The sequence below is a fragment of the Morchella sextelata genome (assembly GCF_020137385.1).
Source record: "Morchella sextelata strain SCLS chromosome Unknown scls_15, whole genome shotgun sequence".
NCBI lineage: Eukaryota > Fungi > Ascomycota > Pezizomycetes > Pezizales > Morchellaceae > Morchella > Morchella sextelata.
The window spans coordinates 1028574-1255609 of record NW_025408630.1 but is presented as its reverse complement, the minus strand read 5'-3'; the positions used below and the strand labels follow the sequence as shown (position 1 = coordinate 1255609).

At 48.4% G+C, this 227036-nt stretch overlaps 52 protein-coding genes across 52 annotated transcripts; 29 read left to right on the top strand and 23 right to left on the bottom strand.

Moving 5' to 3' along the window:
* Positions 1–3429: 3429 nt before the first annotated feature.
* On the bottom strand, positions 3430–4615 carry H6S33_003621 (uncharacterized protein; the record flags this gene model as incomplete). The annotated part of the gene is made up of 3 exons (XM_044834982.1): positions 3430–3947; positions 4010–4085; positions 4196–4615. 3 exons carry the CDS (start codon positions 4613–4615, stop codon positions 3430–3432), a joined length of 1014 nt encoding a protein of 337 aa, XP_044691982.1.
* Positions 4616–5050: 435 nt separating this feature from the next.
* H6S33_003620 (uncharacterized protein) lies at positions 5051–5594 on the bottom strand (the record flags this gene model as incomplete). The annotated part of the gene is made up of 5 exons (XM_044834981.1): positions 5051–5125; positions 5186–5213; positions 5346–5369; positions 5433–5511; positions 5582–5594. The coding sequence occupies 5 exons, from the start codon at positions 5592–5594 to the stop codon at positions 5051–5053; spliced, it is 219 nt and encodes a 72-aa protein (XP_044691981.1).
* A 1461-nt stretch (positions 5595–7055) lies between these two features.
* On the bottom strand, positions 7056–8529 carry H6S33_003619 (uncharacterized protein; the record flags this gene model as incomplete). The annotated part of the gene is made up of 8 exons (XM_044834980.1): positions 7056–7175; positions 7265–7296; positions 7408–7458; positions 7532–7586; positions 7654–7913; positions 7962–8219; positions 8296–8458; positions 8515–8529. The coding sequence occupies 8 exons, from the start codon at positions 8527–8529 to the stop codon at positions 7056–7058; spliced, it is 954 nt and encodes a 317-aa protein (XP_044691980.1).
* Positions 8530–13343: 4814 nt separating this feature from the next.
* Positions 13344–15179, top strand: H6S33_003618 (uncharacterized protein; the record flags this gene model as incomplete). The annotated part of the gene is made up of 4 exons (XM_044834979.1): positions 13344–13497; positions 13547–14242; positions 14327–14704; positions 14758–15179. The coding sequence occupies 4 exons, from the start codon at positions 13344–13346 to the stop codon at positions 15177–15179; spliced, it is 1650 nt and encodes a 549-aa protein (XP_044691979.1).
* A 1936-nt stretch (positions 15180–17115) lies between these two features.
* On the top strand, positions 17116–17751 carry H6S33_003617 (uncharacterized protein; the record flags this gene model as incomplete). The annotated part of the gene is made up of 3 exons (XM_044834978.1): positions 17116–17244; positions 17299–17600; positions 17652–17751. 3 exons carry the CDS (start codon positions 17116–17118, stop codon positions 17749–17751), a joined length of 531 nt encoding a protein of 176 aa, XP_044691978.1.
* A 1107-nt stretch (positions 17752–18858) lies between these two features.
* Positions 18859–19759, bottom strand: H6S33_003616 (uncharacterized protein; the record flags this gene model as incomplete). Its single annotated transcript, XM_044834977.1, has 2 exons — positions 18859–19231; positions 19290–19759. The coding sequence occupies 2 exons, from the start codon at positions 19757–19759 to the stop codon at positions 18859–18861; spliced, it is 843 nt and encodes a 280-aa protein (XP_044691977.1).
* Positions 19760–22708: 2949 nt separating this feature from the next.
* On the top strand, positions 22709–24905 carry H6S33_003615 (uncharacterized protein; the record flags this gene model as incomplete). The annotated part of the gene is made up of 6 exons (XM_044834976.1): positions 22709–23186; positions 23281–23395; positions 23448–23796; positions 23885–24131; positions 24200–24718; positions 24772–24905. 6 exons carry the CDS (start codon positions 22709–22711, stop codon positions 24903–24905), a joined length of 1842 nt encoding a protein of 613 aa, XP_044691976.1.
* Positions 24906–30350: 5445 nt separating this feature from the next.
* On the top strand, positions 30351–32331 carry H6S33_003614 (uncharacterized protein; the record flags this gene model as incomplete). The annotated part of the gene is made up of 6 exons (XM_044834975.1): positions 30351–30422; positions 30508–30645; positions 30721–31040; positions 31111–31141; positions 31209–31817; positions 31885–32331. 6 exons carry the CDS (start codon positions 30351–30353, stop codon positions 32329–32331), a joined length of 1617 nt encoding a protein of 538 aa, XP_044691975.1.
* A 947-nt stretch (positions 32332–33278) lies between these two features.
* Positions 33279–34162, bottom strand: H6S33_003613 (uncharacterized protein; the record flags this gene model as incomplete). The annotated part of the gene is made up of 2 exons (XM_044834974.1): positions 33279–33968; positions 34046–34162. 2 exons carry the CDS (start codon positions 34160–34162, stop codon positions 33279–33281), a joined length of 807 nt encoding a protein of 268 aa, XP_044691974.1.
* An 820-nt stretch (positions 34163–34982) lies between these two features.
* Positions 34983–36254, top strand: H6S33_003612 (uncharacterized protein; the record flags this gene model as incomplete). Its single annotated transcript, XM_044834972.1, has 3 exons — positions 34983–35085; positions 35151–35929; positions 35994–36254. 3 exons carry the CDS (start codon positions 34983–34985, stop codon positions 36252–36254), a joined length of 1143 nt encoding a protein of 380 aa, XP_044691973.1.
* A 1008-nt stretch (positions 36255–37262) lies between these two features.
* Positions 37263–37722, bottom strand: H6S33_003611 (uncharacterized protein; the record flags this gene model as incomplete). The annotated part of the gene is made up of 4 exons (XM_044834971.1): positions 37263–37271; positions 37313–37506; positions 37557–37616; positions 37692–37722. The coding sequence occupies 4 exons, from the start codon at positions 37720–37722 to the stop codon at positions 37263–37265; spliced, it is 294 nt and encodes a 97-aa protein (XP_044691972.1).
* An 850-nt stretch (positions 37723–38572) lies between these two features.
* On the top strand, positions 38573–40245 carry H6S33_003610 (uncharacterized protein; the record flags this gene model as incomplete). The annotated part of the gene is made up of 9 exons (XM_044834970.1): positions 38573–38753; positions 38809–38834; positions 38898–39112; positions 39179–39188; positions 39300–39419; positions 39475–39838; positions 39919–40042; positions 40108–40142; positions 40220–40245. 9 exons carry the CDS (start codon positions 38573–38575, stop codon positions 40243–40245), a joined length of 1101 nt encoding a protein of 366 aa, XP_044691971.1.
* Positions 40246–41695: 1450 nt separating this feature from the next.
* On the top strand, positions 41696–42175 carry H6S33_003609 (uncharacterized protein; the record flags this gene model as incomplete). The annotated part of the gene is made up of 1 exon (XM_044834969.1): positions 41696–42175. One exon carries the CDS (start codon positions 41696–41698, stop codon positions 42173–42175), a length of 480 nt encoding a protein of 159 aa, XP_044691970.1.
* A 2012-nt stretch (positions 42176–44187) lies between these two features.
* Positions 44188–46368, top strand: H6S33_003608 (uncharacterized protein; the record flags this gene model as incomplete). Its single annotated transcript, XM_044834968.1, has 4 exons — positions 44188–44374; positions 44452–44564; positions 44667–44771; positions 44830–46368. The coding sequence occupies 4 exons, from the start codon at positions 44188–44190 to the stop codon at positions 46366–46368; spliced, it is 1944 nt and encodes a 647-aa protein (XP_044691969.1).
* A 1309-nt stretch (positions 46369–47677) lies between these two features.
* On the bottom strand, positions 47678–49530 carry H6S33_003607 (uncharacterized protein; the record flags this gene model as incomplete). Its single annotated transcript, XM_044834967.1, has 6 exons — positions 47678–47874; positions 47943–48126; positions 48187–48305; positions 48374–48568; positions 48631–48965; positions 49250–49530. 6 exons carry the CDS (start codon positions 49528–49530, stop codon positions 47678–47680), a joined length of 1311 nt encoding a protein of 436 aa, XP_044691968.1.
* A 2590-nt stretch (positions 49531–52120) lies between these two features.
* Positions 52121–52767, top strand: H6S33_003606 (uncharacterized protein; the record flags this gene model as incomplete). Its single annotated transcript, XM_044834966.1, has 3 exons — positions 52121–52297; positions 52358–52491; positions 52551–52767. 3 exons carry the CDS (start codon positions 52121–52123, stop codon positions 52765–52767), a joined length of 528 nt encoding a protein of 175 aa, XP_044691967.1.
* A 1448-nt stretch (positions 52768–54215) lies between these two features.
* H6S33_003605 (uncharacterized protein) lies at positions 54216–54694 on the top strand (the record flags this gene model as incomplete). Its single annotated transcript, XM_044834965.1, has 3 exons — positions 54216–54335; positions 54416–54510; positions 54568–54694. The coding sequence occupies 3 exons, from the start codon at positions 54216–54218 to the stop codon at positions 54692–54694; spliced, it is 342 nt and encodes a 113-aa protein (XP_044691966.1).
* A 1705-nt stretch (positions 54695–56399) lies between these two features.
* Positions 56400–57122, top strand: H6S33_003604 (uncharacterized protein; the record flags this gene model as incomplete). The annotated part of the gene is made up of 3 exons (XM_044834964.1): positions 56400–56573; positions 56642–56748; positions 56807–57122. 3 exons carry the CDS (start codon positions 56400–56402, stop codon positions 57120–57122), a joined length of 597 nt encoding a protein of 198 aa, XP_044691965.1.
* A 1285-nt stretch (positions 57123–58407) lies between these two features.
* H6S33_003603 (uncharacterized protein) lies at positions 58408–61603 on the top strand (the record flags this gene model as incomplete). The annotated part of the gene is made up of 3 exons (XM_044834963.1): positions 58408–58656; positions 58754–61339; positions 61430–61603. The coding sequence occupies 3 exons, from the start codon at positions 58408–58410 to the stop codon at positions 61601–61603; spliced, it is 3009 nt and encodes a 1002-aa protein (XP_044691964.1).
* Positions 61604–62406: 803 nt separating this feature from the next.
* H6S33_003602 (uncharacterized protein) lies at positions 62407–63590 on the bottom strand (the record flags this gene model as incomplete). The annotated part of the gene is made up of 5 exons (XM_044834961.1): positions 62407–62652; positions 62721–63110; positions 63161–63280; positions 63359–63432; positions 63494–63590. The coding sequence occupies 5 exons, from the start codon at positions 63588–63590 to the stop codon at positions 62407–62409; spliced, it is 927 nt and encodes a 308-aa protein (XP_044691963.1).
* A 971-nt stretch (positions 63591–64561) lies between these two features.
* On the top strand, positions 64562–65385 carry H6S33_003601 (uncharacterized protein; the record flags this gene model as incomplete). The annotated part of the gene is made up of 3 exons (XM_044834960.1): positions 64562–64595; positions 64657–64907; positions 64993–65385. 3 exons carry the CDS (start codon positions 64562–64564, stop codon positions 65383–65385), a joined length of 678 nt encoding a protein of 225 aa, XP_044691962.1.
* A 3039-nt stretch (positions 65386–68424) lies between these two features.
* On the top strand, positions 68425–68834 carry H6S33_003600 (uncharacterized protein; the record flags this gene model as incomplete). The annotated part of the gene is made up of 3 exons (XM_044834959.1): positions 68425–68523; positions 68578–68684; positions 68756–68834. 3 exons carry the CDS (start codon positions 68425–68427, stop codon positions 68832–68834), a joined length of 285 nt encoding a protein of 94 aa, XP_044691961.1.
* Positions 68835–71018: 2184 nt separating this feature from the next.
* Positions 71019–74166, bottom strand: H6S33_003599 (uncharacterized protein; the record flags this gene model as incomplete). The annotated part of the gene is made up of 4 exons (XM_044834958.1): positions 71019–72542; positions 72636–73439; positions 73512–73740; positions 74129–74166. The coding sequence occupies 4 exons, from the start codon at positions 74164–74166 to the stop codon at positions 71019–71021; spliced, it is 2595 nt and encodes an 864-aa protein (XP_044691960.1).
* Positions 74167–74723: 557 nt separating this feature from the next.
* On the top strand, positions 74724–75404 carry H6S33_003598 (uncharacterized protein; the record flags this gene model as incomplete). The annotated part of the gene is made up of 6 exons (XM_044834957.1): positions 74724–74766; positions 74841–74863; positions 74932–74965; positions 75072–75133; positions 75197–75266; positions 75340–75404. 6 exons carry the CDS (start codon positions 74724–74726, stop codon positions 75402–75404), a joined length of 297 nt encoding a protein of 98 aa, XP_044691959.1.
* A 915-nt stretch (positions 75405–76319) lies between these two features.
* On the top strand, positions 76320–80156 carry H6S33_003597 (DNA-directed RNA polymerase II subunit RPB2; the record flags this gene model as incomplete). Its single annotated transcript, XM_044834956.1, has 3 exons — positions 76320–76371; positions 76449–79917; positions 79991–80156. The coding sequence occupies 3 exons, from the start codon at positions 76320–76322 to the stop codon at positions 80154–80156; spliced, it is 3687 nt and encodes a 1228-aa protein (XP_044691958.1).
* Positions 80157–82990: 2834 nt separating this feature from the next.
* Positions 82991–84307, top strand: H6S33_003596 (uncharacterized protein; the record flags this gene model as incomplete). The annotated part of the gene is made up of 1 exon (XM_044834955.1): positions 82991–84307. One exon carries the CDS (start codon positions 82991–82993, stop codon positions 84305–84307), a length of 1317 nt encoding a protein of 438 aa, XP_044691957.1.
* A 1013-nt stretch (positions 84308–85320) lies between these two features.
* On the bottom strand, positions 85321–86476 carry H6S33_003595 (uncharacterized protein; the record flags this gene model as incomplete). The annotated part of the gene is made up of 2 exons (XM_044834954.1): positions 85321–86012; positions 86083–86476. 2 exons carry the CDS (start codon positions 86474–86476, stop codon positions 85321–85323), a joined length of 1086 nt encoding a protein of 361 aa, XP_044691956.1.
* A 2968-nt stretch (positions 86477–89444) lies between these two features.
* On the top strand, positions 89445–90606 carry H6S33_003594 (uncharacterized protein; the record flags this gene model as incomplete). Its single annotated transcript, XM_044834953.1, has 2 exons — positions 89445–89844; positions 89930–90606. 2 exons carry the CDS (start codon positions 89445–89447, stop codon positions 90604–90606), a joined length of 1077 nt encoding a protein of 358 aa, XP_044691955.1.
* A 2551-nt stretch (positions 90607–93157) lies between these two features.
* On the top strand, positions 93158–95002 carry H6S33_003593 (uncharacterized protein; the record flags this gene model as incomplete). Its single annotated transcript, XM_044834952.1, has 1 exon — positions 93158–95002. The coding sequence occupies one exon, from the start codon at positions 93158–93160 to the stop codon at positions 95000–95002; it is 1845 nt and encodes a 614-aa protein (XP_044691954.1).
* Positions 95003–99876: 4874 nt separating this feature from the next.
* On the bottom strand, positions 99877–101452 carry H6S33_003592 (uncharacterized protein; the record flags this gene model as incomplete). The annotated part of the gene is made up of 9 exons (XM_044834950.1): positions 99877–99963; positions 100166–100192; positions 100279–100408; positions 100468–100508; positions 100561–100578; positions 101079–101170; positions 101241–101269; positions 101324–101343; positions 101438–101452. The coding sequence occupies 9 exons, from the start codon at positions 101450–101452 to the stop codon at positions 99877–99879; spliced, it is 459 nt and encodes a 152-aa protein (XP_044691953.1).
* A 1885-nt stretch (positions 101453–103337) lies between these two features.
* H6S33_003591 (uncharacterized protein) lies at positions 103338–105550 on the bottom strand (the record flags this gene model as incomplete). The annotated part of the gene is made up of 10 exons (XM_044834949.1): positions 103338–103385; positions 103474–103788; positions 103849–104179; positions 104255–104336; positions 104403–104592; positions 104646–104788; positions 104876–104974; positions 105044–105282; positions 105364–105458; positions 105527–105550. The coding sequence occupies 10 exons, from the start codon at positions 105548–105550 to the stop codon at positions 103338–103340; spliced, it is 1566 nt and encodes a 521-aa protein (XP_044691952.1).
* Positions 105551–106437: 887 nt separating this feature from the next.
* H6S33_003590 (uncharacterized protein) lies at positions 106438–108077 on the bottom strand (the record flags this gene model as incomplete). The annotated part of the gene is made up of 3 exons (XM_044834948.1): positions 106438–106519; positions 106585–107442; positions 107503–108077. 3 exons carry the CDS (start codon positions 108075–108077, stop codon positions 106438–106440), a joined length of 1515 nt encoding a protein of 504 aa, XP_044691951.1.
* A 1375-nt stretch (positions 108078–109452) lies between these two features.
* Positions 109453–115423, top strand: H6S33_003589 (uncharacterized protein; the record flags this gene model as incomplete). Its single annotated transcript, XM_044834947.1, has 23 exons — positions 109453–109624; positions 110238–110255; positions 110309–110317; positions 110401–110428; positions 110490–110580; positions 110646–110729; positions 110797–111249; positions 111316–111720; positions 111790–111957; positions 112008–112426; positions 112476–112565; positions 112615–112742; positions 112795–112915; positions 112965–113094; positions 113157–113360; positions 113411–114310; positions 114364–114486; positions 114537–114589; positions 114646–114802; positions 114861–114983; positions 115058–115174; positions 115233–115339; positions 115399–115423. 23 exons carry the CDS (start codon positions 109453–109455, stop codon positions 115421–115423), a joined length of 4125 nt encoding a protein of 1374 aa, XP_044691950.1.
* Positions 115424–115793: 370 nt separating this feature from the next.
* Positions 115794–116938, bottom strand: H6S33_003588 (uncharacterized protein; the record flags this gene model as incomplete). Its single annotated transcript, XM_044834946.1, has 5 exons — positions 115794–115974; positions 116073–116263; positions 116354–116462; positions 116530–116866; positions 116932–116938. The coding sequence occupies 5 exons, from the start codon at positions 116936–116938 to the stop codon at positions 115794–115796; spliced, it is 825 nt and encodes a 274-aa protein (XP_044691949.1).
* Positions 116939–118021: 1083 nt separating this feature from the next.
* H6S33_003587 (uncharacterized protein) lies at positions 118022–119601 on the top strand (the record flags this gene model as incomplete). The annotated part of the gene is made up of 7 exons (XM_044834945.1): positions 118022–118043; positions 118104–118211; positions 118276–118486; positions 118560–118674; positions 118732–119068; positions 119146–119516; positions 119587–119601. 7 exons carry the CDS (start codon positions 118022–118024, stop codon positions 119599–119601), a joined length of 1179 nt encoding a protein of 392 aa, XP_044691948.1.
* A 1660-nt stretch (positions 119602–121261) lies between these two features.
* Positions 121262–123695, top strand: H6S33_003586 (uncharacterized protein; the record flags this gene model as incomplete). The annotated part of the gene is made up of 3 exons (XM_044834944.1): positions 121262–121444; positions 121631–121854; positions 121955–123695. 3 exons carry the CDS (start codon positions 121262–121264, stop codon positions 123693–123695), a joined length of 2148 nt encoding a protein of 715 aa, XP_044691947.1.
* An 8082-nt stretch (positions 123696–131777) lies between these two features.
* On the top strand, positions 131778–133004 carry H6S33_003585 (uncharacterized protein; the record flags this gene model as incomplete). The annotated part of the gene is made up of 1 exon (XM_044834943.1): positions 131778–133004. The coding sequence occupies one exon, from the start codon at positions 131778–131780 to the stop codon at positions 133002–133004; it is 1227 nt and encodes a 408-aa protein (XP_044691946.1).
* A 74-nt stretch (positions 133005–133078) lies between these two features.
* Positions 133079–136561, top strand: H6S33_003584 (uncharacterized protein; the record flags this gene model as incomplete). The annotated part of the gene is made up of 1 exon (XM_044834942.1): positions 133079–136561. The coding sequence occupies one exon, from the start codon at positions 133079–133081 to the stop codon at positions 136559–136561; it is 3483 nt and encodes a 1160-aa protein (XP_044691945.1).
* A 4109-nt stretch (positions 136562–140670) lies between these two features.
* On the top strand, positions 140671–142932 carry H6S33_003583 (uncharacterized protein; the record flags this gene model as incomplete). Its single annotated transcript, XM_044834941.1, has 1 exon — positions 140671–142932. The coding sequence occupies one exon, from the start codon at positions 140671–140673 to the stop codon at positions 142930–142932; it is 2262 nt and encodes a 753-aa protein (XP_044691944.1).
* A 443-nt stretch (positions 142933–143375) lies between these two features.
* On the bottom strand, positions 143376–143828 carry H6S33_003582 (uncharacterized protein; the record flags this gene model as incomplete). Its single annotated transcript, XM_044834939.1, has 1 exon — positions 143376–143828. One exon carries the CDS (start codon positions 143826–143828, stop codon positions 143376–143378), a length of 453 nt encoding a protein of 150 aa, XP_044691943.1.
* A 770-nt stretch (positions 143829–144598) lies between these two features.
* H6S33_003581 (uncharacterized protein) lies at positions 144599–145417 on the bottom strand (the record flags this gene model as incomplete). The annotated part of the gene is made up of 1 exon (XM_044834938.1): positions 144599–145417. The coding sequence occupies one exon, from the start codon at positions 145415–145417 to the stop codon at positions 144599–144601; it is 819 nt and encodes a 272-aa protein (XP_044691942.1).
* Positions 145418–146402: 985 nt separating this feature from the next.
* H6S33_003580 (uncharacterized protein) lies at positions 146403–149984 on the bottom strand (the record flags this gene model as incomplete). The annotated part of the gene is made up of 1 exon (XM_044834937.1): positions 146403–149984. The coding sequence occupies one exon, from the start codon at positions 149982–149984 to the stop codon at positions 146403–146405; it is 3582 nt and encodes a 1193-aa protein (XP_044691941.1).
* A 13566-nt stretch (positions 149985–163550) lies between these two features.
* Positions 163551–167805, top strand: H6S33_003579 (uncharacterized protein; the record flags this gene model as incomplete). Its single annotated transcript, XM_044834936.1, has 3 exons — positions 163551–163751; positions 163832–164213; positions 164255–167805. 3 exons carry the CDS (start codon positions 163551–163553, stop codon positions 167803–167805), a joined length of 4134 nt encoding a protein of 1377 aa, XP_044691940.1.
* A 306-nt stretch (positions 167806–168111) lies between these two features.
* On the bottom strand, positions 168112–170103 carry H6S33_003578 (uncharacterized protein; the record flags this gene model as incomplete). The annotated part of the gene is made up of 2 exons (XM_044834935.1): positions 168112–168301; positions 169025–170103. The coding sequence occupies 2 exons, from the start codon at positions 170101–170103 to the stop codon at positions 168112–168114; spliced, it is 1269 nt and encodes a 422-aa protein (XP_044691939.1).
* A 1182-nt stretch (positions 170104–171285) lies between these two features.
* H6S33_003577 (uncharacterized protein) lies at positions 171286–174843 on the bottom strand (the record flags this gene model as incomplete). The annotated part of the gene is made up of 1 exon (XM_044834934.1): positions 171286–174843. One exon carries the CDS (start codon positions 174841–174843, stop codon positions 171286–171288), a length of 3558 nt encoding a protein of 1185 aa, XP_044691938.1.
* Positions 174844–174920: 77 nt separating this feature from the next.
* Positions 174921–176966, bottom strand: H6S33_003576 (uncharacterized protein; the record flags this gene model as incomplete). Its single annotated transcript, XM_044834933.1, has 1 exon — positions 174921–176966. One exon carries the CDS (start codon positions 176964–176966, stop codon positions 174921–174923), a length of 2046 nt encoding a protein of 681 aa, XP_044691937.1.
* Positions 176967–178154: 1188 nt separating this feature from the next.
* On the bottom strand, positions 178155–181386 carry H6S33_003575 (uncharacterized protein; the record flags this gene model as incomplete). The annotated part of the gene is made up of 1 exon (XM_044834932.1): positions 178155–181386. A coding segment is annotated over one exon (3232 nt), but the record flags the coding sequence as incomplete, so codon positions are not given.
* A 75-nt stretch (positions 181387–181461) lies between these two features.
* On the bottom strand, positions 181462–181666 carry H6S33_003574 (uncharacterized protein; the record flags this gene model as incomplete). The annotated part of the gene is made up of 1 exon (XM_044834931.1): positions 181462–181666. A coding segment is annotated over one exon (205 nt), but the record flags the coding sequence as incomplete, so codon positions are not given.
* Positions 181667–191006: 9340 nt separating this feature from the next.
* On the bottom strand, positions 191007–192184 carry H6S33_003573 (uncharacterized protein; the record flags this gene model as incomplete). Its single annotated transcript, XM_044834930.1, has 3 exons — positions 191007–191445; positions 191503–191978; positions 192033–192184. Coding segments are annotated over 3 exons (1067 nt in total), but the record flags the coding sequence as incomplete, so codon positions are not given.
* A 3335-nt stretch (positions 192185–195519) lies between these two features.
* H6S33_003572 (uncharacterized protein) lies at positions 195520–195909 on the top strand (the record flags this gene model as incomplete). The annotated part of the gene is made up of 1 exon (XM_044834928.1): positions 195520–195909. The coding sequence occupies one exon, from the start codon at positions 195520–195522 to the stop codon at positions 195907–195909; it is 390 nt and encodes a 129-aa protein (XP_044691933.1).
* Positions 195910–196903: 994 nt separating this feature from the next.
* H6S33_003571 (uncharacterized protein) lies at positions 196904–198955 on the top strand (the record flags this gene model as incomplete). The annotated part of the gene is made up of 1 exon (XM_044834927.1): positions 196904–198955. The coding sequence occupies one exon, from the start codon at positions 196904–196906 to the stop codon at positions 198953–198955; it is 2052 nt and encodes a 683-aa protein (XP_044691932.1).
* Positions 198956–199032: 77 nt separating this feature from the next.
* Positions 199033–201840, top strand: H6S33_003570 (uncharacterized protein; the record flags this gene model as incomplete). The annotated part of the gene is made up of 1 exon (XM_044834926.1): positions 199033–201840. The coding sequence occupies one exon, from the start codon at positions 199033–199035 to the stop codon at positions 201838–201840; it is 2808 nt and encodes a 935-aa protein (XP_044691931.1).
* Positions 201841–227036: the final 25196 nt, after the last annotated feature.

Genomic DNA, 227036 nt, shown 5'->3' with positions numbered 1-227036 from the left:
ATTGGCAAAGTGATACATGCACCAATCCTAACTCGCTGGGGGGCGAGGGTCTCCAGGTAAAAAAAAAAAGTGGGTGCTACCGCCACGTGCTTAGCTGGAATTCCGGTTAGATTTCGTCGCTATCTAAGTTTGGCATTAATCAGGGCGGCATACGCGTGGGGATATCCTCGATCTTAGTGGCGGGTTATTGATAAAGCTTGAAATAAAGCGAGCGAGTTCTTCACAGATATAAGATCTGAAGATGGAGACCCCTTCCGTCCTCTTATCATCTTGTTATCATGATTCACGATGTGCAGTTTCTTAGTGGAGGAAACCACGAATGGTGCGCATATTTTCGTCAGATTCCAGGGAAACGGGTTTGAAAAGCAAAACTTGACAACCGAACATCTCATGGTTTGACTGGTTCATCAGTATCAGTACATGTATAAAACCTGATCTCGGAAGCGCTTATGCTTAAATATGTAATGTAGCCTCATTCTTAGAGTACCCACTAGATGCAAAGAGATTTGCTTTCTAGATTCTGCTTAGGGTTGCCCCGAAATCACTTAACTTTCGGTTTGCTACATGTAAATTTAATATACATCAAGCAAAGCCCAGCTTTTTCAACTGAGTGCCGTCTGGGGATCAGTCCCGTATGGGATTTTACGCAGATCTTTCCTGTAAGGACTGTTCTCAAGGCACATGCGCTGACACAATTGTGGAACGCTATCCAATCTTAAATGAATGGCCTTAATAATACTATGTTATATAAAATTTGATAGGCCCTACCGGCCTTATTCGAAATTCCGACGGAGCATACTTCATTGCCGGACGAGAAGAAGACCACGACAATCAGAAGGATGTGTTGATGCCCTCCACTTTATATACTTGTTCCATATATCTGGCGAAGACCGGCCACCACCGAAAGAGCCCGATTGCTAGAGTAAGTACGTACTAGGGGCCATGTAAGGAAATTGCAACCACCTTTGTTGCCAGCTTCATTTTTTGCTGGAGTTGCGATCAGCGTGGCTTGAGACTGAAGTTTCATCTGCAGGCGGCTCTATAGATCTATCCAGCTGTACGTAACTATTCGGGGCTGTTTACTCTAATTGAAGGTCAGAACCCTCAATCCAGGTTTGCCGCAAACTCGGCCTGTCGGAGTGATGAGATTCATATTAGGGAAAGAAAATTCTTCTCGAATTCTGACGTCCGCAATGTGACATAGAGACAACCATTATCAACTGCGCATATTCGAATATTATAATAACTCGTTATCTTGGCCCATTTATCCAGTATCCCTACAATAAACATGATCCTCAAAATTATTATGCGTTCAAAAGTACACTTTATTGCGGGGGTCATTGTAGTGACGATAAGCGCGAATTGTTTTTCGTTCAGTGGCAATTGACTGCACAGCTGTGTCTTACCGGCCGGCGCATCATACAATTGCACTCGCGCATATACTCCACATGTACTTGCTTGTCTACGGTTGGTTGTTGCCTGTGAACTCATATTATCCAATGCCGTCACGTCATCGGCAAGGAAGCAACACAATCCTGTTCACGGCCGAGAGGTCTGCTAAAAAGCCAATTGCAATAGCCCCGTTTCGACAGCTCCATACAAATCAACGTTGCCGATAGATCTGTCCGGAAGCCGACTTATGATGAGTATATATATATTGACAACTCAGTATCGACATACATAGTCATGATTTCATGAATCATGATATGGGAATTCGGCGGATACATAATATAACATCCCGCAGAAACCCGCGCACGCCAACTCCGATCTCAAGAGGTTGAACCATCTTTGATGAAGCCCTGAAATTATCTGGTAAGGCTTGCTGGTAATTGTGACCTGGTCCACAGTACGAAGGTGTTATCCTAGTCAAGGATTGATCCATCCGCTGCCCATCGGTGCTGGTGGACGGAGACGCATAGCAATCTCAAATTCAGTCATTTTCTTACCATACGTTTTGTCAGCCTTTTTCGCAGCAAGACCTGTGGAGCCTGAGTTCCCCCGAATAGATGTCGTCGCAAGCAAACGAAGGAGGTTTCTGTTGTGGGGATGGTTATATTAGTAAGCCCAGATTCAAGTCATCTCATATACGCGTACGTTAGTAGATTTTCAGAGCGCTTTCTGTGACGGCTAAAGTTTCCTCTTATAATGTTCTTCTATTGCATGCGCCCCATGGTATATATACACATGGGCCTATATATCGTTTAAATTTTGATTTTGGGTGGCGCGAGGAACGCCTCGCCCCGGCCATGGCCAGCAGGATCGATATCACGCACCTTGATGTCATAAGATATCACTCGTCAGGTACGCACATAGGGTATTATATTAATTCGTAACCCGGCCTTCGGTACCTGTTCATGTTGAACGTCCAATTAAGATCATATCCAAATTTTGGATCGAAACGCTACCGTTTCTAGCTTAGTTTTATGAACATATACAAATACATGTATCTTCGGGGTTCTGTTCATCAACCCATGATCCACCTTTGGAGTCGATCCCACTTCACGCTTAAGATAGTCTCGCCGATACCTTGCATGTTCGTTCATGGTGGTTAGCGTTCGAAAACGTCCACAGGTACGTACTCCAACCTTGGTGTACCTCGACACAAAATTTAGTTTCTACCATCTCGGCGGGAAAATGTTTACATGAGACACTCAAGTACAGGTTTAACTCTCCTACAACAAGTACTAGGGAATTCCCCAGGGCTCGCGCCACTAGCGCTAAAACGGAAATATCCGTCTTAAGTCAAAGTGAGTGATACCCCATGACTCAATATTATTCAAACACGTTTCTTTTCCCAACACCATCTCGTATGTGATCCAAACGGGTACGACCCGTCTCTACTGATCGAGCCTCATACTAAAATTCATTGATAGATAAAAGGTCTCACCGAGGGACGCCTGCAGGTGAGCTGTCGTATTTTATTTATTTCACATTGTGATATTTGGCGTGGTGGTGGTGGATGTCAATGATTTAAGACGGGCCGCTGACATGTGAGACGCTAGCGTGATCGTCAGGGGCCGCCCGGGGCACTGTTTCATACGGCTAAGCTGGCGATTAATACCAGATCAACAACTGGTTAGTTTATTGATTTATTTATGTATACCAGATTGTGCTCTAGAACAAACTGAGCCTAGAACACAGAAGATACACCATATCCAATTGAAAGGATGGATACAGGTATTGTAGTTCGTTGATCAAGAGTTAGTAAAATTATACTTACATCAGTACCACATCATATGACAACTCTTAAGGATAGAAGTTGATCATTGACAAAAGAAAACAGACCCGGGCCAGGCCAGGCCAGGCTGAGAAGCCATTAAAAACATTTACCCAAACGAAAAATTCAACTAAATAAGCCTCCCCAAAAAAAATACGAACCCCCAATTGCAAAAATACAAACCCGCAAAACTTTTGATATAAATACTGCGCCTACAAGATCCCTACTACCACCACAACAGCCGCTACTACACCTAGTAATGTTGTCATCTGAATCCCTCCTACTCTTACCGCCGCATCTTCTACAGGTGCATCCAAACTCATCACAGAATCCACGCTACTGTTACCCGCTTGATCCGTCACATAGCACACTGTGCCCCGCTGCTCGTTGCCGCCTGCGAACTCACAGGCCCGATTAAAGGCTTCGTCGTTGCCGGCCGCCGAGTCAGTGGTATTATAATACATGATAATATATTCCACATCCATGTATACATCATTTGAGGATGGGGGGCCGGACCAACTGCCATTGTTGGCCCAGACGTTGAGTATTAATTTTCCTTCGTGAGTGGGGACGTTCTTTGTGATATTGAGTACGTTTACGTTGTTGACGTAAAAAGCGGAGAGGCCCTCAGACCAGTCGAAGCGGTGTTCGTGGAACTCATTCCATGGGCGGGTGAGTTGGTGTGTGAAGGCAGCGCCTGGAACTAATGTGTCGGTTGCGACTTCATATGCTGCAACGAGAGTCAGTATGAATTACTATCCAGGTCAAAGGCCAAAGGTGGAGAGCACATACCTGGGTGATTTGTGTAGTGAATTGCGCGGTCTCCGTCTTTAGTAAGAACTTCAATATCGGTTTCGTTCTCATCATCCTGCGTAACATATCATGTTAATAAATCTATAATTCTGTCAAGATAGTAGTACAATAGCTCACATAATATAGAAAGAACCCTGCCACCGATCCCCCAGTCGCTCCTTTTACCTGCACAACCCTATACCTCGCCCTGAAACTTCCATGAAAAAAGTCTTGGTTTATACTTTGCATCTCCGCAACCTGCACCGGCCCAGTGTCATTGGCCTCATATCCTTTCTGCAGCAAATGTAGCAAGCCGTCCTTGACCCATACAGAGCTCATGGCATTCTGGCGGCCCAGTATACCGGTCTTATTATCGGCTGGGAACTTGTATTCTTGGATTTCCCAGTCGGGGAGGGAGCGGGTGAGATTAGTTTCGGTAGTAGTGTCGGGGAGGGCAGTGAAGTTGTTGGTGAATGTGTGGGTAAAGTACTGGTTAGTTGTCGTGAGGACGTAACCGCATTCGCAAACCGCGGCGGTGAAGGGGATGATGGTTAGGGTGCTTAATATTATCCAGAGGAATTGAGCGGACGGAAACTGGGGATTCATTGTAGCCGTAGGTGGAGCGAACTGATTGGATCAAGGTAGAAAAAGTTGAGTTGGAGAAGTCTAGCTAGGAAGGCAATTAGGATAAGTAGATAGGTAAAAATAAAAATAAATGAAAAATTATATTGATATGAAAAACACCGACAAAACAATGAAATGCTGTGCTATACGAAAGAATTAAATACCAAAGTGAAGGGGAGGCGGTGGGACCATATGTATGTATAAATAGTTAAACGCTACCCTTCACATTGTCTTTCGAAGTTTGTATACCGTCCAATAGTATTGGGAAGCTAGACAACAGAGTAACCCGTGTTACAGACTTGCATCGTTATCCTGGGCCCTGGAAGTATTCCCCGCCGAATAAGCTGGGCGGTAGAGTAGTAATCCAGGAGAGGTATCCCAGCTTGGAAGACTGTTCTAGAGGTATCCTGCTCTCCTCTATGTACCAGGTACGGGCATGCATGCAGCACGAATAGACGCTACAGGCGCCACAACTCTTCTCCATGGAAATACCTACCAAATACCGCAGAATCTCAGGAATAACGAATCGGACTGGGCTGGAATACCACTTACCCATTGGTCAAGATGACCAAAAGTTACGCTTTGGGTCTGTGGGATTGAGGCTCAACAAGCATTTGACCAATCCGAAGGCCAATATTCCAGTCCAGTTCGATTCGTTATTCCTGAGATTTTGCGGTACCACAGGTGATAGGTATGTCGGTATGTATAGTACATACTAGGCTCGTCCCCAACCCGTCTACTTCCAACTGGTGAGCAGCTTGCTGCTAAGTAGGGGATGGGTACGAGACTAAGTACATACATACCCACCGTCATCCCATAAACAACAAGAGAACATGGTGCTATCATCCAGTCGGAGCCCAGGACTGCATGTAGCTCTTCTGTGTTGCTTCCGTGTCAGCACCTGCCGGCAAACACAGCCCCGAGGAGAGAGATCGTAGCTCAGGGTACCTGGTTGCAGCATCAATCCCGTGCTACACCCTGACAACCGATCGGATTCCCAGGGGCACCAACGCCAAGTAGGGCAGTGGAAGCGACAAGCAATGGACAACAACACGAGGCCGCAGTGCCGCAAATCCCGGGGGAGGGGGGAGACAGACAGGAGGGAAGAGGAGGGGAATTAGCTCTTAACATTCCTTAGAATGGGATGTGAGACGTGATGATCATGGTTGTACATAGAGTACAGAAGAAGAAGAGTTCGAGAGTGGTGGTATTATTCTAGTGACGGTTCTGCAGTCTGACTTATGAGTTGATGACGTTTGATAGAAACATCGGTAATCCCCTTCAGGGAAAATTAGATCGAGTGGGTGTGCAATAAGGTGTCTTCTAGACACATCATTCAATCTATGTATGTACGTTCCACAATACACATACCTTTCTTAAAATGGCTGGTACAAGGTGAACCAAATTGACTCGGTTCTTATCATGTATGTGTAGGATGCCAATTTACATACTCTACGGGCCAATTGGAATGTAAAAAAGACAGGCCTAGGGTTTCAAGGCTCTTAACCTCGTGCTCTAGAGTCTACCCTCGGATCGATGTTCGTTTAACTCTAATCTTCGCTATTGACCCCCAAGGGGGTTAGATATGCTTGTCAAGGGCGCGGGAGGATCTCCATGGCGTCATGGCTTTTCAGCCGCAATAATCACTGGGAGGTTCCTGGCTCGTGCCCTACAAATACCATGGAGCCACTACTCTACTACATGTAGTATGAAAACTCTAGCTCTACGCCCATGCATCATCCATGTAGAACAATATACACGAAACCTCAGTAACGTCCATTTTACGATGTTTACTCTGCATATAAACATTCGGCACTTATGTCTACTACACGTACTTACAACATATATTTTGTCTAAACCCTAGGACGGTTAGACTCCTGGAGTACTACTAGGCTTCGATCGAGATTGTAGGTACTTGGCAATACTGATTTCGAATTCTGCCACAGCAGAAAAAAAGATCTAAAAAAAAAAAAAAAAAAAAGTGAGAGGGAGAGAGGCAGCTTGGGGCCTTTTCTCTGTACTTTTAACGGTCTATATTTTCCTCGACGATCACTTTTTTTTTGGCAGAAAGGGTCTACTGAATCCGTTATATTTTATTCTATACAAACATGTACTACAGTTGCAACTCGATATGCCGGATTGCCAAGATTCTAAGGATTTCGTACGGGATAGCAAAAAATCCGGGATAGCAAATTGATTTTGCAGTAGGAAAAATCATATTCTCAGAGGATCTCGTACGGGACAGCAAGGGATCCGGTGTATTGAGTTCCGGCATATCGAGTTGCGACTGTAGTACTGCGCATGCGCATGCAACAGGGTGGATGGCTTTCATATGCTCCTCGAATCAGCGAAGCGAATACGCGAAGGGCACGGGGAATCTCAATTCGTATACTAAGGCCGAGGAACATTTGGAGCTGAGATCTCACACCGTATCAATTCTGACCGGCGAATCACTACCAGAACCGTCTGCCTGGGCCGATTGCTTCTTTTTTGCGATCCTAAAATCTGTCCGGAAGTTGAGCTTCCCGCTGGTATAGTAGGCCTGTGTGCGGTTGATCGTGTTAGCTCATAGGTAGCTACATTAGGTATGTATTTAACTGGAGGAGAGAGGGGGAGAGAAGGTGCACAGACAGTTGGGAAGGCTGTCACAAAACTCAGCAGGCCTAATGAGTGATATCAGATCAACGTTAGTAATTGTGCACTAGTAAATACATGTACTCTAAGTAGAGTATGTACATGTAGTCCAACTATCATGTAGGGATCAATCATCACACCTAGCGACCAAGTCATAGTACCCCATCCAGCCGCGTCTTTTACAAATCCGGCTGTTACACACGGGTGATCAGCAAATCGTTACTATTAAATACGTGTGTTACCAGTAACATGGCATGGACTTACCCCACAGTGGGCCAACCAAAGTTCCAGCGCTCCAGGCCACGTTATACAAGCCATACTATTGAACTTAGTATCAACCCCAATATCGCAATATCATCAACATTACAAAGAATTAAGTGACTTACACCTTGCGCATAGGCCCCGTTACTTCCAAATCTGCCTGGTTTCTTTTCCTCCAGCCCCTGAAGGATGAATGTAATCTCAGCCATCACTGGTGGAGTTATCATTATGAAGGATGCACCCAGTAGGGCTAGAAGAGCACACATCAATACGATACTACCCGTTGAATCATCGGTCGGTAGTCTCAGCAAGACGAAGAAGGGACAACAGAGAACGAAACCCATGGTTACGATCCATCGATGGCCGTACTTATCACACACCCATCCTACAGCTCATTAGTGATGTTTGAGAATAGAGGAGGCCCTTTACGTACCAACCAATGGCGCAAATAAAGCAGGGACTACGATAGCAAGGAATATCAATCCGGCGCCAACCGAGCCGAAATGGAAGTTCTCATGTGTATAGAGCGGTAAAGAGGCTTCGAGAGAGGTCAAAAGAGTTGCTTCAGCCATGCCTGCCCACAGGGCAGCAAGAAGGCGGGGATAACGGAGGAGCGTTATGACAGCGGGTAGTTTTGAAGATTTCTTATTCGTTGTTGTGAAACCTGCTATTCTGGTGTCCTTATGGTTGGCTGTTGTGTTGTTGTTGAGTATCAATGATTGTTTTGACAGCTACTACATTTTGGTTGAGCTAACAGGTAAACTCACGAATATCGGGCTTTGCCTCTTTCTCTTCCTTATCAGTGCTGACCGCGTTAGGAGACTGCGAGACCTCAGCTTGCTCATTTACGCCGAGTGGTACAGTTTCTTCATAAAGCATTGCTACTTTTTTCTCAATGAGGACGAGGCGCCAGAGAATGTCGACACCGATCTAAGAACAATCGTTAGAGCCAATAGTAATCTTTTAGCCACACGGGTCGGAATTACAAGTACGAATGCCATTGCGAAAACTGAATTGTGATCGAATGTTAGCATGTTTCTTATTAGTAATTTCAAAGGGGTGGTATACCAGCATAATATCCACCTCTATAAAAGAAATTACCATATACATATCAGCATTCATCCATTCAATTCACCCCATGAATAACTTACCGATCATACACTACACCGCCTAATAATGGCGCCAAGAAAGTCGCAGCACTCAACGCAACGCTTACAATTCCCATACTTCTTGCGATCTCGTCCTTCCCAACTGTATCTACCAGCAAAGCCAACCCAACCACCCACACAACTGCCGCAGAAATCCCCTGGAACAATCGACCGAGAATAAATAGGACAATACTTTTACCAATACATAGCATTATAGTCGAAGCGGCAAGAGCTGCCAAACCACAAAGGAGAGGTCCACGCCGTGTTGTTGTGCGGTCGGCCAAATAACCACAGATGGCTTGAGGTAAATGATAGTAAGAATTGGACAGTTTTGGGGAGTTTAGTTAAATTACTTACGAGAAGCGACAAGAAGACCCCCGCCATAGACGGCCAAGAGAACCGAAACCCATGTTTGCACGTCTGGATGCAAATATTAGCGAACATTATTAGGCATTGCTATATAACGCTTGATATACTGTACCATCAGGATGAATATTTGCCCGCGATTCAAGAGCAAAAGGAAATACAGGGACAACCTAATGACGTTACGGAGCGCAATTAGTTTTCGACTTGGACATTGTGCGAGCCTCATTATGGTCGAGGTAATGTTACCAATCCGTAAAGGAAAATATCCTATAAGAGTATTTACATATTAACAGTTGCTCAATGGCCGAAATTAAAGTGATCAAAGGCAAAAAAGAAAGGAAAAACGAACAGTGAAAATCGCCATAGCAACTGCACATATAATAAAAGTCTTGCTGCTTCTGAACTTCAGAAGTATAGGCGGTCGCAGCTTCACAGCTTCATTCCCTTGCTGCTGCTTCTTCTGCCAGAAACGTAGCGGTTGCATCTCAAGCTGTCTAAACATCAACTCCCGAGTTTGTCTCTCTGTGTGTGTGGTGTATGCACGCAGCTTGCCGACCGGAGTCTCACGGGAGTCCTTGACGGTCCCGGTATCGTGTTCTTACACTTTCCAAGATTGCTGCTCGAAGGATGAACGACGGTTGGGGACTGCTGGTGGAGTGAGAACTGGTGATCGTGGAACTTTGGTGAAAACCGGAGTACCCAATTCAAATGGATCCGGGGCTGGTGTTCTAGCTAGCACTAGAATACAACCCAAGCTTTAGAGGCAACAAAACTCTTTTTTAAAGGAGCTCTATCTAGCGCCGCGCCGAGAAATTGACTACAACGCCACCGGGCCCCGTTTCTCCCGAATTCAGAATTACATTACTGCCTCCTGCTTACCAACGATTTTCGATTCTCTGTTCAATGCTGGTGCGGGGGTGCGGGGGTGCATATATCTCAGCATTGGTTACATCCTTGTCCGGTAGCCCCGTCTCCAGAAACCGAGAACAGACAAATTATCAAAGTTTTGCAGGATCGGAAGGTGGAGGCGTTTATTCCAAACGTCACAAGGATCCAAAAGAAGTTCTCGAATCATTGCCTGCATTAAGTTTAAGAGGATGTATGCACGAGTATCTACCCGCATACATGGGCGTTTTGGGACCAATTTCCATCTCGTATCGATGTTCTGCGCTGCATGATCGAGTTTAACGCCATGCATCATTTACAATATGAGAGAAAACATCGTATATTCTCGGCTATAGCGCGTCCCAGAATATTTGAATCTGGCGTTTGTCTATCCGAATTCCGTACCAATCACGCCAGTTTGTCTATCCGAATTCCGTACCAATCATGCCAGTGTATCTATCAGGAATCGTGGAATCTTCATCATTGATTTAAGGGCGCCTATTAATTGCAATTGCATGTCTATAGAATTATTAGGCCTCAAAATCATTTATCTATACGCACCACTAGGGTTATAGACATCAGTTAGAGACACATAATATCGGACATATCTATGACATATGATTTAAGCTCTGGACCAGATACTTTATATTCGTGAGTCATGTTTCAGATCTCCATCAGGCCCAACGCACTTCTTTCCCCCCATTAGACAGCGCAACTGGTCTTTCAAATTAATCTGTGACTCTTTGCGATTCTGCAAGAATCAGTATGTAGCTCTCAAGGCGTGCGGGTGTACCCGAAACAACATCAACCGAGCGTGCGGCACCTGGTGATGAACGCACATGGCACTCTTGCTGTATATCGGTTTGGCGGCCTTGTGAATCTAGAGCAGATTTACCTACTTCTAAATATCAGATATCAGATCGCACTTTTCTTTTCTTTCCCCCGGTAACATCTCCGCTCGGGAGAGCAACCGGTGGCCGTAAAAAATCGAGTCAGCCGTAGCTGAACGCGTACATATGTATATAGCCGTTACCTGGAAGAGGTTACTGTAGGCTTAACTATTTCCTGGGGTCCAGACGGGTTGCTGGGTTTAGTCGGTATCCGACCGAGTGAGATCTAGAGGAAATGATCTAACTATAATATAAAACCAAGGAAGGTATAAGTTAGTGGGGTCGCAATCTTCGTGAAGTAATGTTCTTTTACTCTCAGAACCTTGAACGCTACACTGTGCTCGTGGGTGTTCAAATAAATATAAAGGTGCCAGTGGGAGACGACATTTCGTAGGAATATGACTTGTGACTTGGTTACTTGCAGTAAGACACTCGAGGATCATAATCTAGATCCTACCTACCTTGTATCTACTGGAGATGAGGCTACTTTATTTGTTATTAGGTGCTGCATCTGTCTGCCTGCAGTCCGACAGGTGAAACCAGGGTGTAAGTATTTGCCATGGCCATGAATTGTCCGCCCGGTTCTATATGGATCTTTGCATAGAGGCCAAATTGCTGCCGTTGGTTCACCAACAACTCGCACAACTGCTTGACCGTTCCACATCTCCCTAACGTCCCTTCTAGAGTACTACATCGCCGCTAAAGAAGCCCGAGATACTCAAGATTATAACCTTCCAGCTTGTTAGCCGGTATGAATGAAACCGAGATTTGTCACCTAATTGCACTTTGTACAGTCTTTGCATGAGCAAGCAGGTCACGTTATTTTATCAGCTACTGCGCATGCCCTGGGTTTAAAAGTGTTTGTGGATGTCACAAAGACCAGCAGCAGCGCTAGGATAATGAGTTCATCTTTATCGATAGCATTGTCTAGACACCAGAGATCGTGTTAAATCCAAAGCGCGGACGTTTAGAAGATGTACAGTACCGTACACGTACCCGGCCGGTCAACTTAATTCGCGATATCGGTGCCTAGGGTGTGTACGTAGGCACATAGGCTAATGGTTCAAATTATAGTCAGCGGTTCAAGGTTTTTATACGTACATGTATATATGGCGTATCTAGCGGTTCAGCACTGAGTCGCATGTGATATAGTGTTTGCTGACCATGGGAGGTGTTGAGGTTTTAGATTTAGAAACCTTACGCAGGGTAAGAAAAGAATACGTGTATATACTACACAATTAGAAACACGTGACCTTTAACTTAAATTATTTAGTCTCTTAAAACATTATATTAAAGGACGATGATCGGTGCTTATTGTTGGTAATGTATTCAGGCCCGGGGCAAAGCTTAAGATAATCTGGGAAATTTGTAACTTCGATTTTAATTATACATTTACATTGCATGCCTGTACTAGATATAGTACTAAAAAGGGTGATTTAATATATATAATAGGAAGTACTGTAGCAATATACAGAACTGTATAAACCCTCCGCCAAATCGGAATCTTAGCCATTATAATGTATATACCGTAGCAATACCACAGCAATATATAGTATACCCCAGTCTTGCGGCATTCTGCCAGATAAGATATTGAACCCACCCGCTTTTTAGTACTGTACGCATCATGTGTACACTTCTTCAGTCGTATATTTCTCTATCCAAGAATGGTTTGTGACAGTCACAGAAAGAAAAAGTAAACCATGAAAGCTGGAAAACGGCGTTAATCACAGAATATCACTCGGTAAATATGAGAATTGAGTTGTGCGCATTTAGTGAAAAGTTTCCTTATGGTAAGATTCTACTTTCTTCAAGCCCTTTGGGTTCATAGATACATACATGTACGTTCTTTAGCACGAACAAAATTGAATACAGTTGGGGCATGCGCAACTAGATTTCAGTGCGGGTATTTCGCTCGGTAATAATCCTTGTCTACACTAGCAGCGGGAGTACCCCACAAAGAGCCGCACTAAAATCGGCTTTGAATCGGAAGCTTGCCGATTGGTTACCTCTGTACGAGCCTACTCTTTGTCACACGTCATAGCAAAGACCAACTAACTCAGGTAGAGTATTAGGTGCTACCTACAGCTATGTACTGCTTATTAGCAAGGAATTATGAATTACGAAAGCTTAGAAAAGGTTAAGTAGAATGGGTAGTATTAGTTTAGACACCGAGTAGTGTACGTTATTTGACTTCGTGCAAGTAAGAAACCCTCTATCATTGGGACCGGCCCAAGACCTGACTGTAGACCACCTATCACCCTAAACAATACCAACATTTAGTGACGTCATGGACTCGCTCTTCCATCATGCCATCTTTACCCCACTCGAAAGAATCAAGTAAGTATATAATCCCTCATTCCTTTGTTCAAGAAACAGCCAATTTTCATGACTCCTCTTCTCCGCATGCAAATTACACGCCAGCTCTTGAACAGCACACGTAACATTCCTCACTTCCCAATCTTCGGACGTCGCCTCGCTATTGCTGCTTCACCCATTTCTGTAAAAGGCCCAATTTTAACAAGAACAATGGCTACAGTCCAGGAATATCGCCTTAAAGTTGATAACGAGGAACTCAAGAACGGCCAAAAGAAAGAGGCAGAGGTTGAGGGGATCGAAGGAGCCAAGGTTGTGCTTCTTAAGGTCAATAACCAGCTACGAGCTCTGGGCCCCAAGTGTACCCGTAGGTTCACCACCTCCGTATCCTCACTTACAAGACTAACCGAGTTTAGATTATGGCGCTCCATTAATCAAAGGCGTTATAGCCGGCGATGGCCGTATAACCTGTCCCTGGCATGGTGCCTGCTTCAATACGTCTACAGGCGATATCGAAAATGCTCCAGCTCTCGACCACCTTGCCTCATTCCCTGTTTCTGTCAAGAACGGCTCAGTATATATCACCGGTACTGAAGCCCTCATAAAGGCTGGTCGTCGTAAGCCAGATATCGCCTGTAAACCAGTGACTACTGCTGGCTCCGAAAGTGTCTTGATAGTTGGTGGCGGATCTGGCGCGATCGGGGCGATTGAAAGTCTTCGTGAAAAGGGCTTTAAGGGCCGCATTACTGTTCTTTCGAAAGAGGCTTATTTACCAATCGATAGGACGAAACTTAGCAAGGCATTGATTTCAGATGCAAAGAAGGTTGAATGGAGAGATCAGGCCCACTTTAGTGAGGCTGGAGTCGACTTTCACCTTGGTGTTGAAGTAGCCAGCGTGGACTTTAAGGCACATAAACTTCACACGAAAGATGGTGGAGAGTGGAGCTATGGTAAAGTTCTGTTTGCGACTGGAGGAACACCAAAGAACTTGCCTATGGATGGCTTCAAAGAATTGGGTAACATATTTTCCTTGCGAGGATTGAGTGATGTAGAAGCTATCAATAAAGCTGTTGGCGAGAACAAAGGGCGGAAAGTTGTTGTTGTGGGAACAGGTTTTATTGGCAAGTAACCCCATTTTTGGACCTGGGGGAGCGAGAGTTCAAACTAGGTCTCAACAAGTATTAATAATTTCATAGGGATGGAAGTATCCAAGTGTCTCGTAGGAAAAGGTCACGACCTGACTGTCATAGGCATGGAGGAATACCCATTAGAACGTGTAATGGGCGCGCAGCTTGGAAAAATTTTCCAGCGTCAACTCGAAGAAGCAGGTGTCAAATTCAAGATGTCTGCCAGTGTCGAGTCCGCAGTTCCCTCATCATCAGACTCTAGTAAAGTGGGGTATATTGCCCTCAAGGGCGGCGAGAAGATTGAAGCCGATCTTGTCATTTTGGGGATTGGTGTTGCGCCGGCAACCGAGTATCTAAAGAACAGTGGCGTGAAGCTTGAGGAGGATGGAAGTGTCCTCGTCGATGAGTATTTCAAGATTAAGGGTGTTGAGGATGCCTACGCTGTTGGTAGGCAAGCAATCGTCCCAGAGTGAATAAACAATGCTAATATAGCCATGAAGGCGATATTGCAACTTATCCTTACCATGGCCCCGGATCCGACTCCTCTACAACTGTCCGCGTAGAACACTGGAATGTCGCGCAAAACGCCGGACGCCAAGCTGCACTTCACATTGCTACATCTGAGAAGCCGGTTCACTTCATACCCGTTTTCTGGTCTGCACTCGGTGCACAGCTCCGCTATTGTGGCGCCACACCGAACGGATTTGACGACGTAGTTGTGAAGGGAAATCAGGATAAATATTCCTTTGCTGCATACTACACGCTTGGAGAAGCCGTTGTTGCGGTGGCGACAATGCAGATGGATCCAGTTGCTATGCAGTGCGCGGAGCTGATGAGAAGGGGGATGATGCCGGGGAAAAAGGATATTATTGGTGGTGCGGATGTGTTACAGGTGGAAGTCCCGTCCGAGGTTACAATTTAAGCGAGTGATAGCCTATGACAGAAAATCAAAATGTTACTTAACTCCATATTTAGCTTACCCAACGGGTCTCCCCCGTCAAGTAGGCTTTTTCATGTCGAAATTTGACCTATGTCTAATCTATCACATTTATGTTTTGTCGGAACTTCAGCAGACGGTACATACGTCTTTATTCCTTGAATACGACGTTTCTCGAGCATACTCCCTTGTATAGCTTTAAACACACGGCCTCAGAATTTAACGCAATCAGTTTATGCTGGCCTACTTTGACGAAGTGGTAGGTATAGATGGTATAAGCTTTAACTGAAACTCCAAGCGAATACTCCACAGAGTTTGGAAACGGATCGGGGAATGTGTATAGCTAAAGGGACGAGAATGAATCAATTCGCCAGCCAAGCTCTTCAATTATATCGGTAATGTGTACCTCGCCAGCCAAGTATTTGTATTAGCGATGTGTAGTTAGTACCAAACAAAGTTTGTCTAACACATCTCTATTATAATGTCTATCCATTATCCATGCCTCAGGGAAAGTTGTCGGGGAAGTTGTAGTTAGGGAAACACGATGTATTTCGCTAAGCGTTGAGCAAAGGCTTCATGAATGAATGAAGCAATCAACCACGAGCAAAGGGTATTGATTTTGGGCTTCGGAGACTGGGAGTTATGCTTGGTGCTATAGTTCGTGGCTGGGATTGAGCCGATTTCCCAAATGTTGCGAGGTGCTTATGGTGGAAGTTTCCTGTACCCCTTATGCTACATAAGAATCATGCGGGAATACAAGGTCCGTCTATTGTATAGTAGTCAATTAATATGCAAACAATTCTCGTACAATGAATTCGAGTTAGATCGATTTTGCCTTCACAATATTCCTGTACCTACAAACAACAAACAACTATCGAGTGATATCGCGTGATTTAACCTTTGTGTCGGGAACTTTTGAACACCGTCAAGAACAGATTCAGTGGCTCTCCTGAGAATAAGATTCCGTAAAAGTCTGTACATAATACACTGCTTTATAACGGTCCGCTATGGATATACAGCTATATGGAGGTAATGTAGCTTATGCTGGCCAGTTTGAGGTTGCCACTCCCCGAAAATATCCGTGGTTTTAAGCTTATACGTGTCTGCATATATGCTCTGAAATTGGGCGGCTTGTAAACGTTGTTGATGGTGTAGGAGTACTTGTAACTGTCTCTCAGATTGGTTATTAATACATGTACTCGACCTAGAGCCCAGATTTCCGAGCTCAATTACCAGGTGGGTAAATATGTAACTTAAGATAGAATCAGTGCTCTTTGGGGTTGTTGATCACCGTATATATTAGCTCTTTGCTCACTCCAATCATTCCTTTCTTTAATTAACAAAACCTCTCGTCCTACGAACTATGTTGAAAAGTGGCTAGTCCTTTTCTATAGTGTTTCAGATAAGTCACAGGCTAGTTTACGAATAGTTTTGGATATCGACAGCAGGCGCAATCCCGGCCGGGCCTGTGTACTATTCAATGGATCGATCTTTTTAGCGATGTGGTAGTTATTAACGTTGTGACTGTTTGAACACAAATAGCGAGGTTACTCAAGGTGAATACAAACACACTCTAGATTTTATATCATGTCACGTACTTTGATACATTGATACTTTGTTGAAATAATCAATCAATCAATCAATCAATCAATCTCATCGTGATATCGTGTCATGCACAATCACTCGACAGCAGAGGTAACGCTAAGCCACAAGGGTTGTTGGCGCTAGTCGGTTACATGTGTGTGTTGGTTGGCAGGGCAACCACCACGTCTAACTGTTTATCATTTTTAGCAAAGCCGTTCTCTCGCTCTCAACCTCCTCCACAGCCGCTTTCCTCTGCTCTTTCACCATTCCCGCTCATTTCTAACCCACTTCAAGAAAACCCACAAATCCTTCGAAAACAAATACCAAAACTGTCACTATGGATAACGACGCCGAAAACAGCTCTTCAGCCCCCACTGCCCCCAATGCCAAAAGCGCCGGTCCGTCTGGTATCAACGCTGGGCAATCAGTGTCTAAGCGTCTTCAGCAGGAACTAATGCAGCTGATGGTAACTCCCTTCCCCGCCTATTTTTGGGAATTACAATCTCTAACGCAGTAGCAGACGAACTCCACTCCTGGAATCTCTGCGTTCCCACAAAATGGCAATCTTCTATCGTGGACTGGAACCATCCATGGTCCAGCAGAGACACCTTACGATGGGCTCACCTTCAAGCTCTCTCTAGAGTTCCCGTCAAACTACCCCATGTCTCCTCCAACGGTGTTGTTCACTACGCCCATGTTCCATCCTAATGTTGACATGGCGGGGAGGATCTGTTTGGATATCTTGAAAGACAAATGGAGCGCAGTTTACAATGTACAGTCGATTTTGCTGTCACTGCAATCTTTACTTGGAGAACCGAACAAGTAAATACCTTCACTGAGCCACTCAGGAAAATAGTAACTAACAATAAGTAGCAAATCGCCCCTCAACGGACAGGCTGCGGAACTTTGGGATAAGGATCCCAAAGAATACAAACGTCTCCTCATGCTCCGCCACCAGGAAGCCGAAGACTAGATCTTCCCTTTTAGTTAGTTGGAATATGGCCGCGGCAATTGCGTTCAGTTTTTAGGCTTGTTTTTTTCTGTTCTCGTAGGTCATTGTTGGGTCTAATGGGCTGGCTAGCTCGTTGTTTAGAGTTGCAGGGATTCAAGACTCAGCGGATACCCAGATTTTCTGAATGGTGATAGCGTGGAGTTGGGAACTGGAATCATTGGAGTAATGGAGTAGTCATGAAACACGTGTAGGGGACGAATTAATGAATTACTTGGTTTTTATAGGTTACTTGAGTCTGGGTGTGTCATGTGATATCTCTTCGTTGAGAACTGCTTTATCGATATGGCAACACTAGCAGAATTTACTATCCACCAGAAATGAACACAGCCTGCCCCATATGCGTAAAATGCCAACAAATACCATGCGTTTCATGTAGTCATGCCCCGCGAGCATATCACCACATGTGAGTTTCCTTCCAGAACCCCCCTCCCCCCCAAGACACCGGAAACCGAGAAATATATGTATCCCCTCTCTCAGATTAACCAATAGTATCCCACCAAGTACCAAACCTGATAACAATTATGAAAGCAAAGAACTTGAAAAATAAGGTACCGAGAAATACCGTATGGTTACGTACAGCCCCGCCCACACCAAACCGGACCCCCGTCCTAATTGATAGTCCTTCCAGTGACTAACACCTAAGAAAATGGGAAAAATGAGGGAAAAAAAAATCTAACCAAAGCCCCGCCCCCAAAACAGAACCAAAAAAAATAAGAATCCAAATAGAAAGTCCACAGCTTTTTGGTAAAAGGAAATAATGACAAAAGAAAAATATGCCTAAAGGGCAGTGATCAGAAGTAAGGAAATTTGTACAGTGACCAATCTATACAGAAGAGGAATAAGTATTAGTACTCAAAGGCAACAAGATGCTGCTTGCCGGAAGAGATAGGAAAGAGACACGTCGAACTCAGTTCAAGAAATAATCGGAGCGACAAGCGAATGAAGTTTGATTATCGGCTATTATTGATGATGATCCTGATTGGAGACGCTTGTACGGTTCTGGACACTGTAATATTAGTAACAAAGTAACTAGAAACGAAACGCAAGTTACTAACTTTTTTTTTGTTATTATACCGCGAGCCTCTCGGATACATATGGCTGCTCAAAATGATTGGGAGGGTCTATGTTCATCATATCGGGATGAATTCTGATCTCTGGGGTCTCAGAAGTAACCGACGGTGCTGCTGAGGCGACCTCAGGTGTAGTTCCAGGAGGAGGTGTTGGAGGGGCCGACGAATCAACCAAGGGGGCACCCCAAGTAGGGACAGACCACTGGACACCTGTAAAGGATTTCAAACGAAAAGTAGACTTCTCCCAACGTTTACATGGCCTTCCTGTACGGTCTAAAGCGCGGAGACCTGCATTGATGGCACCTTGATTTGCTTTGGGCCCAAGTTTACCGTGGTTCGAGTGATGAGTCGCTGGGGAAGCGTTGGGATCACTGTATAATATGAGTATATGGTTTTATGCGAAAACGGACCGAAAAAATATAAACTTACAGTTTAGTCCTCTTTCTTCCTGGCTTACTTGGCTGGGCACCTGGTTGCCTTCCACGTTTTGAGCCCGGTTTTGGGCCAGGGGTGCCCTTAGGCCTGTCCAAAGAAGGAGGTACTGGTGTCGCGTTCAAGTCTGAATTCATGGGCGACATAGCATCTACCTGCTGCGGTGGAGATACTGGAGCAGTCCCCGGGGTCAAATCTTGCGGAGATTTCGTAAGTGCATTCGCCGTATGTGGAAAGTTTTTGAGATGGTCAGAGCCAAGCCGAAGTTTGATAATCAGCGACTGAGGAACCTTTGGCTTTGGTTTTGGTCCCGGCTTCTTGCGTTGTTTTGCTGGAGGAGGTGGAGGCGGCGGTGGAGGGGGAGGAGGAGGAGCGACCCCAGACGAAGAAGTTGATGCTGATTCCCCAGGCGAGGGAGGAAGCGAGGGCAGAGACGAACTTATCGAAGAATCCGAAGAGCCAGCCATTATACCAGAAACAAAATCTGTACGGTAATTAAATGTGGCGACGTTTTTGAGGGGGAAAGAGTAGCAAAGATAGGCCACTCGATTCTTGATAGATTTTGTCGCACAAGGGCGATTTCGTTTTTCACTGGGGGTGGAGTGGAGCCGAGAATCAAGAATGACAGCTAGCGAGCAGGTGATGTGCGGTTGCTGTTGTAATAGTGATGATTGTGAGGCGAGAAGCGGTCACGGTGAAGCAAAAGGCGATTATTGCGAAAGTGTTGCGAAGTTGATGGTGATGATGGTGATGGATGGTGGGAGGAAGGAGAGGAGAAGGGGAAATCAGGAGGCAAGCGGGAGAGGGAATGCATTTTATTATTGTGCTTGTTACTTTTAGTGGTGGTGGTAGCCGTGAGCACTGGAACTCTCTAGGGGTAAGGCCGAAGTCGGTTGGGGTTGGGTTTGGTGTGTGCGGCGGATGCCAGTGGGATGGCTGGGTGTGGAAGTGTGTGAAGCTTTGCGTTGCTCCCGTTGTTGCTGAGTCTCGGCCAAGAAGACCCGACACGACCTTCAAGATTGCCAGGAATCCACTCTGGATCGCTAAATAAATGGGTCGATGGGGGTAATAGCTTTCTAAATGAGGTCTTAGGCACAATTTTGTGTCGGGAAATACGGGTGAATTGGCGATAATTTGACAATACGCATTCTATCACCACCGGAGTCTTGACTTGGGGTTCCTGTGTTTATTTTCTGGGTACAGGGCCCTGGGTAGTCCTACTATATCCATAGCTATAGTAGATTTCATACTGCCTGGTGCTCTATGCAAATCTCTCAAGGAAAGGGGAAAGGCGATAACGTCCATCAGTCACGGATCTATATATGCAAATGTTTAAATGGTAAAACCCACTTATAACCTCTCTTGTAGGATGGGGTACATGTGCATAAGTATATGTACTTTATCACCACTAGCAACAATAGTAATGATAGTAGTAATTCTCGAGTAGTGATAGTATTAGTACACTTAATAGGATGTATACGTACGTAACTACATGTACACTTATGGTAGTTTATGTACGTACATGTATGTAGCCATTATTTAGCAGTAGCAAGACATTTAGCAGCGGTCGTAGTAGGAATTTGAATCGAGCAGTAGCAGTAAGTACATACGTATTGTAGAGTAGAAGATGTAGATTAAAAGTCAAACATCGTGATCTTCTTTCTCTCCAATAAACTCTATATCTGGCTTTCTCTATTCATCGAACCTTCTTTTTGTTCCTGGACCTTGCGTCGTTCGTTGCCCTCCACAATCGTATTCCTTCTCCTCCCTCAGACATGCGTCTTTGTCCATCTGTCCTGGAAAAATCCTGGCACAGCCGACTCAGGCAAGTGTGCAACAAATTGCCTTTTATTATCCACGTCTTGGGTACGGCTACACACTCGCTCCACAATTCCAGCTTCGTGTATGTTCTTTTTATCCTGGCCCCTCCGAAGGCTACACTCCATCCCACTGTTACTACTCTCACGGCTGTTTCATTAGCTCCTGTAGAGCGATTTTCATTTGAGATGCATGCACGAATCTGTCCGTCATTTTTTTTTCAATTGGGATCCATGAATTTGATATTTTTTTTTATTGCTTCCATCCTAGTAACAAGAAGCGGACAGGTAGGCACGCAGGCATCAAGAGAAGTCGACATCCGCACCGGGGTTGGAGGGAAATCCCGGAATCATAAGGTAGATTGGTAGTAGGTGCACGTAGTTATTAAATGTAGAGTAACGACAGCAGAGCACAATACAACCCAACAGGTACCTGGATAGGGCGAGGGGGAAAAAGTTCTCTCTGGCCAACTGGCGCACGAGACTCGAGCAGAGGGCAGAGCAGATCTTAAGAATGAGCATAGGGCGACATCATGTGGTACAAAGCCGCCATATAGGGATTAGCTTATGGAGTATTGGAAGCGCCATTCATTGTCAGCGACATGCCAAGTTGCACTGTCAATGAATAAGCTTGCTCGCATTGTATGTAGATGAGAGCCACAGGTGGAAGCGTCTCAGAAGTACTACAGCAGGCGCCACGCAGTTCCCCAGCCCCATCATCCCATCACCACTTAAGACAAGGTCGCTTGAACATTTCCCCTCACGCCAGTTCTGGGTACATGTTACAAGGGTTGTGTTGAGTTACGTGCTTGCATTTGCTTTGAGCACTTGATCGCTTGCTCTCGGCCTTACGTTGCATACATACATTCATCGTAACTCTACACGACATCATTCTGCGCCTGCTGAGCAGAAGCTGCGAGAGATAGGCCAAGAAGAGAGTTTGAGCAAGAGAAAGTGAGAGTAACGACTGGAGAGAACGAGAAAAAGAAAAAGGGAACTTCTCAAGATCCACGGAGAAGAAAAATACGGGGAACTCCTAGACAGATTGTCAGGCAGGTGGGCAACAGAGAGCCTCAAGATAGTTACAGCTCTTCCTTTGCCTTTACCTATCACTTCACTAACGTACCCACTCAACTCGCTCGCTCCTGCTCTGATCTTTACCTCTACTCGTCTTGCTGTCCTTAGCTTGGGTTCATCCTACTCCCACGATATACAGTATCCTACTGTGACTCTTTCGTGGCCATCTTACCCTCCCATCCTTTACCTGTTGCCTCCTCGCTCTATTCTCGTTCCCCGCCATCTACTCATTGTACCCTCTTTCGTTTCCCCTCTCGCTCACTGTGCAAGAAAGGAAATAGTGAAAAGTGCCAGCCGGCATCAAAATTGGATTACCTGTTTGAGCGAGCCAACCCACACGTCTCAAACTGTCTACCCGCTCCGTTTCGCGTAACCAGTCGTTATTGAAACTCGATCAAATTCGATTCCCTCCCCCCAAACAGTGGCACCCTACGAGTTAGCAATTCTTCTTCCGACCTGGGTTTTTAGAACCAGTCCATGACAAACTCGATCCCAGCAGCCTCCAGTCAGGCTGCTACCACGATGTCTGGTTCGTCATCTATCAGAAGGCCTGTTGTGGCACCTAGCGGTTCCTACGCCTCGGTCGTTGCTGGTCAAGCTCAACCTCGCCTCTATTCCGACGGGATCACTCACAACGGGACCGGGGTACATCCTCGGTATCTATCAAATCTTAACTTTACAGGCTCGAACGGTTACACTTCAGGCCCGCAGCAACACAGTATTCGACAGCCTATTACGGTTCCTAGCTATCTTGCGGAGTCAAGTTACGCTGAACGACTAGCATCCTCAACTGCCGTGTTTAATCCGATTCCTACGCCACCTCCATCTTTGACCATATCCGGAAAGCTACCACAAACACATCGGGGGCTAGCATACGATATCATTGAGAACGTCCCTGGAGACGAGGAGGCCCTGACAACATTACCGACTCGCTGGAATGAGAGCGACAAGTGCCCTGGGATAGATTTGTTGAATGATGGGTTGGAGGTGAAGTTTGTTGGTTCGTCCGCCGCTAGGAAATGATATTATTGAATAAATGTAGCTCCGGAAGGAAGTGAATACTAACGCCTTTTCTTCTTTGCTTCTGCTATCAGGTCCACAAAAAGTGAGTGACAACGATGCAGCTGCTGTCCGGGCAGATCAGTTTATGCCGCCTCAATGTGGTATATTCTATTATGAGATCACGGTTGTCTCTAAAGGGAAGGAAGGGTGAGCTATTCTCGAATCATTGGTATGCTCCGGAGACTGAGTTGTTGGACAGATTGATCGGTGTTGGGTTCTGCACTAAAAAGGTTCCTCTTAATCGATTACCGGGCTGGGAACCGGAGTCATGGGGGTACCATGGCGACGACGGGAACTCATTCTGTTGTCAAGGAACTGGAAAGCAGTATGGTCCTCAATTCTCAACAAATGACGTTATTGGGTGTGGCGTGAACTTTCGGACCGGAACTGCGTTCTTCACTAAGAACGGCCTTTTCCTAAAAACTGCTTTCCGGGACATCAAGAGCACAAAACTATATCCGGCCGTAGGAATGAAACGACCCGGGGAGCACATTAGAGTCAACTTTGGGCAGGAGAGGTTCGTTTTTGATATTGATGGTTATATGAACGTAGGGCTCCAAGGCCATATCTTGATTATTTTCATACTAGGAGGTTCGATATTTTATCGATCGAATACTAACGTTTATAAACAACTAGGAAGAGAAAGCCATGGTATATAACGAGATTAACAGCTACCCAACGGTTGGACTTTGCCCAGTAATGGATGAAGCGGCATTAATTCAAGCTCTGGTAGCGCAATATCTAGCACATGACGGATATGTCGACACCGCTAGAGCATTCTCAGCTGATGTTCAGAACGAAGCACGAGCACTTGTGAGTGGGCGGGAAGAAAACACGAAAACTTTGGAGCTGAAAGAAGATGGAGATGCGATCAACCGCCAAAGTACGTCCATGAAAATTGAATCAGTATTATCCACATCAGTTGCATTAACCAATCACGTGACTATATAGGGATTCGCAGCGCGATCCTTGATGGTGATGTGGATCATGCGCTCAAATTCACCAAACAATATTACCCAAGCGTCTTCAAAAACAACGAACAAATCTACTTCCGACTACGCTGCCGAAAATTGGTGGAGATGATCAGACAGTTTGCAGAAACTGTACATGAACCCCCAATGCGCAATGGACACGACGAAACGATGGTTGATGTTTTTGCGCAGGACATGGAGATCGATGATTCGGCAAATTCCGCGGCGGAATGGGAGAAAATGGATGTTGAGGACGAGTATGGGAGTGTAGGGCCTGGTACAGGTGGACAAGTGAAAAGTGCTCTCGACGCCGCAGTTGAGTATGGTCGACAATTGAGACTTGATTTCCAGACGGATACCAGACCAGAAATCAGAAAGGCGTTGGAGGAAGCATTCAGCCTATTGGCGTATACAGATCCAAAGAACTCTGTCCTTGCGCATTTGTTGGACGAAAAGGGCCGTATATCGGTTGCGGAGGAACTCAATTCAGCTATTCTAGGTGTGTAAATATTTCTACTACTTAAACAGAGACACGACGCTAATTGTTTCTAGTCTCACTCGGTAAATCTCCAGCAGCCGCATTGGAAAGACTTGTTCAACAATCTACAGTCTTGATCAATGAAATTAGTGAGGATGGGGGTCCTGGGGCGTTTGTTAATCTTAGTAACGATTACCTGAAAGGTTAAGAGTTCTGGGGACTTATTACTCTTAGTCCATACTTCAGGAATCGTGGGGGTGTACGGCATTTTTTGTTTTCTTGGCACATGGGTTTTTCGTTATTACAACATCCTCCTTTCCTCCTTCCTCAATTCTTTGTATCTGATCAACGTTTCCGTTTTCTCTGTTTTGTTGTATTATGGCAAGGTTGCTTTCCTCAACATATTTACCTCAATCACATTGTTCAGGTATCTACAGCGAAAGAAAAATTATAGCTGTTAAAGAGTTTCTCTCTTCAATTTCCTTTCGGTCCCTACTCGTCCCATTTTTTTTTTTCGGGCCCTAGTTGAAACTAGGATTAGGTAGTCAGAATTGCTTTGTGGAATTTTTTTTATTGACGGTAAAGTACTGGGGGTTCGGGTTAGGCGATGACGATGAAAGAACCGAATTCCGATGTGAGATGTGTATTGTGACGAGTAATTATGTGGGAATGTGTTTTTTTCTTTTTTTTTCTTTCACTTGTCTTTTCTTTTTTTCTTTCCCCCTTTTTTGTTTTATCTCCTTGCACTACTTCTTCGTCTGTGCCTGTGGTAAAGTTGGGTACGTACGTGGAAAATGTAAATAATCTATGTAGTCCTGATTTTTTTTTTCCAATCCTTCGTTTTTTCGCTTTGATTATTTAGTCCGCCCGCCCGCCCGGACCATGATGTGGCTTTGTCAACTAGCTGCCTACACGGCAACGTGCGTGGCTGTCAACCCCGCAGTCTCGTCCGAGCTTTTCGCAAGATGAAACATGTACGTGGCTAACCTAATTGAGTAGTTGTGCCCAGCCGAGTGATAGCTGTGATGCGGTGGATGTGGTCCTCGCTGGAGAGTCCCGAATGCGTGTATGATATAGTGATGGTTGGTCGGATTGCGATGGCCGGGAGGGGACGGTCGGGATAGGTATTGCGTCGGCTAGTTCTTAGCTAGCTGCGGCGTTGGGTCGGTATTATGGGATCTGGTGGGTTCTGGTGGTGCTCTCTATGAGGTATATATGTTGGGAGACATCAATACCGTGGCCTTAGAGGACATAGTTAACGGGGGGCTGGGGGGGTTAGCTGTAGGTAGCGCCGTAAGACAGCTCGCTACACGATTACTAGATGTAGCTTGCCCTGGTTTATTGTACAGTACCGGAAAGGGGTAGAAATTCACTACCGCATTCTAGTCAATACGCTAGTGATGCTGTAAGAATATGGTATTGATATGGTATCGATATGGTATTTTACTTACGATCCTGGTTTAACCAGTATTCTTGACTCAATACCGCAGCCCCACGGTAGCAATTTTATACTACTACTACTACTACTACTACTACTACTACTACTACTACTACTACTACTACTACTACTTTTTGAGGCTGTTGCAACTTCCAACCCCCCTTACCAGCCAGCCAGCGGGCCAACTACCATATCTGGCGCCGATCACGGAATATCACTCGGCGATATACCTACAACGGCAGCGTCCTCTGTACTGAGAGGTTGGGCGCTAGAGGAGGGTGTCGGTAGATTGGAGGCCAAACGCCTGCGAAGAGCCTAAAAAAGAGACATCGATCCCTCTTAAGCCCTCGGCGTCGCCCAGAGTCTAAGAGGGAATCCAGGAAAAGAAGGGACCAAAAAAAAGCCTCTCTTGGATCTTGGGCGTTTTGCCCAAGATCCAAGAGAGGCGGGAAAAGAGAAGACAAAGAAAACCCCTCCAAAATCTCTCTTGGGTCCTCGGCATCGCCCAGAGTCCAGGAGAGAATCCGGTGGAAAAAAAGAGCCAAAAAAAAGCCTCTCTTGGATCTTGGGCATTCGGCCCAAGATCCAAGAGAGGCAGATATATAAAAAAGAAAAGAAAAAAAAAACTCCCCGTACCCGCAGCGCAGCACAGCGGGACAGAACGAACAAAAAAAAAAAAAGGGTCCCCCTCAGGCACAAAGCCCAAGAGAGACCCACAGAAACAAACCGTCCCCGCTCCCCTCCGAAATCCCTATCGGACCCTCGGCATCGCCCAGGGTCAAAGAGGGGGTGGAGGGGGGCGGGGACGGCCAAAAAATGGCCAAAATAAAAAGGGTCTCCCTTGGGCCTTACGCCCAAGGGAGACCCGCAGAAAAAATTGAAAAGAAAGGGTCTCCCGCGGGTGTTACACCCGGGGAGACCCACAGAGAAAAAAAACCCCTCCCGCGGAGGGAGGGGAACCGGGGGGAGGGCGGACAGCGAGGGGGGGCGGACAGCGAGGGGGGGGCGGAGACCGGGGCAGGGACAGGGGAGGGGAGGGCGGCCGGCAGAAGTTTGGGGGGGGGGGCACAGGACCCGGGCCCGGACGGCCGGCAGAGGGGGGCAGCCAGGGAGGGCGGAGGGCCACGGGGACCGGCGGGAGGAACCATCTAAACACCCCTCCTTCACCTTTCCAGTGAAGGAGGGGCCACAAAGATCCGGCCCCGACACGGCCCAACCCAACCCCAACCCGAGGCAGACCTGCCCCCGCCCCCGAAAAGTATCCACAAGTCCCCCCTGGACCCAGAGGTCCAGGAGGGGACAAGAATTTCTTGCAAGCCCCTCCCGGACCAAAAGGTCCAAGAGGGGCACAACGTTCCCCCACTCCCAGGCTCTGGCCTCCTAGTGGAGGGGCGGGGAGTGGTGTGTTGCATGATGGAGAGAGAGAAAGGAAGGGAAGAAGAGCAGTGGAGGGGTGGCTTTTATAGAGTGGTGAGATGGTGCCAAGGAGGAGTGCTAAGGAGAGTTTTGGCTGACGGGTGAGGGATGCCAAAGTTGGCGTTTGGGGTTTGATCGATAGGGATCTTTGTGGGAGAAGGGAGAGTGGGTCATGGGGTGTCACTCGGTGCCAATACGTGTTGGATATGGGGTTGGTCTGCGGGAAAAGGTCGGGGAGTGAGACGTGTAGGTTTACGTAAATGTAGCATTGATATATTTGGTTCTTCTTTACCTACGCGAATGTCGGGTTTTTTTATTTTTATTTTTCCTTTTGACAGGAAGCTGATGGCTGGTTCTGTCCTAGCGTCTCTTGTTCAATTGCCAGTGTCTCCATACACGGTGATTGATGGATTATCTTCGGAGCGCCTATAACCACATGTACATTATGAGATCTCACAGACTCTGTGCTACGCTGCTTACTTGTGGCTAGGCTGGCGGGCGTGTAAAGAAGATCGAGGTAAGATGTTCTTTTTGAAAATTCCCAGCTACATACTACATGTAGTACTGAGGGCTATGTGTAAGGTGGTCTTAGTAACTATGTCCACAGTCTAGCCTAACTAGATGTGTCATCGTTATATGTATAAGTAGATCGGCTTTCATCCTCCTTCGTCATAGAACCATCCATCCAATTACCTATTGGGTCTTCCTTCCTACACCGCGACTACTCACTTCTTTGTGGAGCGGTAAAATGGTTTTTGAAGGCTGTGGAAAATGGCGTGAGGTATTTGGGGATATATTGGGGCTATCGGCTTCTACGAGACTTGGTAAGATAACTCTATATATGTCATCATTGGCCTATATATCTGCTGGGGTTGGTTTGGGGGGGGGGGGGGGGGGCAAGGTGGGGAGAGAAACTGTGCGTCTTGTCTGCCAGCTTCGAATGCCCTTTCAAGAAATCTCGGTGCGGGTAAGTAAGCTCGAGCGGCTAGAAGCCACATATGCTAAACTTCCCTCTTGTCATCACATCAATTACGGAGGCGTACAACGTCGTTCTCTTACCATTTTACTACAAGGCTTATATGCAAAGCTTGGTCATAGACCCCTAACACTATTAATTTAGATAGTAATTATTACTCGGAAGCTCACGGCCGCCAACGTGATCCGTGATTAGTTCTCATATATCCCAATTGCAAGGGATGCGCCACGTTGAGGGAACTCATAGAGGAGCATCGATCCGGAACCACCGTCCCAAACACGCGACCATGGCGAATAAAAAGCCGCCCACTGTCACCAAGAGTGAGAGCATATCCGACAAACCAAACATCAGCCTCTATGGATCCAACCTCAGAATGTGATCTGCGATCATTTCCCGCGCCTTGTTTCTCTCACACACCTAAAACACAAACCCTAACCCTGGCCTTCGGCTATCCCGGACGAACTACAAAATAAGCGACCGCGCGGGAAGAGGGGGGTGATGGTGATTATATATCACTGCGGCGGAGAGGGGGGGACGCGAGTCCTTTCAGCTGGTGATGGGTACGGGGGGTGAGGCTTAGATGCGAAGAAGCTTATTTTGGTTTCGGGATTCGGAGGCCGGAGAGGGATGGGCGTGAGTGGGTGGGCATTGCTACCCAACAGCAACAACAACGGCCGGGAAATTGGATACCGAGAGTGAGGGTGTGTATTTGGGGAATGTGGGATTAGCGGTGGGAAGCTTGGCCTGGACTGCACTGGACGGCTTTGTTCTGAGCCGCAGACGTGGAGGAGTTGGGCGGGATGAGCCTCGTTACCTATGCGTACAGGTAAGCATTTTCGCAGTGCGGTAGTCTGTAGCTGTGTTTCTGCGTACAATCCTCACCCTCCTCCCTCTCGCCTTACATAGAACAAGCTTCCCCCTCCCCTGCTGCAGTGGCAGTTTAGAGTTCTGACAGGCACCGGCGAATTCTCCTGCTCTTTCGCTTGGTGATACCCCTGTTGTCTAAATCTATATATAGCGAGGCCTTCTCCATCCATCATCTGGCCGGATGATGGATGAACATCGTGGCTTGACAGCTAGATGCTTTACACAATTGGGTACAGGAGGAGGAGCTTACGTATCCTCTCCTCTCCTCCAATGTCACATTCATCTGTGCAGCTCTCCACAAGCCCTTTTCCACCGGTTGTTTGTGCATGTTGTGCATCGCGCGGAGACTTGGACGGATCACGTAGAATCACTCGCTTACCCCCGATTGGTCGGAGAGTGTGCCAAGACTGTCTGTGCCGATTGGGGAGATAGCTGGCGGGGCTGTGCTGGTGGGGGGGATATTAGCCAGGACCTGGTCGGAGCACTCGGGCGTATCATGGTTTCTGCTGCTCTGTTGTAAATAGAAATTCGAAATGTGAGCTTCTTTAATATGAGAGATGCTTGGGAAAGGTCGGTAGTGTTCTACCTTAGACTGTGGGTGCAATATGTAGAATCCTAGCTAGCGATGTTGCATCATCCGTTTTTGTGTGTTTCGATGGTGTCACCGCCGCGCCCCACCATCAGAAGACCGCCGCGCCAAAGGTTGCTTGCTTTGCTTGCCCCAAGGCTGAAACTACGAATTGGCTCTGTCCTCTCTGCAACATACAAGAGGAGAGGGGGGTACTGCAACACTGCACTGGGAATCAAAGGAAAGAACAGAAAACCGTCCAAGCAGGCCAGACAATAGAAATAAACTCTATTTCACACCCCACCAAAACAGTCACACACTGTCGATAAGCTCTGGGCTGGAATTGGACCACTAGCTGCCACAACCCACCTCACCTCACGAACCAGCCATGTCGTCGGTCAGGATCGAGCTCGATAACCGTGGGAGCACGTTTACGTGCTTGGACTATGTCACTGGGAGGGTATGTACCTCTGTTTTCCCTCTGTTTCTTTGGCTTTCTGGGGTAGCTGCGAGCTGGGGCTGATTTGGTTGGTTGGCTGGGCTAGGTCATCATGAACATAAATACCGAAGAAACAATCTCCTCCATTACCGTTAAGATGGAGGGCATCTCCCGCACCCGCCTCATCCCGCCCAGAAACGAAGACGGCCGTGACTCGAAGCGCGCTGAAATAGAGATCCACCGAGTATGTCCCCCCTCCCCTCCCTCCTCTCCACACTCCACTTCAAGCAGCTACTGATGGAATGGTGAAATGGTATAGCTCCTGTACCTGGTGGAGACCGTCTTCCCCTCCGCAGAGATCCGCGAAAATACGTCGGCCTCGCACACGGGATACACCCTCAAGGCCGGTCAGTACGAGTACCCGTTCCGCATCCGCATCCCCATCAACTCGAACTGCACGGAGGTCCAGGCTACCGGCGCGGGGAGTGGACTCCTGCAGAAGATTAGCTTTGAGAAGGGGAATATCGACTTTGCGAAGAAGCCCACCAGGCATGTGATGGGGACGCTGCCGCCGAGCTTGTCGGGTATACCAGGCGATTTGGCGTGGATTAGGTATTTTTTGAAGGTCACGGTTAATAGGTGAGAGATTCTCTGCATAAGATGGTTTTTTGGGGGGGGGAGGAGTGTGAGGGCTGATTGGTGGATGTAGGCCGCAGTTTTATAGGATGAATATGCGTGCGGTATGCGTTTCTCCCGGTGCTTGTTCTTGGAGGTGGTATGCATGGAAATACTGACTGCCACCCACAGCACGACCCATTCGTCTTCCTCCCCCTCGAGCCCCCGCGCGCCCTCCCCTCCACAAAAGAAACCTACGCCAAGCGCCAACACCAAATGATCTACACCCCCTCGCTCACCACCCCCTCCCCATCGAAGAAGCGAGGCGGCCTCCTCGCCGCCTTCCGCCCCACAGTCACCGCCCCCACATCCCCGCTCGACCCCCACGAAACCCACCACGTCCACTTCTCGATCGAAGTGCGCCTCCCCGCGCCGCCCATCCTGGTCCCCAACACCCCGCTCCCGCTACGCATCATACTCACGAAGCTGCAGCCGTACCGCCAGCCGGTGTTTATCAGGAGCCTGCAGATTGTGCTCCATGCGTATACGGAGATCACGGCGCATGAGCTGCGCAGGACGGATCATGGCGTCATTCCGGTGCTGAGTCTGGGAGATCTGAGGACCCCGCTGGGAGCGGAGTATAGTCCGGTGAATGTGGAGCTCGAGGCTGACCCGCATCTGTGGATGGGTGCGAGCCTGCCGGATACGGTGCCGCCGGCGTTCAGGACGTGTAATATATGGAGGACGTATCAGCTCGAGGTAGTCATGGGGCTGTCGCATGGCTTTCTGGGGCCGATTGAGGTAACTACCACACCCGTCAGGAGAGAAGGGAAGGGAAAGGAAAGCTAATGTTATGGTGCGGCGACAGATGATACCGCTTACGATGCCGATAGAAGTCTACTCCGGCATCGCCCCGCCGCAGAAGCTCCTCGACTCAACCAGACCGCCGTTTATGCCCCCGCCCCGCAAAGCGCTGACAGGCAAGTCCGCAACGTCGCTCACCGTCCCCACGACAGGCACGTATCCCGTCAGCCACTCGGAGAAGAACACGCCCATGTCCTCGCCGGTGGTGCCGGACTTTCCGAAGCGGCCGCACTCGTTCTCGGGGGAGGGGCCGATGGCGCCGCCGGCGCAGCTGCCGGTGTCGCGGCCGCGTAGCAGTGCGGGTGGGGAGGGTGCAGGAGGGGCGGACGACCCGCCGCCGCCGACGTATGAGGATGCGTTGGCGGAGGATATTGGGCCCGTGGATGGGCCGAGGAGGAGGTATGAGCAGCAGGGTGAGTATTATGGTGCGTTGCCGGATGATGTTAGGTAGTGGCTTTTTTGGGGGGCCGGGGGGGGGGGGGGGGCGGGGGGGGGAGCTGGCCTCACTCGTGCTGCTGCTGGTGGTAGTTGGGCAGCGGGGGAGCGGGGGGGCTTTGGGGGTTTTAGTTTTCTCTTTTAGTTTTTCTTTTGTTGGTAATTTTATTTTTTAAAACCTCTATTTCTTTTTATTTTCTGTTTACTATCTTTCTTTCTTTTCTCTTCTCTTTCAACTGTTTCTATTGTGGTATTTATTGTCCGACTGTCCTGTCTATGTCTAATTAGAACCCCCGACCCCCAGCGTATACGGGGCGGGGGGAAGCGGTGATAATGGTTGTATTATTGCTCAAAAACAATCTCTCCAAGTATCTACATGTATCTCTCGGTGTGTAGGGGGTCAATGTGGCAAGGTCAATGATATAAACTACACCATTTACCCCAACCTTGCCTGCATGTAGCTGGTGTCGGATGTGCGGTCAATGATAACCACCGCAACATTTTTGTGTCACAGGGTAACTGAATGGGGAGTTGTGGGGGTGTGGTGGGGTGCGGTGTGAATGATACTAAAACCCCACCACCCTCCCCTCGCCCCTTAGCTATAGGGGTGAGGAGGCAAATAGGGATCACTAAGTTGTTAGATTGAGATCCATCCACCACTAGCAGGACGTGGGTAATGATTATCTTTAGCTAGTCCACAGCTCGGACTTGGTTTATGTATTACGAGTATGTATTTATTTTACTTTTGTAATCTAGTTATGCCCGCCTAGCTAGTGGTTTGTGCGCCCACTGTAAGCTGGCGGTACGTTTTTTTGCCAACAAATGAAAATATAAAAAAAAGGAAAGACTATAGTATAAACCCCCACCCACCCAACCGCCCAACCCACATAAAAAAAAAAACAATCCCATCCCAAACACCCCATCTCAAACACCCCCTCCCCCCCAAAAAACTCCCCCCGCACACTACCACCACCGCAACTTCGGCGCCACCAACAACACCAGCAACACCACAAACATCAACGCCGCAATAACAATCGGGTAGAGGATCCCCCACAGCCAGCCGACATTCTCGTCCCGCCGCAGCGCGCCCATGCGGCGCCCCGTGCGCTCGATGCCGAGCAGGTTCTTGTCCAGCCCCTCGGCCGCCAGGTCCAGCAGGCCCTTCTCCTTCTGCAGCGCCTGCCCGAAGCGGATGCTGTTGGCCTTGAGCTGCTGCGCGAGCGTCAGCATGTCGGTTGTCAGCGCCTCCTGCTCCGCGCGGTGTGCGTCGAGCGCCTTCTCGGGGTCGGCTGGCTCTTCGTCCTTTTCGCCGAGTAGGGCCGCGCGCTGCTCTTTTTGGCTGGGGAAGCGGTTGCGCAGCCCTTCCTTTTCGGTTGCGGGGGGGATGATGTCGGGGGACTGCTCGGAGTAGGCTGGCGGCTCGTCTTTAGCGTCGGCGGCGTCCGCGTCGGAGGAGGAGGAGGAGGAGGAGGAGGAGGAGGAGGAGGGGGGGGTGTCGTCGTGCACGAGGAGCTGCACCGTCTCGTTGAGGCGGCGGATGAGCGCTTTTTGCTCGCCGAGCTTGGAGAGGAGGGTTTGGCGCTGGGCGTGGTTGCGGATTGTGGGGGCGGACTTTTCGAGGGCGAGGAGGAGCTGGCGGGCGTACTCGAGGTTCTAGTTGAGGGGGGTGTTAGTGGGGTGTGGAGGAGGAGGGGGGGAAGAGGAGGGGGGGAAGGGGAGGGGGGGGGTACAGAGGCTATCTTTGTGCGCTCGAGGGTGGTGGGGGGGGTGGTGCTTGTGGTGAGGAGCTTGGAGTCGAGGCGGGTGAGCAGGCGGGAGAGGTTTGTGGCGGTGATGTGGGTGTCCATGGTGGAGCTAGCTGTTGGGTTAATCTGTGGGGTTTCTGTATTATTGTCTGGAGGTGGAGAGATAGCTCGAGGAGAGTCTAGTTGTGGTTGTGGTTGTGGTGTATGTATGTATGTAGATATGTGCCGTGTGGATGTAGAGTTCGGGCAGAGAAGAGATGGGCGGCGTGGTTGTTGCACGCGTCGGTCCATGGCGATTACTTGGCTGTGCTGTGCTACGTTGGCCTTGTGGCAGGGCGGAGAGCGACGAGCGACGAGCGACAAGCAGACAGACAGCAGCAGACAGCAGGCAGCAGACAGCAGGCAGCAGACAGGGTCACTGCAGCAGGGCAATTGGGCTTGTGTGTAACGTAGCTTAACTGGGCAGACAGCCAGGAACGGAACACTCAGGGCAGCAGCCAGGCACAGGCAGCAGCCAGGGACACACTCTGCTCTCCACACAGTAGGCACAGGCACACAGCCAGGGACACACTCCGCTCTCCACACAGCAGGCATGTCTGTGTCTGTGTCTCATGGCGACAAAGAAGACACTTCCTCGCATTCCCCGCAACAACAACAACAACAACAACAACAACCACCCTTCGTAGCTCACTCACGACAGACATCCTCAACTGCAGATCTAAACACACACACAGAGACACACACACAGAGACACACACAGAGACACACACAGAGAGACACACACAGCGATACACACCCACAGAGAAACAGACACCATCTTTCTCTTACACACCACGGCGGAGACAGACACACGAGACAGACACTCGCTCACAGCTACACACACCACAGCCACACAGCCAAAAAGCCTAGAGATCCAAACACCATGGCCCACAGAGGCACCGAAGCCCCCATGGACTTCCAATACGACCACCCCCGTGTCCCCGCCGACCCCAACTCACCCTTCACACGCTTCACAGCACTCAAACGTACTCCCCCCCCCCCCCAATCCAATCCACCCAATCCCACCAACTAACCAATTGGCCCCCCTCAGGCACGCACTCCGACCTCCGCTCGCCCACCCCCAACCCGCCCGCCCTCGCGCCCCCCAACTCCGAGCGCTTCCTCTTCCCCAAGTCGTCCTACCCCACCACGCCCCCGCCGCCACCCCCGCAGTTCCGCAAGGTCTCCACCACAACCCCGCGCAGCTCCGCCCTCGACATGTCCGACTTCACCGACCCGGACCTCTTCACCCCCGCCACCACGCCCAAGCTCACCTTCCGCGGCGGCGGCCACCACGACCCTCCGCGCGGCCGCTACCACGACGGCGCAATCACAAAGCTGAAGCGCCGCACGCGCTCCACCTCCACCAAGCACACGCCGCGCCTCCCCCTCCTCGACCTCGACTGGGACTCCGACGACACCACCACCGCCGCCGCCCCGCGCCGCCCCGCCACCGCCCGCTGGGCCGACAACCACCGCGACGTCCCCCTCATCATCTCGCAGTACGTGCAGCTCTTCTTCAACACCTCCCTCGTGCTGCTCTTCCTCTACGCGCTGCTCAGCGCCTACATCACCGTGCGCCGCGACGTCGCCGAGAAGCTCTCGCAGCACAGCGCCGACCTGGTCGCCGCCGCAAACACGTGCGCGCACCAGTTCCTCGTCAACCGCTGCGCGCCCGGCATCCGCGTGCCGGCCCTGCAGAGGGCGTGCGCCGACTGGGAGCGCTGCATGAACCGCGACCACACGCAGGTCGGCAAGGCGAAGCTGAGCGCGCAGACGTTTGCGGAGATTGTGGAGAGCTTGGTGGAGCCGGTGAGTTATCGCACCATGGTATGTTTCTCCTTCTTGTTGGTGTGGCGGTGGTGAGGGGTGAGGTGGGCTAATGGGAAAGTAGGCTTTCGCGGTGGTCGTGGGCTGCTGTGCGCTCTTTGTGCCGAATTTTGCGCTGGGGTTGTATAGAGCGCGGGCGGTGGGGCATCCGGCGCCGGTGTTGGCGGCGGCGGCGCCGCCGATTGCGGAGCGGTTGGAGTATAGGGTGGATAGGGTGGAGACGACGCCGGAGAGGAGGTGGGGGGGGATGGAGACGCCCGGGAGGAGGGGGGAGACGCCGGGGAGGAGGGGGGAGACGCCGTGGAGGAGGAGGATGTTGGTGTGATGGGCTGGGCGAAGGGGGGAAGGGATGATGATACTAATGTCGTGTTGACTTTTCTGTATTGCGGTGTTGGTAATGGTGGGGGTGGGGGGGTGTGGGTGCGGGTGCGGGTTGGATGGGGAGTTTGGTGTTTTTCGCTTTTTCTTCCTTTTTTTTTTCCCTGGCTTTCTGGCTTTCTTTCTCGGGCTGGGTGGTTGGATGGTACATAGCGTGGCCTAATATCGTGTATATGAATCTCCGCGTGCACACATGTACAGTGCGCGGACGATTGCTGTATTCTATATGTAGTTCTAGTTCTGGTTGTGGTTCGAACAGTAGTTGGTTGTATCGTTTGTTGCTACTCTATCATTACGCCAATATTCAAATCGGGAATTGGGAATTGGGCACTCAAATGCTAGCTAGTATTGATTAATAATAATAATAACAATAACAATCCCCCCATACTCGCTGAGCAGTGTTTATTGATTTATTGATTACTTGGTCACCCGATTCACGCATCCGACGCAGCAGCAGCCACTAGCTAGTACTCCACTCCGGTAGGTACAACACGCCGAGTGATGGCTGGTGACTGGACATCCTGCAGCTAGCTTCTGCCAGAAAACGATTCTACAACAGGAACACTCCCTAGGCTCAGATCAAACCAGGAACACACCGCAAAGATTCGTTCTTATTAAGGTATCGTTTTTTTTTGTTGTCTATTGTCCTAAAAGAAAAAAAAAAAAAAAAGGAAGAATATGTACTAGTCAAGTCTACTTGTAATTGGTAGTACGACCGGCCCCCCCAAAAACGCCAATGTTCCACCCCACAATAACCGCATGCAGCGAAGAAGTAACCACGAAGAGGAGATCTAGATGGCCACACCACACATCGCGAAGCAACATTTCCTCCCCGCGCGCGCCTCTTCCCCCGTAAATCCCCCAGAAGCTCCGCCGTTTTCCGGGGGGGGGGGGGGGGGGGGGGCTAGCTAGCCAAACAGCATCTCGTAGATGATTAATAGCGTGTTGATCCCAATCAACGGTACTGTCCCCACCCATCTCCATTAGCCCTCCTATCCCACACACCCAAACTTTCCCTCTCGCCCCAACGAACTCGGACAGCAGGGGCGCAAACTTACTCCGCATCAGCGTCCGCGTGGAGCTGATCAGGTTGATGAGCTTGAACTTGATGCTCTGGCTGTCCTGCGGCATCTGCATGCCGAAGCTGTGCGGGTCCGGCGACGCTGGGTTCGCGTAGGCGGAGGAGCCGGCCCATCCAACTGTTCCAATTAGCTCCTAGCTCGCTGGGGAGGAAGGGGGGTGATGTTACTTCGGGCGAGGAAACGGTCTTCGGATAGGATGGCGATGGCGTTGACTAGTAGGATTGAGACTGTGGCGGTGGTGGTTAGCTTTCGGTGGAGGGAAGGGGTGGTGGGGGAGGTGGAGGGGATAGAGGGGGGCGTACATTTGATGAGGGGCATTAGTCCGAAGAACATGTTTGCGGTGGGGGGAGGTTGTTCGCGTGGTGGTTGTGGTGCTTGGGGGTTGTGGGCGTGGAGGTGGAGGTTTGGTGGGTGGGAATTGAATGCGAGCTGGGTGAGGATACGTGATGGGTGTTTGAGGCAAGCTGGCGTTGGAGGCTTTGGCTTTGGCTTGGCTTGGCGGGATTGGCGGTGAGGTAGGGTAACTGCTGGGTTCTAACGTCAACTGACTGGGGGAGCTCGAGCCTCGAGGATTGGAGTACAGGATGGAAATGGCTTTGGGGGGGGTGGATTTGTTTTTTTATTTTGTGTTGTGGGGAATATTTAGGACGGGGGTTGTTGGTAATAATAATTTTTGCGGTTAAGAAAATGTATATGAAAATACCCATTGGGATTTGGATAAACTAATTTTCCTCGCGTGAAGGGTATTAATACTCAAGCTGCTTTTAATCATTGATATGAGGTCTCTTTATTGTTAATCTTTTATACTGAAAAATTAAATGATTTTTACCGTAAATACCAGCAATACCAGAACCTTTTTTTTCCTCCAAACATGCCGCCTAATTAAAGGCATATATCAAAACTCCTTTCTGACCAAGTCAATCAATTGAGTGTCTAGGGGCTCATGCTAGTTGTTGCGGTCTTATTCTTGCCATCTTGAGCTTGTTCCATGGATCCAGCTGGCGGCGAGGCTCGGCCTCCGGCTCCTCCTTAAAGCTTCCACCCAAGCTCTATTCCCAAACCCTAACCCACTCCACATCCTAGCTACACTATGACGTAGTAGCGCATATCAATCCAGGCACGGCTCTTGGAAATCCTCCCTGTGATTGAGCAATTGCAACCAAACCCCATAAACAAACGGAAAATGAAAATGAAAACAACAATACTCCGTCTACGCCTGCGCCCAGCTGGCCCGAATCTCTACCGCCTCAGAAACCACAGCACAGCCCCAACACACCCCGAAAAAAAGCTCACCGAAGACCCCCGGTTAAAGGAGCTTGGGCGAACATTATCAGACGAGTTTTCGACCATCAGGGAGAATTACAGTAGGTTTCTAGCTTAGATTAAGCTTTTAAGGGTAGAGCTGATATGGGAGCTTAGGGAAACCGAAGAATCCGATTGTGCTTGTATGTCACATGCAAATAAACCCAGCGCTGATATACTGACACTGGCCGGCAATGCTCGATTAGTGCCATGGACTACTGGGCTTCAAAGAGCTCCGTCTTGCGGGGCAGATGCTGCCTGGTATTGCGTATTGGCGCGGCATCACGGAGGTGCTTACGGCGAACGGGGTCGAGGTTATCACGACCACTGTGCCGGCGTCGGGGTCCATAGAGGTGAGGGCGAAGGCGTTGGCTGCGGAGATTGAGCAGGAGCTGAAGGGGAGGAGCGTTAATCTAATTGGGTAATTTCTACGCCTCGTGCGCTGGAGATTGGGCGTTGTGGGTTTATGTAGCTGACGGATTTGTAGACATAGTATGGTATGAGCCCGGGTCTCTTCGTGGTTTTTACTTTCCTTTTTTTTGGCTGAGAATCGGGTGTCCTGCGTGCTTTAGGGGTACTAGTTATATCTTCCTTTTTTTTTGCTGCAGCTTCTTCTGGACTTTCAGCGGCGATGGTGGGTCGGTGCCACATATGCTAACGCACTTCCTCCCCACAGAGGCATTGACGCCCGCTACATGATCAGCGAGCTCAAACCCACAAACTTCAAAGCACGCCTCCCCTTCTCCCCTCCTCCCCCTTTCCACCTCTACTAACCCACCGCAGGTCCTCTCCCTCACCACCGTCGCTACGCCGCACCGCGGCTCCTCGTTCGCCGACTACATGCTCGACCTCATCGGGAGTACCTCCCCCGCCCCTGCCCCTGCCCCCGCTCTCTCTCAACTACACCGCACTAACCCACCACCAGAAGAGCGCCTCCCAAGCGTGTACGCTGCCGTCGAGTCCCTCGGCCTGGAAACAGGCGCATTCGCACAGCTCACGACGCACTACATGGAGAAGTTTAACAAGCTGATACTCGACGATCCTAACGTAAGGTACTTCTCGTACGGGGCGATGGCGAAGCCGGGGATCATGTCGGTGTTTCGGCAGAGCCATCGCATTATCGAGGAGAAGGAGGGCCCGAATGACGGTATGTGGATTGGGGGTTGGGGGGTGGGGGGGTGGGGGGGTTAGTGTAGTGGGGTGCTGATTGTGGTGTTAATTGTGTAGGGCTGGTGTCGGTGAAGTCGGCGCAGTGGGGCACGTATAAGGGTACGCTGGTAGGGCCGACACATCTGGGGATTATTAATTGGACGAATAGATTTTGGTGGATGGTGACGGGGAATAAGGCGACGTGAGTTGTCCGGTTCTGTTTGGTGGCCGGGGGAGGGAGGTGCTGACGAAGGGGGTGGTGGGCAGGTTTAATGCGATTGCGTTTTATTGCGATATCGCTGGTGAGGATCCAAGAAGTGCTCCTAGCGTTGTGTTGTGCGATGGGCTATTGGTTACTGACTGGCTGGTGCGGGCACAGATATGTTAGCTGAAGAGGGCTTGTAAGAATACATGTGCCACCAGGTGTGGTGGTGGAGTAGAGAAGTATATATCCAGTGTTTTTCCATTGCTTGTTTATAAATAGTTTTTTTTTATCATGTAGAGCAAAGATTTAATTTTTCACATACTGGAGGATTAGCGGTTTGAATATAGATGTGCTGAACGTGCGAGTGATCATCCATGATTCATTTTTACATACCCTCTCACCACTATACCCCTCCCCCGTTTTTAAACCCCGTAGTATCAAAATCAATACGTAGTATCAAAATCAATACCTACACAGTACTACATATAGCTACATATGTAGCCACAATTGCACCCATTCCGAGAACCCAATGGAAGACCGGCGAGCAAGCGCCCAACATATAGAGCCTAAAGTCACTCACTCTACGTCCTGGCACTAAGAAGACAAGGGCCAACTGTATCCTTCCCAGTCCCGAGGGAATCGGCAACTCTAATCACGGGGACTACAATGCCCACTGCTCATGTGTACATGGGACGAGTGATTACTGGTGATTGGTCCCATTCTCTCAGAGTTATTCTTGGATCCAAAGAGGGAGAAGGAAACAACTACGCAAACAACAGCGGCCTGGACTTTAGAGGGGGAAATGAGCCGGAGTGCGACGCCGTCAACGGGGTGTAATTCTACAATGGCTAGCTAGTAGATCTATATATCTCTACATACAAAGGCTCTATGGTGGCTTGTTGGCCCTAGAGGGCCCTCGAGCTAGGCCCAACTGTCTTTCTCACGGCGTGTCCCCATGGGCGACCCCTTGCCTCAGCCCTAATTGATCAGTATATATATGTAGTTCTTTAGCCCACGGAAGCCAAAAACTAAAAGGATTCCACGGTTTCACACAGACTCTGCAAGCCCAAATCTGTTCGTTGTGACCTCGGACGAAAGCTCCAAATCAAAATGAAGCGGCCCAGGAGACCCAAGGACCTCCTGGCAGAAGCTCGTATGCAGGAGCTGAGGAGCCCACAAGTTCCAAACCCCTCAGGAGCCAAAAGCCCACAGAAGCCAAAGGCCAGATAAGACTATGGCTCAAAAGCCCACGTGTGCCCACAGTTTCAACAGATGCCTCTATCGGCCATTGGCCTCTTCATCGATACATAGGACGAAAGCCCACAGCCACCCAGCACCCACAAATCCACCCCATAGATTCCAGTACCCACAAGCCCACGAAAATCTTATGAGACTTTTCATTTTGGTCTGGGACCTTGGTGGCCTCGGACCAAGGTCCCAGACCAAAATGAAAAGCACAAATGCCCCGCATATCCCCAGATGCCCACAGTTGCTCACAGAAGCTATGCTCTTCATCGTGGCCTCGGACAAAAGTCCCAGACCAAAATGAAGAGCCCGAAAGCCCAATTGCCCACAGTGCCCACAAGACTCCCTTCTTCTCGGTCTCGGACAAAAGTCCCCGACCGAAAAGAAGAGCGGAAAAACTCCTAAATGCCCACAGCGCCCCCCAAATGCCTCCGCGAGTCTCTTCGTCGTGACATGGGACGAAATCTCAGGCAAGACGAAGAGCTCGAAAGCCCCCGGTGCCCCCAGATGCCCACACGAGTCTCTTCATCGGAACATGGGGAAAACCCAAGCCAAGAGCTCGAAGGCCCCCCGGATACCTGCAGTGCCCCCAGATACCCAAAAGAGTCTCTTCGTCGTGACCTCAGGCAAAAGCCCAAGACCACAACAACGAAGAGCTCGAAAGCCCTCAGCTGCCCAAAATACCCCAGATACCCACAATTCCCCCAGTGCCCACAAGCCCACAAAGATCTTCTCATTCTCTTCATGATGGCCTCGGACCCAAAGGTCCCAAACCAAAACGAAGAGAAATCAAAAATTAAACGGCCCAGAAAGTCCGAAGACTTTCTGACAGAAGCTCGCCCCCGCGATGTGCAATGGGGGGTTTGCGTTCTGGATCTCTGGTAACCTTGAGCACCAGAGATCGTCGCTAGGTAAGTATGAAGAAAGAAGCAGAGGTGTGGAGGACGGCGGCCTTTTAAACATTGGTGTGCCAAGAGTGGGTTGGTGATTCGGCCGATGAGAGTGCTTAGGGCTGGAGGGTTGGAGCGGTGAAATGTACATGTAGTTGTCCTTGGCTTGTACCGCTGGCGAAAAGGTTAGGGTTGGAAACGGACGTGTAGGTGCGTGTGCGAGCGTGCATGACCACGTTATGTACTTCCTTGCGGCATGGTTATCTGGTATTTTGATAAGATGTAGAATACCGGATTACATTATATCAATCGAGTCAAGCCCCCTCTCCAGTGGGATGGGCTTAAAACAGTAAACTTGGCCTCTACAACCGTGTGAGAGTAGCAGGAGACGGTCTGGGTTCGAATCCCAGGTCGGGCGGAGAAGTACACACCGCCATCGTGCACCAATTCGCTCGAGTTTTTGCTGCCGGATTAGGTTTTGGTTTTATTTTCTCCTGGGTGCAGAGAAACCCATGTCTGCTATCGAAGTTGCTAAACGTATGCCTCGTACATAATAGTACGTGATATGGGCCTGGTCTCTTCTTGTTTCGTCCCGTGGCTTTAGGTATTATGAAGTCCCAGGATTTCGCCAAGGTATTGACAAAGTCCCGAGGTCCCGGGACTTGAAGAATACATGTAATTACATGTATATTGATAGCAAATATCCTCTAGGACCACTAGTGACTCGCTTCCCACACTTCTCTTGATATATATTAGGTATGCTAGACCCGCTCCTAGTATATATTGAGAAATTAAAGTGCTGATTATTTCTTTAACAGATCGATGTATTTACATAGAAGATAGAAGTCCCTTACCCTCATACCACCCCCGGCAACCCTTTTCGAATGTTACCAAAGGTCCCGGGATTATCTCGAGATTTTTAACAATTCGTCTCGTGACATCTCGTCCTGTGGAATCTGGGTCTCGTCAGGTCCCGGGATTTAGTCCTCACGGGACTTCCGGGACGTTGTGAGCCAGGTTAGCGGAATAGGCGTCAAAATACGGTGCAAGGGCTATGTGGTTAGACTCGGTTAAGCATGTGTTCGTTTCAAGAACCTATAACTTAATCCTATAATCATCACTCATCACGCTTACCTTCCTGCATCCGGACATTCAGCGCAATAGACCCTCCAGACCTCAGATAGCGAGACCTCGATCGCCCACAGCCTGAAAAACGTCTCGTTTCGTGTCCATCATTAGGCGTGAGTGTGTGCCCCTAAGCCATGGCCAGGAACCTTCGCCGGGTTGGTTGGACTTGGTCGCTACATAGCTGTGTTGTCATTCCGAGCCTTGCCGTTGAATAACGACCCCCAAGGCGCGGACCAAGACCAAGATGAAATGGGAACTGAAGTTTTGTTTGAGCTTTTTAACGTGGAAAAAGTCGGATCAGAAAGTGGACCAAGACGAGCTGAGCTTTCTGTTTCTGTCGTGGTTTAACGAATACTTCTGCGGCGAAAGTTCAGATATTCGGTTCATAACATTCCTATTGTGGATATTCCCACTCTCGAGGAAGAAATCACACACTCACACACACACACGCCCAGCGGTTCAACCTACCGAGTGCTTTTCCATGACGCCGCCCCGCCAAGAACAGCGTCAGGAAAAACAATAATCCGGCCCCAACCCTCACCTCCATGCAACTGCAACATACCCCAGAACTAGAAAGAAACCCCGGAAACCCGCCCCAAGAAATCCACAATCCCTGGTTCAAACCAAACCAACTTTCCCTGGTGATGGTGATATTTCGATTCAGCCCTACCCTACCACGCAGATAACACCCCCTCAGGTAAAGAGACTCGCGTGAGCTTTGTCTGGACTGAACAACGAACGAACGACGACGACTAGCGCAGCGCACCTTCAACAGAAGGAAAAGCACGACACGGAGCTTCAATTTGATCACTGGGCGCCTAGCTAGATCTATACTCTACAAAGCGCGTGCAGGCGACTTGCGTTGCTCCGATAACACCAATGGCCCGCTACGAGGACAGGGATAGAGACGGTGGAGCTTACGGTGGAGGTGGAGGTGGAGGAGGCGGCGGAGGAGGAGGAGGGGGGGGTCATGACCGTTACGACAAAGGCCCCCCTGGCGGTCCCGGCGGCGGCGCTGGCGGTGATAGAGACGGTCCCTACAATCGGGGAAGACCGCTGCATAGACGTGTGTACCCCACCCGCCTGCTCGTCGCGCAGAGTGGACAGAGGGGACAGAGGGGAGGCTAATTAACGTGTAAACAGGACCGGTCACGGACTACGGGACGTCGGTGGCAAAGTGGATGTCAAAGCGCCGCATGAACTGGAGAGGCCAGACGCGTGACTATCTGCGGCCCGCGCCGGGCTTCGTGATTGATGTGAGTGTTATTTATCATCGCACTCGCAGTCATATGGCAAAGAAAACATAGAAGAGAATTACATCTTGCTAATGGACTGCGCGATTCGATATATATCTATAGCTATTACCACCTGCCGCGTACGCTGACAATCCAGCAACCTCGCTGCCGACAAAACACATACACGCATCGCTGAACAAAATCAAGCACCCCATCAACGTGGTCAAAGTAGGAACACCTCACAGACAGATCTCGCCGTAATTGTCACTAATGGAGTAAACAATAGTGGACGCCCGAAGGCCGCCGACTCCTCACTGGGTCTTCCAGCGGTGAGTTCACCCTCTGGAACGGAATGGGCTTCAATTTCGAGACCATCATGCAGGCCCACGACTGCGCTATCCGTGTCTGCCAGTACTCGCACTCTGGCGACTGGCTCCTCTCTGGGGATCAGGACGGTATCGTCAAATACTGGCAGCCCAACTTCAACAACGTCAAGATCCTACAGGCCCACGGAGAGCCCATCCGTGATCTCAGTTTCTCCCCCACCGATGCAAAGTTCGTCACCGCATCCGACGACAGCACCCTCAAGATCTGGAACTTCAACGAAGGTGTTGAGGAGCGCACCCTCACCGGCCACGGCTGGGACGTCAAGAGCGTAGACTGGCACCCTACAAAGGGCCTTATCGTCTCCGGTTCCAAAGATCACTTAGTGAAACTCTGGGACCCCCGCACCGCGCGCTGCCTAACGACGCTCCACGGCCACAAAAACACAATCTCCAAATCTCTCTTCCAGCCACGCGGCGAGCTCCTCGCCACCTGCGCGCGCGACCAGACCTGCCGCATCTTCGATCTCCGCGCCATGAAAGACTTCTGTGTGCTGCGCGGGCACGAAAAAGACATCTCGACCCTTGCTTGGCACCCCATCCACCCCGGCCTGATCTCCACGGGCGGCAGCGACGGCGCCATCAACCACTACCTCCTTGACGAAGCGCCCACCGACATCTCCTCCACCATCATCCAGCCCGCCGCCTCAATCCCGTACGCGCACGAGTACGCAATCTGGAGCATGGAGTACCACCCGCTCGGCCACATCCTCTGCAGCGGCTCTAACGACCGCATCACCCGCTTCTGGACCCGCCCCCGACCTGGCGAAATCGACGGCTTCAAGGACCGCCACCACATTGGCGACGAAGCGGCCGCAGCGATGGGAACCTACGACCGCAACCGCCGCCGCCACAGACAGGAGGAAGAGGAGGAAGAGCAGGACGAGGCAGACGCTCTCGTCGACCAGAAGATGCCGCTGCCTGGACAGGCTCCGAATATCCCGGGGTTCCCGCCAATGCCAATGTCGATGCCGGGAGGCCTACCCGGGCTAGGAGACCTCACGACCCTGGCGGGATTCTTTGGCATGCCCCCGCCGCCGCCGCCGCCGAATGCGCAGGGGGTTGCGCCGCCGATTCCGATGCCACCAATGGGGACGTTGCCACCAGGACTAATCCCACCGCCACCGCCGAACTTTGGATTACCGGTGTTGGGGGGCGCGCCAATGCCGGGAATCCCAGGGTTGGGAGGGGACGGTGTGCCGAGGCCACCACCGCCGCCAATGGACCCGAGGATGATAGCGGGGATGATGGCGAACGCGGGAATGGGCATGAATATGAATATGGGAATGGGCATGGAGCATATGGAGGATAACAGTAACAGCGGCGGTGGTGGCGGAGGCGTAAGTGGTGGCGGCGGTGGGAGGGTTAGAGCGCCGCTGCCCAGCCAGAAGGATAGCATGAGGGAGGCCCAGGGAGGGTATAATCGGGGCGGGAGAAGGTAGCCAAAAATGTATTTGTATATTTGTTCTATAGGTGTTTTTCATTTTCATGATATGTGCTTACCGGTAAGTTGCTGTTGTGCGCGTGTGTGTGTTCTTTCTTTTGCTCTTTTTCTTCTTGTTTTGTCCGCTTATGATGCTGAATGTTTGTGCTTGTTGTTGCCCTGTTTTGAGTTGTGATATGGCGTGTGGGTGGTGGCTGTCTGGTGGATCGTGGGGGTGGGAGAGATAAATGGATAAAATTGATACCCCATGGCCATGATTTCGTCGCGTCAAGTGTAATTGGTCTCCATATATTACGGCGTATGTAGATCCACTCTGCCCTCCTCATTTAGTATACAGGCAGGCAATAATGAAAAGAATAAACACTCACAGAGCCATGTGCTGTACCGGGAGATTTAATGTGATAGCCGCTCGAGGAGGCCATCTAAAGTCGAATCCCCTACGTTAATGACATGGTAAAGAGAGTGATACTTCATGATTCTAGATATAACATTTGTCGTATACTTGCCTAGCACCACACCCAGACCTCGACTTGAGTTCTTGATCTTCGAGCCAGCGGGAGACTATTTTTTTGTTCTCCTTTGTGTATGGGCCGATTATGACTTCTATATTTCGAGAATAGGGCCGGGCGTAGCATTACCATTGTTGGATACGTGTCGTTCAGGGCAGCAAGGGGACGGTGTCGAATAGTGAAGGGCCCGCTGTGAAGAGAAATGGTGTCCTATCCGGGCTCCTATAAGATAGCTTGTGTTGGCTTTAGACATCGAGCTTTAAGACTCATCCTACTTTCAAAATGAATTAACAACATTATCCTACTTTCAACAGCGCAGAGTGAGTGATATTTCATGAGCCTAGAATATGTCATTGGCCTAGTGGGATGGTATGTCTATGCACGCGAGGATGTGCTAACTCTTAGAGGCGGAAGAGGCGAGGTGCTCCGTGGTGGTGTCGTTGGGGTCCGGCCTTTTTTGTATGGGGATTAAAAGTAAGGTTTTGCTATCATTTATTCCACCCCATCAATGAATTTACTGTGGCCTATTGACTCCCACAAAAAAGGGCCAGCATCAACAGTTTAAGGGATATATTACATCTGCATTCCCATAGTGAGGTTCGACTGCGCAAAGACTCGACACGACTTGGCACCGCGGCTGGAGGAGCTGTACTGCCGTCCGATAGACGACGTTGGCCACAGTATACCTACTTCCCTTCAATATTGCTGTAGATGCTGATGGCACTGCTTAATTCTACAGAGATATCATGTATCAAATTAACTAAACATACTACTAATACGTCTAATATATCGTATCATCTATTCCCACGGGACTTGCACCCACGGATCCCTCAGCATTTCCCCCGCAGTCTTTCTATCCCTCGGCCTATATTTCAGCATCTTCAGCAGGAAAGACTCAAAAGTTTGTACCTCCTCGTCCGTCATATCTGGCCGATACTCCTTGATCTTCCCTGCCAAACTCCGGGGCATGATGACGCGTGATGTCGCCATTTTTCCTGAGAGAGTTTCGATTAGCAGGCTACTGGATTAGAGCCAACGACGACCACAAGGAGGATGAACGTACCATCAGGGCCCAGGTAATCGAGCCGGTTTCTCCCCTCCCTCACGAGATCTTCAGGCAAGGGCCCGAAGAGAGCAATCATCTGTGCTATATGGTGCTCCTTTGCGTCTGGGGTGTCCAGCTGCTGCTCATTTACGTTCAATGCTACACCGCCAAAGAGTATATCTCCTGTCACCAGTTCATAGAACTATGTTTAGCGGTTAATTAATGCATAGGCCTCACTTTTCATCGACGAGGAGAGCCATACAATACATGCGGCATTCCATAAATCCACACTTGGGCCCCAATCGGCACCCAAGATGACTTCTGGCGCTCGGAGTGCTGCAGGTTGTATCCATTCTACGAGGTGCTTATCCACCCAGCAGGCTTATAAGAGAAAGGTCAGCTCACAAGCTTGGTATAAATGTAAAGTTTAGCTAGGGGGCTTCACTGACAGACGATGAAACCTGTGAGTTTGAACCGGAATTGGTTGGGATACTCTGGGAGCTCCGTGGGGATGTACTCTGACCTGACCAGATGACTGTCTCTGGACTGAACTTGAATGCCGCGGGCTTGTGTGGCTAACAAGTAATCCCGGATGACTTTCTCTGTATCATTGATATCCATAAGGATGTTGCGAGGCTTCAGGTCTACCGCCAGTAACTAGTTAGACCAGCTAGCAGACACAAAGGGGGGCGCAATGCAGACATACTGGTATGAATAACCCCACACCTTGTGTGCAAATAATCCAGCGCTTGCAACAATTGCCTTGCCAGCTCCTGCACAGCTCCCACTGGCAACTGGTAGTCTTCCAGCTTATTCGAGAGAACAAGAGCATCATGTCCCATTGGCTCAAAGGCCATGCATACATGATTTCCGTTTGGCCCACGATGCTCAAAGTTATCCAGCATGTGCAGGATGCGGCTATGACCGGGATGGCTCGGGTCCGCAGTCTTGATATGTTTGAGGATGGAGAGCTCGAGCACCTCTGGCTTGCCGCTGTAGCAAGAATCCTCGATGATCTTTAGGGCGACATGACGATCGGTGCTGGAAGATCTTTGTTAGCTACGAGGTTATTTATTATTGCTATACAGCATTTCCTGCACCAGGAAGCTATCGCTACTCCCTCCCCCCCCTCCCCCTTCCCCTCCCCTGTGGCACATCATTGAGCTAAACAAGGGTGGTTTGGCTTTACAGGGACACCTTGCGTTGCAACTTGCTTGATACAGGAAAATACCAGCACAATTATCATTTCAAGTCACGCCCCCACTCCACTCACTCGCTCTCTCACTCGCCCACTCACTCATTACATGTAGCTGTAAAGTACGCACCTCAAATCCTTCGCAAGCCACACCGTATAATACACGTCCCACCCCAACTTCCTCACCACCAGATACCGGTCGCCAATTTTATCGCCGAGCCGCGTCGGGTGGAACCCGCCCCGCCGATACATGCTCACCGGCTCCTCGTCCCATTTACTTTTAATTTTCGGGAACGGCAGCTGCTGCACCGACTTCACCTGCGTGGCCAGCCGCGACGGCGTGGTGGTGAAGCTGCGGCGGCCGCGGGATAGGTTGCGGAGGCCTGTGAGGCGGCAATGGGGCAGAGCCATTTATTTTTGCTTGGCCCAGCTGAGCGTTTTGGAAGGCGTACTTTTGCTGGCTGCTGGATGGCTTTTTTTTATTTGATTACTGCTGAGTAGAGCGCTGGTTTAGTTGGTTGGGTCGACGTTGGGGGGAGGGATAGCAGAACCCTAACCCTCTTGTGCCACGTTGTTGACGTGGGGTAAAGGTTTGCTTGTAGATGATTGGATGGTTGGATTAACTGCGTGGGGTGTTGAGGTGGTTGTTATTGGAGAAGTGGATAGAGGTTTGGTTAGCCAGTTGGGTTTTTATTGTTGAGATGCACTGCTTGTTCACGGAATATCATTCGTATGTAGCTAATTAGTTATTCTGTGAGTTGGTTCAGGGAGTTCATCACGTGTGGATAAATGAGCTTTCGACTTCATTATAAGGAAGTGGTATAGAATAGAAATACATGTGTACATACGCAAAACTTACTCTTCTGTTGTTTTCTGGTTTATATATAAAGAAAGAACATAAAGTACTATTCATCGGGTTATATGAGGCTCGCCCACCCTAGAAATTAGAGTACTCGCATCCTTGAATCCAAGCCCAGAGTCTTCGAGGACCAGGCGGTGTTATGAGTAGTGTGCACGCTGAGTATGTCACTTGCTATTGTATTGAACGGCCAGAAATTGATACTTGCGGTGCTGGCACCAAGATGTGCTGGAATCCTTAACCCTGTGAATGACAATGTCAATGTCAGCCTCTCTTGTAGAGAGTCAATAATGGTGTTGGTAATTTTAGCTAGAAATTATTGTTTAAAGATACAACTCGGATCGCGGAGCTACGTACTTAGTAGCGACTGACCAACTACTCCAGGCCCATGTACATATAGCTTTCTAAGTATTAATCTATGGATTATCTTTCCAATTTTCGCATTCGTCTAAACACAGATCGAACTACAAAAACATGCCGCAACTTCGAAAGACACAATGAACAGAACAGGTAGTGCATGATAAGATTGGATGAGATGGAGTTAATCTCTTTAACATATTGATCTCCAATGCGTGTGTCTTCTCCGGAATCCACCTCTTAACCTTAATTAAGCTTTGCTCCGTACCTGCATGGATGGATGGGTGGGTGGATCAGATACGCGCCGTGTGCGCTACCTCTCAGACATAAGTTATACTCCCACTGTGGCGTGATGCCAAGAGATTACGAGTGAAGCGCGTGACGAGCTGACAAGCACAACCTCTCACTCGGATCCGACCAACACCAGTCACGGTGGATTATTTCATCCATGTTGAGATCCTCGTGGTATGAGTATTTATTAGGGCTTCGGCTCTCTGGGCCTGTTCGGCTTTGAGTCAGTTCAGGACCGGGGTTGACGAGGTCAGTCAATATCACGCACCCGGCCGTCTGCACCGGTGCCAGAGGTGCAATGTATGGTAACGTAAGTGTTGAGATATTTTCTGTTCTGACAGCTCCCTCGTGTCAACTGTTTCGTCGACATCGTCATCTGCATTATGTTCCTACCGGATAATTCCCGAAACCCGATCATGGTAATATGTTTTTTATTTAATTGATTCATCTCAAGCCGGAAGTTAAGATATGGCGAATTCTGCTCTCTTGGCTATGGAATGAGAGCTCACGCTCCACCATTCTTTGCTGATGTGCATACATACATAAAAGCTGCATTCCAGTGTCTAAGTCGGCGATTAAGTACGCAATAATTACTTGCCTGTGCAGGGTACAAGCCTCCTACGTAGACGCTTTCATGAATCATGAATCATGATGATTGTTTTTTTCGGTTCATATCGAAAATGAGTGATCGCACGGGTCGGAGATGAATATTATTTTGTTGTTGTTATTATGGCTTATGCACGTATCAATCAACCGCAAGGCATGTGTCGTGTTTTCCGATCCCTGTGTAACTCCAGCCCAGAATGCCACGCGGAATTCAGCTGGATTCAAGCTCACGCTGGCAGCATGGCTCCGGCTCCGGCGTACTAAGTCGAATACTGTCACATCTCCTATCCAGTAGAATGCCGTCCCCTGAGTCGCCCCAGCGCGGATGCTCCAATAGGGCGCTAATCGTGGTTAGTGCAGATCCGAGAATCCCAGCCACCCCCAGCTCCAATCCCGATGTCTCGGTTGTTGCCGCTAGGCCTTTTGTACCCCTGACGATCCGGATGTAGGACAGCAACCTTATATGATTCAGGAAAGCCAAATCCAACAGTTAGGGTCCTCCGGCCGAACAGAGCATCGTTCCGTAGGCGTCATGGTCGCGGAGCTTCAAAAAAGCCCCGATTCTGTTTTGGTAAATGTTTGCCCGGCGCTTTTCGGCCAAGTCGGTTCTCGACTATCGATCTAGAGTAGTTATGCAGGTTGGAATTAGAGACAGAGTTCGAATCATGGAGATATTAAGGGAATAGAGAGATAGAGTATCTAGTTAGGGATTGCAACAAATCTTGGAGATTCTCACGGCTCTGCCTTGAGATTCGATCCATAAATACTGCCTCTATACCCCTCGATTTTGACTCTCATCCTCATCATCATCTTCACGAATATCAATCAAGAAGCCTCATACTCAACTCAACAACTACCACTTCTTCAATCCCCCAAACAATATTCAAGATGCAGATCTCCGCTCTCCTCCTCACTATCGCCGCGGCCGCTGTCGCCAACGCCCAGACCAACTCTGACGGGACCTTCTCCGACACAAATGCCTTTGGAGGCCCTGTCACCACCGACCTGACCAAGTGCGGTGAGATCCTACCTACCACCAACTATGTCGCTCCCGAAGTTTTCTCTGTAAGTTTCCTCCTTTAGTGAAGAGAAGAACAACAATAAAAGATCTAATTGTCCCAATAGGCCGAGACCTGTCTTCAGAAGTTTGACTGCTATGATGTGAACTACGGATACAAGTCAGTGAGAGATGGTCACTCGAACTACAGAGATATTCCTGCCCCTGTTTCTCAGGCTGTCTCTGATTGCGACCACTGCCTGTAAGTGCCCTTCTACCACTACCTCATCTTCCCTCGTGGCATTACTAACAACGTCACAGTGCCAAAGCTTGGCATGGCTGCCCGAACACTCAGGGTTTCCCGGTTGAAGGAATGAACACCGCAGATAGGGAGTGTGTCGAGAAGAGCTACAAGGAGTGCAAGCCATCAGACCCTCTCACTGATGAGGCGTTCAAGTGGGAGCCAGTTATTGCCCCCATCGAAGATGAGGCGGGCCACAGGACCGGTATGTCGGTCGAGGAGGGAAGCACTGCTTAAATGAGATATATGATATATATGGCGGAGCGGTTTAATGTTTAATATATTATTATGTGTAGCTTTATAAAGCAGACATTTTAACATCCATGAGAATTTCCGAGTGATTGCAAGTGATTTGAATGTTGATGGCCATCTTCCACATGCGGTAATACCAGTGTTGCACAGCTTACTACACAATGTCATGGTAGCGGCTACCCCTTGCATAATTATATAATGTGTCAATACTTCAGAGTACCTATGGCGCGAGAAGGCATAGGGGGTAGGTGTGTCAACTTCAGAGGAACCTTTTTTGTATGGGAATTAGAGAAAATTCCACCGTTAGGCTAGGCGCTAGTACCATTATGTGAGTAGATCTCCCAACTTCTATAGATTGATTGGCTGCAAACGCCGAAGTTTACACACCTACCCACCATAGCTTCTCGAGCCATATGTACCAAAATTTTCAGTGGGGGCCAAAAGCCACACCAGATTTGGGCGTGACAAGATAATGGATAAGAGAAAGTCTGTTCCCACTACATGTAGCCAGGGTAGCCCACTTGACCTCAACGCGAAGGATACAGACAACCGGTGGGTTGGCTCTTGGAGCCACTTGAGCAGGTGAATACATTCACTCGTTATTTTCTGACGCCTTTGACGAGTATTTCGAGATGAACCTCATCACGCAGGGGGAAGCTGAGGTGCATGTTGTGCAGCAGTGGAACAGGGAGTGGATCCGCGATTCACGCGCTCCGAGGGAATTAAATTCCTATTATCAACAGTCTTTATTATCCCATATCAAAATATATGTGTGTAGCCACTTAGTAGCAGAACAGGTATGCCGTCGTTGGTGGATGGTAGTTTGTGGAGGTCGGGTTTATTGGAAGAGATGAAATGTCAAGTGGTTTAAGGTCTGTTCTATCTATGCATGCACCGTTCCGTCGGCAAGACACTTAAGCATTGCGCCTGGGTACAGCTCAAAGTGCTGAGTGATTCTTCATGATCTGGTTCTCACCCCATGTAGGCGACAACCGCGCATAAAGCACCCAATAGACACCTCCCCGTACGTTCAGCAAGGGCAAGATGTAGGTGTGTAAACCAATCAATCTATAGAAATTGGGAGATCTACTCCCATAGTGGTACTAGCGCCTAGCCTAATGGTGGGATTTTCTCTAATTCCCACACAAAAAAGGTTCCTCTGAAGTTGACACACCCACCCCCTATGCCTTCTCGAAACCACAGTCTGGTATGTAGAATGCACAAGTCACGAGCCTCCCCTACTTTCTAAGGTCTTCTTTTTCCCCACATGGCCCCCTATCGAGGTTATCGTGCATCTTATCGATTCGCACTGAAAATTACTTAAATGAACACCCAGTGCCGATACGTACGTGTGCGAGCGTTGCGCTACCAAGCTTTTTTCTTCCCTCGCGCTCCACAAACATAACGACTAGACTTCCTCTAAAAGAACGAAAATGCAGATCACATATTCTGTTGTCGCTTTTGTTATGGCTATTGCTTGTACCAACGCTGCTCTCGTCGCAAATGCTAACGCGGTACCGGTCACCACGTTTGCTGGGCCCCTGACCCTTGATGTAACTACCCTTTCCCCTAGTGGTACTTACATCTCTGGGCATGAAGACGCAGCGCTAATTGGTGCGTTGGGAACAAACAGTTTGATACCTGCATCACTTTGGAGCAGAGATTAACGGACATTGCACGGGCAAGCTGGGCGGAAGGAGAGTTGTTGGCGAAATGCCAAAGTTGCTTGTAAGTCTTGGTCTTTTTTCTTCCTTACCACTGATGTTGGGACTGACTTGAATGTAGCAACCAGGGCTTTATGGAGTACTGTGATAAACCCGAGAACACGGCTGGGAGGCATGGGAGAATTACGAATATACCAGAGAGCTCGAAGGAGTGCTACCGAAAGATGTTTGCTGGGTGTGAAGCGTGACGCCAGCCCTGGGGACATCATGAGACTAAATATTTTTGTAATAATAATAATAATAATTTTGGGTCTAACAGAATACTATGGGATTCATCCGAAGAGATTCATAGTGCGACTGTTAATTGTCTGACTACTACCATTTGGAGAACCATCTGTTTAATTTGCTGTGAATCAGATATTAAGTTTAGGGAGATAATTTTCGAACGAGAACACTGTCCAGGGGTAACGTACTCACGATAACTTCAGCCTCCTATCCTCACTTATTCTTCGATCGCGCGACTTTAGAATTGCTTTTTAGAATTCTACCATGGTTTATCGCGCTCTCTATCGCTATATATCAATCACCGGGCCGTGGCAGTTCTGATATATTGACTCGCTCAGAGTTGGTATACTCTTACTGTAGTTGATTCCACGGATTCAGGCTCGAGTTGTACGGACTGCATAGAATCTCACTCGATATTCAGTGTTACAGTCCCTGGTTGTGCCCTACAACGGTTCCAACCGTACAGGGCCATAAACAGCACAGGGCATGATGGATCCTACCGCGATTCGAATTGCTAATTACCAGTTTGTGAAATAATTGCTCAATATTGCAGCGATACGAGGATGACGTTTGTGTATTTATCGCTAATTGTCAAAACAGAGTTTCGTACAACTTTCATCCGGAATATTCCATTCAACTCACCGCTACAGAGCCTGCTGTAACCAACCTTCGTACCTACTGTAGAGTCCCTTGATTTCGAAGGACTAGTGTTAGAATCTGTTAGAATCTTAGTCACCCTCCTTGTTCTGGTGAGTGAACGAAAGAAAAGCAACAAAGCTTCTCTCTTGCACATGCCGTTTCTATCGATAGTCGACTCGCATCAAAAGAAAACCTGGGGTGAAAAGCGAAGGGATAAGCAACATCTAGAACAAAACAAGTTCTTTTGGCACGGGTCGGAGATGAGAGGTTAGACCATCAACGCTAGCGCTTTGTGTGTGATGTAGATCCGCAAGGCACTAGCCGATCTGGGACATCCCGGCTATGCGTGTCTGAGCTTGTCAACGACACCACAGAACATTTGGTGGAGCTTGCCAAACGTGGTGTTCCTGACGATCGCGGGGCAAGACATTCACTCGTTACTCTAACCTCCCCCCTTATGATAAACGCCCCCTATTGCTAAAGGATGGCGACGGCGAGAGGCCTTCCGCTAAAAAAAAAAGGTACGGGCCAAGCCTGAGGAGAGAAAGAAAATAGAGTTGTTGCGGGTCCACCCGGTGCTCGATTCGAAAAGAGCTTCGGCAAGCTAGAGCTCAGATCATACTGGGATCAAGCTTCATAAGACGAGTTGCATTTGGGGATAGCTAGGGTTACTCGGGTCCGGAACAGGAAATATTCTACACCACGGGGCGTAGCAAATGTTTGTGGTGATGTAGCAGTCGGCAATGACCGCCGGGACGGGTTATGATTCAGGCGTTGATTTCCGAACCGGGAATTGCTTTAGGGAATCTCGTACAAACGGAGGTCTTTCCTTGAGAAGATTGTAAATGGGCGAGATCGACTTCATAGGGGGCAAGATTGTGAGAAGAATCGAGTGGATAAATACCACCAGTGTCGCCCACAACTGACAATTCTCATCTTCATCAACTTCCTTCAGTCTCAAGAAGCAAAGTACCAGATCAATTACCCTCTTTTTTAAACAGTTCCTTTCAAACAACACACTCCTTCAAAATGCAGTTCAAGAACATCATTCTTTCCGCCGCCCTCTTGGCTATGGTCAGCGCTGCTCCTATCGGGGACGTTCCTTCTACTGAGGCTGTTCATAACGATGCCACTGGTACTGCCGCTGAACATGCTGCCGCTCAACCTGTTACTACCAAGGACTTCGCTGCTCCCGAGTTTAACGTGAGTATATTTATAATATCCGTTCAATGAAAAATCAAACAGAAGGTTAAATAACAATCATTTTCCAGTACAAAAACTGTGCCGACATCCACAAGCAAGTCGAGGAGGGATCTTTCGCCACGCCTGATCCTACCAACCAGCATGAGGCTTTCATCAATAAATGCAACAGCTGCTTGTACGTTATCTCCACTTGCAATAGTTTCAATAGTTACTTATTACTAACATCTGTTTAGAGAATCCTTTGGTAAGAATTCCGCCTGGTACAGCGTGCCAGAGAGTAGTCCGGAGTTCCAGGATTTGGAGAATGAGTTCGCGATGTGCAAAGCAGAAGGCGGTCTCGATGCCAGAGATACCGTCAGCGGTGTCCCCACGACTGTCGAGGCCCCCAAGGCCGAGGTCCCCAAGGCCGAAGCCCCTAAGGCCGACCCCAAGGTCGAAGTCCCCAAGGGAGTCAATGCCAACGATGTTGCCGGTACCGCCGAGACCCCATCCGTCAGTACTATCAAGAACCCTGCTACAGTTCCCGAGATCAAGAATCCTTCAGCTTAAATAGATGTGTGATGTGGTGGTGGATGGTGGATGGTGGTCGTGGTGGTGGATTAGTTTAATATTTTAATACCTAATAAACTTTTGTATGAAAGGATAGCTAGCTGCATCGCGACTTGATTGTGACTTGATAAATGTGTGTGATGTTTTGATGATCGTGATTGTAGTACACCCTGTAGAGCGAAAGCTTTTGGCTAGTGCTGTATCGTGTCGAGACTTGTCTCCAGCTAGGGTTTTGAGGTTTAATTAACTATGCTTGATATATAAAGTTGATTTAGCCTGCGCTTGCCCCGCTATGGAAGATCAGCCTTTTTGTTATTGAAATATTAAACTGAACTTGACGCCTTGATCATGATAACATACAACGTTCAGAGTATGGGGGTTGAACGGCTATAGCGAGTATACAGGTAGCGGAGCCACATATTGCGTGTATGATCGTACACGGGTCTGTCACCAAAGGCTCATGGCTGGGGTTACCTAGGATAGATTTCGAAGGTGTTTCGCTCCCCGCGGGGGGGTGCGTGGGAGATATCGACGTCGACATAGCTGGCAGGAGTACTAGCTGCCCTCGAGTTGGGCCTAAACCACATGTATGGATCCGTGTATGGTTGCTAAGAGGATATGATCAGTGCGCGGCTCTAGTGAGCGCTTAGAGTCGGTGGGAAGGATTGGCTCTCGGGGTTTTGATATTGCCATCCGTAGGCATATCATTCTCATAGTCGAGCTTCTCTAGGTGGAGGTTTACCAGGAAGGCTCTAGACTGGTGGGAACAAGGAAGCGCACACAGGGAACTATACCGAGTGATATTCTGTGATTATTATATTGAGGGAACATCCACGAGCGGTCCGAGGGGTTTTGTTCCTTCCAAACTAGTAGCTTTAGCTACTGTAGCTGTTAGGACATTGCGGTATACATCGCTTGGTTCTAGCACGTACTACATAGAGTACATGTAGTTTTTCTGTCCCCACCCAACAGGAGGTTCTCACGTCTGCAGTCTGTTTCAGATCCTCCAACCATTCTTTATGGCCCTCCACACCACCAACTCCCATTTATTTCATAGCTTACTAGAATACCTAATCAAATTCCACCATCTCAACCCACATTCGCATTCCAATCTCTCTTGGGACATTCACATTCCATCACTCGCGGTGCTTACTAACCCACCAAACCCGCTGCCACAGCAACGCGCACCCGTTGTACAACCCCTGTATTTGTTTTGCACCTCTCACGACTTCCAACACCATCGCGCTCACAATAGGCCTCCCACGAGAGTTACTCACCGCACGCAATGGATCCCCGCGATCTCAAACAGGCCGCAAAACTCATCAATAACCAGCTAGCGTCACGTGGGCTTCTTCGAGGCGGAAAATCAATCCCATTCCACAAGCCGTCCGAGGATGACACCACTCCCGCAAAGATCATCAACATCATCCATGAGCTCATTGCTCGGCGAGATGTGGAGGAGGAGGAGCGGGAGTCGTTGGCGATGACACTGAGGTCGCTAAGAGCTCAGGAGACGAAGCAGGCAGAAGTTATTGTACGGTTAACCCTTTTTTTCTCATCTGTTTTTCTACCTTCTTTTTTTTTTCTCGGGTAAAGCGTGGCTGGAGCTAACGGGTGGATAAAATTTACAGGAATCTCTGAAGGCAAAAAATGCAGACCTAGCACGGCGAAACGGACTACTCGAGTCAGCATCCCGTTCGTTCGACCATACGCTCAGAACATCGGAGGCTGCGCAACGGACACTCCGCGATGAGGCAACCCGAATAAAGACAGTCCTAGGGCAGGTGCGTACGCAATGCGCAAACGACATCCGAAAACGTGATGTCCAGATCACGAAGCTGAAGGAACGACTCACGGACACTCGGCCACGGGGACAACGCGCCCAACTTGCCAGCTGCACAATTATCAATCCTGCCAACCTCGATGCCTCTTCCCGGGCGGAAGAGGAGACGTCCAATATTGCACAGGAGACGGCGGACTTCCTTACTAACCTGAGTCAGAATTTGGCGGACGAAAACGATAATCTTATTGCCCTCGTCCGAACTACCCTCTCTACGCTCAAAGCGATCCAGGGCCTACCAGATGATGATCATTTTGCTCAAGAGGAGGACCAGGATGAGGAGCGGCCGGTGGTGGCCCTGCCGGCTGACTTTGACAAGTTCACGACAGAGTTGGACCAGGTTCTGTTTAGCCTTAAGGAGATGCTCAATCAGCCCAACTACGTTCCACTCGAGGACCTGGCCGAGAAGGAAGCCGAGATTACGAGATTGGTAGCCAAGAACGAGATGCTTGAAACAGAGTGGAAGAAAGCTATCGCTTTAGTCGATGAGTGGAATAGGACACTGAGCCGCGGCTTCACCCAAGGAGTTGGCGGGGAGCAACGAGAGAAGGCGCTGGTACAGTCAGAGGACATATTAAAGAATAGCCCAAAGAAGGTTGGCAGCCCAAGGAGATCGGTCATGGAAGTCTTCAAGGAAAGAGGCATGGACGAAGAAGAGTATGAAGAAGAGGAAGAGATGAACGAGGGAATGAGGGCTGTACTGTCAATGGTACAGGAGGAAGATGAAGAAGACGAGGAGGAGGAGCAACAGATGGAACCAGTGGCCGAGGAAGTGGAGGAAGAGGTGCAGGCTGAAGAGGAAGAAGCAGAAGTGGAGGCTGAAAAGGAAATGGACGAGGAAGTGGACGAAGAAGCGGAGCATGAACCAGAGCCCGCAGTTGAGGAAATAGAGCAAGAGGCGCATGAGGGGCATGAGGGGCATGAGGGGCGTGAGGGGCATGAGGGGCGTGAGGGGCATGAGGGGCATGAGGGGCATGAGGGGCATGAGGAACAAGAGGAACTAGAGGTCGAACAAACAGAAGACCAGGAAGAAACGGGGATCTATCAGCAAACCTCACAAATTGAGGAGTTCATCGACGAGGAGGCCACACAAGAGGTGGTCGTAGTCCAATCCCCCATCAAGTCTTCAAAGAACCGGTCTAAACGTAGATCAAGATCCACGCCTACGCCTACGCTCACGCCCGAACCCCAGCCTACCTCAGCCAGCAAGCGTAAGTCCTCGAATGCAAAGGACATCCCCTTCCGTCAGCTCTTTGAAGACAGAGAAATTGCCACAAAGTCCCCCTCAATGGTTCCCAAGCCTACAACTAGGAGGAGAGGGTCTACTCTTACAGCCCTTGACGAGCCTGAGGAAATCGCCGAGGTACCAGCCAAGAAGGGACGAAGAAAGTCACGAAAGGAGGAAGCCACTCTCCCTGAAGAGGAGGTTCCTCCTCTTCCTGCTGTGTCTAAGTCGACAGCCAAATCCAAGACACCAGCATTGTCTAAGGCACCGGTATTATCCAAGACGCCGGTACTGTCCAAAACACCGGTACTGTCCAAAACACCGGTACTGTCCAAGACCCCAGCAGTGTCCAAGACGCCGTCCAGGAAGAGTCCACGAAAAAAGGCTACACGAGTCACTCCCGAGTTAGATGCCAGTGCCCGCCAACTTGTGCAGGAGGAATTGCAGGCTACCCCCGCTCGCGTCCTCGAAATTAAAAAGAACACCACCAATAGAAGGACCAGGAGCACGAGTCTAGCTGCAGAGGCAGAGAAAGCGCAGACCGATGCCGAGGACTCAACCAGCGGCCAGGATGCCCCCAAAAGTAGAAGCAGAAGGCAGACTAGGAGAACCGTTGCGGAAGAAGTCACGATGGTAGGAGAGACAACAGAGATATCAGCCCTTGAGTCAATCATGGTTGAAGACTCGGCTCCAAAATTGAAGCTGCGACCAAGAGCTTCGAGGAACAGAAAGGAGCCCGAGCCCGAGCCCGAAGTCGAAGATCTGGATATACTGTTGAGCAAAGCCATCCGCGACGAATCAGAAGCGCCCGAACCCGCGCCCGAGCCCGTACCAAAGCGGAGCGTCCGAGGAAGAAAGAAGGCTACTGAAGCTGATACAACGGTCGAAGCCACTATGCTCGAAGACACCTTCGAAGAAGCCTCCAAGAAGTCTGATCTCCGGCGCCGCTCCTCACGGCATAAAAAACCTGCCGAAACTGAGAACATGCTCGCTGAGCTCAGCGCTCCCGAACCCGTCCACTACCAAGAGATCCCCAACGCAGTGCAAGTTGTTGCCATGCGTGACGGTTCAGCAGAGGAGGGAGCGGAGGAGGAGAAGGAAGGAGCAGGAGGGGCGAAGCTGAGCCGGGCGAGAAGAAAGTCGCTGCGGAATGTGAGTTCTTTGATTTCCTTCTTCTCCTCCCTTGATGGGAAGAGGTAAACGTAGACTACTAATGTGTGCGTGTGTATTTTTGTTATATAGCGTGATAAATATCCCCGTGATGGTCAAGGAAATGTAGCCGAGCCGGTGCCTGTACCGGTGGAGGCCTCGCCGAGCGTGCCAAAGAGGAAGAGAAAGAGTACTGCGGACCGCGAAGGGCAGCAGGGACTGAGGACAAGCCCGAGAAAGAGGGTGGCAAGGAGTGTGGATGTATAAGTCTTACATTTTCTATCTTTTTCCCTTCTTTTCAATTGTTTCATCATGTCTTCTTCTTTCTTTTTTTGTACGAGATGCCCTTTTTTATTTGGGACGGATGCTACCTTTTTTTATCTCTCATTTCCGGTTCGTGATTTTTTCTTTTTCTTTTTTTCCTTGTGGGTCCTGATCAAGTTTGTTTCTTCACATATATCTTTATTTTGGAGTAAGCATATGGTTAATGGCGTTTTTTTGAAAGGGATTGATTGCGTGGTGGGAGGGGGAACTTGTACAAATTTTGGGGGCAATCCAGCATTTTGAGGTTGTGTCGTTATTTGATATTATTGTTTTGTATATTACGAGGATCTAATATCATTGGCAACTTCGAATCTCATGATGCGGTATGTTGGTACGAGTGGTGATGTGGGCGAGGTGGGGAAAGCATCCCTCTGTCCGCCTGAAAAAGAAGCCAGACTGGAAGGCTGGGGGGGCTTGCATACGTGTACCGTCCCAGAGAGCAAGTTGTTCACTGACTGTAACTACATATAATTGATTGATTGATAATTCATTAATTGACTGTAACTACATGTACATATAAGAGAGACCTTCTCCTACTCTTGCTTTGCAATTGCTTCAATCCATCAGTTCGTATACACGATAGATTCTGTTCTTCTGTTCCCTTCTACTCCAAGACCATTCCCGATAAAACCAAATCTTTAGTCGATATCACAGTTACTATCAACTAGCTTTATTTTATGGATAGGATATAGCAATAAATAACATCGAGTGACACCCTATGTAGGTACTAGCTCAACAACCAAACCTCAAAGCTTCGCCCTCAACTTCACACTATCTCTCTTATCCCCTTCATCGTCTTGCTCCTTTACTGTCAGATCTGGAAACTCCGCCGGCATGATCCTCCTCGGCGTGCTCCCTGGCACCAGCGCATATCCCGAGAAGTCAGTCACGCCCTTGTGACGCCTCAGAAAGTCTTCATCCGTGTCTAATAGCCCGTTGACTACCTTCGTCGGCGCCTCCAGCATTGCCAGCATCGCATCCGAGAATATCGTCTCCAGCACACACATCAAATTAGCACCCTTCACCCCCTCTCCCATGAAGCAGAAAAGAAACAACATACCGGGCTCCTCAAGTCCCGTAACTCAACCCCCTCAGTCGCCCCACTCCTGATCGCAGCCGCTGGCCAAATACTCGTGATGGCCATCTCGGTCCTCCCCTGCGCCTCCCACTCCATCGCCAGCCCCTTCGTCAGCACGCTCATGCCCACTTTTCCGATCGCGTACGCCGTCTTCCCGCGGAAGAAGCGAGAATATATCGGCGGGGATACGACAATAACGCGTGCGCGCCATCCTTGCGACTCGAATACGGGCAGGAGCGTTTGTATGAGCTTGTAGAGGCCCTCGGGGTTGATGCGTTGCAGCAGCTGGAACCGCTTCAAGGGCGTGGTAGAGATGGGGCCCCACCAGATGGCGCCGGAATTATAAATTACGGTGTCGATGCGGCCGAGCTTCTAGTGTGTGTTAATGTGGGTTGAACGGTAGATGCAGGAGAGGTAGGCACAGAGAGTGTTGTGGAGACGAGCGCCTCGATGCTCTCGATATGCTGCACGTCCACAGGGATAGCGAGAGCCTTCCCGCCATGGAGCTCTGTGATCTCGCGCGCGACCGTCGTGATCGTGGACTAATATATCCCTCGGGCCTATTAGCTACGGACTGACTACGAATTGAAGATGAAGAGTAGATTGGCGGAGTCACGCACATCTCTCGAGTTCGGGTCCGGCGGGAATGGCTTTGTCCCATCATCATCAGACGTACTCTTGGCCGATACAACAACTTTTATTATCACGAGTGTCAATGATCAGGACACCTCATTTGCGAGCAGGGTAGTGCACACCCGTGTAGCCAGCTTTGCTGAGGTCAATTGCGACCTGGCGACCGATGCCGCGGGAGGCGCCGATGACAAGGGCGACTTTGGGGGTTGGTTGGGCCATGATGGTAATTTAACAAGCTCTGGGGCAATTGAGCTTGAGGTCGAGGTTGATGTGGATAGGAATGATTCTTTGGCCGAGATATTATGTAGCTGGAGTGTGAGGTTACACAGATCTACGGGGCCTCGGTTCGGCTCTGGATCAGTAATAGCACATGAGCTAAGGCTTGTGAGATATTGATTGGGACCGAGTGATAGTCTGTGGTGAGGGACCGCCGCATTGGGGCCTTAACCATACCCCATAAGATTGGTATTCGGACGGTATTGAGTTCTTGGGCGGATAAAGAATACTGCCATGGCGTCGTGAGGTACTGCTACTACAAACTACTAGCTACTAATTATTCATTACTATCTACTATTTCTACTTGCTACTATTTGTTAGTGGCTACTGTTTGTTACTACTAAGCTACTATTTATTACTCACGACCATTTATTACTAACTAGCTATAGAAATATCAATGTATCTTCTTCCTACTCTCACCAATTCAATATCGTGGTGAAACGTCGCCCTTATTTATAACTATGGAACAATAAGAACCGCTTCCTAAAGCATTATGATATCTCCCTGTGGATATATGTTAGTCTTCAGCTTTGGAATTTCTGGGGGGTTGGTAAGAGCGCAATAATATTCTGGTCATGCTGTTACAGTGGAGTTCTGAAGACTCCTGCCGGAGATACGGTGCAGAGCAGAAGATTCCCAGAGCTCTCTCTCGGCTCCAGGTGTTCGTTCCAATACTATTTACAATAGTAATCACGGGCTCAGTGGTGGTACTCTACTCATGTGCTGCAGATCTGCAGGGTCCACTTAAGCCTCGGCTGCACCTCAGCTTTACTAATCCCGGCCAGACTAACCGAGCTCTAAGTTCCAAAGCTCACGAAGCAACAATTAGCTATGTACATGTCCTTCTAGGTATTCCCATATAACCTCTTAACCACAACCTCAGGTCCTCAATTCATTACACCATCTGCACAACTATGTCGCCAAAGATCACCTGCTACTTGGACTGCGGTACCCCCCCCTCCCCTCACCTACATACCTACCTACCTCACCTACTAACGCTTCTTCCCAGTATCTCCATACTCCTACTTCGCCTTTACCCACCTCCTCAAGCACCAGGCCACTCTCACCGCGCACAACATCGAACTAGACTTCATTCCCATCTTCCTCGGCGGCATCAACGCCGGCAGCGGGAACCAGCCGCCATGGATGGTCCCCGCCAAAGCCGCCTACTCCAACGTCGATCTCCAGCATGCAAAGCGCTACTTCGGCCTCCCAAACCTCATCAAGCGCCCCAGCGTCTTCCCCACTAATACCCTCCGCGTACCCCCCCCCCCCCCCCCTCTTTTATTTTTTTCCCCTCCAACCTCTCACCTTGAACCCTAAGCTAACCTAGCCCCCACAACAGCCCCAGCGCGGCCTCGTCTACATCAAAGCGCACCACCCTACCGTCTACCACGAAGCCTTCCGCCTCGCCTGGGTAGCACTCTGGGAAAACGACACCGACATCTCCCAGCCCACGCTACTCTCCACTGTCTGGGCGCCGCTATTCCCCGCCGCGGGCGAGCTGGAAAAGGTGCTGCAGGCGGCGGAGGATCCCAGGTGGAAGAAGGGACTGCAGGATAATACAAAGGAGGCGCTAGAGTGCGGGGCGTTTGGCGCGCCGTGGTTTGTGGTGACGAATTCGAAGGGGGAGAGGAGTGTGTTTTTTGGTAGCGATAGGTTCCATTATATGTTTGCGTTTCTGGGACTGCCGGAGGGGGAGAGTGTGGGGGTGGTAGGAGAGAAGGCGAAGTTATAGTAGATTAGTGGTTGGGTACATGTAGAATATGGGTATTTGTAGGCTTTCCGTGATGTTTGTAGAGAGGCATATGAATACACTGGATGTTTCGGCCCCCAAAGGTAGTTACTGCCTACAAGTATTGTAGCTGGCTTGTGGCTTATGCTTTAACCCCCACTCCAAAGCAGTGGGCATTATCAGCTTGATTGATATCACCATCATATCTGCACTGATCCTGTGAAATACGGCACTTGAATCGTTGAACCCCCCTCCCCCATTGCTGTTCCCAAACTATATACACCCAATACCAATACCCTAATCTCCAAATCTATATTCACCAGTACAGAAAACCAATCGATCAAATCACCGGCAAAGGTCTTATATACCACAAGATCCAAAGAGTTCGGGCCGTCAAGCATATACCTCAGCATTGTTCACACCGCCCACACCTACCAGCAGAAGGAGGAGTAGAATGAATTAACCCAATGCGTCACAAATCCTATTTGCGGAAGGAGGCGAACAGGATTAAGTCGGACGTGATATAATATAGCTTTTTGAGCCTTAGAGAAAAAGAAGATAGAGACTATGGTAGGTAAGGGTTAACCAAGTGTCTGTTACAAAAAAGTGAATCCATTATCACCGAAGTACAGCACCCCCCATTGAAGGCCTTCCACAATTATTGAATACCCATAATCCAAAGTATATATAAACTCGCGGCCGCGAGGTAGGTGGGCACCCCCAGTACCTACACCTACCTACGTACCGAGTTTCGAAATTAATGAATTAAACAAAAAAAAAAAAAGAAATACCGAGTTTCGAAATTTTCTTTACATACAGTTCACGATTCCCGGTTTCAAAGTTTACACTGTATTTATAAGCTTACACTGTACATGTATTTATAAGCTAACACTGTATTTATAAGCTTACATCGTATTTACAAGTTTACAAGTTTATGACTCCTGGCCATTCCCCAAGAGTCAAGTGTGCCAGCCCTTATACCGGTGGGTATACTCTAATTCTAATCCAAAGGTTCTGTTTAGATTCGCTTCAAACCATGAATCATGATCTAGCCCGTATTCGCTGGTGGATGGATGACCTTGAGGGTCGGTCCTAAACGTGGCCTAGCTGGGGGTGTAATTCTGGTAGATGGGAGATATATGCAAAACAATTAACATGTAGCCGGGAGATGCAGCCGGATGGGGCATGCACATAAAATAAATTTTCACTCGAGAGAGAGAGAGATGATGAGTGATCAATTCACTATCCCCCAAAGTCCAAGGTGGGAAACGAATCTACCACCTTATGGGAGGTTGTTTTACTTAATTACTTGAATAATAGGCTAGTGTTCATTACACTAAGGCATGGTGATAGGTTTCGGTTCGTTTTTCACTTGAGCCAGCCGATGTAGGGTTAGGTGTATACACTACATGCAGTCCTAAAGTACTCGGGACAGGCAAAAGGTATATAATTACAACTTGTCTGACCTTATTTTTATCTCGAAAAATGCATTTTCAAAAACACTGTATTATGTAATCGATTATATAATCGCTTATATAATCCGATTATATAATTTGCAGGGATGTTGTGCACAAAGTAGCAAAAGCTGGCGTATATACGCCAGAGTACCTACATACCTATTGTTACGGTTGCTGTAAAATTTATCGGTAAAGAAGGTTACCACAAAAGTGGGCGGTCGCACCCTTTAATATATACTACCCCCTTACGCCCATCCACCCCTAACCCTCCAGAATATTCTACTACCTACCTTCGGTTGCCACCTGCGCCCAGATACCTAGTTTTAGTAGAAATTAACGCGACCATTGACGACTAGAAACCTGCATATACTGCCCGCTGCTATTCGCCTACCCCGAATACTCGGGTCCGTGGTTTAAGAGCTAGATCAACCCACAAACCAATGGGTTAGGGTTCCAGCACGCCCACAGCCTATCACGTGAAACCACAAGCCCGCCCAACGACTACTTCACAAGCGATCACTCACCGCCCGTGCCAAGAGCCCATGACCAACCCTCTCGAGCCTTACTCTGATGACCTCGATTCCAGGCAGGCAGGAATGACGTACCCTTACCCTAGCTTGCTACGCTACTTACCCTTACCCTTCCTTACCCGGGTCGGTCGGCGGCCAGCTGGCATGTCAGCATTCCTCTGGGTGTAACTAGAGCAAGCAACTACAGGGATCGGATCTGGATATAGGCAGCCCTAACTAAAAGCACACGGCGACGTTCCAATTGGAAGAATAGAAACGTGGAATAGAGTGGAGCTGGAAGTTGTAAATATATATCTGAGTGGGATCGGTTGTGCGGTGCTGGGTTATTGGGTGGTGCACATGATGATAAGGTAAGATCTTGTTTTGGGCAGCTTTTCAGCCTTGGGTTTGGATATCATGCAAGCTGGATGATCGACATGGTAGTGTATCCTCGTCTTTGGGAAATAGGGTCGACTTTTTTTTACTCGATTCTACTATTTAGTGAATAGCCCAGGCCTAGCTAGGCTGGGTAGAGTAGATCTCGCTCTCCTGCGCTGCACGCAAATATATATTAGTCACTAGCTTGGGTACATGTAGCTATCTCGCTCTATTTATACCGCACGTAAGGCCAAAACAGGTGCTCGTACTCGCTTCCCCCCCGCAAATATCCCTGTGCCTACTTACCTACCTCAGCCCAGAAAAGAATGCATACAAAACTCATAGCCAATGATTGCTCTACCAATTTTTTTCGACTCACTTGAGCGAAAACAATATTTGCCAAAAGCCCGCGATAGCCCCATTCCGATACGGGGCTGAAGGGTTTAGGCGTACGCGCTATACGTGGTCCTGCATACCGACCGCGCGACATTCAAGACATCGCACAATCGGGCAATATGTATGTAGATACTGTGGTGTTGATATCGATATCTCCTATTAGTCTCCTAGCTAAGAGCTCGAGCACACATATATATATATGCTGCCTGTTTGTCACTCTGTCTATCAATTTGTCTGCTAAGCTGTCAGTTTGTGAATAAAAACCACCCCACAACCACACCCCCCCAAAACACTCATCAAAAATGCAGCTCACGACCATACTCCTCCTCTCTCTCGCCGCGCTCATCAATGCTGCTCCAGCACCAGTACCAGCACCGGCCGATAGTGCACAGGCCTTGAGCGTATGCCTTCCTCTTCTGTCCCTGGGGTGAAGCACTCGCTGATATAATTGATAGTATACGAGCTGTTTGACCGTGTCCTACGACACGCCGCAGGGGATCGCGTTCTACAGGATTGACAGCAACGACTCGACAAAGTTTGCGGCGAACTGCAAGAAGTGCATGTATGTTTATTCTTCTCTCTCTTTCCCCTTTCTTCTAGTTGGATATATGCTGATGGGTTTTATGCACGCAGTGGTACGACGACGGGATGTGGGACCACTGATACAGCCTGCAAAGATAGCAAGTTTAATGAGTGTGCAAAGACCTTGTAGAGATAGGAGGCATACGGTTGGGGGCGTTGATATTTGGAGGGAAGGAGAAGGAGGACTATTCTTACGTACACACGCATGGAGCGGACCATCTAGACCGTATTTTTTTGTGTTGTCTTTTGTTTTTAGGATAATTGTAATTGTGAAAGAACGTTAATGGAAGTGCACTTGTCGCGGTATGTAAATCTGGTTTGTTTTGGGGCCGAGATCATAGTGAAGAAGTGGATGCAGGTCGAGTTTCGGGTAAGATTAAGTGCACATTTCTGTGCACACTGAACAAGACGACATTTGGTTATCGAATTAACTGGCTACTTTAATATTCTTCTCAGAATCCTACATCGGATCCTTCAAGAGGAGCAAGCTAGGGCGTACTTTGTGACGATCGCGAGACGGATACTTTACTAACGATGAGCTGGACGGCATCTGGTTGTTGGAAAAATGGATGGAGTTGACTGCTCTTAATCGAAGTTTTCTCTAAGGATACATGTAGCCACCTGGAAAAGTTATTTTTGCCACAGAGGAGGCACTTCGAGATGGATCCAGCTTGCTGGCTCTTCCCTTCGTCGGCTAGTACTTGGTTTGTTTATCTGACCACCTATTGCTAGTCCATTATTCCACCACCACTCCCTGTGAGCTATCCCGGTAGGATTGTTAGAGAATTCTCATGAGACATTGGCTAGAACAAATTACAGAGCAAAGCCAACATAGAGACACTTTCAAAGCACGAGCTCAATCACCGCCACAGCACTGGGCAGGAAGCCCTCTCGTCACAATAACTAAAACCTCTCCTGTGTAATCTGGTGGGGAGGTTTGTGTACATAGGCCTCATGGACCTGTATCTAGATGGGAAAAAGTCATTCGTCCTTCCTGTCCTTCTGGTCCGGATCCTGCTGGATCACAATACTCATAACTCTACTTAGGCTAGTATCTAAACCTTACGTATACATTTCTGGTATTCGATCTCATGGTATATAGCCAGGCGATAAAGAGTCTTTCCCCACGTAAGCTCCTGTACAGACTCAAGTGGAACCGTGAGGGCTTGGGCGCATGCAACGGCTTCCCTCTGGCTTCCTAATGGTGATGATCGTGGCAGGACGTGTGTACCTATCATCGAATGGTGAGTTCGATCCATCTACGAGGAATCACAGCTCTAGGCATTAGATTTTTCAGTGGGTTCTTTCCCAAACCCAATCGTTTTGGGAGTCACAGCAGAGTTCTGGGCACGATAATCGCAAATCGCAAAACGGGGGGTACGAGGTCAGGTCTTTAGGTGCTTGCATGTCTACGTGACAAATCGACCTCTCTAAAGACGAAAGGGCATTACAGTCGACCCACATAAGCTTGAAAGTTAAAGTTTTGATACGGGCTTGGTACTAAGGTTTGGTAAATTACACCCATATCCCCACCTAACCCTGACCGGTCCTCCCTCCCTCCGCACGCAACATAAAAGAAAAAATGAAAAGGATATAAATCCACGTTCAAAGGATTCATACAAAAAATGAACAAAAAAACTCTCTATGTATCATGGATCATTCACTATAGAGGTCTTCCTACAGATTGAATATACCGGCGGCACATATTCCAGATTCACAAAATATCACTCGCTCCCTCTCTCTGCCAAGATTTACGTGCTATCACCACCAACACTCATTATGTTCCTGTGCTTTAGTAGAAATGTTTGGATGTACAAATCTCTAACCCATCTATAGTTACCCTTCGTTGTTGTGATTGATCGTGGACACAGGTGGGCTTCATCATGAGCTCTCACTCGACCTTGGAGACTGCTGGACTGATATATAGATGTTCTCCATAACAGGATAAAGCCCTGATCGGCTCTTGTACGGCTTTAATGGGTGAATATGATTGACCTTGCGAGAGTGCTTGCTATATCGTTAGTTATTCCAACAACAGGGGCGCTTTGTATTGGCATAGGACTTGGGTGGGTATTCTGTACCTTTGCTCATAAAAGGAGCACATCTCATCTTAAGATTCCAAAGAATGTGTATATATTAGCATGAAATATGGTCCGAAGCCTCTCTTTTCTGTGATATCTAAGTTATTCTACAACTGGGCTCAAAGCCCAAAACAAGCCAAGAAGCGCGGGAAAAATCATTACTATTATGAACCCCCTATCCCATAAAACTTTTGCTATATACAAGATAAACACAAACCAAACCCTCAAACGCACTACATCTCCTCCTCCACGCCCCCATCCCCAGCAATCTCCACCTTCCTCTTCCTATCCGCCCTCAACTTATGCAGCGCCACCGCGCCCGTCTGCCTCGCCACCTTCTCCCCCATCCTCTCAATCTCCTCCTCCGCATCCGCCGCCTCCTGCGCCGCATACTCCAGCACCAGCCTCCTGCCCAACAAATGCGTATCCTTCAGCGCCTCCATCGCGCCCTCCGCCTCCCGACTCGTCACAAACTCCGCAAACGCAAAACCCCTCGTCGCGCCACCAAACTTCTTTGGCACGCGCACGGTGCGTAGCGTCCCGTAGTGGCCAAATAGCGCGCGGATGTCCTTCTTGCTGGCCTCGAAGGGCAGGTTCTTGATGATGATCTTTGTGCGCTTGCTGGCGTCCTTCTTTGCCGTGTCGGCCTTCTTGCGCTCGGCGGCGGCGTCGAGGCCCTTGTGCGAGGCTTTGATGAGCAGCTTGTGGCCCTCGAGGACGAAGCCGTCCATTGCGGAGAGGGCGGCCTCGGCCGCGGCTTTGGTGCGGAACTCGACGAAGCCGAAGCCCATTGAGAGAACCTGGCCGGGCTTCTTGGGGTCCGTCTTGGTCTTGACGCGCGCGGACATGAAGCCGTCGATGGGGCGGAACGTGTCTGCGAGGAGGGCGCTAGTTGTTGAGAAGTTGAGGTTGCGGACGAAGAGGGTTGAGGTGTCGGCGGATGCGTCTTCGGTGCTGAGGAGGTCGCCGGCGGATAGTTTTGCGTCCTTGGCGGCGGAGGAGATTGCGGCTGCGGCGGCGAGCTGCGTGGCGTTGGGGTTGGATTGCGTGGGGTCGAAAGAGGCGGTGAAGAGGCCGCGGGGAGCCTTCTCGAGGAAGAGGACGCTGTCTTTGAAGCGGCGGTAGGCGAGGCCTGCGAATGCGACGCGGGCGGCGGGGGCGGCAAGGAATTCTGCGATTGCGATGGTGCCGGAGGGGGGCATGAGGACGCGGCCGAGCTGGCCGAACTCGGAGAGCATTTTGCGGAGCTCGTCGATCTTGGTGCCGTAGGGGAAGTTCTTGATGAGGATGACTTTGTCATCGCGGTCCTTCTTGTTGAATGTGTTGAGGTCGATGCCCTGAGCGCGGAAGTAGGCCTTGGTCTCCTGGATGACGTGGGTTTCGGCGTGGGCCTGGCGCACGGCGGCGTCGGAGGAGGTGGGGTCGAGGAGCTCGGCTTTGGGCACGCCGAGGCGGTCGGCGACGGAGGACATGACGGCGTCGGCGCTCATGTACATGCTGTTCCAGTTGAACTGAGATGTTGCGGCACCGGCTTTCTTCTTAAGCTCGCGTTGCTTTTTGAGAGGGAGCTTGGAGAGGGCGTATTCGTCGAGGCGGTTCTCACGCTTCGGGGCTGAGGGGAGGATGTGTAGGAGGCGGCCTTGGAAGATCTTGCGGTCAAGGTGCTTGAAGGCTTCGACGGCGTCGATAGGATTTGTGTATTGGACGTAGGCAAAGCCTTTGGAGGCGTTGGTTTTGTTATCAATTGGGAGATGCACCTGATGGTTGTTAGCTGCTGGGAAAAATGATTTGGCGATCATTGGTCGTAGATCAATCATTGACCGCAACCGCCCCAAAAGTGGAAATCTTACCTCTTCCAAATCGCCGTGCTCTTTGAAATGTTCCCGAAGATCATCTTCGGTAACCGAATATGATAAATTCCGTAGGAATAGTCGCCCGCTCTTGGATATCGTCTCAAAGGCGGCTTCTTCCTCGGTTGTGCCTTTCTCCTCTTCCTCTGATTCTTCGGCTTTAGCGGGTTCAGTCATTTCCTCGTCAATGCCTTTCCATTCCTCGGATTCGCTCTGTGCGGCCGGAGCTCTTAGTGGGGGCGCCTGGGTAGTTGTAGTATCGTTTAGCGACACTCTCGCGATCTCCGCATCCACATCGTCCGTCAGATCCAACAATCGGCTCGTCTTGGACCTCAACCAGTCCGCATCCGACACTGGTGCTGCCGGTTCCGCCTCTACCGCCTCAGTCTCCTTCGTTTCCCCAGCACCACCCATCTCCACATCCTCCTGCGGCCTGCTCTCCGGCGCCTTTTCCTTCGGCTCCTTCTTCTCCTTCTTCTTGACCGGAATACTCTCATATTCATCGTCGCTCTCTCCCGCCTCTACCACCGCAACAGTATCCATTGCCGGCGCCGCCGCGCCCTGTCCAAATGTCGTCAGATCCTCATTCGCCCACGTCTTGGACTTGGATGCTGGCGCCATTGCCTCCAAGAACTCCTTCAGCTTTGGGTCCTCCGGCGCCGGCGCCGTCTCTTCGCCTCTCTTCCGCTTTGCGCCGTCCGTCTTAGCAGCGGCGGCGGCCTCCTGTGCTTCATGTTTACGCTTGTACGCTGTAGACCCGGGGGTATGCTTACTCCACGCTCTCGGGAGCTCTGCGTCTGCGACCTATTATTGTTGCACAATTAGTGTTAGTGGGGGAAGGAAGGTGGGTGGGAGAGGGAGGTGGAGGTGGCGTACAGGGCGCGCGAGCTCAACCCAGATGCGAGACATGCGGATAAAGGTCTTGTTAAAGTATTTTACGGCGCGCTCGGCCTCGGCGTTCGTCTTGTAGCCCACATACCCAATGCGGCGGGACGGGATCAGCTTGGTGTCTGTTATTGCGTCGGGCGACTGCGCGGAGAAGTGGGCGCGGAAGTCGGACTCGGTGAAGGTGGGGGGGAGGCCGCGGACAAAGATACGTGTTGACCTGTTGTTGTGTGTGTGTGAGTTGCTTGCTGCTGCCGCAGAACGGGTGGGAGAGGGAGGGATCGTGGGGAAGGAAGCTTACATTTCCGGGCAGATTTGGGGGGGGGGGGGGGGGAGGGAGAGAGGGTGGTGGTGGTTTTGAAGAGGGTCAATTGGGAATGGGTCTGTCTGTCTGTCTGTGATGTGCTGAGATTTGGGGCCTTTAATGGTGGTTTGGATGAAATTTTTGTGGTGGTGGTTTAGTTTGGAACCTGGGCTGGCTGGCTGGCTGGTCGATCAATGAATGAACGCAGTGGTTGGTGGTTGGATGCGAATACTTTTTTTTTGTGGTTTTCCTCAAGCATGGATTTTTTTTTTAGAGTGAGGCTGCATGATAAGCACCGGGTTACGTAATTCCCCATGGCCAATCCCTCGTCTGCGCATGCATGGCCTGTTAACAAAGGAACTTGCGAGAATCTCAGGGGGAGCGAGTGAGCGGGCAGACCAGAGAGCAGAGAGGGCGAGAGAGAGAGGTGATATGGCGAATTCAACACCGAGAGCAGAGTAAATAATATAATCCCCATCAGTAGAGCAGAGGGCCTGGATTAATTGGCCCCGAAGAAAAGAAAGAACGGAACAGTGATGTGCTGCATATAACATGGTGCTACTAGGGGGGGAGAGGGCTGCGTGGGTGTCGGGGCCTCTCTCTGGCTTTAATCTCAACAACTACTACCTAGATTGCAGAGGCCTCTTCGATCGCTTCCCTTCCTCTCCCTCTTCTACTCTTCTCCCCCTACTGCTACTAGCACTTACCGCTGTTACTGCTAAGGAAACAAAGGCCCCCTTCTTCATCTCTCCACATCCCTCCCCACCCCCCACACATTATCCTCTCTTTGTTATCATCACTCGTCTCTCTCGTTTAACTGCTACCACTACGACTACCACCCAGTCCTCTCTATATCCTCACAACCAACCTATCAATCACTCGTCCATAACCCACCAGCAATGTCGACTCTAGCCTCAAGCAACGAGCCCGCAGCTCAGAAGAGTAAGATCCTCCCCCCCCCCCCCCCCCCCCCAAAACTCACTTTGGCTACACGGTTTAAACTGACTGTCCAACAGCACAAGTCAAGAGCGTAGATATGGTACGAGAAAGCAACGGACGCTCCAAGGTGACACTGGCACAGCTCTAACATTGTAGACGGACATGTAGACGGAAGAGATGGAGGCCGAAGCTCTCTCAATTGGTATTACTATCTCCTCCCTCACGCCCCCGTCACCTCCCCCCCCCCCCCCCCGGGGGGCCTCCCCACTACTATTGCCTCCAGCTGCTAATATAACACCGTACTATAGCCAAGGCAGCCGTCCTCACAAACAACGTCGAGAAGGACATTGCCCAGTACATCAAGAAGGAGGTTAGTTACCCCCCTAGCCACCTCCCCTCTCACTGTAGACAGGAGCTTACAAACTACACGCAGTTTGACCAAAAGCACGGCAACACATGGCACTGCATTGTCGGCAGGAATTTTGGAAGCTTTGTCACCCACGGTATATATCCCCCTCCCTCAATTCGAGAATTCGAGAGTGTATGGGTGGCTGCTAATGGATTGGATACGTAAAGAGACTAAGCACTTTATATACTTCTATGTCGGCAACCTCGCTGTCCTCCTCTTTAAGACCGCATAATTCACCTAGCTCCCGCAGGAACATTTTTTTTTATAGGTTGAGATGAAACGGGGAAGGTAGCAAGAGCAAGACGAAGAAAGAAAAGAAAACCTGGCTTTTTTTCTTCCATATGTGTTTTTTTATTTGTTATGTGAGTTGAGTTGAGTAAGCATGATGAGGCCATATAGTATTAGTTTTTCCTCCAATCTCTACTTCTGCTTGGGAGTTGTTGTCGGTGGCGATTTGCGTGGGAATCGAACAACATGTAAGCTGCTGGGTTTTGTGGTGTAATTCATAGCAATGATTCTTTTTTTTTATATTGTCTGGGGAGTTTGAATAGGTTACCTAGAGTATCTATCGCGAAAAATATCATATCTTCAACTCTATTGTGATCTTTTTCACGCGCGACGCCCCATCCCGCAATTGGGCCTGTAGCAGAACCTCCCATCTAGAAGCAATCCATCATGCCCCTTCTCGCTCCATCCACGCGTTTCCCACACTGGCGGCCAGAGATCAGCAGTTGCCATCGCGTCGTTCCGTCCGCCGGCTGCTGCTGACAAAAGCAACCCCGTCTTGGCACGGATGGTTGGCTTGGCCAAGCCTCAAGACAAAGCGTAGCCGCAACCCCCAGAAGGGAAAGGAAAGCTCTATCTGGCTCTCTTCTCTCACTTCCACACACTCCCCTCCCCCATCAGAGACAGCCCGAGGATACAGCCCCACGTATCCCCAAAGCCTGCTCTGCTCTTTTCTAGCTTGCTTTTCTTGCTCTTCCTGTTCCGCCGTGCCTCCCCCTCCTACACGCCTTTGTAGCAGAATACCTGCTACCTTCAATTCTATACTAGACACGCGAGATTCGCCCCTCAATCCACGGAACGAACTCACGAAACTCACCACCGGACCCTCTCCTCTCCCCCGTAGAGTAGCGGCCTCACCATCATGGCTGACGCGGATTACAATGACGACATTGCTGCGGAAGACTGCTGGCAAGGTACACACTCTCTCCATCTCCCCCCCTCCCCCTCCCTCTTCCCCACTGCAGCCATGAAATTGACCCTCCCGCCGTAGTCATCTCCGCCTTCTTCGACCAGAAGGGGCTCGTCTCGCAGCAGCTCGACTCGTTCGATGAGTTCGTCGGCACCACCATGGTCGAGATGATCGAAGAGGACAGCGTTCTGACGCTCGACCAAAACACGCCCCAGAGCGACGACGGCATCGTGCTCCGCCGCTACGAGATCAATTTCGGGCCGTGCTTCCTGTCGCGGCCGACCATGACCGAAGGTGATGGCAGCACGCAGCCCATGCTGCCGCAGGAGGCGCGGCTGCGCAATCTGACGTACAGCGCGCCCATGTACTGCGAGCTGAAGAAGAAGGTTATGGTGGCGCGGGAGGTGGAGGTCGGGAGCGATGAGGAGGACGAGGAGGAGGGCGGCACGGCGGTGAAGGAGCGGGTCAGATATGAGTGGGAGGTTGAGGATGAGGATATGGAGGCGACAAAGGTTTTTATTGGAAAGATGCCGGTAATGCTGAAGAGTCATTACTGCATCTTGAAGGACTTTGCAGAGGAGGATCTGTATTCGCTGAACGAGTGCCCCTACGACCAGGGTGGATACTTCGTTATTAACGGATCCGAAAAGGTGTTGATTGCGCAGGAGCGGTCAGCGGCGAATATCGTCCAGGTTTTCAAGAAGGCGCTGCCATCACCAACGCCGTATGTGGCCGAGATTAGGTCCGCGGTGGAGAAGGGTTCCCGGTTGATCTCCAGTATGCAGATCAAGCTTTACTCAAAGGGAGAAGCCCGAGGTGGTTATAATGCGACCATTAAGAGTACACTCCCGTACATCAAGAGTGACATCCCCATTGTCATTGTGTTCAGAGCCCTCGGGGTTGTGTCCGACGAGGATATCCTCAACCACGTCTGCTACGACAGAAATGACACGCAGATGCTCGAGATGATGAAGCCATGTATCGAAGAGGCTTTCGTCATCCAGGACCGAGAGGTCGCGCTTGACTTTATCGGAAAGCGTGGTAGCTCCCAGGGTATTAACAAGGAGAAGCGTATCCGTTACGCTAGAGATATTATGCAGAAGGAGCTTCTCCCGCATATCTCACAGAGCGAGGGGAGTGAGACAAGGAAGGCGTTCTTCTTGGGATACATGGTGCACAGGATGTTGCAATGTGCCTTGGAGCGAAGAGAGGTCGACGACAGAGATCACTTTGGGAAGAAGAGACTCGATCTTGCGGGACCGCTACTTGCTGGTCTGTTCAGGACCCTGTGGAAGAAGCTTACGAAGGATGTCTACAAGTACTTGGAGAAGTGTGTCGAGACAGGCAAGGACTTCAATCTCACGCTAGCAGTCAAGAGCAACACAATCACCAACGGACTCAAATACTCGCTCGCCACCGGTAACTGGGGTGAGCAAAAGAAGGCCGCCAGCTCAAAGGCCGGTGTGTCGCAGGTGCTTAACAGATATACTTTTGCGTCCACACTGTCCCATTTGCGACGAACCAACACGCCTATCGGACGTGACGGTAAGATCGCAAAGCCCCGCCAGCTCCACAACACCCATTGGGGACTTGTGTGCCCTGCCGAAACGCCCGAGGGTCAGGCATGTGGTCTCGTCAAGAACTTGTCACTTATGTCATATATCACTATCGGAACACCCGGATACCCGCTCGTGGACTTTTTGTCATCGAACGATATGGAATTGCTTGAGGAGTATGAGCCACAGAGATCACCGAATGCGACAAAGGTGTTCGTCAATGGTGTCTGGGTCGGAACGCACCGTGACCCGCTTATGTTGCACAAGGTTGTCCAGGACGTCAGAAGGCAGGGTGTTGTTAATCATGAAGTCTCCATTATCAGGGATATTCGTGATAGAGAGTTCAAGATCTTTACGGATGCGGGACGTGTGTGTAGGCCGTTGTTCGTCATTGATAATGACCCGCGAAGTGAGAGAAGAGGACAGCTGGTACTCCAGAAGGAGCATATCGAGAAGTTGGAAGACGATCATGCGCTGCCCATGGAGGACCGATTCGGATGGGAGGGTCTGCTGTTTGGTGGTACCGTCGAGTACCTGGATGCTGAGGAAGAAGAGACAGTCATGATTGTCATGACTCCCGAGGATCTAGACATGAGTAGGCAGATGCAGCTAGGTTATGAGGAGCCTAAGGACGAGTTCAGCGCAAAGCGTGTCAAGGCGCCGATCAACCCCCACACAGCGCACACATGGACACATTGTGAGATTCATCCCAGTATGATCTTGGGCATCTGCGCCAGTATCATTCCCTTCCCCGATCACAACCAGTCTCCACGTAACACATATCAGTCTGCTATGGGTAAGCAAGCTATGGGTGTGTTCCTTACCAATTTTGCAGAGCGTATGGATACCATGGCGAACATTCTGTACTACCCGCAGAAGCCGCTTGCTACTACACGTTCTATGGAGTACCTGAAGTTCCGAGAGCTGCCGGCTGGGCAGAACGCCATTGTCGCTATCTTGTGTTACTCTGGGTACAACCAGGAAGATTCCGTCATTATGAACCAGTCGTCGATTGACCGTGGGCTCTTCCGTTCGTTGTTCTACCGTTCGTACATGGACCAGGAGAAGCGTATTGGTATGCAGGTTGTGGAAGAGTTCGAGAAGCCGACCCGTGCCAACACATTGAAGCTTAAGCACGGAACATATGATAAGCTTGACGAGGACGGTCTTGTGGCTCCGGGAGTACGTGTATCCGGAGAGGACATCATCATTGGAAAGACGGCACCTATTGCGCCAGACGTCGACGAGATGGGTCAGCGACAAAAGTTCCACACAAAGCGTGACGTCTCCACGCCCCTCCGTAGTACCGAAAACGGTATCGTTGACCAGGTCATGCTTACCACCAACGCCGAGGGTCTCAAGTTCGTCAAGGTCCGTATGCGAACTACCAAGATCCCTCAGATTGGAGACAAATTCGCCTCTCGTCACGGGCAGAAGGGTACCGTCGGTATCACCTACAGACAGGAGGACATGCCGTTCACCTGCGAGGGTATCGTGCCGGATCTTATCATCAATCCCCACGCCATTCCGTCCCGTATGACAATTGCCCATTTGATCGAGTGCCAGCTGTCGAAGGTCTCTTCCCTTCGTGGTTTTGAGGGCGACGCTACACCGTTCACCGACGTCACTGTCGAGTCCGTGTCCACACTTCTGCGCCAGAACGGCTACCAGAGCCGTGGTTTCGAGGTCATGTACAACGGCTACACAGGCCGAAAGTTGGTGTGCCAGGTGTTCTTGGGACCGACCTACTACCAGCGGTTGAGACACATGGTCGACGACAAGATCCACGCCAGAGCCAGAGGACCTGTGCAGATCCTGACGAGGCAGCCCGTGGAGGGTAGGGCCAGAGACGGTGGTCTGCGTTTCGGAGAGATGGAGAGAGATTGTATGATTGCGCATGGTGCGAGTGCGTTTTTGAAAGAGAGGTTGTTCGAGGTTAGCGATGCGTTTAGGGTCCATATCTGTGATCTGTGTGGATTGATGACGCCGATTGCGTAAGTTTTCTCTCTTTCCTCTCTTTTTACTTTTGCGATAGGGCGGTGTACTAATGAGACTATATATATATAGAAACCTCAAAAAGAACCTCTTCGAATGCAGACCCTGCAAGAACAAGACAAAAATTTCCCAAATCCACCTCCCCTATGCCGCCAAGCTTCTCTTCCAGGAACTGGCAAGTATGAACATTGCCGCAAGAATGTTCAGTCAGAGAAGTGGAGTCAGTGTGAGAAATTAAATCAAAAACTGGGGTTATTGGGGGCGGGGGCATGGAGGCACATGTCGTTAGTTAGGTTAGAGTAATTTGCTTTTGATTTTGCTTGTATTGGGGGGATACTTATACTACGTACCTTTTTTTCTTTTTTTTCGGATCTTTTTTTTCAAACTTTTTTTTCAAAACTCTTTTTACGTTTTATGTTTACGCTTACGTTTACTGTGAACTTGGGCTGGAGAAATTCGAGTTCGAGTTCGAGTTCGACTTGTTTTGATGGCCGCTGTTGCAGGTGGAGGTGGCTAAATGAGCTATATGTTATGTAGTTATGTGGTTGCTGATTGGTTGCTTTTTGCGCTACATATATGGAGTGCGGCATGGCGGGTGAGCGAGACTTGGTGGGAGGATGTGGTGGTGGGAGGAAGCGGAGGGGAGGAAAGGGAAGCAGACAGGATGTGATGATGAATAAAAAATGAACCATGTGCGGTTTGTCCGAAACAATGAATTAGAGCGGGTTTGTGTTGCTTAGATGGATTAATACATGACAAGTTACTGCCTCGAAGCCACTCCACTTCTCCCTCAACCGCCCACCCCTTCCCCTCTCGGTGTTCCCACCTAGCAAGGTTCTGGCACAAATACATGTCCCACGAGACGAACTCTGGGAAACAGATATGAACCTGTGCTGGTTCTGCTTTTAAGGTGTTTACTTAGGGAGATAACGGTGCACTAGGGCGGGGATCAAGGGTGCACGTCTCGCCGCATGGCCGCATCCCCGCTAGCCACTCTTGTCTTCTTCCTACCGTTGGGAGGGACTTAAGGTAGAGGATTTAATCTATATAGGGCTTATATCACGGCCACTGATGCTCAAGTGGGGCGTTTATCTTCCTTCAGTGCAATGCACGGTGGCCAGTTGGGTGTTATAGATTAGTGGGATGGGCATGAAAGCGTGGGGGATGTGCCGGCACCTATACCCGGTCGTAGTAAGTACTGTAGACTTTTGCCCACGTGGGGTATACATGGAATACATGGAGTGCCGGTGAGGTGCGGTGGTTGAATCTTTGGTCGTTCGTAGCCACAATAATAAAGTTTACGGAAGGGTTAGGGGTTCTGCTTCATCTTGGCACTCTGCTAAGCTCAATGATCACTTCCAGCGCAGTATCCACCATGGGCGAGTGGTCTAGTGGTTAGACTGCTCGTCGGGCTAGACACCGAGTGTTTACCTAGGATACAAGGTCCTAGGTTCAAACCAGGGGTGGGGGTAGTAACGGACAACAAGACGTCGTTGCAGTACCTTTTGTCGAATCTTTTGAAAGTTTTTTTAATTAGGAGGCTATCTTGATTTTTGATTTCTCTAGAGGAGGAAAGTGGGACTGGGAATCGACCCTTATTACGGCTTTGCCCGATGTCTTTGTGCTCTCGGCGTGAAGTCGAGTAGACAGCGAATAGTGTCATTTTGCATCAACGAAATTTTGTAGCGCATAACCACTAAGTCAGAAAAGTCTGTGCACATATGATTCCGCATCAACTACGACGGTACGGTGGGGTGACAGGAGATGAGGTGGAGTTCAGGTAAAACCAAGGCACCGTTCTTAGAGTCTCCCTAGCTAAGGAGAGGCCTTACCAGACTATGTACTGATTAATGAAAGATCGAGACGAGACCAACACTAACCAAAATAAATCACGGAGTGTGGTGCACCTATAAGCCCTGTCTGCCAATAGGCAGACTCGCTTGAGCGGGCGCACCCGAACGCCTGTGGCTAAGGCCGACTCGTTGATGTATGCACAAAGACGGGGTGACCAGGTGAACAAAGAAGCCGAAGGTGCATGCAGTATGTCATTGTTTCTACACCGCTTTTCACCCCGTCCAATTCTAGGGAGCATCAAAGAAATCCGTAAGACTGTGATTGTATAGCATGACTCACCACATATCACTCGCGTCACCACGTCTCACTCGTGGTGTTTTGTCCCCTCAATTCCCACTTAGAGGCGCAAAATGTATGGACGAGAGTTGTCAATTCAATTCCATATTAGAGCAATAAGGTCATAGTGTAATACTACTGGGGATCTCTGCTGTTTATTGCCTTTTGACGGGGGCGTGGTTGCGCGAGGGTGAAGCGTGTAAACTGACTACAGCCCCTTCGGCGCTTCCTAGAATTCGCCCGCGATTCAGCAAGTCGGCTCTTAGATCTCACCTGCTTTTTGAATCTCACCTTGCTTCTTACCATCTCTTCCTCGTCCCTCCTCTCATCCCCATCCCTCCTCCCCATCTCCCCATCTTCCTCTTCACTTTGTGCTTTGTAAACAACACATCAACAGACACTGTGAACCATCTTCCTTCTACATCAGTGATAGAGAAGCACGTACCCGAGGTGCTCAGAAATAAGAAACGACACACTTTAGCTTTCTCTCGTTATTTTTGGTGGATTTTTTTGTTTTTTGATTCTCCAGATATCGGCTGTCAAGTGAGTAGAAGAAATATCCCCTGAATCTTTGCCCTCAATCAACGGAGAGTAGTCTTTTGGAAGAAACATTTCCTTGAAACAAACGGGAAAGAATCTTGTTGTTTATCGCTTTCATTTCCCACATCTCCTGTTGTTTGCTCATCCATCCGGGTTGTTTTCAGATCAGTTCTCAAGTGAGTATTAGTGATATCCTCATCCATCTTCAATCACTAAGTGTAGCCTTCAACAGAAAGAAAGAAAGAGATTCAAACCGAATACCACCTCTGTGATCATTGGCCCTGCGTCTCTCCTCTAGCCCTATCTCCACATATCTGTTTCCTTCCTCAGAGTAAGTGGATATACCCATAAAATCCCACTTGCATCTAGCTAATCTTATAGAAATTCACATCCCATCATAAAATGGATACAATCGTTGAAAACTTTATGCCCTCCATAAACCCCAGCCTCAAACAAAGGATCGCCTTCGCTGAGGATCCCATAGAGCTCAAAGACCAAGGCTTCAAAGGTTATCTAAAGCTCGGCAGACCACCGCTCTTCTTCACTGCCAAGTTCATTCTATTTCCATTCTTTAGAACCACAGTGGTTATGTATTCCGTTAAGGATCTTATTTACAAGAATCTCAATGGCGTGGAGCTCTGCCACCGGAGATACTGGTGGCGCACCGGTGGAGAGAATGCGCATCTTGTCCAGGATAGCGGTTACTCAGCGAACATCGATTTGAGTTTCAGGCTCCCTTTCCATCTCCCTTCCCCTGGTATGGTCTTGCATCTGGATGATGCGGTGTTGTTCGATCCCAATGCGTCCAGCCCAGACCATAGGTTTCGTGTTCCGGTCATCCTCCTGGGAAGAGATTTCTTCCTCAAGTTTCCGCACGTAGTGGCCAACTTTCAAGTCAAACATGAGGCTAGAGACGAACCCCGATCGATTTGGAGCGATAATATACTCACAAAATTTTATGAGCTCTCTCCCAACGGTGACAAGCATGTCATGGCTCACTTGGAACTATGCAATGGCCCGCCATACATGGACTCGGCTGCCCTCGGCGTGGGAATTTATTTCGAGCCTCATTCGGCATATAACACTTTTGCCGCGGTGGACAAGTACGGTCCCGACGGGAGGCCATGGGATCCCCAATTCATGATAATGCGTGCTTGGCTCATCGGAGTGACTATGATTATCAATGCTGTCGAAAACTACTGCAGTATTCGAAAAACTCCCAAATTGGTGATCATCAACAACCGATACGGAGACCTCCTTTCGAGGCTTAGGCCCGATGCCATGCCAAACTCTGGCTTGAAAGGTCTTGGTTTAGAGAAGATATTGGAACACGTCAATGACGAAGGGATGTTCGGTGTTACTTTCAAAACCACCACCACTCCAGCTGTGCAATGGGTTGGCGGACCCACTGAAGCTGTGAAAGCTTTAGCGATGGCTGGCGCAAAGATGGTGATGGTGACACATAGAACCAACTTGAACTTGTTGCCGAGTTTTAATAGATACGACCTAGCTGAAACGTTTAGTGATATGATGAAAGTCGGTCCGGATGGAAGAAGGATTTGGTGGGATCAGACTGACCACATCTATGTTGGCGTTGATGGAGTTTTCCGTTGTTCTAAGAGCGATGCACAGCGGGAAACTAAGAGAGCCGATGATATTGGCAATTTCGAAGAGGATGCGCAGGAAACCCTATTGAATTTTGTGGAGCTGGCGTTGTGAGCAGTGGGAATCTTCAAATTAAACGGCCACCAAGCATATATTTAGTGTCGTTTCCTATGTTTACCTGTTCCCCTCGCCCCGAAAGCTCTAGCCTGTCTTTCAGTCATAAACTTTATATTTATACGTATACACTGTTATCAATTGATTGTGTTTTTTTTAGTTAGCCTTTACATAAGAATTAATTCTTTGAGTAAACTTTAAATTTTTACTCGACGTCATCCCCGAATCCTGAGATTTAGGTAGGCATAAATCAATCCTACATCTCCATGAAAGAAAAGCGCTTTATGATTTTGTTCCTAAATATATGATATGAATCTTGAACAAAAAACGTGTTCTTGGTAAAACTGCATGGAGTAAAGATAGAATATAGTATGGAGATTTGTGAGGTTTCTTGGCAACTAACTACACAAGGATCAGAACGGCGAACCCAAGCCTCACCAGGTCCAACGCAGCTTTTAAATCCCGGTTGATGCCCGATCGCGAAAACAGGGATTGGAAGAATATTCTAGAACTGTCACAAAAATAAGGTCAGGGATCTTAGATCACCGCCGATTTGTTTCGATTACACTTTACAATTCGAATATCGACCGAGGGATATGCCATGAACTATCCTTTTCTGGTTTAGGTCGTTGAAGGAAGAGCCTGAGCTCGAGAACCTGACGAGTTTAGGCAGTTTGTCCCCATGGGGTTTCAAATTGAGCTCCTCAGAGATTCTTTGAGATATGGGGTGATTTGGAACTGAGGCTGTAGAATAGAAAGGTGTCAAGACCTGATCGTGCCACAGCATACTTGTATCCATATATCTAAACTCAGAACTACATGTATACGGCCACCAAGTTTCCGGCTCAATCCCTATCAAACTGTCTTGAGGCCCGGGTCTTCGTCTTGATGATGTTCTCACTATATATTTATACCTCAAAGTTCAGAGCAGTTAACTTCCAATATATTCAATGCGTCCGTTCCTAATCTAATAAATAATACACATAATCAATATCCTTCATCAAAACAACACCCTAATTCGCATGCTTCTCATTGACCAAAACAATTCTGTACCTGGGCTCTCCCCTGCGGAAAGCCGCCAATGCTTCATTAACCTTCGACATGGGCCACTCGTTGATCCATCCCTTGATACCTTTATCAGCCGCCAGCTGCAGCATCTCCTTGATCTCGGCGGGAGAACCGATTAAAGATCCACCCATCTTAACACCCTTCATGATCATCGAGAACATGCTGAATCCGGGAACCTTGTCCTCGGGGGCGCCGACTTGAATGTAAGTACCGTGGGGCTTCAGAAGGGTCAGGTAGTCGCTGATAGGCATGTTAGGTGCATAGATGGTGCTGACGATGAGGTCAATAGAGTTGGCGTTCTTCTGGGCCCATTCGGGGTCCTCAGCGGTGGCAATAGTTGAAGTGGCACCAAGCTTTTTGGCGTCGTCGGATTTGTTGGAATATCTCGAGATGGCGACTATTTTGTCGGCGCCGAGAGCCTTGGCCCAGAGAAGACCGTAGTGTCCAAGACCACCGATACCAATGATACCAACAGTCTTGCCGGGACCGGCACCGTTACGCTTCAGAGGGCTGTACATAGTGACACCAGCGCAGAGCATGGGCGCAGCGATCTCACTGGAGATAGCATCGGGGATCTTGAAGACGAAGTGCTCATGAACACGGGCGTAGTCTCCGTATCCACCCATGGATTTTGATCCTGAAAAGCAATTGTATCAGTACACTTTTATGTCAAACTTGAAAGATCCAATTGGAAATATGCAACTTACCATCAGGGTAAAAACTTCCGTAAGTACTAACGTTTTTGTCACAGTATTGTTCATTTTTGTTGGGGCATTGTGAGCAGTCGGGCTTCATGCATGAACATGACTGGGCACCAACACCAACTCTGTCACCGACCTTGATCTCCTTGACGTCCTTTCCTACTCGGACAGCGTGACCGACGATTTCGTGGCCGACACAGATGGGGTATGGGGCAGCTCCCCAACCGCTGGTCAGGGTGTGTACATCGGATCCGCAAACACCACAGTGAGTGATTTTGATATCGATATCAGAGTCTCCGAAGGGCTTGGGGGTGAATTCCTGCTCTACGAGGGTTCCCTTCTCGACACAGTCTTTGTCGAGGCCGACCCAACCTTTGAACTTGTAGTCTTGAGCTGACATTGTTGTTTGATAAATCGATTAACGAGGAGGTATAGGGTATAAAAAGTAGGTTTTTGTTGGATTGCGGTGTTGAGTCGAATGTTGATATGAAAATGCTTCTGGAAAAAAACGAATGACGAGAGATATTCGCAGGTATTTGAACCCTTCAAACCCCAGGCACAGTCTTAACTCCCTCCGCTTTCTCCGTAATCGCCGGACGGCATCCCTTCCAGTTTTTCTTTTTTTTCTTGGGCTTTACTTGCATGACGTTGAGAAGGATCCCAGGAGGGTCAATCACCAGAGACGTCAAAAAATCTAGCACGGAATCGGCAAAGGTTCTAGAATCAACGAAGGCGAAAAATAGATTACATGGGGTAAATACTACAATCCGCATGCATCATGGAGATCGAGTAACGGTTCTAACGGAACTATCCGAAATAAATCTACATACTGTTGGTGGAGATGCCCCTGCGTGATTGTGGTGGAGCTATGACGGCACATCTTCGGTATCAATGGGTGATCGGTCAATGGCAGCAGGCCGAGTGGTGGATGGCTTTCTGTGTGAGACATGCACTTCAACACCATGAAAGATTAGCGAAGGGGTGCTTGGTCCTCCTTGTATGGATCAAGCGGAAAGAAGCATAGAGTGCATTTTCTTTACTACATAGTACCATCTACAATTGTTACCTGCCAAAATGCCCTGGACGAATAATTATTCGTTTTTATCAACAGGCCATGATCCCACGCGGAATTAAGTCCCGAGTGCATAGTATCAATCCGGGCCATTTTATATGGATGGTGCCGTGTCCCGCGAAGTAGACCGAGGCTTGAGCGATAAAAAATGATTAGAGCTCCAACATTGCGATACTCCTACAGGCCTGGCCCATGATGGTTATCCCCCAACCTCACATCCTCCACTGAAATGTTTACGAGCTGCCTGGTGAAAAAAATTACAGATACTTCGCCGTTGCAGCTGCATCTGCTCAATACATGAAGTTTTGGGGGGGGCGCTTGGACGATTAACAATCAGATCAGGTAAGAAGAAACACTTGGACTTTTGAAAACCCGAATGGAAATAATGGAAATAATGGAAATAACGGGCATTACTAATTTGATCTTACTGTGCTGTACGAACCCGAATCTGTCAAGTTCGAACCCTAACCTGGTGTAACGACAACCGGAAAAAAGTCCTGAATGATCAACCAGTTAACCCTCACATCGGTTATTTAACATCTCACTTTCCACGTGATTCTTCTTGGCACCCGACGACGTCAACATCCCGCAAAACCTTTATCGCAACTCTCGACAAACAAGCCTCCCCACTATCAAACGTCCCTCGAAACAACACACCCTTCGAAACAAAACAAGAAAAAAATCCGATTACCATGGCCCCAAAGTCCCGCCTCGCCGGCGTTCCCGCCAAATCTGCTTCCCCTAGCTTCGTCCCGTGGCTCTACAGCGAGCTCAGGGCACCAGAGAATGCAAGCGTCGTGAGGAGTGTCGCTGTCTTTGCGGTATGAATCTCACCATAATCATCTCTCTTCTACTCGACGGGGGGTGGGAAGTTGCTGGTTCTAATGGGATACTTTATATATATACAGGCAGCCGTAGCGGTCTTTGCGAGCTCATACGCCGAGTACTTGCTTCCTCCGTAAGTCCTACCTTGCATATCTGCCCTCGCGACCAACAATTCTCCTCCTTCATCCCGTCCCGCTTCTCCTTCTGCTCGCTTCTCCCGGTCAATCGGGTTCCCGACTAACACGCCAAACCACAGTGTCTAAGCAGTGACCACACTGCACCAACCAATACGATACCTTGACGAACCAGCAGCTGTATATGTACGTATTTATTTTTATTCCCTATATTCATATCTGTATACTTTTTTCCCTTTTTTTTTTCTCCGCCCACCCGACGCCCAATTCTTCTTTTGGGCGTTTCCGGCCCTGCATTGCATTGCATTTGAAACGTGGTTTGAGAGGGCTGCGCTGAGATGGGACGATGAGATGAAACTTAGACTTTCCTAATGTTTCACGTAGCCGTAGCAGTAGATCGGTGGGCAAAATCAGGCATGGACGGGGAAAATACTCAAAGAAGAGATGGGGGCACAGACATGCATGGCGCCATGGGATCAAGAAGGAAAGAGAGGGGAAGAGAAGAAGATGAGGGGGGCCAATTGTATATAAACACAAAGAAGCCGCTTTCTCGACTCGCTTTCTCCGCCAACTCACTTCTCTACCTCCCTTTTCCCACCCCTCCCCAGCTAGCTGTGAATACCTCCCTAACGTCCAAATTTGTCGTGCGGCTGTTGTACAATGCTGTGTGCTGGCCGCACGTCAACAGGGTTCCGTGATGAGAAGGGATGGCCCTGGCATCTCAAGCTGGTTGATTTGTTGGCTTGTCCGCTCCCTCACTGACAGCTCCTCTTTGTTTCAGGACTGACTCGCGGGCGTCCATCGAGACGCAAAACAACCCTTCACCCTTTTCTTGGGTGCTTGGGGTGCCTACTACCCGTGGGGCAGTCTACACGTGGGGACACCCACCTCCACTTATTCACTAGCCCGCAAACCCTTGGTGGTGCCGTTAAGCTAAGATAACTAGATGGAAGAGACCCAAGCTAGAATAATCTCGACGTTGATGCTGGGATCTTGAAAAAAAAAAAAAAAAATAAACTTGACATCAATGATCGATCAGCCGATAGATAAAGCTTAACCACCCACATTATTACTGCCCATGGATCCAATTGAATTCCAAGCTTTCTTCCGCTCAGTCCTGGGCCCGTCGTCTCCCCATTCTATTCTATTCAGCTTTGTCGTATACTGCTGCGACCTTAATAGTGACCCTCGATATCAGCTCATATTTACTATCTATAGCTTATAGCTGGCCACCCCCACGATACCTCCATATCTACCCACCTTCCATCCCACGCTTTTAGAAAAGCCCTATATATTGCACCCCCCAATCCGGCCCACCGTGCCCCCAGCGCCCCAGCATGTCCATGCTGCTCCCCTCCACCTCCTCCCCCGCCACCGCCCCGCGCTCCGCCCGCTCCCGCCACATCACCACACTCCTCTCCTCGCTCTTCACCCTCACGGCCATCGTCTTCTTGCTACTAGTCCTTCTCGGGAGCACCCGCGCGAACCGCGTGCTGGGCGATATCTACTTCCTGCGTATCGACGTCTCGCACATCGTCCCGCGCTCGTATCCCAAGGCCACGCTAGTGAATAGTATAGCGCAGACGCTGGGCCTCCGTGACTTTTATCAAGTCGGCCTGTGGAACTACTGTGAGGGCTATGTGGACAAAGGCGTTACGTACTGCGCGCCGCCGCGGACGCTGTATTCGTTTGATCCTGTCAAAATACTGGTGAGCCAGCTGCTGGCGGGGGCGGAGAGTATGCCTCTCTCTCTCTTCTATTCCAATATATATTGTGTTGTGTTGTGACGTAGTTAGCAGGCTAACAAGAGTCCCAATGATAGTTGCGGTCCCCCCCAGCATCGAGAGCGCACTAACCATGGCCCGCGACGTCAGCCACTGGATGTTCGGCTGCTTCTTCGTCGGGATCGCCTTCTCCACCGTCTCCTTCGCCGCCGGCTGGCTCAACTACAAATCGTACCGCATTCTCCCACTACTAATGGCGTTGATTGCAGGGACCGCGGCGCTGTTCACGACGATTGCGGCGGTCATCGCGACGGCGCTGTTTTGTGTGTTTCGGCGCGTGTTTGAGGAGCGGCCGGACCTGAACATCAGGGGCGGCCTGGGCGTCAAGATGTTTGTCTTTGTGTGGATGGCGGTGGGCGCGTCGGCGGTGGCGTTTGTGGTTAGCTGTTGGGTGTGCTGTGCGCACCGCGGCTGGGGGAAGCGTGGTAGCGGTGCGTCGGCGAAGAGGGGGAGCTACCATAAACCCATTGATAGCGGTGAGAGTAGGGGGAGTGATGAAACGGCGGTTCCGGGGGACGAGGATGTTGAGAGAGGGGGAAGCTCCGGCGCCGATACGGCGATTAGTAGCGAGGCGGTAGTGGGGGAGAAGCCGCCGTTGGAGCAGGCGGGGACGGATGATGAGGAGAGTGAGAAGTTCCTGGAGCAGCCTCGGCCCGCGGGAGGAAGGTTTGCGGAGAGATTCTCGGTACAGGCGCCCTATGTGCATGCGCAGTAAAGACTTATACGTCAGTTGTGTTTTCTTTTGTGTAGACTTTTCCTTTGTTTGGTGGACGATTGTGAATATTTTATTGTTTAGTCTTTATATGTACATGTAGTTTTAGAGATGATGTACGATGATGAGGATGAGGATGATTATGGTATAGATGAGTGATGACTTTATTTTAACAATGTTGGTGTCTTTCCCTCCTGGTGAGCCCGATGAATCCATGGTGCCTTCTTGACGCTCGCTGTGTCCCAAACTTCCATAGGTAATTTAAGTATCAAGTCGTAACTCCAAGTTAAGCCCCCTTCAGTTGAAAGTAATACATGTATATATACATGTACGCAGTAGGTGCTCCAGCCAGGTGACCTCCTTCACAGTCTATCACTCGGCACCCTTCTCGTGATTGACGCACTGAAGGGCCCCACAGCGGAATGCGTGCCTTACTAGTTCAAAATTTTCAACCAAGTGAGATGGTTTTCCAGATATTATACGCCGAAAGTGGGGCGAGACCGCGCAATAGGTTAGTTAAGAGACAAGAGAGTCCAGCCAGCTACATATCCCCGGATCGGACATGACAAAGTGTCAGCATAGCATTACGCGCTCGGACAGATCGTATGTTTGGGTCCTATATCGTTCGGGAGGCCGGATGACCGCCGGGGGTGCCGCCGGTTCAGGTTTGAACCCAGGACCTTGTATCCTAGGTAAACACTCGGTGTCTAGCCCGACGAGCAGTCTAACCACTAGACCACTCGCCCATGATGGATGCTGCGCTGGAAGTGATAATTGAGCTTGGCGGCGTGCCAAGATGAAGCAGAACCCCTAACCCTTCGATGTTAACGGCCAGCCATCTCAACTTTGTCATCTTGCATCACGTGTTATTGTAGAGCACGTCTGCCGAAAACTGTGTCATTTTAGACCTTTTCCATATATAGAATCTGCCGTGTTTCTACGAAGAGGAAACAATGCCCAGATCTCCACTAACGTTTTTGACCGAATACCGTGTCAGACCTAGAATCGTGTCGTATGGCAACAGCACCAAAATCTTGACTTAAATTTTGGATGCGAAAAGGCTCGACAATAAATACGACCAAATTTGTATGGTAATGACCTGATTCCCAGTCTGACGCGGTACCAGGTCAAAAACGTTATGCTTCACTTCACCCCAACCCACCCCCAAGGAAAGAAACAGAAAAGGCACCACTACAAAACATCCTCCCAAACGCCCACAAGAGAAGCTTGTCTTCGACGGCCAGGTATGTCACGAAAAATGACACGCCTCAACCTTGAAGACAAGCTCCCTCGTCGGCCATGGGTACTTGAGTCCATGTATGTTTTAACCTCCCGTTGTTGTCTCGAGGAAGGGGTGTGGGGATGAAGGAGCGTGGAGGAGAACAAGTTGTGGGAGTACTTGGTACCAAGGAACGGATTGCTTATCTACCTTCTTCGTAGCCCTAAGGGCCCGTTTGGAGGGAGTGTGGTTTAGAAACTACATGTACGTTAAGCGGAAGTCTTGTTAGCACATTGCTAACTGAGAAATATTGAAATAGAGTTTTGGTCTGCCAAACACGAACTTAGTTAGGTGGTCTTGTTACAGGTTCTGGTGGTGATGTGCGTTGCAACGAGAAAAATACATGGTATATCGATATTTCCCTAACAAAGTGGCTTGCCAACTAGGTTGACTTTTGAGACAATAGGGCCCTGGGGAAAGTGTACTGCATAACGGCATTTGGGAGAGGCTCAGAGGACATAAACAGGCACACTAGCCATGGGAATAAAACAACGAGTCGAGAAAATGGGCCCCAATCAAAAGTCTATGACGCTAAAGAAACCATTTAGGAAACCGCCTGAATGCCAAGCTAGTATACAGAGCGAGTGACTTTATATGATTGACACCCGAATGGCCTTTCTCCCATATCTAGATGCGATCACGTTACACACCCAGAGGGTTTATAAGCCGCCATTCGAGAAGAGGTGATGATTTTCTCTATTCCGTCTTCCTATAAACATTCACCGGACGCCTTCGCAGCCCGCGCGCAGGAGCGACATGTGCGAGTGATACATGGTGACTCTTCCATCACCCTCGCATCTCCTCCAAATTTTTACGAGCCCGGAGCTCGGCGCTCAGACCAGTTCAGCTGATCAGGCCGTCTCTAGCCTAAATCTAAGTGAGCTTTAAATTTACTATAGACCACTCACTACAATAGAGCTCGGGAGTCAGATAGTAGGTCCAGCCCGAGCTCTATATGGCAGACCTGGCTTCAATAGAATCACATCTCATACCCTCAATAGAATTGTCACTGAAGCCGATTTTTACCTTTTTATACCTGCTAGCTTGGCTAGCCAACGAATCCTCTTACATCTTAGCATCTTTTGATTCGCCCAGAGCAAGTTGAGATCGGCTTATGCGACTTTAACTTGACTTGACTTGAATCTTCAACTCCCATCTGTCTGTTTTTCTCTCTACTCCTATGGTAAACTAGCAGCAACCCTTCCTATCTCTCTAAAGCACCACGAAACAGTCGTAACCCTAACCCGCCAAGCTCAACTACGTATCCCACGTGACATGTTGCCTCAGCAACCCAACCGCAACACAGAAATCCGCGACACCAAAACCCGCGAAGCAACCCCCACGGCACCGTGGACAAAGAAGACACCGGGCCCGCCATACCAATATCTCGCTTCATCTCCAGAAGCCCACCTCTCACCAGCGACGACCACAATGTCTCCCGCCGATACTCGGGCCGCCCAGCTCCAGCGCGAAGGCCAAGTAGCCTACCGCAACAAAGACTACGCCAAGGCCATCGAGCTCTTTTCGCAAGCTCTCGAAATCCCCAGAACCACCACCGCTATGCAGCTCCGCATCCTTGACAATCGCGCTGCAGCAAAGGAAAAAGTCGGCACTGAGGCATCGCTCAAAGGTGCTCTCGTAGATGCCCGGCAGATGATAAAGCTGCAGAAGACATACGTCAATGGCTACCTCCGCACAGGCAAGATCCTCCAGCTCCAGGGCTGCCATCAAAACGCATTGAATCTCTATAAGTACGGGTTGGGGAAGCTAGAGCCCTCTGATGAGAACGGGAAGGAGCTGTTGGAGAAGATGTATGAGAAGGTTCATGCCCGGGTTGAACCGCCAAAGGCAAAGATGGTGGATATGATGACCGTGCTGCCGGTGGAGCTGCTGGACATGATCATCCAATATATCCCATTCCCGAGCTTGATCCTTGCTCAGGGCGTGTCGAAATCGTGGCGCAACTTTCTTATCAACTCCTCAAAGACTTATGTTGAGCTCGATTTCTCCTCTGCAAAGAAGCCACTTAGCAGGTCTACGGTTATGCTTGCTGCCAAGCGGACGCAGAACAACGTCAGGAAAGCCGTGTTCAATCGGCTGGAATTCCGAGGCGTCCAGCCGTTGATACACCTTGCGACTCTAAACCCAGGCTTGACAGAACTCCAGCTCCTGGGATACGAGCAGCCTCTCCCCGTCGTGGACATCGTGAAGCACACCGAGAACCTAAGAAGGCTGATTATAAAAAGCTCTGTGCGCACGCAGGTCATATCGCAAATCCTGGCCCAATGCCGCAGTCTTGAATGCTTTGAATGCTTCGACGTCGACCACATGGGCTTCCGTGGCTGGACCTTTGAAAACAAGAGCAACCTCAAAAGATTGTATCTCAGAATCGTCAAAGAGGAATACCAACCCTCCGACCAGATGCTGCCAGCCCTAGTGGCGCATCTCCCGGAGCTTCGTGAACTGGAAGTTTCAGAGTACGGCCCTCGTCAAACCGACCAGCTCGACTTGACGGCTGCGCCTCACCTCACCGTCCTAAGGCTGCGCAAGGTCGCAATCACAGTTCTCCCCCTCCTCCCCCGTACAATCAAGCATCTTACCCTGGCAAGGCTTCCGAACTTGAATATCGTTCCCGATGATATTCTTAAGTCCCCCCTTCCTGCGCTGCAGGAACTAGACTTATCCTACAACCCGAATATCAGAAAGAACACCTTACTCCTTCTCCTCGACTCCGTGTCGCCGCGTAAGCTAGTTTTGGACATGTGTCCACGCCTCGACTTTGGGACAGTTGATTGGCTGCTTCCATGCGGCAACAAATTGGAGGAATTGTCGGTGGTGGGGAACTCAACGTTTGGTGATAGCGTTAGCAAGGAAATGGCGGGATTCAAGATGCTGAAGAGGTTGGATGTAGGTAATACTAAGATTACAGGCATTGGGTTGTTGAACCTTATCAGGATGTCGCAGAAGGAGGGTGGTGGTGGGGGACTGCAGTATGTCGGGTGTGATATGTGTGAAGGAGTAGGGCATGATGCAGTCGATGTGGCTAGAAAGATTGGGGTCACTGTCTCCCATAGGATGTTGACTGAATATGGTGGGAAAAAAGTTCGGTATTCTGAATAGAGCAGTTAGCTAGGAAATTAGGTCACTGGACTTAGAGTATTGATTTCACCAGTGGTCTAAGGATTCGAATGGTAAATCATTGATCTTAGTCTACTCCTTTGGTGGAAATTGAAGCGCCCCAGATCGTGTATAAATTTGCCAAGAACCTCCGGATCGATAAAAAGACACGTCCAAAGGCCACCGAGGCTCCTAAAATCTGTCTACCCAGATAAAGAGCTTTTTAAAACTCCCTTTATTAAAAGTATATCTTTGTAGGAATATCCAAATTGTCAACGTGCAGTGCGCTGCGATTTTTCTCATCTTACATGACGAGTGATCACCTGTGAACATTTACCAATAGTAGACCAATGTATGCAAAACCACTTAAACCCTCAAGATCCCCCCATATTATATTAGCAGTAGGTCAACCACAGCGCGCTACCTAGGCATCACTTCACGTATCTACAGTGATGTCTATTGGCTCTCTAGGTCCCGATTCTCCGACCACATTTCCTCCAGTCCGAAAATTAATCCTTGGTAAGCTTATAATTATAAAGAACCGAGTGAATTTAGGGCAAGTTGATCTCTCCGTTTTTGTCAGCCCTTGGAGCTCGGCAGAGCATCATGATAACTATGCCTAGAAGGGTTCAAGCCTTGATATCTTTGTTTTTAGTGGGAAAGTCGGAAATCGGAGTGAAAAGCACAGTGCATTCTTTTCTTCGTTCGTGAAGGGCGTAGCACACGCATTTGCTAATAATGAACAAAGCGCACATACATATACTTCCTTTTACGGTCCTCTAGATAGCACGAGTTACAATTCAAGCCTCCGGCAAGCAGGTACAAAGCTCCGTTCCTATAGGATAATACAGGTAAAGGAGGGAAGCGCACCAAAAGCCCAAAGGGGTGATATTAGTACTGATTGTACCCAGTTTGGCATGCGTGGGGGCGCTGCTGCGTGATTGCTTCTGTAGCGAGTGATATTTCATGATCTGTTTCAATAGACGGCGTGTCAAACTTTCAAGATCTTCGTGTAGGGTCAATAGCCTGCATGAGCGGATTATTATCCATAGAAGGAAGACAATATAGAAGTTCCCGATTCCGGGGTCGTGGTGTGGTCCGTCGAGAGTAGCTGGGAATATGCTACGCCGTTGGCGAAACTTTCCTCTTCGTGGAGAGAGCAACTCGCTCGATTGTCGAGCTCGAAAGTGTACGGAATAGAGCGAACTCTACTTGGAGAGGTGGGACTATTTGAGGCGGGGCACCACCGGCGAAGTTGCCATGTATCTTCTTACAACAGGCTACATGTACTCTACTCGATCCTTCTGCCCCGCTCCAGACCGTAAACCAATTTCGAAAACACATACATGGCGGCGGACAACGCCTAAGTCAAACAAAGAAACCACTACTCTATTTTGATGGAGCTGCGTTGTTCACAGCCAGGAGATAGCCAAAGTTACCATGCAGTCGATTCTTCTATTAAGAAAAATAAGCCTCGACAGCCGATGTCGTCTTTCAGATGCGATGGCTACTGACTATAATGTGTTTCCTCGCCTGTCTGGGTCCACTATTGTGAGAAGAGCTAGAGGGCTCTGAAGGAGTAAATCTCAATAACCCAAGGACCTTCATTATTTCAGGATAACGAGGGGGCAATATTATCTTCTAATAAGCACTTTCTGAGCCGGCGACAGCAGATAGTATATTATTGATATCAAGTTCTCCGGCACTAATCGGATTCTATTCTTCATCCCCGCCCCTCCCAAAGTTATGGTAGAATTGCATAGATGAGATAGCTCCTAGGGATACCGGCGGCGCTCCGAGTTTTCCTAGAGGCACAAACAAACTTCTATCCATCTTCCCCGGAGCAGCTCTCGCATGGCAATTTACTTTTAATCCCGTAGGGCTGAACGGCATACCGCGCGTCCGGTTACCCTACTAATAATATGACAAAGAATATACGATAGCAATGACTTGCAGGAGCAGCGCAACGTCATATACATATGCATGGCGACATGAAAAAAAAGCAATTTTGGAGACTAGTCTGACAATTCCGACTTCCTCATATTAGAGTCTTTTAGCTGCAATAGTTGGACAGAAAGTCGAGCACTTCGACAAAAGTCCTGCACATCTTGTTGGTTGAACGACTGCAAGTCTCTTCCGAAAACAGCTAGACTTTCTGTCCAACCTGCTCGACTTTCTGTTCAACTCGCGCAGCTAAAAGACTCTATTCAACTCTTCGTATAATATTTTACACTACTCGCCGGGGAAGATACAGGTGTTGTAGACATGAAACAATTAACCACAGGCTCTCGACTTTGGCAATACGTCAGGCATGGAACCACAATGCATTAACGAGAATAAAGCAATTATCACGGCCAGAAGAATTCTACCCACTTACTAGATTCGGTCACAGCTTCCGACCGCCCCGAGGAATGGTTTCCGCAAAAAACAAAAGAAAGAATGAGGGAAAAAACGCTGTCCGCCTATTCTCATAGAGTCGGCACTTATTTTCTGCCCCATGGTGACCGCATGACCGTTCTCTCCCTTACTTTTTTTTTCCCCACCAGCATCACATTTTTTTGTATGCCTATAAAACATGCATATCAATCATTACCACACGCAGCTCAGGTCATTCGTGACCTGGGCGCTACCGGGAGGCTTGACCGTAAATTAAAGTATCATACGCGCTGCTTTCTACACAGGCTTTTTCAATTTCAATTTGCTACATAACCTCAAAGAGTACCGGTCGGTACTCCTATCCAGCACAGGCAATTGCAACACAAAAATGTATGTAGGGTGGATGTATGTATGTATGTACCTTGCTGGCGGAAGTTTGAAATCCAACTAGAGATGATTATGATGCGTAATATACCCCAATATGACCCAGGTGTATATATCATATGGAAAGGAAGAAAAAAAAAAAAAAAAAAAGTATATGTATGTAGATATGTACTACTCTAGCTAAGCTAGTGATTCATCAGCATCAATCATCTTTGCGCTGAACGGACTGACAGACTGGCAGACTGGCAGACAGGCAGACAACATGACGCGAGCATAGCAACATTTCTTCTTGTGAGGTGGTAACCACCGCTGCATATGGAGTGCAAGCGACGTCTGAATCCAGCTCAGTCAGCCAAGCAAGGCCGCAGCTACTACTCCACAACTATATTCCCACTCTTACTCTTACTCGTACTCTACAACAGCTACTCTACAGTAACCTCAATGGTGGGTAAAAGTAAAAGTATAAAACACCTATTTTTGCTTAGCTGTTACACTAGCACCGGTTCATTGATATTATAGAGCGATAATACCACATTGAGCCTAGCCCGCGACTGGTCGGCAGAATATTAAGCCCTCTCCCTTGGTCCTCGCCAGGTAGAGCCTAGAGCAGAGAAGGGAACCGGCTACAAGCTAGGGGGTGCTGGTGCTGTTACGGTAACGGCGCCCGGCGCGGTTGTGTTTTGCTCACGGTAAGGTTGAAAGCCGCTGACTTTTTCTTTCTAGTGTTGTGGGAAGTGCCGCATGGTGGTCTGAGCGTCTGTGGTTGTTTGCGCGACACCTAACCCTCCACTTTCTCATCCGGTTGGGCTTCCGGGAGTGTCTGAGGTGACTGAAGTCTGACTTACGGCTGAAACACTTCCGGATGTATGGTACATTCAAACAGCCTCGGCGCGGGCGGAAGAAGAGGAAAATGAGGCTGGAGGTGGGTAGAGAGAGGCCTGGGTAGGGGGAGGGAAGAGCGCCAGCTCACTTCTCGGTCGGAGGACCGAAAGGAAGGAAAAAACAGACAAACCACCTAACCTTCCTTGTCGGCTGTTTCGTCTGTTTCGTTTGTTTCGTCCATCCTTCCTCCCCCGTTCGCCCAATGAAAATTTCCACACTGCCCCAAGAAAGAAGGGGGGGGGGGAATGGGTGGAAAATATGTTCGAGTGATACCTGGTGAATATCAGGTGTCGAATCACATGTCCGTCATGTCATGACGACTGGACTTTTTTTGTTGACTTGTACGGCAATCATTACCCTCTTACTTCATGTTACATTGTTTTTCATGCCGGTGAGCCTGAGTTAAAAGGTTTTATTCCGGATAAAATGAGGATTTTTACATTTTATTCTTGAATTCACCCGCGCATAATAGGAGCGTTTGTTAGTCATCAACGAACCCTACCGTCAGGGTTTGGTTTCAACCGTCATTACAACAACGACGACGTCAACAGGATGAAACATTTTTTTTCAGTTCGCAAAAAGCGGGAATGAGGGATGAATCAGGCTTTTATAGTTTGGTTTGAAATGTTTGCCTATTCTCCCCACTATAGCTTGTAAGAAGCATCAAGAAGGGGGGAATCATTCATGCACAGAAGGATATATACCGGTAACTAAAGGGATTATCTACACCCCTGGTATGTCATGGTGCTGATGCTCATCTTTGTTTAATTAAAATTGATAGACCTTCCTTCTATAGATCCTCCAATCCTTCACAGAAAAATCCCCAAGGATGTACTTTACATGAGCCAGTATAACTTTCTGAAAACCCCCAGAAGGGTTCAGACAGGAAGGCTGAAGCCCTGCTTCCTGGGGCATTATAAAAGCCCGGAGAGTTCTCCCGCCTCACGACTCCCGGTACCCGTCCGTCCGTATGTTCGTCGTGTCCAGCCTGTCTGTCTGATGTGTTCCTAGATAGTATACCTAGATAATCTTTTCCTATGTGCAGTGGCCAATCTGTCTATGTACCGGCCTTTCCAAGGCGTGTCCATGCCAATACGGGCCTTTCCCACACGTACGTACATAAAGTACTCGAAAGGTTTGAGGCGACCATCCGCGGAAAGGCCTCTCTCTCCATATGGATGCATAAACTCCGTCTCGTTCTGCGGGGCAGAGGAGGCTGGAGCATATCCTATGTCCTATCCCCGCCGTATGTGACGATCGTTCCCTCTACGTAACAGCAACAAATCTTTTTCGTTCGCCCGAGCTGCAGAGATAATGGCCAACTGCCAACACGTTCGTTTAGATAGGGTTCCTACCGTTTTGATCACCCCCAGATGTTTCAAACACAGCCCACTGCAGCAAAAAGTTTTTCTAAACCCTGCAGGAATTTTAAAAACAATCTGGGGCAAATAAATCAAAGCTGCGGGGGAGGAGGATTTTTTTTTTTGAGAGAGAGAGCTTCGAATAGGTGCGTGGAGTACCTACATAGCCCCAACAAATTGGTTCTCGGTTCTGAAATCGAATAAAAATAAAAAACTTATCAAGGGTGTGTTGAGTTATCCTGGGTTGGCTGATGGGTGGTGGTTGGGTTCCCATACCACAGGAACATTTCCCATATCCTCCATCAGATCAGATTCGATTTCACCAATCCCGACAAAACACAAAAACGATTGTCTCGGGGATCCGAGGTTTCGTTTCGCTCCGTCTGTCTGAGCTCGGCAATCTACTCTATGCATGACAAGCACACGGGCAATGTGTGTCAAGCAAGATTAGATAGGCCTACCTACAGTATGTAGATGTTCACCGGCGCGCAAGTTGACAAATGTACCTACAATGTGCCTCAGAGTCCGGATTGAAACGTCAAAAAGTGGGGAAGCTACCCATCCGTCGCCCGCCGCCTATTCATTCCCTACCGTTTACCTCCAATACAGTCCAAAAGGTCAATATGTCCTTTGGTACATTTAGATAGGCAACATATGGACCCGGGAAAATACCTTACCCGCCCACCTCCGGCTGTCTCCCTTGCAATTAATTGGCCATCTTTGAATACCACCCTACTAAAAAGCCAATCTGGCCGTTGCACGTCTGCATCTTTTGAAACGGGCAGCTACACACGTCATGGTAAATAACTCGGGGGCGGGTGGGTAGGAAGTGGGTAGGTAGGTAGAGTATAGAGCAATGTTGTAGCCCGGTAATTCATCCGAATCCCTAGAGATAGGTGAGTAGGGAAGGGAGAGTGCCCCGCTAGAGAGCACTTACGGACCATGCCTAGCCATATTATATCACATATACCTACCTAGATCTACAAACTCTCCGGGATCGATTTGTTTTCTAGACCGATTACCGGCATACAGTACCTACATGTACATACATACATAGCTCAGCGTACATAGCATACCATAGGGCAAATCGTGGTTGGATGCGGATGTGGATATGTGGATAGATATGTGGATGTGAATGGTGCTATTTTGTGCTGTGCTGTTGCTATCGCTGTAGGTACCTGAGATTAGGCGGGGATGCGGGATCTGGAACAGTGGGATGAAGCTGTAGGTAGACTGACAGTACATTATGTAAGGGAAACCACTTAGTCTAATCTGTCAGGCACGGCACTCCGCAAAAATGTTGGATAATAATCTCGCTCACCTGGTGACGGTGGATCTTGTCTGACGGCGGTGCACGATGTTTGTAGTAATTTAGCCTTGGCGCCTCTGAACTCTACTCAAATTCCTAACTGCCATCAGATAGGGTCGCCTTTACCCCGTGAGCGAGCATATTATTATTTGTTGTTGGCGTGTTGGGTTCCTGGAAGAAGGAAGGGGAAGAAGGGATGCACATCAGGACACATGGACATCACGGGCATGCACAACCCTTCGAGAATGGCCATGCTTGCTGGCCATGGATCATGGCCCCGCACATTCATAATAATCTACTGAAAAAAGAACATTTGACTATTCCCAAAAAATTCTTCTACTGCGAATAACTGGGTTTAGATAACAAGCACAACAGCTACCCCAAAGTTACTGGCTAGCCGTCGGGCTGCGTTTCATGGAGAGACATTAACTCCTCATTGTAAAAGCAGCGCATGCCAAGAGATATCCGACCGTAAAGGATGTACAGCCGCATTCGAAAAGTACTGGCACCCTACTATCTTGAGTCGTTCATGAATTGTAGCCCACCAACAACCATGGCACTCGCGTATACTCAACTTATTGACAGGTATGACCGCAATAGAGACATTGCAGCTCTCTCTGATAACGGTCTCGAATATTAGAATTGCAAAGGTAGAAAGGACTGCCTCGTGAGTTTAGGCCGGAGGTGCCAAAACTTTTCGAATGCGGCTGTACATACGGTAGGTACCTACATGTACCTACATGTACCTCCTACTGTACTAGTATCTTCCTGACGTTTTTGAACTGGGCCATTATTGCATACACCCAAAATCATGAGCTTGGCGTATTTTTGTATGGCATGCAATATCAGTCGCGTCCACAAACGTCAGGAAAATACGAGTACTCTAGTATGTACCTCCTACGGGAAGGGAGGCGCCTTCCATCCACCCTCCCATTTCAGTTGATATCATAGCACTTCCATAGAGTGCCTATCAATGCATTCTACCCTATGTACAAGTACCTACTCTACATGTTATGTAGGTCTTCAGGGCTGAGGCGGGTGGATCCGAGCACTTGAAAAAAGGCACCATCATCGGTCATCTCTCATGTCCGATATGGGAATTCATCTAGAACTATTAGAACGATTTAGAAACGAACCTGAAAGACGTCACCCATCAGTTCCCCACTCCCCTGCTCTGAGATTCTGCTTCACATTTTGAAACATTGCGTTACTAGGTAGCTGTACTGCCAGTCCATTTCCCAAGGCTTCTATTCTTTTATGGGTGGTAACTGCGCGGGGTATTACATGTATCTAGCATGGGTACCCCCGGTCTGGTTCGAGCCGGGTACATACAACAGCAAAACACACTTTCTCAAATTTCACACAACCTTGTCGACTGTAGTGGTATTTTCCGCCCCCACCTAACGTGCTGTATACCAAGCCTTTTGATGCCAACTGGACCAATGACTTCAGGCGGGGATTCCCTATCTCTCCTAGAGTGTCTTCACTTACCGGTGTGTACCCCTCTGGACATCGGATGGACAAGTGACGCTAGCAAGGAAACTAATCTGTTAAGCTATTCTCATGTTCTGGCGGTTTTGGTGATGGGAAATCTCTTGATATCAGATAGGAGAGCACACGAGTACTGGGTTCCATTTTCGATACTTTGATGAGAGATGAGGGGGTAGCAAAAAGGGATAAATAAAATCTGATATCATCTTTTCGCTCCGACAAAATTGCCGATGACTGAGATCACACGCAAAACGGTAGATGCGGTACCCTACTCTAGAAGCATCATCATCATCATCAGGCAGCGCGGCGGAAAAATAAAAGGGCAAGAGTAGAGTAATGGCAACATGACCCCTGTTACGTTATGCAGAGCAAACGAACGGAAAAACCGAATTGAAGAGGAAAGGAGGGGAATCTTTGTTTCATGCGAGCCCTCGTCATTCGAAAAGAAAATAACTGTTCAAGGTAAACCGGATAACCCACGTGCACATCTCAAATATAACACTTGCGCCATTGGATTTTTCTGTCGCCATGTTCATTAATTACGCCCTGTAAAAACAGCTTCTTTCGACAACACAGCCACTTTCTAAATTCATCAGTAAGTGAAGCTAAGCTAATAAAGGCGAGAAAAAAGTAAGAACCGAAGCGACTGATTACTATAGGTAATTACGTACCTTAAAGAACCTTCTCCACTCCAACGGATCCCCAGTACTCTTCGAGAAACTGACTTGTAGGACCTTTGGTGCGATTCTTTCTACTAGGATCTCGCCTCTCAATGAACATTTTCTACTATCAAATGTCTTTATAGATATCCAGGTTTCCGTGTTCCCATCTGAAAGGTCGCTTTTTTTGAAGGGAGGAACTGCAACTCCCAAGCGGTGTAACGCGCTCCCTAGAATAGGTAGTATTTGGCGGAATGAAAAAGAAGAGTAAAATCTGGTCATTCGTTGAGAAGGGCATATGTCCTCAAATCTTTGGGCATTTTGGGTCTTTGGCGAACATATTAGTAACGAAAAAATAACAGTGTGGGTACTACAGGGGCTGCCTACCAAAGATAACGGTAGCTGAGGTTGAGGTGCAAATTGGCTCATTGCTGGATCCTCAGCAAGACTTGTCAAGAAATCATAAGAGTCGAAATTCTCTCTCGTGTGGAGTGGCTGGGACGCGGATTGCCATGGACGATCCCACTCGAATTGGGCATCATTGTTGGACGTCTCTGGCTGCGTAGAAGACAACCTACTGGGAATATTACTGGCCGCAAAGGCTTCCGGTGTTATAGTCGTGTCGGCATCAAAATCTACATGAAGTCCTTCAATAAGTTGTGTCGCCAAATTAACCCCATCATGACACAGCCCGTCTGCAGTGAGGTGAGGATTCGGCCTTTGTGGAATCCTTTATTAACCTAGAACCAAAGGAAGGGAATGCGAATACCGGGATGGATAATTAAACACCTACCTCGTGAACCATGGATGCCGTCTAATCTCTTCGAACGTGAAACGATTTACGGGGTCAATTCTCATCATACCTCTCAACAAAGCTGAGATCTTGTTAGTGTATTTGATCTATGGCACGAGGCAGAAAGTGATTTTCTAAAGAAACAAACATAAAACGTCTGCAGGAAGACTAGGCCATGGTTCGTAAGTTGGGCGCCCATTTGATCGCCTAAATTCTTCGAACTCCCAGGCCATCCTTGTAGGTTCATCCCATGGAGTGTTTCCCGCCAGTAGTACAAATAGAACTACAGCACAAGACCATATATCGACTTGATCGGCGCGGTACTGTCCGTTCAATACCTATGAAATATTAACGAGGGTAAATAGGCATAGTCGGAGATTTTTGAATGGACCTCTGGTGCTACATATGGAGGGGACCCGCAAACAGTAGAGTTGAGCTTATATTTCCCTTGGTAGCCGAAGAGTGTAGCCAGCCCGAAGTCCGCAATTTTGAGATTACCATGGCTATCCAGAAGGATGTTTTCCGGCTTGATGTCTGAAGTTCACCCCCAAAAATTGTTTATAAGTGTCAATGTAAGCTAATAAAAGCGTCCCCGGAGTTGGACTTCCAGATCCCATGTACCTCTGTGTGCTACACCTTGTCCATGTATGTAAGACACCCCCGCAACAAGCTGGGTGAAGTAAAAATGGCCGATATCCTCAGAAACTCCGACATCCGGTTCTTAGAAGCATTAAACCCATTAGGAAAATTCTAAGATGACAATTTTAAAACACAAAGTTGAATGCTTACCAATCTTGTCAAAAAGGTCACCACCTGAGGCGAACTCCATTCCTATCCAGGTCCATACGTCGTCCTCCCCAAAATCATAAAATTGGATTAAATTTGGATGATCCCCACAATGTTTATGCAGCATAACCTCGGTGTTTATCTGCCGAAGTGAGATTCTACCCCTCTCGATGGCAAATCTTTTATGGATGAACTTGACAGCAAAAACCTCCCCCGTTGATGGGACTCTGCCTTTTTTGACACTAGCAAACGCCAAACAGCGAAGTTAGCTATATTGAACTTTAAATATTACTTGGGAGCTAAGAGTGATGGAGGATCCTCACGAAGCATAGGCGCCGCGCCCAATGGTCTTGGAAATTATCTCGAAGGGGAGATCTCGAGGAAGAGGGTCGAGCTGTGATTGAGCTGTACTTGTGGACTGAGAAAAGCAGAGAATAATTAGTGAGGCTTTTAAAAAACAATTGACACAATTTAAGATTATTTTACCATGGTATTAAATGGAATAACCATAAGATAAGGTTAATGAGCGTGTTGAGATAAACCGAACGCACTGAAGTTTGAAGTGCACCAGGAAGTCGCGTTATTTGAGCCATTACTGTTTAAGTTCCTTAGCGACCGTGGAAATGACTCGCTATTTCTAAAGTAGTTAGTAGAGGATGAGGCTCAACAGGGATTATTACGTCACAGAAGGTAAAGGTGTGCTTCCTACAGGCCTTCTTTTTAGATATATAGTGACCAGCCTGTCTGCTCTTTTTGAAGTGGTTGCTCCAGTACATAAGTACATACTGTACTAGTAAATACAAATACAAATCACGCCGAAAAGTCAAGTCGTGCAATTGGTAGCAAATGTTGGGTGCAAGCGAGCCATGTGAAGAAAACAGGGGTCCAGTAGGGATGGAAAAACGTGGAACGTAACCGAGAAAAAAAATTACCAGTTACGGGTCATGTTTGTGCAAGATTTTTTTTTCAACTCACAAAACGGGCAAATCCCAAGAAGTGTTGCAAATATCAAAGAGAGGGAAAAGGAGACGAAGCGCACCAGACCTCCATCCCCGCGTCAATGCAAAACTTTCCCAGTGTACAATACATGACATGATACTGCTGAAAAGATAAAAGAGAAACGGAGAAAAAAACTAAGACTGCTAAGACAACCAAACCAAAATTCTTTTAGAAACCGATATGCAAGAATGTGCAAGGAACTTAAAAGCAGAACCCAGGCATATATAAATCAAAAAACAAACAAATTGCGCCGGATTTTATCTCAATCATGCTTAACCACCTATAACTCCAGAAGTTGTCCCATGAAACAATGCCAATCGCCTGGTCTTCAGGCATAAAACCAAGTTCGCAAGACCCCCAACAAAGCAAAAAAGATTTACTATTGCTGCACCGCACACCTAACCTGGCAAAGACCCACCGTTGGAGCCAGCTTGTGGTATCGAAACGACACTTGAGCTTTGATTTCGTTTCTTCTCTTTCCTAAAAACACGAGTCAGTTTCTTACTAAGGAATATACTGGGTCACATGTTATGAGTAAGACGTACTTTGCCCATCTCAGCCCACAAGCATTGCATAGAGTTTTTGGTCCTTTAGGACCTTTTCTCCACTCTGGACTGTCTAAAGTTCCACAGTCCGTGCAAACATATTCGTCCGCGATTTTCTGCTTCTTCTTCTTCTCTGAGGTGTGACGGCTTTCTTTGTCGATCGGTATTGGAACTCCAGCGTCTCCACGAATTAATGCCGGAGATGTATCACCCGTACTGATGCCCTTAGACCGTTCTCCTTCCCGGTATCGCAACCCAGTCAACATCTCGATACTGTCCATATGATTGACCCCTCCTGCCCCAAACCGGGCCATTTTATCCCTTATACTATCAGCTTTTGCAAGATTTGACTGCTCCATGCGATCCAAATTTTGTCGGGTCAAAGCTGCGGATGTTTGTTGCTGTGTAGGTTTTGCAGGTGGAGGCATGGCGTCGGATCCATTGGGTGTTTGCGCTGTAGTCATTGGCGTATCGTTTCCTGTCATGCTACTCCCAGCAGTGCCACTATCTGTTCGTGTCCCATTCGGATATTGCTGTCTCTGTCGCTGTTGTTGCTGATGTTCCTCATATTCTTCCTTCCTCAGTTCCTCAATCCTTTTCATCAGACGCTCGTTCTCGATTTTATGTTCCAGGAAAGAATCTAGAAGGGCGGCGTTACGCGTGGGATATGGTCTTGACATCATGAAGAATCCCTTGCAAACTGATTGTATGGCCGAAGGGCCAAATTGGGGGGCCTCGCCAATATGAGGATGGCCATTGGTCTCAAAAATTGCATAAGTCATATCGGTTTTTTGAAATCGGTAGAATAATCGTAAAGCTTGTCCAGTAGCTATCGATTCATTAAACTCGCGCACAAATCTTTGTACCGTGTGTTAGTGACCCTTTGTCCAAAAGATTTTTGTAAAATGACAAACATACAGTCCCGAATCATCCGGGTGGATAAATTCAGTGATAAATTTTCCCATTAACTCCTCAGGATCAAATCCCGTCAAAGATTTCGCAGAAGGCGATGCGTAAACAATTTTTCCGGTTGGTGAAAGGATATGCAAGAAATCCTGTAGCTCTTCCAAGATGCGCTGTGACCAATTCCTCCGCTTCGTGAACTCTGTTAAGGTACTTCCACCTCCAAGATTCCCATACTCATTCATCATGGAAGTTGGCGGGGCGGAAGAAGTCATTGGGCTAAATTGGTCGCCACCGCATAGCTGAGGGTCAAGTGGCATACCGTCGTCCGTCGACATATTCATGGACATCATCATTGCTGGATCTAACATCGAGCTAACGTGGTTGTGATCCCCTAGCAAGGTTCCAGCAGCCATGGCTTGTTGGGCCGCAGCGAGGGACGAGATCTGCATGTTTTGGAGTTGACCATTGACACCATTTACGAGAGGAATGCTTCCCCCATTGAATAGGTGAGAGTTTCTGGAGCCAACCATCCCACCCGGCATATAGCTATGGGTAGGGGAGGACGATGAGGCGTGATTCATCATCATGGGGAATAGTGTTGGGTGTGTGTTGTGGGGGGGGGGGGGGGGGGTTGAGGAGGTTGTCAGAGTAGAGTACGAGAAGAGCAACCAGCCACGGAGGCGTGAGAAAGGTTGTATAGGGAGTGAAGGCGTATGCAAGAAGAGCTGGTAGAGGAAGAGGAAGAGTAGTATGAGGGGGGGGGGGAAGACTAAAGTTAAGAAGGGGCCCACGATGTCTACTAATAAGCTCTAGACAGAACTAGGTGGGACGGGACGGGGAGCACGAGGAGGGGTATGATGACGACAAGGAGCAGACAGAAGAAGAAGACAACCACGGGTAGGGTGAGAAAGAGACGGACGAGCCGGAGGACAATGTCGACGACGACGACAACAACGACGGCGAAGACAAGGAGGGGATAGACAGGCCAACGCGGGGCAGCAGTATGGGACGAAGGAGGATCGTATCTACATGTAGTTTACATGTACTCCTTATTTGACCTACATGTATGTGGGTCGGTGTTCTACAGAGTGGAGGGGGTGGTAGTGGTGTTGGGGGAGGCAGAGAGATGGGTCAGTCGATAAGTCGCTGCCGGGATATTAGGACGTTGGCTAGCCTGAGAGTGGCCGCTGCAGAAGGAAGAGTGAGAGGACATGGGAGAAGGGTAGAAATCAATCAATCAACCAGCACACTCGTTAATGCGAAGCGTGTGCGTGAATGCGTGATTCTGAGTAAAGTTAATGATAGGGTGAGTTGCTAAGGTGCCTGAGTGGGCAAGACTGGGGCTGGACGAGTTAAATGTCGTGTCGCCGCTCTTTTCCTCCTGGAGTCTGGTTAACTCTTTACTCCCTTGTGAATCTTTTCTCCTCGGTTTTTCATGTCACTTTTTTTTTTTTTTTTTTGGCTTGTCCAGTAATCTTCCGTTATTTCTTTTGTGTTTTGCCGCTCCCCTTCTCATTCACACTAAGTATCTACATACGTACATGTAGAGTACCTACGCACCCCAAGGCCTTTTTTACATTTAGCTAGCACTAATAAGGGATGTATGTGAGTTCGTTAGCAAAGTCAGGTCTTCCCTATGGCTGGCGATAAACATGCTACAAGTAATTCCGCTCCATGTATTCCAGCCGGTGACGGCGAAGCGGGGAGCCGGTCTTTACAGGTGTAAAATATGTACATGAATGGAAATTAATAGAAGTCTGGTTCGTTGCAAAATCTGGTAGCGAGGCAATCGGGTTGTGCTTCTGTTGCTAATGCCGCTGCATATCATGAGTTTGCGTGTTGTATGAAACAATGTACATGCCTCACAATGGAGGGTGTGCAGACTCTCATGGAAGGAAAGTTGTGGTTCAAAAGCAGTTAGCTGCCGTTGCAATCGAGTTACCCAGCAGATCTCTTGTAGAGATGCTGTCCCCAGTCAATTTTGTTTTGGCCCAAGGATACATCATCATCATCATCATCGTCCTGGCCCAAAAAATCCGTCCTGCGCCAGAAACAATGAATTTTAGCAAGAGGGGTAGGGGAGGGGGAGCGGGGAATTTCAAAAGGAAAAGAGAGGGTGAGAGCGAGCCAGCTGGTAAGGGTCCGAAAATGACGTGAATAGTAAGATGTCAGATTTTAAAGAAATTCTGGAATTAATCACATCTGTATCCACAACTCTCATCAGTCAATTGCACGGGGAAAAAATACCTGGGCCCGTGGATTTGCCCATGAGATCATCTTCTGGCCGCCCTGGCCTGAGAAATGTGCTTTTTACCACAAACCGTGGCACTACATAATATTAGATAGCGTTACTAAAGCGGCAGTATCAATTATCACAGTCGGTACATGTACATGTAGGTACATGACCTACAAGCATAAAACATACATGGAACGATTTACAGTGTACATTAGCAATATGTAACAAAGTCAAAGTACATTGCATGTAATCAGTGTCTGTTCTATGGCGAACTATCCAGATAAGAAACAGGCACTATAGATTTCTTTAGTGAGTGTCGCGTCGTCATCCTGACCTGCCAAGGCGGTCGACGTCAAATTGCTTTCGAACGCGTTTCCCAGCTCGTCGCGTAATTGCGAGCACCACTCATCCAGCCCCTCGGAACCAAACGATCTAGGAACATCAAAACCCCCTCCTTGTCAATACATACTCTCAGAAGACGCGACTATACTTCATATTACCGGTTGTTGAGATCGTTATCAGGAAAAATGTATGGCCTTGCGCTTGTTCGGTTTTTCTCTGCTCGCTAACATTCATCTACAGGTGTAAGTCGTATTTTGCTCATGTAGTCCATCACAGCTGAAGCACCAAATAAGAGATCTAAACTGATTTTATTTCCTTCGATCCTTTCTCAGCATGGATTGATAAACTGGCAATCTTAGGGTAAGTAAGCAATCCTTCAGCTCTTTTGAGTGGATTGAGCTTATAAGAACTGCACTACTAGTGTTCGTTCTTTCGACAACACCCGTAGTGAGACCATACAATTCACCGCACCACTGACACTAATCGTTGGATACAATGGCTCTGGGAAAACTGTACGTAGAAAAGACAAAAATAAAAGAAAAAATGTTATTTTACACCCGCTGATGCCCTTATCCAGACAATTATCGAGTGTCTCAAGTATGCCACTACTGGTATTTTGCCTCCCAATCATAAGCAAGGTGCTTTTATCCATGATCCAAAGGTTATACACCCTGTCACGATTCCCTTTCCTCAGTCATTGTGCTGATGCATACATTCCTTCAAAAAAGATGTGCGGAGAGAAGGAGGTCCTTGCTCAAGTAAAGCTTTCATTCAATTCTACTAAGGATATCAAGATGGTATGCACCCGTTCGCTGCAGCTCAGCGTAAAAGTAAACACCCGAGTGCAAAAGACTCTAGAAGGCCAGCTACTGGTCAATAGTAACGGCGAACGCTCAACAATCAGTTCGAAGTGTACAGAACTGGACACTCTCATGCCACAGTACCTAGGTGTGTCAAAAGCCGTGCTTGAATATGTAATATTCTGCCATCAAGACGAAAGTCTTTGGCCCATGAGTGAGCCTGCCGTGTTGAAGAAACGATTCGACGAGATATTTGAGGCACTGAAGTACACCAAAGCTATCGATAATATCAAGGTTTTAAGGAAGAAACAGAATGAAGAACTTGGGAAGCTGAAGATTCTCCTTGAACAGTACCGTGTGGATAAAGACCGCGGTGAGAAGGTAGAATGCATTTTATCTTGGAATTGTCCGAAAACAACTAGTCTAATTAGACTAATATCTGTTTAGGCCAAACGTCGCTCTGATGAACTTCACGAGGAGATTGAAAGGATGAGAGCAGAGGTTATTCAACTAACCCGGATGATGTCTGAAAATTCCCGGCAACAACAAGAACTGTTTAGCAAGGCGTCAGGATTTGAAGAAATAATAGCCACCCTTCAGGCCAAGAGACAAGAAGCCCGAACGATGGAATCTTCTCTTATAGAGCGTTCAGACCATCTTACTCATCTAGAAGAGTCGGATGAAGATCTTCAGAGAATGCAGCAAGAATATGGCGCAAGAATGAAAACGTATCAAGATCATATAACAACTAAAGAAGCGGCCCACCTTGAGGCAAGCAGAGAGCTGGAAAGAGCGAGAGATCGCCTCTCAATAAAACTCAAAGAGGAAGGCAGGATCCAGGCAGAACACGCGGTATGAATGGCTGAAACGAACCGAGTGATTATTTGGTTGCTCTAAAGTTCGAATTACTAAGAATAGCAGGCATTCGAAAACCAACTACAAGAGCGCGAGGCTCTGATTAGGGAGATCAGCCGTCGACATGGAATTAAGGGGTTTGAAAATGAGCTGGATGACTCTCAAATTCAAACATTCATGACCAAGGTCTCGAGATTGTCACGTGATCAGAGCCTGTATCTTGAGCGTATTAAGGTATGACTGGGTCTTTCACACTGCGCTGTACTGGCTGCTGACCTTCGTAGCGTGAGAATGGAGAAGAGCTTAGGTCAGCCCAAGAAGTACTAAATCAGATAGCTAGCAAGCGAGCTTCACTTCAGCAAAAGAAAGAATATGCCAGGGCCGAAATTAAAGCTTTAGATAAAAAAGCGACTTCTCTTCAGCGTGATCTTGAAACCATAGGGGTGAGTGAAGGTCACGAGTCCATTCTCAAGTCTAAACTCGACGACAAGGAGCAACGACTGGCCAAGGCAAAGGAGGATTACGAAATAGCGCTGTACGAGGATCACACTGAAAAAGCGAATGCAAAACTGAAAAGCGTGGAAGAGAAGTTAGATAGCGTGACAGGAGAACTTGCAAAGGTGACTCGGCAGGCGGACGAGAGAGCAAGGTTGGGTTTTGTAAAGAAAGAACTAGAGACCAGAAGGAAGGCTCTGGATTCCTTGTAAGTTTTCGTGTTCGGCTCTATTTCAGCGTTATATTAATTGATGCAGGACTGTTGCGAACAAAGTCAAAATAAACAAATTCCTTTCTTCAGGCTGGTCTGTAGATTCAATTGAGCGAGAATTGCAAACAGTGCTCAGGTGAGTGTTGGGCCAATATCCAAGATTCTTAGGTACTAATATTATGTAGAGATCGAGAGGAAGAAATTGCAGAAGCTCGACGACAGCGAGACAGCATTAATCAAGAATTGTCTCAGGTCCAAACAAAAATTACCTTAGTTCGGGATTCCCTCAAGAAGAAGAATAAGGAAGCAAAAGGTTAGTGTATCCTTCTGGATAATTACAGGGTAGATTTTAATCCATCACACAGATTGTGAGATGACGGTGCTCGCATCATGGACTCCGGGCTCAGAGGATGACGGTATTAAGGATATCAGTGGATACCCAAAAGCGGCTACTGCAATTGAGGAAGACCTACAGACGCTTAGAGGGTGAGTTGAAATCCCTAGTAGGGCCTTCGTATGGCTAAATGTATCACAGTGACTTAAAATATCTTGAATACATTCAAGATTATTTTAACAAAGCACTCAAAACACTCCAGGACTACAATGCTTGTATCATGTGCAAAAGAGGATTTCATCAGAATGAAATTAAAGAGTTCGATGAGATGGTAACCATACTGAAGCCCCCGTACATATATAATACTTACTGCTACCCTGGTACTTGATTTAGGTCAAGAAAAAACTCGGAAGTTACTCTCGGGAAACGACAGAAGAAAACATCAAGGACGCAGAGGATGACCTCCGACTCATTAGAGAGGCCGCCCCGAGTTATGATTCTTACATTCGTTTAACTAAGACAGAGATTCCAAACCTTACTGAGGATCTAAGGAAAAATAACATCCTCAAAGATCAATTTATCGATGACTACAATAAAGTAAGAATTCGTGTAAACTTGGAGGTTAATCTTAGCTTACACCATTTCAGCACGAAAAGATCCTGAATGATTGCATATCGAGCAAGTCAGAAGTCGAATCCTTGAAAGCGCCCATCTCAGAGATTGTGAAATACATGAAGGAGATAGTCGACTACGAAAAGCAGGTCGAGGATGTCTCTAGCCAGTTAAAGGATATGGGTGGTGCTCGTACCGTCGAAGAAATGCAAGATCAGATGCAACAGTTGAATGAGGAAGCAAAGACTCTTAAACGCCTAATTATTTCTATAGCGTCTGAGAAAGAACAATCTCGTCAGACCATCAGTCTTCTTGACAACCAGGCCAAGGAACATCGCATGAAGCTCAACGAGCTGAACTTTAAACTTCAACAATCAAGAGACCTGGTGGGTAGGATTGACGAATGTCGAGATAATAATCGCAAACAAAACACGGTAATTGATGAGACAGATGCGGAACTTAAGAAGCTCGCCCCAGAGTTGGCCAGAGCTGATGCGCATGTTAATAACATCTCTCGCGATGGCGCAGAAAAGGAAAATCAGCAGCAACGGGACGCCTCAAAGCTTGCCGAGAGCGATATGCAATTGAAGAGAGCAGAACAAGGGATTCAAAACTACCTCAGGCGCGGTGGACCGGATCAGTTGAATAGGTGTCGCTCACAAGTCCAAACATTAGAAGAAGACGTCAAAAAATGCGAGGAAAAAGTAACAAGCATTAGCAGGGAGGTACACAACCTAGAACAGGAATCGAAAAATGCACTTGCAACTGAACAAAGTATTCAAGAAAACTTGAGGTTCCGTGCAAATAAAAGACAGCTGGAAATGTTGACGGAGGAAATCCATGAACTTGAGAGTCGAAATGCCGAGGCGGAAAGGGATAGGTTTCGTGCAGATTTAGCGGTGTTATCAAATTCACACACTGCATTAGCTATGGAGGTATATGATAAAGTCTCATAGTGAGTGTTGATAAATTGCTGATGATATTTTAGAAATCGACTAAGGCTGGAGAAATGAGATCTAAGGATGCACAGTTAGAACAACTGATCCAGGATTATGCTACAGATTACGCAGATGCGAAAGGAAAATATAAGGAAACGTTGGCAAAAGTTCAGGTAAAAAGATCATTTGGCATTAATGAAGCCGTCATTGATTTTTTGGATAGACTACTACAGGCGCTAGCAACGATTTATCGAAATACTGCGCTGCACTTGATAAGTGAGCTCGTAAATTCACACAAACATAGACAGTTCTCCAACTAATGTAGATTCTAGAGCTATCATGAAATATCACAGTTTGAAAATGGAGGAAATAAATCGTATAATTGAAGAGCTCTGGAAATCCACGTACCGGGGTACCGATGTGGACACCATCCTCATTCGATCTGATGACACCGAAGGCACCAAAGGCAACAGATCTTATAATTATAGAGTATCCTACCCCCTACCACCGTACCGCATCTCATAGCTGTTTTATTAATTTTAATTAGGTATGTATGGTCAAACAAGATGCAGAAATGGACATGCGAGGTCGTTGCAGTGCTGGGCAGAGAGTATTAGCAAGTATCATCATTCGGCTTGCGCTAGCTGAATGCTTTGGTATCAATTGTGGGGTATGCCTCACCCCTTTTCTCTCTTCTTTCAATGCGAAATTTGGTTGTACAGGTACTAAATCATCATTTTTCAGCTGATCGCACTCGACGAGCCTACAACAAATCTCGATGGCGATAACATCAGGTCTCTTGCTAGAAGTCTTCATGAAATTATCAAGACCCGCCAGGCACAATCTAATTTCCAATTGATTGTAAGACCTACATATATCCTCTTTGTCACAGACTGAAGGAGTTTTAACAAAGCCATAGGTTATTACTCACGATGAGGATTTCTTGAAGGAGATGCAATGCCAAGATTATTGTGATCATTACTACCGTATTTCCAGGGATGAAAGGCAGAAGTCGATCATAGAAAGGTGGGACCTTAGATGCAGTAATGATTCCTCTGAGATACCAAGACTAATAATTGGATTAGACAATCAATCGCTGAAGTCATATAAAAGTGGGTACCTAAAGTGTGTTCAATGAGTATATCCTCTGGATATACGGTTTCAACCCAATCCATTCCGGTATGTCGGCTCTAGAAAAGAATCGTCAGACACGTTCTTGGATGGCATAATTCTTTTTTCTTTGTCACAATAACTATATAGCATGTATTCCAAATGTAGAACTATCTCTAGGACTAGTTCCACAGTAACTAAATCAACCCCTTGGGTGATGGCCCCATCTTTTAGTGAATTAGTGGACCAGGCTAAAGTCTGTTACGGCGTGCTTTAAATTACATCAACCACTAAATAGTCACTAGTCCCACCGACCTATGGTGTTTAAAAGTACTTGAGATGAGATGAGACCGTCCAAACGAGGATAAAATCAATCCTCGTTATCACTGTCACCCTGAAAAGGCAAATACCGGAAGTCCACAAAGCTCATTACTTTATTCATGGTAATCATGAATTGCAAGCTTAGAATTCCTCGGCTGTCTCCACGGATACTGACTTTGGTAGCAATTGCCATAGCGCGGGCGGCGTGTTTTATCAGATGAAATTTGTAACTACTCAGTTTTTTCCCAAATTAATTAGATACTGAGGCCTTGGTAAATCCGAAATAAATCCTTCCTCGCCTAGCAAGGAAAAAGGGGAGAACAAATACATATTCTGAACTGGCGTAGGAACCTGGAATGTTTCCAAGAGACTTCGTTCATTAGAAAACTCTACACTAGTGCTTCCCATAGGGCCTGTTGAGCTCAGACTGAAGAACGGGTGACAAGGGCTTGCAGATATGATTAGGCGATCTGGGGAGGACCCATCCAACTCTTGGATTGCATCGTAGAGCCAGTCAGCCTAAGCAATTGTTTAGTAGACCGAAGAGACCAAACAAAAGGACAAGTTGTGTGTAGCCAGTAAGCTTTCTCGGGATTCTGAAATCCATACCTTCATGATAATCTTTTTAGTGAGAGGCTGATCCAGTAAAAACTCTTCCACGTCATCTGGCTCATACGTTGTGAGAGTGCAGGAGGTGGAAAGGTTATCTTCCTCCAAACTATTGTGGCATATAGCAGTCAGCTGCAAAATACGTTGGTTGGCATTCAAACCAAGTCAAGACTTACATAACTTGTAAAGGATAACCTTCGCCCTGATATATCATTGTACACTTTCCAGATTTCCTTTCCTGTTCGGTTCCCAGGGCGGCGGGCCTGGTTGCCATCGTACTAGAGAGTGCTGGCTGATTCCACCGTTCCCTAGTTGCAGTTTCCGCACCGAAGATTTGTAGACATTCTAGCAGTGCAGATAATGAAATCCCAAATGAGACACCTTTTTCAGAGTCTCCATCATCATCCGCTGGATAATCATTTCCCAAACCTTCCGGATTTGGTAATAGCCTGTCGTTCGAGAGACCGTTGAAAACATACTGCGTGAAAAGCTTTTTGTCCACAAAAACGTTACCTGCGAAATAGAACTATCAATTTATGGAAGTCTATGATATTGTCGGAAAGAGATATTTTGAATACCTTGCATGACGCGTGAATCCTCAACCATAAAAGTCAATCCATCACTATTAATCTGAACCTGTACTTTCGAAAGAAACCCAATACACCTAAGGAGGGAAAGTATCTGGCGAATAGATATAGTTTCAGCAATAAATGTTGGTGGGCAGTTCATGACGAGAGTCAATGTTGGTTTGTGATACTTGGATGATGAGGAGGAGGAAGAGAGGATTGTGGTTGGTTCACGGTATGATGTTTCGCATAATTAGGAGTACAAATAGTTCGAGCCCAAGCCCGATGTGTCAAGCCATGCATTCCTTTTTGACACATTTGATATGATTTTATATTTTGTATTTATCACCCCATTTCCCCCTTCTTGCTGTGCTGTGACAGAAGCTTAAACGTAAACTCCTACTGCACATATAAGAAACACCGATCCAAACCTGCCCATTCGACCGCTGATAAGTATAGAGACTCAAATTGCCAGAAAAACGATGAAGAGCATACCCAAGTGATAGAGAAGCCAAAAGCGCCAATAAAGGAGCAGTAGTTATCGACTTATCTGAGTACAATAGAGGACACGTTAGTTAAATATTGCGAGACAACAGACGTCGTCATAGTTCAAGAATAAGAGTGGCGTACTAATAGAAAAGAGTCCAGTGAGGGAAAACCCTAAGTAGAAAATGTCAGTGACGTTTGTTAAGCTATGTGAGGAATATGCTGCCATAAGGTATAACGAACCTGCTAAAACCAGTAACAAGGCAACCGACAACTGGCTGTCCTTTGACACCAGTGGTTGGAAAGGCGTCAATGAGTCCCACTGAAAGTCCATTTTTTTTCTTGAAAATTGTAAAAGTTGAATGAGTTTGTTGATGAGATCCAGAGCTTGCTGGACCTGGATGGAGAGTTGAAGACAGCTTTGGGTTCCATGTGTTACCTAGATTGTGGTACATCTGAGCACGTTCAAAAAAGCTTGCCCTTCCCATCTTACATCGCGTGCATACATTCAACCACTCCACGCTATACTGTCCTTATAAAGAGGGGCGCCTGGTACGTTATAGCACCCTTTTCTAGTTCAGTTCACAGCTGGCTAACTTGACGAAACCATAATAAGATGCCGAACGTAAAACACGAAGGTATGCCCTTGCTAGAGAGCTCCATTTCGCTCACAGCTTTGGAATTGACCACCCCATCAGGTATGAAGCGCAAATCTGAAGATCAAAACACGCAGCCTTCTCCAAAGAGGATAAAATCGTCGGAATCTCCAGAGGATCAAAAGAAGACCAAGGCCTTTTTTAGAGAATGTAGGTTCTTGATGTCAGGAAGATCCCCAATCATTCACGAGGGGCTGACGACATCGCATTCTAGCAAACGCCGTTCTCGAAGAATTTCATGGTGATATCGAGTTTCGCGTGGTCAATAATGATAATTCCAGGGAAAGCACAATTATCTTGACCGGCCTCAAGAACATCTTCCAAAAACAGTTGCCGAAAATGCCTAGGGATTACATTGCGCGGCTGGTCTACGACCGGACTCATCTATCCATGGCCATCGTCAAAAGGCCTTTGGAGGTAGTGGGGTATGTGTGTAGAGACACACTATATCTATATTATACAAACCAAGGATCTTTCGTACTAATACTCGGGTAATAGAGGCATCACATATCGGCCTTTCAAGGGCAGACAATTCGCAGAAATTGTGTTTTGTGCCATTTCGTCGGATCAACAAGTCAGGGGCTATGGCGCCCATCTCATGTCTCATTTAAAGGTGATTTTTAGTTTCGAGCTCCGAGTAGTGTTAGCCATTGCCCTAATGACACCCTAGGACTATGTTAAAGCTACTTCAGACGTGATGCATTTCCTTACCTACGCCGACAATTATGCCATTGGATACTTTAAAAAGCAAGGTTTTACAAAAGAAATTACACTTGACAAACAAAAGTGGATGGGATACATCAAAGATTATGAAGGCGGCACAATCATGCAGTGTTCTATGATACCGAGAATCCGATATTTGGAGGCATCGAGGATGTTAGCAAAACAAAAGGAAGCTGTTCATGCCAAAACTAGAGCTATCTCAAAGTCTCACATCGTCCATGTACCGCCAAAGGCATTCAAAAATGGCCCATGTAAAATCGACCCAACCTCGATTCCTGCAATTAGTGAGTCAAATCCAACATTAGCTGCTGCGAGTGCATTGGAGCGTTCTTCTTCAGCTTTGGCTAATGGAACTTAATAGAAGAGGCGGGGTGGTCACCTGAAATGGATGAACTGGCTAGACAACCAAAGCATGGCCCGCACTATGCCCAACTCCTCCATCTACTTAACGAGATGCAGAACCATCAGTCGGCTTGGCCCTTCCAGAAACCGGTCAGTCAGGATGAGGTACCCGATTATTACAACGTAATTACAGAGCCAATGGATCTAGAAACGATGGAAAAGCGACTCGAAGAAGACGCATACTCTTCCCCCGAAGAATTTATACGAGATGCGAAATTAATTTACAACAATTGCAGACGATACAATAACGAAAGCACATCATACTGGAAGAACGCAAACAAACTGGAAAAGTTTATGAACCAAAAGCTGAAGGAAATACCGGAGTGGTCGGTAAGTGTTCTCATGTTTTTGAGTTAGGTAGCTATATGATTGATGTGGAGCCGAGCTAATTGTTTTAAAGCACCTTGTTGAATGAGAAACATGAGATGTGCCTATAAATAGAGTTCGGCCTCATCTTTCCCTCCAAAATTAGTGCTTTATATTATATATCTCTTCTTCTGTTCCCGTTTTCATAACCGATTGGACTTGGGGCAGGGAGTGGTAAGCTTTGCAAACTTTAACTGGGCGGCCGGCGCCAAATCAAGTGAAGTTAGCCGCAAAGGGGCAACGAACATGAATTATATACCCGGTTCGCTATGAACTTGATGATGTCCTGTATCAGGCTTAGAATTCCGCAGATAAGCACATGTACTGAATACTGGGCTTTGGTGATGGGTACGGTTTTGTAACGGGTAGTCTTTATACACATATGTATTTAATGTTAGAATTTGATTTCCAACAGAGCCATGGTGCCGGTCGGGCTAAACCTACCCTGGCGGCCAATAGCTTAGACGGAAAAACGATTTGTTCGTAGTTTCAGGCACTAATAAATCGCTTTTTCGGAGAATTATGTGCGGAAACTACATGTGGGTTTTGTATGTGGTTTTAATAGTGGCCAATAGGTCTGGAACACCTACCTATATGTATCTACACTTTCAAAAGGAAGTCGGGCCTCTAGATTGACTGTTTTAGAATTTCGACTTTCTTATTTTTGAGTGTTGAGATACATTTGGCGCTTAATTAAACAAATGACAATTTCGAGTATTGGGCTCAAACTAGTAATCCGAATACCTAGAGTGCTTGCGGTGGGAATAAGTTTCCGCGCGAAAATGCGGTTGCAACACAAAAGTGGTGGCGGAGGCTTATTCTCGCAGCAAGCATGTATGTAAATGTGGATTATTTAATTTACAATTCAAAACGGATAGATGTACTTATGTATTTGATGATCATGATAAAAGCAACTCTAGAGCTTTATTTTAGCGGGCTCATCGGGTCTTAGGCGGTACATATGTAGAAGCCCACAGCTTTCTTGATTACATGTAGTTACATGTAGTGCTTGGTTGCACTGGCTTTGCCACTACACGCTTCTGCTCCACTACATGTATACAGGCTATGTAGAGTAACAGCAGCTGTCTCTCCGTCTCTCCGTAGACTCCTCCCCGTTCATCTCTACTAGTTCCCCGCCATTTCCTTCGTTTACACACTCACTCACCCGTTGTCTCTATCTCGCTCATCACCACCAAACCTCCAATTCTATCTAGAGTCTTCCTCCTCTATACCCCCGCTTATTTTACTCCCTGGTAGCCGCTACCAATAGCCCCGGCCACTCCCATCGCTCCCTGCAAGTGAACGAACCTTGCAGCCCACGTTCTATCCATCACCTGTCACCACTGCTATACTGCTGTTGCTTCTCCTCCCACATTTCCTTCTAACGTTCTTTCCCCTTATATCTCTCACTTCTTTGACTATTGTCGCCTATTAAGACTCACTCCTACTCCCAGACTATCACTGCTCTACCCTCTCTCTGGCCCGACAGATTTCGCTCACATCGCCAATAATCTCCTGTGATTTAAAGCAACACCCTACCTAATACCTCTGACCAACGGGTCGCTCATAATCGTTAGAAGGCGGGTTCTTGTGGAGGAAAACAGGACCTATCCTCTCATCATTTGCTCATCACTATTTTCAGCGCTTATTTTCCGCGGAGCTCACGAGTTACAGCCGCTACACCTACTAGCACTGCTCTACTAGCCAAGATGCCTGGCGTCACAATTCCGGACGGTGGTGTTATTCTGGGCACGGCGCCCACCACTGTTGGGCAAAAGAATTTAAACATTCACAGCCAACAGGCCATGCGGGTTACCTTCGCGGATAATAGCATCTTGGAGGACGTGCTCAAGCATGGAGCCGACCTGAAGATATCCTTCGGGAAGTCTATGGTACGGAATCTCCACCGCTGGGCCTCATGTTTAGTCTTACTGCTTGCTGTTTTATGTGTTGCACCTGAACATTCGGGCATGTGAGGGTTAGAGATAATGTGGCCTGAAAAAGTAATAAGGTTTTGTGATGGTTCAGTTTGGCTAACAGTTTTGCTGTGTGTTTCACTTCGTTCTCCTTGTTACTAGAGATTTGTCTATGGAAGTCAGACCATGGAGATAGTCTCCATAGTAGAACCTAACCGCCATGAGCTATACCGAGCATCGATCAACTCTCCAGAGGAACTAGCTTTCGCGGCAACGTTCACGCACCAACTGGAAGCTCGAGAACTTGAAGATGAAGTCAAGGATGAAAGCCTGTTGGCTCTGCAAGAGTCATATCGCCGAATTAACCAGGAGAAAGAGGCCTCTACGTAAGTTTTCTTTACTTATATCTAAGCAGGTGGATTCCGTGGATTGAAACTCAATTTGAGGTCAATTGTATGTTTATTTTCGCTCACAGTGTCTCCGAAGAACCGCCGTTGTGGATAGCACGTTCTCGGCGAAGGGAGGAAAGCTTGCAGCTTACCCAAAGAAGACGACTCAAGTTAGCCGGGCCAAACCCCAACACTCACTGGCTAATACGCCTTTGTCAAGAGGTGCACGATCCCCCGAAAATTCCGCCCATATCAATGCGAAACTTGAGGCACTCCGTATTCCATTAATCCACCTTTTGGCAATGGGCCCGGATTCTGAACAAAATTTGGCGTCTAAAACAAGAGTTTCGAATGAAATCTGTGTTCGAATTCTGCAGAAGGTTGGGAACAGGGTGGGGAAGCAGTGGCAATTAGTTGACGATATCTACAAAGACCTTGACTTATGGGACTTCCCATATCCTTCCTCTGGCGATCGCGATCAAGCAATCGCAAACTGTAGAGAGGCTTTCAATAGGTTAAGGTTATCAAGGGAAGCAACCGAATGGCAAATGATTCTGGCCCCAGAGGATAGAGGGAAGGTTGACCCAAATCCACCACCACCACAACCCGTTAAACTGCCCTCGAAGTCGGTTGCGGCTACACCAAGCATCACAGTTACAACTGAGAGCCCAGAATCTAAATCATCTAGTCAAACATCTAGCAAGAAAGCTAGTGGTGAATCAATGGCTCGAACAGCCTCCTCAACCAAAGCAGGGAAACCGGCGCCGAAGGATGCCATATCGCGAATTATAGGGAAGAAAGGCAAAAAGCCTGCAGCAGTAAAAGCTACCCCAAAGCCAAAGGGACCCATTGGCAGACCTCCAAAATCGGCTACCACCAAAACAAATAAAGCGAATATGGCAAAAGAAGCCGTTGTAAAGCCTAAAGTAAAATCAGCTGAGAGAGTTGAGGACTCAGATGAGGATATCGAAATGGAAGATGCTAAACAGTCTCCTCTCAAAGCAACGGAAAAAAAGGCAGCCTCTCCTCCTCCTCTACGACAGCCATCGACAGCAGCTGCTGCAAGGCCTCCATCGGTCGCAGGTTCTGGCACCTCCGATCACGACGTTGAAAATTCACGATTCAAGCCCAAAAAGGCAGCTACACAAAACATCAAGTCGCCTATAAAAAAACAGCGCCGCGATATACCCAGTTCTAATGGTTCTTCCTCTACAACGGCCAAAAGGAAGAACGCAAGTGTTAAAGCTAGCTCAAATGTTTCTAAAACTCCCATGTCGCGGGATTACGTTCCGAGGCGTAGTTCCAGTAATTCGCCGCCAAAGCCATCTCCCTTGGGGTCCTCCCCGCCGATAAATGCGTCAGATATTGATATTACATCGGTAGCATCATCTCCTTTTCTCGCCTCGATTGCGGGGACATCTACACCAGGTCGATCTCCTCTAGAACCAGTAACGATACCATCGAGGTCGAATAAGAGTAAATTTCTGCCTATATCGTCGCCATCTTTGAAGAGGAAAGCCCCTGCTCTGGCCGAGCGCGATGATCGTGGTCCCCCTTCCCGGGCCGGTTCTAGCAAACCGCCGACGTCATCTACTGTTGCTGAAATTTCGACTTATTCTAGCAAGAAGCGACGGAACACAAGCTCCCCCGATGAGTATACCCTCAAGATGGCACAAAGGTTTAAGGAGGATCATGCTCGCTACGAGCGTCTTTACAATGAGGTCTCACTGATAACAGACTCCATAAAAAGGAAGGAGAAACTGGACATAGTACTGAGCATGCATCGGGAACTAGCTACTCTTAAGGCTCAAATAACTGCATCGACATCAGTGCATTGATGATTAATGGTTTATTTTATTTTCCTTCTATTTTCTTTCTGTTATAATTTAAAACGGGTTCGGGTTTGGGTCAATCTATTTTTTTAGCTTTGCATTTTATTTTTCTCCCTATTTCCTTTTTGGGTGCGGGAACATCTTATGTTTAACATGGATTAATGCAACGTGCAAACGTCTTGATCAGCAGCATCCTAAGCTTTAGAAATGTGTCTCCTAATACTTTGTAAGGGACCAAAGACGCAATGATTCTATGGTAGATTAGCCATTTTCATCCCCATGGTGGGCTATCCAGATCTCGATGGTTTTTTTTTATTTTCATATGATTGGGAATTCCTTTTTCCCTTATTGCTGTACAAAATATTTTTTGATACGGGGTTTCTCATAGTTTCCAGCACTGACTTCAGTGCTTTGTATAGACAATTCCTGTGTGTTAGGATTTTCATTGATGTATAATCATCGTTCCTTTAGAAGTCTGTAAAAACTATCAGTATGAATTGTGTTTGGGCACAAACAGGGATTTATTGTACTGGTTCAACCCATGTCCAAAGAATTGGGATTCCCAGAGACTGTAGAAAGTATCAAGCTGGGATCATCACTCATGTAACAAGTCACAACACTCTATCGCTTCACGCTCAATAGAGCCTGTCGGTGTACGCCCGGCAAAGCGAAACGCATGCAGCCAAGCATCCGTCTACCTTCAGCAATAGCTTCATGTCGTTCGAGTCGATGTTTGACTGCATTCGAATAATGGTTGGGGTGAACTGAAAGACTTTAATATAGAATAAGAGCAGCGAGTTAATAGGGCTGACTAAAATAGAAAAGCATAATTTAATATCACAATATCATAATCTATCACTCGACTTAATATTAACAATCCATTTATGTACGGTAGTGTGAGTACAAAAGCATCCCGCATTAAATTTAAGTATTATTCATCAGTAGAGGATCATGAGCCCAATGGGACTAAGGTGGTACTTGCCGAATTTCTTTTGTGTCCAGCAAATCTATTCTTCTTGATATGGAGGAGTCACCCCACCAAATTGCTATGCAATTCATGAAGCTTATTCTACGTCAATATAATACCAAAAAACATTGAATCTGACCTCCCGATGCTTTCCTCACCGCCTGCCAGCACCAGTGGGGAACACTACCCGGACGTCCGAGACGAATACAGTAAATATCAGCAACCCATACATGTCTTCAGGAGATCTCGGAGGCTTAGGAAACACCCAACAAACTTTAATTCTCTGAAGATGGCTGACATTTTCGGAGGGCTCCCAAGCGTTTGCTAATGCTCAGGAAGCTCTCACGACCCTTTCGCATGCCCGGTCGGCACTCTTTGGAGTCTCCACCTATCATATCCGGTTACACTCTTGACATCCAGCAACTCCACTACGATGGCCTCACGAACTTTTCAAAGGCCCCGGGTGTAACGGGGGTCCTTTCTAAGAGAAATAGAATCGGATAGAATAGAGACGGCTGTGCAAGATAGACAATCAGGTTGCAGATTATTCAAAGATACTATCACTAGAACTCAATAATCTTTAAGGGCTCTGCTACCGATAAGAACTTGGTTTTCTTTCTGATGAAGACTGGAGAGAATAGGACTGAAGGGCGAGAATGAACCTGAGTACTTATACTCCGAAGGTCTCTATTCTCTGCTCCTAACTCCTTACTAAGTTCTGGTGGGCCTCCCCTCAGTACCGGAAACAATACCACCGCTACCCCGCTTTTCTCTAAGCGTCAGCAGGTGTTTCCGATACCCAAGGCAACCACCCTTAGTCAAAGCCTTTGTAACACCTGCAGCCTTGGTTGCCACACAACCGAGGACCTGCATGAATGAGCTGCTGCTCAGGTGTAAGCTTAATCATTGCTGTAGAGCTTTCGCTTATTGTAGACTTCCCTAGCATAGTCCCTGCCTCTTCGGCGGACATACAATGCTCAGAGGATACAGAGGATCACCGGTCAATCAGAGCTTCACTCTGGCCGGTCTTCTAGTCACTGGCGAGGCGTAGACTCGTCAGTCATTGCTCCCATGAATAGATCCCCTTCCTAGCGCCCGGAATGTAGTTACTCTAACAGCCGGTAGCTAACCACACTGCCGGTACTTGCATATCATTGTGCGACTGGCTTCTAACAATAACTCTCAGCATGTAACCGGGCCCTGTGTGTACTCATACACCAGACAGTTGAAATGGCTCCGTTACAGTAAAGTTGGAATGGGAATAGGAGGTATTGTGCAGTGGGATTAGGATTTGTAATTGGGATTTCTGTTATGTTCTTTTTGTTTCTATTACGCGAAGATATTAGTCATTATCGGACTATGGTTGGATATATAAGGAGGCGTTGTCTTGCGTCTTTACCTGTTTTCTTTCTTTCCTTCTTTCTTTACGCAACCTCTGCATTCTACTTGCTCGCTAAGGCTCGCAAAGAACTCCCTGATAACAAACCTCGCTTCAAAAACTTCTTATTTTATTCCTCTCGGTTTACCCTGGTATACCATACCAGGTTGAGCCACTTCGCCCCCGATCGTACGGTCGCGTTTTGTTGTTCCAAGCGAAAGAAACACCAAGAAAACTGGCTTCTAGCGAAGAATTCTCCAGCCTTGACCTCCCAAAGGGAAGGAAAAGAAACCTTTCCGAAACATCACTCAACGCCGCCAGAAGAACTGGACATTCAATTATGTCGCAACAAGCTTCGCTCCAGTCCTTTTTCACCCAATCTTCCCAGCAAGGGACAGCCCCTCCGCAGAACAGGAATACTCCGGCTCCCGATCCAACCCCGTCCGGAGCTCAGGAACAAGAATTCTCCTCGACCTTTGCATCACAATCCGACTACAACGACCCATACCAACCGAGAATTGACTACCTCTACCCAAGCATCGTTCCCCAGGACACTCACACCCAGACGGACCTGAACTACATTACCTGGGCCATTAGACATGCCACAAGCCGAATCTGCCCACCCACCGACAGGATGGAAATCCTCGAAGAGCAAACGACCATACTCCGGAGAACAGTGGATACACTGAAATATCAGATCGAGGCGCAGACAAACATGATCACCAATATGCATTCGGCGATCCACGCGCTCCTCAACAAACAACCACAACCGCAACAACCGCAGCAACTGCAACAACAGCAACAACAGCAACAACAGCGAAAACCACAGCAACCGCAAGGACAGAGAATGCCCCCTCCAGCGGTCCCACAAACAGCTCCCCAAGCAGCGCCACAGGCAGCTCCTCAGGCCCCCCCACCCGCACCCCCCCAACAAGCCCCATCTCGTGGATGGAAGGCAGGTACCTGGGCCGCCGTGGCCTCGGCACCCGGTCCTGCCCAAGGTAACTTCCAGGTCATCGAGAGGAAAAAGAAGTCCGCAAAGCCAAAAGCGGATCCCCTCTTCAAACCAGAATACACCAAGATCAACAGGGAGATCATCGTGGAAACTACTGCCCCATCCGACGTTAACCCCTCCGAGATCAGAACCCTCGTCAATGCAAGAATCCAAGACGAGTCCTGCCATTTCATTTCGGCAAGAAGAACACCCAAAGACAACTTCATCCTGGAAACAAAATTCGTTACCCCTGCAACAAAGGCAATGGAATATGCCAAAGAAATTGAGGAGGCCCTCCTCACCCTACAGGTACCGGTCGCTGTCATCCGCGCAAACTCCAAATGGTCAAAGTTTCTCCTCCATGGAATCCCCACAACGGTCGGGGAGGGCATTGAGGCGGGACAACTAGTAGCATCAGAAATCAGAAGCAACTATGGAGAGAACTTCCAACTTGCCCAGGTTCCCCGCTGGATATCCAGGGCAGAAACTCGAATGGAGAAAACCCACTCATCAATGGTCATCGCGCTCCCAGGACAAATCACAATGGAAACACTAGGAGTTAAATTCCTATCTCTCTTCAACCGAAGCTGCCATATCGAGGCCTTCCTCCCAATCTTCCCGGATACCCAGTGTGCGAAGTGCCTCGAATACGGCCACCGCCAGGAGAAATGTAAGAACAATGGAAAATGCGGCCACTGCGCTGGAGATCACCTCACCAGTTTCCACCCATGCAATCAATGCCAGGGAGGATATAGATGCACCCACACCCCAATCAGATGTCTGAACTGTAAAGGAATCCATAAGGCCTCCGACCCAGCATGCCCTGAAAGAGTTAAACGCCGATTCCTTAACAAAGGAAAGGAAAACGCCCCACCCGCCCAAGACCCACCTGCCGCACCCGCCCAGGAGCCAATCTCAATAATCCAAGTACCAGCCACCGCCCCGGTCGGAGCCACACCCGTTCCCGAAGACGACCAACCCATGACGAATAATGCCTAGGCTGCGAACAACCGCGCTCGCACACCAACTTAATTGTGCACGGAGCGAACTAATCACCAAGGCGGCGGTGGAAGAAGCAGAAACAGACTCGAGCATTTATTTCCTACTATTACAAGAACCATGGACCTCAACAGAAGGATATCCACCAGAATCAAATCTCTTTTACCTTTTTACAGCCAGTAATACCAATACGAAATGCGCAACATACGTCCGCAAACATGCCAACCTTAAACCAAAACACCACTATACACATGATAACTTCATAGTATCGATTACGGTAGAAATCCAGACCAAGAAAACCCAAATCCTAAACATATACTCCCCAGGCCGAAGTGGCCCCTTCGCTCAAATAGCAAGTACAATCCAAACCCTTGATAACTGTCTAGTAATGGGAGACTTCAACTGCCACCATCAAATGTGGTACGGAGTAAATTCACATGAATACAGAAACAACATTCGAGCAGACCGCGTCAACGGCGCACGGTTAAAACGATGGATAACCCGACAGAAACTGACCCTCCTGAACGAACCAGGCGTCTTTACGCACTTCCCCAGAGACAGAGGGAAAAGGCCTACAACCATCGACCTCGCATTTGTAAAAGGCCCAACACTTGACCACAACCTACGATGGAGCACTGAACCCTACGGAGCGGGCTCAGACCACGGAAGAACCTCCGTCCACTTACACCTGGAAAAACCACCTTTTGTACCAAGACGAATGTGGCGACAAACAGACTGGAAACTATTGGAAAACCATATGTCAAACATCTCCATCCCTGCAGAGGCATGGGAAACCAAGGAACATACGGAACAAACTGTCGATTTCTTCCTAGAACTGGTCAGGTCAACAGTCAGCATAGTAACACCACTCTCGAAGGAGGGGATAAGAGCCAACTCCTGGTGGTCAGATGAGATGAAACAAATGAAGGCAAGGGTAAATACAGCAGAAAGAAAGGCGAGGAATACAGGGAAACCCAATCACGTGGAGGAACACCGGAAGGCTTGCAGAGAATGGACAGTCATGATCCGGAAAGCGAAAGCGGACCAGAGGGAAAAGACGATGAACGAGGCGAAAGGTAGTGAAGTCTGGAGAATCCTAACCGCGGGAAGGAGACGAGACACAATCATACCAACCATACAAGGTGAAGAAACGTTCGCGGGGAAGTGTCAAGCTCTAAGAGCCCAACTTTTCCCCTCGAAACGGACGTCCCCCGACCATCCCCCCTTGAACATTAGACCCCCCTCTTTTGACCTTAGCAACACCTTCGACATAGTCACCCCCGAAGAACTTAACAAAGCAATCGACTCCTGTCCAGCGCATTCGGCGACCGGCCCGGATGGCATCCCCTATACCTTTATTAAAGCAATAGTCAAAGCAAACACAACTCTAATCCAAGACATGTTCTCCGCTATGCTCCGGCACGGCGTACACCCAGCGGAATGGAAAGTAGCTAAGTGTATCCCGATCCCGAAACCCGGTAAAGCAAATTATTATGAAGCAAAAGCCTACCGGCCCATATCCCTTCTACAATGCTTTAGCAAAATCCTGGAGAAGATAGTGGCCCAAAGACTCTGCACCGCTGGAGAAATCCTAGGCACACTCTCAGCAAACCAATTCGGAGGAAGACCAACCATCTCGGCAATCGACGCCCTCCTGAGAACCTTGACACCAATACAACAAAACCTACTACTGAAAAACAGCACCGGAATCGCCCGGCGAGATAGACCAGCGATCCTAACCAATGACATCCAAGGAGCATTCAATTGTGTCGACCACCTACTCCTCGCAGAAATCATGCATCAACAAAAATTCCCCACCTACCTGACAGAATGGTGCAAGGAATTTAATACCGGCAGAAAACTACAATTCCAATTCAACCATGAACTAGAGGAACCACAGCCCTATGATTCCGGAGTCCCGCAAGGTAGCCCCATGTCTCCGGTACTATTCATGATCTATGCTGGAGTAATTCTGGACCCAACTAGCGGCCCAAAGGAGATGGACACAACTTACATTGATGACGATGCGCTGGTGCAAATATCCAAAACACCAGGCTTCACAATCAAGAGAATGGAGGAACGTATGAGAGAAAGACTAATTAAAGCTGAGCCACTCCAAATTAAATACGACCCGGATAAATCCGATCTGATCTTCTTCCGGCCCACTACATCATCCACACAACAACCACGACTCCCAGTCAAGGTTAATAACATCAATATATATCCCAAGGAAAGGCTGAAATACGTAGGAGTCTGGATAGATCCGACCCTCTCCTTCCGGCCCCATATCGAAGCAGCAATCGCAAAAGGCCTAAAAGCCCTCCACCAAATCCGAAACACCGCCCGTCTGCCAGGGATAACAGTCAAGACAGTTCATCACCTAATAACACAAGGCTTCCTTCCAAGCCTACTCTATGGATCTGAGGCTTGGTGGACTGGTGCGGACCACATCATTAGATCGCTCGAACCACTATACAACGAAGCTGCCCGGATCATCACGGGCCTACCTCGATGGACCAAGAGAGCTAAACTCCTCCGAGAAGCAGGACTACCCCCCCTAGAACACCTCCTAACGTATCGCTCAAGAAAGTACGGAACCAGAATACTCTGCACCGAGGCAACCCACCCTAACAACGAATCCCTAATCGAGCTCCTCCCATACAGAGAAGCAAACATCAAAGGGACAGGTCTACACCGAATCGCTTCCCTCCTACTCCCATATCAAACCCCCGGAAATGCGAGAGACAAGTGGAATCAAAACAAACTACTACGCGACCACCTGTTGGAAGAATGGAATACACAACCAATACCGGACTACCATCACCGGGGGGAGTTCCGCCCCCCTTCCAAGATTGCGAAACTCACCCTAACGGAGGCGAAAAAAGTTTTTCGAATCCGGTGCCAAACTACCCGAATCGATAAACACGCGGTATATACAGACCCCGAACCATGCCAGTGTGGTATGGAAAACTCAGCGAAACACACACTTATGGAATGCCCAGCGTGGGCTCGAATTCGCGCCCCTTTGATAGAAAAGATCCCCGGAGCGATGACCTGGGAGAACTGGATGTTTACAAACTTGAAAACGGACCTTATCTTACAATTTGCAAAAAATTCTCAACTCTCGGAGTGGTACGAGTCGGCGGAAGCGGAGGTGGACCTAGAAGAGGGGATGGAAGGAAATGATTAGGGACGGGATTAGGAAGGGTGGTTTCCTTTTACCTTTTTAAACTTTGGTTTTAATTTGTTTTGATGGATCCAGCGCCCGAGTTCGCTGAGATATGTTATTTCTCCTTGTCGATAGGTTGTTTCTGGTTGAGTGTCGTTCTGGAATTTCCTTACCTTTGCTTGTGTTCGATCGTGTTCGCTTTTTGTTCTTGTTTGTTTGTTTGCGTTTGTTGCGTTTGTTGTTTCCTTTTCCTTTTGTTGTTCGGTTTGTGTTTTAGGCGGTTGGGTCGGCGTGCGATAAGTCTTGTACTTCAAAGCAATATAAGTTTCTTCTTCTTCTTCTTCTGTATTTATTCCACGAATACTATTCTTTGTTCGCACTACGTCACAGGGCTCCAACCGGTTTATCATACCAGGTAGAGCCACCCCATAGTCCATAGTCAAAGTATACCTTTACGTTCACGTCCACGTCTACGTCACTACCGAGGTTGTATTCCTTGGCACTACAGTCTATCGCCTATCGTCCCCGTGATACGTAGGTTGCGTCCTCTATCGCCAACCAATACAACACCATAGTTTACAATGTCGGAACATGCACCTATTGATTATCAACAACTCAGCGATAGTCTCCAAGCCCTTTTTCAAGCGCATCCACGAGTCGATGATACTGTTGGAACCGAAGCCTATGCGCTTCTCCAACAGTGCCAACATGGTCTTGCTCAATATGCAACGGATTTACAGGAGGTAGAAGCGGAGGCCGAGAGGGCGAGGAGAAGGTTTGAGCAAGATCTTGCTGCTGCCCGAGCTCAACAGGCTCCTGTTGAGGCTGTCGCCCCTGTGCAAGCACCCAACGAAGACAATTTACCACCTGCACCCCCAGTACCACCCGTTACAGATACTACCTATCGGTCGGAGAAGCTCCCAGATCCTGAAGTATTTAAGGGGGATCGTGATCGAGAAAGACTACACCTGTTTAAGCAACAAATGAAGATTAAGTTATTGGGAAATGCCGATCGCTATCCCACTTTACAGTCTAAACTATCCTATGCATTCAGCAGACTGGAAGGCGTTGCCGCCAATCAGTTTTTACAATATGTTGGCGAAGAAGGTATTGCTTTACCCTCTATGCTACGATTTTATGAGGTTCTGGATACTGCTTTCGGGGATCCCGATCGGATGCGTACGGCTAGGAGAAGTCTTAGGAATATCCGTCAACGAAATCGAACGTTCGCCGATTATTTTGCTGAGTTTCAACGGTATGCTGCTGAGTCGGGTATGGATGAAGTCTCTCGGATTGAGGCTTTGATGGAAGGTATTAATGCGGAACTCGATGAATCAATGATACACCATGACACTCCTGCAACGGTAAATGCTTGTGCGACACTTCTGCAACGGTTGGATAATCGTCGCCGAGCGGCAGAAGCTAAGCGAGGAAGTAAAAAACCTTGGACTACTACTACTCCGGCCCCTCGTCCTTCACCAGCAAGTCCTGTTTCTGCTCCCCGCGCTGCCGCCCCAGTCGCCAATGCACCTGTTACTGAAAGTCATCCCTCATCCCGCCCGGGGGGTGATGTACCAATGGATCTATCTGGAGGGCGTCGTCGCCCCTCCCCTACTGAAAGAAATGCCCGCTTAGTTGAGGGCCGATGTTTTTATTGCGGAGGTGTTGGACATATGGTTAGGGATTGCCCCCAAGCGAGGACAACTGGAAATCAACCAAGGAGGCCTGTGATGAGAGGAGCAGCGTTGACAGTGGAAGAAAATGATGGAAGCGATAACGAGTCGGCAAAAGATTTGTCCCTGCACTAAGTGGCTTAGCCCAGGGACCGTTTAAGGATTTTTCTAGGATGTGTATTTCTGGTTTTTCGGTATCAGAGGAGGAAATGGATGGAAATCAACTTGTAGTAACTTGTTCGATTTCACAGAATAAAAATTCTTTCATACCTACCTACGCTCTTATTGATACCGGAGCATCAGGATACGCTTTTATTGATGAATCTTTTGCACGCCACAATAATCTTACAATGACCCCCCTCAAAATACCCCGCCATGTAGACGTTATAGATGGAAGGCCTATTAAGTCAGGAAAAATTACCCATATTGTCGAAGTCTCGCTAGACATTCATGGTCATCGGGAGATCGCGCCATGTTTTGTAACGAAGTTAGGACATTATCCGATTGTGATGGGGATACCTTGGATGCGACGACATGATGTTACGATTCGACCAAAAGAAAACCTACTTGTGTTTGACTCTCGAAGCTGTTGTCAATACTGTTCACTCAGTGGAACTGCAGTTATTGTTCATGGCATCTCGATTCCCTTACCGGAACACCATACGGTCATCGTTTCAGCAACTGAAAAATCCACTGTCAATATTGAACAATTAGTACCGAAGGAATTTCACCATCGTCTCCATATGTTCAAAGAATACGATGCTTCAATTCTCCCACCACATCGACCATCCCATGACATCGAGATAGTATTGGAAGAAGGCAAGCGGCCACCATACGGACCTATATATGGATTGTCTCAAATCGAGTTAAAGGCACTACGGGAGTACCTTGATGAAAATTTACCCAAAGGATTTATTCGGGCTAGTGAATCACCAGCGGGAGCACCTATATTATTCGTAAAGAAAAGCGATGGAACCCTTCGACTTTGTGTTGATTATCGAGGTCTAAATGCGATTACAATCAAAAATCGATATCCATTACCATTGTTAAAAGAAACCCTGGCTAAGCTGTCAAGATCACAATACTATACCAAGTTGGATTTACGATGGGGATATAATCAAATCAGGGTAGCGGAGGGAGACGAATGGAAAACAGCATTCCGGACTCGATATGGACATTTCGAATATACAGTAATGCCGTTTGGATTAGCTAATGCCCCTGCTACATTTCAACATTGGATCAATGATATTCTACGTCCCTACCTTGATCAATTCGTAACGGCATACTTAGACGATATCCTTATCTATTCCGAGACCCTATCAGAACATAAAGAACATATTCAAAAGGTTCTAAAGGTACTTGATGAAAATCATGTTCACCTTAAACCTGACAAATGTGAATTTATGGTTCAGGAAACAAAATATCTTGGTTTAATCCTTACTCCGAATGGGAATAGAATGGATCCAAAGAAAGTTATTGATGTTTTGGAATGGACTACACCGACAAACCTTCTCGATGTTCAAGTATTCCTAGGATTTGCAAATTTTTATCGACGGTTTATTTTGGGATATTCGAAAATTGTTGCTCCGCTTACAGCCTTGACAAAGAAAAATATTAAATTTGAATGGACGAATGAAAGGGAGGAAGCATTTCAGACTTTAAAAAAGATGTTTACAACGGCACCGATACTAGCTCACTTTAATCCGGATCGAAAAATCGTAATAGAAACCGATGCATCTGACTATGTTTCAGCAGGAATCCTATCTCAACGTGACAATGAAGGAATTCTACATCCAGTCGCTTTCTTTTCCAAGAAACATTCTCCTGCAGAGTGCAATTACGAAATTTATGACAAAGAACTTTTAGCAATTATACGATGCTTCGAAGAATGGCGACATCACCTGGAGGGAGCTCAATTCCCAATTGAAGTTCTTAGCGACCATCGGAATCTTGAATATTTTATGACAACAAAATTGTTAAACCGTCGACAAGCCCGTTGGTCCGAATTCCTTTCACGTTTCGATTTCGTTATACAATTTCGGCCAGGAAAACAAGGAACAAAACCAGATGCATTAACTAGGAGGTCAGGTGACCTACCTAAAGAGGGGGATGAACGGTTGACGCATCAGAGTCAAGTGATTCTGAAGCGGAAAAATTTGGATATCAAGCTAAGTTTGTTCGCGGGTTCTTTGTCAAATGAATCCGCTGAAGGAGCGTCCACTGTAGAGGAGTTATTTTCAAAAGCTTACCAAATGGATAGTTTCCCAAACAAGGTCCTCAATATGCTCCGGAACGGTGTTCGCCACTCGAATAAGATTTCGCTTGCCGAATGTACGGAAGATAATAACGGTCGGTTACTTTATCGAGGCGTGCTATATGTACCAGACGACAATGACCTTCGACTAAGGCTTTTGAAAGAATATCATGATAAACCATCCGCAGGACATCCGGGTAGAGCTAAGACATTGGGACTTCTAAATCGAGAATATTACTGGCCACAAATGCGAAGATATGTCGACCAATACGTTAGGAATTGCAATGTGTGTACCCGTAGTAAGGCACCACGCAATGCGCCTCATGGAGTGCTCCGACCTATGTCGATACCTGAGGGACCGTGGCTGGATATATCAATGGATTTTGTTACTGATCTCCCTGAGAGCGATGGATATAATGCAATTTTGGTTGTGGTGGATAGATTAACCAAAATGCGACATTTTATATCAACGACTAAAGAGGTGGATTCGAAGGAAGTAGCAAGGTTATATATCAATAACGTTTGGAAGCTACATGGATTACCTGAGACCATTATATCTGATCGAGGAACACAGTTCGTTGCGGAATTTTGGAAATCGCTTTGTGACCGGTTAGAAATCTCACCAAAATTCTCTACTGCATTTCACCCCCAAACAGATGGACAAACGGAGAGGATTAATGCTATAATGGAACAATATCTCCGAAGCTATGTTTCTTATCAACAAGATGATTGGGCTCGAATGTTACCAATGGCTGAATTTGCGACAAACAATCATGCCTCCGAAACAACAAAGGTCTCCCCGTTCTACGCCAATTCAGGAAGAAATCCAAGGATGACTTTTGGCCCTTTGGAACATGGTCGAACGACGGCGGAGGATCAAGCGAATCGTATTGCAAAGGAAATGAAGGATGTGGTGGATTTCTTAAGAGAAGAGATGTTCCGGGCGCAAAGGATACAAGAAGAATCAGCCAATAGGAATCGAATTCCAGCTCCTCGATACCATTTAGGAGATAAAATTTTCCTATCGACTCGTCATATTCTAACCAAACGACCTTCCAAGAAATTCGATTGGAAACGTATTGGACCTTATAGTGTTAAGCGCATTGTTAATCCCTACGCCTACGAGTTGGAACTTCCCCGGTCAATGAAAGTTCACCCAGTATTTCATGTTTCACTACTGTCACCTGATGCGAATGATCCTTTACCGGGACAACAACAGTTACCACCACCTCCGGTTGAGATCGAAGGAGAAGAAGAATGGGAAGTCGAAGATATTTTGGATTCGAGGAAACGAAGAGGAAGGTTTGAATACTTGGTACGATATAAAGGATATGATGAAGCCTCCTGGCAACCACTATCGGACCTTGAGCATTCACCTGAAATCGTTAGACGATTCCATGAGCGTTATCCAGAGAAGCCTAAGCCTACCAGGAGGTAGGCCTTAGAGGGGGGCGTGGTCTGTAACTGTTACGGGCATGCCAAGCATTTACGGGAGTGAGAGAAAGGCTAGTAGATACCCCAATACCCTCTGTACGCTAATATCAACTCTTGACCACACTCGCGGAGTGTGGTGCGACCAAATTACGACCAAAAAACCCAGAGTCATAAAAAACACGTTTTCGACCCCAATAATAAACCCCGGAGCGTCAAACCGCCGGAGGGGAGTGTTTTGGTACCGGTGGATATATGAGGGACAGCTGGAAGCAATCGGATCGAAGATCGGATCACTCGGAGCGAATCGGCGCAAGCTACCAGCCGACCGAGTACCTGTCGGCGGTACCTGTGGGCATGAGAGGACTCTGCTATGTGGGAAAGCGATGTGGGAAGAGGCCTGAGTAGGTAGCCTTGCCGGCCGAGACCTCCGAATAGCCGACGCTGACGATTATCCACCAGACGGCCGATGGAGAAGAAACATCGACAGGGAAACGTGCATTAGAGTGGATAAATAGGTTGAGGGGTTTCAGCGGATTTAGGAGTTTGGGTTACGGACTTAGGAGTTAAATGTTCTTGGTTGTTTTTCAGGGTCTCGGTCAGGCCCCGAGTGTATTCTGTATTATTAGTAGACTGGGTCCTCGAGACATAAGCGAGGGATATAAATACTGTGTCATTCACTGACTAGCCAAACCATCATCGGCGAAATCAGAGTCTTAACAATATAAATCGTTGATACGCGAGTTACAACTTTATTTGACTAGACTTTTGGAATTACTTTACTCTATCGTGACTTCGAACTCTACCTGAACTATTACGTCGAAGACGGTCGAACATCACACGCTAACTCTAGTGAATCTTTGTTGATAACGTAGCTCGCGGGGCCCGTATCGAATCAAGGAGAATCATACTCGACGTTGACTGAAGAGACCTTGGAGACTTCTACCTTTGTAGCTGTTAGCCGAACTCTGAGCTCTGCGTAGTGTACTCTTGTGGTCTGGTACGCATCCCTCACAGTAACGGCAGCTACGTATTTCGGCTAGGTGATGAACTGGGATGAGGGAAGGAGGTATCGTGCAGTGGAATTAGGATTTGTAATGGGGATTTCTGTTATGTTCTTTGGGTTTCTGTTATGCGAAGGTATTAGTCATCATTGGATTATGGATGGATATATAAGGGGGCGTTGTCTTGTGCTTTTGTCTGTTTTCCTTCTTCTCTTTCTTCCTTACGCAACCTCTGTATTTATTCCACGAATACTATTCTTTGTTCGCACTACGTCACAGGGCTCCAACCGGTTTATCATACCAGGTAGAGCCACCCCATAGTCCATAGTCAAAGTATACCTTTACGTTTACGTCCACGTCTACGTCACTACCGAGGTTGTATTCCTTGGCACCACAGTCTATCGCCTATCGTCCCCGTGATAATTTAGGAGTTTGGGTTACGGACTTAGGAGTTAAAAGTTCTTGGTTGTTTTTCAGGGTCTTGGGTAGGCCCCGAGTGTATTCTGTATTATTAGTAGATTGGGTCCTCGAGACATAAGCGAGGGATATAAATACTGTGTCATTCACTGACTAGCCAAACTATCATCGGCGAAATCAGAGTCTTAACAATATAAATCGTTGATACGCGAGTTACAACTTTATTTTGACTATACTTTCTGAATTACTTTACTCTATTGTGACTTCGAACTCTACCTGAACTATTACGTCGAAGACGGTCGAACATCACACGCTAACTCTAGTGAATCTTTGCTGATAACGTAGCTCGCGGGGCCCGTATCGAATCAAGGAGAATCATACTCGACGTTGACTGAAGAGACCTTGGAGACTTCTACCTTTGTAGCTGTTAGCCGAACTCTGAGCTCTGCGTAGTGTACTCTTGTGGTCTGGTACGCATCCCTCACAGTATATTGTTACTCACAAGTTCACTTGGAGTAACGAAGTCACCTCAAAAAGAAGAACTATCATCATTATCCCCTATTACAATGACTACCCGAAGGGATAATTATTTTATTGATACCTCGGCCGTAACTGAGGAGGCCGGAGGGGAAGATTCTATGGTAATATCGAGGGCTGCTAGCACAGATCCTCTACTTACGGGAGGACCCTCTACACAAACTAGGCAATCGAGTAAACGCTCTGCTCAAGCCCAGTTCGTGAGGAATATGCAGGAGTTTTTAGATACCCATGAGGCACAAATGAGGTATCTTGGTTCAGCTGGACAGGCCATTTGGCAGCAGCTACAAAACCTCCAGGAACAAGTTCAAGGAAGTGGGCAAATTCTGGACAAGAAAGCACGGCAAGAAGCCATTGCCCAAAAACAACATCTCGAATCGCTCTTCGAGCTCGTCTCCCATGTCCAACAAGTACACGAAGCAACACGAGCCGCCGACCACGAGGTTCTGGATCGTAACCATCGGATTACACAGAACCAACTGTTGGAAGCGGAGCGACAACTGAGGATGGTACGAGAAGAGCGGGAGCAGGAAAAAGGGGAACAACGGGCTATGTTTGCGCAATTCAAGCAGTCCGACGAGATAAGGAACCAACGGATAGCTGAGATGGAGGAACTACTGCGACAACATCTGTCAGTAGCCCCTTCCGTGGCTAGTGCTCCCTTAGACCCTAATGCACCCCGAACTGTTCCTGTTGGCAATGGCAAGAACCCCCAAAATGCTGGCCCCCAAACATCAGGGAACGGCAAGCAACCAGAAGAAGCTAGTCCAGTTGGAGGAAATGGAGGCAGACAACCGGAGGACGCCGGCCCAGTACAGGGAAATAGTGGCAGGCGACCGGTAGAAGCTGCTCCAGTGGGAGGGAATGGTGGAAATCAACCTCCCCAGAACCCACCGAGAGGAAACCTTGGGGGAGACCCAGAACCTTCCGACGACGATGACGACGATAACAGCGAATGGTCGCACGGTCGGAAGAATTGGAGAAGGAACCGAGGCGGGAACCGGAATTCGGCGCCGCCCGAAGACGAGGATATGGTAGATTCGCTCGCCAAAATACCCTTCGAGTTCGAGAATGCCCGGAAGCATAACCTGCGGCATTGGCTCATGGAGTGCGAGATCTACTTCGAGCAGAAGCCAAAGAAGTTCCGAACGGACAGGAACAAGGTCCTGTTCGCTAGGACATATACGTGTGGGTTGGCAAAGGAATGGTTCATGGAATACATCGAGATCAAAATGTTGGGCCCGGCCGGTGCAGACTACGCCACTTGGGCTCGGTTCCGTCAGGAAGTCAGGAAACGTTTCCTAAGCACTCAGGAGGCTATGGAAAACGCGATGAAGATGTAGCAGTTTAAGTACTCTGCTAACATCGGGGACTACCTGACAAGGATGGAGATCATGAACCAGCATGCTCAGATGAAAGGGGCATCCTACCACGCCGCCCTGCTCCAAGGGCTACCAAATGAAATTCGAGAGCGCCACTCTCGCTTCGATCCAACCGATGACGACTCCGAGTACATTCAACAGTTGGAACGAGCCGGCAAGGCTCACGAGGCTTATCAAGAGCAGATGAAGATGTTGGGGAAAGCGGAGTCGAGAGGAAGGGAGTCGAATAATGGTGGGAACTCGCGGCAGAAGGAAAAGGGGTTTAAGATCAAGGGGAGGGCTCAGACTGAGGAGAAGGAAAAAGGGCAAGATAAGAAGAGCACCAGCAAGAACAAGTCGGGGAATAAGCCAATATACCACGACTACGACGAAGCCATCAAGGGAGTTCCACAGCCGGTCCGAGACCAGCGAAAGACCGATGGTGTCTGCGTGCGATGTGGCCGAAAGGGTTATCTTTGGAAATGGTGTCGTTCAGATGCTAACAGTAGTGCATCTATCTCCTCTTTCTCCCGTAAGCATACCCGCGATGACGATGGCGACCACGATATGGAACCACCGGAACCCCAACCTCAGAGAAAGCGAATGAGGCACCGTCCTAGAAAGCCGGCTGCTACGGCTGCTGCGGAGTACACCAGTGGGCAAGCGTTTGTACAAGAACGCGGATCGGAATCTGAGATGGATTTCGATATGGATTTTTAGAAGGGGACTCTGATGAGTCAGGTCAGGGGTATCCCCAGATTGCTATGTTATCACTGACGGAAAACAACAAAAAAAATATGAAAAGAAAAAGGCAGGAAGGGAGAGCGTCCCAACCGGAGAAAAAACAGAAAATATTGGAGGAACCCATTCACGGTCCTCGACCTATCGTTAATCAGTTCCTTTGTTTTGCGGAAAAATGTTTACCTTGTAAGGTGTTGTTGGATACTGGAGCGACTGGTCCTGTTTTGTCTGCCGTTTTTGTTGATAGTTTTGAGGTCCCGAAGGTGAAACGAGATGTCCCGGCCCGGGTATTTGGATCTACGGGAGAAGTTCTGAAGGGCACGGGACACGCCTTTACACAACCATTAATTATAATGTCAAGGGGGCATCAGACACAGTTATCATTCGAGATCGCCCCTCTCCCATTTGGCATCGATGCAATATTACCGAACTGGTGGTTGAAAGAACACAAGCTGGTACTAGGGGCAAATGGGGAAGTTTCCTACGATGGTGAGAACTGCAAGAGTCGCTGCTTCACTGACAAGGAACCTCAAATAGAGATGGACGAGGGTGTACTGGACGATCCGGAGGCCCAATTCATCGGTAACATCTGTCTATTGGAAGATGAATCGGTCAACCTCCGCGAAACTCTTCCCTCTTGGCTCCATAAGTTCCTTAAAGTCTTTCTACCATCGGAGGCAGACAAGTTACCACCGCATCGATCTTACGACCATGCGATAGATCTCGAACCAGGAAAGCAGCCCCCATGGGGACCCATCTACTCCCTATCCGAAGTCGAACTGAAGGTGCTTCGAGAGTACCTGGACAGAATGTTGCGATTGGGAAAGATTAGGCCGAGCAAATCCCCAGCAGGAGCCCCAATCCTATTTGTGAAGAAGAAGGACGGTAGTCTGCGACTTTGCGTTGACTACCGTGGACTTAACCGCGTATCTATCAAGAACAGGTATCCTCTACCGCTTATGGACGAGCTACGAGATCGAGTAGCAGGCGCGGTTATCTTCTCGAAGATTGACCTCAAGGAAGGTTACAACCTCATCAGGATCAAAGACGGCGACGAGTGGAAGACAGCATTCCGTACGTGGTATGGACAGTTTGAGTACCTCGTCATGCCTTTTGGGCTGGCAAACGCGCCGGCGACCTTCCAGAACATGATGAATGATGCGCTGAGGGAATTCTTGGATCAAGGTGTAGTAGTATACCTTGATGATATCCTAATATATAGCAAGTCTCGAGAGGAGCACAGAGAGTTGGTCGGCAAAGTCCTTAGTAGGCTACAAGAATACAATCTAGTCGCCAACCCGAAGAAATCGTTCTTCGATCTCACCGAAATCGAGTTTCTCGGATATATCCTTGCCCCAGCAGGCGTCACCATGGCACTGGATAAGGTCATGTCTGTTACGAATTGGCAAGCCCCGTGCAGCGTTAAGGAAGTACAGATCTTCATGGGCTTTGCCAACTTCTACAGAAGGTTTATCCACAATTTCTCCAGGGTCTGTAAACCCATTACCGATTGTCTCAGGGGTGATGCTAAGAACTTTGTCTGGTCTATGACGGCCCAAGTAGCCTTCGAAAAACTCAAAACCCTGTTTACGTCTGCGCCGATCTTGGTACACTTCTCTCCAGATCGTCAGACAATCGTGGAAACGGACGCAAGTGATTTTGCTATCGCCGCAATTCTATCCCAGGTTATTGATGGAAAGACTCACCCTGTTGCCTTTTATTCTCGAAAGCTTAACCCAGCGGAACTCAACTACGACGTCTGGGATAAGGAAATGCTACGGATTGTGTCAGCCTTGAAGCAATGGCGGCACTACCTCGAAGGACCTAGCCGAACGGTCCTTGTCTATACGGATCATAATAACTTAGAGTACTTCTCTACAACGAAGGTTCTTAACCGACGACAGGCAAGGTGGGCTGAGTCTTTGGCGGAATTTGACTTCAAGATCATTTACCGCCCGGGAACCAAAAATGGGAAGGCAGATGCACTATCGCGACGGCCGGAGTACCGTCCTGAAGGGGGAGGCACGCTTGGAAAACAGCCGATAGACAGGTTCTTTAAGCCCGGGCAGTTGGCGGAGGAAGAGTTTGTGGTATCAGCGGTGTCGCTTGCCTCCAAGGGGGTGATTGACTGGTCTAAGAATTTTCTGGATCATGTCAGGCAGGCGGCATCGGGAGACCCGACATGGGTAGGAATGAGAGAGAGAGTTGAGCAAGGGGAGAAGCTGGGGGAACTGAAGGATATTGCTGAGAAAGACGGGCTACTTATCACGGGGACTATAGGCGATAGACTGTGGTGCCAAGGAACACAACCTAGGTAGTGACGTAGACGTGGACATAGACGTAAAGGTATACTTTGAGTATGGACTATGGGATGGCTCTACCTGGTATCATAAACCGGTTGGAGCCCTATGATGTAGTGCGGACAAAGAATAGTATTCGTGGAATAAATACAGAAGAAGAAGAAGAAACTTATATTGCTTTGAAGTACAAGACTTATCGCATGCCGAACCAACCGCCTAAAACAAAACCGAACCGAACAAAACGAAAGAGAAAACACCGAACAAGAATAAACCAAGAACAAAGCAAAACAAAACGAACACGAACAAAGACAAGGAAATCCAAGAGCAATACGCAACCAGAAAAACCCAATAACAAGGAGAATTAACATATCTCAGCGGACTTGAGCGCTGGATCCATCAAAAAGAACAAGAAATAAACAAAAATAAAAGGTAAAAGGAAACTACCCTTCCTAGTCCCGCCTCTAATCATTTTCTTCCATCCCCTCTTCCAGGTCCGCCTCCGCCTCCACCGGCTCGTACCATTTCGAGAGTTGAGATTTCTTTGCAAATTGTAGGATGAGGTCCGTATTCAGGTTTGTGAACATCCAGTTTTCCCAGGTCATCGCTCCGGGGATTTTCTCTATCAGAGGGGCGCGGATTCGAGCCCACGCTGGGCATTCCATAAGTGCGTGTTTCGCTGAGTTTTCCATACCACACTGGCATGGTTCGGGGTCTGTATGCACTGCATGTTTGTCGATTCGGGTGGTTTGACATCGAATTCGAAATACCTTTTTTGCTTCTGTAAGGGTAAGTTTCGCAATTTTGGGAGGGGGGCGGAATTCCCCCCGGTGGTGGTAGTTAGGTATTGGTTGTGTATTCCATTCTTCTAACAGGTGGTCGGGTAGTAGTTTGTTTTGGTTCCACTTATCTCTCATATTTCCGGGAGTTTGGTATGGGAGTAAGAGTGTAGCGGAGCCATTTCAACTGTCTGGTGTATGAGTACACACAGGGCCCGGTTACATGCTGAGAGTTATTGTTAGAAGCCAGTCGCACAATGATATGCAAGTACCGGCAGTGTGGTTAGCTACCGGCTGTTAGAGTAACTACATTCCGGGCGCTAGGAAGGGGATCTATTCATGGGAGCAATGACTGACGAGTCTATGCCTCGCCAGTGTCTAGAAGACCGGCCAGAGTGAAGCTCTGATTGTCCGGTGATCCACTGTATCCTCTGAGCATTGTAAGTCCGCCGAAGGGCAGGGACTATGCTAGGGAAGTCTACAATAAGCGAAAGCTCTACAGCAATGATTAAGCTTACACCTGAGCGGCAGCTCATTTCTGCAGGTCCTCGGTTGTGTGGCAACCAAGGCTGCAGGTGTTACAAAGGCTTTGACTAAGGGTGGTTGCCTTGAGGTATCGGAAACACCTGCTGACGCTTAGAGAAAAGCGGGGTAGCGGTGGTATTGTTTCCGGTACTGAGGGGAGGCCCACCAGAACTTAGTAAGGAGTTAGGAGCAGAGAATAGAGACCTTCGGAGTATAAGTACTCAGGTTCATTCTCGCCCTTCAGTCCTATTCTCTCCAGTCTTCATCAGAAAGAAAACCAAGTTCTTATCGGTAGCAGAGCCCTTAAAGATTATTGAGTTCTAGCGATAGTATCTTTGAATAATCTGCAACCTGATTGTCTATCTTGCACGGCCGTCTCTATTCTATGCAAATCTATTTCTCTTAGAAAGGACCCCCGTTACAAACAGGGAGGCAATTCGGTGCAGTCCTGTCCCTTTGATATTCGTTTCTCCGTGTGGGAGGAGCTCGATCAGGGATTCATTGTTGGGGTGGGTTGCCTCGGTGCAGAGTATTCTGGTTCCATACTTTCTTGAGCGATATGTCAGGAGGTGTTCTAGGGGGGGTAGGCCTGCTTCTCGGAGGAGTTTAGTTTTCTTGGTCCATCGTGGTAGGCCTGTAATGACCCGGGCGGCTTCGTTGTATAGTGGTTCAAGGGATCTTATAATGTGGTCTGCGCCAGTCCACCAAGCCTCAGATCCGTAAAGCAGACTTGGAAGGAAGCCTTGCGTTACTAGGTGCTGGACTGTCTTAACAGTTATGCCCGGGAGGCGGGCAGTGTTTCGGATTTGGTGTAGGGCTTTCAGGCCTTTTGCGATCGCTGCTTCGATATGGGGCCAGAAGGAGAGGGTCGGATCTATCCAGACTCCTATATATTTCAGCCTCTCCTTGGGGTATGTAGTGGTGTTGTTGATTTTGACTGGAAGTCGTGGTTGTTCTATGGATGATGTGGTGGGGCAGAAGAAGATCAGGTCAGATTTATCCGGATCGTATTTAATTTGGAGTGGCTCGGCTTTTATTAGTCTTTCTCTCATACGTTCCTCCATTCTTTTGATTATGAAGCCTGGTGTTTTGGATATTTGCACCAGCGCATCATCATCGATATATGTGGTGTCCATCTCTTTCGGGCTGCTTGTTGGGTCCAGAATTACTCCGGCATAGATCATAAATAGTACCGGAGACATGGGGCTGCCTTGCGGTACTCCAGATTCGTAGGGCTGTGGTTCCTCTAGTTCATGGTTAAATTGGAATTGTAGTTTTCTGCCGGTGTAACGGGGGTCCTTTCTAAGAGGTATAGACTAAAGTAGAATAGAGACGGCCGTGCAAGATAGACAATCAGGTTGCAGATTATTCAAAGATACTATCGCTAGAACTCAATAATCTTTAAGGGCTCTGCTACCGATAAGAACTTGGTTTTTCTTTCTGATGAAGACTGGAGAGAATTCGGACTGAAGGGCGGGAATGAACCTGAGTACTTATACTCCGAAGGCCTCTGTTCTCTGCTCCTAACTCCTTTACTAAGTTCCGGTGGGCCTTCCCTCAGTACCGGAAACAATACCACCGCTACCCCGCTTTTCTCTAGGCGTTAGCAGGTGTTTCCGATACCCAAGGCAACCACCCTTAGTCAAAGCCTTTGTAACACCTGCAGTCTTGGTTGCCACACAACCGAGGACCTGCATGAATGAGCTGCCGCTCAGGTGTAAGCTTAATCATTGCTGTAAAGCTTTCGCTTATTGTAGACTTCCCTAGCATAGTCCCTGCCCTTCAGCGGACTTACAATGCTCGGAGGATATAGAGGATCACCGGGCAATCAGAGCTTCACTCTGGCCGGTCTTCTAGTCACTGGCGAGGCATAGACTCGTCAGTCATTGCTCCCATGAATAGATCCCCTTCCTAGCGCCCGGAATGTAGTTACTCTAACAGCTGGTAGCTAACCACACTGCCGGTACTTGCATATCACCGTGCAACTGGCTTCTAACAATAACTCTCAGCATGTAACCGGGCCCTGTGTGTACTCATACACCAGACAGTTGAAATGGCTCCGTTACACCACTCCCCTCTTCCAGGATCTTGGTCTCCGAGATCTATAACCATTCTATTACCATTCGTTCTATATGACAAGAAACTTCGTGATATGCAAGGAAAATGAAAACCCGAAAGGAAAATAGTCTACACCCCAACAATCCGCTTGTCTTTGGGTTTCTTAGGATACCTCATATGGAAATCCCGAAGGGCTTCTTCAGCACTCTTCTTGAGATGCTCCCAAGGTTCCCATGTAGCATCCTCGTTTTCATAACCTTCCCACAGCACTAGGTATTCCACTCGTCTTCTCTTCTTATTGACCCGGCTATCAGCTACCTCTCGGACAACCCAGTTCTGTTCTCCCTCAACCTCTTCGGGTTCCGGTGGGGGAACTCTTCTCTCAGGATCTACCGGTGCTCTGTAGGGTTCTAGGAGAGAGACATGAAAGACCGGGTGGATTCCCATCTGGGGGGGAAGAGAGAGCTTGTAGGCACGGGTACCAATAGCTTCTAAGACCTTAAAGGGTCCCATCTTCTTCTGATCCAGTTTTCCCAAAGGCCGCTTTGTTTGCACATTGCGTCGGTCCAACATAACTTCATCTCCGGGCTTGATTTCAGGTGGTGCCAGGGCATGAGCATCATACCACCGGGCCATCCTTAATCTAGCTTTACCCAAGCTGGCGTTCATAGCCTGCCAGATAGATTCCCATTGAGATATCATAACCTCGCTTGCTGGATTGTTCCATTCTACTCCTTCCCTTGGGGCCGGCCAGTTGGTCCTGGGTTCATATCCATAGTTGGCATAAAAAGCCGATACTTTGGTAGACTCAGAGACCGCCGAGTTATAAGCATACTCTGCCAAAGGCAAGAGTTCTGCCCAGTCATCCTGTTGATATGAACAATAACTCCGCAAGTAATGTTCCAGGGTCTGATTAACTCTTTCTGTTTGACCGTCCGTTTGGGGGTGGAAAGATGTGGACATCTTCAGCTTCACATTGAGGAGACTCATGAGAGATTGCCAAAAGTGAGAGATGAACCTGCTATCTCTGTCCGAGACTATGTCATCAGGTAAACCATGGAGTCTCCAAACTTCCTTTAAGAACAACTTAGCCAAATCTTCCGTTTTATTGAGGGTAGGAAGAGGGATGTAGTGTGCCATTTTCGAAAAGCGGTCCACTATTACCCAGATCTTTGTAAACCCACTAGATTCCGGTAATCCCACAATAAAGTCCATAGAGATGGAAGTCCATGGCCGATAGGGTATCTCCAACGGTTGGAGCATACCAAACTTCTTGTGTCTTGAGGTCTTATTCCTCTGGCAGCTGTCACAGCTCCGGACATATTCCTCAACATCCTTATCCATGTTGGGCCAAAAGAAGTTGTTTTTCACCCGCTCTAATGTCTTAAATTGGCCAAAATGACCAGCCACCTTAGAGTCATGGGTATCGGACAGTATTTCCATCTGAAGCTTCTTGTCTTTGGGGATGTACCATCTATTCTTGTAGAAGATGAGACCGTTCTTAACCGACAAGTTCTGATCCAAATTTGGTTTCCTTTCAACCAGGGAGCGGTGCAGTTCCTGCCAGAAACTATCCTCTTTAGCGGCCGCATATAGACGCTCCAAGAATGTGTTCTGCAATTGATTCACTCTGACAGCCGCTAGCTTTGCAGGATCCAAAACCAATTGACCTGGCCTAAAAAAGATCTGTGGCTCCGGCTGCAGAGTTTCACCTCCCTCTCCAAGGCGGTGATCCCAGCGCCTAGATAGCACATCAGTCTTGCCATTCTTTTCTCCCGGTCTGTAGACAACTTTAAAATTGTAGCCTGCGAGGTCTTCAGACCATCTAGCTTGCCGCCTAGTGAGAACCTTGGTAGAATTAAAGTACTCCAAGTTCTTGTGGTCTGTGAAAACCGTGATCTCTTGCTCACAAGATTTGAGCATGTGTTCCCATTCCCGGAAAGAGGCTACAATAGCTCCCATTTCCTTATCGTGAATGTCATAGTTGATCTCAGCAGGGGAGAACTTCTTAGAATAGAATGCCACCGGATGTAGCTTCCCATCATTCCCATACTGAGAGAGCACCGCTCCCTTGGCAAAATCACTGGCATCTGTCTCGACCACCGTTCTCCTACTAGGGTCAAAATGAAGGAGGATTGGAGCAGTTGTGAACAGCCTCTTGAGTTCTTCAAAGGCCTGCTCATGTACTGCCGTCCAATACCATTTCTTATCTTTTTGCAGGAGGTCAGTTAATGGCTTGCAAACCTTACTGAAGCCTTCAATGAAGCGGCGATAGAAGTTTGCAAATCCGAGGAATGCCTGTACTGCCTTGATATTCTCAGGGATTGGCCATTCCTTAACTGCCTCCACCTTGTCTTCTGACATAGACACTCCCTTTTCCGAGATGTGATAGCCTAGGTACTCTACTTCTCGGACATGGAAGGATGTCTTACTGATCGAGGCACAGAGCTTAGCTTCCCTTAGCTTCTGTAAGACCTTCTTGACCAGTAGCTCATGCTCTTTCTCAGTCTCTGAGTAGATGAGGATATCGTCGATATAGACAACCACTCCTTCATCCAGTAGTTCCTTCAGCACATCATTGATCATGGCTTGGAAAGCGGAGGGAGCATTGCAAAGACCAAACGGCATCACATTATACTGATACAGTCCATAGCGAGTTCTGAAAGCGGTTTTCCACTCATCACCTTCAGCTATCCTGATCAGATTGAAGCCGTTCTTCAGGTCTATCTTTGTGAAGATCTTGGCCTTGAACAACCTGTCTCTGAGCTCACTCATGATAGGCAGCGGGTACTTGTCTTTGACAGTGACCTTGTTCAATCCTCTGTAGTCCACACAAATCCGCAATGTCCCATCTTTCTTAGGAATAAACAGTATGGGCGCCGCAGCGGGGCTATTAGATCTAGAGATCTTTCCTGAAGACAATTCTTTGTCCAGGTACTCTCGGAGGGCCTTCAATTCTGGAGCGGAACATGGGTACAGCGGGCCAAATGGGGGAGCGGTCCCAGGCAAGAGTTTGATCTTTAAATCATTATGGGAATGCGGCGGCATTTCCTCAATCTTCTCTTGACTGAACACATCAGCCCAATCCCGGTATAGGTGGTGTATTTTCTCAGCAATATCACCTCCGTCCTCATCATGCCATACTGAACCAACTAGTTGATAGACTGTCTCTTCTTCTTCCAACATTTGGTATGGAGAGATCAGTTCAATCTTGGTGGCCGCTGGGAGACAATTCTGCTTACAGTAGTCACTCCTCCAGCTCATGGTGTTGAGTTCCCAATTAATGTCCGGGTTATGCTTCCTAGCCCAACTAATTGGCAGGTAACCGGTCATTCCTTCTTCCAGTGTGGCCACCTCCCATCGGAGTGTCTCTTTATGATCTCCCATAGTCATACGGACCGGGTGAGTGTAAGACTCGCCTCCTCCCATCATGACATCTCCTTGAGCATCAAACATTGTCAGAGGTTGATCCCGCCGCACTAAGGGAATTCCATGTTTCCTGACAAAACTCTGGTTGAGGATAGCTCCTGTACAACCGGTGTCAAACAGGAAAGACCCTTGGGCGCCTTCATCCTTTCCTTTGACCGTCCATGACAGTCCTGCCTTCAGTATAGGTCTTTTTCCATGTACTGGTAAGGAGGGAAGCCTCTGTTCCAACCTTCTTTGCTTAACAGCAGGTTCTGAACTTGTTTCTCTTTGTCTTTTCAACATAGCTAATAGCTTCGGGCACTACTAAGATCAGAGATCCTTTGGTTCTATTCCCAAGCGGTAATATAGCAGATGTATTGTGTAGTAGTCTTTTTAGCAGCGGTTTGGAAGTGTCTTGGTAGCAAATATAACTTTGGTAGAGCACTGACAGACCAGCTGTTTCGGGTCTTAAACCCATCCTCAGAGTGCTTGTAGCAATCAAATAGGCGGAAACACAATCATAATTTATTCAAAAGAAACATAGAAACCAAAACCCATATAAAAGAAAACTAGTAAACATAGACCCAAACAGACACTTTTCTACCAGATGATTTCATTGTCCGAGTCTTGCTCAGGCTGAAAAACAAAATCTTCTGTAACCTCCGGGAGTACAACAAGTGGATCTTCTGCTACTACAGCAGCCACTTTAGCCTTCTTCTGAGAGTTGGACTTGCCATTCCCTCTTTTCCGCTTTTGTACTCTCACTGCTGCCACTCGGACAACAGTAGGTTCCTTGGACCAACAATCGGTCCATTTGTGTCTGGACTTGCCGCACTATTGCACAAGTCAGTCTATGCACTCTACCAATAGGGAGTACCGGAAGGTCATACCTTCAAACATACTTCTGCTTTCCTTCTTTCTTCTAGAATATCCCCCGGGATACCCTTCAGTTCCACCGCTTTGTCTTTAGGTCCTGGAGTCTTCTGAGGTCCGGAGGAGCTCGCAGCTTCTCTTTTCCTCTTAGGCTGCTGGTCCTTCTGAGCGGGAGGATCTTTCTTGGTCCGAGGGTGCGCTTTCTCAGCTGCCATCCCTTGGTACCTCTCATGGGTATGCCCTAACTCTCTTAGAGCAGCTATCCGCTCCATCAAGGACTTTGGCTTGGGGTTGAAAAGAGCCCAACTCATGCCTAGGTCCGGGAGGAGGGAGTTATGGATCTTATCATCCACCAACTGACCCTCATAGCCAGTCTTCCACATCAGCTGAATAATAGTATTCAGGAAGAGGTCTATTCCTCCTCGAGCTGTGTGGGTGAGGGTATTCCATTGGGCTACAGCATCATCTCTGGAGATGGCTTCTCCGAAGGCAGCTCTAAAAGCATCCACAAAGGAATCCCAGTGCTTCCATCTCTGATCCAACTGCACCGGTACTCCAGCAAGGCGGTTGGCGGAGGCTTGATCAATTGAATTGTGGTATGCCTCATACCATCGGATCGCTGCCTCCCCTTCCATCAAGTTGCCTGCATATCGGATCTTAACCTCCTCAGAGGTAAATGACAGGCTCTCAATGGAGAACACATTCTCACATTGCCGGATGAAGGTTTCCACTTGCTCCGCCTTGCCTTGGAACTTTGATGGTGGTGGTGCCTTTGGTTCTCGGGCTCTGGTGGAAGTAGAAGGGTGGGAGGTAGCCGGAGGTTGATACTGCTGGGACATCATTGCCAACAGGTTCTTCTGTTGCTTCTCCAACTTCTTCTTAAGGTATCTCCACCATTCTCTCCTGTTACCTCCTTCTGGTTCCGAGTCTGAGCTGTCAGAACTGTCTGAATCTCCAGGAGCAGGAGCGCGGGCCGCAGGAGGTGGAGGGTTCTGGTTCCCACCGCTTCCACCCTGCGCATTGGCTGGAGGGGGAGCAGCGGCCGCAGCAGAAGGGGCCACAGGTGCTACTGGTGCCGGGTTGCTGGCCAGTGGAGAGGTTGCTGCTGGTTGAGCGGCCCCAGACATGGTGAACCTTCCTGGGTTCCTGGCTAGCGGGCTGGGAGGTCCTCGGCCTGCACCTGAGAAGAACTCTCCTTCATAGTCAAAGGATCGGTCGGCTCCTCCAAGGAGTGGATGTGTTCCACCGAAGCGGCTAGGTGGTAAGGGTGAAGCCCCCACCGCTGGCTGCACAATAGGGATAACTCTCCTAGTGGATCGGACCGGAAATGCTGCGAAGGGACTGGTCTTCCGCTGCATTGTTCTGGTGGCTGCCCTGGACGAGGACCTAGAGCCTGGATTTGGTGCCGGAGTTGCTGGTCTACCCACCACCAGTCTTCCTTCATCAAGGGCTCTCTGTATCTCGGCAACAAAGTCTGGTGGAGTAGCCGGGTTTGTCCACTCAATCTCCATGGCATCGGCATTCAGCTCATCCCTCTCCACATACTTCCGAAGTTCTTCCTGAACCGAGTTGACCTCCCTCCTCATGTACTCAAGAGCCTCTGCCATCAGAGCATTCTGTGCTGCCTGGCGCTCTTGTACAATGAGTAGGGCCTGACTGCCCCGGGTCAACTGATTCTGCAGGCTGTGTTGGAGGTAGGTCTGGAGCTCTGTGAAGAACTGTTGGACGGAAATCTCGTCGGTATCCTGCCAGGCAGGCTCACAGCCGGGAATGTAGGTCTGTAGAGCGGTCCTGGGTTTTTTGACAAGCTGTGTCTGCCCGGTGGCATCCAGCTGGAGGGGCACCGGCTGCCATTCAATCTGAAGGAGTGCATCTGGAGCCGAGAGGGCGGACATTTTGTATAGAGGAAGAATAATCTGAAGGTGACTTGAGCCGTAAAGATTATCTGTAACGGGGGTCCTTTCTAAGAGGTATAGACTAAAGTAGAATAGAGACGGCCGTGCAAGATAGACAATCAGGTTGCAGATTATTCAAAGATACTATCGCTAGAACTCAATAATCTTTAAGGGCTCTGCTACCGATAAGAACTTGGTTTTTCTTTCTGATGAAGACTGGAGAGAATTCGGACTGAAGGGCGGGAATGAACCTGAGTACTTATACTCCGAAGGCCTCTGTTCTCTGCTCCTAACTCCTTTACTAAGTTCCGGTGGGCCTTCCCTCAGTACCGGAAACAATACCACCGCTACCCCGCTTTTCTCTAGGCGTTAGCAGGTGTTTCCGATACCCAAGGCAACCACCCTTAGTCAAAGCCTTTGTAACACCTGCAGTCTTGGTTGCCACACAACCGAGGACCTGCATGAATGAGCTGCCGCTCAGGTGTAAGCTTAATCATTGCTGTAAAGCTTTCGCTTATTGTAGACTTCCCTAGCATAGTCCCTGCCCTTCAGCGGACTTACAATGCTCGGAGGATATAGAGGATCACCGGGCAATCAGAGCTTCACTCTGGCCGGTCTTCTAGTCACTGGCGAGGCATAGACTCGTCAGTCATTGCTCCCATGAATAGATCCCCTTCCTAGCGCCCGGAATGTAGTTACTCTAACAGCTGGTAGCTAACCACACTGCCGGTACTTGCATATCACCGTGCAACTGGCTTCTAACAATAACTCTCAGCATGTAACCGGGCCCTGTGTGTACTCATACACCAGACAGTTGAAATGGCTCCGTTACAGCCGGTGTTGAATTCCTTGCACCATTCTGTCAGATAGGTGGGGAATTTTTGCTGGTGCATGATTTCTGCGAGGAGTAGGTGGTCTACACAGTTAAATGCTCCCTGGATATCGTTGGTTAGGATCACTGGTCTGTCCCGCAGGGTGACTCCGGTGCTGTTTTTCAGTAGTAGGTTTTGTTGTATTGGTGTTAGGGTTCTTAAGAGGGTGTCGATTGCTGAGATGGTTGGTCTCCCCCCGAATTGATTCGCGGTAAGTATGCCTAAGATTTCCCCGGAGGTGCAGAGTCTCTGAGCCACTATTTTCTCCAGGATTTTGCTGAAGCATTGTAGAAGGGATATGGGCCGGTAGGCTTTTGCTTCGTGATAGTTTGCTTTGCCGGGTTTTGGGATCGGGATGCATTTTGCTATTTTCCATTCCGCTGGGTGTACTCCGTGCCGAAGCATAGCGGAGAACATGTCTTGGATCAGAGTTGTGTTTGCCTTGATTATTGCTTTGATGAAGGTATAGGGAATGCCATCCGGGCCGGTCGCCGAGTGCACTGGGCAGGAGTCAATTGCTTTTTTGAGTTCTTCGGGGATGACTATGTCAAAAGTGTTGCGAAGATGAAAAGAGGGGGGTCTAATGTTTAGGGGGGGGTGGTCGGGGGACGTCCATTTTGTGGGGAAGAGTTGGGCTCTTGGAGCTTGGCATTTCCCCGCAAACGTTTCTTCACCTTGTATGGTTGGTATGATTGTGTCTCTTCTCCTTCCTGCATTTAGGATCCTCCAGACCTCACTACCTTTCGCTTCATTCATCGTCTTTTCCCGCTGGTCCGCTTTTGCCTTCCGGATCATGACTGTCCATTCTCTGCATGCCTTCCGGTGCTCCTCCACGTGGTTGGGTTTCCTCGTATTTCTCGCCTTCCTGTGAGGGATGCGTACCAGATCACATGAGTACACTACGCAGAGCTCAGAGTTCGGCTAACAGCTACAAAGGTAGAAGTCTCCAAGGTCTCTTCAGTCAACGTCGAGTATGATTCTCCTTGATCCGATACGGGCCCCGCGAGCTACGTTATCAACAAAGATTCACTAGAGTTAGCGTATAGTATTCGACCGTCTTCGACGTAATAGTTCAGGTAGAGTTCGAAGTCACGATAGAGTAAAGTAATTCCAAAAGTATATTCAAATAAAGTTGTAACTCGCGTATCAACGATTTATATTGTTAAGACTCTGATTTCGCCGATGATGGTTTGGCTAGTCAGTGAATGACACAGTATTTATATCCCTCGCTTATGTCTCGAGGACCCAGTCTACTAATAATACAGAATACACTCGGGGCCTACCCGAGACCCTGAAAAACAACCAAGAACATTTAACTCCTAAGTCCGTAACCCAAACTCCTAAAGCCGCTAAAACCCCTCAACCTTTTTATCCACTCTAATGCACGTTTCCCTGTCGATGTTTCTTCCCCATCGGCCGTCTGGTGGATAATCGTCAGCGTCGGCTATTCGGAGGTCTCGGACGGCAAGGCTACCTACTCAGGCCTCTTCCCACATCGCTTTCCCACATAGCAGAGTCCTCTCATGCCCACAGGTACCGCCGATAGGTACTCGGTCGGCTGGCAGCTTGCGCCGATTCGCTCCGAGGGGTCCGATCTTCGATCCGATTGATTCCAGCTGTCCCTCATATATCCACCGGTACCAAAACACTCCCCTCCGGCGGTTTGACGCTCCGGGGGTTATTATTGGGGTCGAAAACGTGTTTTTTATGACTCTGGGTTTTTGGTCGTAATTTGGTCGCACCACACTCCGCGAGTGTGGTCAAGAGTTGATATTAGCGTACAGAGGGTATTGGGGTATCTACTAGCCTTTCTCTCACTCCCGTAAATACTTGGCATGCCCGTAACACTTCCTCTCTGCCGAGTTTACCCTTGCCTTCATTTGTTTCATTTCGTCTGACCACCAGGAGTTGGCTCTTACCCCCTCCTTCGAGAGTGGCGTTACTATATTGATTATTGACTTGACCAGTTCTAGGAAGAATTCGACAGTTTGTTCCGTATGTTCCTTGGTTTCCCATGCTTCTGCAGGGAGGGAAAGATTTGATATGTGGTTATCCAATAGCTTCCAGTCTGTTTGTTGCCACATTCGTCTTGGTACAAAGGGTGGTTTTTCCAAGTGTAGATGGACAGAGGTTTTCCCGTGGTCTGAGCCCACTCCATAGGGTTCAGTGCTCCATCGTAGGTTGTGGTCAAGTACTGGGCCTTTTACAAATGTCAGGTCGATGATTGTGGGCCTTTTCCCTCTATCTCTAGGGAAGTGCGTATAGACTCCTGGTTTATTCAGGAGGGTCAGTTTCTGTCAGGTTATCCATTGTTTTAGCCGTGCACCGTTGGCGCGGTCTGCTCGAATGTTGTTCCTGTATTCATATGAGGTTACTCCATACCACATTTGATGGTGGCAGTTGAAGTCTCCCATTACTAGGCAATTATCGAGGGTTTGGATTGTGTTTGCTATTTGGGCAAAGGGGCCACTTCGCCCTGAGGAGTATATGTTTAGGATTTGGGTTTTCTTGGTCTGGATTTCTACCGTAATCGATACTATAAAGTTATCGTATGTATAGTGGTGTTTTGGTTTAAGGTTGGCATGTTTGCGGACATATGTTGCGCATTTTGTATTGGTGTTGCTGGCTGTAAAAAGGTAAAAGAGATTTGATTCTGGTGGGTATCCCTCTGTTGAGGTCCATGGTTCTTGTAATAGTAGGAAAAATATGCTAGAGTCTGTTTCCGCTTCCTCCACCGCCGCCTTGATGATTAGTTCGCTCCGTGCACAATTAAGTTGGTGTGCGAGCGCGGTGTTTCGGGGCCTAGGCATTATTCTTCATGTGTTGGTCGTCTTCGGGAACGGGTGTGGCTGCGACCTGTATCCCTGCAATCGGGCGGTAGCTGGCACTTGGACTATTGGAAGTAACTCTTGAACGGGTGCTGCCGTTGGGTCTTGGGCAGGTGGGGCGGTTTCCTTTCCTTTGTTGAGGAATCGGCGTTTGATCCTTTCGGGGCATGCTGGGTCGAAGGCCTTATGGATTCTTTTACAGTTCAGACATCTGATTGGGGTGTGGGTGCATTTATATCCTCCCTGGCATTCATTGCATGGGTGGAAGCTAGTGAGGTGATCTCCGGCGCAATGGCCGCATTTCCAATTGTTTTTGCATTTCTCCTGTCGGTGGCCGTATTCGAGGCACTTCGCACACTGGGTGTCTGGGAAGGTTGGGAGGAAGGCCTCGATATGGCATCTTCGGTTGAAAAGGGATAGGAATTTGACTCCTAGTGTTTCCGTTGTGATTTGTCCTGGGAGCGCGATGACCATTGATGAATGGGTTTTCTCCATTCGAGTCTCTGTTCTGGAGATCCAGCGTGGAACCTGGGCGAGTTGGAAGCTCTCTCCGTAATTGCTTCTGATTTCGGATGCTACCAATTGTCCTGCCTCGATGCCCTTCCCGATCGTTGTGGGGATTCCGTGGAGAAGGAACTTTGACCATTTAGAGTTTGCGCGGATATTAACGACCGGTACTTGTAGGGTGAGGAGGGCCTCCTCGATTTCTTTGGCGTATTCCATTGCCTTTGTTGCTGGGGTGATGAATTTTGTTTCCAGGATGAAGTTATCCTTGGCTGTTCTTCTTGCTGATATGAAGTGGCAGGATTCATCCTGGATTCTCGCATTGACAAGGATCCTGATCTCGGAGGGGTTGACGTCGGATGGGGCAGTGGTTTCAACAATGATCTCCCTGTTGATTTTGGTATACTTTGGTTTGAAGAGGGGGTCCGCTTTTGGCTTTGCAGGCTTCTTTTTCCTTTCGACAACCTAGAAATTTCCTTGGGCAGGACCGGCTGCCGATGCTACGGCGGTCCAGGTGCCTGCTTTCCATCCACGAGGTGGCGGTTGTGGTGGTGCTTGGGGGGGTGTGGGTGGGGGGACCTGTGAGGGATGCGTACCAGACCACAAGAGTGCACTACGCAGAGCTCAGAGTTCGGCTAACAGCGACAAAGATAGAAGTCTCCAAGGTCTCTTCAGTCAACGTCGAGTAGGAATCTCCTTGATCCGATACGGGCCCCGCGAGCTACGTTATCAACAAAGATTCACTAGAGTTAGCGTATAGAATTCGACTGTCTTCAACGTAATAGTTCAGGTAGAGTTTCGAAGTCACGATAGAGTAGAGTATTTACAAAAGTATAGTCAAATAAAGTTGTAACTCGCGTATCAACGATTTATATTGTTAAGACTCTGATTTCGCCGGTGATGGTTTGGCTAGTCAGTGAATGACACAGTATTTATATCCCTCGCTTATGTCTCGAGGACCCAGTCTACTAATAATACAGAATACACTCGGGGCATGCCCGAGACCCTGAAAACCAACCAAGAACATTTAACTCCTAAGTCCGTAACCCAAACTCCTAAGTCCGCAGAAAACCCCTCAACCTATTTACCCATTCTATTGCACATTTCCCTGTCGATGTTTCTTCTCCATCGGCCGTCTGGTGGATAATCGTCAGCGTCGGCTATTCGGAGGTCTCGGATGGCAAAGCTACTGTGAGGGATGCGTACCAGACCACAAGAGTACACTACGCAGAGCTCAGAGTTCGGCTAACAGCTACAAAGGTAGAAGTCTCCAAGGTCTCTTCAGTCAACGTCCGACACGGGCCCCGCGAGCTACGTTATCAACAAAGATTCACTAGAGTTAGCGTATAGAATTCGACCGTCTTCGACGTAATAGTTCAGGTAGAGTTCGAAGTCACGATAGAGTAAACTATTTCCAAAAGTATAGTCCAATAAAGTTGTAACTCGCGTATCAACGATTTATATTGTTAAGACTCTGATTTCGCCGATGATGGTTTGGTGTAACGGCAGCCATGTGGTTTGGTTATGCGAGGTGTTAGGGTATGAAGAGGAAGGGTTATGCAGTGTGGTTGGGTTTAGCGAAGCGGGTTTCTATTATGTTCTTTCTGTTTCTGTTACGCGAGAGTATGAGTCAGCATTGGGATAGGGCATGGATATATAAGGGGGGCGTTGTCTCGTGATTTCTTGTTTCTCTTTCTTTTCCTTTCCTCTTTATGTAACCTCTGTACTTTACAGTTACGAATACTATTTGGTTCGCGCTACGTCATAGGGTTTACCCGGTATACTAGACCAGGTACAACCATCCATAGTCCATAGTCCACAGTCTCCGTTCTTGCCTTAGGTCTACCCTTCGGCCCCATAGTCCATAGTCCACGATCCCGCCTTGGTAGCATACCTCGGCCCCATAGTCCATAGCCCACGAACCTCCTACGCCCACGTCTTCGCCTCGGTTGTATTCCTTGGCTTCATAGTTCCTACGCCCACAGTCCCCGTTACACTTAGGTTACATCCTCTATAGCCAACCGATACAACACTACCTTGCTTAGCTCTGGTCGCGACTATGTCCGACATCACTCAGGATATGCTGTTACAGCGTCTTTCAGAATTTCTGACCACCTATGGTCCCCTCCCAGCCGATATAGACTTCGGCGAAGAACTTACGGAGGCTCATAGTCTTATTGCTGGGTGTTTGGAGGCTCTCACCAAGTCTCTTGACACCCCCGCGCCACTAGAACCCGTTATCGACACGGCTCAGGAAGAGGTCATTGCCGGCCTCACTACAGAACTAGAAGCAGCCAATGAAAAGGCTGCCGATTTTTGGCAAACCTTGTGCGATAACCAGGAAGATTCTACCGAAATCATCCGAGGTCGCGACAAGGTTATCGTTGCTTTGAAGATTGAGCTGGAGGAATCGAAGGTTGAAGAAGAAGAGCTTCGGTTCCGTCTGGCACTACACCAGGAAAGTCTCGCCACTGCCGACGAGAACCTCGCTGATGCTGAAGATGAAATTCTTCACATCACCTCTGTTGCAAAAGCTTGGGAGGCCCAAGCCAATGCCACCATTGCTGACCTTCGTTCTCGTATCTCCGTTTCCACCGCTACAGTTAAATCTCGCCATGTTTCCAAGCCTCGTTACCTTGCTCCTTGCGCCCAAGATCCCCGTTCCATTAGCAATTGGCGAGAAAGGCCACTTGAAAATGGGTCCCCAAAGCCGGCGTTAAAAGGTCAGCCCCTTTGGTAAAAAATGGCAAACCAAAGGGGCTAGCCCCGCCACCTGTTCCTGTTGTCCCTGTTGTCTCCGCTGTCTCCGCTGCTGCCGTATCTGAGGACGAGATGGCCGAAGACTCTCTTGTCGTTACCTGCTCGGTTTCTCAGAATTCTGACTCTTTTATACCTACCTATGCCCTTATTGATACCGGAGCCTCTGGATATGCTTTTATCGACGAATCTTTTGTACGCCATAATAATCTTACAATGACCCGCCTTAAAGTACCTCGTCAGGTAGATGTTATGGATGGGAGGCCTATTGAATCAGGAAAGATCACCCATATTGTCATTGTGTTGCTGGATATCCATGGTCATCGGGAAACTGCATCATGTTTTGTAACGAAGCTAGGACACTATCCAATTGTGATGGGAATACCTTGGATGCGACGTCACGATGTTACGATTCGGCCGAAGGAAAATTTACTTGTTTTTGACTCTCGAAGCTGTTGTCAACACTGTTCACTCAGTGGAACGACAGTCACTGTCCATGGAATATCGATCCCCCTACCGGAATATCATACTGTTGTCGTTTCAGCAGTTGAGAAATCCACCATTGACGTCAAGCAACTAGTACCAAAGGAGTTCCACCATCGTCTCCACATGTTTAAAGAATACGATGCCTCAGTCCTTCCACCTCACCGACCCTCCCATGATATTGAAATAATTTTGGAAGAGGGTAAACGACCACCGTATGGACCCATCTATGGCCTGTCGCAGACTGAATTGAAAGCATTACGGGAATACCTTGATGAGAACTTACCCAAAGGATTTATTCGGGCCAGTGAATCACCGGCGGGAGCACCTATACTATTCGTAAAGAAAAGTGATGGGACTCTCCGGCTATGTGTGGATTACCGAGGCCTCAATGCGATTACGGTTAAAAATCGGTATCCGTTACCACTGTTAAAGGAAACTTTGGCTAAACTTTCGAAGGCACAGTACTATACCAAGTTAGATCTACGTTGGGGGTATAATCAGATTAGGGTAGCAGAAGGGGACGAATGGAAAACGGCATTCAGGACTCGATATGGACATTTCGAGTATACAGTAATGCCATTTGGATTAGCGAATGCCCCTGCTACATTTCAACATTGGATCAATGATATACTACGTCCCTATCTCGACCAATTTGTAACGGCATATCTGGATGATATTTTGATTTATTCGGAGACCCTATTGGAACACAAGGAGCATATTCAGAAGGTTCTGAAGGTACTTGATGAGAATCATGTCCATCTTAAACCCGAAAAATGCGAATTTATGGTTCAGGAAACAAAGTATCTTGGCCTTATTCTCACCCCGGATGGGAATAGGATGGATCCAAAGAAGGTTATCGATGTTTTGGAATGGTCCACACCAAGGAACCTCCACGATGTTCAAGTATTTTTGGGATTTGCAAACTTCTACCGACGGTTTATTCTGGGATACTCAAAAATTGTTGCTCCGCTTACAGCTCTGACCAAGAAAAATGTCAAATTCGAATGGACGGATGAAAGGGAGGGAGCATTCCAGACATTGAAAAAGATGTTTACAACGGCACCCATATTAATGCACTTTGATCCGGATCGAAAAATCGTGGTAGAAACCGATGCATCCGACTATGTTTCCGCCGGAATTCTGTCCCAACGCGACGATGAGGGAATTTTACATCCAGTTGCTTTCTTTTCTAAAAAGCATTCCCCGGCGGAATGTAACTATGAAATCTATGATAAAGAACTCCTAGCAATTGTACGATGTTTTGAGGAATGGCGACACCATCTAGAGGGAGCGCAATTTCCAATCGAAGTCCTCAGCGATCATAGAAACCTGGAATATTTTATGTCAACAAAGTTATTAAACCGTCGACAAGCCCGTTGGTCGGAATTTCTTTCACGTTTCGATTTCGTTATTCAATTTAGACCAGGGAAACAAGGGTTAAAGCCGGATGCATTGACTAGGAGGTCGGGTGACCTACCTAAGGAGGGGGATGAACGGTTGACGCATCAAAGCCAGGTGGTTTTGAAGCGAAAAAATTTGGATTCAAAGCTAAGTTTGTTCGCGGGTTCTTTTTCAAATGAATCCGCTGAAGGAATGTCCACTGTAGAAGAGTTGTTCTCAAATGCTTACCAAGTTGACAGTTTCCCGAACAAAGTACTCGTGATGCTTCGGAACGGTGTCCGTCACTCGAATAAGATCTCGCTTGCCGATTGCATGGAAGATAACAACGGTCGGCTACTTTATCGTGGCGCACTCTATGTACCGGATGACGATGATCTTCGGCTGAGACTTCTAAAAGAATACCATGATAACCCATCGGCAGGCCATCCAGGCAGAGCAAAGACTTTGGAACTCCTGAATCGAGAATACTACTGGCCACGAATGCGAAATTATGTCGATCAGTATGTTAGGAATTGCAATTTGTGTGCCCGTAGCAAGGCATCACGCAATGCGCCCTATGGAGTACTCCGACCTATGCCAATACCTGATGGACCATGGATGGATGTATCGATGGATTTTGTCACAGACCTTCCGGAGAGTGATGGGTACAATGCAATTCTAGTTGTGGTGGATAGACTAACCAAAATGCGACATTTCATACCCACAACTAAAGAGGCGGATTCAAAAGAAGTAGCGAGGTTATATATCGATAATGTTTGGAAATTACATGGACTCCCTGAAACTATGGTATCTGATCGAGGAACACAATTTGTTGCGGAATTCTGGAGGTCCCTTTGCGATCGTTTGGAAATATCGCCAAAATTCTCTACAGCGTTTCACCCTCAGACGGATGGACAAACGGAAAGAATCAATGCTGTGATGGAACAATACCTTCGAAGTTATGTTTCTTATCAACAGGACGACTGGGTTCGATGGTTGCCAATAGCCGAGTTTGCAACAAATAACCATGCTTCTGAAACAACGAGAATCTCTCCATTTTACGCCAACTCAGGGAGGAATCCAAGAATGACTTTTGGTCCTTTGGAACATGGTAGGACGACAGCGGAGGATCAGGCCAATAGTATTGCAAGGGAGATGAAGAATATATTGGATTTTCTAAAGGATGAATTATTTCGAGCGCAAAGGATTCAAGAAGAGTCCGCCAATATACGTCGAACTCCAGCACCTCACTATCGAGTAGGAGATCGAGTTTTCTTATCAACACGCCATGTCCTCACCAAACGACCATCGAAGAAACTTGATTGGAAACGCATTGGACCATATATCGTGAAGCGGATCGTTAGTCCTTATGCCTATGAGTTGGAACTCCCTCGTTCCATGAAAGTTCATCCCGTATTCCATGTCTCTTTATTGTCGTCTACAGCAAACGATCCTTTACCAGGACAACAACAGTTACCACCACCGCCGGTCGAAGTTGAAGGACAGGAGGAGTGGGAAGTCGAGGATATTTTGGATTCCAGGGATCGTCGGGGAAGATTTGAATACTTGGTTAAGTATGCCGGTTATGACGAAGCTTCGTGGCAGCCATTGTCGGATGTCGAACATTCGCCCGATATTGTCAAACGATTTCACAAACGATATCCACGGAAGCCTAAGCCTACCAGGAGGTAGGCCCTAGAGGGGGGAGTGGTCTGTAACGGCAGCCATGTGGTTTGGTTATGCGAGGTGTTAGGGTATGAAGAGGAAGGGTTATGCAGTGTGGTTGGGTTTAGCGAAGCGGGTTTCTATTATGTTCTTTCTGTTTCTGTTACGCGAGAGTATGAGTCAGCATTGGGATAGGGCATGGATATATAAGGGGGGCGTTGTCTCGTGATTTCTTGTTTCTCTTTCTTTTCCTTTCCTCTTTATGTAACCTCTGTACTTTACAGTTACGAATACTATTTGGTTCGCGCTACGTCATAGGGTTTACCCGGTATACTAGACCAGGTACAACCATCCATAGTCCATAGTCCACAGTCTCCGTTCTTGCCTTAGGTCTACCCTTCGGCCCCATAGTCCATAGTCCACGATCCCGCCTTGGTAGCATACCTCGGCCCCATAGTCCATAGCCCACGAACCTCCTACGCCCACGTCTTCGCCTCGGTTGTATTCCTTGGCTTCATAGTTCCTACGCCCACAGTCCCCGTTACACTTAGGTTACATCCTCTATAGCCAACCGATACAACACTACCTTGCTTAGCTCTGGTCGCGACTATGTCCGACATCACTCAGGATATGCTGTTACAGCGTCTTTCAGAATTTCTGACCACCTATGGTCCCCTCCCAGCCGATATAGACTTCGGCGAAGAACTTACGGAGGCTCATAGTCTTATTGCTGGGTGTTTGGAGGCTCTCACCAAGTCTCTTGACACCCCCGCGCCACTAGAACCCGTTATCGACACGGCTCAGGAAGAGGTCATTGCGGCCTCACTACAGAACTAGAAGCAGCCAATGAAAAGGCTGCCGATTTTTGGCAAACCTTGTGCGATAACCAGGAAGATTCTACCGAAATCATCCGAGGTCGCGACAAGGTTATCGTTGCTTTGAAGATTGAGCTGGAGGAATCGAAGGTTGAAGAAGAAGAGCTTCGGTTCCGTCTGGCACTACACCAGGAAAGTCTCGCCACTGCCGACGAGAACCTCGCTGATGCTGAAGATGAAATTCTTCACATCACCTCTGTTGCAAAAGCTTGGGAGGCCCAAGCCAATGCCACCATTGCTGACCTTCGTTCTCGTATCTCCGTTTCCACCGCTACAGTTAAATCTCGCCATGTTTCCAAGCCTCGTTACCTTGCTCCTTGCGCCCAAGATCCCCGTTCCATTAGCAATTGGCGAGAAAGGCCACTTGAAAATGGGTCCCCAAAGCCGGCGTTAAAAGGTCAGCCCCTTTGGTAAAAAATGGCAAACCAAAGGGGCTAGCCCCGCCACCTGTTCCTGTTGTCCCTGTTGTCTCCGCTGTCTCCGCTGCTGCCGTATCTGAGGACGAGATGGCCGAAGACTCTCTTGTCGTTACCTGCTCGGTTTCTCAGAATTCTGACTCTTTTATACCTACCTATGCCCTTATTGATACCGGAGCCTCTGGATATGCTTTTATCGACGAATCTTTTGTACGCCATAATAATCTTACAATGACCCGCCTTAAAGTACCTCGTCAGGTAGATGTTATGGATGGGAGGCCTATTGAATCAGGAAAGATCACCCATATTGTCATTGTGTTGCTGGATATCCATGGTCATCGGGAAACTGCATCATGTTTTGTAACGAAGCTAGGACACTATCCAATTGTGATGGGAATACCTTGGATGCGACGTCACGATGTTACGATTCGGCCGAAGGAAAATTTACTTGTTTTTGACTCTCGAAGCTGTTGTCAACACTGTTCACTCAGTGGAACGACAGTCACTGTCCATGGAATATCGATCCCCCTACCGGAATATCATACTGTTGTCGTTTCAGCAGTTGAGAAATCCACCATTGACGTCAAGCAACTAGTACCAAAGGAGTTCCACCATCGTCTCCACATGTTTAAAGAATACGATGCCTCAGTCCTTCCACCTCACCGACCCTCCCATGATATTGAAATAATTTTGGAAGAGGGTAAACGACCACCGTATGGACCCATCTATGGCCTGTCGCAGACTGAATTGAAAGCATTACGGGAATACCTTGATGAGAACTTACCCAAAGGATTTATTCGGGCCAGTGAATCACCGGCGGGAGCACCTATACTATTCGTAAAGAAAAGTGATGGGACTCTCCGGCTATGTGTGGATTACCGAGGCCTCAATGCGATTACGGTTAAAAATCGGTATCCGTTACCACTGTTAAAGGAAACTTTGGCTAAACTTTCGAAGGCACAGTACTATACCAAGTTAGATCTACGTTGGGGGTATAATCAGATTAGGGTAGCAGAAGGGGACGAATGGAAAACGGCATTCAGGACTCGATATGGACATTTCGAGTATACAGTAATGCCATTTGGATTAGCGAATGCCCCTGCTACATTTCAACATTGGATCAATGATATACTACGTCCCTATCTCGACCAATTTGTAACGGCATATCTGGATGATATTTTGATTTATTCGGAGACCCTATTGGAACACAAGGAGCATATTCAGAAGGTTCTGAAGGTACTTGATGAGAATCATGTCCATCTTAAACCCGAAAAATGCGAATTTATGGTTCAGGAAACAAAGTATCTTGGCCTTATTCTCACCCCGGATGGGAATAGGATGGATCCAAAGAAGGTTATCGATGTTTTGGAATGGTCCACACCAAGGAACCTCCACGATGTTCAAGTATTTTTGGGATTTGCAAACTTCTACCGACGGTTTATTCTGGGATACTCAAAAATTGTTGCTCCGCTTACAGCTCTGACCAAGAAAAATGTCAAATTCGAATGGACGGATGAAAGGGAGGGAGCATTCCAGACATTGAAAAAGATGTTTACAACGGCACCCATATTAATGCACTTTGATCCGGATCGAAAAATCGTGGTAGAAACCGATGCATCCGACTATGTTTCCGCCGGAATTCTGTCCCAACGCGACGATGAGGGAATTTTACATCCAGTTGCTTTCTTTTCTAAAAAGCATTCCCCGGCGGAATGTAACTATGAAATCTATGATAAAGAACTCCTAGCAATTGTACGATGTTTTGAGGAATGGCGACACCATCTAGAGGGAGCGCAATTTCCAATCGAAGTCCTCAGCGATCATAGAAACCTGGAATATTTTATGTCAACAAAGTTATTAAACCGTCGACAAGCCCGTTGGTCGGAATTTCTTTCACGTTTCGATTTCGTTATTCAATTTAGACCAGGGAAACAAGGGTTAAAGCCGGATGCATTGACTAGGAGGTCGGGTGACCTACCTAAGGAGGGGGATGAACGGTTGACGCATCAAAGCCAGGTGGTTTTGAAGCGAAAAAATTTGGATTCAAAGCTAAGTTTGTTCGCGGGTTCTTTTTCAAATGAATCCGCTGAAGGAATGTCCACTGTAGAAGAGTTGTTCTCAAATGCTTACCAAGTTGACAGTTTCCCGAACAAAGTACTCGTGATGCTTCGGAACGGTGTCCGTCACTCGAATAAGATCTCGCTTGCCGATTGCATGGAAGATAACAACGGTCGGCTACTTTATCGTGGCGCACTCTATGTACCGGATGACGATGATCTTCGGCTGAGACTTCTAAAAGAATACCATGATAACCCATCGGCAGGCCATCCAGGCAGAGCAAAGACTTTGGAACTCCTGAATCGAGAATACTACTGGCCACGAATGCGAAATTATGTCGATCAGTATGTTAGGAATTGCAATTTGTGTGCCCGTAGCAAGGCATCACGCAATGCGCCCTATGGAGTACTCCGACCTATGCCAATACCTGATGGACCATGGATGGATGTATCGATGGATTTTGTCACAGACCTTCCGGAGAGTGATGGGTACAATGCAATTCTAGTTGTGGTGGATAGACTAACCAAAATGCGACATTTCATACCCACAACTAAAGAGGCGGATTCAAAAGAAGTAGCGAGGTTATATATCGATAATGTTTGGAAATTACATGGACTCCCTGAAACTATGGTATCTGATCGAGGAACACAATTTGTTGCGGAATTCTGGAGGTCCCTTTGCGATCGTTTGGAAATATCGCCAAAATTCTCTACAGCGTTTCACCCTCAGACGGATGGACAAACGGAAAGAATCAATGCTGTGATGGAACAATACCTTCGAAGTTATGTTTCTTATCAACAGGACGACTGGGTTCGATGGTTGCCAATAGCCGAGTTTGCAACAAATAACCATGCTTCTGAAACAACGAGAATCTCTCCATTTTACGCCAACTCAGGGAGGAATCCAAGAATGACTTTTGGTCCTTTGGAACATGGTAGGACGACAGCGGAGGATCAGGCCAATAGTATTGCAAGGGAGATGAAGAATATATTGGATTTTCTAAAGGATGAATTATTTCGAGCGCAAAGGATTCAAGAAGAGTCCGCCAATATACGTCGAACTCCAGCACCTCACTATCGAGTAGGAGATCGAGTTTTCTTATCAACACGCCATGTCCTCACCAAACGACCATCGAAGAAACTTGATTGGAAACGCATTGGACCATATATCGTGAAGCGGATCGTTAGTCCTTATGCCTATGAGTTGGAACTCCCTCGTTCCATGAAAGTTCATCCCGTATTCCATGTCTCTTTATTGTCGTCTACAGCAAACGATCCTTTACCAGGACAACAACAGTTACCACCACCGCCGGTCGAAGTTGAAGGACAGGAGGAGTGGGAAGTCGAGGATATTTTGGATTCCAGGGATCGTCGGGGAAGATTTGAATACTTGGTTAAGTATGCCGGTTATGACGAAGCTTCGTGGCAGCCATTGTCGGATGTCGAACATTCGCCCGATATTGTCAAACGATTTCACAAACGATATCCACGGAAGCCTAAGCCTACCAGGAGGTAGGCCCTAGAGGGGGGAGTGGTCTGTAACGGCAGCCATGTGGTTTGGTTATGCGAGGTGTTAGGGTATGAAGAGGAAGGGTTATGCAGTGTGGTTGGGTTTAGCGAAGCGGGTTTCTATTATGTTCTTTCTGTTTCTGTTACGCGAGAGTATGAGTCAGCATTGGGATAGGGCATGGATATATAAGGGGGGCGTTGTCTCGTGATTTCTTGTTTCTCTTTCTTTTCCTTTCCTCTTTATGTAACCTCTGTACTTTACAGTTACGAATACTATTTGGTTCGCGCTACGTCATAGGGTTTACCCGGTATACTAGACCAGGTACAACCATCCATAGTCCATAGTCCACAGTCTCCGTTCTTGCCTTAGGTCTACCCTTCGGCCCCATAGTCCATAGTCCACGATCCCGCCTTGGTAGCATACCTCGGCCCCATAGTCCATAGCCCACGAACCTCCTACGCCCACGTCTTCGCCTCGGTTGTATTCCTTGGCTTCATAGTTCCTACGCCCACAGTCCCCGTTACATTTGGCTAGTCAGTGAATGACACAGTATTTATATCCCTCGCTTATGTCTCGAGGACCCAATCTACTAATAATACAGAATACACTCGGGGCATGCCCGAGACCCTGAAAAACAACCAAGAACATTTAACTCCTAAGTCCGTAACCCAAACTCCTAAAGCCGCTAAAACCCCTCAACCTTTTTATCCACTCTAATGCACGTTTCCCTGTCGATATTTCTTCCCCATCGCCCGTCTGGTGGATAATCGTCAGCGTCGGCTATTCGGAGGTCTCGGACGGCAAGGCTACCTACTCAGGCCTCTTCCCACATCGCTTTCCCACATAGCAGAGTCCTCTCATGCCCACAGGTACCGCCGATAGGTACTCGGTCGGCTGGCAGCTTGCGCCGATTCGCTCCGAGCGGTCCGATCTTCGATCCGATTGATTCCAGCTGTCCCTCATATATCCACCGGTACCAAAACACTCCCCTCCGGCGGTTTGACGCTCCGGGGGTTATTATTGGGGTCGAAAACGTGTTTTTTATGACTCTGGGTTTTTGGTCGTAATTTGGTCGCACCACACTCCGCGAGTGTGGTCAAGAGTTGATATTAGCATACAGAGGGTATTGGGGTATCTACTAGCCTTTCTCTCACTCACGTAAATGCTTGGCATGCCCGTAACACGCGGTGTCTGTGGAGGGGAAGGACTTAGCCCCGTAGGGTACCTCTGTAGTCTCAGACGTTGGTCCCTCACGGCCTTGGGGTTCCTTCGATGAAAGTCGCGGACTAGATCGAGTACGTCTTCGTCTATAACGTCCATGACTTGGTAAGTACAGTCGCTCATCGAATAGCCCCGCCATTTCACCAGGTATTCCACTAATCCTCTTCTACTCTTCCGGCTTCCCACAATACTTTCCACTTCGTACAGAACCTCTCCTTCCTTATCGACCTCTTCGGGAGTTGGGGGACATTGTTCGCGGCCTGGAATATTGCTCTGTCGGTAACGTTCCAATAGTTCAATGTGGAACACGTTATGGATCTTGACTTGTGGTGGCAGTTCCAGTTCGCAGGCTCGTTTACCGGCTAGTCGGATAATCTTGAACGGGGCGAGTTTCTTATGATCGAGTTTCTTGGTAGAGCGACGTATCTTGATATTGGCCGCATTAAGCATGACCATGTCGCCTATTTTGAAGTTCGGCGGTTCGTCCCTTTTCCGATCATAGTATTTCCCCATTTTCTCCCTAGTGTCTGTTAAGCGAGCGAGAGCAGAGTCGTGAACTCCTCGGATGAAGTGAGCGTACAGGTCACTGGTTGGGTTGACCACTTCAGCTTGCGTCGGCCAGTTGGTTCTTGGGTTGTAACCGTAATTGGTATAGAACGGAGATTGACCCGTGGCGGTGGTAACCGAGTTGTTGTAAGCATACTCCGCCAACGGGAGTAGCTCTGCCCAATCATCTTGCTCGTAGTTACAGAACGCTCGTAAGTAGTGCTCGAAGGTTTGGTTGACTCGCTCTGTTTGCCCATCGGTCTGAGGGTGGAAAGCCGTACTCATTCTTATCCTCACATCCAATAATTCCATAAGGGATGCCCAAAAGCTTGAAGTAAACTTGGCGTCCCTGTCGGAAACTATATCAAGAGGTAGCCCATGGAGTCGCCAGATTTGACCGAGGAATATCTTCGCTAAATCCTGCGCGGTCGTTTCTGCTACTAGGGGGATGAAGTGCGACATCTTTGAGAACCTATCGACTACTACCCAAATTTGGTTATATCCCTTGGATTCCAGTAACTGCACAATAAAGTCCATTGATATCGATTGCCAGACAGAATGTGGTGTGGACAGTGGTAGAAGTGCACCGTATTTCTTGTGGCGGCTGGGTTTTGTGAGGGATGCGTACCAGACCACAAGAGTACACTACGCAGAGCTCAGAGTTCGGCTAACAGCTACAAAGGTAGAAGTCTCCAAGGTCTCTTCAGTCAACGTCGAGTATAATTCTCCTTGATCCGATACGGGCCCCGCGAGCTACGTTATCAACAAAGATTCACTAGAGTTAGCGTGTGATGTTCGACCGTCTTCGACGCAATAGTTCAGGTAGAGTTCGAAGTCACAATAGAATAAAGTATTTCCAAAAGTATAGTCAAATAAAGTTGTAACTCGCGTATCAACGATTTATATTGTTAAGACTCTGATTTCGCCGATGATGGTTTGGCTAGTCAGTGAATGACACAGTATTTATATCCCTCGCTTATGTCTCGAGGACCCAGTCTACTAATAATACAGAATACACTCGGGGCATGCCCGAGACCCTGAAAAACAACCAAGAACATTTAACTCCTAAGTCCGTAACCCAAACTCCTAAACCCGCTGGAACCCCTCAACCTATTTATCCGTTCTAATGCACGTTTCCCTGTCGATGTTTCTTCTCCATCGGCCGTCTGGTGGATAATCTTCAGCGTCGGCTATTCGGAGGTCTCGGACGGCAAGGCTACCTACTCAGGCCTCTTCCCACATCGCTTTCCCACATAGCAGAGTCCTCTCATGCCCACAGGTACCGCCGATAGGTAGTCGGTCGGCTGGCAGCTTGCGCCGATTCGCTCCGAGCGGTCCGATCTTCGATCCGATTGATTCCAGCTGTCCCTCATATATCCACCGGTACCACAACACTCCCCTCCGGCGGTTTGACGCTCCGGGGGTTATTATTGGGGTCGAAAACGTGTTTTTTATGACTCCGTGTTTTGATCGTATATTGGTCGCACCACACTCCGCGAGTGCGGTCCAGAGATGACATTAGCGTACAGAGGGTATTGGAGTATCTACTGGCCTTTTCTCTCACTTCCGTAAATACTTGGCATGCCCGTAACAGCTTACCCCCCTTCCAGGGTGTCACGTCTCGGGACATCTTCTGATAGACTATGGTTCCAGTAAACCTGCTCCACATATCACCCGCGGTGTCTGTGGAGGGGAAGGACTTAGCCCCGTAGGGTACCTCTATAGTCTCAGGCATTGGTCCTTCACGGCCTTGGAGTTCCTTCGATGAAAATCGCAGACTAAGTCACGTACCTCCTCATCCATAGCATCTAGGACTTGGTACGTGCAGTCGCTCATCGAATAGCCCCGCCATTTCACCAGGTATTCCACTAATCCTCTTCTGCTCTTCCGGCTCCCCACAATACTTTCCACTTCATACAGAACCTCTCCTTCCTTATCGACCTCTTCGGTAGTCGGGGGACGTTGTTCGCGGCCTGGGATACTGCTCTGTCGATAACGTTCCAAGAGTTCGATGTGGAATACGTTATGGATCTTAACTTGTGGTGGCAGTTCCAATTCGCAGGCTCGTTTACCGGCTAGTCGGACAATTTTAAACGGGCCGAGTTTCTTATGATCGAGTTTCTTGGTTGAGCGACGAGTCTTGATGTTGGTTGCGTTGAGCATAACCATGTCTCCCACCTTGAAGTTAGGCGGTTCGTCCCTTTTCCGATCATAGTATTTCCCCATCTTCTCCCTGGTGTCTGTTAAGCGAGCAAGAGCAGAATCATGAACTCCTCGGATGAAGTGAGCGTACAGGTCGCTGGTTGGATTGACCACTTCGGCTTCCGTCGGCCAGTTGGTTCTTGGGTTGTAACCGTAATTGGTATAGAACGGAGATTGACCCGTGGCGGTGGTAACCGAATTGTTGTAAGCATACTCCGCCAACGGGAGTAGCTCTGCCCAATCATCTTGCTCGTAGTTGCAGAATGCTCGTAAGTAGTGCTCGAGGGTTTGGTTGACCCGCTCTGTTTGCCCATCGGTCTGAGGGTGGAAAGCCGTACTCATTCTTATCCTCACGTCCAATAATTCCATAAGAGATGCCCAAAAGCTTGAAGTAAACTTGGCGTCTCTGTCGGAAACTATATCAAGAGGCAGCCCATGGAGTCGCCAGATTTGACCGAGGAATATCTTCGCTAAATCCTGCGCGGTCGTTTCTGCTACTAGGGGGATGAAGTGCGACATCTTCGAGAACCTATCGACTACTACCCAGATTTGGTTGTATCCCTTTGATTCCGGTAATTGCACAATGAAGTCCATTGATATCGATTGCCAGACAGAATGTGGCGTGGACAGTGGTAGAAGCGCGCCGTATTTCTTATGGCGGCTGGGTTTGTTGCGCTGGCACTCGTCACATGACCGAACGTAATCATCAATCCACTCGTTCATTTTTGGCCAATAGAAGTTGCGCGTAATAAGTTCCAAAGTTTTGTCTTGTCCAAAGTGTCCTGCCACCTTCGAATCGTGTTCTGCCTGTGCGATTCGGATCTTGATACGGTCGTCTGCCGGAATATAGAGTCGGTTCTTATAGAAGAGTAGCCCGTCTTTCTCAGCGATATCCTTCAATTCCCCCAACTTCTCCCCTTGCTCAACTCTCTCTTTCATTCCTACCCATGTCGGGTCTCCCGATGCCGCCTGCCTGACATGATCCAGAAAGTTCTTAGACCAGTCAATCACCCCCTTGGAGGCAAGCGACACCGTTGATACCACAAATTCTTCCTCCGCCAACTGTCCGGGCTTAAAGAACCTGTCTATCGGCTGTTTCCCAAGCGTGCCTCCCCCTTCAGGACGGTACTCCGGCCGTCGCGATAGTGCATCTGCCTTCCCATTTTTGGTTCCCGGGCGGTAAATAATCTTGAAGTCAAATTCCGCCAGAGACTCAGCCCACCTTGCCTGTCGTCGGTTAAGAACCTTGGTTGTAGAGAAGTACTCTAAGTTCTTGTGATCCGTATAAACGAGAACCGTTCGGCTAGGTCCTTCGAGGTAGTGACGCCATTGCTTGAAGGCCGACACAATTCCTAGCATCTCCTTATCCCAGACATCGTAGTTGAGGTCCGCTGGGTTAAGCTTTCGAGAATGAAAGGCGACAGGGTGAGTCTTTCCGTCAATAACCTGGGATAGAATTGCGGCGATAGCAAAATCACTTGCGTCCGTTTCCACGATAGTCTGGCGATCTGGAGAGAAGTGTACCAAGATCGGCGCAGACGTAAACAGGGTTTTGAGTTTTTCGAAGGCTGCTTGGGCCATCATAGACCAGACAAAGTTCTTAGCATCACCCCTGAGACAATCGGTAATGGGTTTACAGACCCCGGAGAAATTGTGGATAAACCTTCTGTAGAAGTTGGCAAAGCCCATGAAGATCTGTACTTCTTTAACACTGCGCGGGGCTTGCCAATTCGTAACAGACATGACCTTATCCAGTGCCATGGTGACGCCTGCTGGGGCAAGAATGTATCCAAGGAACTCGATTTCGGTGAGTTCGAAGAACGATTTCTTCGGGTTGGCGACCAGGTTGTATTCTTGTAGCCTACTAAGTACTTTGCCGACCAGCTCTCTATGTTCCTCTCGAGACTTGCTATATATTAGGATATCATCGAGGTATACTACTACACCTTGATCCAAGAATTCCCTCAGCGCATCATTCATCATGTTCTGGAAGGTCGCCGGCGCATTTGCCAGCCCAAAAGGCATGACGAGGTACTCAAAATGTCCATACCGCGTACGGAAAGCTGTCTTCCACTCGTCGCCGTCTTTGATCCTGATAAGGTTGTAACCTTCCTTCAGGTCAATCTTCGAGAAGATAACCGCGCCTGCCACTCGATCTCGCAGCTCGTCCATAAGCGGTAAAGGATACCTGTTCTTGATGGACACACGGTTAAGTCCACGGTAGTCAACGCAAAGTCGCAGACTACCGTCCTTCTTCTTCACAAATAGGATTGGGGCTCCTGCCGGGGATTTGCTCGGCCTAATCTTTCCCAATCGCAACATTTTGTCCAGGTACTCCCGAAGCACCTTCAGCTCAACTTCGGATAGGGAGTAAACGGGTCCCCATGGTGGCTGCTTCTCTCGTTCGAGATCTATCGCATGGTCGTAGGATCGATGCGGTGGTAATTTATCTGCTTCCGATGGGAGGAAGACTTTAAGGAACCCATGGAGCCAAGAGGGAAGAGTTTCGCGGAGGTTGACCGATTCATCTTCCAAAAGGGAAATGCTACCGATGAATTGGGCCTCCGGATCGTCCAATACACCCTCGTCCATTTCTATTTGAGGTTCCTTGTCAGTGAAGCATCGACTCTTGCAGTTTTCGCCATCGTAGGAAACTTCCCCATTTGCCCCTATAACCGGCTTATGTTCTTTCAACCACCAGTTCGGTAATATTGCATCGATGCCAAGTGGGAGAGGGGCGATCTCGAATGATAGTTGCGTCTGATGCCCCCTTGACATTATAATTAATGGTTGTGTAAAGGCGTGTCCCGTGCCCTTCATAACTTCTCCCGTAAATCCAAATACCCGGGCCGGGACGTCTCGTTTCACCTTCGGGACCTCAAAACTATCAACAAAAACAGCAGACAAAACAGGATCAGTTGCACCAGTATCCAACAACACCTTACAAGGTAAACATTTTTCCGCAAAACAAAGGAACTGATTAACGATAGGTCGAGAACCGTGAATAGGTTCCTCCAAAATTTTCTGTTTTTTCTCCGGTTGGGACGCTCTCCCTTCCTGCCTTTTTCTTTTCATATTTTTTTTGTTGTTTTCCGTCAGTGATAACATAGCAATCTGGGGATACTCCTGACCTGACTCATCAGAGTCCCCTTTTAAAAATCCTCGTCGAAATCCATCTCAGATTCCGATCCGCGTTCTCGCACAAACGCTTGCCCACTGGTATACTCTGCCGCAGCCGTAGCAGCCGGCTTTCTAGCACGGTGCCTCGTACGCTTCCTCGGAGGTTGGGGTTCCGGTGGTTCCATATCGTGGTCACCATCGTCATCGCGGGTACGCTTTCGGGAGAAAGAGGAGATAGATGCACTGCTGTTAGCATCTGAACGACACCACTTCCAAAGATGACCCTTTCGGCCACATCGCACACAGGCTCCATCGGTCTTTCGCTGTTCTCGGACCGGCTGTGGAACTCCTTTGGTGGCTTCGTCGTAGTCGTGGTATATTGGCTTATTCCCCGACTTGTTCTTGCTGGTGCTCTTCTTATCTTGCCCTTTTTCTTTCTCCTCGGTCTGAGCTCTCCCCTTGATCTTAAACCCCTTCTCCTTTTGCCGCGAGTTCCCAGCATTATTCGTCTCCCTTCCTCTCGACTCCGCTTTCCCCAACATCTTCATCTGCTCCTGATAGGCCTCATGAGCCTTACCGGCTCGTTCCAACTGTTGGATGTACTCGGAGTCGTCATCGGTTGGCTCGAAGCGTGAGTGGCGCTCCCGGATTTCATTGGGTAGCCCTTGGAGCAGGGCGGCGCGATAGGATGCTCCTTTCATCTGAGCATGCTGGTTCATGATCTCCATTCTCGTCAGGTAGTCTCCGATGTTAGCAGAGTACTTAAACTGCTGCATCTTCATCGCATTCTCCATAGCCTCCTGAGTGCTTAAGAAGCGTTTCCTGATCTCCTGACGGAACCGAGTCCAAGTAGCGTAGTCTGCGGCTGCTGGACCTAACATCTTGGTCTCGATGTACTCCATGAACCATTCCTTTGCCAACCCACACGTATACGTTCCAGCAAACAGTACTTTGTTCCTATCCGTTCGGAACTTCTTTGGCTTCTGCTCAAAGTAAATCTCGCACTCCATGAGCCAATGTCGCAGGTTATGCTTCCGGGCATTATCGAACTCGAAGGGTATTTTGGCGAGCGAATCTACCATATCCTCGTCTTCAGGCGGCGCCGAATTCCGGTTCCCGCCCCGGTTTATTCTCCAATTCTTCCGACCATGCGACCATTCACTGTTATCGTCGTCATCGTCGTCGGAAGGTTCTGGATCTCCCCCAACATTTCCTCTTGGTGGGTTCTGGGGAGGTTGATTTCCACCATTCCCGCCGACGGGGGCAGCTCTCACCGGTTTCCTGCCACTGTTCCCCTGCACTGGGCCGGCATCCTCCGGTTGCCTGCCTCCATTTCCTCCTACGGGACCAGCGTTTCCTCCTACTGCGCCGGCATTTCCTCCTACCGGGCCAGCATTCTCGGGGTTCTTGCCGTTGCCAACAGGAACCGTTTGGGGTGCATTAGGGTCCAAGGGGATGCTCACCATGGAGGGTGCTACCGACATATGTTGTCGTAGGCTTTCCTCCATCTCGGCTATTCGTTGGTTTCTTACATCATCAGACTGCTTGAATTGTGCCAACAGTTCCCGCTGTTCCCTTTTCTCCTGCTCTCGCTCTTCTCTTGCAACCCTCAGCTGTCGTTCCGCCTCCTGCAGTTGGTTCTGGGTAACTCGATAGTTACGATCCAGAACCTCGTGGTCGGCGACTCGTGCGGCTTCCTGTTCTTGTCGAACATTTTCGACGAGCTCAAAGAGCGATTCGAGATGTTGCTTCTGAGCGATGGCTTCTTGTCGTACTTTCTTGTCCAGAATTTGCCCACTTCCTTGGACTTGTTCCTGGAGGTTTTGTAGCTGCTGCCAAACGGCCTGTCCAGCTGTACCAAGATACCTCATTTGAGCCTCGTGGGTATCCAAAAACTCCTGCATGGACCTCGTAAACTGGGCTTGAGCAGAGCGTTTACTCGTTGACCTAGTTTGTGTAGAAGGTCCTCCCTGGAGTAGGGGATCGGGGCTAACAGCCCCAGATAGTACCATAGCGTCCTCCGCGGCCTCGTCTGTTACGGCCGAGGTGTCTACGAAATAATCCCTTCGGAATGCCATTATGGTAAGGGATAATGGTGATAGTTCTTCTTTTTTGAGGTGACTTCGTTACTCCAAGTGAACTTGTGAGTAACAATATACTGTGAGGGATGCGTACCAGACCACAAGAGTACACTACGCAGAGCTCAGAGTTCGGCTAACAGCTACAAAGGTAGAAGTCTCCAAGGTCTCTTCAGTCAACGTCGAGTATAATTCTCCTTGATCCGATACGGGCCCCGCGAGCTACGTTATCAACAAAGATTCACTAGAGTTAGCGTGTGATGTTCGACCGTCTTCGACGCAATAGTTCAGGTAGAGTTCGAAGTCACAATAGAATAAAGTATTTCCAAAAGTATAGTCAAATAAAGTTGTAACTCGCGTATCAACGATTTATATTGTTAAGACTCTGATTTCGCTGATGATGGTTTGGCTAGTCAGTGAATGACACAGTATTTATATCCCTCGCTTATGTCTCGAGGACCCAGTCTACTAATAATACAGAATACACTCGGGGCATGCCCGAGACCCTGAAAAACAACCAAGAACATTTAACTCCTAAGTCCGTAACCCAAACTCCTAAACCCGCTGGAACCCCTCAACCTATTTATCCGTTCTAATGCACGTTTCCCTGTCGATGTTTCTTCTCCATCGGCCGTCTGGTGGATAATCGTCAGCTTCGGCTATTCGGAGGTCTCGGACGGCAAGGCTACCTACTCAGGCCTCTTCCCACATCGCTTTCCCACATAGCAGAGTCCTCTCATGCCCACAGGTACCGCCGATAGGTAGTCGGTCGGCTGGCAGCTTGCGCCGATTCGCTCCGAGCGGTCCGATCTTCGATCCGATTGATTCCAGCTGTCCCTCATATATCCACCGGTACCACAACACTCCCCTCCGGCGGTTTGACGCTCCGGGGGTTATTATTGGGGTCGAAAACGTGTTTTTTATGACTCCGTGTTTTGATCGTATATTGGTCGCACCACACTCCGCGAGTGCGGTCCAGAGATGACATTAGCGTACAGAGGGTATTGGAGTATCTACTGGCCTTTTCTCTCACTTCCGTAAATACTTGACATGCCCGTAACAGCTTACCCCCCTTCCAGGGTGTCACGTCTCGGGACATCTTCTGACAGACTATGGTTCCACAAAACCTGCTCCACATATCACCCGCGGTGTCTGTGGAGGGGAAGGACTTAGCCCCGTAGGGTACCTCTATAGTCTCAGGCGTTGGTCCTTCACGGCCTTGGGGTTCCTTCGATGAAAGTCGCAGACTAAGTCACGTACCTCCTCATCCATAGCATCCAGGACTTGGTACGTGCAGTCGCTCATCGAATAGCCCCGCCATTTCACCAGGTATTCCACTAATCCTCTTCTGCTCTTCCGGCTCCCCACAATACTTTCCACTTCATACAGAACCTCTCCTTCCTTATCGACCTCTTCGGTAGTCGGGGGACGTTGTTCGCGGCCTGGGATACTGCTCTGTCGATAACGTTCCAAGAGTTCGATGTGGAATACGTTATGGATCTTAACTTGTGGTGGCAGTTCCAATTCGCAGGCTCGTTTACCGGCTAGTCGGACAATTTTAAACGGGCCGAGTTTCTTATGATCGAGTTTCTTGGTTGAGCGACGAGTCTTGATGTTGGTTGCGTTGAGCATAACCATGTCTCCCACCTTGAAGTTAGGCGGTTCGTCCCTTTTCCGATCATAGTATTTCCCCATCTTCTCCCTGGTGTCTGTTAAGCGAGCAAGAGCAGAATCATGAACTCCTCGGATGAAGTGAGCGTACAGGTCGCTGGTTGGATTGACCACTTCGGCTTCCGTCGGCCAGTTGGTTCTTGGGTTGTAACCGTAATTGGTATAGAACGGAGATTGACCCGTGGCGGTGGTAACCGAATTGTTGTAAGCATACTCCGCCAACGGGAGTAGCTCTGCCCAATCATCTTGCTCGTAGTTGCAGAATGCTCGTAAGTAGTGCTCGAGGGTTTGGTTGACCCGCTCTGTTTGCCCATCGGTCTGAGGGTGGAAAGCCGTACTCATTCTTATCCTCACGTCCAATAATTCCATAAGAGATGCCCAAAAGCTTGAAGTAAACTTGGCGTCTCTGTCGGAAACTATATCAAGAGGCAGCCCATGGAGTCGCCAGATTTGACCGAGGAATATCTTCGCTAAATCCTGCGCGGTCGTTTCTGCTACTAGGGGGATGAAGTGCGACATCTTCGAGAACCTATCGACTACTACCCAGATTTGGTTGTATCCCTTTGATTCCGGTAATTGCACAATGAAGTCCATTGATATCGATTGCCAGACAGAATGTGGCGTGGACAGTGGTAGAAGCGCGCCGTATTTCTTATGGCGGCTGGGTTTGTTGCGCTGGCACTCGTCACATGACCGAACGTAATCATCAATCCACTCGTTCATTTTTGGCCAATAGAAGTTGCGCGTAATAAGTTCCAAAGTTTTGTCTTGTCCAAAGTGTCCTGCCACCTTCGAATCGTGTTCTGCCTGTGCGATTCGGATCTTGATACGGTCGTCTGCCGGAATATAGAGTCGGTTCTTATAGAAGAGTAGCCCGTCTTTCTCAGCGATATCCTTCAATTCCCCCAACTTCTCCCCTTGCTCAACTCTCTCTTTCATTCCTACCCATGTCGGGTCTCCCGATGCCGCCTGCCTGACATGATCCAGAAAGTTCTTAGACCAGTCAATCACCCCCTTGGAGGCAAGCGACACCGTTGATACCACAAATTCTTCCTCCGCCAACTGTCCGGGCTTAAAGAACCTGTCTATCGGCTGTTTCCCAAGCGTGCCTCCCCCTTCAGGACGGTACTCCGGCCGTCGCGATAGTGCATCTGCCTTCCCATTTTTGGTTCCCGGGCGGTAAATAATCTTGAAGTCAAATTCCGCCAGAGACTCAGCCCACCTTGCCTGTCGTCGGTTAAGAACCTTGGTTGTAGAGAAGTACTCTAAGTTCTTGTGATCCGTATAAACGAGAACCGTTCGGCTAGGTCCTTCGAGGTAGTGACGCCATTGCTTGAAGGCCGACACAATTCCTAGCATCTCCTTATCCCAGACATCGTAGTTGAGGTCCGCTGGGTTAAGCTTTCGAGAATGAAAGGCGACAGGGTGAGTCTTTCCGTCAATAACCTGGGATAGAATTGCGGCGATAGCAAAATCACTTGCGTCCGTTTCCACGATAGTCTGGCGATCTGGAGAGAAGTGTACCAAGATCGGCGCAGACGTAAACAGGGTTTTGAGTTTTTCGAAGGCTGCTTGGGCCATCATAGACCAGACAAAGTTCTTAGCATCACCCCTGAGACAATCGGTAATGGGTTTACAGACCCCGGAGAAATTGTGGATAAACCTTCTGTAGAAGTTGGCAAAGCCCATGAAGATCTGTACTTCTTTAACACTGCGCGGGGCTTGCCAATTCGTAACAGACATGACCTTATCCAGTGCCATGGTGACGCCTGCTGGGGCAAGAATGTATCCAAGGAACTCGATTTCGGTGAGCTTGAAGAACGATTTCTTCGGGTTGGCGACTAGATTGTATTCTTGTAGCCTACTAAGGACTTTGCCGACCAACTCTCTGTGCTCCTCCCGAGACTTGCTATATATTAGGATATCATCAAGGTATACTACTACACCTTGATCCAAGAATTCCCTCAGCGCATCATTCATCATGTTCTGGAAGGTTGCCGGCGCATTTGCCAGCCCAAAAGGCATGACGAGGTACTCAAAATGTCCATACCGCGTATGGAAAGCTGTCTTCCACTCGTCGCCGTCTTTGATCCTGATAAGGTTGTAACCTTCCTTCAGGTCAATCTTCGAGAAGATAACCGCGCCTGCCACTCGATCTCGCAGCTCATCCATAAGCGGTAAAGGATACCTGTTCTTGATGGACACACGGTTAAGTCCACGGTAGTCAACGCAAAGTCGCAGACTACCGTCCTTCTTCTTCACAAATAGGATTGGGGCTCCTGCCGGGGATTTGCTCGGCCTAATCTTTCCCAATCGCAACATTTTGTCCAGGTACTCCCGAAGCACCTTCAGCTCAACTTCGGATAGGGAGTAAACGGGTCCCCATGGTGGCTGCTTCTCTGGTTCGAGATCTATCGCATGGTCGTAGGATCGATGCGGTGGTAATTTATCTGCTTCCGATGGGAGGAAGACTTTAAGGAACCCATGGAGCCAAGAGGGAAGAGTTTCGCGGAGGTTGACCGATTCATCTTCCAAAAGGCAAATACTACCGATGAATTGTGCCTCCGGATCGTCCAATACACCCTCGTCCATTTCTATTTGAGGTTCCTTGTCAGTGAAGCATCGACTCTTGCAGTTTTCGCCATCGTAGGAAACTTCCCCATTTGCCCCTATAACCGGCTTATGTTCTTTCAACCACCAGTTCGGTAATATTGCATCTGTAACGGGGGTCCTTTCTAAGAGGTATAGACTAAAGTAGAATAGAGACGGCCGTGCAAGATAGACAATCAGGTTGCAGATTATTCAAAGATACTATCGCTAGAACTCAATAATCTTTAAGGGCTCTGCTACCGATAAGAACTTGGTTTTTCTTTCTGATGAAGACTGGAGAGAATTCGGACTGAAGGGCGGGAATGAACCTGAGTACTTATACTCCGAAGGCCTCTGTTCTCTGCTCCTAACTCCTTTACTAAGTTCCGGTGGGCCTTCCCTCAGTACCGGAAACAATACCACCGCTACCCCGCTTTTCTCTAGGCGTTAGCAGGTGTTTCCGATACCCAAGGCAACCACCCTTAGTCAAAGCCTTTGTAACACCTGCAGTCTTGGTTGCCACACAACCGAGGACCTGCATGAATGAGCTGCCGCTCAGGTGTAAGCTTAATCATTGCTGTAAAGCTTTCGCTTATTGTAGACTTCCCTAGCATAGTCCCTGCCCTTCAGCGGACTTACAATGCTCGGAGGATATAGAGGATCACCGGGCAATCAGAGCTTCACTCTGGCCGGTCTTCTAGTCACTGGCGAGGCATAGACTCGTCAGTCATTGCTCCCATGAATAGATCCCCTTCCTAGCGCCCGGAATGTAGTTACTCTAACAGCTGGTAGCTAACCACACTGCCGGTACTTGCATATCACCGTGCAACTGGCTTCTAACAATAACTCTCAGCATGTAACCGGGCCCTGTGTGTACTCATACACCAGACAGTTGAAATGGCTCCGTTACACCACTCCCCTCTTCCAGGATCTTGGTCTCCGAGATCTATAACCATTCTATTACCATTCGTTCTATATGACAAGAAACTTCGTGATATGCAAGGAAAATGAAAACCCGAAAGGAAAATAGTCTACACCCCAACAATCCGCTTGTCTTTGGGTTTCTTAGGATACCTCATATGGAAATCCCGAAGGGCTTCTTCAGCACTCTTCTTGAGATGCTCCCAAGGTTCCCATGTAGCATCCTCGTTTTCATAACCTTCCCACAGCACTAGGTATTCCACTCGTCTTCTCTTCTTATTGACCCGGCTATCAGCTACCTCTCGGACAACCCAGTTCTGTTCTCCCTCAACCTCTTCGGGTTCCGGTGGGGGAACTCTTCTCTCAGGATCTACCGGTGCTCTGTAGGGTTCTAGGAGAGAGACATGAAAGACCGGGTGGATTCCCATCTGGGGGGGAAGAGAGAGCTTGTAGGCACGGGTACCAATAGCTTCTAAGACCTTAAAGGGTCCCATCTTCTTCTGATCCAGTTTTCCCAAAGGCCGCTTTGTTTGCACATTGCGTCGGTCCAACATAACTTCATCTCCGGGCTTGATTTCAGGTGGTGCCAGGGCATGAGCATCATACCACCGGGCCATCCTTAATCTAGCTTTACCCAAGCTGGCGTTCATAGCCTGCCAGATAGATTCCCATTGAGATATCATAACCTCGCTTGCTGGATTGTTCCATTCTACTCCTTCCCTTGGGGCCGGCCAGTTGGTCCTGGGTTCATATCCATAGTTGGCATAAAAAGCCGATACTTTGGTAGACTCAGAGACCGCCGAGTTATAAGCATACTCTGCCAAAGGCAAGAGTTCTGCCCAGTCATCCTGTTGATATGAACAATAACTCCGCAAGTAATGTTCCAGGGTCTGATTAACTCTTTCTGTTTGACCGTCCGTTTGGGGGTGGAAAGATGTGGACATCTTCAGCTTCACATTGAGGAGACTCATGAGAGATTGCCAAAAGTGAGAGATGAACCTGCTATCTCTGTCCGAGACTATGTCATCAGGTAAACCATGGAGTCTCCAAACTTCCTTTAAGAACAACTTAGCCAAATCTTCCGTTTTATTGAGGGTAGGAAGAGGGATGTAGTGTGCCATTTTCGAAAAGCGGTCCACTATTACCCAGATCTTTGTAAACCCACTAGATTCCGGTAATCCCACAATAAAGTCCATAGAGATGGAAGTCCATGGCCGATAGGGTATCTCCAACGGTTGGAGCATACCAAACTTCTTGTGTCTTGAGGTCTTATTCCTCTGGCAGCTGTCACAGCTCCGGACATATTCCTCAACATCCTTATCCATGTTGGGCCAAAAGAAGTTGTTTTTCACCCGCTCTAATGTCTTAAATTGGCCAAAATGACCAGCCACCTTAGAGTCATGGGTATCGGACAGTATTTCCATCTGAAGCTTCTTGTCTTTGGGGATGTACCATCTATTCTTGTAGAAGATGAGACCGTTCTTAACCGACAAGTTCTGATCCAAATTTGGTTTCCTTTCAACCAGGGAGCGGTGCAGTTCCTGCCAGAAACTATCCTCTTTAGCGGCCGCATATAGACGCTCCAAGAATGTGTTCTGCAATTGATTCACCCTGACAGCCGCTAGCTTTGCAGGATCCAAAACCAATTGACCTGGCCTAAAAAAGATCTGTGGCTCCGGCTGCAGAGTTTCACCTCCCTCTCCAAGGCGGTGATCCCAGCGCCTAGATAGCACATCAGTCTTGCCATTCTTTTCTCCCGGTCTGTAGACAACTTTAAAATTGTAGCCTGCGAGGTCTTCAGACCATCTAGCTTGCCGCCTAGTGAGAACCTTGGTAGAATTAAAGTACTCCAAGTTCTTGTGGTCTGTGAAAACCGTGATCTCTTGCTCACAAGATTTGAGCATGTGTTCCCATTCCCGGAAAGAGGCTACAATAGCTCCCATTTCCTTATCGTGAATGTCATAGTTGATCTCAGCAGGGGAGAACTTCTTAGAATAGAATGCCACCGGATGTAGCTTCCCATCATCCCCATACTGAGAGAGCACCGCTCCCTTGGCAAAATCACTGGCATCTGTCTCGACCACCGTTCTCCTACTAGGGTCAAAATGAAGGAGGATTGGAGCAGTTGTGAACAGCCTCTTGAGTTCTTCAAAGGCCTGCTCATGTACTGCCGTCCAATACCATTTCTTATCTTTTTGCAGGAGGTCAGTTAATGGCTTGCAAACCTTACTGAAGCCTTCAATGAAGCGGCGATAGAAGTTTGCAAATCCGAGGAATGCCTGTACTGCCTTGATATTCTCAGGGATTGGCCATTCCTTAACTGCCTCCACCTTGTCTTCTGACATAGACACTCCCTTTTCCGAGATGTGATAGCCTAGGTACTCTACTTCTCGGACATGGAAGGATGTCTTACTGATCGAGGCACAGAGCTTAGCTTCCCTTAGCTTCTGTAAGACCTTCTTGACCAGTAGCTCATGCTCTTTCTCAGTCTCTGAGTAGATGAGGATATCGTCGATATAGACAACCACTCCTTCATCCAGTAGTTCCTTCAGCACATCATTGATCATGGCTTGGAAAGCGGAGGGAGCATTGCAAAGACCAAACGGCATCACATTATACTGATACAGTCCATAGCGAGTTCTGAAAGCGGTTTTCCACTCATCACCTTCAGCTATCCTGATCAGATTGAAGCCGTTCTTCAGGTCTATCTTTGTGAAGATCTTGGCCTTGAACAACCTGTCTCTGAGCTCACTCATGATAGGCAGCGGGTACTTGTCTTTGACAGTGACCTTGTTCAATCCTCTGTAGTCCACACAAATCCGCAATGTCCCATCTTTCTTAGGAATAAACAGTATGGGCGCCGCAGCGGGGCTATTAGATCTAGAGATCTTTCCTGAAGACAATTCTTTGTCCAGGTACTCTCGGAGGGCCTTCAATTCTGGAGCGGAACATGGGTACAGCGGGCCAAATGGGGGAGCGGTCCCAGGCAAGAGTTTGATCTTTAAATCATTATGGGAATGCGGCGGCATTTCCTCAATCTTCTCTTGACTGAACACATCAGCCCAATCCCGGTATAGGTGGTGTATTTTCTCAGCAATATCACCTCCGTCCTCATCATGCCATACTGAACCAACTAGTTGATAGACTGTCTCTTCTTCTTCCAACATTTGGTATGGAGAGATCAGTTCAATCTTGGTGGCCGCTGGGAGACAATTCTGCTTACAGTAGTCACTCCTCCAGCTCATGGTGTTGAGTTCCCAATTAATGTCCGGGTTATGCTTCCTAGCCCAACTAATTGGCAGGTAACCGGTCATTCCTTCTTCCAGTGTGGCCACCTCCCATCGGAGTGTCTCTTTATGATCTCCCATAGTCATACGGACCGGGTGAGTGTAATACTCGCCTCCTCCCATCATGACATCTCCTTGAGCATCAAACATTGTCAGAGGTTGATCCCGCCGCACTAAGGGAATTCCATGTTTCCTGACAAAACTCTGGTTGAGGATAGCTCCTGTACAACCGGTGTCAAACAGGAAAGACCCTTGGGCGCCTTCATCCTTTCCTTTGACCGTCCATGACAGTCCTGCCTTCAGTATAGGTCTTTTTCCATGTACTGGTAAGGAGGGAAGCCTCTGTTCCAACCTTCTTTGCTTAACAGCGGGTTCTGAACTTGTTTCTCTTTGTCTTTTCAACATAGCTAATAGCTTCGGGCACTACTAAGATCAGAGATCCTTTGGTTATATTCCCAAGCGGTAATATAGCAGATGTATTGTGTAGTAGTCTTTTTAGCAGCGGTTTGGAAGTGTCTTGGTAGCAAATATAACTTTGGTAGAGCACTGACAGACCAGCTGTTTCGGGTCTTAAACCCATCCTCAGAGTGCTTGTAGCAATCAAATAGGCGGAAACACAATCATAATTTATTCAAAAGAAACATAGAAACCAAAACCCATATAAAAGAAAACTAGTAAACATAGACCCAAACAGACACTTTTCTACCAGATGATTTCATTGTCCGAGTCTTGCTCAGGCTGAAAAACAAAATCTTCTGTAACCTCCGGGAGTACAACAAGTGGATCTTCTGCTACTACAGCAGCCACTTTAGCCTTCTTCTGAGAGTTGGACTTGCCATTCCCTCTTTTCCGCTTTTGTACTCTCACTGCTGCCACTCGGACAACAGTAGGTTCCTTGGACCAACAATCGGTCCATTTGTGTCTGGACTTGCCGCACTATTGCACAAGTCAGTCTATGCACTCTACCAATAGGGAGTACCGGAAGGTCATACCTTCAAACATACTTCTGCTTTCCTTCTTTCTTCTAGAATATCCCCCGGGATACCCTTCAGTTCCACCGCTTTGTCTTTAGGTCCTGGAGTCTTCTGAGGTCCGGAGGAGCTCGCAGCTTCTCTTTTCCTCTTAGGCTGCTGGTCCTTCTGAGCGGGAGGATCTTTCTTGGTCCGAGGGTGCGCTTTCTCAGCTGCCATCCCTTGGTACCTCTCATGGGTATGCCCTAACTCTCTTAGAGCAGCTATCCGCTCCATCAAGGACTTTGGCTTGGGGTTGAAAAGAGCCCAACTCATGCCTAGGTCCGGGAGGAGGGAGTTATGGATCTTATCATCCACCAACTGACCCTCATAGCCAGTCTTCCACATCAGCTGAATAATAGTATTCAGGAAGAGGTCTATTCCTCCTCGAGCTGTGTGGGTGAGGGTATTCCATTGGGCTACAGCATCATCTCTGGAGATGGCTTCTCCGAAGGCAGCTCTAAAAGCATCCACAAAGGAATCCCAGTGCTTCCATCTCTGATCCAACTGCACCGGTACTCCAGCAAGGCGGTTGGCGGAGGCTTGATCAATTGAATTGTGGTATGCCTCATACCATCGGATCGCTGCCTCCCCTTCCATCAAGTTGCCTGCATATCGGATCTTAACCTCCTCAGAGGTAAATGACAGGCTCTCAATGGAGAACACATTCTCACATTGCCGGATGAAGGTTTCCACTTGCTCCGCCTTGCCTTGGAACTTTGATGGTGGTGGTGCCTTTGGTTCTCGGGCTCTGGTGGAAGTAGAAGGGTGGGAGGTAGCTGGAGGTTGATACTGCTGGGACATCATTGCCAACAGGTTCTTCTGTTGCTTCTCCAACTTCTTCTTAAGGTATCTCCGCCATTCTCTCCTGTTACCTCCTTCTGGTTCCGAGTCTGAGCTGTCAGAACTGTCTGAATCTCCAGGAGCAGGAGCGCGGGCCGCAGGAGGTGGAGGGTTCTGGTTCCCACCGCTTCCACCCTGCGCATTGGCTGGAGGGGGAGCAGCGGCCGCAGCAGAAGGGGCCACAGGTGCTACTGGTGCCGGGTTGCTGGCCAGTGGAGAGGTTGCTGCTGGTTGAGCGGCCCCAGACATGGTGAACCTTCCTGGGTTCCTGGCTAGCGGGCTGGGAGGTCCTCGGCCTGCACCTGAGAAGAACTCTCCTTCATAGTCAAAGGATCGGTCGGCTCCTCCAAGGAGTGGATGTGTTCCACCGAAGCGGCTAGGTGGTAAGGGTGAAGCCCCCACCGCTGGCTGCACAATAGGGATAACTCTCCTAGTGGATCGGACCGGAAATGCTGCGAAGGGACTGGTCTTCCGCTGCATTGTTCTGGTGGCTGCCCTGGACGAGGACCTAGAGCCTGGATTTGGTGCCGGAGTTGCTGGTCTACCCACCACCAGTCTTCCTTCATCAAGGGCTCTCTGTATCTCGGCAACAAAGTCTGGTGGAGTAGCCGGGTTTGTCCACTCAATCTCCATGGCATCGGCATTCAGCTCATCCCTCTCCATATACTTCCGAAGTTCTTCCTGAACCGAGTTGACCTCCCTCCTCATGTACTCAAGAGCCTCTGCCATCAGAGCATTCTGTGCTGCCTGGCGCTCTTGTACAATGAGTAGGGCCTGACTGCCCCGGGTCAACTGATTCTGCAGGCTGTGTTGGAGGTAGGTCTGGAGCTCTGTGAAGAACTGTTGGACGGAAATCTCGTCGGTATCCTGCCAGGCAGGCTCACAGCCGGGAATGTAGGTCTGTAGAGCGGTCCTGGGTTTTTTGACAAGCTGTGTCTGCCCGGTGGCATCCAGCTGGAGGGGCACCGGCTGCCATTCAATCTGAAGGAGTGCATCTGGAGCCGAGAGGGCGGACATTTTGTATAGAGGAAGAATAATCTGAAGGTGACTTGAGCCGTAAAGATTATCTGTAACGGGGGTCCTTTCTAAGAGGTATAGACTAAAGTAGAATAGAGACGGCCGTGCAAGATAGACAATCAGGTTGCAGATTATTCAAAGATACTATCGCTAGAACTCAATAATCTTTAAGGGCTCTGCTACCGATAAGAACTTGGTTTTTCTTTCTGATGAAGACTGGAGAGAATTCGGACTGAAGGGCGGGAATGAACCTGAGTACTTATACTCCGAAGGCCTCTGTTCTCTGCTCCTAACTCCTTTACTAAGTTCCGGTGGGCCTTCCCTCAGTACCGGAAACAATACCACCGCTACCCCGCTTTTCTCTAGGCGTTAGCAGGTGTTTCCGATACCCAAGGCAACCACCCTTAGTCAAAGCCTTTGTAACACCTGCAGTCTTGGTTGCCACACAACCGAGGACCTGCATGAATGAGCTGCCGCTCAGGTGTAAGCTTAATCATTGCTGTAAAGCTTTCGCTTATTGTAGACTTCCCTAGCATAGTCCCTGCCCTTCAGCGGACTTACAATGCTCGGAGGATATAGAGGATCACCGGGCAATCAGAGCTTCACTCTGGCCGGTCTTCTAGTCACTGGCGAGGCATAGACTCGTCAGTCATTGCTCCCATGAATAGATCCCCTTCCTAGCGCCCGGAATGTAGTTACTCTAACAGCTGGTAGCTAACCACACTGCCGGTACTTGCATATCACCGTGCAACTGGCTTCTAACAATAACTCTCAGCATGTAACCGGGCCCTGTGTGTACTCATACACCAGACAGTTGAAATGGCTCCGTTACAGCCGGTGTTGAATTCCTTGCACCATTCTGTCAGATAGGTGGGGAATTTTTGCTGGTGCATGATTTCTGCGAGGAGTAGGTGGTCTACACAGTTAAATGCTCCCTGGATATCGTTGGTTAGGATCACTGGTCTGTCCCGCAGGGTGACTCCGGTGCTGTTTTTCAGTAGTAGGTTTTGTTGTATTGGTGTTAGGGTTCTTAAGAGGGTGTCGATTGCTGAGATGGTTGGTCTCCCCCCGAATTGATTCGCGGTAAGTATGCCTAAGATTTCCCCGGAGGTGCAGAGTCTCTGAGCCACTATTTTCTCCAGGATTTTGCTGAAGCATTGTAGAAGGGATATGGGCCGGTAGGCTTTTGCTTCGTGATAGTTTGCTTTGCCGGGTTTTGGGATCGGGATGCATTTTGCTATTTTCCATTCCGCTGGGTGTACTCCGTGCCGAAGCATAGCGGAGAACATGTCTTGGATCAGAGTTGTGTTTGCCTTGATTATTGCTTTGATGAAGGTATAGGGAATGCCATCCGGGCCGGTCGCCGAGTGCACTGGGCAGGAGTCAATTGCTTTTTTGAGTTCTTCGGGGATGACTATGTCAAAAGTGTTGCGAAGATGAAAAGAGGGGGGTCTAATGTTTAGGGGGGGGTGGTCGGGGGACGTCCATTTTGTGGGGAAGAGTTGGGCTCTTGGAGCTTGGCATTTCCCCGCAAACGTTTCTTCACCTTGTATGGTTGGTATGATTGTGTCTCTTCTCCTTCCTGCATTTAGGATCCTCCAGACCTCACTACCTTTCGCTTCATTCATCGTCTTTTCCCGCTGGTCCGCTTTTGCCTTCCGGATCATGACTGTCCATTCTCTGCATGCCTTCCGGTGCTCCTCCACGTGGTTGGGTTTCCTCGTATTTCTCGCCTTCCTGTGAGGGATGCGTACCAGATCACATGAGTACACTACGCAGAGCTCAGAGTTCGGCTAACAGCTACAAAGGTAGAAGTCTCCAAGGTCTCTTCAGTCAACGTCGAGTATGATTCTCCTTGATCCGATACGGGCCCCGCGAGCTACGTTATCAACAAAGATTCACTAGAGTTAGCGTATAGTATTCGACCGTCTTCGACGTAATAGTTCAGGTAGAGTTCGAAGTCACGATAGAGTAAAGTAATTCCAAAAGTATATTCAAATAAAGTTGTAACTCGCGTATCAACGATTTATATTGTTAAGACTCTGATTTCGCCGATGATGGTTTGGCTAGTCAGTGAATGACACAGTATTTATATCCCTCGCTTATGTCTCGAGGACCCAGTCTACTAATAATACAGAATACACTCGGGGCCTACCCGAGACCCTGAAAAACAACCAAGAACATTTAACTCCTAAGTCCGTAACCCAAACTCCTAAAGCCGCTAAAACCCCTCAACCTTTTTATCCACTCTAATGCACGTTTCCCTGTCGATGTTTCTTCCCCATCGGCCGTCTGGTGGATAATCGTCAGCGTCGGCTATTCGGAGGTCTCGGACGGCAAGGCTACCTACTCAGGCCTCTTCCCACATCGCTTTCCCACATAGCAGAGTCCTCTCATGCCCACAGGTACCGCCGATAGGTACTCGGTCGGCTGGCAGCTTGCGCCGATTCGCTCCGAGGGGTCCGATCTTCGATCCGATTGATTCCAGCTGTCCCTCATATATCCACCGGTACCAAAACACTCCCCTCCGGCGGTTTGACGCTCCGGGGGTTATTATTGGGGTCGAAAACGTGTTTTTTATGACTCTGGGTTTTTGGTCGTAATTTGGTCGCACCACACTCCGCGAGTGTGGTCAAGAGTTGATATTAGCGTACAGAGGGTATTGGGGTATCTACTAGCCTTTCTCTCACTCCCGTAAATACTTGGCATGCCCGTAACACTTCCTCTCTGCCGAGTTTACCCTTGCCTTCATTTGTTTCATTTCGTCTGACCACCAGGAGTTGGCTCTTACCCCCTCCTTCGAGAGTGGCGTTACTATATTGATTATTGACTTGACCAGTTCTAGGAAGAATTCGACAGTTTGTTCCGTATGTTCCTTGGTTTCCCATGCTTCTGCAGGGAGGGAAAGATTTGATATGTGGTTATCCAATAGCTTCCAGTCTGTTTGTTGCCACATTCGTCTTGGTACAAAGGGTGGTTTTTCCAAGTGTAGATGGACAGAGGTTTTCCCGTGGTCTGAGCCCACTCCATAGGGTTCAGTGCTCCATCGTAGGTTGTGGTCAAGTACTGGGCCTTTTACAAATGTCAGGTCGATGATTGTGGGCCTTTTCCCTCTATCTCTAGGGAAGTGCGTATAGACTCCTGGTTTATTCAGGAGGGTCAGTTTCTGTCAGGTTATCCATTGTTTTAGCCGTGCACCGTTGGCGCGGTCTGCTCGAATGTTGTTCCTGTATTCATATGAGGTTACTCCATACCACATTTGATGGTGGCAGTTGAAGTCTCCCATTACTAGGCAATTATCGAGGGTTTGGATTGTGTTTGCTATTTGGGCAAAGGGGCCACTTCGCCCTGAGGAGTATATGTTTAGGATTTGGGTTTTCTTGGTCTGGATTTCTACCGTAATCGATACTATAAAGTTATCGTATGTATAGTGGTGTTTTGGTTTAAGGTTGGCATGTTTGCGGACATATGTTGCGCATTTTGTATTGGTGTTGCTGGCTGTAAAAAGGTAAAAGAGATTTGATTCTGGTGGGTATCCCTCTGTTGAGGTCCATGGTTCTTGTAATAGTAGGAAAAATATGCTAGAGTCTGTTTCCGCTTCCTCCACCGCCGCCTTGATGATTAGTTCGCTCCGTGCACAATTAAGTTGGTGTGCGAGCGCGGTGTTTCGGGGCCTAGGCATTATTCTTCATGTGTTGGCCGTCTTCGGGAACGGGTGTGGCTGCGACCTGTATCCCTGCAATCGGGCGGTAGCTGGCACTTGGACTATTGGAAGTAACTCTTGAACGGGTGCTGCCGTTGGGTCTTGGGCAGGTGGGGCGGTTTCCTTTCCTTTGTTGAGGAATCGGCGTTTGATCCTTTCGGGGTGTAACGGAGCCATTTCAACTGTCTGGTGTATGAGTACACACAGGGCCCGGTTACATGCTGAGAGTTATTGTTAGAAGCCAGTTGCACGGTGATATGCAAGTACCGGCAGCGTGGTTAGCTACCAGCTGTTAGAGTAACTACATTCCGGGCGCTAGGAAGGGGATCTATTCATGGGAGCAATGACTGACGAGTCTATGCCTCGCCAGTGTCTAGAAGATCGGCCAGAGTGAAGCTCTGATTGTCCGGTGATCCACTGTATCCTCGGAGCATTGTAAGCCCGCCGAAGGGGCAGGGACTATGCTAGGGAAGTCTACAATAAGCGGAAACTCTACAGCAATGATTAAGCTTACACCTGAGCGGCAGCTCATCCATGCAGGTCCTCGGTTGTGTGGCAACCAAGGCTGCAGGTGTCACAAAGGCTTTGACTAAGGGTGGTTGCCTTGGGTATCGGAAACACCTGCTGACGCTTAGAGAAAAGCGGGGTAGCGGTGGTATTGTTTTCCGGTACTGAGGGAAGGCCCACCGGAACTTAGTAAAGGAGTTAGGAGCAGAGGACAGAGGCCTTTGAAGTATAAGTACTCAGGCTCATTCTCGCCCTTCAGTCCTGTTCTCTCGAGTCTTCATCAGAAAGAAAAACCAAGTTCTTATCGGTAGCAGAGCCCTTAAAGATTATTGAGTTCTAGCGATAGTATCTTTGAATAATCTGCAACCTGATTGTCTATCTTGCACGGCCGTCTCTATTCTATACAAATCTATTTCTCTTAGAAAGGACCCCCGTTACAGATAATCTTTAAGGCTCAAGTCACCTTCAGATTATTCTTCCTCTATACAAAATGTCCGCCCTCTCGGCTCCAGATGCACCCCTTCAGATTGAATGGCAGCCGGTGCCCCTCCAGCTTGATGCCACCGGGCAGACACAGCTTGTCAAGAAGCCCAGGACCGCTCTACAGACCTACATTCCCGGCTGTGAGCCTGTCTGGCAGGATACCGATGAGGTTTCCTTACAACAGTTCTTCACAGAGCTTCAGACCTACCTCCAGCACAGCCTGCAGAGTCAGTTGAACCGAGGCAGTCAGGCACTGCTCATTGTACAAGAGCGCCAGGCAGCACAGAATGCTCTGATGGCAGAAGCTCTAGAGTACATGAGGTCGGAAGTCAACTCTGTTCAGGAAGAGCTCCGGAGGTATGCAGAAAGAGATGAACTGAATGCCGATGTTGATGCTATGGAGATTGAGTGGACCAATCCGGCCACTCCACCAGACTTTGTTGCCGAGATACAGAGAGCTCTTGATGAAGGAAGGTTGGTGGTGGGTAGACCAGCAACTCCGGCACCATTTTCAGTCTCCAGGTCCTCTTCCAGAGCAGCTACCAGGACAATGCAGCGGAAGACCAGCCCCTTTGCAGCATTTCCGGTCCGATCCACTAGGAGAGTTATCCCTATTGTGCAGCCAGCGGTGGGGGCTTCACCCTTACCACCTAGCCGCTTCGGTGGAACACATCCACTCCTTGGAGGAGCCGACCGATCCTTTGACTATGAAGGAGAGTTCTTCTCAGGTGCAGGCCGAGGACCTCCTAGTCCGCTAGCCAGGAACCCAGGAAGGTTTACCATGTCTGGGGCTGCTCAACCAGCAGCAACCTCACCACTGGCCAGCAACCCGGCACCAGTAGCACCTGTGGCCCCTTCTGCTGCGGCCACCGCTCCCCCTCCAGCTCAGGCACAGGGAGGAAGTGGCGGAGATCAGAATCCTCCAGCTCAGGCACAGGGAGGAAGTGGCGGAAATCAGAACCCTCCACCTCCAGCAGCCCGTGCTCCCGCTCCAGGAGATTCGGATAACTCTGACAGCTCAGACTCGGAACCAGAAGGTGGTAACAGAAGAAATTGGCGGAGATACCTTAAGAAGAAGTTGGAGAAGCAACAGAAGAATCTGTTGGCAATGATGTCCCAGCAGTATCAACCTCCGACCACCTCCCACCCTTCTACTTCCACCAGGGCTCGAGAACCAAAGGCACCACCACCTTCCAAGTTCCAGGGCAAGGCGGAGCAAGTGGAGACCTTTATCCGGCAATGTGAGAATGTCTTCTCCATTGAGAGCCTATCCTTTACCTCTGAGGAGGTTAAGATCCGATATGCAGGCAACTTGATGGAAGGTGAGGCAGCGATCCGATGGTATGAGGCATACCACAATTCAATTGATCAAGCCTCCGCCAACCGCCTTGCTGGGATGCCGGTGCAGTTGGATCAGAGATGGAAGCGCTGGGATTCCTTTGTGGATGCTTTTAGAGCTGCCTTCGGTGAAGCCATCTCTAGAGATGATGCTGTAGCCCAATGGAATACCCTCGCTCACACAGCTCGAGGAGGAATAGACCTCTTCCTGAATACTATCATTCAGCTGATGTGGAAGACTGGCTATGAGGGTCAGTTGGTGGATGATAAGATCCATAACTCCCTCCTCCCGGACCTAGGCATGAGTTGGGCTCTTTTCAACCCCAAGCCAAAGTCCTTGATGGAGCGGATAGCTGCTCTAAGAGAGTTAGGGCATACCCATGAGAGGTACCAAGGGATGGCAGCTGAGAAAGCGCACCCTCGGACCAAGAAAGATCCTCCCGCTCAGAAGGACCAGCAGCCTAAGAGGAAAAGAGAAGCTGCGAGCTCCTCCGGACCTCAGAAGACTCCAGGACCTAAAGACAAAGCGGTGGAACTGAAGGGTATCCCGGGGGATATTCTAGAAGAAAGAAGGAAAGCAGAAGTATGTTTGAAGGTATGACCTTCCGGTACTCCCTATTGGTAGAGTGCATAGACTGACTTGTGCAATAGTGCGGCAAGTCCAGACACAAATGGACCGATTGTTGGTCCAAGGAACCTACTGTTGTCCGAGTGGCAGCAGTAAGAGTACAAAAGCGGAAAAGAGGGAATGGCAAGTCCAACTCTCAGAAGAAGGCTAAAGTGGCTGCTGTAGTAGCAGAAGATCCACTTGTTGTACTCCCGCAGGTTACAGAAGATTTTGTTTTTCAGCCTGAGCAAGACTCGGACAATGAAATCATCTGGTAGAAAAAGTGTCTGTTTTAGTCTATGTTTACTAGTTTTCTTTCATATGGGTTTTCGGGTTCTATGCTTTTCTTGAATAAATTATGATTGTGTTTCCGCCTATTTGATTGCTCCAAGCACTCTGAGGATGGGTTTAAGACCCGAAACAGCTGGTCTGTCAGTGCTCTACCAAAGTTATATTTGCTACCAAGACACTTCCAAACCGCTGTTAAAAAGACTACTACACAATACATCTGCTATATTATCGCTTGGGAATAGAACCAAAGGATCCCTGATCTTAGTAGTGCCCGAAGCTATTAGCTATGTTGAAAAGACAAAGAGAACCAAGTCCGGAAACCGCTGTTAAGCAGAGAAAGTTGGAACAGAGGCTTCCCTCCTTACCAGTACATGGAAAAAGACCTATACTGAAGGCAAGACTGTCATGGACGGTCAAAGGAAAGGATGAAGGCGCCCAAGGGTCTTTCCTGTTCGACACCGGTTGTACAGGAGCTATCCTCAATCAGAGTTTTGTCAGGAAACATGGAATTCCCTTAGTGCGGCGGGATCAACCTCTAACAATGTTTGATGCTCAAGGAGATGTCATGATGGGAGGAGGCGAGTGTTACACTCACCCGGTCCGTATGACTATGGGAGATCATAAAGAGACACTCCGATGGGAGTGTTACGGGCATGCCAAGCATTTACGGGAGTGAGAGAAAGGCTAGTAGATACCCCTATACCCTTTAATACTAATGGCAACACCACTATCAACTCCGGTTCGCACCTACGAGGTACGGTGCGATCAATATGCGACCAAATGCGGAGTTGCGGTTTTCCTAGTTAAAAGAACACGTTTTCGACCCCAATAATAACCCCCGGAGCGTCAAACCGCCGGAGGGGAGTGTTTTGGTACCAGTGGATATATGAGGGACAGCTGGAATCAATCGGATCGAAGATCGGACCGCTCGGAGCGAATCGGCGCAAGCTGCCACCCGGCCGAGTACCTATCGGCGGTACCTGTGGGCATGAGAGGACTCTGCTATGTGGGAAAGCGATGTGGGAAGAGGCCTGAACGGCCGATGGAGAAAAAAACATCGACAGGGAAACGTGCATTAGAATGGGTAAATAGGTTGAGGGGTTTCTGCAGGTTTAGGAGTTTGGGTTACGGATTTAGGAGTTAAATGTTCTTGGTTGTTTTTCAGGGTCTCGGGCATGCCCCGAGTGTATTCTGTATTATTAGTAGACTGGGTCCTCGAGACATAAGCGAGGGATATAAATACTGTGTCATTCACTGACTAGCCAAACCATCATCGGCGAAATCAGAGTCTTAACAATATAAATCGTTGATACGCGAGTTACAACTTTATTTGACTATACTTTTGGAAATACTTTATTCTATCGTGACTTCGAACTCTACCTGAACTACTACGTCGAAGACGGTCGAACATCAAACGCTAACTCTAGTGAATCTTTGTTGATAACGTAGCTCGCGGGGCCCGTATCGGATCAAGGAGATTCATACTCGACGTTGACTGAAGAGACCTTGGAGACTTCTACCTTTGTAGCTGTTAGCCGAACTCTGAGCTCTGCGTAGTGTACTCTTGTGGTCTGGTACGCATCCCTCACAGTATATTGTTACTCACAAGTTCACTTGGAGTAACGAAGTCACCTCAAAGAAAAGAACTATTATCGTTATCCTCTATTACAATGACTGCCCGAAGGGATAATTATTTCATAGATACCTCGGCCGCAACTGAGGAGGCCGGAGGGGAAGATTCTATGGTAATATCAAGGGCTGCTAGCCCAGATCCCCTACTCCAGGGAGGACCCTCTACACACACTAGGCAATCGAGTAAACGCTCTACTCAAGCCCAGTTTACGAGGTATATGCAGGAGTTTTTGGATACCCATGCGGCACAAATGAGGTATCTTGGTACAGCAGGACAGGCAATGTGGCAGGAGCTACAAAACCTTCAGGAAAAAGTGCAAGGGGGCGGGCAGACCCTGGATAAAAAGGTACGATCAGAAGCCATTGCAACAAAGCAACATCTCGAATCGCTCTTCGAGCTCGTCGCAAATGTTCAACGAATACAAGAAGCCGCACGAGCCGCCGACCATGAGGTTCTGGATCGTAATCATCTGAATACCCAGAACCAGTTACAGGAGGCGGAGCGACAGTTGAGGATGATGAGGGAAGAGCGAGAACAGGAGAAAAGGGAACAACGAGAGCTGTTGGTACAAATTAAGCAATCCGATGAAGCAAGAAACCAACGGATAGCCGAGATGGAGGAACGAATACGACAACGTTTGTCGGTAGTACCCTCCGTGGCTAGTGCTCCCTTAGATCCTAATGCACCCCAAGCGGTTTCTGTTGGCAATGGCAAGAACCCCGAAAATGCTGGCCCCCAAACCTCAGGGAACGGCAAGCAACCAGAAGGAGCTGGCCCAGTAGAAAGAAATAGAGGTAGACGACCGGAGGACGCCGGCCCAGTGCAGGGAAATAGTGGCAGGAGACCGGTAGGAGCTGCCCCAGTCGGCGGAAATGGAGGAAATCAACCTCCTCGAAACCCACCAAGAGGAAACCTTGGGGGAGATCCAGAACCTTCCGACGACGATGACGACGATAACAGCGAATGGTCGCATGGTCGGAAGAATTGGAGAATAAACCGAGGCGGGAACCGGAATTCGGCGCCGCCTGAAGACGACGATATGGTAGATTCGCTCGCCAAAATACCCTTTGAGTTCGATAATGCCCGGAAGCACAACCTGCGGCATTGGCTCATGGAGTGCGAGATCTACTTCGAGCAGAAGCCCAAGAAGTTCCGAACGGACAGAAACAAGGTGCTGTTCGCTGGAACGTATACGTGTGGGTTGGCAAAGGAATGGTTTATGGAGTATATCGAGACCAAGATGCTAGGTCCGGCAGCTGCCGACTACGCTACTTGGACTCGGTTTCGTCAGGAGATCAGGAAACGCTTCCTAAGCACTCAGGAGGCTATGGAGAACGCGATGAAAATGCAGCAGTTTAAGTACTCTGCTAACATCGGGGACTACCTGACAAGAATGGAGATCATGAACCAGCATGCTCAGATGAAAGGAGCATCCTATCGCGCCGCCTTGCTCCAAGGACTACCAAATGAAATCCGGGAGCGCCACTCACGCTTCGATCCGACCGATGACGACTCCGAGTACATCCAACAGTTGGAACGAGCCGGTAAGGCTCATGAGGCCTATCAAGAGCAGATGAAGATGTTGGGGAAAGCGGAGTCGAGAGGAAGGGAGACGAATAATGGTGGGAACTCGCGGCAAAAGGAGAAGGGGTTTAAGATCAAGGGGAGGGCTCAGGCTGAGGAGAAAGAAAAAGGGCAAGATAAGAAAAGCACCAGCAAGAACAAGTCGGGGAATAAGCCAATATACCACGACTACGACGAAGCCACCAAAGGAGTTCCACAGCCGGTCCGAGAACAGCGAAAGACCGATGGAGCCTGTGTGCGATGTGGCCGAAAGGGTCATCTTTGGAAGTGGTGTCGTTCAGATGCTAACAGCAGTGCATCTATCTCCTCTTTCTCCCGAAAGCGTACCCGCGATGACGATGGCGACCACGATATGGAACCACCGGAACCCCAACCTCAGAGAAAGCGAATGAGGCACCGTGCTAGGAAGCCGGTTGCGACGGCTGCTGCGGAGTATACCAGTGGGCAAGCGTTTGTGCGAGAACGCGGATCGGAATCTGAGATGGATTTCGACGAGGATTTTTAGAAGGGGACTCTGATGAGTCAGGTCAGGAGTATCCCCAGATTGCTATGTTATCACTGACGGAAAACAACAAAAAAAATATGAAAAGAAAAAGGCAGGAAGGGAGAGCGTCCCAGCCGGAGAAAAAACAGAAGATTTTGGAGGAACCTATTCACGGCCCTCGACCTATCGTTAATCAGTTCCTTTGTTTTGCGGGAAAATGTTTACCTTGTAAGGTGTTGTTGGATACTGGTGCAACTGGTCCTGTTTTGTCTGCTGTTTTTGTTGATAGTTTTGAGGTCCCGAAGGTGAAACGAGACGTCCCGGCCCGGGTATTTGGATTTACGGGAGAAGTTATGAAGGGCACGGGACACGCCTTTACACAACCATTAATTATAATGTCAAGGGGGCATCAAACACAGTTGTCATTCGAGATCGCCCCTCTCCCACGTAGCATCGACGCAATACTACCGAACTGGTGGTTGAAAGAACACAAGCCGGTTATAGGGTCAAATGGGGAAGTGTCCTACGACGGTGAGAACTGCAAGAGTCGTTGCTTCACTGACAAGGAACCTCAAATAGAAATGGACGAGGGTGTACTGGACGATCCGGAGGCCCAATTCATCGGTAGCATCTGTCTCTTGGAAGATGAATCGGTTAACCTCCGTGAAACTCTTCCCTCTTGGCTCCATGGGTTCCTTAAAGTCTTCCTACCGTCAGAAGCAGACAAATTACCACCGCATCGATCCTATGACCATGCGATAGATCTCGAACCAGGGAAGCAGCCACCATGGGGACCCGTTTACTCCCTATCCGAAGTCGAACTGAAGGTGCTTCGGGAGTACCTGGACAAAATGTTGCGATTGGGAAAGATTAGGCCGAGCAAATCCCCGGCAGGAGCCCCAATCCTATTTGTGAAGAAGAAGGACGGTAGTCTGCGACTTTGCGTTGACTACCGTGGACTTAACCGAGTATCCATTAAGAACAGGTATCCGTTACCACTTATGGACGAACTACGAGATCGAGTGGCAGGCGCGGTTATCTTCTCAAAGATTGACCTGAAGGAAGGTTACAACCTCATCAGGATCAAAGACGGCGACGAGTGGAAGACAGCATTCCGTACGCGGTACGGGCATTTTGAGTACCTCGTTATGCCTTTTGGGCTGGCAAATGCGCCGGCGACCTTCCAGAACATGATGAATGATGCGCTGAGGGAATTCTTGGATCAAGGTGTAGTAGTATACCTTGATGATATCCTAATATATAGCAAGTCTCGAGAAGAGCACAGGGAGTTGGTCGGCAAAGTCCTTAGTAGGCTACAAGAATACAATCTGGTCGCCAACCCGAAGAAATCGTTCTTCGAGCTCACTGAAATCGAGTTCCTCGGATACATCCTTGCCCCAGCAGGCGTCACCATGGCACTGGATAAGGTTATGTCTGTTACGAATTGGCAAGCCCCGCGTAGCGTTAAGGAAGTACAGATCTTCATGGGCTTTGCCAACTTCTATAGAAGGTTTATCCACAATTTCTCCGGGGTCTGTAAACCCATTACCGATTGTCTCAGGGGTGATGCTAAGAACTTTGTCTGGTCTATGACGGCCCAAGCAGCCTTCGAAAAACTCAAAACCCTGTTTACGTCTGCACCGATCTTGGTACATTTCTCTCCAGATCGCCAGACTATCGTGGAAACGGACGCAAGTGATTTTGCTATCGCCGCAATTTTATCCCAGGTTATTGACGGAAAGACTCACCCTGTTGCCTTTTATTCTCGAAAGCTTAACCCAGCGGAACTCAACTACGACGTGTGGGATAAGGAGATGCTAGGAATTGTGTCAGCCTTCAAGCAATGGCGTCACTACCTCGAAGGACCTAGCCGAACGGTTCTCGTCTATACGGATCACAAGAACTTGGAATATTTTTCAACAACCAAGGTTCTTAACCGACGACAGGCAAGGTGGGCTGAGTCTTTGGCGGAATTTGACTTTAAGATTATTTGGAAATTACATGGACTCCCTGAAACTATGGTATCTGATCGAGGAACACAATTTGTTGCGGAATTCTGGAGGTCCCTTTGCGATCGTTTGGAAATATCGCCAAAATTCTCTACAGCGTTTCACCCTCAGACGGATGGACAAACGGAAAGAATCAATGCTGTGATGGAACAATACCTTCGAAGTTATGTTTCTTATCAACAGGACGACTGGGTTCGATGGTTGCCAATAGCCGAGTTTGCAACAAATAACCATGCTTCTGAAACAACGAGAATCTCTCCATTTTACGCCAACTCAGGGAGGAATCCAAGAATGACTTTTGGTCCTTTGGAACATGGTAGGACGACAGCGGAGGATCAGGCCAATAGTATTGCAAGGGAGATGAAGAATATATTGGATTTTCTAAAGGATGAATTATTTCGAGCGCAAAGGATTCAAGAAGAGTCCGCCAATATACGTCGAACTCCAGCACCTCACTATCGAGTAGGAGATCGAGTTTTCTTATCAACACGCCATGTCCTCACCAAACGACCATCGAAGAAACTTGATTGGAAACGCATTGGACCATATATCGTGAAGCGGATCGTTAGTCCTTATGCCTATGAGTTGGAACTCCCTCGTTCCATGAAAGTTCATCCCGTATTCCATGTCTCTTTATTGTCGTCTACAGCAAACGATCCTTTACCAGGACAACAACAGTTACCACCACCGCCGGTCGAAGTTGAAGGACAGGAGGAGTGGGAAGTCGAGGATATTTTGGATTCCAGGGATCGTCGGGGAAGATTTGAATACTTGGTTAAGTATGCCGGTTATGACGAAGCTTCGTGGCAGCCATTGTCGGATGTCGAACATTCGCCCGATATTGTCAAACGATTTCACAAACGATATCCACGGAAGCCTAAGCCTACCAGGAGGTAGGCCCTAGAGGGGGGAGTGGTCTGTAACGGCAGCCATGTGGTTTGGTTATGCGAGGTGTTAGGGTATGAAGAGGAAGGGTTATGCAGTGTGGTTGGGTTTAGCGAAGCGGGTTTCTATTATGTTCTTTCTGTTTCTGTTACGCGAGAGTATGAGTCAGCATTGGGATAGGGCATGGATATATAAGGGGGGCGTTGTCTCGTGATTTCTTGTTTCTCTTTCTTTTCCTTTCCTCTTTATGTAACCTCTGTACTTTACAGTTACGAATACTATTTGGTTCGCGCTACGTCATAGGGTTTACCCGGTATACTAGACCAGGTACAACCATCCATAGTCCATAGTCCACAGTCTCCGTTCTTGCCTTAGGTCTACCCTTCGGCCCCATAGTCCATAGTCCACGATCCCGCCTTGGTAGCATACCTCGGCCCCATAGTCCATAGCCCACGAACCTCCTACGCCCACGTCTTCGCCTCGGTTGTATTCCTTGGCTTCATAGTTCCTACGCCCACAGTCCCCGTTACATTTGGCTAGTCAGTGAATGACACAGTATTTATATCCCTCGCTTATGTCTCGAGGACCCAATCTACTAATAATACAGAATACACTCGGGGCATGCCCGAGACCCTGAAAAACAACCAAGAACATTTAACTCCTAAGTCCGTAACCCAAACTCCTAAAGCCGCTAAAACCCCTCAACCTTTTTATCCACTCTAATGCACGTTTCCCTGTCGATATTTCTTCCCCATCGCCCGTCTGGTGGATAATCGTCAGCGTCGGCTATTCGGAGGTCTCGGACGGCAAGGCTACCTACTCAGGCCTCTTCCCACATCGCTTTCCCACATAGCAGAGTCCTCTCATGCCCACAGGTACCGCCGATAGGTAGTCGGTCGGCTGGCAGCTTGCGCCGATTCGCTCCGAGCGGTCCGATCTTCGATCCGATTGATTCCAGCTGTCCCTCATATATCCACCGGTACCACAACACTCCCCTCCGGCGGTTTGACGCTCCGGGGGTTATTATTGGGGTCGAAAACGTGTTTTTTATGACTCCGTGTTTTGATCGTATATTGGTCGCACCACACTCCGCGAGTGCGGTCCAGAGATGACATTAGCGTACAGAGGGTATTGGAGTATCTACTGGCCTTTTCTCTCACTTCCGTAAATACTTGACATGCCCGTAACAGCTTACCCCCCTTCCAGGGTGTCACGTCTCGGGACATCTTCTGACAGACTATGGTTCCACAAAACCTGCTCCACATATCACCCGCGGTGTCTGTGGAGGGGAAGGACTTAGCCCCGTAGGGTACCTCTATAGTCTCAGGCGTTGGTCCTTCACGGCCTTGGGGTTCCTTCGATGAAAGTCGCAGACTAAGTCACGTACCTCCTCATCCATAGCATCCAGGACTTGGTACGTGCAGTCGCTCATCGAATAGCCCCGCCATTTCACCAGGTATTCCACTAATCCTCTTCTGCTCTTCCGGCTCCCCACAATACTTTCCACTTCATACAGAACCTCTCCTTCCTTATCGACCTCTTCGGTAGTCGGGGGACGTTGTTCGCGGCCTGGGATACTGCTCTGTCGATAACGTTCCAAGAGTTCGATGTGGAATACGTTATGGATCTTAACTTGTGGTGGCAGTTCCAATTCGCAGGCTCGTTTACCGGCTAGTCGGACAATTTTAAACGGGCCGAGTTTCTTATGATCGAGTTTCTTGGTTGAGCGACGAGTCTTGATGTTGGTTGCGTTGAGCATAACCATGTCTCCCACCTTGAAGTTAGGCGGTTCGTCCCTTTTCCGATCATAGTATTTCCCCATCTTCTCCCTGGTGTCTGTTAAGCGAGCAAGAGCAGAATCATGAACTCCTCGGATGAAGTGAGCGTACAGGTCGCTGGTTGGATTGACCACTTCGGCTTCCGTCGGCCAGTTGGTTCTTGGGTTGTAACCGTAATTGGTATAGAACGGAGATTGACCCGTGGCGGTGGTAACCGAATTGTTGTAAGCATACTCCGCCAACGGGAGTAGCTCTGCCCAATCATCTTGCTCGTAGTTGCAGAATGCTCGTAAGTAGTGCTCGAGGGTTTGGTTGACCCGCTCTGTTTGCCCATCGGTCTGAGGGTGGAAAGCCGTACTCATTCTTATCCTCACGTCCAATAATTCCATAAGAGATGCCCAAAAGCTTGAAGTAAACTTGGCGTCTCTGTCGGAAACTATATCAAGAGGCAGCCCATGGAGTCGCCAGATTTGACCGAGGAATATCTTCGCTAAATCCTGCGCGGTCGTTTCTGCTACTAGGGGGATGAAGTGCGACATCTTCGAGAACCTATCGACTACTACCCAGATTTGGTTGTATCCCTTTGATTCCGGTAATTGCACAATGAAGTCCATTGATATCGATTGCCAGACAGAATGTGGCGTGGACAGTGGTAGAAGCGCGCCGTATTTCTTATGGCGGCTGGGTTTGTTGCGCTGGCACTCGTCACATGACCGAACGTAATCATCAATCCACTCGTTCATTTTTGGCCAATAGAAGTTGCGCGTAATAAGTTCCAAAGTTTTGTCTTGTCCAAAGTGTCCTGCCACCTTCGAATCGTGTTCTGCCTGTGCGATTCGGATCTTGATACGGTCGTCTGCCGGAATATAGAGTCGGTTCTTATAGAAGAGTAGCCCGTCTTTCTCAGCGATATCCTTCAATTCCCCCAACTTCTCCCCTTGCTCAACTCTCTCTTTCATTCCTACCCATGTCGGGTCTCCCGATGCCGCCTGCCTGACATGATCCAGAAAGTTCTTAGACCAGTCAATCACCCCCTTGGAGGCAAGCGACACCGTTGATACCACAAATTCTTCCTCCGCCAACTGTCCGGGCTTAAAGAACCTGTCTATCGGCTGTTTCCCAAGCGTGCCTCCCCCTTCAGGACGGTACTCCGGCCGTCGCGATAGTGCATCTGCCTTCCCATTTTTGGTTCCCGGGCGGTAAATAATCTTGAAGTCAAATTCCGCCAGAGACTCAGCCCACCTTGCCTGTCGTCGGTTAAGAACCTTGGTTGTAGAGAAGTACTCTAAGTTCTTGTGATCCGTATAAACGAGAACCGTTCGGCTAGGTCCTTCGAGGTAGTGACGCCATTGCTTGAAGGCCGACACAATTCCTAGCATCTCCTTATCCCAGACATCGTAGTTGAGGTCCGCTGGGTTAAGCTTTCGAGAATGAAAGGCGACAGGGTGAGTCTTTCCGTCAATAACCTGGGATAGAATTGCGGCGATAGCAAAATCACTTGCGTCCGTTTCCACGATAGTCTGGCGATCTGGAGAGAAGTGTACCAAGATCGGCGCAGACGTAAACAGGGTTTTGAGTTTTTCGAAGGCTGCTTGGGCCATCATAGACCAGACAAAGTTCTTAGCATCACCCCTGAGACAATCGGTAATGGGTTTACAGACCCCGGAGAAATTGTGGATAAACCTTCTGTAGAAGTTGGCAAAGCCCATGAAGATCTGTACTTCTTTAACACTGCGCGGGGCTTGCCAATTCGTAACAGACATGACCTTATCCAGTGCCATGGTGACGCCTGCTGGGGCAAGAATGTATCCAAGGAACTCGATTTCGGTGAGCTCGAAGAACGATTTCTTCGGGTTGGCGACTAGATTGTATTCTTGTAGCCTACTAAGGACTTTGCCGACCAACTCTCTGTGCTCCTCCCGAGACTTGCTATATATTAGGATATCATCAAGGTATACTACTACACCTTGATCCAAGAATTCCCTCAGCGCATCATTCATCATGTTCTGGAAGGTTGCCGGCGCATTTGCCAGCCCAAAAGGCATGACGAGGTACTCAAAATGTCCATACCGCGTATGGAAAGCTGTCTTCCACTCGTCGCCGTCTTTGATCCTGATAAGGTTGTAACCTTCCTTCAGGTCAATCTTCGAGAAGATAACCGCGCCTGCCACTCGATCTCGCAGCTCATCCATAAGCGGTAAAGGATACCTGTTCTTGATGGACACACGGTTAAGTCCACGGTAGTCAACGCAAAGTCGCAGACTACCGTCCTTCTTCTTCACAAATAGGATTGGGGCTCCTGCCGGGGATTTGCTCGGCCTAATCTTTCCCAATCGCAACATTTTGTCCAGGTACTCCCGAAGCACCTTCAGCTCAACTTCGGATAGGGAGTAAACGGGTCCCCATGGTGGCTGCTTCTCTGGTTCGAGATCTATCGCATGGTCGTAGGATCGATGCGGTGGTAATTTATCTGCTTCCGATGGGAGGAAGACTTTAAGGAACCCATGGAGCCAAGAGGGAAGAGTTTCGCGGAGGTTGACCGATTCATCTTCCAAAAGGCAAATACTACCGATGAATTGTGCCTCCGGATCGTCCAATACACCCTCGTCCATTTCTATTTGAGGTTCCTTGTCAGTGAAGCATCGACTCTTGCAGTTTTCGCCATCGTAGGAAACTTCCCCATTTGCCCCTATAACCGGCTTATGTTCTTTCAACCACCAGTTCGGTAATATTGCATCTGTAACGGGGGTCCTTTCTAAGAGGTATAGACTAAAGTAGAATAGAGACGGCCGTGCAAGATAGACAATCAGGTTGCAGATTATTCAAAGATACTATCGCTAGAACTCAATAATCTTTAAGGGCTCTGCTACCGATAAGAACTTGGTTTTTCTTTCTGATGAAGACTGGAGAGAATTCGGACTGAAGGGCGGGAATGAACCTGAGTACTTATACTCCGAAGGCCTCTGTTCTCTGCTCCTAACTCCTTTACTAAGTTCCGGTGGGCCTTCCCTCAGTACCGGAAACAATACCACCGCTACCCCGCTTTTCTCTAGGCGTTAGCAGGTGTTTCCGATACCCAAGGCAACCACCCTTAGTCAAAGCCTTTGTAACACCTGCAGTCTTGGTTGCCACACAACCGAGGACCTGCATGAATGAGCTGCCGCTCAGGTGTAAGCTTAATCATTGCTGTAAAGCTTTCGCTTATTGTAGACTTCCCTAGCATAGTCCCTGCCCTTCAGCGGACTTACAATGCTCGGAGGATATAGAGGATCACCGGGCAATCAGAGCTTCACTCTGGCCGGTCTTCTAGTCACTGGCGAGGCATAGACTCGTCAGTCATTGCTCCCATGAATAGATCCCCTTCCTAGCGCCCGGAATGTAGTTACTCTAACAGCTGGTAGCTAACCACACTGCCGGTACTTGCATATCACCGTGCAACTGGCTTCTAACAATAACTCTCAGCATGTAACCGGGCCCTGTGTGTACTCATACACCAGACAGTTGAAATGGCTCCGTTACACCACTCCCCTCTTCCAGGATCTTGGTCTCCGAGATCTATAACCATTCTATTACCATTCGTTCTATATGACAAGAAACTTCGTGATATGCAAGGAAAATGAAAACCCGAAAGGAAAATAGTCTACACCCCAACAATCCGCTTGTCTTTGGGTTTCTTAGGATACCTCATATGGAAATCCCGAAGGGCTTCTTCAGCACTCTTCTTGAGATGCTCCCAAGGTTCCCATGTAGCATCCTCGTTTTCATAACCTTCCCACAGCACTAGGTATTCCACTCGTCTTCTCTTCTTATTGACCCGGCTATCAGCTACCTCTCGGACAACCCAGTTCTGTTCTCCCTCAACCTCTTCGGGTTCCGGTGGGGGAACTCTTCTCTCAGGATCTACCGGTGCTCTGTAGGGTTCTAGGAGAGAGACATGAAAGACCGGGTGGATTCCCATCTGGGGGGGAAGAGAGAGCTTGTAGGCACGGGTACCAATAGCTTCTAAGACCTTAAAGGGTCCCATCTTCTTCTGATCCAGTTTTCCCAAAGGCCGCTTTGTTTGCACATTGCGTCGGTCCAACATAACTTCATCTCCGGGCTTGATTTCAGGTGGTGCCAGGGCATGAGCATCATACCACCGGGCCATCCTTAATCTAGCTTTACCCAAGCTGGCGTTCATAGCCTGCCAGATAGATTCCCATTGAGATATCATAACCTCGCTTGCTGGATTGTTCCATTCTACTCCTTCCCTTGGGGCCGGCCAGTTGGTCCTGGGTTCATATCCATAGTTGGCATAAAAAGCCGATACTTTGGTAGACTCAGAGACCGCCGAGTTATAAGCATACTCTGCCAAAGGCAAGAGTTCTGCCCAGTCATCCTGTTGATATGAACAATAACTCCGCAAGTAATGTTCCAGGGTCTGATTAACTCTTTCTGTTTGACCGTCCGTTTGGGGGTGGAAAGATGTGGACATCTTCAGCTTCACATTGAGGAGACTCATGAGAGATTGCCAAAAGTGAGAGATGAACCTGCTATCTCTGTCCGAGACTATGTCATCAGGTAAACCATGGAGTCTCCAAACTTCCTTTAAGAACAACTTAGCCAAATCTTCCGTTTTATTGAGGGTAGGAAGAGGGATGTAGTGTGCCATTTTCGAAAAGCGGTCCACTATTACCCAGATCTTTGTAAACCCACTAGATTCCGGTAATCCCACAATAAAGTCCATAGAGATGGAAGTCCATGGCCGATAGGGTATCTCCAACGGTTGGAGCATACCAAACTTCTTGTGTCTTGAGGTCTTATTCCTCTGGCAGCTGTCACAGCTCCGGACATATTCCTCAACATCCTTATCCATGTTGGGCCAAAAGAAGTTGTTTTTCACCCGCTCTAATGTCTTAAATTGGCCAAAATGACCAGCCACCTTAGAGTCATGGGTATCGGACAGTATTTCCATCTGAAGCTTCTTGTCTTTGGGGATGTACCATCTATTCTTGTAGAAGATGAGACCGTTCTTAACCGACAAGTTCTGATCCAAATTTGGTTTCCTTTCAACCAGGGAGCGGTGCAGTTCCTGCCAGAAACTATCCTCTTTAGCGGCCGCATATAGACGCTCCAAGAATGTGTTCTGCAATTGATTCACCCTGACAGCCGCTAGCTTTGCAGGATCCAAAACCAATTGACCTGGCCTAAAAAAGATCTGTGGCTCCGGCTGCAGAGTTTCACCTCCCTCTCCAAGGCGGTGATCCCAGCGCCTAGATAGCACATCAGTCTTGCCATTCTTTTCTCCCGGTCTGTAGACAACTTTAAAATTGTAGCCTGCGAGGTCTTCAGACCATCTAGCTTGCCGCCTAGTGAGAACCTTGGTAGAATTAAAGTACTCCAAGTTCTTGTGGTCTGTGAAAACCGTGATCTCTTGCTCACAAGATTTGAGCATGTGTTCCCATTCCCGGAAAGAGGCTACAATAGCTCCCATTTCCTTATCGTGAATGTCATAGTTGATCTCAGCAGGGGAGAACTTCTTAGAATAGAATGCCACCGGATGTAGCTTCCCATCATCCCCATACTGAGAGAGCACCGCTCCCTTGGCAAAATCACTGGCATCTGTCTCGACCACCGTTCTCCTACTAGGGTCAAAATGAAGGAGGATTGGAGCAGTTGTGAACAGCCTCTTGAGTTCTTCAAAGGCCTGCTCATGTACTGCCGTCCAATACCATTTCTTATCTTTTTGCAGGAGGTCAGTTAATGGCTTGCAAACCTTACTGAAGCCTTCAATGAAGCGGCGATAGAAGTTTGCAAATCCGAGGAATGCCTGTACTGCCTTGATATTCTCAGGGATTGGCCATTCCTTAACTGCCTCCACCTTGTCTTCTGACATAGACACTCCCTTTTCCGAGATGTGATAGCCTAGGTACTCTACTTCTCGGACATGGAAGGATGTCTTACTGATCGAGGCACAGAGCTTAGCTTCCCTTAGCTTCTGTAAGACCTTCTTGACCAGTAGCTCATGCTCTTTCTCAGTCTCTGAGTAGATGAGGATATCGTCGATATAGACAACCACTCCTTCATCCAGTAGTTCCTTCAGCACATCATTGATCATGGCTTGGAAAGCGGAGGGAGCATTGCAAAGACCAAACGGCATCACATTATACTGATACAGTCCATAGCGAGTTCTGAAAGCGGTTTTCCACTCATCACCTTCAGCTATCCTGATCAGATTGAAGCCGTTCTTCAGGTCTATCTTTGTGAAGATCTTGGCCTTGAACAACCTGTCTCTGAGCTCACTCATGATAGGCAGCGGGTACTTGTCTTTGACAGTGACCTTGTTCAATCCTCTGTAGTCCACACAAATCCGCAATGTCCCATCTTTCTTAGGAATAAACAGTATGGGCGCCGCAGCGGGGCTATTAGATCTAGAGATCTTTCCTGAAGACAATTCTTTGTCCAGGTACTCTCGGAGGGCCTTCAATTCTGGAGCGGAACATGGGTACAGCGGGCCAAATGGGGGAGCGGTCCCAGGCAAGAGTTTGATCTTTAAATCATTATGGGAATGCGGCGGCATTTCCTCAATCTTCTCTTGACTGAACACATCAGCCCAATCCCGGTATAGGTGGTGTATTTTCTCAGCAATATCACCTCCGTCCTCATCATGCCATACTGAACCAACTAGTTGATAGACTGTCTCTTCTTCTTCCAACATTTGGTATGGAGAGATCAGTTCAATCTTGGTGGCCGCTGGGAGACAATTCTGCTTACAGTAGTCACTCCTCCAGCTCATGGTGTTGAGTTCCCAATTAATGTCCGGGTTATGCTTCCTAGCCCAACTAATTGGCAGGTAACCGGTCATTCCTTCTTCCAGTGTGGCCACCTCCCATCGGAGTGTCTCTTTATGATCTCCCATAGTCATACGGACCGGGTGAGTGTAATACTCGCCTCCTCCCATCATGACATCTCCTTGAGCATCAAACATTGTCAGAGGTTGATCCCGCCGCACTAAGGGAATTCCATGTTTCCTGACAAAACTCTGGTTGAGGATAGCTCCTGTACAACCGGTGTCAAACAGGAAAGACCCTTGGGCGCCTTCATCCTTTCCTTTGACCGTCCATGACAGTCCTGCCTTCAGTATAGGTCTTTTTCCATGTACTGGTAAGGAGGGAAGCCTCTGTTCCAACCTTCTTTGCTTAACAGCGGGTTCTGAACTTGTTTCTCTTTGTCTTTTCAACATAGCTAATAGCTTCGGGCACTACTAAGATCAGAGATCCTTTGGTTATATTCCCAAGCGGTAATATAGCAGATGTATTGTGTAGTAGTCTTTTTAGCAGCGGTTTGGAAGTGTCTTGGTAGCAAATATAACTTTGGTAGAGCACTGACAGACCAGCTGTTTCGGGTCTTAAACCCATCCTCAGAGTGCTTGTAGCAATCAAATAGGCGGAAACACAATCATAATTTATTCAAAAGAAACATAGAAACCAAAACCCATATAAAAGAAAACTAGTAAACATAGACCCAAACAGACACTTTTCTACCAGATGATTTCATTGTCCGAGTCTTGCTCAGGCTGAAAAACAAAATCTTCTGTAACCTCCGGGAGTACAACAAGTGGATCTTCTGCTACTACAGCAGCCACTTTAGCCTTCTTCTGAGAGTTGGACTTGCCATTCCCTCTTTTCCGCTTTTGTACTCTCACTGCTGCCACTCGGACAACAGTAGGTTCCTTGGACCAACAATCGGTCCATTTGTGTCTGGACTTGCCGCACTATTGCACAAGTCAGTCTATGCACTCTACCAATAGGGAGTACCGGAAGGTCATACCTTCAAACATACTTCTGCTTTCCTTCTTTCTTCTAGAATATCCCCCGGGATACCCTTCAGTTCCACCGCTTTGTCTTTAGGTCCTGGAGTCTTCTGAGGTCCGGAGGAGCTCGCAGCTTCTCTTTTCCTCTTAGGCTGCTGGTCCTTCTGAGCGGGAGGATCTTTCTTGGTCCGAGGGTGCGCTTTCTCAGCTGCCATCCCTTGGTACCTCTCATGGGTATGCCCTAACTCTCTTAGAGCAGCTATCCGCTCCATCAAGGACTTTGGCTTGGGGTTGAAAAGAGCCCAACTCATGCCTAGGTCCGGGAGGAGGGAGTTATGGATCTTATCATCCACCAACTGACCCTCATAGCCAGTCTTCCACATCAGCTGAATAATAGTATTCAGGAAGAGGTCTATTCCTCCTCGAGCTGTGTGGGTGAGGGTATTCCATTGGGCTACAGCATCATCTCTGGAGATGGCTTCTCCGAAGGCAGCTCTAAAAGCATCCACAAAGGAATCCCAGTGCTTCCATCTCTGATCCAACTGCACCGGTACTCCAGCAAGGCGGTTGGCGGAGGCTTGATCAATTGAATTGTGGTATGCCTCATACCATCGGATCGCTGCCTCCCCTTCCATCAAGTTGCCTGCATATCGGATCTTAACCTCCTCAGAGGTAAATGACAGGCTCTCAATGGAGAACACATTCTCACATTGCCGGATGAAGGTTTCCACTTGCTCCGCCTTGCCTTGGAACTTTGATGGTGGTGGTGCCTTTGGTTCTCGGGCTCTGGTGGAAGTAGAAGGGTGGGAGGTAGCTGGAGGTTGATACTGCTGGGACATCATTGCCAACAGGTTCTTCTGTTGCTTCTCCAACTTCTTCTTAAGGTATCTCCGCCATTCTCTCCTGTTACCTCCTTCTGGTTCCGAGTCTGAGCTGTCAGAACTGTCTGAATCTCCAGGAGCAGGAGCGCGGGCCGCAGGAGGTGGAGGGTTCTGGTTCCCACCGCTTCCACCCTGCGCATTGGCTGGAGGGGGAGCAGCGGCCGCAGCAGAAGGGGCCACAGGTGCTACTGGTGCCGGGTTGCTGGCCAGTGGAGAGGTTGCTGCTGGTTGAGCGGCCCCAGACATGGTGAACCTTCCTGGGTTCCTGGCTAGCGGGCTGGGAGGTCCTCGGCCTGCACCTGAGAAGAACTCTCCTTCATAGTCAAAGGATCGGTCGGCTCCTCCAAGGAGTGGATGTGTTCCACCGAAGCGGCTAGGTGGTAAGGGTGAAGCCCCCACCGCTGGCTGCACAATAGGGATAACTCTCCTAGTGGATCGGACCGGAAATGCTGCGAAGGGACTGGTCTTCCGCTGCATTGTTCTGGTGGCTGCCCTGGACGAGGACCTAGAGCCTGGATTTGGTGCCGGAGTTGCTGGTCTACCCACCACCAGTCTTCCTTCATCAAGGGCTCTCTGTATCTCGGCAACAAAGTCTGGTGGAGTAGCCGGGTTTGTCCACTCAATCTCCATGGCATCGGCATTCAGCTCATCCCTCTCCATATACTTCCGAAGTTCTTCCTGAACCGAGTTGACCTCCCTCCTCATGTACTCAAGAGCCTCTGCCATCAGAGCATTCTGTGCTGCCTGGCGCTCTTGTACAATGAGTAGGGCCTGACTGCCCCGGGTCAACTGATTCTGCAGGCTGTGTTGGAGGTAGGTCTGGAGCTCTGTGAAGAACTGTTGGACGGAAATCTCGTCGGTATCCTGCCAGGCAGGCTCACAGCCGGGAATGTAGGTCTGTAGAGCGGTCCTGGGTTTTTTGACAAGCTGTGTCTGCCCGGTGGCATCCAGCTGGAGGGGCACCGGCTGCCATTCAATCTGAAGGAGTGCATCTGGAGCCGAGAGGGCGGACATTTTGTATAGAGGAAGAATAATCTGAAGGTGACTTGAGCCGTAAAGATTATCTGTAACGGGGGTCCTTTCTAAGAGGTATAGACTAAAGTAGAATAGAGACGGCCGTGCAAGATAGACAATCAGGTTGCAGATTATTCAAAGATACTATCGCTAGAACTCAATAATCTTTAAGGGCTCTGCTACCGATAAGAACTTGGTTTTTCTTTCTGATGAAGACTGGAGAGAATTCGGACTGAAGGGCGGGAATGAACCTGAGTACTTATACTCCGAAGGCCTCTGTTCTCTGCTCCTAACTCCTTTACTAAGTTCCGGTGGGCCTTCCCTCAGTACCGGAAACAATACCACCGCTACCCCGCTTTTCTCTAGGCGTTAGCAGGTGTTTCCGATACCCAAGGCAACCACCCTTAGTCAAAGCCTTTGTAACACCTGCAGTCTTGGTTGCCACACAACCGAGGACCTGCATGAATGAGCTGCCGCTCAGGTGTAAGCTTAATCATTGCTGTAAAGCTTTCGCTTATTGTAGACTTCCCTAGCATAGTCCCTGCCCTTCAGCGGACTTACAATGCTCGGAGGATATAGAGGATCACCGGGCAATCAGAGCTTCACTCTGGCCGGTCTTCTAGTCACTGGCGAGGCATAGACTCGTCAGTCATTGCTCCCATGAATAGATCCCCTTCCTAGCGCCCGGAATGTAGTTACTCTAACAGCTGGTAGCTAACCACACTGCCGGTACTTGCATATCACCGTGCAACTGGCTTCTAACAATAACTCTCAGCATGTAACCGGGCCCTGTGTGTACTCATACACCAGACAGTTGAAATGGCTCCGTTACAGCCGGTGTTGAATTCCTTGCACCATTCTGTCAGATAGGTGGGGAATTTTTGCTGGTGCATGATTTCTGCGAGGAGTAGGTGGTCTACACAGTTAAATGCTCCCTGGATATCGTTGGTTAGGATCACTGGTCTGTCCCGCAGGGTGACTCCGGTGCTGTTTTTCAGTAGTAGGTTTTGTTGTATTGGTGTTAGGGTTCTTAAGAGGGTGTCGATTGCTGAGATGGTTGGTCTCCCCCCGAATTGATTCGCGGTAAGTATGCCTAAGATTTCCCCGGAGGTGCAGAGTCTCTGAGCCACTATTTTCTCCAGGATTTTGCTGAAGCATTGTAGAAGGGATATGGGCCGGTAGGCTTTTGCTTCGTGATAGTTTGCTTTGCCGGGTTTTGGGATCGGGATGCATTTTGCTATTTTCCATTCCGCTGGGTGTACTCCGTGCCGAAGCATAGCGGAGAACATGTCTTGGATCAGAGTTGTGTTTGCCTTGATTATTGCTTTGATGAAGGTATAGGGAATGCCATCCGGGCCGGTCGCCGAGTGCACTGGGCAGGAGTCAATTGCTTTTTTGAGTTCTTCGGGGATGACTATGTCAAAAGTGTTGCGAAGATGAAAAGAGGGGGGTCTAATGTTTAGGGGGGGGTGGTCGGGGGACGTCCATTTTGTGGGGAAGAGTTGGGCTCTTGGAGCTTGGCATTTCCCCGCAAACGTTTCTTCACCTTGTATGGTTGGTATGATTGTGTCTCTTCTCCTTCCTGCATTTAGGATCCTCCAGACCTCACTACCTTTCGCTTCATTCATCGTCTTTTCCCGCTGGTCCGCTTTTGCCTTCCGGATCATGACTGTCCATTCTCTGCATGCCTTCCGGTGCTCCTCCACGTGGTTGGGTTTCCTCGTATTTCTCGCCTTCCTGTGAGGGATGCGTACCAGATCACATGAGTACACTACGCAGAGCTCAGAGTTCGGCTAACAGCTACAAAGGTAGAAGTCTCCAAGGTCTCTTCAGTCAACGTCGAGTATGATTCTCCTTGATCCGATACGGGCCCCGCGAGCTACGTTATCAACAAAGATTCACTAGAGTTAGCGTATAGTATTCGACCGTCTTCGACGTAATAGTTCAGGTAGAGTTCGAAGTCACGATAGAGTAAAGTAATTCCAAAAGTATATTCAAATAAAGTTGTAACTCGCGTATCAACGATTTATATTGTTAAGACTCTGATTTCGCCGATGATGGTTTGGCTAGTCAGTGAATGACACAGTATTTATATCCCTCGCTTATGTCTCGAGGACCCAGTCTACTAATAATACAGAATACACTCGGGGCCTACCCGAGACCCTGAAAAACAACCAAGAACATTTAACTCCTAAGTCCGTAACCCAAACTCCTAAAGCCGCTAAAACCCCTCAACCTTTTTATCCACTCTAATGCACGTTTCCCTGTCGATGTTTCTTCCCCATCGGCCGTCTGGTGGATAATCGTCAGCGTCGGCTATTCGGAGGTCTCGGACGGCAAGGCTACCTACTCAGGCCTCTTCCCACATCGCTTTCCCACATAGCAGAGTCCTCTCATGCCCACAGGTACCGCCGATAGGTACTCGGTCGGCTGGCAGCTTGCGCCGATTCGCTCCGAGGGGTCCGATCTTCGATCCGATTGATTCCAGCTGTCCCTCATATATCCACCGGTACCAAAACACTCCCCTCCGGCGGTTTGACGCTCCGGGGGTTATTATTGGGGTCGAAAACGTGTTTTTTATGACTCTGGGTTTTTGGTCGTAATTTGGTCGCACCACACTCCGCGAGTGTGGTCAAGAGTTGATATTAGCGTACAGAGGGTATTGGGGTATCTACTAGCCTTTCTCTCACTCCCGTAAATACTTGGCATGCCCGTAACACTTCCTCTCTGCCGAGTTTACCCTTGCCTTCATTTGTTTCATTTCGTCTGACCACCAGGAGTTGGCTCTTACCCCCTCCTTCGAGAGTGGCGTTACTATATTGATTATTGACTTGACCAGTTCTAGGAAGAATTCGACAGTTTGTTCCGTATGTTCCTTGGTTTCCCATGCTTCTGCAGGGAGGGAAAGATTTGATATGTGGTTATCCAATAGCTTCCAGTCTGTTTGTTGCCACATTCGTCTTGGTACAAAGGGTGGTTTTTCCAAGTGTAGATGGACAGAGGTTTTCCCGTGGTCTGAGCCCACTCCATAGGGTTCAGTGCTCCATCGTAGGTTGTGGTCAAGTACTGGGCCTTTTACAAATGTCAGGTCGATGATTGTGGGCCTTTTCCCTCTATCTCTAGGGAAGTGCGTATAGACTCCTGGTTTATTCAGGAGGGTCAGTTTCTGTCAGGTTATCCATTGTTTTAGCCGTGCACCGTTGGCGCGGTCTGCTCGAATGTTGTTCCTGTATTCATATGAGGTTACTCCATACCACATTTGATGGTGGCAGTTGAAGTCTCCCATTACTAGGCAATTATCGAGGGTTTGGATTGTGTTTGCTATTTGGGCAAAGGGGCCACTTCGCCCTGAGGAGTATATGTTTAGGATTTGGGTTTTCTTGGTCTGGATTTCTACCGTAATCGATACTATAAAGTTATCGTATGTATAGTGGTGTTTTGGTTTAAGGTTGGCATGTTTGCGGACATATGTTGCGCATTTTGTATTGGTGTTGCTGGCTGTAAAAAGGTAAAAGAGATTTGATTCTGGTGGGTATCCCTCTGTTGAGGTCCATGGTTCTTGTAATAGTAGGAAAAATATGCTAGAGTCTGTTTCCGCTTCCTCCACCGCCGCCTTGATGATTAGTTCGCTCCGTGCACAATTAAGTTGGTGTGCGAGCGCGGTGTTTCGGGGCCTAGGCATTATTCTTCATGTGTTGGTCGTCTTCGGGAACGGGTGTGGCTGCGACCTGTATCCCTGCAATCGGGCGGTAGCTGGCACTTGGACTATTGGAAGTAACTCTTGAACGGGTGCTGCCGTTGGGTCTTGGGCAGGTGGGGCGGTTTCCTTTCCTTTGTTGAGGAATCGGCGTTTGATCCTTTCGGGGCATGCTGGGTCGAAGGCCTTATGGATTCTTTTACAGTTCAGACATCTGATTGGGGTGTGGGTGCATTTATATCCTCCCTGGCATTCATTGCATGGGTGGAAGCTAGTGAGGTGATCTCCGGCGCAATGGCCGCATTTCCAATTGTTTTTGCATTTCTCCTGTCGGTGGCCGTATTCGAGGCACTTCGCACACTGGGTGTCTGGGAAGGTTGGGAGGAAGGCCTCGATATGGCATCTTCGGTTGAAAAGGGATAGGAATTTGACTCCTAGTGTTTCCGTTGTGATTTGTCCTGGGAGCGCGATGACCATTGATGAATGGGTTTTCTCCATTCGAGTCTCTGTTCTGGAGATCCAGCGTGGAACCTGGGCGAGTTGGAAGCTCTCTCCGTAATTGCTTCTGATTTCGGATGCTACCAATTGTCCTGCCTCGATGCCCTTCCCGATCGTTGTGGGGATTCCGTGGAGAAGGAACTTTGACCATTTAGAGTTTGCGCGGATATTAACGACCGGTACTTGTAGGGTGAGGAGGGCCTCCTCGATTTCTTTGGCGTATTCCATTGCCTTTGTTGCTGGGGTGATGAATTTTGTTTCCAGGATGAAGTTATCCTTGGCTGTTCTTCTTGCTGATATGAAGTGGCAGGATTCATCCTGGATTCTCGCATTGACAAGGATCCTGATCTCGGAGGGGTTGACGTCGGATGGGGCAGTGGTTTCAACAATGATCTCCCTGTTGATTTTGGTATACTTTGGTTTGAAGAGGGGGTCCGCTTTTGGCTTTGCAGGCTTCTTTTTCCTTTCGACAACCTAGAAATTTCCTTGGGCAGGACCGGCTGCCGATGCTACGGCGGTCCAGGTGCCTGCTTTCCATCCACGAGGTGGCGGTTGTGGTGGTGCTTGGGGGGGTGTGGGTGGGGGGACCTGTGAGGGATGCGTACCAGACCACAAGAGTGCACTACGCAGAGCTCAGAGTTCGGCTAACAGCGACAAAGATAGAAGTCTCCAAGGTCTCTTCAGTCAACGTCGAGTAGGAATCTCCTTGATCCGATACGGGCCCCGCGAGCTACGTTATCAACAAAGATTCACTAGAGTTAGCGTATAGAATTCGACTGTCTTCAACGTAATAGTTCAGGTAGAGTTTCGAAGTCACGATAGAGTAGAGTATTTACAAAAGTATAGTCAAATAAAGTTGTAACTCGCGTATCAACGATTTATATTGTTAAGACTCTGATTTCGCCGATGATGGTTTGGCTAGTCAGTGAATGACACAGTATTTATATCCCTCGCTTATGTCTCGAGGACCCAGTCTACTAATAATACAGAATACACTCGGGGCATGCCCGAGACCCTGAAAACCAACCAAGAACATTTAACTCCTAAGTCCGTAACCCAAACTCCTAAGTCCGCAGAAAACCCCTCAACCTATTTACCCATTCTATTGCACATTTCCCTGTCGATGTTTCTTCTCCATCGGCCGTCTGGTGGATAATCGTCAGCGTCGGCTATTCGGAGGTCTCGGATGGCAAAGCTACTGTGAGGGATGCGTACCAGACCACAAGAGTACACTACGCAGAGCTCAGAGTTCGGCTAACAGCTACAAAGGTAGAAGTCTCCAAGGTCTCTTCAGTCAACGTCCGACACGGGCCCCGCGAGCTACGTTATCAACAAAGATTCACTAGAGTTAGCGTATAGAATTCGACCGTCTTCGACGTAATAGTTCAGGTAGAGTTCGAAGTCACGATAGAGTAAACTATTTCCAAAAGTATAGTCCAATAAAGTTGTAACTCGCGTATCAACGATTTATATTGTTAAGACTCTGATTTCGCCGATGATGGTTTGGTGTAACGGCAGCCATCTGGTTTGGTTATGCGAGGTGTTAGGGTATGAAGAGGAAGGGTTATGCAGTGTGGTTGGGTTTAGCGAAGCGGGTTTCTATTATGTTCTTTCTGTTTCTGTTACGCGAGAGTATGAGTCAGCATTGGGATAGGGCATGGATATATAAGGGGGGCGTTGTCTCGTGATTTCTTGTTTCTCTTTCTTTTCCTTTCCTCTTTATGTAACCTCTGTACTTTACAGTTACGAATACTATTTGGTTCGCGCTACGTCATAGGGTTTACCCGGTATACTAGACCAGGTACAACCATCCATAGTCCATAGTCCACAGTCTCCGTTCTTGCCTTAGGTCTACCCTTCGGCCCCATAGTCCATAGTCCACGATCCCGCCTTGGTAGCATACCTCGGCCCCATAGTCCATAGCCCACGAACCTCCTACGCCCACGTCTTCGCCTCGGTTGTATTCCTTGGCTTCATAGTTCCTACGCCCACAGTCCCCGTTACACTTAGGTTACATCCTCTATAGCCAACCGATACAACACTACCTTGCTTAGCTCTGGTCGCGACTATGTCCGACATCACTCAGGATATGCTGTTACAGCGTCTTTCAGAATTTCTGACCACCTATGGTCCCCTCCCAGCCGATATAGACTTCGGCGAAGAACTTACGGAGGCTCATAGTCTTATTGCTGAGTGTTTGGAGGCTCTCACCAAGTCTCTTGACACCCCCGCGCCACTAGAACCCGTTATCGACACGGCTCAGGAAGAGGTCATTGCCGGCCTCACTACAGAACTAGAAGCAGCCAATGAAAAGGCTGCCGATTTTTGGCAAACCTTGTGCGATAACCAGGAAGATTCTACCGAAATCATCCGAGGTCGCGACAAGGTTATCGTTGCTTTGAAGATTGAGCTGGAGGAATCGAAGGTTGAAGAAGAAGAGCTTCGGTTCCGTCTGGCACTACACCAGGAAAGTCTCGCCACTGCCGACGAGAACCTCGCTGATGCTGAAGATGAAATTCTTCACATCACCTCTGTTGCAAAAGCTTGGGAGGCCCAAGCCAATGCCACCATTGCTGACCTTCGTTCTCGTATCTCCGTTTCCACCGCTACAGTTAAATCTCGCCATGTTTCCAAGCCTCGTTACCTTGCTCCTTGCGCCCAAGATCCCCGTTCCATTAGCAATTGGCGAGAAAGGCCACTTGAAAATGGGTCCCCAAAGCCGGCGTTAAAAGGTCAGCCCCTTTGGTAAAAAATGGCAAACCTAAAGGGGCTAGCCCCGCCACCTGTTCCTGTTGTCCCTGTTGTCTCCGCTGTCTCCGCTGCTGCCGTATCTGAGGACGAGATGGCCGAAGACTCTCTTGTCGTTACCTGCTCGGTTTCTCAGAATTCTGACTCTTTTATACCTACCTATGCCCTTATTGATACCGGAGCCTCTGGATATGCTTTTATCGACGAATCTTTTGTACGCCATAATAATCTTACAATGACCCGCCTTAAAGTACCTCGTCAGGTAGATGTTATGGATGGGAGGCCTATTGAATCAGGAAAGATCACCCATATTGTCATTGTGTTGCTGGATATCCATGGTCATCGGGAAACTGCATCATGTTTTGTAACGAAGCTAGGACACTATCCAATTGTGATGGGAATACCTTGGATGCGACGTCACGATGTTACGATTCGGCCGAAGGAAAATTTACTTGTTTTTGACTCTCGAAGCTGTTGTCAACACTGTTCACTCAGTGGAACGACAGTCACTGTCCATGGAATATCGATCCCCCTACCGGAATATCATACTGTTGTCGTTTCAGCAGTTGAGAAATCCACCATTGACGTCAAGCAACTAGTACCAAAGGAGTTCCACCATCGTCTCCACATGTTTAAAGAATACGATGCCTCAGTCCTTCCACCTCACCGACCCTCCCATGATATTGAAATAATTTTGGAAGAGGGTAAACGACCACCGTATGGACCCATCTATGGCCTGTCGCAGACTGAATTGAAAGCATTACGGGAATACCTTGATGAGAACTTACCCAAAGGATTTATTCGGGCCAGTGAATCACCGGCGGGAGCACCTATACTATTCGTAAAGAAAAGTGATGGGACTCTCCGGCTATGTGTGGATTACCGAGGCCTCAATGCGATTACGGTTAAAAATCGGTATCCGTTACCACTGTTAAAGGAAACTTTGGCTAAACTTTCGAAGGCACAGTACTATACCAAGTTAGATCTACGTTGGGGGTATAATCAGATTAGGGTAGCAGAAGGGGACGAATGGAAAACGGCATTCAGGACTCGATATGGACATTTCGAGTATACAGTAATGCCATTTGGATTAGCGAATGCCCCTGCTACATTTCAACATTGGATCAATGATATACTACGTCCCTATCTCGACCAATTTGTAACGGCATATCTGGATGATATTTTGATTTATTCGGAGACCCTATTGGAACACAAGGAGCATATTCAGAAGGTTCTGAAGGTACTTGATGAGAATCATGTCCATCTTAAACCCGAAAAATGCGAATTTATGGTTCAGGAAACAAAGTATCTTGGCCTTATTCTCACCCCGGATGGGAATAGGATGGATCCAAAGAAGGTTATCGATGTTTTGGAATGGTCCACACCAAGGAACCTCCACGATGTTCAAGTATTTTTGGGATTTGCAAACTTCTACCGACGGTTTATTCTGGGATACTCAAAAATTGTTGCTCCGCTTACAGCTCTGACCAAGAAAAATGTCAAATTCGAATGGACGGATGAAAGGGAGGGAGCATTCCAGACATTGAAAAAGATGTTTACAACGGCACCCATATTAATGCACTTTGATCCGGATCGAAAAATCGTGGTAGAAACCGATGCATCCGACTATGTTTCCGCCGGAATTCTGTCCCAACGCGACGATGAGGGAATTTTACATCCAGTTGCTTTCTTTTCTAAAAAGCATTCCCCGGCGGAATGTAACTATGAAATCTATGATAAAGAACTCCTAGCAATTGTACGATGTTTTGAGGAATGGCGACACCATCTAGAGGGAGCGCAATTTCCAATCGAAGTCCTCAGCGATCATAGAAACCTGGAATATTTTATGTCAACAAAGTTATTAAACCGTCGACAAGCCCGTTGGTCGGAATTTCTTTCACGTTTCGATTTCGTTATTCAATTTAGACCAGGGAAACAAGGGTTAAAGCCGGATGCATTGACTAGGAGGTCGGGTGACCTACCTAAGGAGGGGGATGAACGGTTGACGCATCAAAGCCAGGTGGTTTTGAAGCGAAAAAATTTGGATTCAAAGCTAAGTTTGTTCGCGGGTTCTTTTTCAAATGAATCCGCTGAAGGAATGTCCACTGTAGAAGAGTTGTTCTCAAATGCTTACCAAGTTGACAGTTTCCCGAACAAAGTACTCGTGATGCTTCGGAACGGTGTCCGTCACTCGAATAAGATCTCGCTTGCCGATTGCATGGAAGATAACAACGGTCGGCTACTTTATCGTGGCGCACTCTATGTACCGGATGACGATGATCTTCGGCTGAGACTTCTAAAAGAATACCATGATAACCCATCGGCAGGCCATCCAGGCAGAGCAAAGACTTTGGAACTCCTGAATCGAGAATACTACTGGCCACGAATGCGAAATTATGTCGATCAGTATGTTAGGAATTGCAATTTGTGTGCCCGTAGCAAGGCATCACGCAATGCGCCCTATGGAGTACTCCGACCTATGCCAATACCTGATGGACCATGGATGGATGTATCGATGGATTTTGTCACAGACCTTCCGGAGAGTGATGGGTACAATGCAATTCTAGTTGTGGTGGATAGACTAACCAAAATGCGACATTTCATACCCACAACTAAAGAGGCGGATTCAAAAGAAGTAGCGAGGTTATATATCGATAATGTTTGGAAATTACATGGACTCCCTGAAACTATGGTATCTGATCGAGGAACACAATTTGTTGCGGAATTCTGGAGGTCCCTTTGCGATCGTTTGGAAATATCGCCAAAATTCTCTACAGCGTTTCACCCTCAGACGGATGGACAAACGGAAAGAATCAATGCTGTGATGGAACAATACCTTCGAAGTTATGTTTCTTATCAACAGGACGACTGGGTTCGATGGTTGCCAATAGCCGAGTTTGCAACAAATAACCATGCTTCTGAAACAACGAGAATCTCTCCATTTTACGCCAACTCAGGGAGGAATCCAAGAATGACTTTTGGTCCTTTGGAACATGGTAGGACGACAGCGGAGGATCAGGCCAATAGTATTGCAAGGGAGATGAAGAATATATTGGATTTTCTAAAGGATGAATTATTTCGAGCGCAAAGGATTCAAGAAGAGTCCGCCAATATACGTCGAACTCCAGCACCTCACTATCGAGTAGGAGATCGAGTTTTCTTATCAACACGCCATGTCCTCACCAAACGACCATCGAAGAAACTTGATTGGAAACGCATTGGACCATATATCGTGAAGCGGATCGTTAGTCCTTATGCCTATGAGTTGGAACTCCCTCGTTCCATGAAAGTTCATCCCGTATTCCATGTCTCTTTATTGTCGTCTACAGCAAACGATCCTTTACCAGGACAACAACAGTTACCACCACCGCCGGTCGAAGTTGAAGGACAGGAGGAGTGGGAAGTCGAGGATATTTTGGATTCCAGGGATCGTCGGGGAAGATTTGAATACTTGGTTAAGTATGCCGGTTATGACGAAGCTTCGTGGCAGCCATTGTCGGATGTCGAACATTCGCCCGATATTGTCAAACGATTTCACAAACGATATCCACGGAAGCCTAAGCCTACCAGGAGGTAGGCCCTAGAGGGGGGAGTGGTCTGTAACGGCAGCCATGTGGTTTGGTTATGCGAGGTGTTAGGGTATGAAGAGGAAGGGTTATGCAGTGTGGTTGGGTTTAGCGAAGCGGGTTTCTATTATGTTCTTTCTGTTTCTGTTACGCGAGAGTATGAGTCAGCATTGGGATAGGGCATGGATATATAAGGGGGGCGTTGTCTCGTGATTTCTTGTTTCTCTTTCTTTTCCTTTCCTCTTTATGTAACCTCTGTACTTTACAGTTACGAATACTATTTGGTTCGCGCTACGTCATAGGGTTTACCCGGTATACTAGACCAGGTACAACCATCCATAGTCCATAGTCCACAGTCTCCGTTCTTGCCTTAGGTCTACCCTTCGGCCCCATAGTCCATAGTCCACGATCCCGCCTTGGTAGCATACCTCGGCCCCATAGTCCATAGCCCACGAACCTCCTACGCCCACGTCTTCGCCTCGGTTGTATTCCTTGGCTTCATAGTTCCTACGCCCACAGTCCCCGTTACATTTGGCTAGTCAGTGAATGACACAGTATTTATATCCCTCGCTTATGTCTCGAGGACCCAATCTACTAATAATACAGAATACACTCGGGGCATGCCCGAGACCCTGAAAAACAACCAAGAACATTTAACTCCTAAGTCCGTAACCCAAACTCCTAAAGCCGCTAAAACCCCTCAACCTTTTTATCCACTCTAATGCACGTTTCCCTGTCGATATTTCTTCCCCATCGCCCGTCTGGTGGATAATCGTCAGCGTCGGCTATTCGGAGGTCTCGGACGGCAAGGCTACCTACTCAGGCCTCTTCCCACATCGCTTTCCCACATAGCAGAGTCCTCTCATGCCCACAGGTACCGCCGATAGGTACTCGGTCGGCTGGCAGCTTGCGCCGATTCGCTCCGAGCGGTCCGATCTTCGATCCGATTGATTCCAGCTGTCCCTCATATATCCACCGGTACCAAAACACTCCCCTCCGGCGGTTTGACGCTCCGGGGGTTATTATTGGGGTCGAAAACGTGTTTTTTATGACTCTGGGTTTTTGGTCGTAATTTGGTCGCACCACACTCCGCGAGTGTGGTCAAGAGTTGATATTAGCATACAGAGGGTATTGGGGTATCTACTAGCCTTTCTCTCACTCACGTAAATGCTTGGCATGCCCGTAACACGCGGTGTCTGTGGAGGGGAAGGACTTAGCCCCGTAGGGTACCTCTGTAGTCTCAGACGTTGGTCCCTCACGGCCTTGGGGTTCCTTCGATGAAAGTCGCGGACTAGATCGAGTACGTCTTCGTCTATAACGTCCATGACTTGGTAAGTACAGTCGCTCATCGAATAGCCCCGCCATTTCACCAGGTATTCCACTAATCCTCTTCTACTCTTCCGGCTTCCCACAATACTTTCCACTTCGTACAGAACCTCTCCTTCCTTATCGACCTCTTCGGGAGTTGGGGGACATTGTTCGCGGCCTGGAATATTGCTCTGTCGGTAACGTTCCAATAGTTCAATGTGGAACACGTTATGGATCTTGACTTGTGGTGGCAGTTCCAGTTCGCAGGCTCGTTTACCGGCTAGTCGGATAATCTTGAACGGGGCGAGTTTCTTATGATCGAGTTTCTTGGTAGAGCGACGTATCTTGATATTGGCCGCATTAAGCATGACCATGTCGCCTATTTTGAAGTTCGGCGGTTCGTCCCTTTTCCGATCATAGTATTTCCCCATTTTCTCCCTAGTGTCTGTTAAGCGAGCGAGAGCAGAGTCGTGAACTCCTCGGATGAAGTGAGCGTACAGGTCACTGGTTGGGTTGACCACTTCAGCTTGCGTCGGCCAGTTGGTTCTTGGGTTGTAACCGTAATTGGTATAGAACGGAGATTGACCCGTGGCGGTGGTAACCGAGTTGTTGTAAGCATACTCCGCCAACGGGAGTAGCTCTGCCCAATCATCTTGCTCGTAGTTACAGAACGCTCGTAAGTAGTGCTCGAAGGTTTGGTTGACTCGCTCTGTTTGCCCATCGGTCTGAGGGTGGAAAGCCGTACTCATTCTTATCCTCACATCCAATAATTCCATAAGGGATGCCCAAAAGCTTGAAGTAAACTTGGCGTCCCTGTCGGAAACTATATCAAGAGGTAGCCCATGGAGTCGCCAGATTTGACCGAGGAATATCTTCGCTAAATCCTGCGCGGTCGTTTCTGCTACTAGGGGGATGAAGTGCGACATCTTTGAGAACCTATCGACTACTACCCAAATTTGGTTATATCCCTTGGATTCCAGTAACTGCACAATAAAGTCCATTGATATCGATTGCCAGACAGAATGTGGTGTGGACAGTGGTAGAAGTGCACCGTATTTCTTGTGGCGGCTGGGTTTTGTGAGGGATGCGTACCAGACCACAAGAGTACACTACGCAGAGCTCAGAGTTCGGCTAACAGCTACAAAGGTAGAAGTCTCCAAGGTCTCTTCAGTCAACGTCGAGTATAATTCTCCTTGATCCGATACGGGCCCCGCGAGCTACGTTATCAACAAAGATTCACTAGAGTTAGCGTGTGATGTTCGACCGTCTTCGACGCAATAGTTCAGGTAGAGTTCGAAGTCACAATAGAATAAAGTATTTCCAAAAGTATAGTCAAATAAAGTTGTAACTCGCGTATCAACGATTTATATTGTTAAGACTCTGATTTCGCCGATGATGGTTTGGCTAGTCAGTGAATGACACAGTATTTATATCCCTCGCTTATGTCTCGAGGACCCAGTCTACTAATAATACAGAATACACTCGGGGCATGCCCGAGACCCTGAAAAACAACCAAGAACATTTAACTCCTAAGTCCGTAACCCAAACTCCTAAACCCGCTGGAACCCCTCAACCTATTTATCCGTTCTAATGCACGTTTCCCTGTCGATGTTTCTTCTCCATCGGCCGTCTGGTGGATAATCTTCAGCGTCGGCTATTCGGAGGTCTCGGACGGCAAGGCTACCTACTCAGGCCTCTTCCCACATCGCTTTCCCACATAGCAGAGTCCTCTCATGCCCACAGGTACCGCCGATAGGTAGTCGGTCGGCTGGCAGCTTGCGCCGATTCGCTCCGAGCGGTCCGATCTTCGATCCGATTGATTCCAGCTGTCCCTCATATATCCACCGGTACCACAACACTCCCCTCCGGCGGTTTGACGCTCCGGGGGTTATTATTGGGGTCGAAAACGTGTTTTTTATGACTCCG